The 288,358-nt window shown below is 43.7% G+C and overlaps 5 protein-coding genes across 6 annotated transcripts; 2 read left to right on the top strand and 3 right to left on the bottom strand.

Moving 5' to 3' along the window:
- The first annotated feature begins 36,368 nt into the window (after positions 1-36,368).
- RNF186 (ring finger protein 186) lies at positions 36,369-38,714 on the top strand. Its single transcript, XM_036746964.1, has one exon. The coding sequence runs from the start codon at positions 36,430-36,432 to the stop codon at positions 37,171-37,173; it is 744 nt and encodes a 247-aa protein (XP_036602859.1). The 5' UTR covers positions 36,369-36,429; the 3' UTR covers positions 37,174-38,714.
- A 24,960-nt stretch (positions 38,715-63,674) lies between these two features.
- Positions 63,675-188,649, top strand: TMCO4 (transmembrane and coiled-coil domains 4). Of its 2 annotated transcripts, none has more exons than XM_036746963.1 (14): positions 63,675-63,750; positions 86,060-86,237; positions 88,098-88,272; positions 89,099-89,126; positions 99,403-99,535; positions 103,471-103,568; positions 105,161-105,304; positions 111,823-111,942; positions 121,765-121,929; positions 123,636-123,772; positions 131,575-131,659; positions 165,460-165,577; positions 170,471-170,588; positions 187,324-188,649. In XM_036746963.1, exons 2-14 carry the CDS (start codon positions 86,068-86,070, stop codon positions 187,732-187,734), a joined length of 1,902 nt encoding a protein of 633 aa, XP_036602858.1. In that variant the 5' UTR covers positions 63,675-63,750; positions 86,060-86,067; the 3' UTR covers positions 187,735-188,649. The 2 variants fall into 2 exon arrangements, with proteins under 2 accessions (XP_036602858.1, XP_036602857.1); XM_036746962.1 differs by lacking the exon at positions 63,675-63,750 and adding an exon at positions 72,558-72,661.
- A 2,571-nt stretch (positions 188,650-191,220) lies between these two features.
- Positions 191,221-202,028, bottom strand: HTR6 (5-hydroxytryptamine receptor 6). Its single transcript, XM_036743733.1, has 5 exons — positions 202,019-202,028; positions 201,767-201,915; positions 200,718-201,380; positions 193,436-193,597; positions 191,221-191,649 (listed from the first exon to the last, which is right to left on the bottom strand). Exons 1-5 carry the CDS (start codon positions 202,026-202,028, stop codon positions 191,221-191,223), a joined length of 1,413 nt encoding a protein of 470 aa, XP_036599628.1.
- A 6,081-nt stretch (positions 202,029-208,109) lies between these two features.
- On the bottom strand, positions 208,110-226,562 carry LOC118839493 (neuroblastoma suppressor of tumorigenicity 1-like). The gene is made up of 4 exons (XM_036746961.1): positions 226,248-226,562; positions 211,411-211,599; positions 210,939-211,050; positions 208,110-209,862 (listed from the first exon to the last, which is right to left on the bottom strand). Exons 2-4 carry the CDS (start codon positions 211,578-211,580, stop codon positions 209,632-209,634), a joined length of 513 nt encoding a protein of 170 aa, XP_036602856.1. The 5' UTR covers positions 211,581-211,599; positions 226,248-226,562; the 3' UTR covers positions 208,110-209,631.
- Positions 226,563-243,019: 16,457 nt separating this feature from the next.
- MICOS10 (mitochondrial contact site and cristae organizing system subunit 10) lies at positions 243,020-288,126 on the bottom strand. The gene is made up of 4 exons (XM_036746960.1): positions 287,947-288,126; positions 248,244-248,291; positions 246,114-246,223; positions 243,020-243,261 (listed from the first exon to the last, which is right to left on the bottom strand). Exons 1-4 carry the CDS (start codon positions 288,008-288,010, stop codon positions 243,253-243,255), a joined length of 231 nt encoding a protein of 76 aa, XP_036602855.1. The 5' UTR covers positions 288,011-288,126; the 3' UTR covers positions 243,020-243,252.
- Between the last annotated feature and the right edge of the window lie 232 nt (positions 288,127-288,358).

The raw sequence follows: 288,358 nt of genomic DNA, 5'->3' as shown, positions 1-288,358 counted from the left end.
GGCTCACATACCTTCAGTCTTGGCTGGAGAAGAACTTGAGATTAGCAGTACTTCCCGGTCAGGGAACCATAAATGATGAGGGTTTGGGGTGAGAGGTGCTCGACACCCCAAAGTACAGAAACACCGGGTCCTGCCGAAAGAATTCGACTCAAGCCTTCTCAGCCAAGGGAAAAGAAAGTTTATTAAGAGTTAGCCACATAGGCCTGCCCCCAGAGATCCCATCCCTTGCGACGCCTGTAAGGAAAGCGGGCCAGACCAATCTGAGCTAGATTGGATCTGACCGCCTTCATGGAGGCAAGATGGAGATTATATACACAAAGCTTGTGGGAGGGATTGAGGGGTGGTCTGGGGTGACCAGAAGAGGGGTCTAGGGAGGGACTTAAGGATGAAGTCAGACTCCCGGGTGGGGGAAATAGCTGAAGGCTATATGGAAATGACAGACCGTAAAGGGCTAGGGTAACAGAGCTAAGGTATAGATATTTTGATCAGGATTAAGGATGGGAAACAGGATTAAGGGTGGGAAACAGCTGGACAATAGAGGACTGGGCAAGGTAGGCATTTGGGCTTAATGGTTATAGCCTCAGGCCAAGGCCAGGTCGAGTGGCAAGATTCAAGGAGAGTTCAAGGGTTCAAGGGGTTCCCAGAGACTGTGCCCTCATCAGTGTCATCCCTGGACCTGGCATCAATCGAGTTCTGGGTGCTAGCTTGCTAAAGAACTGACCTCTCGAATGGGACTCTTGACCTCTTGGGGCAGGGACAGTTCTACATCCAATTTCAGCAGGAAGAAACTATAGAGGACAAGACCTTTGCCCCTTACCCCAAGATTCTGAGCCCCATTCGATCAAGAAGGGAATGATGATATTGTTCTGTATACTTATTTTCGTACTATCCTTGTTGTATCGTCATACTGTTATGGTTTTTTGGCACCAGTTTCCCATTGACCTATGTAATGGATACAAAGACCTAGGGGCTGACAGTGAGCCATGTGGCCACTTTAGTGAAGAGATGTTATGTTAAGAGTTTTGCAAATGGGATGTGTTTATTTTGAGGGGATTTTGTTGTGCTTAAGAAATGTTAATGCCTATTCAGACATAAGTGGCCTATGTAATGGATATGAAGGATCTTGGGGCTGCTGAATGTGGTGATAATGTGATTGAAGATCTTTCCCACCCATTCAATAGGCCTCAGGTGAGGCCAGTTAAGAGAGGCAGGCCCACACCTTTGTGATGCCAATCAGTGATTAAAGATCTTTCTCACATTCTTTTGCCTATTGGGCTTGAAGCCCTTGGGCCCTAAAAAGAACATATACACCCAGAAGGTAGCTATTGAGAACCAAGAATTCAGAAGTCAGAAGAAAAGCCAGATTTCAGAATTCAGCCCAAGGAGAAGGAATAAGAACTCTGAGTACACAGAGCTGCAGAAGAGAGTGCTGAGGGGGGAGTGGAGACCAGTGAGCTGTAGACCAGAGGACTGAGGGGGAGAAGACACAGGCAAGGAAACAGTTAGGATACGTGAGTAATTGCTTATGGGAAGGCCCTAGCAGAGGGTGGGGCAGGGGGGAAGGTTAAAGGATGACTTGGCTCTTTGCTGTAATACTGTGTTTTCATATCCCTGTTGCTACATTGATGTGGGCTTACTGGTTCTGGAATACAATTACTGCTATATTGAATTGGAATTGCTGGTTCTGGGATTTGATTCTTTGGTGCCTAAATAAATGTTATACTTCCTCTGCCTTCTACCTAGAGAGTTTTTCGTACTTTGCGATTCTGAACCATACAGGCATGTTCATGGTCATCCTCCAGGTCATGAATCTTGCCTTACTGATATACTTCCTTTCTTTTTAGCATTTCAGATTTAATTCCACAGTGATTCAAGTACTTCCAGATTTGACGTGAGACTGTGACACAAAAAAACTTTTTAGACCTCAAACTAAGTATAAGGCTAAATGGCACATATAAATCCCAAATAGCAAATACTTCAAGAATACAATCATGTAGAAAATTTATTTTTAAAGTTTAGAATTTAATGAAATTACAAAGGAAATAAAACCTAGATGTGAACATTGAATTTGAAATGCTGAAATTATTTAAAATAACTATCTTTCTTGCCTTGAGCAAATTTTCTCTAATTCCTTCTGACCAATTCCTCCAGTTCCTTGGTTTGACCCACATCATAGAATATTGCTGAAGCCTGATAGCTCAGTCCTATACCACCTACGGCAATGGAAATCACATTTAGGATCTCTTCCTTACTCAGTGTTATATACCACATAGAGCAATTTTTTTTAACGTGAATGTAGATAGTGATGGTACAGGATCTTCCACACTATGGAATGTTCAAGAAGAGAGAGAACCAAATTTTCACTAAATATGAGTAATGTTTTGTCACTTTGGGCTAGCATCTCTTCAAGAAGTCATAGAAAAGCTATAAGCAAGGTAAGGTAATAAGAGCTTTGCTACAGGGTAAGATTTAGTCCAAGAGTGGGAAATTTCCTTCAGAGGAAGCCACCAGATGGCTTCTTTCTTCAGGGTTAGGGAGCAGACTCAAGATACTCCCTGGTTATCTATCCTCAGGAACTAGTGAACTAGTATCTCTCTCTCTTTCCCCTAGGTAGTGTCCATTACCCAACTCCACACCCCTTGTGACTTGTCCCAAGTGTGGTTTGGGGTACTTGTTGACCCAAGTTTAAATATTCAGTTATGGCTTCAAGATAGAAATCCATTCTTTGAACTTTGATGACCATGTATTGTCAATTATGAAATCTGTCTACCAAGATACAATTTGATACAAGAATCCTGTATTAATGACATAGCTATATGAGGGAGTAGGGGGATGTCCTCTCAGTGGTATGGCTCCTAAGGCCCCTCATGGGGTAATCCCCTCCATTATTTTAAATGACATCAATTAGTCAGCCAATTAGGTTTTTAAAAGGGGTATTTACTAATATAATTGTTATACACTGAGTTTGTGGTCTGTCAGTACAGCCTTGAAGAGTGAGTGACCAGTACCCAGCCCATCAGTGGACTGACCCCAAAGCCAAGATTTTGGGTCTGATAAAAGGAACCATCTGTTATACCACATTCAAAAGTGAATTAGGTGGGTCAAATGTTTTATAGAAGCTGGTGTAAGTTTGAGCCTACTCTCTTCAGAGACCAAAATGGTACTGGGGAAGAGTGTTCCTCCTGGTATTGGGGGTGGGGGAAGTTCTATACATTCTATTCTTACTATATTTTCCTCTGTAAATTTCCCTTTGCGAAGGATAAATGATGTTAATTGATTAAATGAGATTTGGGCACTAAGTGCTGGTGACCGACATGGGAGGGAATGCTTTAGAAGAGGGGCTCAAGTCAATAGCATTAGAGAGACACCCTAACCCCCAGGGGGTACACCCCTAAAGCTGGGAGAGGGGGGGAGATGTTACCTTGTTAAGGTACCTGACTCATCAGTGAGAGTGGGAGTTGGGGTAGTTGCCTTAGTGCTACATATACATTAATGCAACCTTGCATTACTTTAGACAAATGTCTTCATTTGCCTCCATTTTCTCATTCATTAAATGAAAGACAGGACTCAATGAACTTAAATCCTTTCCAGATCTAATATGCTATGTCCATAGAATCATAGATTTAGAGCTGGAAGAGACTTTAGAAATCATCACTTTTAAATATGATTTTGCAGATAGTTAAACCGAGGCCCAGAAAGGTTAAGTAATTTTGCCTAGTCACCCAAGTCGGAAGCAGCAGAGCCTAGATTCAAATCTAGGTCCCTTGCTTCTAAATTCTAAGGTGTCTCCCAAATCTGAAGTTCTCTATCCTAAAGCCAGTTAATCTGTTAGTAAACATTTATTAAGCACCTACTATATGCCGGGCACTATGCTAAGTGTTGGAGATACAGAAAAAGACAGTCCCTTCTCTCAAGGAGCTTACAATCTAATGAGGGAGACTACACACAAACAACTATGTACAACTAAGCGGGTGCCCTCCAGAGCTAAAGTTCTAGCTGTAAGGGCTTTCTTGGCTCTGACATTCTGACATTTTCTGTGTTCTAAGGACCCTCCCAGCCCTGACATTCTGTGTTCTAAGAACCCCCCAGCTCTGATATTCTGGGTTCTACGGGCCTTCCCAGCTCTCACAATCCGGGTTCCAAGGGCCCTTCCACCAAAGACATTCGAGAATTAGAGGGGGTGGAGGGGCAAGCAGGAGGAAAAAGGAAGAAGACAGCTATGAGTTAGTAGACCCTGTTAGGAAAAGTTCCCACAGCCAGTCTAGACACTCTCTAAGTGAACTTTCTAATACTTTCCTTCCTAAGTTTACCTTATAGCTCCATGGTAATTATCTTTGTTTATTTTCCTAGTACTAAAGATCTCAACCACTCCATAATTTATGTTTTTATTGTCATTCAGCATAAACCAAAGGCCCCCTAGTTGCACCATCTGCACTCATTTCCAGGGCTACACCCAATAGAAAATATTAACTCAGATGACATGCTGATCCTGGACTGTACACCAGATGGCAGCAAAATGCCAAGTTGTATGGCTGGGTCGCCAGTCAACAAGCTGCCATTGGAGCTAGCTGCTTTCTAGGAAGTACAGAAGAACCAAAAGATGGATGTCAAAGTAGGAGAATGTCAAAAATGGAATTGTGAGAAACGCGATTTTGGGGATCACTGGACTTCCTAGGCAGGGCCAAAGTCCTGAGGAAGAACCTTGTGATAATCCCTAAGGAAGGCTGTGCAGACCACAGGACTCCCCAAGGAAGACCAAGTGGTAGCCCCCCTTAATCTGTGGGGATCCCAGGGCCTCCTAGGGGTTAGACCCTAAGAAGGACCCAAGTGATGGCACCTTAGAAAGGCGGTAAGATCACAAGGCTCCCAAGACAGGGCCGGAAGTCCCAAGTGATGACCCCTTAAGAAGGCTGTGCAGACCACAGAGTTCCCCAGGGAAATCCCAAGTGGTTGCCCTCTTAACACCACAGTGGGGATCACAGGACTCCCCAAGGCAGGATCAGGAAGTAAGCCCAAGACGAGCTTCCACTGCTCATTGCTTTCTTTTCCTTAACCTTAGGAAAATCCATGTGATTTGCCCATTCTCACCCAAAGAACTCAAAGACCAGAGTGGGCAGAGGAAAGCATTTATTAGGCTCCTCGAGAGAACAGGTGTAGTGCTCACTGGACCACTCACGCACTGATATAGCTGCAGGGGCAGGGGTAACCATTCCCTCCACTCCTGCTAGAGCTATGGTTACTTTACAATCTTTACTTTTTACATAGTTTTCCTAGGTTATATAGTTTATACAGGTAGGATAATAAGGATACAGAAGCAAAAGTGAAGTTAATTAGATTTTCCTTGTCTTAGTTTAGGATTAATCTACATTCTTTTACTTCCTCTACTTTCCCTCTTTAACATATACAAATTATGCAAATCAGTAGGCCTGGATTCTTGACCAAGACCAGACCCTAGATAAGCCTGAACTGGTTCAAGCTGTTTGGCCTCTCTAATTCCCCTGACTGCCTTCTCAAAAAGCATGCGCATTCATACAAGCCTCTGACCTCTCACCTGACTGACCTTGAGGCCTGATTTCTGCTAAAGCTAGGGTCGGGGAGGGAGGGGAAAGTACACCTTTAGTTCTGTGGAAACAAAACTCCTCCTCCCATTTCTTACAGGAATCATCTCATAATAACAGCTCCTATTATGTAGTGTTTCTTAAGGTTAATGAAGAAGCATGGGATCATGCAGTAGTTTCCCAAACTCTCCCCCCATCTCTACTTTGCTTCTTGGGGAGCTATGACCTTAACCCAGTGTAGCAGTGGACTGATCCCAAGGGCTGTATGATCAACCAATCGGGAGGGGAAGAAGATGAGTCACATCTTACCTTTGTATGATAGCCCAGCATGAGGCTTGTCTCCAAAACAACCACATCTGTCCTTGTCCCCCAACATTCTCCCACTCTGCTCCCTTTCTCTGCTGGACCATCTTAGCTAGGCTTGAACCCTCGGGATTCTCAGAGATTCACAGCAACAGCTGGGTAGGTGCAATGGGAAAAAATTTTGCCTCTGTGCCACCTTATGGTTGCAGCAAGCATCCTGGGTTTCTATACTCTGGGACAGTGACCAGCGAATAAGAGCCCTGCCTCCCCTCTTTTCACTTTTGGTGGTACAGAGGGAGTCGGACAGGACGAACAAGTGAGAATTAGTTGAGATCTGCCTCATGGAAGATCTCATTACATTCACTTTCCTCCAAAGCCCACCTGTCTTCCACCTATTGAAGGTACCACCATTCTTCCAGACATCCAGGTTCTTACAGCCTTGGTGTCACCTTTGACTTTCCTCAACCCCTATATGCAATCAGTTGCCAAAACATGACACTTTCTGCGTCCTCCACAACTTTCTCATCCCTCCTCTTCTCTCCACTCCCACAACCACTCCCCAAGTCCAGGCCCTCCTCATTTCTCATCTCAACTATGACAGTTATTGGTCTTAATTGGTCTCCCTGACTCAACTCTCTTCCTACTCCAACGAATCCTCCATACAACTGTCAAAGTGATTGTGCTAAGGCACCACCACCACTACCACCTCCGCTTAGTCACCTCCAGTAGCTCTCAATTACCTCCAGGATCAAACTCGTTTCATCCTTATCACGTCCTTTTTTATTTCTATTTTTATGTCTATTTTATAATGCATATGTTTAGTAATATACTTGGAGGGCAGACAATCGAGTAAATAGAACATCGGACTTGGAATTAGGAATACCTGAGTTCAAATTCCACCTTGGACATTTACTAGTGACAAGTGATTTGACTTCTCTCAAGCTAAGTTTTCATATCTACAAAATGGAGATAGTAATAGCTCTTACCTTACAGGGTTGTTATGAAGATCAAAGGAGATAATATATGTAAAACACTTTACAAACCTTAAGATACTAGATAAATGCTAGCAATTATTATTATGTGATTTATAAATAAGTAAATATACACATATTAAGAGGATATGCTCAAAATATTTCTACTGATAGGGTATACAATCAAAAAAGTTTGGAGACAATTGGTGTAGGATATAGGGTGCTAAGATCCGGGCTCAAATCCAGTCATTCACACTAGGTGGGTGGTTCTCAGGGCATCATTGTATGGAGCTCAGGCACATAGGGGAGGTAGACCAATCAGGTACAGATGTGTATGGTGATCTGAATAAGTGGAGGGAGCTCCCATACTGGGCATTCTCTCCTATGATAAAATCTCAGATTCTTTGCATATTCTTACAGTTATCAAAACACTTTTCTTACAATAACCTTATGGGAGACACAGTGAAAATATCATTAACTGCCTTTTACAGATGAAGAAACTCATTTTTTAATTAATTTTTTTCTGAAAAAATCTGCTTTTTCTTTCTTCTACCCTCCCCCACATTGAGAAAAAAAAGCATTAGAAACATGTATAGTCAAAACAAATTTCTACATTGACCACATCCAAAATATTATGTCTTATTTTGTACTCTAACTTCTCCGTTAGGAGGTAGGTAGCATGTTTCATCATTAGTCCTCTGCAATCATGGTGGGCCGTTATGCTAATCAGAGTTCCTAAGTCTTTCAGAGTTATTTGACTTTACGCTATTGTTGTCTTTATATAAATTGTTCTCCTGGTTCTGCTCACTTCACTCTGCATAAGTTCATATAAGTCTTCCCAGGTGTCTCTGAAACTGTCTCTTTCATCACTTCTTACAACACAATAATACTTCATCACATTTGCATGCCACAACTTGTTCAGCTGCTTCCTAATTGACGAGCACCTCTTCAGCTTCTAATTCTTTGCCCCCTCAAAAAGAGCTGTAGACATTTTTATACATCTTTAGTTAGATTTTGCTTTGCTTGGGACTAACCTCTCCCTTAATCTACTCTCCCTCTAATTCTCCCTCCTCCATTATCCCCCTTTCCTTCCTATTTCTCTATTGAATGAAACGTATCTCATGGGGTGTGTGTGTGTGTGTGTGTGTGTGTGTGTGTGTGTGTGTGTGTGTGTGTGTGTGTATTCTTCCCTTCTTTGACCACTCCGGATGTGAGTGAGGTTCTAGTGTCATTTGATCACCCCACCCTTTCCTCCTTGTTTTCTAGACTTGTGGTACACCCTGATTCTCTGAGATAGTTCTTTCCAATGTTTCTAGTAATCCTCTTCCCCTCCCTTTCCATTCTTCCTTTAAGATCATTAGCATATAACCAAACCATTCCCAGGCCTCCTATCTAATTAGACTCAGTATATGATCCCTCATGGACTGTGATCCCCAGAGGCGATGTATGCATCATCTCTCCTTATTAGGACATAAGCAATTTATCCTTGTTTAGTCCATTATGATTGCTCATTTATATTTACATTTTTATATTTCTCTTGACTCTTGTGTTTGTACTTCAAAGTTTCAACATAGCTCTGGTCTTTTCATTAAAAGTATGTTTTTTCCCCTGAAGGATTATACTCAATTTTTCTGGGTAAGTTATTCTTGGCTGTAAGCCTATATCCTTTGCCTTCTGGAATATTGTATTCCAATTCTTCTACTCCTTTTTAGGATGGCTACTAAATCATGTGTGATCTTGACTGTGGCTCCTTAGAACTTGAATTCTTTCTTTCTGGCTGCTTATGGTATTTTTTCTTTGACCTGGAAACTCTGGATATTGGTTATAATGTTCCTGAAAGTCTTTGTTTGGGAGTTTCTTTCAGGAGGTGATCAATGAATTTTCTCTATTTTCACTTTGCCTTCTGGTTCTAAGAAGTTGGAAAATTTTTCTTTTAAGATTTCTTAAATTATGATATCTAGGCTTTTTTTGCTTTTGGTTCTGGCTTTCAGATAGTCTAATGATCTTTAAATTTCCTCTCCTTGATCTGTTTTCCAAGTCAGTTGCTTTTTACTATGAGATACCTTAAATTTTCTTTTATATTTTTTAGTCCTTTGACTTTGTTTTAATATTTCTTCTTGTCTCATGAAGTCATTAGCTTCTACTTTGCTAATTTTCTCTAATTTTCAAGGAGTTTGTTGCATGGACAAGGTTTTGTATCTCTTGTACTAAGCTGTTATTTCTCTTTCCAATTATTTCTTTATTAGCTTTCATTTGTTTTCCATTTTTTTTCTCAAGCACTTGTATTTCATTTTAAAAAAACCTTTTTTACACTCTTGCTTCAGTTACTGGATTTCCACCTCTCTTTCTGCCTTCCAATACCAAACTCTGCTCTCTGTCCACACGGAGACCCCCAATCCCTTGATCTCTCAGTTTTAAGGTCCCTTGGTTCCCAGGCTATCACCTCTGCACTAGCCACACTCTTCTCCTTTCTCTATCTTGACCCTTTGATGAATCAGTTCAGATTTTTACTGTGCTCTTCCCTTGAGCCCCTTTGTCCCTTTATTGTAACACCAAGTGTGCCCTGCCAAGCTTCAAGTCTTGGGTCACTCCCACCATCTGCTGCCTTCATTCCTACACATTTGCCATTGAACAAAGGTGGAGAAAATCACTCGGCCATACAAATTTATGTTTCATAACCTCAACTGGGTCCTCACTGCTGCTAGGCAATCCTTTTATATCTCCCTAATAACTTATTTCCCAATCAGCATACTGACTCTTCCAAATCTTTTTATCCCTCCTGAAATCTCCCATGATTCCCCCTCCCCTATAGTCTAAGCTGAGAACTTTGCCTTATATTTTACTGAAAAAATCTAGGCCATTCACTATGAGTTTTCTCTTCTCCTCTCTCTTTCTTATCCCATATCCTCCAGATGCCTTCTACCACTATATCCTCCTTCACCCCATCTTATATGATTAGGTGGTAATTCTCCTTGCCAAGGTCAACCCGTCTACCTGCACATGCAATCTCATTGCATCCTGTCTCCTCCAGGAGATTGTCCCTTCTATCATTCCTGCTCTCTCACTTACCTTCAATCTCTCCCTCTCCACTGGCTATTTCTCTACTGCCTACAAACATGCCCATGTCAACTTCATCCTCAAAAAAACCATCACTTGATTCTTCCATCTCTAACTATCATCCCATATTTCTCCTCCCTTTTGTGGCTACACAATGGGTGCATAGCCTCCACTTCCTTTCCTTTCACTCTTTTCTTAATTCTCCATAGTCAACCTTCTGCTTTCATCATTCAACTGAAACTGCTCCCTCTGGGGTGGCTACCATTGATGAATTAATTGACAAAGTCAGTGACCTTTTTTCAATCCTCATCCATCTTGATGTCTCTCCACCTTTAACACTATTGATCATGTTCTCCTTGATGCTTTTTTCTCTTTAGGTTTTCAGAACACTACTCTTCCTCAGTTCTACTTATCTGACTGATCCTTCTCAGTTTCATTTGCTGGATCTTTGTCCAGGTCAACCCACAACCATGACTGTCCCACAGAGCTCCTATAGGTTCAATATCATCTCTATTCTAGAGATTCTCAGATTTACTTATCCAGTTGTAACCTCTCTGCTGACATCTGGTCTCACATCTCTAATTGTCAAACTGGATGTCTTATAGACATCTTAAATTTAACGTGTCCAAAACTGAACTCATTATCTTTCCCCAAAAAGGCTCCTGCTTTCCAAACTTCCCTGTTACTGTCAACGGTAACTTCCCTCTATTGATTATCTCCAATTTACCCATTATGGATCTTGTTGGTATATAATTGTTTCCATGTTGACTTGCCCAATTAGACTGTGAGCTCCTTGAGAGCAGGGACTATTTTTTGCCTTTCTTTGTATCCAGAGTGACACAGTGCCTTATTAAGCACACAGTCAGTGCTTAATGAATATTTATTGACTGACTCTTTCAGAGGTTTTAGTTGAATGTGTGTCCTGTCTGTGTTTTTCTTTAAGTCTTTGCTTGTAGATACTTTGGAGCCATTCTGGGTTTGTGTCTTGAGCAGTATTATCATCATATTAGCACGTTGTGGTGAGATTCTTTTTTTGTTTGCTGATTCTTCCAGCCTACTTCCTGACTTCAGATTGTGCTCTGTATACTTCTAGAGGGAAGGTCTGGGCTGTATTTCATGGGGCTATTGAATGTTGTATTGTTCAAAGATCTCAGGGACTGCTCAGACCTGCAAGCTTTCAGTGGTCCCAAAGTAATCTGATTCAAGAGAAATCTGATCACTCCCCCGCTAGTCTAAACTCTGCAAGGTGGGCTGAGCAACATTCCTGTGGGCTTGCCTCCTTTGGAGCACTGCTGGCTGTAACACCTATCCGACTGTTGAGAAACTGCTGGTTCAGAGTGACAGAACTGCAGGCTCCCCTTTGGTTTGGGATTCCTATTCTGGTTACTATACTGCAGGCATCAGACCAACCTAGAAACTAGAATCATGATCCCTTTCCCCTCCACGTCTGAGGTCTGATACACAGCTGCTGCTTGCTTCTGGACTTGTTATTCATTTAGAGCACAGCCAAGGGCCTGGATCACTTCTTACTCCAACTTGCCACTCTTAGGGATAGGTCCCCTCCTCAGTCCACCCTGAATCTGTGACCCAGAACTAGGCGGTGATGTTGTTGAGTTGTGTCCTACTCTTCACGGCACTATTTGGGGTTTTCTCAGCAAAGATACTGGAGTGGTTTGCCATTTCCTCCTCCAGCTCATTTTACAGATGAGAAAACTGAGGCAAACAGGGTTAAGTAACTTGCTGAGGGTCACACAGCTATCTGAGGCCAGATTTGAACTCAGGAAGATGAGTCTTCCTGACTCCAGGCCTAGTGCTCTGTGCAGTATGGCACCACCTAGCTGTTCTAGAATTACCAGAACTGGATAGTAAGCAACAAACTGCCCATTGGAATCTCATCCCACAGTCTGCATTAGTTTGAGGAATTTCCAGGACCTCGTGCAACCCAGATGCTTCTTGCCCCAGTACATAGCCTCGTTCCTTTTTCAGTCCCTGAAACCTGGAATGTTCCACATGGTCCTGGGCTCCTGGCCTGATGTCATCTCCCAGTGTCCATAGACCTCTCTGTTCTCCCAATGCCAACCTGGGCTAGAAAAATGACTCACTGTGACTCTTGCTTGGATTTCTCTATCAAGATTCAGTCTGGTGCATTTTCTAGACATCTTTGAAGGGTTGTTATGGAAGAGAGCTCACTGTACTTTTTCCTGGTACTTCACCATATTGGCTGCACTGGGCAAAAAAAAAAAAAAAACTTATTTATAAAAGAAAAAAAACATATTGCCCATGGCCATAAAGCTAGTCAGTCTAGGAACTGGGACAACACCCTAGATTTTCTGACTACAGCTTAATTCCATTTTCCACTATTCCATTGTTTTCCTCCCAGTTCCATAGATAAGGAAACTGAAATCCAGGAAGGGCAGATAACTTGTCCAAGGTCACAGAACAAGGAAACAACAAAGTCCAGACTAGAATCCAGGCTCCCAACTACAAGAGCAAGGGGTTTGTATCATGATATGCCATTTCAATTAACTCAATTTGTTTCCACTCATGAAAATTCTAATGAGACATGGTCCCTGTCCTCTTGGAGCTTCCTGTTTAAATCTGCTAATATCAAATTACTTCCCTACATTTTGGCTTCTGTCATCACCATTTTTGAAATGTCCCTTTAAAGATTTCCTTCATAACAAATCAAGTGGTTTAAGTTCTCATCCTTGACCTCTCTGCAGCAAACTTCTGTTGACAACCCTTCTTGAAACTTTCTCCTCCCTTGACTTCCATGACATTATGCCAACCGGCTTTGATGTCAACCTATCTGGCCCCTTCTACTCTGGTCCTGTCTTTGGCTTTCATGAGTGTTCCTCCAAGGCTCAGTACTGTTTTCTGCTGTGCTTTTCTATATTCACACTACAGGGATCCTTGAAGATCACTGGCCATGGCTCAGCATCCATATCTGCCAGTTCTTTCCATACTTGATGATGTTGTTCATCTGAACCAGAAGATTTGAATTCATCCAGGGTATTAGGGTACTTTCTTACTATCTCCTTACCTATCTAGGGTAGCATCTCCCTTATTTTTGTTCTGTCCTTTCCAGTCCAAAGACCAGGCTAGTCCAGGCTATTTTTGTTCTGTCCTTTCTAGTCCAAAGACACATTTCCCTTGGTAGATAAAAACAAAATAAAAGTCTTGAACAGCTCTGCCTTCTTTCCACCATCCATGATCATCAGCATCCCAATCCCTGAAGCAACAAACTTTCTCTCATCTCTGATCCTTTTCTGTTCCCCAATATGGCCAAAAGACCAAACCAAAACAACCACTTTGTTAGCTATAGTTTTCCTTACCAACCTCAGCTCATTTGGAGCTTTAGCTCTCCTGATACATCTTACAGAGTGATGCCGTTTTTTTTGTATATTTGTCCCCCACCCTTTCTTTTCTGCACACATATTCTTCCCATCCAAGGTGGTTGGTGAGGTCTCATTTTAGAACTCCCTCTTTTCCTTCTCAGCAGAGTTATTTCTCTTTGTCTTCAGATGTTCCTTCTTCAAAGCATCGCATCCCTCCTGAGCTGACTTCCACAGTAGGATTTCAGTCCACAGGACCTTACTTATCCTTTCACTAGGCCCTTTGAAATCTGCTCTCCCCTAATGTAGCCCTAGCTTTCCTCACCACACATTCTAAGATGGAGCAGGTCATCTTTCCCCCGCAAGGTTCCCATCATTTTGACACAATAACCAATTCCTCCCAGTTGGTCAGAATCAGATCCAGAATAGAATTTCCCTTCTTTTTTTGCTCCATTTTTTAAACAATGAAATGATAATTATAGCAAAATAAGAAAGCATTAGTTGCTCTGCATTTTGGCATGAAGAGAGTACCAACATTAAAATCTTCTATCTTTCTAACATGCCTCCATGCCAGGCTTGTCATTGATTGGTTTCCCAATTTTCTCATTGATTTTCTCTTGCTTTCTTTCCAGGTAGTCTGCATTATACTCCTATGACAATATCAGGTACTAAAGAACATCTTATAGCAGGGTCATTTGAAAGAATTAGAGATGATTTTCCTGGAGTAGAGAAGATGAAGAAGGACATGATATTAGTGTTCATTAAAATTCAAATTCCTTAGCCTACCATTCAAGTCCTCGTGATTAGGCTCTAACTTTCTCTTTTCGATCTTATGTCTTGCTGTTCCTCATTATTTACCACATGCTCCAGCCAAATTGAAATCATGTGCTTTCCTGCTGTCCCACAGATATAGGAAGGAGCATATTTAAGGTGTGGTTTATGATTTGTTTGGTAGAAAAGCCCAAAGATTGTTCCCAGAAACCAGTGACATAGTGAAAAGAGGGTTGGACATCTATTAAGGAAGGACCTGAGTTCAAATCCCATCTGACTAACTGACCATAACAAAAGACCACCTTTTGGAACCTCTGTTTCCTCAACACCGAAATGGAACAATAATACCTATAGTACCTTTGTTTCAGGATCGCTGTGAGAGTTTAATGGAACTATATCTATAAAGAACTTTGCATACTTTGAAGCACTGTATGAATGTCAGCTACCATCAGTGTTATTAGAACCTCCAAGCCAGAAGGGCCCTCATTGGACATCTGCTCTGACCCGTACCTGAACAAGAATCCCCTCTATATCACCCCTAACAAGAGGCCATCCAGCCTCTCATGAAAGCCCATCCTACTGCTTGTAGGAAGCACTTCCTTCCATTGAGCCAAAATCTGCCTCCCAATAATTCCTACCCCTTGGTCCTTACTCTGCCCTCTGAATCCAAGCAGACCATGTTTAATTTCTGTTCCACTTGACAAGCAGCCCTTCAGTAGCTTAAAGATAGATCTCATGTTCCTGCTCCACCCAGCCCTGCAGCCATTTCCACCCGGAACATCCCTCTGTAAGGCCTGCTCCCTTCCCCCATTGGTGCATTCCTGCCAGGGCCTCCATATTGTAGAGGAACCCAAGCTGGCCTTCCTTAGTCTGCTTCTACCATGCTTCTGGACTTCACTCATCCCTGCCCCACCTCCTCTGCTTCCCGTGCTTTTGTATGTTGTTCCCTATCAACATCTTTAGCATATACATAGCACTTTTAAAGTTTACAAAGCACTTTTTAATTATTCCCTCATTTGATTCTCACAACAACCCTGAGAGGTAAGTGTGGTTATTAACCCCGTTTTACAGATGAAGAAACAGAGACTGAGAAAGACTAAGAACTCATATCTTCCTGACTGCAGTGTAAACACAATCTAGCCACTATCCCTTTTGCCAAAGACAATTCCTGGCTGTGTAACTCTGGGCAAGTCGCTTAATCTCTGTCTGTCTCAATTTCTTCTTCTGTCAAATGGGCATAAAAATAGCACCTCCTTCCCAGGATTGGAGTGAGAACAATATGAGGTAATATTTATAAAGCGCTCTGCAAACCTCAAAGTTCTATATAAATGCTAGCAGTTGTTATATTTTTTATATATGTCATTAAACATATTAGATCTCCCACCCAATTTCACATTATCTGCAAATTTGACAAGCATGGTACCTTTGACTCCATACAGACCATTAATTGAAATATTGAATCAAAGAGAGCCAAGAGCAAAGACCTTTGGCATTCCACTAAAGTGGACTTCTAGTCCTCTGAGTGACCACGCAATGGCTGTTCTTTGGGTCTAATCATTTGACCAATTTCCAAGTCTGCCTTTCAATACCATTATCTAGTCCATATCTCTTGATTTTTTCCCCCATAAGGACATGCTGAAAGACTCTCTCAAATGTCTTTCATTATTCCGGGCATACCATTTCTAGGACATCAAATGTGCCCACGCTCCATCCAGAAGTCACCTCGGATGTTCCCCAAAACAAAAACACCGTGTTGTTAACTAACCTGAGGAAGGTGGGTTCAGGCAGCCCTATCACCTGAAAGATGCTTTGGCCCAGAATGGACAGATGCCCCGATTCCTCAAGCTAGAAGAAGAAAGAATCTTGGTGAAAGTAACTTCAGTAACTTCAGAAAGAATCAGGGACACAGATCTGCTCAGGAAAGGGACGCAACTATGATTAAGTGCTAACAGCCCTAGCCTGAGGGCCAGTCAAACTCTATTCTAGATGGCCACCCCAGTGCATGGTGCACGGGGCCTGGAGTCAGGAAGACCTGAAATCAAATCCTGCCTCAGACACTTACTAGCTGTGTGATGCCAGGCAAGCTACCTCACCTCTGCCTGCCTCAGTCTTCTCATCTGTATAAAGGGGATAAAAACAGTACCCACCTCCTAAGGTTGTCGAGAGGATCAAACAAGATAATTGTAAAGTGCTCGGCACGGCGCTTAACACTATACTATGTATACCATACCATAGTATGCACTACATAAATGTCAGTTACTATTCCCAGCTCTAACTCAAGCTTATTCTGTGACCTTAGTCAAGGGACCTCGGAGCTGAACTAAGGAAGCTAGAGATAACCCAATAGTTGAGTTGTTGGGTTTTTTTTTGAGGGGGGCAGAGTTTGGGGTTTTTTTAGCTGCATTGGAGGAATGGGGATCATCAAGCTTCTCCAGTCTGGCTCCTGGTGTGCAAAATTGGAAAGGTAAACTAGGTAATCTGATTTAAGTATTTTCCCACTTCTTACATTTGGGTTCTAAGGGCCCTAACAATTTTGACATTCTGAGCCATTCTGGCCCTTCCAGTTCTGACATTTTCAGCTCTAAGTTCCCTTCCAATTCTGACATTCTCTCTTCTAAGGTCCCTTTCAGCTCTGATATTCTATATTCTAAAGACCTTCCTAACTTTGCTATTCCATAAGTCCTTCCTAAACTCCTTTCCAACTCTGACATCCTTTATTTATTCTAAAGCACCTCCCATCTCTGATATTGTGGGTTCCGAGGTCCTTTCCTGCTCTGATATTTTGCCTTCTAGGGTCCCTTCTAGCTCCAATATTTCATGAACTTTCATAGGATATTAGTGACTAATTTCAGAATAATTTCAACTTTTTAAAAATTAGCCAGCATTTTAATTTGCAAAGATGGAGCTGGGGAAGCATATCTGAGACACAGACTCTTACTTTTCAGGTAGAGAAGACCTCCATGCCCTGACTCCAGGCATGTTCCAGCTAACACAGGAGTTGGCAGCCAAATGGTAAAGTCACATCCCACTGTGGCTAACCTTGGCTTTGACCCTTGGGAGTCTACGTCACTTGTGATATTTATCCAGCAGATACAACAGGTTATAGACACTGAATGGCACCTGTCCAATCAGCATGAACTTAGACCTTGAAAGAAATTTGGTTTGTGAGAAATAATCATTTTAAGGACTTTAAAGTACTACCCAATGCAGCATTTCTTCAAGCCAATCAGACTAACTTATCAGATTGGGTATCACTGTGGCATTGTGAGTGTGGGCAGGACCTAACTGATTTAAGAGGCTGGGTTATTTCAAATATGAGCTAAAAAGATTAGAGAAAAAGTGATCTGTACCATATGCTCTGAACCCAAATCCTGCCCTTGAAATCATTTATAATCAAAGGGAGATAGGATGGGCAAACACAGATTGTTCGATGATGTTCCTGGTGCCATAGTAAGGAAACTGATCTGGGTATCAGCAGACTCTGAGACTGTTGTTAACCAGATGGATAACCTTGACATAGTCACTTTCTGTCTCTCTGTCTCAGTTTCATCTATAAAATGAAGGAGTTGGACTATGTTACCTCAAACGTCCCTCCCAGCCCTGAAATTCTATGTTCTAAGAGTTCTAGCTCTGACATTGCGTGTTCTAAAGACCCTTCCCAGCCCTGACATCCTGTGTTCCAAGGGCCCTCCCGGCTCTGACATTCTATGTTCTAAGAGTTCTCCTAGCTCTGACATTCTATGTTCTAAGCACTCTTCTAGCCCTGACATTCTATGTTCTAAGGCCCTTCCCAGGTCTCTCATTCTGTGTTCTATGCATACTCTTTGACTCAGAAACATCACTACTAGGTCTGGATCCTAAAGAGATTATTAAAAAAGAAAAGGACCTATAAGTACAAACATATTTATAGCAGCTTTTTTTTGTGATGGCAAAGAATTAGACATTGAGGGGATGCCCATCCATTGGAGAATGGCGGAACAAGATGTGGTATATAATTGGGATGGAATACTACTGTGCTATAAGAAATGATGAGTAGGGTGGTTTCAGAAAAACTTGGGAAGAGTTATACGAACTGATGCAAAGTGCAATGAGCAGAACCAGGAGAACATTGTTCAAGTCACAGCCATATTGTAACAATGATTAGCTGTGACAGACTTAACTACTCTGATCAAGACAATGATCCAAGACAATTTCAAAGGACTTATGATGAAAAATCTTATCCACCTCTGGAGAGAGAAATGATGACCACTTGAGGGAAAATTAAAGTATAATTTTTTCACTTTCTTTATTTTTCTTGCTTTTTTACAGCATGGCTAATACAGAGATGTTTTGCATGATTTCACATACATAATTGATGTCATATTGCTTGCCTTCTCAACAGGTGGGAGAGAGACTAGAGGGAGGGAGAAAATTTGGAACTCAATAAAAAAGTCTGTGAATGCTAAGAATAAATACATAACAATTTTAATAGAACAAAAAGAAAGAATGACTCTAGATTTAAAGGAAACTAGAGGATTTATGATGAGGAAGAGAGAAAGCTGTAAAGTCCAGCTAAAGGGAGCAGTTAAGGAGAGAGCAGACTATGCAGTCATTGGAAGTGTAACGTGGCATGTGAGAAGCAAGAAGAAAACCATTTTGACTGCCAGTGTCAATGAATGAGGGGTTGTCATGAGTCATAGGCCTGAAAAGATAGAACAGAGACAGACTGCAGAGAGTTTTTAACGCAAATCAGAGGAGTTTGTCTTTCACAGAATCTGAAATTAGGGTCAAACACTTGTGGCCATCTAGTCCAACCCTACTATCACATACCTGACAAGTGGTTGTCCAACCTCTCCTTGAAGACCTTCAAGGTCGGGGAGCTCATGACCTCTCAGGGTAACTTCTTCTACTGTAGGATGGCTGTCCTTGTTAGGTTTTTCATGACATCGGGTCTAAATCACCCTCTCTGAAATTCCCCCCAGCGTTTCTGGTTCTGCCCTTCAATGCCAAACAGAAACAAATGTAATCCTTCCTTCTTATGATGGTCTTTCAGATACTTGAAGATTCCTTGAGTCTTCTCTTCTCCAGGGTAAACACATCTAGATATTTCAGTTAATTCTGATGTGACCTTCCCCTCCTGGCTGCCTTCCTCTGAACATTCTCCAGCTTGTCCTTCTTAAACTAGGGTCCAGAAATGAACACAATACTCCAAATGAAGTCTACTCACACATGGTAAAATTAGGATTTGAACCCAGAGCCTCTGACATTAAATTCTCTTTCTACTGCCCCATAGTACCTCCATCATTCCTCATTTCTTACTGTACAATGATATTCTCTTACATTCAGATACCCCAGTTTGTTCAGCCATTCTCCAAACAATGGGGAACCACTTTGTTTCTAGCTCTTTCCTACCACAAAAGAGTACTGCCATGAATATTTCTGTATATATCAGACTCTTCTTTATTATTTTACTGGGGGGGGGGGGGGGCGGCGCAGGGCGCTATGGCCACTAGTGAGATCTCAGAGTCAAAGGCTATGAGAAGTTTTCTCAAATATTTGCAGAGTTTTCCAGAACAGGTGGACCAATTCCCAGGCACATCAACAGGGTTTTAACACACTCAATTCCTTCATTGGTAAAATGAAGGAACATTGGTAGTCTCTGAGATCACTTCCAAACTATACCACCCGCAGTCTAGCTCCCTCCTCTTCCTCCTCTAGTTTCTGGTGCCCCCAACTCTACCCATGTGTTCTGAACTGTTCCCTTATCTTACTAGGAACCCAATAGCCAAGCAACTTCCCAGTCATTTCCAAACCTTGTCTTCTATTCCCTTTCCAACACATTGTCTTCTATCAGAATGTAAGCTCCTTGAGGACAGGGACTGTCCCTTTTGCTTGTACTTATATCCCTAGTGCTTAATCCAGTGCTTGTCATATAGTAAACACCTAATAATAAACTGTTTCATTCATTTATTCCTTAATTCATTCAAAGATCCTTTTCTGGTTCTAAATCTGTGGTCCGACAAATGGGTTGGTTGTGCTACATAGAGTGCTGCCTCAGATATGTAGTTGTGTCACCCAGGGTATGACTCAATGTTTTTTTTGTGACTCAGTTTTCTCATCTGTAAAATGGGGGTAATTATAATAGCATGCCCCCTCCCAGGGTTGTCATGAGGAACAAATGAGATAAAGTATACAAGGAGCTTTGCAAACCTTAAAGAGCTATATCAATGCTCACTATTTTATTATTCAAATCCAGATCATCTAGACTGCAAAGCCAGTACTCTATCCACTAAACCAGACTAACATTCTCCAAGATGCCCTCTCCTCATAACTTATTGTGGTTCACAGAGTGTTAGAGGTAGATGTGATCTCAGAGATCAGTTAGTTAGCATTTATTAAGCACCTACTATGTGCCAGGCACTAAGTGCTGGGGATACAAAGAAAGGCAAAAGTATAGTCCCTGAACTCCAGGAGCTTACAGTCTAATGGGGGAGACAACATGCAAACAGACTACGTATGAACGAGATACAGACAGGATAAAGGCCCATCGGGAAATGATTTGCTCATGATGCCCCAGTAAGCTAGGGGCAGAGCTGGCTGAACTGAGGTCCAGACCAATCGTCTCTCTCCTATGCCACATTTCCTCCACCAGAAACCCCCTCACCCCTGATGCTAAACTCCCTGGAGACTCTATCTTCAGGCTCTTCTCTCAGTGTTTGTCCCAACTGTGTCTCCCAGACTTTACTTCACAATTCCTCTGTCCTCCCTCCTCAATCAGAGGCCAATGGCAGCTCACGTCAATCGTCTCTTCCCATGAAGTAATAATAAATCAATCACACTTCTGTAGAACTTTCTTCCCACTCCCCCCGCCCAGTGAAATAGGAAAGACAAGTATTATAATCCTCTTTTTATAGAGAGGAAGTGACTTGCCCAAAGCCTCAGGGCTAGGGTGTGGCAGAGCCAGCACTCAAACCCAGGTGTTCTGATGCCAAGCTCGGGATTCTTCCCCCTCTAGCCATCAATGACTCTGTTGTGTTCAACTCAAGCTGTTGTTGACTGACCCAATGTTGGGCCATCCTTGCAATCCCATAATAAATCCAATAATGATAAGAATGCCTAATATTTATTTAGTCCTTTAACGTTTGCAAAGCAATTTACAAATATTATCTTATCCAGCTTGGTTATGGTTAATCATTATTTGATTGAAAATACTTGCATCAAAATTCATTCATGGTACTGCCCTAGAGTTTTCTTTCTTTGCTTATCTTTCTCTGGTTTAACTATTTTGCTATTTATCCATTGGCCTATATTTGTCTCACAAATGGATTTTGGTAGAGTGTTTTGTTTCTCAATTTTTTAAACTAATTTGTGCAGCCTGAGTATTCATTACTCTTTAAATGCTGGTTAATTTTCATTGGCTCACTCCCAAACTAGGTCACAGGATTTAGCCACTGGGAAGGATCACAGAATCATAGATTTTGAGTCAAAGAAGGGACTTCAGAAATAATCTAGTCCAGCTCCCTCATTTTACAGGTGGGAAAACTCAGGCCCAGAGAGGGAAAAGGACTTTTCCAAGGTATAATGAAGGTGGGTATCAACCTCAGACCCTGTGACTACAAATTCATGACACTTTTCACTGTGCCGTGCGTAGGAATGAAATTCTGTGAAAATCTTGATCTCATGAAAGGTTGTTTTCCAAAGCAGATCTTCAGTCCTTGTACAGTCATAAATATCAACCACCTTTATATGGTAGGTAACTTGTATGTAAACCCAAAGGAGTTTACAGGACTAATTAATCCACTCAACAGCCTCATCGGTTTGGAGTTGACGAAGAAAAAGGTTTTATTGTCCTCATTTCATTGGTGGGGAAACTTCAGACCCATAATCAGAGAGAGTGAGTCAGAGTCAGATCCCCCAGCCCCAGCCCTGGGACTTTACGCAATAGAGCTGCTTCCTTCTTGTGTCTAGACGAGGCTCCAAAGAGACCTGATGTGTCCCCAGTAAGAGGGACGTGAGGTTTCGAAGTCCTGCAGTGGAGCATAGAGAATCAATGGGGAGTTGCCCTCCAAGGTAGCTGAACCCAAGATTGAAGGACACCTGAAAAAATTGAGGCTTTCTCTAGAAACAGTGGAGTGACGTGAATTTCAACATAACAATCTGGACACACCTAGAAACATGCTTAGTCAATAGAGTGCATAGAATTTATGCTATGCAATAACATTTTTCCTGAATATTCTTGTCTCCAACTGACTCAGAATCAGGAGATATGGTTTTGAGACCTGGGACCTTACAAGTTTAGGGTACTAGCTCTGTGACCTCAGGCAGATCTCTGAGCCTCAGTTTGCTAATCCGTAAGATACAGATAAGAACACTTAACAGTGTTATTGTGAGAAATGTCCTGTGTAAATCTTGAAATGCTATGAAAATGTCAATTATTAGTATTATCATTGTCATTATGAGCATCATTTCTATTATCATTACCCCTTCCTATGTGTGTTCCAAAGCCTGGGCTGTTTCAGGGGCCAATGTCAAACCTATATGTTCCTCATTATTTCTTAGATCAGGGTTAGCAAACAATTAAGCCTTAAGCACCACCAATTTTAACTATGGAGATGGATCAATTTTTATAAGGCTCAATGGCAAATCTGGCAAGATGTAGGAGGGGGAAGAAAAGGGAAGAAGCTTTTGTTAGGTGTCTATTAAGTTCCTGGCACTGTGCTAAGCACTTTACAAATATAATTTCATTTGATCCTTACAACAATCCTGAGAGGTGGGTACCATTTTTATCCCCATTGTACAGCCTTGGAAACTGAGATAGACAGAGGTCAAATGACTCACCCAGCATCACAAACCAAGTAAGCGTCTAAGAATGGATTTGAATTTGGGTCTTCCTGATTCCAAACCAGGTGGTCCATCCACTGTGCCACCTCTAACAGTTAGAAGGAGTCTCTTTTTTATTTTTCTTTTCCTTCATTTACCCATTCCTGTACCTGTTTACCTAGTAAACACTTAATAAAAGAGTGTTGATTGACTGATGACTGTAAAAGATCGAGACTTTAGAAGATAAAATATCAGAGCCAGAAGAAATCTCAGAATAAATTGTCAGAAATGGAAGGGGTCTTAGGATATAGTACATCAGAACCAGAAGGGACCTTAGAGATCATCTAAGCTAACTCCTGAATTTAACAGATAAGGAAAAAAGAAGCTCAGAAAGAAGTGGCTTGCTAAATGGTAGAGCTATAACTCCAGCCAGGTTTCCTGACTCCACTTCCAACCAAAGCTATTTCTACCACACCATCCTACCTCCAGGATTTGCCAGGCAACAGAAAAGCCCTACCCTGCCCCCCTTCCAAAAAGATTCTCCAGAGACCTGCCACCATACCTGAAATTCCACCATTCAAGGTTCATCCCTTGTAAACAACATTCCTTTTTCAAAATGCAAACACACTAGGAAAGTTGGTTGATCCTTTCAATCTCTTAGCTGATATGCTCTTTCTAAAAAATGAGATTTGTAACATAAAGGGAGATTTTAGGCCCTATTCTCTCCCCACCCCAAACAAGTTGTTAAGATTATAGGGTATGGCGCCATGTTAACCCCTAATCAAATTGAAGAAGAACTCCTAATAAATAAAAGTGTATTTGTTGAGTGTCTACTATGTGTGTTAAGAGCCTTTGAGGCACTGGTGTTGTTCTTCAGTTGTTTTCAGTCATGCCTAACTCTTCATGACTCCATTCCTGGTTGAGTAGTTTGCTATTTCCTTCTCCAACTCATTTTACTGATGAGAAAAGTGAGTCAAACAGGGTAAAGTGACTTGCCCAGGGTCACACAGCTAGTGTCTGAGGCGAGTTTTGAACTCAAGAAGATGAGTCTTCCTGACTCCAGGTCCAGTACTCTGTCCACTGTACCACTTAGCTGCATACAAAGAAAAAAAAATGTAATAATCTCTGCTGTCCAATTGATGAGATTACAGGGTTTGGGATATGGTTTAAATGTACAAGACAAGACACAGGGAACTCTAGGGACTGGCTAACTGAGGATCATCCATGCCTCTATTGGCCCATAAAAGCACTCTTCAGAGCTCAGAGCTCTTGGGTATCATTCATTGCTTTTTCTGTCACATATTTGTATGAAGTGACCATAATCTAAAGTTACTAGGTGGTACAGTAGATAGAGTGAGTGTTGGGCCTGGAATCAGGAAGACCTGAATTCAAATCCAGCCTCAGACATTTATTAGCTATCTGACCCTGCCAGGTACTGGGCTAAGCGTCCTTCCATCTTGGGTTCAGCTACGTTGGAGGGTAACTCCCTACTGACTTTCTCAACTGTAAAAATAATAGTAATGGTGGGGATGATAATAGCATCTCCCTCCCAGAGTTGTTGTGAGGATTAAATGTAAACTATTTAGCATGGTACCTGGCACACAGTAGGCATTTAAATGCCTGCTGCCCTCTCCCCCACCCCCATCCCTTACCCAAAATCTTTATATACAACTCAGTTGTATGTTGTCATTGTTTGTCCTTCCTTCTTGAAGAGGACTGTGACATCAGGAAGATGATGCCATGATGTGCAAGTGAATTGGATTTGAGAGAGGGAGGGCTGTGCAAAGTCACCAGCCTCCAGAGCCATCCGGGTCCAGTGGCCAGATATGAATCAGGTAGTGTTGTGTAGCAGTGTTCTTCTATGTTCCTAACATAGCCCCCAAATCATCTCTACCTCGAAAGTCCCTCCATAGCAAAAGTTGGCCTCTTCTCCAAAGAGGATGTTACAAAGGAGCGATGTGTACTGTCTTCTTCCGTCACTCCGCGTAAGAGTGCATCAAGAAATCAGTTTCTAGAAGTTCCAGTGTCTAAGCCCTCAGCAACTCTAGAGCTTAGAATTACCCACAAGACAGCTCTCAAAGGTCGGTGCTGCTCAGGAAATCTTCCTTCTCAAAGAGCGGATTCATGCTCCCCAGTGGATTTAAAATTTTCTTTTTTCTAGACTGGAAGTTGGGATTTGGGAACAGTATTCTTGAGGTCTGTACTCAGGGCAAATGTAAGTCCATGTTCCCACCACCATGCGCTTCTACCATCAATTGCCATTGCTGCCTCTACTGGAGGGGGAAGGGACAAGGGGGCAGGAGAGAAATTCTCCTCCTCTTTTCTCTCTTAGAAAGAGCAAAGGAAGAAGGCTGGGGCGGGTAGGTGGAGCAGCGGATACAGCAGAGGCCTGAAGCAAAACTCATCTGCCTGAGTGCAGATCTGGCCTCAGACTCTTGACCCTAGGCAAGTCACTTAACCCTGTTTGCCTCAGTTTCCTTATCTGTAAAATGAGCTGGAGAAGGAAATGGTGAACCACTCCAATATCTCTGCCAAGAAAACCCCAAATGGGATCAGGAAAAGTCAGAATGTCTGAATGATAAGTCCTCAGAAGCTGAGAGCCACAGTGGAGGAACGTTTTTCTTTTAGAGGCTGCAAGGAAAAACTGCTGATCTTCAATCAGATACTCCCTAGGAGTTTCTTGCATCCCATAGTTGTCTTCAAACAGTGGCCAAAGTTTTCAGATGAAGAAATCAAAGCTATCTATAGTTATGTGAAAAAATGTGCTAGTTCACAATGGATTAGAGAAATGCAAATTACAACAACACCCATCAGACTGGCTAATGTAACAGGAAAGGAAAATGATAAAGGTTAGAGATGTGGGAAAACAGGGACCCTAATGCATTGTTAGTGGAGTTGTGAACTAATCCAACCATTCTGGAGAGCATTTTTGGAACTATGCCCAAAGGGCTATAAAATTGTGCATACCCTTTGACCCAGCAATAGCACTACTAGATCTGTATCACAAAGAGAGCCCCCCAAAAGGAAAAGAACCGATTTGTACAAAAGTATTTACAGCAGCTCTTTTTGTGGTGACTAAGAATTAGAAATTGAGGAGATGCCCATTAATGGCAGAATGGTTGAACAAGTTGTGGAAAATGATTGTAATAGAATATTATTGTGCTATAAGAAGTAACAACGATTTCAGAAAAACCTGGAAATACTCACGTGAACTGATGCAAAGTAAAGCAAGCAGAACCAGGAGAACGTTGTATACAGTAACAGCCATATTGTATGATGAACCACTGTGAATGGCTTAGCTGTTCTCAGCAATACAATGATCCAAGACAGCCCCAAAGGACTTATGATGAAAAATGCTATCCACCTCCAGAGAAAGAACTGAGGTCCTTTGAATACAGACTAAAGCACACTATTTTTCACTTTCTTTTTTTGTTTTTGTTCAAGTTTTCTTGTACAAAATGACCAATGTGGAAATGTTTTACATGATTGCACGTGTATAACCTATATCAGATTGTTTACTATCTCAGGGAGGGGAGATGGGAGGGAGGGAAGGATAGAGTTTGGAACTCAAAACTTTAAAAAAAAAACCCAAATATTAAAAATGTCTTTGCATGTAATTGAGGGAAATTAAGTATTATTTTTAAAAAATGGCCAACACCTTGTAATCTCATCATTTTGATTGGGAGAACTTCTTCAATTTGGTTAAACTAGTGCTGCTGACTTCACTGTCTTCATTATCTCCAACTTATCGTGTCTATACATAATTGTTTGTGTGTTGTCTTCACCATCAGACTTTGAGTTCTTGGAGAGCAGGGATTGTCTTTTCCCTTTCTTTATCTCCCCAGTACTTAGCACAGTGCAAGGCACATAGTAGGGGCTTAATACATGTTTGTTGACTGATCAACAGCCTATAATCTTAACACATGGGGTGAAGAAGTCTTCAATTGGACAGGGAACTGCCCTAATCCATTCCTTTTAGAGTTATTTGTCCTTCATTTTCCTCATAGGTGGATTGGATCTAGACCCAGAGCAGACTCTCTCTCCCAGAGTCATCAAAGTCCAGTGGCAAGAAAAAAGTCCGGAGAACTGAAGATGGCGCAGGATGCAGTGGATGACCTTGGTGTCTTCAATGCCTGACCAAGCTCGAGGTGAACCTGCTTCAGCCACCTTCATGGCCATTGGAACAAACATCCTCCCATTCTACCAAGAGAAGTCTTCACATGCTTCACATACCTCAAACCTGTCAGTTACCCTCAGCCTAGTTTAGAAGTTTTATTGGGGTGTGGCATCTCTGCCTGCTACAGTTTCTTGGAGCCACAGCTGAAAGTTGAGTGACAGGTAAACACCAAAGGTGGCTGAGCGGCCCTGAAAAGGACTGGGCAAAGCCTCACAGCAGAGGTGCTGGTTCTCCTGAACACCACTCCCCTGTTAGAGTAATTGAGAAAAAGAAGAAAGGAAGAATTTGCATGGCATTGGGTTCTTGGCGAATAGTTTCAAAAAGCCTCGGTGGGAATGCTTAAGACAACCTCCACTTACACTCCAGGCCTATGATGCATGGTAAATACTTAATAAATTGCTGTTGAATTAATAAATAGTCCAGATAGAAATGGGAAATAAACAATTGTCAATTAAACACCTTTCATAGGTTCTGGAACATACTGTTCTGTCATGACCGACTCTTTGTGACCCCATTTGGGGTTTTCTTGGCAAAGATACTGAGAGTGGTTTGCCATTTCCTCCTCCAGCTCATTTTACAGATGAGGAAACTGATGCAAACAGGGTTAAGTGACTTGCCCAGGGTCACACAGTTAGTGTTTGAGATCGAATTTGAACTCAGGTCCTCCTGACTGCATGCCCAGCACTCTATGCACTATGGAGCTGCCTAGCAGCTTCTTAGAATCTTTAGCACTCTTCAAGGCTCAACAGGTGCCAGACGCAGCTAAAACCTTTCCTGTTGTATCTCGTTGTTCCCCACCTCTTCTAGTCATTTTCATGCATCTGTTTACCTGTGTGATCCCCAGGAGAATAAAACTGTTTGAAAACAAAGATTCCTTTAGCTTTTGTGTGTGACCCCAGTGTCAAGTGCCTTCCACAGCATGGGGGCTTAATGCATAAATAGTTGTTTAATTGTTGGATTATCTAGTCCAATTCTCAGTCTCCAGATGAGAAAACTGAGGCCCAGATGGTGAATTAACCAGAACAAGGTAACACAGGTAGGAAGTAGCAGAACCAGGATTCAAACTCAGGTCTCCTGACCTCCCATCCAATGTTCCTTTACCTCACCACACTGATGGAAGATAGGCAGACAGAGAGTCAGACAGAATTAGACAGACAGACAGACAATAAAATATAAATGACTGAGCAGCTTAACCCTCCCAAAGGATAGCAAAAATTTTTTAAAGGAGCTTGATGCCCTTACAAAAGACTGCTACTCACGTAAGGAGTTAGTGTTTTTAAAAAAGAAAAGACAGTGCCTATTTCTACGTGACTGCCTGACATTGAGGAAGTTTGAGGTGATTGAAAAGCTGGTTCTGATTATTATGGGAGGCTCCTGGCAGCTGAAGGAAGCTTGGGCTGAATTAGCGAAAGATATTATCTGCAGAGGATTTCATTTATGGTCATCCTGTTAATCTGGTCAGCTGGAGGGTGGTGCTTCCAATGCTGTGGGTTTGATTCCCACAGGGCGATGTGAGCTTTGCACCAAGAGAAATTGTTTCCTGGTCCCTGGTCTGCCAGCTACTTCCCAAACGTGTGTCCTTAGTCACGTGCAGGTCGCAGAGTGGGGATGGGAAGAGAGAGAGGGAAGGAAGGCAGGGACAGAGAAAAGAAAGATTGGGGTGGATGGAAGTGGGGCATGGACAGGGAAGAAAAGGGAATGGAGAGAGAGTGGGGCATAAATCAACTGTTCTTGGGAGAGACTGCAATGGATTGGGGTGGGGGAGACAGAGACAGAAGCAGAGAAGAGAGGGAAGGAAGAAATAGGAGACAGGTTGTCGGAGACAGACCCATAGGTAGAGGGAGGTGAAAGAGACCAGAAGAAAAGGAAAAGGGGAGAGAGTAAAGGAGGAGAGAGTGGGAAAAGAGGGAGAAAGAGGAGAAGGTTAGAGAAGGAAGCAGAAAAAGAAAAAGAGGAGAGGGAGGGATGGAGAAGGAAAGGGAGGCAAAAAAGGAGACAGACAGAGAAATCGATAGATGGATAGCTACAAAGAGAATGGCTCAGCAGAGACCATCCCATCCCTGGGTATCATCTTGTGGTGAAACCCTATCATAGAGTAGAAAGGACTCTAGCCTTGAGATCAATAGACTTGTGTTTGAATCCCAACACTGCATGACAGTCTTCTTGAGCCTTGGATTAACCATGTGTTCCCATCGGAGGTGCTAGTCCTCCCTCAGCACCCCCATATACCCTTCTGATGCGAGGGCTACCGAGCCCTCTCCAGGGCTGCTCATCCACTTTGGTGTCCACCTTCACCTGTCCATCTCTCACCTGTGGCTCAAAGAAGCTGCAATGTAGGCAGAGGCCACATCCCAGCAGACAGGCTACACCAGGTTGAGGGTAATTGACACACCTCAAGTCCATCATGAGTTAGGGGGATGTCTACCCCAACTGTGTGAAGACCTCTCCCGGTGGAATAGGCAGATGAGAACAATTTTTTCCAACAGCCATGGGGAGGCTGAGCACTTAAAGCTTGATCAGACACCAAAGATACCAAGGTCACTACATCCTGGGCCACCACCAGTTACCTGATTTTTGTCCTGCCACTGAACTTCGATGTCCTTGAAAGAGAGAATGAGGCTAATGACTTTGTTCAACTCTGCCTCACTTAAATCCAACGCACCCATGAGTCGAGACATCACCCCATGATATCATTGATCCTCTGAAAATGAAGGCTGAGCCACAGAAACAACAGCAATAATCCATCTGAAAATAGGGCCAACATTCCTTCCCTTCCCCCCCTCCCAGGACTGCGAGCAAAGCATTGTGGACAGAAGTTCATTTTCAACCTTGTTTTTTCCCCCCTTTCTCTCTTCCAGCCACATTTCCTTCTGCTTGTCGCCATCAACAATCTAATAAAACCCTATCGGGTCAGCCACCATTACTGGACTCTGATTCAGTCTTTTCCGTCTAGTCCGTTGGTCGCCCAGACTTTGCCCACATATTCCTTGCTTTCATCTTGAATCTGGCTCACGGCATATGTTGAGTCACCTCCTTTTCTTGTAAATTCCTCATGAATGCACACTGGCTTCACCCTGGCTTCTTCTTGGCTCAGAGAAACAAAGGCAGAAGTCATCATCTCTCACATTTCTCCAGCATTTTAAGATTTGCAAAGAGCTTTCTTCACAGCCACCAGTGGGAGTGGAGTGTTATTATCCACAGGCTATAAATGAGGAAACAGACTCAGAGACATGCGGTGGTATCGTGGAAAGACAGTTGGATTTAGAATGGAAAGACCTGGGTTTGCATGCTTATCTTCTGTGTCTGCAGCTTCTGAAGTCTTAGATAAGAATTAATAAGAGCCAGCATTTATACAGTACTTTAAGATTCCCAAAGTATTTTACGAATATTTTCTCATTTTATAACCTCACAACAATCCTGGGGGGGAGGCACTATTATTCTCCTCATTTTACAGATGTGGAAACTGAGGCAGAGAGAGATTAACCTGCCCAGCTCACATAGCTAGTGCTTAAGGAAGGATTTGAACTCAGATCTAGCCCTCTAGCAACTGCACAACATAGAGGCAATCAGCTCTCTCTCTCTCTCTCTCTCTCTCTCTCTCTCTCTCTCTCTCTCTCTCTCTTTCTCATACCTGGTGCCAGCCAGGAAAACTGTAACTGTTTGTCCTTATAGAACATCTGGAACAAACTCCTACCCTTATAGAGGGGTTCAACACTCCCTCTTCCAATTATGAGTATCCTTTTGGGGCAGCTAGGTGGGGCAGTGGATAGCGCATTGTCCCTGGAGTCAGGAGGATCTGAGTTCAAATTTGGCTTCAGACACTTATTAGCTGTGTGACCCTGGGCAAGTCACTTAACCCTCCAAAAAAAAAAGGTCTCCTTTTCCATAAGCAGTGATGTGCAAAATGCCCCAGGCTTGACTGGGAGTTCAGATTACATCCTATATTCTCAATTCTCTCAGATTCTGTCACATTATCATGCTGACTGTAGCTCTGTCTTCTCTAACCACTTACCTCCTCCACCCCACTCTATCCCCGCAACACCTCCCATCCTCCCTCTCTCACAAGCTCTTCTCCTCCTCTCTTCCTCTCCCTCTCCCTACCTTCCTTTAGTTCCCCTTTTCCAATCATCCATCACTATCCTAGGCAAGCATTTGGGAGGGTAGGATGGGGAGGAGAACACAGAACTAAGTGTGCATTGCACAGCTGCAATCATCCCCCACTGTGTGTGTAACAGACTGCTTACTTTACTTCCCTTTTGCCCCGCCCCCCCCATACTCTGCAAACCAGTGACTCTGGTCTCCTCCGTATTGGTCACAGAAGACGCTCTGTCTCTAACCTCCATGCATTTTCCCTGGCTGTCCCCCATGCCTGGACATCCATCTCCTCATCTCTGCCTACTGGCTTACTTGGCTTCCATCTAGGCCCAGACAAAATCCTACCATCTCTCCCGATCTGCCTTAATGCTAGCTAGTGTCTTCCCTTCAGTTTGTCACACACACACACACACACAAGCGCGCACACGTTGCCTCCCCCATTAGAGCCCGAACTCCTTGAGGGCAGGGACAGTCTTTTACTTTTTCTTTGTATTTCTGGCACTTGGCATAATGTCCAGCACACAGTAGGTACTGAATAAATGCTTGTTGATTTGACTTGTTGACTATTAGTTTCAGAGGGGACCTTAAAGATCATTTAGCACTTCCTTCTCTCCCTGCCCCCCATTTTCCAGATGAGAAAACTGAGACCAAAGAGAGGAAGTGATTTCCCTAAGGTCACCCAGATAATAGTAAGTGCCATAACCTATGCCCTCTGTGTTCCCAACATGGTTTGTGTTGTATAATGTGTGAGAAGACTGGAAGAATAGGAGGGAATCAGGTTATGAAGGCTTCTTAATGCCAAACAGAGGATTTTCTATTTAACCCTGGAGGTGATAGGGAGCCACGTATTATTGAATAAGGGACATGGTCAAATTTGTACTTTAGGAAGATCACTCTGGCAATTTCCCCTCTCTACCCTGCTTCTTAATCAACATTTGCTGAATAATAATAATATTGATATAGAACTTACTATGTGCCAGGGACCATGCTATGTGCTTTTGAGACTCATTTGAGACTCACAACAACCTTGGGAGGCAGGTGTATTTTTTTATCAACCCCATACATTTTAGGGAATGGAGGCGAAAAGAAGTCAAGTGACTTGCCCAGGGTCACACAGCTAGGAAGCGTTGTCAACATGCAATCATGACGTCACAGTTGTCTAAGGCTAGATTTGAACTCAAGTCTTCCTGCCTCCAGGTTCTGTGCCACCTAGCTGCCTGTTGAATGAATCCCTCATGTCTCATTGGCAGTTCTGGAAAGAGTACTAGACTAAGCAAGAATCAGAAGACCTGGGTTCTGATCCTTAGGGCTCCATTTTCAAATATGTGAAATGCAGAGGCTGGACCAGACATCCTCTGGGATCTCTTCTAGTTCTAAGCCCCTCTTGTTGGTTAGTCATGTCTGACTCTCTGTGACCCCATTTTGGTGTTTTCTTGGCAAAAATACTGGGACGGTTTACTATTTCCTTCTCTAGTTCATTTTACAGAGAAGTAAACTGAGGCAAACAGGGTGAAGTGATTTGCCCAGGGTCACACAGCTAGGACGTGTCTGAGGCTGGATTTGAACTCATAAACGTGAGTTTTCCTTATTCCAGGCCTGGTGCTGTATGCAACATGTCACCCCCACCCTTTCTAAACCCTCTGATCCCTTAAAAGAGAGAAAGGGGAACAGAGTACAGAGAACACTGGACTTTCAGTGGGGAGAACAGACAAGTACTTCACCATTTTTTGGCTTCAGCTAATCTTGAGCAAATTGTCACAGGCCAGGGGCTCAGAAACCTGAACTGAGGGATCAAGAGCAGAAGTTACACATTTACCAGGCAGGCAGGTTAGAGATACCAACTTTCCCCAACTGAAAGGCAGCGTGGTCCTGAAGTTCTGCTTCTAAAATCACTTTTTTTTTTTGGATTTAGGACATATTTGCCCAAATTAAAAAATGGGCCAATCTGATTCCATTCCAAGCTAGTTCACAAAAGCCTTCCTCACTCTTTTCTTAGTTGTGATCAACTCTCCATGACCCCATTTGGCAAAAATCCTGGAGTAGTTTGCCATTTCCTTCTCCAGCTCATTTTACAAATGAGGAAACTGAGGCAAACAGGCTTAAGTGACTTGTCCAGGGTCACACTGCTAGGAAGTGTCTGAGGCTGGATTTGAACTCAAGAAAAAGAATCTCTCTGACTTTAGATTCAGCGCTCTATCCGCTGTGTCACAAAGCACTCATGACCATGTTTCATGATGGGAAAGTGAGTTTAGAATTCAACTATGAGGTTCCAGCTACAGTGAAACTCTCATTGTATAGCATTTTAAGGTTCACACAGCACTCTCTTCACGGAAGCCCTCTGACGTGAGAACCTGAAAAGGCCTTAGCCTGAAAGGGCCAGGGTCTCCCATTGCATCCTGGGCCATCTCCAGTCATCCTGGTGAATATCAGGCCACTGGACCCAGATGACTCCGGCAGAGAAAGTGAGACTGGTGACCTTGCACAAATCAAAGTCAGTTGCAAGTCATGTCATCATCTCCCTGATGTCATGGTCCTTTCAGCACTAAGGAAAAATGCAAGCTTCAGTGCATCAATGAATCTAGATCTTCTCCCTTTGGTCCCTCCCTCCCACCCACCCTACCCTACCCCCTTCCATCATACCTCCAGCTCCACTCCCAAGTCCTGGTAATAAGACCCAAACAAGGGAGAGTACAACTTCAGAGGAGGATCCTAGGAAGTGTGAGTACATCGTCCTCATGTTGTAGAGTGGGGAATTGAGGCTCTCCAAAGTGAAGGGAGCTAGCCCCAGATCACACACCCAGGATTCTGGTGCTTGGACTCCAGATCCCAATGCTGTTTTCCCTACACCCTGAGGCCGATTGGGTCCTATCTCTGTGATGGCTGGGCTGGTGTTTTATCAAGGTGGCTGGTGACTCCCTATGGAAACATTGTGTCGTGGTCAATTTTTAACTTTTTCAGTTTTGATTCTGGTAGGCCTGCCCATGTAGTTGGGGTGACCTCTCTGCCTATGGGTGCTGGGGGAAGTAAGTGGGTGTTAATTAGGAAGTGTCTTTGCCACATGGATACAAACCTCCACCAAGAAGTCCCTTCTGACTTTTCGTCTATTCCTTGCGAGACTAGCTGTTTTCTGGTGTACATAGAGTACTGGACCTCCAGGCAGTTAGTCAATCTATAAGCACTTATTAAGCACCTACCACGTGAAAAGCACTGGCTACCTGCTGAAGATGCAAAGAAAGGTTAAAAAAAACCATCCTTGCCCTCAAGGAGCTTATAGTCTAATGAGGGAGGCAATGTGCAAACCACTACGTGCAAACCAGCTATATACAGGACAAATTAGAAATAATCAACAGGGGGAGACACTAGAATTAAGGGGGATTGGGAAAGGCTCCCTGTAGAAGATGGGATTTTAGTTGGGACTTGAAAGAATCGGGGGAGCCAGGAGGTAGAGATGAGGAGAGAGAGTATTCCGAGCACCGCCAGAGAAAATTCCTGGAACAGAGAGATAGAATGTCTTGTTCATGGAACAGAAAGAAGATCAGTGTCATTGGATCCAAGAATACCTGGGATCGTGTAAGGCATAAGAAGACTAGAAAGGTAGGAAGGAGTCAGGTTATGAAGGCTTCTTAATTCCAAGCCGAGGATTTTTTATCTGATCCTGGAGATGATAGGGAGCCCTTGGAGTTTATTAAATGAAGGAGTGGTGGAGTGAAATTTGTGCTTTAGGAAGATCATTTTGACGTCTGAGTAGACTAGAGATTGGGGTGGGGAGACACTTGAGGCAGGCAGACCCCTCCTCATCCCTTCTCAGCAGCTATTGCAATGGTCCAGTTAGGAGGTGATGAGAACTCGTCTCCAGGATGGTGACAGATACAGCAGAGTCAGGGCAGAAAAGGTCACAATAAGAGACGTTACAAAGATAATATCTACATGACTTGCCAATAAATCAGATATGGGGGGTGGTGGTAAGAGTGAGGAGTCTAGAATGAACCCTAAGTGACTGGAAAGATGTTGACACCCTCCACAGTAATACAGGAGTTAGAAAGAAGCAATTGGGGGTGGGGTTGAGATAATAATTGCTATCATTTACATGATGGCACATATATTACATATCAAATTGCTTACCGGCTTAGGGAGGGAATAGGGGAGGGAAAAATTCAGAACCCAAACTTTTATATAAAAAAATGAATGCTAAAATTATCCTTATATGTAATAGAAAAAATAAAATAGTGAGGGAAAAACAGCCATCATTTATATAGTGCTTGAAATTTTACACAATATTTTACAAATAATATCTCATTTTATCCTTACAACAGCCCAGGGAAATAGATGCCATTATTATCAAGAAGCTCTGGTTTCAAATTCCCCCTTCAAATTTTGTTCAGTTTTTTCAGTTGTATGCAACTCTTTGTGATCCCGTTTGGGATTTTCTTGGCAGAGATACTGGAGTGGTTTGTCATTTCCTTCTCCAGCTCATTTTACAGATGAGGAAACTGAGGCAAACAGGGTAAAGTGACTTGCCCAGGGTCACACAGCTAACACGTGTCTGAGGCAGGATTTGAACTCAGGAAGAGGAGTGCTCCTGATACCAGGAGTTCTATCCACTATGTGGACACTTAGCTGCCCCCTCCCTCAGATATACACAGGCTTTATATCCTCTCTCTTAGCTTCAATTTCCTCATTTGGAAAATGGGCATAACAATTTCTGTAGTATCTGCCTCAGAGTTGTTGTGAGGTTCAAATGAAATAAAATATGTAAAGAATTTTGCAAGCATTAAAAATGCTACGTAAATAATATCTACCATTATCCTCCTCTTCAGAATACTCTGAGAGGACAAGGGATGTGGAATTAAGAGGAATCGTAGGGGTCATTGGGCCTAATCCTCTCATTTCACATAAGAGAAAACTGAGAGTCAGAAAGGGAGCCAGTCCCTAGCTCTGTTGGTCAAAACTGTAGTAACAATGACCTCTACGAGCTCCCATCTCCTATCAGATGCCCAACCTGATGACCTTAGGACTCAAGAAGCCAGCACCCAGATCCTCCAGGATTCCCCCCCGCCCCGACACCCCCGGAAGGAGGACTGGCCCCCCGCTCGTGAGATCTGATTCACAGTCAGATAGGGCCCTCGGCCCTACTGAGCATGACAAAGTCTCCTGGCCTCTGGGTTACTGATTAATGATGAATTTTAAAAAAACACAACAACAACCAAGAGCTGGTACCAGTAACAGCATAACAGGGGATGGGACCAAAAGGCAGTTATCACCAAAGGCTTGGGCACGTGATGAGGGAAAGGCAGCAGATAAAAACCCTGCCCCACTTTATCCAAGTCCCACAAAACCAAGTTGCAGTCAGTGCCTCGTTGAGAATGGAGGAGACCCAGGGCAGACTTTCTGAGGGAGCAGGAACAGGTTTACCAGACTTGGCAGCATCCCCGGTAGTCTGTGCCCATGCCCCAGAGCAGGCAGCAATGCCGCAGGCTGAGTCCCTGGGAGAATTCACTGCTGAAATGGAGGCTCTGGGATCCCCCAATTCTGCTGACAGAGACTTGGAGTGCCTGGTGTGCTGCCACCGATACAGCTTCGACCGGCTGCCCAAAGTGCTAACCTGCCAGCACACCTTCTGTGTTGTGTGCCTGAAGCTCCTTCTGACCATCCGAGAGGACTCATGGATGATCATCTGCCCGCTGTGCCGCATGGCTACGTCGGTCCCAGGGGGGCTGATCTGCAACCTTCGGAACCAGGCTGAGGTCATGGGGAGGCTGGTGGTGCTCGGTCCTGAGGTACAGCTCTCTCCCCAGCAGCTGGCTCAGCCCACAGGAGGACGGGTAGCCAGCATGATGGATGAGGACAGTGAGGACTCTGCCAGTGCCAATCGGGTGGCTGCCCGCAGACTGGGGGTCCTCTTGGGGCTGCTGGTGCTTCTCATCTTCCTTATCCTCCCTTTCGTCTACCCTGGCATGATCCGGTGGGTCCTGATCTTCATCATGTGCCTGGCCCTGCTGCTCTCCTCTATATTCTGCTGTCTACCAGGCAGCAGAGGCTGCTGTAGCCCCACCAAAACCCTCCTGCCTGGACAGAGGAAACACAGCCACGTGGCTTCCATCGCCTGACAGGTCCCTTGATGGAACATTTTCCCTAGCATAGAGAAAGGGCCAGTGGAAAGACTCACAAGAGGAGAAGACTCCTTCCAGCCAGAGATTTCTGACTCCTTCCAGCCAGAGACTTCTGTATTTCACAAGGGACAGGAAGCGGTAGGGATCCTCTCTGATGCAATGGACTAGCTGTTGGTTTCTCTCTGGATTCAAACTTTGGAAGGGTGTCTGGTTCCATGGGTGTGTGTTTGGAAGGTGAGGTGGACCCTATAGCCCTAGCCTTTGTTTACTAATATGGGAGGCCTCCTGTCCTAAGTCTAGTTTTAGATAAGGGTGGAGATGGCAGCCAATAGATGAAGAGGGAGAGGAGCCTGGGGGTGTTGCTATGTTTACATTTTATCTTGAACTGAAACAACAATTATGAGGTGGGTTTCTCTATCTCTGTAAAAAGAAATGTTGGTCATCAACCAATTGCAACAAACTTTGTTCTAATGTTCCTTATTCTAAGGCCCCTTCCAACTATAACGTTTTGTGTTTTAAGGCTACTACCTCTGATGCTCCATGTTCTAAGACCCTTCCCAGCTCTGATATCCTGTGTTCTAAGGTCCCCTCCCAGCTCTGACATTCTGTGTTCTAAGGTCCCTCCTAGCTCTTACACTTTATATTCTAAGAGTTCTAGAGTTCTGTATTCTAGGATTCCTTGTAGTTCTGACATCCTATGAATCTACGATTCTGTGATTCCCATCCAGGGAAGAATTGATTCATGTGCTTCCGGGCATTTGGATTTAAGCTTTGTCATAAAGATAAGAAGAGCCATAAATACAACTGTCTTCACTGCCAACCTCCACCCCTTTCCAACCACTGTTTGTCTGGGAAAGTTTTCGTTTACTGTGTCGTGTCTTGGGTGAAGGCCAGGGTCAGATGAAGGTTGTTCCAGCCTTAGACCCCTCTCTGTTTCACAAACTTGTTGGTTGATGACTTTTTCATAAGTGTATTGATTTCTCTGAGTAGATAGATGATCAAAAGTATCTTATGTGTCTCTATTTATTCAAGAAGAGACCTTTGCTACAGTTTTGTTTTGTTTTTTTTTTTTTAGTAAATACCCTCCCACCAAAAAAAAAAAACCCAAAACAAACTTACATGGTCAAAACATTTTTATTAGACCATCAGCACAGTTGGCCTGCTGGGCATGTTAGATAATGGGGCCATCCAGAAAGATTGAGGCACGTTTTTTCCCTGTCATCATCTCCAAGTCAGAACACCTCTCAAAGGATCAGGACACACTGGGAGGCTCTCAGACAAATTTAATGGGCATCTTTAGGTCCTTTAATGTTGCGTGGGGTCTCTGGGGACCTAGCCAAAGGAATGTGGAGATGGAGAAAATAAGATTTTGGGCATTTGACCATTGATTCCCTCTTGGGAAGAAATGAAAAGCATCTATTGGAGCTAAATGAGTCTCCTGCCTGTTCCCAAGATAACTCTGTTTCTGTAAAAATGAGGGACTTGGACCAGAGGAATCATAAGGACCCTCCCAGCTCTGATATCCTGTGTCCTAAGGTTCCCTCCTAGCTCTGACATCCTGTCTTCTAAGGCCCTCCCAGTTCTGACATTCTGTGTTCTAAGGGCCCTCCCAGCTCTGACATTCTGTGTTCTAAGGCCCTCCCAGTTCTGACATTCTGTGTTCTAAGGGCCCTCCCAGCCCTGCCATCCTGTGTTCTAAGGCCCTCCCAGCTCTGACACCCTGTGTTCTAAGGGCCCTCCCAGTTCTGACATCCTGTCTTCTAAGGCCCTCCCAGTTCTGACGTTCTGTGTTCTAAGGGCCCTCCCAGCTCTGACATTCTGTATCCTAAGGGCCTTCCCACCTCTATGATTGCCTGCTGGAACACAATTGAGTCTTCTTGGAAAACTCAGGCTTAGAAAAATAGAATGGTAGCCTGGGGCCTTCAAAAAAGCAGTTGATTGTACTGTACCTGGACCAGGTCCATAAAGCTGGAGTTCCCTATGCCTTAATGACTGCCATCCTTTACCTATCAGTTGATATTTGGGGAATCATGTCCCGTGGGGAGTCACCACTGTGCTAGGCAAACGCTCTGGCCTGTGGGTGCCCCTTTGGGGCATTGTTGATGGGAGAACTCAGGGATATGCCTAACTCAAGAAACAAATGAACAAACCAATTTTCTCTGAATGCTCAGAATTTGGTATTTCCTTTTTTAAAAATGTTCTTCACCTCACTACCCTTTAAAAATTATATATATAATGTATATAATTTTATATATGGAAATATGTATATTTATATAAAATATATTCAATATGTATGTATGTTTCCAGCATTTTTTCCTCTGTTCCTAGCACTGAAATCATGGGGTTTAGAAGGCTCTGGGGCAATTCATGTGTTGGACTTTCCAGTCATTTGGGATGCTCACTATTGGTAATGCCTTGGGAAGAAAGGTACATGGAGGAAAAGAGAATGTGTATAGAAGGAAGAGTGCTAGACCACGGGTCCCAAGACCTGCCACAAACTCACTGTTTGAGCTTCAGCAGCTCGCTTCCTTCTCTCGGTTGTCTCCTCCGTAAAATTGCTGGGAGGGGAGGAAGGGGAGTGAGATTAGACTCACTACACTACATAGATGGTCTCCAAGGCCTCATTTAGACGGGTTGGTGGTATGGTCCATAGAGCATTGAGCCTAGAGTCAGGAAAACCTGAGTTCAAATCTCTCTCAGATACTTATTAGCTGCGTGACCCATGGCAAGGCTGTTTGCCTCAGTTTCCTCATCTGTAAAATGGGAATAATAGAAACACCTACCTCATGGGATCAAATGAGATAAAATTGTCAAAGGATTTAGGACAGTGCTTTCTCCACAGTAGGTGCTTAATAAATGCTTGCTCCCTTCCCTTTATTCAGCTTTGAGTCAATGTATAAATTTAACGATCATATGAAACTAAGGATGCATTTTTTGGGGGGGGGCAGGGTTTGCAACCAGGGTGAAGTGACTTGACAAGGGTAACAGCCAGTATGTACTGAGGCTGAATTTGAACTCGGGTCCTCCTGACTCTAGGGTCAGTGCTCTATCCACTGCACCACCTAGCTGCCCCAATCAATGTGCTTTTTATACGTGATCTGGAAAAGACTGCTCCTCACCCAATATCATCAGTAAATTCGGGCAATTGTTTTGGATTTTCTGGCTTATATTGGTCCTATTTTGGACTATATTGGTCCTTATATCGGTTCATGGTTGTCTGCGTGACTCCTTCATTACCCAGCTAGCCCCTTCCAACACCCCCATCCTTCCCCAACTTTTAGTCTTTAATTGCTCTAACCAAATGGAAAGGCACAGGTTTTAGGTGCAGGAAATTCACCCAGCTAGGTCTGAGTCCTTATTCTGCCACTAGTTCACTACATGACCTCAGGCAAGATACTAAACCTCTCTGGGCCTCAGTTTTGCCATCTGTAAAATGAGTGGAGTCAACTAAATGATCTCTGAGGTCCACTTCTTATTAAGATTACATAGCAAGCCAAAACACAGAGTACCTTAGGGTACCTAAGCACACCACTCAGGAATCTCTTTCATAGAGACCAAGAGAGGCAATACATATGGCATATGTAAAAAATATGAGTCCCCTGAAATAGTTCCTTGTATTCAAAGTCAACACTATTTGAAGTTATAATTATATAAAATATGATAATTGGTTCCAGGCCAATGGAAATATGCAGTGCAGATCCAAATAATGCAACCAATAGAGGGGATTTATTATTCACACCAGTCAGGACCTAGAAAGTGTGCTAGACTTGTAGTCACAAGACCCGGCTAGCTGTGCTCCTTTGAGCGAATCACTGCTCTTCTCTCAGTTTGACTTTTGTCTTCTGTAAAATGTTGGGTTTGAACAAGATGGTCTTTTAAGGGCCCACCCAGCTCTGACATTCTATGTTCCAAGAGCCTTCCCAGTTCTAAAACCAAATGATTCTCTGTAAAGTCTGGCATATTTGGAACCTTGTGCCTATCCTGAGACTTGGAGGGAAAGAAAGAAGGAATGTAAAGACTGGGTTGGATGTGTGCTTGTTGTATGGTATGATAGTGAAGAGCAATCTAAGCCTTGGGGTCTAGTCTCAAGGCTGTGTGACCTTAGGTAAACTTCTCTGGGCCTCACTTCCACCTATAAAATGGACACACTCCTCCCTTCTCTGCTATCCTTATCAAGCCGTTGCAACGGTCAGATGAGATCCTTTTGTGAAAGTGTTTAGAAATTACAGCAGGGGGTGGAGCCAAGATGTCTCAGTTAAAGCAGGGACTTGCTTGAGCTCTCCCCCAAACCCCGCCCCCCAATAACTCTAAAAAATGACTCTAAACAAATTCTAGAGTTACAGAACCCACAAAATGACAGAGGGAAACAAACTTCCAGCCCAAGACAACCTGGAAGGTCAACAGGAAGTGTCTACGGCACCAGGCTGGGAGCAGAGCACAATTCAGCATGGGCCACACTGGCACAGACAAGACCAGAGCATGCTTCAGGGAACTGAATCACTGGCAGCTGTGGCAGTTTCCAGACTTCTCAACCCACAAATGCCCAAGACAACTTAGAAAGTCAGTGGGGAAACTCTGTTGGACCTGGGTGAGAGAGGAGCAAGGTCCCCTCCAGCCCCAGCCCCAGGGCAGCAGTGGTGGCAGTAGCAGCACCTGCTTCCACAGCTCCAGGCCCAAAGATGGGGGAATTCAGCAGCTGATCTGAGTGGGAGTGCAGGGATCTCTTTGGTGGCACTGAGGCAGGATTCTATTGCTTTGCCCATGCTAGGATCTGGGTGCCACAGTCTTGGGTGCCAGTTCTGGGGTGAGGAGGAGCACTAGTGTGGCAGAGTTTGTGGCTTTGGTGAACAGGGAATCCTCCGCATAGTTCCAAGGCAGAAAAGAGTGTATGAGGTCACTCACAGACCAGAGCACAGACCAGGAGAGAAGTAAAAACCTCTCCTTTGACCATACCACCTTGGAAGAACTGAAGATTTACAGGTCCCTAGAAATATCTGTGAAAACAGCTGCACAAAATCCCCTCCACACTGGAAGCAGAGACCTACCTTAACAAAGAGCTAAAAAGTCAAGTAATTGTCTGGGCAAACTGTACAAGAAATCAGACTATAAAATCTTACTTTGGTGACAAAGAAGATGAAAACATACAATCAGAAGAAGGCAACAAAGTCAAAGCTCCTACATCCAAAGCCTCCAAGAAAATTACAAATTGGTTGCAGGCCATGGAAGAGCTCAAAAAGGATTTTGAATTTCAAGTAAGAGAAGTAAAGGAAAAATTGGAAAGAGAAATAAGAGTGATGCAAGAAAATCATGAAAAATGAGTCAACAGCTTGCTAAAAGAGACATAAAAATGCTGAAGAAAATAACACAGTAAAAAATAGACTAACTCAAATGGCAAAAGATATCCAAAAAACCAACGAGGAGAAAAATGCCTTAAAAAGCAGAATTGGCCAAATGGAAAAGGACGTCCAAAAGCTCACTGAAGAAAATAATTCCTTAAAAATTTGAATGGAGCAAATGGAAGCTAATGACTCTATGAGAAATTAAGAAATTATAAAACAAAAACGAAAGAATGAAAAATAGAATACAATATGAAATATCTCATTGGAAAAACCACTGACCTGAAAAATAAATCCAGGAGAGAGAATTTTAAAATTATTGGACTACCTGAAAGTCACGAGTCAAGGAGAGGTAGAATGGGGTAAATTATCTCACATAAAAGAGGTAAGAAAAAGCTTTTACAGTGGAGGAGAAGAATGGGGAGGTGAGAGGGAATGAGTGAGCCTTACTCTCATTGGATTTGGCTTAAGGAGGGAATAACATATACACTCAATTGGTTATGGAAGTCTATCTTACTCTTCAGGAAAGTAGGAGGGAAGGGGATAAGAGGGAGGGTGATAATAGAAGGGAGGTCAAATGGGAGGAGGGGGTAATCAGAAGCAAATAGTTTTGAGGAGGGACAGGGTCAAAGGAGAGAATAGAATAGATAGGAGGTAGGATAGGATGGAGGGAAATAGTTAGCCTTTCACAACATGACTGTTATGGAAGTGTTTTGCATGACTATACATGCATAACCTATACAGAATTGCTTGCCTTCTCAATGAGGGTGGGTGGGGAGGGAGGAAGGGAGAGAATGTGGAACTCAAAGTTTTAAAAATGAATGTTAAAAATTGTTTTTACGTGCAACTGGGAAATAAGATATATAGGCAATGGTATATAGAAATCTATCTTGCCCTACAGGAAAACAGAAAGGAAGGAGATAGAAGGGAGGGCAGATTGGGAGAAGGGGTAATCAGAATGCATGCCATCTTGGGGTGGGAGGAGGGGAGAGATGGGGAGAAAATTTGTAACTCAATCTTGTGGAAGTGAATGTTGCAAACTAAAACTAAATTCATTAATTAATTTAAAAAAAAAAAAGAAGTTACAACAAATGTCCTTGTTCCCTCTCTAACCAGCAATAACCACTTCCTGTCTCCTGTTGACTTGCTTGGGTAAGGGCTCAAATATTTCTTATGGCTAGCCCCACCCTCTACAGCCCAGCCAGCCTTGACCAGCCTCCAGCCCCTGGTGCCATAGAGGCCACCTGTCTCTTGGGGTGCTCCTCCAGGGACAGAGGGTGTCAGCCGCAGCTGCTTTCCCTTTGAAGAAAATAAGAAGACAGACAATGCATGTAAAGTGAGTGTGTGTAAATAAGCCATATAACAACAGAACTGAGCTCTTGTTTGGGGAGGAGAACCCCACCCTTCCTTGACCCCCGTGGGTGTGGGGCTAGATCAGGATCCCTCAATGCACTCTCTGGAGGCCTATGGAGGTCGCTGCCATTGGACTGGCTGGGCAACTGGGGACCATGGCCTCAGGGGGAGAAGGCAGTTGTCAGCATGAGATATAATTTAAGAGGCTCTAGAAAGCTCCCCAATCGGAAAATATCTTCTTGAATGGCCTGTCCCCGAGGCATGAAACCCCCACCATTAGAGTTTTGTTCCTTGTAGGGGTTAAGACACTAACTCCAGTTGCATTCAAAAGCTCCTCTGTGGCAAACACCAGCTGAAAAAAGGTTTTAATGGGAGGAGGGGCAGGTACATTCATTCGTTAAGCATTGATTAAAATATTAAGAACAGAATTCTGCTAAACAAAGGGGAAGTTCCGAAGATCATGAAAGGCAGGGTCTCTGTTGTCACAGAACTTCAGGTGCATTACAGAATTGAGTCACAAACACAGACGACTAGCAAAGAATATTAATGACAGGTGCATTGGAGAGCAGCACAACAAAACCCTATGGGAGGCCTAGGGTGAAGGTCCTTACCAAATGAAGGGGCCTCCATTTGCTCACCTCCCAGGTCCCTTTCAGCTCTTTCTAGAGCAATGGACGAGTACAAAGATGGAGGGAGGCCATCCCACAAATAGTGAGCAAGGTGAGCACAGGGAAGGGTGTGACAGGGAAAGGTGTGACAGGGAAGGGTGTGAGGTGCTCGGGGGGCAGTGAGGGGTCAGTCCATTCTGGCTATGGGATCATGGATGTGAGGGGGGCTGGGTATGGGGCATTGCGAATATCAAGGCCTAGGAGGCCAAGGACACAGGAGGGCATTAGGTACTTTGAGTAGTGTGCATAGGAAGATTGAAAAGGATAAGAGAAGGTACTAGAATACTGAATACTAGGAGGTCATGAGGCTAGCAATGACTGGGATCTAGGCCCAGCTCCACCATTAACTAGCTTATTGAGCAAGTTATATTACCTTCTTGGCATTAAAATAAAGAAGATACGGCCTTTGGCAAGTCATTTAACCCCAAATGCCCTGCCTTTCCCTCCTCCCTCCCCTCCCCAAAAAAGAAGATAAGTTTGGCCTCAGAGTTCTGGGCCTAAGATTCTGTATTCAAAAGTTCCTTCCAGTTCTATGTCTTAAGGTCTCTTCCAGCTAGAACATATTTTGTTCTACTGTCTGTATTTGGTGCTTCCATTCTCATTTACAACATTCTAACTTCTAAGTCTCTTTCAGTTCTGAAATTCTATGTTCTTAAGGTCCTTTTCACTGTTTATCATCTAAGTTCTAGGGTCCCTCCAAGCTCTATCATTCTATGTTCTAAGAGCCTTCCAAGCTCTGACATCCTGTGCTCTACGGCCCCTGCCAGCTCTGACATCCTGTGTTCTAAGGGCCCTACCAGCTTTAACACTCTGTGTTCTAAGGCCCTTCTCAGTTCTGATACTCAATGTTCTATGCTTTCAGGGCTAACACTCTATATTCTAAGCTCCCTTCCAGTTCTGCTCTTCTGTTCTAAGGTACGTTCCAGCTCTGATATTCTGTGATTCTGTACGAATTTGATAGTCTAAAGGTCCCTTTCAGCTTTCAAAAGATACGAGATGCTATTCTTGACAATTTTGAGGTCTCAGCCTTTCTAAGGTTGCTCTAAAAGGATCAGCCCAGGAAGAATCCCTCCTTTCTCTGACACTTGTAGCCTAAGGGATGCTATATATATCAGACACCAGACTCCAAGGCTCCAAGTCAGGACAGGATGATCTTACCCCAGGCACACACTGGGTATCATATGATTACAAATAATAACTTCTCAAATGCTTCTAAACAGTTTGCTCCCAGAAGCTGGTTAACTTCCTCCATGTCCATCACTAACCTTGTTTAGTTTAACTTTATGAATTTGTTGAGCAAATCCTTCCTTGTACATGGGAGAACTTTAGCCCTGGAGCCCTGAATTTGGACCATCGCTGGAGATCTGGAAGAGATCTCAGGGGTCAACTATCTGGTCCAATTCCTTTACATCCCAGGTTGCATCCTGAGCCATCTCCAGTCATCCTGGTGAATATCAGGCCACCAGATCCAAATGGCTCTGGAGGAGAAAGTGAGGCTGGTGACCTTGCATAGCCCTCCCTCACTCAAATCAAAGTTGACTGCAAGTCATGTCATCATTTCTCTGATGTCATGGTCCTCTTCGAGAACAAAGGACAAGCACAATTCCAGGTCAGAGAACAGAAGCCCAGGAAAGCCAAGTGATCTGCCTAAGGTCCCACAGGCATGAAGTGCCCTTGGCTCCAGAGTTCTTGTTCTTTCCATTGGACCACACAATGAAGAACCGAGTTTGGATCTTTGCTCTGCTTCTTACTCCTTTTACTTGCTCCCTCACTCTGGAGCTCAGTTTCCCTCTCTGCAAAGTGAAGATGGTAGATGGGGTGACCTTGAAGATCTCTTCCAGCTGTCAATCCTCTAATCGCCAATTCTGAATCAGCAGCAATGGTCCCGTGTGACCAACTGGCAGGCAATGGGGCCAGCAGGCCGAACAGTTCTAGCTTATGCTCCATAAAATACCCCATGCTTGCACTCAGCTGCTTCTACAACAGCCAAGGGGACTTTTTCAGACTGTGCCAGAGACATTAAGTTCTCCCTTTGGAGTAAAACAACAGCCTGGGGCAGTTCAGTGAATATCAGGAGCCATTCTCCCAAAACCCTGGAAGAGGAAACCAGGAAAATAGGTCAGGACATTTCTGTTTCATCTTCCTCATCACCTTGCTCCTAAGGCTAATTGAGTTCCTTCCCAAGATGAGTTCAAAGCACCATGTCGTCGGAGATGCTCCTGACAGACCTGGGAGGTGGGACAGAAATCACCATCCCTGTTTTAGAGACAAGGAAGGAAAGCCCAGAGAGATCTTTGGTTTCATCCAAGGTCAATCAATGGCTGAGCAGGAACCAGAACTCTCAGCTTTGCAGAAGCTTCTCAGAATGTGGGGCCTCTCTGAGGCCAATACGATACTCACATTATTCTTCTTCTCCTGGTCTCTATGTTGATCAAGACAACCTGCTGCCTGTTTTCTGAAAAGGAGGTTCTGCTTCCTGACTCCATGCTTTTATCTAGGCTGTTCTCCCCAGGTCTGGAAGGCATTTCCTCCCTCCTCTGCCAAAGCAGCTCAGCAACTGCTCTGCCTTGTACAATCTTCGTTGCCTAGGACACTGAGAGGTGCTGTTGTATCCCCCAGGTAGAAGGTAAGCTGCTTGAGAGTAGATATTATTTCATTTTGGTTTTATCTTTGTTTCATTTCCCCAACTGTCTTGCTTGCTTGTATTTTAATTCTCAATGCATAGCACAGTTCCTGCCACATAGTAAGTACTTATTAAATGCTTTATCATTCATTCATCCATTCCTTCCCAGTTGTGTCGGACTCTTCATGACCCCATTTGGGGTTTTCTTGGCAAACATACTAGAGTGGTTGGCCATTTCCTTCTCAAGCTCATTTTACAGATGAGGAAACTGAGGCAAACAGGGTGAAGTGACTCACCCAGGATCACATACCTACTAAGTTTGTGAGGCCAGATTTGAACTCAAGAAGATGAGTCTTCCTGACTCCAGGCCTGGTGCTCTATGTGCTATGGTGTCCCCTAGCTGGCCCCTCATTCCCAGTACCTAGGATTTAAATATATGTTTGTTGAACCAATATTAGTGATGTAGTAGAATGAGCCAGGAAGCCTGAGCTCTAGACTTAAACTGTACCTTCAGCTGTATGGTCTTAGATAAGTCAATTGCTTTCTCTGAATGTTTCCTCTATTGTAAAATGAGAGGGTTGGACCAGATTCTTAAAATCCCTTCCAGCTTTGAGATTCCCTGTTCTAAGGTTCCTCCCTATTTTGTTATGTTTTCTGAGCCTGCTTGGCTTTAGGCAAAACTGTTAAGTAGATGAAATTTTTCTTCCCTCTCAGCATCCCATCCCACCAGGCACCCACTCCAGGTGCTCCCTTGCTCATGCAGGCAGGGCAGGGCTCTGCTATGCTCACTCCACTGAAATTTACCTTGCCCGTGAAGCTCATGGCCCAACCCATCCAAGGGAAACCATGGGATTCAGTGGGCTGGGCTTCCGGCTCACCCCACCCCCTCCAGAAAGCCAGCACGACCTTGCAGGTGGCCTGACCAAGGAACAGATGGTTCAGGTCAGCTCTGCTCCCATCACGTCAGATAGGAAACTTCACCCCTCCTTTAGATTCCTCCCCCAATACTAACAATCACGGACTAATTCAGACCTTCACTATTAGGGATAATTCAGATAGCATCTGGGATGTGCATTAATTATTAAGAAATGATTTGCTAAGGAATTAATTGTGAAAACAAGATGGGAGGAAGAAGTTGGAATAGTTAACCCGCTAAGAGGAACAAATTGTTTCCAAGCACTTGAAAGACCCCTAATTATATACTAATATGCTATATACCGATTACAAAATACTTTTCTACTCCTTAAAGCAGGTCACTGAAGACCCCATACTCAACAGTAGTCTATTTCCAGTTACCCCATATACTTAAAAGTAGATCTTAAAGATACCTTCAAATATTGAGGTAGGTCTTAGCTCAACAGAAGGACGGAGGGGGTGGTTGGTCTCTGACCATCTGACTTCTGTGCCCTCCCTTACACCAGCTGATTACGTTGATGAGTCAAATGACAAGACAGTATACTAACTGCAAAAATTAGGTCACATCTGTCAACTTTATGAAGAATGAACAAATTTCTCCTTGACTGAATGATCCAGTGATGAATCGTCACACCCCATGATCCCTTAAAAGGCTGAGTTCACCAACTCTGAAGGAGACCAGAGTGAGAGCAGCTTTGGGGCTCGTGACCTCTGGGCCTGTGCCAGAGGGCAGCAGGAGGTTTGGGGGACATCACTGCCTCCTAGTTCTTCTACATATCTGACTGCTTCTTCTCAGTGCCCTTTGCCGGATCTGCAACCAGGAGATCTGTCCTGGATCCCCTTCTCTTCTTAACTCTATACTACTTCTCTTGGGGAGCTCATTAGCTTCCATGGATTTAACTATCATCTCTATGATGGCGATTCTCAAATCAACCTATCCTGCCCTAATCTCTCTGCTGACCTCCAATCTCATCTCCAGCTAAATGCCTTTCAAACATTTCAAATTGTATGTCCAGTAAGCATCTTAAATTCAAGATGTCCAAAACTGAACCCATGATCTTTCCCTTAAACTCTCCCCCTTCCTCCACTCCCCATTACTGTTGAGGGTATCATTGTCCCCCTAGTCCCCCAGGCTTGAAACCCAGGTGTCATCCTCAACTCCTTCCTCACCCCTCTCCCCACATCCCATCTGTCACCAAGTCCTGCAAATTTCATCTGCATACCATGCACCCCCTTCTCTCTACACTGCCGCCACTGAGCACAGGCCCTTGTCACCTCCTGTCTGGACTACTACAATGGCCTGCATATGGGTCTGCCTGCTTTAAGTCTCTCCCTGATCCAATCCATTCTCCATTCAGCCGATAAAGTGATTTTCCCAACATGCAAGCGCAACCATGTCATCTCTTACTCAATAAACTCCAGGGGCTCCTTATCAACTCCAGGATCAAATGGAAAATCCTCTGTTTGGTGTTCAAAGCCCTTTATAACCTAGGGTCCTCCTCCTACCTTTCCAGTTTTCTTATACCTTATGTATGAACTTAGACCTTATGTATGCATGTACTCTTTGATCCAGTGATACAGCCTGCTTGCAGTTCCATCAAGAAGATACTACATCTCTCAGCTTCTGGCCTTTTCCCTAGCTGTCCCCCATGCCTGGAATGGGGGATGACACCTCTGCCTCCCGGCTTCCCTGGCTTCCTTCAAGTCCCAGCTAAAATGCCATCTTCTACAGGAAGCCTCTTAATTCTAGTGCCTTCCTTCTGTTAATTTTCTCCTATTATCCTGTAGATAGCTTGTTTGTCTATGTCTGCTTGCTGTCTCCCCCATTAGATTGTGAACGTCTTGAAGGTAGGTACTTTTACCTCTTTTTGTGTCCCCAGTGATCAGCACAGTGCCTGGCACATAGTAAGCACTTAATAAATGTTTATTGACTGATTCTTCCCTTCCTCCCCTTTTTCTTCATCCTCTATGGCATCTTGAAGAAGAGCTACTCACCCAGTAGGAGACATCCTGTCTAATAGTTTAAGAGAATTCATAGCACAGTTGAAGGAGCAGAGACACCCTCTCCAAACAGACATGTGTACTAGGCCAGAAGGAGCTTCTGGCTGAGTACCCTTGGCAGCAAAGAAGAGAGACAATATGTTTCAAAGGAAAGTTGGCAGCTAAGAGTTGAGCTACAAAGAGAATTCTGTGAGGAGAGAAGAAAAAACATCAAGGCCTTGTAGTACTAGAGTACTGAGTTGCCTTGGCCGCATGTAGAAGCAAATATGTGTGACTGTATTCCAAGTTTGTGCCTACTGCTCCCATTGACATTGTATGTATTTGTGTGAGTGTGCCCCAGGTTTGGGGGGAGGGGGAACAGCTTCAGTTCTTACTATGAAATTTGAACAAATGACATTGCTATGAGCCAACTGTGTCTATGGCTGACTGTTAAAGGAAAGCCCACTAGTGGGGGCATCATGAGCAAACATACACTGCCTCAGTGGAAAGAACTTGTTAACAACTGGAACCACCCAAAAAAATCTAAGGGATAGGGGCAGGGCACAAGTAATTATTTCCCTATTTGAAGATGTATTACATTATGTAAGCTCATGTTTATGGAGAGATTTGAGTTTTACCACAATTATTTATTAAACAGATGCGTATTACGTACAAAGTCATTGTGCTAGGTGCCAGAGATACCCAGACAAAATTTAAAACAGTCCTTACCCTCAGGGTGCTTATGTTCTAAGGTGGAGGGAGGTATAACATGTACAGAAATAAGTAAATATAAACAATTTGAGGAGGAAAAGTGTATTGTATTAACAATTAGAGGGATTAGGAAAGGCTTCCTATGGGATATGACACTGGAGTTGGGCATTGAAGAAGCTCAGAATTCTAAGACATAAAGGAGAGAGAAGAGAATATTCCAGGTTCACAGGATAACCCATACAAAGGCACAGAAGTAGGAAATAAAACATACTGAACTTGGGGAGTTGCAAATAGGCCAGTCTGGCTGGAATGGAGAGTGCAAAAAATGTGAAATAAGAGTTGAAAATTAAGCAGGAAACAGAGACCTGATGGATTTAGCTTGCAGACTGAAGCATGTTTTCTTTCTTTCTTTTCTTTTCTTTCTTTCTTCCTTCCTTCCTCCCTTCCTTCCTTCCTCCCTTTCTCTCTTTCTTTCTTTCTTTCTTTCTTTCTTTCTTTCTCTTTCTATCTCTTCCCAGCAAAGAACTACACCTAAGGAGAACTTCATGAGAATTTTATTAAGAGATAAAAAGACCTCCAGGAAATGGGAGTTAAGAGTCGCATTTTTGTTTTTGTTGTTGTGGTTTTGTTTCTTCTCTCTCATGATTCATTCCATTGGTCATAATTCTTCTTTACAACTTGACTATTGTGTAAATAAGTTTAATGCAAAGTTATATGTAGAAGATATATCAGATTCCATGCCATCTTGGGGAGGGAGGCAGGGAGGGGAGGGAAGAAAATCTGAAACTCAAAATCATGTGGAACTGAGTGTTATAAACTAAAAAATAAAAAATCTTAATTAAAAAAAAGAGTTGCACTTTTGTCCACACATGTCCTCCACACGTGTGCTTCAACACCTCTGTACTTTAAATTGGAGCCCACTCTCCCCAGTGACCTTGTGTGTTCTAGTGGAGACTATGTCCCCAGTTTGGGGAGGGGGAAAACCATAGAATTGTAGAGCTAGAGCTGGAAGGGACATCAGAAGCCATCTAGTCCAATCTTGTGATTTTATAGATGAGGAAACAAGCCCAGGGAGGTCTTCACTTGCCCAAAGACACATATGTAGTCAGTGAAAGAGGCAGGATTTGAACTTATATCTTCCTGACTCTGAGTCTAGCACTCTGCGCTGTGATCTCTGGAACCAGTGCACTTTCCACTGTACCATATTCACTTAACTATTCTTAATACATGATCTTAGTAAATACCCTTTGTAAAAGCTAACCAGGTCTGGCTAACTACCAATGGGAAGCAGACCGATGGGGGCTCATTATCAACAGTACTAGAAACCCCAACCCCTTAGGGTCACTTGAGAAGAACCCTGAAAGAGTAATAGTAATTAGCTGTCCTCTGGGGACCCTAACCTATGAATGTGGGCACCCAATTGGGAGAGCATCCCACAGGGCCTGCTACATAAACATGATCAAGAAATTACCTTCTAGGTCCAGTTATCACCAGGAAGTGACAAAATTACATTGTGATCAGTTACTTGGAAGACAGTTTGCAGTTCTTATAGGAACTAGAGGTACACTGGACTTCTAGTTGAGATACCTGGGTTAGAACCCCAACTTGGCTGCTTATATACTCTGTGTTTCTTGGAGTGAATCACTTTTACTCTCTGGTCTTCAGTTGGTTCCACAAACACTCTTCATCTTAGAAGTTGGATTGAATTTCCAATTCATTTGAGAAGGGTAGTTGGAGTGAGGGGAATGATCCATGCTCTGACCCTGCAGAGGTTAGGAAGAATGTAGACCAGGAGGAAGCACCTCAAAGATGGTGGCCTGGGGCCTGGTGGATGGTGGCCAAAGGGCCAGGCAAGGAAGCCAGTTCATGATTCAGGCCATCCCAGTACAGGTAAGGATCCTGACTACTGCAGAAACCTAGCACTATGTCGTTGCCCTAGTTTCAGCATGGCTGAATGTTAGCTATTATTAAAACTACCCAATAAATCTTTCTTCCCACATACACTGGTATGTGTCTTTAGGCAAATTACTGAACCTCTCTGATCTTCATTTCTGCTGACTGAGAGCAAGTTAATGTTTTTAAATTACCCACAGCTTCTTCAGTGGAAAGCGGAAAACCAGTACTGAAAATTATGATCCCAGCAGGAAGGCCTATGTAGGGCACTGTGGCATCAGCCCCTGAAATTCTAATGGAGAAACAAAGAGAGAAAGCAAGGGCTTGGAGGGGAAGTGAAAAACTAATGCTCATCGTTCAAGGCAGAGGATTTTCTAATAGGCTTCATACAAATGCAGAGCCAGAAGACAAAGGCCAAGGGTCCATGGACTCCGGGAAACCAGAGCTGGGAGCCTAGGCTAAAGCCCTGCTTTCTAAGTAGGAGGTAAACATAGTGAGACAGAGAACAGGGGACCTTGGTAAGGAAACATTTCTTCAGACACAGGCACTGGACTGTTTGCTCCTTCCTGAAGGGAACAGCTCTTCAGAAAGAAGATGCCTGCTCTTTCCCCTTAAAACAAATACCCTAGGAGGTAATGGAGAGAGCATCAGACTGGGACCCAGGAGACCTAGGTTCTGAAACTCCTAGCTCTGTCACTAGCTGGCAATGTGACCCCCTTAAAACAAACAAAAAAAAAAGACAAGAATAGTCAATGTTGGAGGGGTTGCAGAAAGACAGACACTAATGCATTGTGGTAGACCTGGAATACAGTTCTGGAAAGCAGTTTAGAATTGTGCGAATAAAGAATTATGCAAATAAATAAAATGTCCATACTGTTTGACCCAGAGATTCTACTTCTAGGCAAATACCCCAAGGAGGTCACTGAGAAAAAGAAAGGCTCTAAATAGACCAAAATATTTATAACAAAACTTTTTGTGGTAGCAAAAAATTGTAAACAAATCATCGACTAATGTTGGTACATGAATATAAAGGAATATTAGGGTACTGTAAGTAAATAATACACACAATGAATATAGAGAATGAAGGAAAGACTTATAGGAACTGATGCAGAGTGAAGTCAGTACATCCAAGAAAACAATATGCAAAATGACAACAACATAAGTGGAAAGCGGGGCAGCTAGGTGGTGCAGTAAGTAGGGCACCAGCCCTGGAGTCAGCAGAACCTGAGTTCAAATCTGCCCTCAGACACTTGACACACTTACTAGCTATGTAACTTTGGGCAAGTCACTTAACCCCAATTGCCCTACCTTCCCCCCACCCCCCACAAAAAAATATAAGTGGAAAGCAAACTAGCATGAACTAATAGAAAATTATAAAGAACAATCATGGCCCCAAAGAAGACATATGAGAAGTCTCCTCCCCAGCTCCTTTGAAGAGGTGTTCATGAGTACAGAACATTGAATATAATATCATACTTTTCAACATATTAATCAGTTCTGATGGTTTTTTTTCTTCTTTGTCTTTTTATTTTTTTGTAAAAAATTTTTTATTTCTCGTGATACATTTTGTATATTTCAAAACATACTCACCAATTATATGGAAAAAAATTTTTTAACATTCAGTTTTTAAAATTTTGAGTTCTAAATTATCTCCCTTCTTCCAGTCCCTCCCCCACCTCTTGAGAAGACAAGCAATATGATACTAATTATACATGTGAGGTTACATAAAACATATTTCCATATTAGCCATGTTGCAAAAGAAAACATACACACAAGAAACACAAAGAGTTTAAAAATATGCTTCAATCTGTACTCAGATTCTCTCTTGGGAGATAGATAGCATTTTTCATCATGAGTCCTGCAGAATTGTCTTAGATCATTATCTTGATCAGAATAGCTAAGTCTTTCACAGTTGATCATCTTTATTGTAACATTGCTGTTACTGTGTACAATGTTCTCCTGGTTCTACTCACTTCACTTTGTGTCAGTTCATATAGGACTTCCCAGATTTTTCTGAAACCATTTTGTTCATCATTTCTTATTCTACAATAGTATTCCATCACAAATCATATACCACAATTTGTTCAGCCATTCCCTAATTGACAGGCATCCCTTCAATTTCCAATTCTTTGCTACCACTAAAAGAGCTGCTATAAATATTTTTGTACATATAGGTTCTTTTACCTTTTCTTTGATCTCTTTGGGATACAGACCTAGTAGTGGCATTGCTAAATCAAAGAGTATGCACAATTTTATAGTCCTTTGGGCATAGTTTCAAATTGTTCTCCATAATGGTTGGACTAGTTCACAATTCCGCTGCATTAGTACCCTAATTTTTCCACATGCCTCTAGCATTTGTCATTTTACTTTTATGTCATGTTAGCTAATCTGACAGGTGTGAAGTGGTATTGCAGAGTTGTTTTAATTTGTATTTCTCTAATCAATAGTGATTCAGAGCATTTTTTCATGTGATAGTTTTTATTTCTTTTTACAAAAACTGCCTCTTCATATCCTTTGACCATTTATCAAGTGGGAAATGGCTTGTATTTTTATAAATTTAGCTCAGTTCCCTATATATTTTTTGAGGGGGGAAGGCAGGGCAATTGGGGTTAAGTGACTTGCCCAAGGTCACACAGCTAGTAAGTGTATCAAGTGTCTGAGGCCAGATTTGAACTCAGGTCCTACTGACTCCAGGGCCAGTGCTCTACTCACTGTACCACTTTGCTGCTCCAGTTCCCCACATATTTTAAAAATTAGACCTTTATCAGAAAAAATTTCTGCAAATTTTTCCTAGTTTCCTATTTTCCTTCTAATTTTGTCTACATTGGATTTGTTGGTACAAAACCTTTTTAATTTAAGGTAATCAAAAGTATCCATTTTATCTCTATCTCTTCCATCATAAACTTTTCCCTCAGCCATAGATCTGACAAGTGCATTTTTCCATATTCCCTTAATTTGCTTATTATATCACCCTTTATTCCTAAATTGTGTGCCCATTTTGACCTTATCTTGATATATGGTGTGAGATGTTAGTCTATATCTGGTTTCTGCCAAACCAATTTCCAATTTTCCCAGCAATTTTTGTCAAATTGTGAGTTCTTACCCCCAAAGCATGGATCTTTAGGTTTATCAAACAATAGATTATTATGGTCACTTATTTCTGTGTATTGTGCACCTAACATATTCCACTGACCCACCTCTCTATTTCTTAGCCAGTACCAGATTGTTTTCATGATTACAACTTTGTAATAGAGTTTGAAATCTGATGCTGCTAAGCTACATTCTTTCACATTTTTTCACTGATACCCTTGATATTCTTGATCTTTTGTTCTTCCAGATGAATTTTGTTATTATTTTTTCTAGCTCTATAAAATAATTCTTTGATAGTTTGAATGATATGGCACTGAATAAGTAAATTATCTTGGGTAGGATTGTCATTTTTATACTATTGGCTCTGCCTACACATGTGCAATTAATATGTTCCTAATTGTTTATATCTGTCTTTATTTTTGTGAAAAGTGTTTTGTAACTGTGTTCACATAGTTCCTGGGTTTGTCTTGGCAATTAGTCAGTATTTTATATCATATGCAGTTATTTTAAATGTAATTTCTCTTTCTGTCTCTTCCTGCTGTGTTTTGTCGGTAGTATATAGAAATGCTGATAATTTACGTAGGCTTATTTTATATCCTGCAACTTTGCTAAAGTTTGCTAAATAAGTTTTTAGTTGATTCTCTAGGGTTTTCTAAGCATACAGTCATATCATCTGCACAGAATAATAGTTTTGTTTCCTATCTTATTGCTATAGCTAGAATTTCTAATACAATATCAAATAGTAGTGGCGATAATGAACATCCTGGTTTCATCCCTTGTTATCCTTAGGAAGGCTTCAATTTTATCCCCACTATAGATAATATTTGCTCTTAGTTTTAGATAGATATTGCGACAGTTGGAGCCAGAGGCAGTTACAGAGGCAGTTACGACAGTTACGTCAGTTACAGCCACAGCCACAGACACAGCTGAAGCAGGAGCTGCCAGTAGCAGAGCTGACCTACGGGAGGAAGCTGAACAAAGACTTCAGGCCAGTGGGTAATCTTATTACCATAGAGGGGGAAACATGATTTTGCTTTACGCAATCATGCTTCTCTGTAGCCTCCTGGTTACTCTTTCAAGGCGTACTTATTGGGCCTGGAAGCTTTTGATCAATATATCAAAATGGGGTTGCTGGTTCATGGGTTGGTTACTGTGGAGCCTAAATAAATGTTTTGATTCTTCTGCCTTCTACTTTGAGAGTTTCTTATATCCGGCGGTTCCGAACGTTTCAGACATGTTTATGATCCTCTTTGAGATTATAAACTCTGCCCTCCTAATACAATATTATATGTCATTTTAAAAAGACTCTATTTATTCCTATGCTTTCTAATAGGAATGGGTGTTGTATTTTCTCAAAAGCTTTTTTCTGTCTCTATTGATATTATCATATGATTTTCATTGTTTTTGTTATTTATATGGTCAATTATGCTTATAGTTTTCCTAGTATTGAACTAGCTCTGCATTCCTAGTGTAAATCCCATGTGGTCATAGTATATGATCTTTGTAATATATTGTGTTTCAACAATCCAGCTAGCAGCTGTTGTGGGGGTGAAAGACCAACACCAGCCCAACAACAAGCACACTACCAGCACACTGCAAAAGCCCAGGTTCTTTTGATCTGCTTTACTAAGGAAAGCAGCATTAAGGGGTTGACAAGTTTATTTTAATCCAGCATAAAAATACCATTCACTTAGTTCAGGGGAAAAATCCAGCACCCTGAACTTCGGAGCAAATACAGACAAATTACAAACATCGACAGACAGACCAAATACAATTCACAGTTACTAACATCTAGGTTCAGCCCAGGAGCTCATAACAAGGGCTGGCCCAGAGTCACACGCGCCACCACTGCTGTGGGTCAGAGCTCCGAAAAACAGAAAGCCAACCTCTGGTTTTATATCTTTTTCAGGGTCAAAGGTGAGTCACACATGTGACTCACCCATGTGACCTAAAATCGTCACAAAGAGGCGACTTAAACCCACATGGTCTAAAAGCCTCTGATGTCCCAAACATGTCACTCAAACTCATGTGTAAACTAGGCCCTCCCCTGAGGCAAGCAGGTCACCAAGGACTCCCAATCTAATCAAGGAAACAAAGGCCAAACTCTTCAAGGTTGAACTGAATGCTAAGAGCCCATTTTGTTTACCAACACATGTTGTAATCTCTTTGTTCGTATTTTATTTACATTTTTTGTATTGATATTCATTGAGGAAATTGGTCTATAGTTTTCTTTCTCTGTTTTTACTGTCCCTATTTTAAGGTATCAAAACCATATTTGTGTCATAAGAGAAATTTAGTAGGACTTCTTTACCTATTTTTTCAAATAGTTTATAATTGGGATTCTTTACCAATTTTTTTCAAATAGTTTATAATTGAGATTCCTTAAATGTTTGGTAAAATTCACTTGTAAATCCATCTGTTTTTCTGGAAGGTTATTCTTGGTTGTAGTCCTAGCTCTTTTAACTTCTAGAATATCATGTTCCAAGCTCTCCACTTCTTTAATGTAGTAGCTGATAAATTGTGTGTGATTCTTTGGGTTTTTTTAAATTATTATTATTCATTTAATATTTTTAGTTTTCAGCATTGATTTTCACAAGATTTTGAATTACAAATTTTCCCCCCATTTCTACCCTCCCCCCCCGACTCCAAGATGGCATACATTCTGATTGCCCCATTCCCCAGTCAGCCCTCCCTTCTGTCACCCCACTCTCCCCCATCCCCTTTTCCCTTACTTTCTTGTAGGGCAAAATAGATTTCTATTCCCCATTGCTTGTATATCTTATTTCCCAGTTGCATGCAAAAACAACTTTTTTTACCATCTGCTTTTAAAACTTTGAGTTCCAAATTCTCTCCCCTCTTTCCTCCCTACCCACCCTCCCTAAGAAGGCAAGCGATTCAACATAGGTCACACATGTATCATTATGTAAAGCCCTTCCACAATACTCATGTTGTGAAAGACTAACTATATTTTGCTCCCTCCTATCCTATCCCCCTTTATTCAATTTTCTCCCTTGACCTTGTCCCTTTTCAAAAGTGCTTGGTTTTGACTACCTCCTCCCCCTATCTGCCCTCCTTTCTATTGTATCCCCTTTTTTATCTCCTTCCTCCTTTCCTATAGGGTAAGATACCCAACTGAGTGTGTATGTTATTCCCTCCTCAAGTCAAATCTGATGAGAGCAAGATGCACTCATTCCCCCTCACCTGCCCTCTCTTCCCTTCCAATGAACTGCTTTTTCTTGCCTTTTCGTTGTTTTTTTTTTATTAATTTGTGTGTGATTCTTACTGTGGCTCCACAATGTTTGAATGGTTTCTTTCTGACTGCTTGAAGTATTTTCTCTCTGACTTAAGAGCTCTGGAATTTAGCTATAATATTCCTGGGAGTTTTCATTTTGAGATCTCTTTCAGGTGGTGATTGGTGAATTCTTTCCATTTCTATTTTACCCTCTGGGTCTAGGATTTCAGAGCAGTCTTCCTTGATAATTTCTCAAAATGTGATTTCTAGGAGCTTTTATTGATCCTGGCTTTCAGGTAGTCTAATTCTTTTATCTCCCCTCAATCTATTTTCTAGGTCCATTGTTTTTCTGATGAGATATTTCACATTTTTTCCTATTTTTTCATACTTTTGACTTTGTTTTATTGTTTCTTAATGTCTCATGGACTCATTATTTTCTACTCGTCCAATTCTAATTTTTAAGGAATTATTTTCTTCAGTGAGCTTTTGTACCTCTTTTTTCATTTAGCCAATTCTGCTTTTTAAAAAGTTATTTTCATTGGTGAAGTTTTGTACCTCTTTTCGCATTTGGTCAATTCTGGTTTTTAAGGTCTTATTTTCTTCAGTATTTTTTGTGCCTCTTTTACCAAGCTGTTAATTATCTATTTATAATTTTCTTCCCTCACTCTCATTTCTTTATCCAATTTTTCCTCTACCACTCTTCTTTGATTGTGAAAATCATTTTTAGCTCTTCCAGGATTTCTTGTCAGGCTTATTTCCAATTCACATTTTTTTTTACGTTGAGGCTTTGCTTGTAACTGTTTTGATATCATTGTCTTCTGAGTTTGTGTCTTGATCTTCTCTGTCACCATAGTAGGTTTTTATGGTCATGTTTTTTTGTTGTTTGCTCATTTTTCCCATCTATTTCTTGAATTTGAACTTTGTGTTAAAGTTGGGCTCTGTTCTTGATGTGGGAGGTAGTAGAGGTACCGTTCCAAGCTTTAGGCTTTTTCACACTGTTTTTTTTTTCAGAGCTAGTTTTGGTGGCTCGGAAGTTTCCAGTATTTACAAGGTGGTATGATCTGGGGATAGGTGTGATCATTGCTCTCCTGGTCTTTGCTTTGGTCCTTATCCAGGAAAGGCTCCTGGTCCCTTAGGATTACAAGCTATGCTGCTCTTCTGGGCCCCTGCTCCCTCTTGACCAAAAGTGTTCCCCTCTGCCCTTGAGCTCTGATTCAGAAGTGGGTCTAGGCAATGGTATTGCTAAACAGCATTCAGTCCTACATTCTGTGCTAGCACAGGGGTCCCCTGTAATGTCTGACCATTTGCCAGGTTCCCTTAATGTCTCTGGCTTGAGAGCTCCTGAAGCTTCTGCTGCTTCTGTTGCCATCACCAAACCCTACCACTGGTGTTGTTTACACGTGGACTCCATCTTCTGACTTCCTAAGTTGTCTTGGGCTGGAAGAATATCTCACTCTGACCTTTCGTTGGCTGGGCCATTTTAGAATTTGATTTGAAGTGTTATTTTAAAGTTGTTTGGAATGCTTGGCAGAGTGCTTTCTCTACTCCTTTATCTTGGCTCTGACCTACTTGTTTAAAAAAAAATTTTTAAGTCTTCCCAAGGATCACTTGGGGAGGAGGAGGGAGAAAGATGCATTGGAAAGTGTAGATGATATAAAAACAAGAGATAATAAAAAATTTATTTAAAAAAATACTTTCTGAGGATGTCAGACTTATAATGGAAAATGCCATCCACATCCAGAAAAAGAATTATGAAGTCTGAATGCAGACTCTCTCTCTTTTTTGTTTTGTTTCTTCTTTCTTATGGTTTCTCCCATTGGTTCTAATTCTTCTTTACAACATAACTAATGTGAAAATATGTTTAATATGAATGTATATGTAGGGCCTATATCCAGTGGTGGGGTTCAGTCGGTTAGCACCAGTTAGGTAGAACCAGTACCCCATTTTAAATTGAGTTCGGCGGAATCAGTTGTTAGCAGGGGCAGGGCCTGCACCCACCATGTCAGCGGCGGTGGTGGCAGCACCTTGGCTCAGTTTATTTGAATCGCATCACTGCCTATATCAGATTGCACACCGTCTTGGCAAGAGGGGAGGTGAAGGAAGAGGAGAAAATTTAGAACTCAAAATTTTATGGAAGCAAATGTTGAAAACTAAAAAGAAATAAATTAATTTTTAAAATATTTGCTGGTTGATTGCTTCATCTGTGAAAAGAAGAGCTTGGATTAGATCATATTTAAGGTTCCTTCCTCCCAGCTCTGATATTCTGTTTTAAGGGGCATCCCTGCTCTAATGGTTTCGTTCTAAGGAGCCATACAGTTCTAACATCCTGTGTTCTAACATCCCTTCCAGCTCTGACATTCTCTATTCTAAGGGCCCTTTGCTCAAATGAAACATTTTTTTTTTAACAAAAAAAAATTCTGACCCTATTACAAAAAAAGACAACAAAGAAAATGTCGACTACTGATTCACACCTACTTTCCCATCTTTTCTAAATCTTTAAGATTTACTTTAAGCACTTTTAAGATTTACCAGATGCTTTACAAATATTATCTCATTTGGTTCTCACAACAATCCTGCGGGGGAGGTGCTGTAAATTATCCCCATTTTGCAGATGAAGAAACTGTGGCCCTCAGAGGTTGTGACGTAGTTAAGAAGTGTCTGATAAGATTTGAACTCAAGTCTCCCTGACTCTAGGCACAGTGCTCTATCTACTAACAGACTAAATGAAAGAAAGACTAGGCAGACTTTCACTGACAGTATTCTTCTCCTGATCACATCTTTATAGTCACAAACCAAAGTTTTATTGTTTTGATTGCTATCTATTTAAAAAGCTTTTACTTGGCAGAGCAAAATGTCAAGCTTCTACAGGCTCTCTTCCCGTAAGAAAAGAGACTGGGATCCCGGCTATCTTATGCCTATGTCAAAAATCATCAAAGATTCTTTAAAAGAAGAAACAATAGCAATATCTTTGTTTGTGACTCTGATTTTTTTTTTATATCAAGTGAGGCAGAAAGCAGCAAGACCTTCATTCACCAAAGGTGTTTGCCCCGGCATGGAGTGCAGAGAAAGGAGGGTATGCCCTAGACTCGGTGGAATCTTCCAGTTGTTCATCATAAATTTAGAGCTGGAAGTAGACATGGAAGGGATCTAAACCCACCTCCCTCATTTCACATATGAGAAAAGCCAGGTTCAGATAGATTAGCTCACTTGGCCAGGGTCATTCTTGTTCATTCTTTTCAGTTGTGTCCAACTCTTCATGACCCCATTGGGGGTTTTCTTGGCACAGATACTGGAGTGGTTTGCCTTCTTCAGCTTATTTTATAGATCAGGAAACCAAGGTTAAGAGAATAAGTGTCTGGGGCTGGATCTGAACTCTTCCTGACTCCAGGTCCAGCATTCTATCCATGGCACCACCAGTACCCTGGTCAGGGTCACACAGGTAGTAACTAAAGGAGGTATGATTTGAACCCACATCCTCTTACTTCAGCTCCAGTGGGTTTTTCTGTACCACGCAGACATTTTGTTGATTGTATCAATCCTGAGAACACTGCCAACCTTCCTAAATGAAAAGCATAATCACTCCGAAGAATTCAGCCTAACCATCCACATAGGAAAAACCAAGTGGATAAAAGTACCTGTAGAGTTAGCCCACCAGCACATACATTTTAGACACACTCTATGGATGAACACAGATACAATATAAGCTCCTAAAGGGCATTTCATTTTTTGTCCGTTTCCCTAGTACCTAGTACAATGCACGCATAGTGCTTAACTGCTGATCATTTGACTGATTGACAACGAACTGAGTCCAGAATTAAACAGGTAGAAGAAAGAGGACTGTGTTGCCTTTGGGGAATTGCACAGTATTTCTAATGGCTCCAAGATGCTCCCTGAAACCAAGGTCCATAAACATCCTTGTTGTGATGCTGGATGGTCACAAGTTGTCAAGTCAACTAGTATTTATTAAGTGCCTATTGTGTGCTAGGCCATCATGGAATACCTCAATTTGTAGAGAATTAAAATGTAGATGGCCCACAAGGCAATGGGGAGGGGGATGGTCATGCAAGTCTGCTATATCATATTACCAATGAGGAATTGATGACATCAAGAGATATGGAAAACTGGAAGAGAAGATGGGCTGGGCACATAGTAAATGTGATGAATAACTAATAAATGGTCTGTATACTCTATAGATATTGATGAAGTATCAAGAGATTTAGAGGCAAGCTTCTCATGTGGGATCCTTTCCATCATCACCATACTTGTCATTGTCTTTTTCCTATTTAAATCATGTTGTATTTATTTGTACACTGTATCCTACTAGTAAGAGGCTGTGTGACATATTAGGTGAAGGGCAGGAACATCTTGGTTCCAGCCCTACCTCTGACAACAACCAGCTCCCATTATGATAGAATAAGAGTGCCAGAAGGAGAATGACATATAATGGTGCTTGAAAGGTAGGGTGGGGCCCAGTTATGAAGGGCTTTAAAAGCCAAACAGAGCAGTTTATATCTGATCCTAGAGGCAATAGGAAGTCACTGGAGGCAATTGAGTCAGGAAGTGACACGGTTCAAGTCTTCCGACTGAGTCACCTTGGTAGCTCTATGGAGGATGGATTGGAGAGGGGAAGAGACATCTCAGATATAAAGCTGTAATTGTTTTGTTTTTTTTAACACTTGCAGGAAGGCCCTAGCTGAACCAGGAAGAAAGTACAAGTCCCATGCTTCATAGCTTATCAGATTAGTCCTAAAATCAGCCCTCGTCTTACTGAAAGTAAGTAATAAACTCTCTCCTCTTGCCTCTCATTTCTGCCTGGATCCCTCCTCCCAACACACTTTTCGATGACATCATATCTTACTTCAATGAGAAGAATGAGGCCGTGTAGTGTGGCCTTCCTCAACCTCCTTCTCCATTCTCAAACCGTCATCATCGTTCCTCTCCTCTTTCCCCTGCTTACCAGAGAAAGATCCCTACTGCCCAGTGGGCAGCTGGTGGCTCAGTGGATAGAGCCTTGGGCATGGAGTCAAAAACTATCTATATCCAGAGAAAGAACTGAGAAATAGAAGTATGCATAGAATGATTTTATACATATGCGTGAGTGTGCATGCACGCACACACACACACACACACACACACACATTTGTGTCTAATGGTAGCCATCGCTAGGGCAGAAGGGGGAGGAGGGGGAAAAGGAAGAAAAAAAGAAAAAAAAAGAAAGTTACATAATTTTATTATATATTTAAAAGGAATATCAAGTTATATATAATAGATTTGCAGTTTCATAGGCAATCATCTTTTTTTCTATTATGTTATGGAAATGCTTATTTTATTTTTTAAGTTCAGAATAAAATAAGGTTTTTTTTTTAAATCCAGTCTCAGGGACTTCCTAGCTGTGTGACCCTGAGGAAGTCACTTCATCCTGTTTGCCTCAGTTTCCTCATCTGTAAAATGAGCTGGAGAAGGAAACGGCAAACCACTCCAGTATCTTTGCCAAGAAAACTCCAGACGGGGTCATGTAGGGTCAGACAGGACTGACAAACCAAAACCAAACACCTGTACCTTTGATCCTATTCCCTCCCTCCTGTTCCTGGGCTTTGTTCCAGCAGTCACCACCCCCACTCCCATAAATCTGTACCTCACCACAGACTCCTCGTCCTTTGTCTCCCCAATCCTAAAAAAACCCTTCCTTTTGCCCTTCTCCTCCTTTCTCCCACTGTCCACTCCTACAGTCCAGGCATTTCCACCAGCTGGAACCCCCCATGCCTGGAACACTCTCCTTCCTCACCCCCACCTCCTGGCCTCCTTGGCTTAAGTCCCAGGTAAGGTCCCACCTTTGACAAGGAGCCTTTCTTGATCCCCCTTAATTCTAGTGCCTTTTCTCCATTGATTATTTCTGATTCATCCTGTTTCAGCTTGTTGGTACCTAGTTATTCCCATGTTGTCTCCCTCATTCGACTGTGGGCTCTTTGAGAGCAGAGACTGTCATGAAAAGGTTTTCTATGTCTCTTACTGACACCCTCTCACTCCCTGCTCTCTCCTTGGCCTCATGCCCTCTGACTCTTGCCCCCACTAAAACCTCTCTCCCAATCGTCACCCAGAACCTCCTAGATGCTCGATCCAGGGCCTCTCTATAGCCTGGGAGGCTTTTTAACTACCATCCTTCTCACTGGACATTCCATCCTCTCTTGGCTTCCGAGAAAACACATGTTCCTGGCTTGCCTACTTTAATAACAACTCATTCTCTGACACATTCCTCCCAAATGTTCTGGGCTAGGTCTATCTGGGCCAGTTCCTGTGGTCCAGGAAGACAATTCAATATTCCTGGGCCATAAAATATTTGGCAAAGAGTTTACTCAATCATTAAAAGGATCCGATTCAGGGGATACAGCTCCCCTCTGCCTCCCCCTCTGTAGCCAAGGTAGCAGTGCCCAAAGAGGTATTTCAATTCCTGTGGCAGTTAGAACTCTGTCAAGTTTGAGAAGCCCCAACTCTTCATAGGCCAGCTATCGGCTTTGTACCTCTGGCAGGCACACTAAAGATCTGAGTCCCATTTCCCTGTGCCAGTCAAATCCCAGGGACCAACTCCTTGCCCCTTAAAAGAGAAATCGGCCCAGCCTACATAAAACAGATGCTTCTCCCACCACACCCATAAACGTGGTTGTCTAATATTTGTAAAGCCTTTAGCACAACAGCCTGGCACATAATAGGAGCTTAATAAATGCTTGCTCCCTCCTCCCTTTTCCCCTCCTAGGCCCTCTACTCTTCTCTCTTCATGCTTTCTTCTTTGGCAACCTCATCCATTCCAAGAGGTGACCATCACCGCTGTGCAGATGCATCAGGGCTACCCAGGCTATAGCTGATGACAAATTCTGCTGGCTCTCACAAAGATCCTCTCTCCAATCTTCCTCCACCCTCAAATAAGGAGGAACAGACACAGTGACAGAAGCAGCCAGACGGCCAAAAGTTACAGGCTACAGGCCAGCCCGCATGGGGAGGAGAAGCTGATGACACTCCCTCCGTGTCTCTATCTCTGTCTGCCACCCTTCTCTCTCTCCCTCTCTCTCCCCCTCTCTTTCTCTCTGTCTCTGTCTCCCCCCTCTCCTTCTCTCTTTCCTTCTCTCCCTCTTTCTTTTTGTCTCTTCCTCCCTCCCCTCTTCTCTCTCTCTCTCTCTCTCTCTCTCTCTCTCTCTCTCTCTCTCTGTCTCTCTTTTTCTTCCTCTCTCTTTTTCTCTCTCTTTCTCTCTCTCCCTCTCTCTTTCTCTCCTTCTCTGTCTCTCTCTCTTCCTCTTTCTCCCTCTCCCTCTTTTCTTATCTCTCTCTTTTTTTCTCTCCCTCTTTTTCTCTGTTTCTCTCTCTTCCCCCTCTCCTTCTCTCTTTCTCTCTCTCTCTATCTCTCTCTCTCTCTCTCTCTCTCTCTCTCTCTCTCTCTCTCCCCTCCCCCCCCACTCTTTTTCTCTCTGTTTCTGTCTGTCTTTCCCCACCCAGAGGCTTACAGCATTCCTTACTGGAAATAGACAAAATAATTTGGCAGGTTAGTGCCTTTTCTGCATGCACCTAGTTCCAGCTCAGCAGCCAATTAAAAGGCTTTTCCTGACCACTCACTAAGAGAATGGGAACCAGACCGTGAATATTTATATATGCTCCAAAGTGGATATCCAGGCTCCTCCACTGCACAGTGTCATGAACCCTTGGAAGCAGGTTCTCCAAATACAGTGGGCTGGCACCAGGCAAAGTCCCCTGCTCATGCTCCTAGGATTCAGCCTTTACTGGCGAATCCCCCTGTCCTTCAGGAAATTGAAACCTTGGGACTTCAATATAATCACACAAATAACAAGAAAGTCCTCCTAAACCTGCTTCTTCTGCTTCTCCTTACTTTTGTGCATAGCAACACCTGTGATTACATCTTCTATGCTATTAATCTTGTAATTATCTTTCACTCTACTTTCCCTCTCCCCTCTTATATTCAATCAATTAACAAATCCTATTGATTTTACCTTAGCAACATTCCTGCCCCTCCACTGTTCTTAATGACCACACCCTATTGCAGTCCTTCATTACTATCCCCTAGCAGTGGGAACTTCTCCAAACAGATACATTCTGTCGCCAAACCCTGACTCCTAGCTTTCCACTTTGATAGGACCTACCTGAGCTTCCACCCCATTCACAGAACCTCCAAGAGCCCAGGGTCACCTCCACACAGTGATGAGGAAGGAAACAAGCATTTATTAAAAACCTACTATGTTCCAGGCACTTTACAAATATTATCTCATTTGATCCTCACAGAAACCCTGGGAGTTAGAAGCTATTATGATCCTCTTTTTACAGGGATGTAGGTTGCTTGTCCTTCATTTTCCAAGAGGACTAATGACATCATGGGGTGACATTGTGACTTGTGTATGAATCAGATTTAACTGAGGCGTAGATGTACAGTCATCGGCCTTACTCTCTCTTCCAGAGTCATCAAAGTCCAGTGACAGGACAAAAGTCAGGATGACTAGTGATGACCCAGGATGCAGTGGATGACCTTGGTAGCTTCAATGGCTCTAAGAGCTCCATAGCACCTGCTTCAGCTGCCTTCACAGCCGGTGGAACAAATTATTCTGATCTGCCCCTTCTACCCCTTTCACCCAGGGAAGTCTCCACATGCTTGGGGTAGACATCCCTCTACTGCACTGTCGGCTACCCTCAACCTGGTTTAGTCTGTCTGCTAACGTGGTTTTACCTGGGTGTGGCACTGGGCATGCTACAGCTTCTTTGAGCCACAGATGAGAGTTGAGTGCTAGGTGGACACCAAAGGTGGGAGAGCAGCCCTGAAAAGGACTCAGCAAGCCCTCACAGCAGAGCTGCTAGTCCTCCTGAACTCCAATACACCCCTGGATGAGGGCTGTAATATAGGAAAAGGGAACTGGGATCAAGAAGGAGAAAAAGTCACCACAAAGGTCACCAACAGCTATCAGGACCAGCTCTATTACAGCAAAGATAGTAAAGGCACCCCCAGCTTCTCCTAGTGTCCTTACACCCTCCCCCCAGGGGAGGTTCTGACATTCCTTACTCTAACATGTTCATTGCTAGCTTCAAGCCTTAGCCTTCTCAGTCCTTAGTCAGGGATCAAGTCCTGAAACGACAGAGAATGGCCTTCTCTCCTTGTGAAGTTCCAGGCATCAGCTAGAAATGATTGGGAAACTGCAGAGAGGCCTTCCTAGAACCCCTGAAACCGCTCTATGCAAACAATCATCTATGACCAGACCGTGATTACTATTCAATGTTTTGTTTTGTTTTTTTTACAAGGTCAAGGGATCACAAAATTCAGTGCTGCAAAGAGATCTTGGAGGGACACCTCGTCCAACCCCTCCTCCCCCATTTTATAGATGAAGAAACAGAATTCTAGAAAGGTCACATGACTCACCAGAGACTGCTTGGGTTCCAAGTTGCAGAGGCAGGATTGGAATCCAGTCCTCTAACTTGAAATCCAGCATTCCTCAGTCACTTGGGCTAGTAGGGCACCTGACTCTCTGTTTACAGCCATCCTATCATTTTTCATATTTATTATTTTATCATTGTTGTTTTCATATTTATTATTTTAATTATCATTATATGAGGAAACTGAGGCAGACAGAGATTAAGTGACTTTCCTACCCATGGTCACATAGCTAGCAAGTATCTGAGACTGGATTTGAACTCAGGTCTTCCTGACTCCAGAACCAGCACTAGCTACTGTGCCACCTAGTTATTTTGGAGAAGGATGTCAGTGGTGGGAACTTTCCCAAAACCCATTTATAGTTTTAGTCTGTATCACCTAATGGGTTGAGTTCCTTAAATCCACCACGGGTAGAACCCATCAGACTGTGAGCTCCTTGAGGGCCAGAACTGTCTTTCGTCTTTTTTTCCTTTCCCCAGTGCTTATTGGCTGACTCTCGAAGAAGAAAGAAATTTATTTGTCTACAGTTTATCCCTTTTAAGATATTTGTGGAAAAGTCTAACTCTAGTGTTTCAGCGAGTGGGGAACAATTCTGTGTTCACTTTCTCCATAAACTTAGAAACTACAGACTATAATTCTATTTCTTCTCTGCCTTTCTCCTTCCAGACTGTAGAATTGAAAAATTTTAGATCTGGAAGGGGCCTTGGAACAAAGAATGTCAGAACTAAGAGGGGCATTAGAATATAAAATATTCTAGAAGGGTCCTTGGAACACAGACTGTCAGAATTGGAAGGGGCACTAGAATATAACATGTTCCAGAAGGGGCCTTGGAACACATACTGTCAGAACTGGAAAGGGCACTAGAACATAGAATGTCAGAGCTAGAAGGAGCTTTGGAACATAGACTGTCAGAACTGGGAGAGGCCTTAGAATATAAGATGTCAGACCTAAGAGGCATCTTCACACGAAGAGTGTCAGAGTTGGAAGGGACCTTAGAATATAGAGTATCAGACCTGGGAGAGGCCTTAGGATATAGAATGTCAGTGCTGGAAAGGACTTTAGAATATAGAATTTCAGGGCTGAGAAAGGCCTTAAAATAAATATAGTGTAACAGAGCTGGAAAGGGCCTTAGAATATAGAATGTCAGACCTGTGAGGGCTCTTAGAATTTAACAAAGGCTCTTAACCTGGGGCCTGTGAAGATTTTAAAAATATATTTTTATAGCCATTGGTAATATAATTGGTTTCCTGTGTAATCCTATGCATTTTATTTTTCTCATTAGTCTGAGAAGGGGTCCATGAGCTTCACTGACTGTTAAAAGGGTCTATGATTCAAAAAAAGTTAAGAAATTCTGACCTATAATATCCTAGCTGGGAAGAACCAGAGAACATAGAATTTGAGAGCTAGAATATAGAATGTCAAAACTGGGATGGATCTTAGGATGGCTGGATGAATGGATGGATGGATGGATGAACATACTATGTGCCAAGCAGTGGAGATACAGATACAAAAATGACTCTGCCCTCAAGGACTTAAATTCTAACAGAGAATAATCTATAAGAGGGTACAGCATCAGGGCAAATGGCGAGACCTGGAGTCCTTAGGATGCAGTGGGAGGGCAGAGGATCTGGGAGGAAAGGTTGGTTAACAGTGTCAAATGATGCAGAGAGGTCAAGAAAGATGATTGAGAAAATGCTATTCGATTTATTAGTCCAGAGATCATTAGGACCTTGGAAAGAGCAGTTTCAATTTAGCAATGAAGTCAGAAGCCAGATTATAGAAGGTTTAGAAGAGAGTGAGAGGAAAGGAAGTGGAGGCACAAGTGTAGACAGTTTTTTTTTCCAAGGAGTTTGGCTGAGAAGGAGAGAAGAGATAGAAAACTATAGCTGGCAGGGATAGTCAGATCTAGTTTTCAAGATGAGTTTGTAGGCAGAAAGGGAAGAAAACAACAGTTAGTGAGAGACTGAAAGATAGAAAGAGTGAGGATGATAGTGAGTTATCCACTGGAGAAGATGGGAAGCAATCTGATCCAGAATCCATGTAGCGACGTGGATGGCCTTGGAGAGAAGGCACTCGCCTCTTTGTGAGAGACTAGAATAAAGGTGATACTGGAGGATGAAGCAAGGAGGTTGGGAGAGGGGCAGTGGAGAAGATGAGCGAGCTCAGAGGGGGAAGGCACTCCCGGCTACAGAAGTCAAAGATCAGGAAAAACTTCCAGCAGAAGATGGGATTTGAGCTAGGCTTGAGATGAGTCTCAGGAATGATAAGAGGAGGTGAGAAGGGAAAGTATTTCATGCATGGAGAAAAGCCAATGAAAATGGCCAGAACCAGGGGATGAAGTGTCTTCTTCAAAGAACAGGGAGATCCATGAAGCTAGATAGCAAAGTATGTGGAGAAGAACAAAGGGCAAGAAGATTAGGGAGGTAGGAAGGGGTCAGGTTTGTTTGTTGTTTTCTGCTTTAAATACCAAACTGGGGATTCTTATATTTGATCCTGGAAATAGTGTGGGAGCACTGGAGTTTATTGAGTAGGGGAAGGGATGTGGCCAGACTTGCTCATTAGGAAAATCACTTTGCTAGCTGAGTGAGGGAGAGATTGGAGTGGAGAGACTTGAGGCATAGACACCAACCCCAAGGTACCTGGAAGTGAACTCAGTGGGGGAAATGTTTTTTAGTCACCACTTTAAATTTGAACCTCAATGACCAAGGTAGTCTGTAGAGGGAAGAAAGCTAACAGGGCGTAGGAAGTGGTTGTACTTCCGTTCTAGCTATATCTCTTCAGAGAACATCCCTTTGTAAAAAAAGCTGATTGATGCTCATTAATTATCAATGATACTGAATAAATATTTGTCATTCGGCTGTCTAACTCTTCCTTACCCCTTTTGAGATTTTCTTGGCAGATACTAAAGTGGTTTGCCATTTCATTCTCCAGTTCATTTTACAGATGAAGAAAGTGAAGCAAACAGGATCAAGTGACTTGCCCAGGGTCTCGAAGCTAGTGTCTGAAGTTGGATTTGAACTCAGGTCTTCCTGCCTCCAGATCCCTGAACCACAGTAGGGGCCCATTGAGGAATTACAAACAGGTCATTTATATCGAGGCATTAATGGTTGGATGATATTGGGGATATATAAAGTGGCCACCAATGCTAGATGGAATACACCTGATAGGTTTTCCAGCTCATAGCAGGAGAAACACAACCACAGCCAATCTGCACTAACCTGGGGATCCATGGGACAGTGGAACTGAGGTTGGGAAAGTAAACTTCAGAGCGTTTATAAGGGCTACAAGCCTCTGTAAGAGCTAAGGTGTTAATGGATAACCAGTTAGTTCATTTTAAGAAAATGTCAGCAGGTGATTTGTTATTCAGGCACTCATCAGATGGCTGCATAGATCTGGCTAGAACAGTGAACCTAGATTCAGGAAGACCTGAGTTCATATATGACCCCTGACTCTTCCCGGCCTTGAACCTTGGGCAAATGCAGTTAGTTCTGCCTGTTTCAAATTCCTCGTCGGGTGTAAAATAGAAATGATCATCACACCTACCTCCTAGGACTGTTACGAGAATGAAATCAGATAGTCGTCGAGTGCTTCGCAAACGTTAAGGAGCTATATAAACTCTATCTCTTATGATGGATCACTGGTTGGCTATTAGGGGCACTGAGGCAGTGGACTGATATTAGGGTGCTCCAGTGCATAGCATTAGACCCAGCCGATCGGAAGTACCCTGGGGACCAGACCTGCCAGGGAGGCTGAAGGCTGGGAGAGCGATTTCCCAGAGAGTTTTATAAGGACTCCATTAGCGTGTCTTTTCTTCCTCTCCACAGTTTAAATCCCTTGTTTGCTTTCACAGACCTCCCAGATGCCGGGGTGTCCCCCCCATCCCTTCATATCTGTCCCTCCCCCACACAGACTCTGAGCTCAAGCAGGGCAGGGATGATTTGTTTGTTTATTTGTCCAGCAGCAGATGCTTAATAAAAGGATGACTAAGCGAGGCTGGTCCTCTTCTTCCCTCGGAGCATCTTTCGAGCATCCCTCTGCCTCGGTGCCTGGGCGGGGCGGCTCGGGACAAGCCGGTGCATGCCGGCGGCCAGCGGAGGCGGCGTCATCCGCCCTCCCCCGGGTGGGCTGGCTCTCGGCTGCGGTTCTCGTGCTCTAGGGGAGAGAGGAAGAGGAGGAGGAGCAGAAGAAGGAGGGACCGGGGCTGGCTGCCTGGGAGGAGGGGGGCGGGAAGGGGCCCGGGACGCGGCCGCTGGGGCCACAGCACGGGTAAGGCTGAGCGCGGGGCGGGAGGGGGCTCGGGGCTGCCCCCCGCCGGGGCCTTGGAGTCATACCCCTGTCCGCAAGTTCCCGCCCCACTCCCGGATCCCCTGGAGCTTGGGTTCCCTTGTCCTTGAACTCTCCCCTTTCCACGATTGAGTGCTTTGCTCTCCTCCCCGGGACACCGGGAGGGTAAGTGTGGACGCCCCCCGCCCCAATCTCCCCTCCGTCCCCCGCCAGCGTGCCAGGAGACCCTCTCCCCCAGCCCTTTCTCCCCCTCACAGCTGGGACTCTTCAGCTGTTCTTAAACTCCACCCCCAGCCCCGGCACCAACTTCCGCAATCCAGAGCCGCCCTGCACGGTGCGCCCTTCCTTCTGTATTTGTGCCTCCTCCCATGTGCTCGCAGGAGCCCGGTATCAGATGCCCTCCTAGGGAGCAGCTCCTCCTTAGGGGGCAGGGGGCCGCTCCCTCACCTGACCCCTGCTCCCTAGCTCTTTTGTTGTTCGGTCTTGTCAACCGGACCGGCCGCTAACCCGTGGGTGGCTGCAGCCGGACTCACAGGGCAGGCTAGACACTCGAGAGTCAGGACACAAGCAGAGGTTTAGTTAATTTCAGAGGGAGGGTGATATCCAGAGCGCAAAGGATTATTGTTATGCCAAGCCCAGGGCACAGCCTGCGTGCTGAGCCTTAGCTCTTGAAAACAGGATGTGTCCAAAATATTTGGACAGTCGTGTTATCCGACTCTTTGTAACTCGGTGCGCCATACTGTCAGTGGTGTTTTCTTGGCAAAGTGGTTTGCCATTTCCTTCTCCAGTGGATTAAGGCAAATAGGTTAACTCAGTTAAGACTGGATTTGAACTCAGGTCTTACTGACTCCTCCTGTCTGCCTCCTTCAGCCCTTAACCACTTCCAAATTAGAGGCAGCAAAATTATTCAGCCCTAGGTCAGGGAGTAATGGCATCTAACCAGCTTCCTGGAAACAGCTTGGTAAAATTGCCCTTGAGTTGAAGGATAGTAAAGCTGAGAGGGCCCTCAGAACACAGAATGTCAGAGCTTGGAGGGGCCTTAGAACACAGAATGCCAGGGCTGGGAGGGCCCTTAGAACAGAGAATGTGTGTACTGAAAGAGACATGGAGCTGGAAGGATCCTTAGAACACAGGATGTCAGAGCTAGGAGGGCCCTTAGAACACAGGATGTCAGAGCTGGGAGGGGCCTTAGAACACAGAATGCCAGGGCTGGGAGGGGCCTTAGAACACAGAATGTCAGAGCTTGGAGGGGATCTTAGAACACAGGATGTCAGAGCTGGGAGGGGCCTTAGAACACAGAATGTCAGAGCTTGGAGGGGCTTTAGAACACAGGATGTCAGAGCTGGGAGGGGTCTTAGAGCCCAGAATGCCAGGGCTGGGAGGGGCCTTAGAACATAGAATGCCAGGGCTGGGAGGGCCCTTAGAACAGAGAATGTGTGTACTGAAAGAGACATGGAGCTGGAAGGATCCTTAGAACACAGGATGTCAGAACTGGGAGATGTCTTAGAACACAGAATGTCAGAGCTGGGAGGGCCTTTAGAACACAGAATGTCAGAGCTGGGAGGGCCTTAGATATTCTAGATCAGCCCCCTTACTTTGTAGATTAGGAAATTGAGACCCACAGAGGAAGAATGACTTATCCAAGGTCACATACTGAGTACCATGACTAGCTTATCTTTTCTTTTTCTGTATAGATGGCAACCAAGAAATCTGAGAAATGCTCTTTAAATATCAGATCCTAGATCTAGAGTTAGAAAGGACCTCAGAGGCCATATGATCCATCCCCATCATTTTACAGGTGAGGAAACTGAGACCCAGAAAAGTTAAATGACTTGCCCAAGGTCATACAGATAATAAGCACCGGAGGCACAATTTGAACCCAGGTTCTTTGATTCTAGAATCAGTGTTCTTTCTACTGTACCACAGTACTGAAAGTATATTTAATTTTTTTTTTGTAAATTAGGGTTCTTCACCCTGAAAAAAAAAAGAGAGAAGAAATAGGATTGACACAGACTATTCATCAAACAGGGGACTGTTGTATTAGGAAACTGAGGCAGATATCAATTACATGGCTTGTCCAGAATCACATAACTAATAAGGTCTGATATAAGATTTGAACCCAGGTCTTTCTAACTTCAGAGAAAGTTACATTAAAAAAAAAGTTTAAGGCTGGACTGGTAATTTGGCCATCCAGGTTGACAAAATTCATTGGCTAAACTTGGTGGAGAGGAATTGTTTAGAGGTATCAGTTTTTCAATTGGAACTATTTCTAAATACTCCCAAGCTTGGGAGTCTAAGTTGGGGAAGGAGGGGCAGAGAGCTCAGGTCACAGCCTGACTTTGTGATCTCAGGAACACGGGATCACTTTGAGATTAGGAAATGGCCATTCCAGGATCACAGGGATCTCATTCCTGTCATATGGTCCAACCAAGATCAGAACAGATTTGAATCTGTCCTGCCCTTCAAATTTCCCCTTGGTACCATGTTTTTGGCCTGAATCCACCTCCTTCTGGACCCTCTTTCCTCCTGTTTCCCACACTCCTTCCTTCTTCCCCAGGCTCTCCAGGCTCCATCTCAGTAAGCCTGTCCTTTGACACTTGAGGATGCCTAGAGACTAAGGAAGGGTTTGAATAGTTCGTAGGTGAAACTGAACCCCAGGTCACCAGCTAATCCTTGGGTGGACTTCTGACTTTTCTATCTTCTGGTATCTTATCTGTCAATCAACAAGGGTCATGTTGATCCAAAGTCACTGTATACAGTCTTTGTGCATTCCACCCATGGGGTGGGCCCACATTAAAACTAGATTGTGAGTAAAGTTCATTTTTCACACCTCTGACCTACCCTTCCCCCACTATATGGTGCCCCCAACTACCCCAGGTCATCTTGGGCTCCTTTTCTTCCTGTCCTTTTGATACTGTCAAACTTCTTCTCAGTAAAGGATCTGATAAAATTCATTTACTTTTTCCTTGGTATTTCAAGGATCTTTGTCAGCAGGAGGAAGACTCTCCTCCCATGCAGATAGCAGGCCCCCCCCCCACTTGATAGGTGGCCTTTGAGAGTTGCCGTCAACAAAAAATTGTGTTCCCCCCCCCCCGCCCATGTGATGAGCCCCCTCAAACTTAGCTAAGGTGGTACTTGGTCATTAGGTTCCTTACTTTCAAGCCTTTCTAGTATCATAGGACCTACCATTGGGAGGCATCAGAAAAAGATGTTATTATAGGAATTCATTTTTTAAAAAAAGCTAATCTAGGAATTAGTATTTTAAAAATGCCCTTTCCATTGAGAGTCACATTTTAACAAGAGCCAGGGGTTAAGCCAAAAGAATAAAGTTCAAGCATTGACAGATAGGGGAGATGTTTGGGTGATGGTTATCTCTACCACTCTAACTCTCAACAGAGAGTCTTGTGTCAAACTTAACTTTACTGAGGAAGTAGAGACTCTCTGGCCTGAGCTGCCTCTCCTCCCTTGGTTCTATAACCCCAATAAGCCCCAACAGCATCCCGGATTCTCTCCTCATCTCTGATGAAGAGAGAACACTTTTCCTCACGAAAGATAAGCCTTCTTATGCCCTTGATCCTATCCTCTCCTGTCCCCTTCTCAAGTTTGCCCCTTTCATCATCTGTACCACCACCACCATCACCACCATCACGACTACCATTACCACCATCATAACCAGCACCACCATCACCACCACCATCATAACCACCATCACTGTCACCACTACTACCACCACCACCATAATCACTACCACCACCATCACCACCATCATAATCACCACCACCATCATCACCATAACCTCCACCACATAATCACCACCATACCACCACCATCACCATCATCATCATAACCACCACCGTCATCACCATCACCACCATCACCTCCACCACCATCATAACCACCACCACCATCACCATTACCACCATCACCACCATCACTTTCCATTCCAATCTACTGGCTTCTTTTCTGCTTCCTACAAACATACCCAAATCTCCTCCATCCTTAAAAAAACAAAACAACACCCTTCACTTGACCTTGATAGCCATTCAGCCTCTTTTTCATAGCCAGGCTCATAGGAAAAGCCCTCCAGCTAATTTGCTCCCTTTTCCTCTGCTCTGATTCAGTTCTCTGCCCTTTGCAGTCTGGCTTCTGACTCCACACCCTGTCTGAAACTACTCTCCAGTGTTACTAACAATCTCTTAATTACTGAATCCAGTGCCCTTTCCCCTGTCCTCATCCTCTTTAATTGGCTCTGCAGTATTTGACTTGGCTGTGTTGAGGATGGAGGGAGGCTTTCTGTGGTGTTTTAAAGGGGAAGTGTGCTGTAGTGGGAGGAGAACTGGACTTAGTAAGGAGTCAGAAAATGTGGTTCTCCTCTCAGCTTTGACACTTACTACCCTGAATAAATCACCTAAACTGTCTGACCCTCAGTTTCCTTATCTATAAAAAGGGAAAATAATCACTTGCACTCCCAACTTCCATAGGGTTGTTTGTAAGGAAAGAAATTAATAAACCTGAATATAATAAATAATAATAAACATGAAAATGTGATTTATTATTTTTTTAATTGGATGCAGTCCCTTTGTGTTAGCCCCAGTGATTTTTGCCAGAGGTAGAAGAGCCCTCCTGTTGGAAGCAACAAATTATAGCAGAAAATAGGAGTATTTCCAAAGCCAGAAGACTTGGGTTCAAATCCTGACTCTTTATTGCCCGTTACTTTAGGCAGGGCAAGTTCCTAAGCCTCAGTTTTTCCATCTGTAAAATGAAAGAGTTGGATTCAATGGCCTCTGAGGCCTTTTCCAGCTCTAGCTCTATGATCCTTCCCCATTCTGTAAGCCCCATGGTCTAACTCTTCCCTAAGAATGAGATGGCTATGTGCATTCTCCTGCACTGTGCCTAGTTAAAGAGAAATGAAGTCTGGCAAAGTATGAAATAACAAGGAGAAGTGGAAGAGAATCGTAAGGGAGAAGATGAAGCTGGGTGGGAGCTCAGTGGTTGTCGCATCCAGGCCAAATTTTTGTACTTATGATTCATGTTGCTGCTCGACCATTTACCTCTTAGCCTCCAGGTCTGTGGGCTAGTTCTTTTTTTAATTAATTAATTTGTTTATTTTTAGTTTTCAACATTCACTTCTATAAGATTTTGAGTCCTAAATTTTCTCCCACTCCCTTCCCTCTCTCCTCCCCAAGACAGCATGCAATCTGACATAGGTTATACATGTATAATTATATTAAACATATTTCCACATTAATCATGTTGTGAAAGGAGGATCAGAACAAAAGGGAAAAACCATGAGAAAGAAGAGGGGGCGGGGAGAACATAGTATACTTTGATCTGCATTCAGACTCCGTAGTTCTTTCTCTGGATGTGGATAGCATCCATCATGAGGCTTTTGGAGTTGTTTTAGATCATTATATTGTTGAGAAGAGCTAAGTTTATCAAAGTTAGTCATCGCACAGTGCTGCTGTTGCTGTATGCAATATTCTGGTTCTGCTCACTTCACTCAGCATCAGTTCATGTAAGTCTTTCCAGGTTTTTCTGAAATCTGCCTGCTCATCATTTCTTATAGAACAATAGTATTCCATTACATTCATATGTCACAACTTGTTCATCCATTCCCCAATTGATGAGCATCCCCTCAATTTCCAGTTCTTGGTCATCACAAAAAGAGCTGCTACAAATATTTTTGTACATGTGGGTCCTTTTCCCTTTTTTATGATCTCTTTTGGATACAGACCTAGTAGTGGTATTACTGGATCAAAGAGTATGTACAGTTTTATAGCCCTTTGGGTATAGCTCCAAATTGCTCTTCAGAATGGTTGGATCAGTTCACAACTCCACCAACAATGCATTGGTGTTCCAATTTTCCCACATCTTCTCCAACATTTATCATTTTCCTGTTTTGTCACATTAGCCAACATGATAGGTGTGAGATGGTACCTGAGAGCTGTTTTAATTTGCATTTCTCTAATCAATAGTGACTTAGAACATTTTTTCATATGAATATAAATAGCTTTAATTTCTTCATCTGAAAACTACCTATACATATCCTTTGACGACTTATCAATTGGAGAATGACTTGTATTCTTATAAATTTGCCTCAGTTCTCTATATATGGTAGAAATGAGGCATTTATCAGAGACAGTAACCATAAAAATTGTTTCCCAGCTTTCTGCTTCCTTTCTAATCTTGGTTGCATTGGCTTTGTTTGTGCAAAAATTTTTTAATTTGATGTAATCAAAATTATCCATTTTGCATTTCATAATGTTCTCTATCTCTTCTTTGGTCATAAATTCTTCCCTTCTCCATGGATCTGACAGGTAAATTATTCCTTGCTCTCCTAATTTGCTTATGATATTACCTTTTATGTCTAGATCATGTACCCATTTTGACCTTATCTTAGTATACGGTGTAAAATGTTGGTCTATGCCTAGTTTCTGGCATACTATTTTCCAGTAGTTTTTGTCAAATAGTGAGTTCTTATCCCAGAAGCTAGATTCTTTGGGTTTACCAAAGAGTAGATTTCTATAGTCATTGACTACTGTGTCTTGTGTAGCTAATTTATTCCACTGATCCACCACTCTATTTCTTAGCCAGTACAAGTAGTTTTGATGATTGCTGCTTTATAAATACAGTTTTAGATCTGGTATGGCTAGGCCACATTCCCTTGCATTTCTTTTCATTAATTCCCTTGATATTCAGGGCCTTTGGTTCTTCCAGATGAATTTTGTTATTATTGTTTTCTAGCTCTATAAAATGATTTTCATAGTTTGACTGGGATGGCGCTGAATCAGTAAATTAATTTAGGTAGAATTGTCATTTTTATTATATTAGCTCAGCCCAACCATGAACAGCCGATGTTTTTCCATTTATTTAGATCCGACTTTATTTGTGTGAAAAGCGTTTTGTGATTGTGTTCATATAGGCCCTGGGTTTGTCTTGGCTGGTGGACTCCCAAATATTTTATATTGTCCAGGGTTACTCTAAAATGGAATTTCTTGCTGCAGGGCTTTGTTAGTAATGTATAGTAATATATAGAAATGCCATTGATTTACGTGGATTTATTTTATATCCTGTGGGCTAGTTCTAAATTGCAGGGTTGTTTTAATCTGTTAGCACACTTCCAGGTGTGTTGGATAGCTGCGTACATTAGTGCGTAGTATCAAGTAGCATTTATTAAGCACCCACTACCCGCCAGGTACTGTGCTAAGAGCTGGGGATTCTTTAGACAAAAGACAGCCCTTGCCCTTGAAGAGCCCACAGTCTAAAGGAGGAGGCAACTTGCAAAAAACATTGTACAAATAAGATATGTACAGTATAAGCTGGGGGTTTGAGGAGGACTGGGAAAGGCTCTTGCAGAACCTTTTTAACTGAAACTTGAAGGAATCCAGGGAAGCCACAAGATGGAAATGAAAAGGGAGTTATCTAACTGCAAAGGATCCCAGATTCTCAAAGTTGGAAAAGACTCGGAGATGATCTAGCCTCACCTGTGCCTGAATCAATTGATCAAACAAGCATTTATTAGGCACCTGTGAAATGCTACACACTGCTCTGAGGATTTCTTGTTCAGTTGTGCCTGACTCTCCGTGACCCCATTTGGGGTTTTCTTGGCAGAGATACTGGAGGGGTTTGACATTTTCCTTCTCCAGATCATTTTACAGATGAGGAAACTGAGGCAAACAGGGTTAAGTGACTTGCCCAGGGTCACACAGCTAATAAGTGTCTGCAGCTAGATTTGAACTCAGGGAGATGACTCTTCCAGACTTCAGGCCTAGCACTCTAACCACTGCACCTGCTCATGCTCTGGGGATACAGAGGCAAAAACAAAGCATATCCTGCCATCAAAGAGCTTACGTTCTATCAGGCAAACAACAAATGTACAAATAAATAGATAGAAAATACAAGTAAGTGGATTCAAAGTAATTTCTTCTGTTGGAGGGTTGGGGTAGAGTAAGAGGAACCAGTAGTTGGAGGGAGTCAGAAAAGGCCTCATGTAGGATGCTTCACCTGATCCTTAAAGGAAGCAGTGGATTCTAAGAGGCAGAGGTAAAGAGGGAGCACATTCCAGGCATAGTGGACAACCTATACAAGGGCATGGAGGAATACCCTTGGGGAAATGAAGTGTTGTATGTGAAATGGGCTAGTTGGACTGGAATGTAGAGCGGTAACTCTAAACCCATGGGAGCTGATGAAATCACTGACAAAAAGACAGTAGAGAGAGGGGGGTCCAGGAGAGAACCTTGGGGAACACCCACTTTAAGGGGATAAGATGAAGAAGATCACCCAGTAAAGGGGACTGAGACGGAGTAGTCAGTCTAATCCCCACCCCCAAGGGCAATATTACAGAAACCCATAGAGGAGAGCATATCGAGCAGGGGAGGGTGGTCAACAGTATCCTATGTTCTAGAGAGGTCAAGAAGAATGAGGACCTAGAAAGGGCCATTCGATTTGGCAATAAAGAGGTCCCTGGTAACTTTGGAGAGGACTGTTTCCGTTGAGTTATGAAATTGTACCCCAAGTTACAAGGGATTAAGAAATGAGAAGAGAGGAAGAGTAGACATAGAGAGGTTATTAATGTTTTTTGATGGATTCAGCTGAGAAATGGAGGGCACCAGGTTGAAGGAGGGGAATCTCTGTACTGGCATCCTCTTCACAGTTTCCAACAAATGGTCATGTAGCCTTTGCTGGGAGACATGAGGTGAGGGAGAACCCCCAAACCCACCACCTCCCAAGGAAGTCCATTCCAATGTGGCATGACTCTAATGATTGGGAACCTTTTCCTTTCACTGACCTAAAATAGGCCTTTCTGCTCCAGATCCTGCCCTAGCTGAATGCATCTAACCATTCCTACATAGCCTTTCAGATCTTTGAAGACAGCCCTCATGTTCTCCAGTAAATCTGGGTGAAATGAGCTGCCCCTTACTGCTTTTCTTCAGATCCAATCCTCTCCTGTAACTGCCTAGGGCAGACACAGGATGAATCCAGTCCAACATTTATAGTGGACTTTGGAGGGGATGGAGGGAGGAATCAAGGGGAACACGAAGTTTAGATAGACCATCTGAGGCCTTCCAAAAGAGACTGGCTATTTCTTTAAATCTTCAGAGGGCTTCCATGTTTAAAATGGGGATGGAAAAATTTTCAATGAATGTATACATTTTTCCTCCAGTTCAGTAACTCAATTATCTGAAGACCTTTGGGTTTATCAGTTAAGCTGTTACCATGGAAACACAGTCAGATACCAGAAATAACTGGCTGCATTTGAATCTCTGGCTCACTTTGTTAAGCTGGAGACCCAAAGATGAGATTCTGAAATGGGATTCAGGGCTCTTTGAAGAAGCTAGTGAGAACAGTGCAGATCCTCTGGGAATTAATTTTTTTTTTAATTTTTTCACTGTAAATCATAATCCTTAGAATCTCAGTCCTGAGTATAAAAAATACAGTTCATTGAATGAATGCCCAATCCTGGAAAGAGGGAGAAATCAGGCTGTTTTTTGGACTCATCCTCTGAACCCAGGTCAGAAAGGACTTTTGCAATCTTGTGAATGCTGTTCCTAGAGAACCATAGAGTATTAGAGTTGGAAGGGTTGGAAGAGACTTTAGGACCCAGAATGTCACAACTGGGAGGGCCCTTAGAACACAGAATGTCAGAGCTAGAAGGGCCCTTAGGACACAGGATGTCAGTGCTGGGAGGGCCCTTAGGATACAGGACGTCAGAACTGGGAGCTATTTTAGAAACCCACTAACCTCATTTTTTAGATGAAAAAATTGAAGTCCAGAGAAATTCAAAGATAAGCTTATCCCATAGCAGGAGGCTAAAGTAAGGCAACTCCAGCACCTGCGGGTGCACTGTGCACAGTGTGTGCTCCGTCCATGTTGGCAGATTCACTTGAGTTCTATCAGTGAAGTCCATCACGTTGTTCATTTTTATCAAATGGCAGAATGCCGGGCGTGGCCTGTTGGCCGGGATGTTTAGGCTTCTAATGGGCCTCCCCATCCTCCCTTCTGTCCTCATTCCAATCCTCTTACTACTAGAATAGTCTCTCTTATGTGTAAATTTGGGCATTTCATATCCTTATTCAAAAGTCAGCCGTGACCGGCTGTTGCCTCCTCCTCCACCCCAAGCTTGCTCCCCCAGCCCCTCCCGTGCAGTCTGGCTTCCCTCCTTTACCACCCGGGTTCACTCTCATCCCTTCCATGTACTCTGTGCTCCAGCCAAACTGGGCACTCATTTGCCCTTGCCCCTCCCCCCAGGTTACCCCGTGGTCTCCCACCTTAGCTCCTTGCTCTGTATCCTTCCAACGGCTCCCCTTTTTCTTCTGTGGAATCCCTAGGCATCATTTAAAACTCAGCTGAAAGGCCACCACCTCCAGGAAGCTCTCCCTGATCTTCTTGCCAGTAACAACTTTACCCCATAGACACCTTAGCCTTAGTACCTCTCTGGTGCACCTAGCAAGTCTTAGGTGATCTTATAATTCATATATTTTATGTATATATTATAACATATAATAGTTCATCTTACATAATGCCTAGCATGTTCAATTCATATCATAATACCTAGCAGGTTTTTAGTGCTGTTTAGTCAGTAAGTCGAACCTGACTCTTCCTGACCCCATTTGGGGTTTTCTTGGCAGATAGTGGAGGTTTGACATTTCCTTCTCCAGTTCATTTGACAGATGAGGAAACTGAGGCCAACAGGGTAAAGTGACTTACCCAGGGTCACACAGCTAGAAAGTGTCTGAGGTCGCATTTGAACTCGGGTCTTCCTGGCTTGGGGCCTGGTGCTTTATCTACGGTGCCACTTAGCTGCGTGTCTTATGATATAGTTCAATTCACAATATAATACCTAGCCCGTCTTATATTATAGTTCGTATCCTCATTATAATACCTAATATAATGTCTTATATATTATAGTTAACTTTCTAAGAGCAAAGGTTCTGTCTTAGCCAAGTCCTGAATTTTTAACTGAACCCTAAATAATTTGGGGGCTTTGTTAACTACATGGATATTGTTGCCTAATCTTCATCTCTGTTTTCACCTTGATTCTTCACCTCGAGTAGATGGTGTCAGTGATCTGCACACCTGACACCAAACAACCCATCGGTGGCTGCTTTCTGGGATTCCATTAATGCATTGTGGGAGTCGAAGGACCTGTTTTCATTCTCCTGTGCAGACTCCTCCACTTGGCATTCAAGGCCTCCACAGTCATGCCCTGATTTTCCTTTCTAGCTTTGTTCCCCACTGCCTCTCTCCATGAAGGAAATCGTTTCAATTGATCAATCAATCAACCAGTCTATATCAAACACCGGCGTGTGCCGGGCGTTGTGCTAGGTGCTAGACCAAATATAAAGAATGAAACAGTTCCTACTCTCGAGAATATTGCAGGGATGATGGGGGAGATGACAGATTATAATCTAAGTCGATTCAAAATCTGTATGAGGTGAATGAATAAAAGGTAAAGAGATTAATTTGGGCAGAAGGTACCAGCATAGGTGGGGGAAGGGAATGGAGGAAGAAACGCTCCCTTCTTAGCCTGTGGTATCTCCCCACTCTCTCCTGGCTTCCTTGGACAAGTCATTTAACAATTCTGAGTCTGGGGAAGTCATAGTTCTAGAGCTGAAAGGACCTTCAAGTTCATCCAATCCCAACTCTTCATTTTACGGATGATATCAAACAGTTGGGCAGCTCAGTGGACGGAGTGCTGGACATGGAGTCAGGAGGACCTGAATTCAAATCCAGCCACAGACCCTTACTTAAATACGTGATCCTGGGTAAATTACTTAACCATTCTCTGCCTCAGTTTTTTCATCTGTAAAATGTGGATGATAATAGCACCTACCTCCCAGGGTTGTTGTACAGATAAAATGAGATAATATTTGTAAAGCACTTTGTAAACCTGGCAATGTCACATAAATGCTTATTATTATCATTGTTAAGAAAACAAGGCCCAGAGAAGCAAAATGAGTTACCCAAGGCCACATAGGTAGCAGCAGAGCTGGCATTTGAACCCAAGCCCTCTGACTACAAGTCCTGCCTCCTTAATAGGCGTATCTCCCACCTCACAGAATTGTTGCGAGGAGAGTGTTTTGTGAACCTGAAGGGGCTGTAGAAATAAAAACTAGTATTAGGAGGGAATAAATAGAATGTAAGTTCTTTGAGGTAACAGACTGTTATTTTTTGGTCATTTTTATAAACCCAGTGCCTTATACTTTTTCTTTTTTTTTTAATTTTAATTTTTTCCCTGTGGAGGCTTCTTTATTTTGTGGTAAATCCCACTGGTGAACATACACAACATGGAAAAATTCACTTTCACACACAATCTGGAACCATTTTGGCCTGAAAAACAGGTTCAACATAATGGAAATAGGCCTACACATTTTCAAGTATTATAAATAATGTTTGCTCGCTGAAGACTACATTTGTCCTATGTCTTGCTATTTTCCAGGGCAAACAAATGTTTTCTCTTGTGACTTCCCAGATATGTAACAGACTGGGGCCAGGTTAGAAAAGCCGTCTTATGCTTTTTCTAAGATGGTACTTGTGATTTCATCACTTTGAGGGGACACTCAGGATGGAAGTTTCCTCCATTAATATGAATTGGCTATGGTCTTTTTTACTTCTGGTCCAAGAGAGTTGCGTAGGAAGCTAAGAGGTTAAATGACCTCTGGGGGAGGCCACGCAGAAACACTGCTGGACTGGAAGTCTGAGGACCTGGTTTCACATCCCAGTTTTGCTATTTACTGTCTCTGTGATTTGAGGCAAGTTGTCACTTCTATCAGGGCCTCACCTTCTTTACTGACAAAATGAGCAAAGTTGGACTAGATAATTTCTAAGGTCTCTTACAGCTTTAAAACTGTAATCCCCGGGGAGCTAGGTGGCTCAGTGAGTAGAGCACCGGCCCTGAAGTCAGGAGGACCTGAGTTCAAATCCAGACCCAGACACTTGACACACTTGCTAGCTGTGTGACCTTGGGCAAGTCACTTAACCCCAATTGCCCTGCCTTCCCCCCTCCAAAAAAAAACAACAAAAAACTGTAATCCCTTGCCTATAGGACAAGATTTGAACTCAGGTCCTCCTGATTCCAAGGTTGGCCTTTACCTACTACCCCTTGCTGCCTCTCACTTGATACATGTGTGTTGAATCGTGTGTGTGTGTGTGTAAAAGACTATGTGTGAGGTGCATATGTGGCTCCCATCCCTCCAAGAACTCAGATCTCTTTCATACATATTGTTTCTTTTTATCCACGTATCTCTGAGCAAAGGCCATGTAGTCAGAACAGGAACCCAGGTCCTTTGCCTCGGGCGTTGCTAGTTCAAGGAATCTCAATAAAAAGAATTTTCTGTGCTTCTTGGTATCATGTGCTATACTGGATTTCTTTTATGGCAGGTTCAAGGATGGCAGCCCCAGAGAGGCAGAGCGAAGGGGCTGGGAGGCACCCCGAGCCAGCTGGAGAAACAGAGCCACATCTGCTCACAGGCAAGGAGCTGGAAGAAGCAAGCCGATTTGCCTACACTGCTCTCTGTGGGATGTCCCTGGCGTGGCTGTTTCCAGAACCAGAACAGAGGTGGGCTCTTTTGACTTAGAATCTTGGAATCCAAGATTGTGAGATCTGGGAAGGAACTTGGAACAAAGATTGTCAGAGCTAGGAAAGAACTTAGAACAGAGAATGTCAGAGCTAGAAGGGAACTTGGAACAGAGAATGTCAGAGCTAGAAGAGAAATTAGAACAGACAATGTCAGAGCTAGAAGAGAACTTGGAACAGAGATTGTCAGAGCTAGGAGAGAACTTAGAACAGAGAATGTCAGAGGTAGAAGAGAAATTAGAACAGAGAATGTCAGAGCTAGAAGGGAACTTGGAACAGAGATTGTCAGAGCTAGGAGAGAACTTAGAACAGAAATTGTCAGAGCTAGAAGAGAACTTAGAACGGAGTGTCAGAGCTAGAAGAGAACTTGGAACAGAGATTGTCAGAGCTAGGAGAGAACTTAGAACAGAGAATGTCAGAGCTAGAAGAGAAATTAGAACAGAGAATGTCAGAGCTAGAAGGGAACTTGGAACAGAGAGTGTCAGAGCTAGGAGAGAACTTAGAACAGAGAATGTCAGAGCTAGGAGAGAACTTAGAACAGAGATTGTCAGAGCTAGAAGAGAACTTAGAACAGAGTGTCAGAGCTAGAAGGGAACTTGGAACAGAGAGTGTCAGAGGTAGAAGAGAAATTAGAACAGAGAATGTCAGAGCTAGAAGGGAACTTGGAACAGAGATTGTCAGAGCTAGGAGAGAACTTAGAACAGAGAATGTCAGAGCTAGGAGAGAACTTAGAACAGAGATTGTCAGAGCTAGAAGAGAACTTAGAACAGAGTGTCAGAGCTAGAAGGGAACTTGGAACAGAAAGCATCAGAGGTAGAAGAGAAATTAGAACAGAGAATATCAGAGCTAGAAGAGAAATTAGAACAGACAATGTCAGAGCTAGAAGGGAACTTGGAACAGAGAGTGTCAGAGCTAGAAGAGAACTTAGAACAGAGACTGTCAGAGCTAGACAGAATCTTGGAACAGAGATTGTCAGAGCTAGGGGAAACCTTGGAACACAGAGTGTCACTTGAGGTATTTCCTGGAAGGCAGAGCTGTCCAAGAGTGAGTGGGTTGCTGCAGGAAGTGATGGGTTCACCCTCCCTGGAAGTGTTCTAGATGGCCACATGTCAGGGATGTTAAAGAGAGGATTCTTGGTTGAATGTAAATTGGGTTGTGTAACTTCTGAGGTCTTTTACGGCTCTTAGATTCTGTGATTCTACGTGACCCCTCTGCCTCATTTTCCTCATCACTACCTACCTTGCAGGGATGTTGTAAGAAAAACACTTTCTAAAATCTTAAAGCTCTGTGGACAATGAGAATTGTTATTAATTTTATAGATATGGAAACTGAGGTGTAGAGAAAGGAAGGGATTTGGCCAGGGTCACACAGTACGTTCAGGGTAAAGCCAGGACTTGAACTGAATGCTTGTGACTCATAAAGTTGGTGCTCTGGGCATCTAGGCAGCACAGTGGACCTGGAAGCAGGGAGGCCTAACACTTCCTAGTTGTGTGACCCTGAGCCAGTCACTTAACCATTGTAGACTTCAGTTTCTTCTTCTGTAAAATAAGATAATCGCCTCTGCCTCTTGGGGATCTTGAGGATCAAATGAGGTCATATTTGTAAAGCACTTTGCAAACCCTAAAGCGCTATGTAAATGTTAGCTATTATTATTGTTGTGGGATTATCACCATTAAGTTAGTGATTTATTAGCCGCTTAGTCGACTTTTTCCTAAAATGAGATTTTGAGATTACCCGTGGATTTTGTTCATCCCAGTTCTTCCAAGGGTTGGATAATCAGGAATTAGAATTGGGAGAGAGAAAAGCAGAAGTCTTTGTATCTGAAATAATTGTGTCTTGCAGCTCCTTCCGAAAGGAATTTGTGGAAGGCCTCGTGAAATGGCTGGAGTTACCAGAAACAGTTCTCCCGTCCATGGTGGCCTTTGCCGATGGCCTGGGAGGAGAAGAGGAGGTGACATTTGCAGAAATTTTATTGAAGGATCCAGTCTTGAAGAATGATCCACGGGTGATTACTCAGGTACCCAGAAGCCCCTGGGCAGGGATGAATGAAGTAGAAAATGGAATCTTTTTTCAGAACCAGCCTGGAAACAGGTTTGAAGGGCTAAGAGTGCAACAGACTCCAACATCTATAGAATGCATCTCTAGTACCTCCCAACTCTGACGTTCTGTGTTCTAAGGCCCTTCCCAGCTCTGACATCCTGTGTTATAAGGACCCTCCCAGCTCTGACACTCTGTGTTCTAAGGACCCTCCCAGCTCTGACATCCTGTGTTCTCAGGGCTCTCCCAGCTCTGACATTCTGGGTTCTAAGGCCCTCCCAGCTCTGACATTCTGTGTTCTAAGGGCCCTCCCAGCTCTGACATTCTGGGTTCTAAGGGCCCTCCCAGCTCTGACATCCTGTCTTCTAAGGCCCCTCCAAGCTCTGGTGTTCTATGCTCTATCATTTTTTTCCTTTACTCACTCCTCCTCCTGAAGGGAAATGACTGGGCTGCACTTGAGAGACATGGATCTTTGGCAGTACATTGAATACCTCTGAGTAAGTTATCCAAATTCTTTGAGCTTTCTCCTTATCTATGAAATAGGCAGGCCCCCAAAGACATTAGGGCAATGTAAATGAGGGTACGAGGCAACATTTGCCAAAGAGATGGCGTGGAACTTGGACAAGCCCTTTACCTCTCTGTGCCTCAGTTTCCCCATCTGTTAAATGAAAGAGTTGGACTAGGTGATCTGTACACTTCCTTTAGGGGCTAGCGGTCTGTGTTCTCCCTCCAAGTAACAGCTTGAATCATCATAGGATTTTAATCATTAATTTTATATAAATCCCTAGTTTCCTTTTGTTTCCTAGGATCTTCTGACCTTCTCCCTCAGGAATGGTAAGTTTGACTTCCTAAGTCTTATTTTAAAAAAGCGGGGAGGAGGGGGGAACACCCTCTTACTTCTAGGGCCAATGCTCATAAAATTGTAGGTTTAAAACTGGAGGTTTGGGCTTATTCATAATTCCCAGTCCTTGAGAGCCAGACAGACTTCCTTGTGTGGAAGGGAGCTCCCAGTTTCCTTATCTGTCCAATTAAGGGCTTGGATGATATGATTGCTAAGGCCCCTTCTAGCTCTGGGTGGGTGAGCCCATGTGCCAGCTACTGTGGTAGCCAAAAATATAATATATATACAAAATAAAACAAATACAAAAATCCTGCAGAAGTCCCTGCCCTCTGGGGGCTGATGGGTAGCCTGGGGTCCTGAAATCAGGTTAGTGTCCAGGCCATGATTCAGACTGGGATCTTCTGACTCCAAGGGGAGTCCTCTCTGCTACAGCACTAGAGCAACCTCTGTTACAGACAGTGGCCTCTCTTGCATTGACTCCAGCCCTTCCCCCTCCATGTAGCCCTGTGCTCTCCCAGTGAATGAGTGGGGGCATCTCAAGAGAATGAGACAGGTTAAATAAACTTCAGGCCCAGAGGCTTCCTCTACCAGACTAACCAAGTGTCCTATGTGTGAGTTACAAGTGTGAGTAATCATTGTCTCACATCTAAATAATAAAATTCTGATAACATCAGCTAATCAGGCTAATCTGATGGCCCCGTGATAAGGAGGAGTTGGGCATTCAGTAGCCTAAGATTGCTAACTGCAGGTTAGGAAATGCATTTTAGGAAGAAGCATAGAATGCTGCTGCTGAAAGGGACCTTAGAATATAGAAAGTCAGAGCTGGAAGAGGCCATAGAACATGGGCTATCCAAGTTGGAAGGGGCCTGGTTAAAATGTAGAATGTTACAGGGACCTCAGAATGGCAGAACCAGAAGGGACTTTAGAACATAGACCATCAAGGCCAGGAAGGGCCCTTAGAATGTCAAAACTAGTAGAGTATTTATAACAGAATGTCAGAGCTCAGAAGGCCTTAGAACACAGAATGTCAGAGGTGGGAAGTCCCTTAGAACATAGGATGACAGAACTGGGAGGGCCCTTAGAACACAGAATGTCAGAGCTGGGAGGGACCCCAGAATAGAGAATAGAGAATGCCAGAGCTATGCATGGACTTAGACCAGAGAATGTCAAAGCTGTGCATGGACTTAGAATGGAGAATCTCAGAACTGGAGGGTCCTTAGGACAGAGAATATTGGTGTTGGGAAGGCCCTTAGAACAAAGAATGTCAGAGTTGGAGGACCCTTAGAAAACAGAATGTCAGAGTTGGAGAACCCTTAGAACACAGAATATTGGAGCTGGGAGGATCCTTAGAACATGGAATGACTGATCTGGGAAAGCTCTGAGAACATAGAGTGTTGGAGCTGGAAACAGAATTTTTTGAACATAGAATGTCAGGACTACAAAGGACTTTGGTGCTTGTTCACCGCTATCATTTAGAAGTGAGGAAGCCACAGGCCAAGAAAGTAGTGGCAGGCCTGCAAGCAGAATCCTGGGCTCCCCTGAAGTCATCCTGATCCCCCTTGGTGGGGGAGCAGGAGAGGGGGAGGGCAGGGTCCTGCTTTCATAGCTGTGCTTTTTAAAAGCTCTGTCAATGAACTTTGGTACCTTTTCCCCTTTTTTGACTCATGGGCCTCCCTTGTTGAAAATGATACCTTGCAGAACCTGTTTTCCTGAAACTTATCAGGGCACTTTTAGGAATATAACCAGGAACAAGGAGAGGGTTGAACTGGCCTGGAGAAATTTCCTGTTTTGTTGAGAGGGTGAGCTCCACGACCAGGGAGCCTTGCTGAATTTCTGACGGCAAGTACGTATTCTAGTGTTAGCTCAAAACCGCAGAAACTTCCCTTGTGAGAAATTCCTTCTGTGTTTGGGGAGCCCAGATGGCTTCCCAGAGCGGAATCCGGGCTTTTTTAATTCTGTTTTAGCCCCTGGCTGTCACTGAGGATAAATCTGGATGGCATTCAGTAGCTAGGAGAACCCAGCTCTTTGTCCCAAGGAGCCTGGCACCTGGCACCTGGATTCCAGAACTTCCTGCTAGAGATGCAATGCCATCCAGACAAATCTCCGTGGAAAGGAAGGGACGGACAACTTTTGTAAAGGTGAAGGAGGGGGTGGCAGGGAGAAAGCTGAGATTTGTTTCCCTCTGGTTGACGCCACTTTTATGGCTGTGGGCATCTGCTTGTCTAAAAGATATGGTTAACAAAAGCCTCTGGAATTTTAACTAAAAATGTTGCAGAGCCCAATCTTTCCCCTCAGTAAAAGATAGCCAAGGGAGAAGGAAGAGAAGAAACAAGCATTTATTAAGCACAGACTGTGTGCCAGGCACTTCACAAATGTTATCCCATTTGATCCTCACAACAGAGATTTTAGTGCTCCTATTTTACGTTGAGGAAACTGAGTTAGGCCTCTAGAGGTTAGGTGACTTGCCCAGGGTCACACAGCTAGTGTCTGAGGCTGGATTTGAACTCAGGTCTTTCCAGACTCCAGGACCAGCGCTCCATCCACTGTGGCACCTCGCTGCCTACTTGGTCTCTAGGTGTTTGCCCTCCACACATGTCTTGTCTATGTGCACTGATGGTGTGTGTATTTGTACTTATCGGGCAGGGGGAAGGAGTCTTTTACTATGTTTCTTATTGTGCCCTTTACTAAATGTTTCTGCTTTGAAAAAGAAATGAAATTTAGGGGAAGGGATACAATAGGAAATGCAAATGATGTAAAAACAAAGGCTATTGATAAGAATCTATTTTTTAAAAGAATAAAAGACATTTGGAAGGAAAGCATACGCTAGACCAACAGTCGTTTCCCAGGGTCATCCTAGGCAGGCAGAGGGTGTGGTGACTAGATTGCTGGGCCTGAGTTCAAATCCTACCTCAGACACTAATCCCTGGACCTTTGACCTCTGGACAAGTCACTTAATCCTGCTTGCCTCAGTTTACTCATTTGTAAAGTGGAGATAATAACAGCACCTCCCTCACAGGCCCGTTGTGAGGATCAGGTGAAATGATAATAAATGCAAAGTATTTTGTATGGTATAAAATATTATGACTTTTATCTCTTACTAGAAGGGATTATTATTCAGGTATTGGCTTCTGGGGTCCTGTCCAGCTCCTAGATTGTGAAATTCTGTGATCTCCAAGGGGCAGTGTAGGATAGTAGAAACAGCACAGGCCTGAGGATCAGGAGAACTCAATTCTCCTCCTGGCTTGGGCACAGATTCTGTGTGTGACTTGGGGCTGGGCCTTTCCCTCTCAGAGCCTGCTTCCAGCTATGAAATGAGAGCCCCCAGGTCCCTTCTCTCTCTAGCGTTCTGTGTTCTAAGGTCATGGGGTCTGAAGCTTTAAATTGTAGGTAAGCTCCTTGAAGGGAGGAATTCTGCTCTTTATATCCCTAGCACCTAGGAAGGGGTCATGTATACCGTAGGCACTTAATAAATGTTGAATTTCATTCCACTGGTCATAATTTTTCTTTACAACTTGACTATTGTGTAAACAAGTTCAATGTGAAGTTGTATGTAGAAGATATATCGGATTCCATGCCGTCTTGGGAGGAGGGGGGGGAAGAAAATCTGGAACTCAAAATTATGTGGAACTGAGTGTTGTAAACTAAAAATAAAAAAAAATCTTAATTAAAAAAAATAAATAAATGTTGAATCAGAGCTGCCTAAGAGGTGATCCCCACACACAGCCGCAGAGGATCAAAAGTCCCTTTTGTAGTTTCTGTTTTTATAGGTGAGGAAACTGAGGGCTCCAGAAGAGAAGTGACTGCCCAAGGTCACCTAGGTAGTAAGAAATTGGGAACCCGCATCCTGTAATTTCAAATCTTTCCCACTGCACCATGTAATCCTCTCTAGCTCTAACATTCTATGTCCCTCCCATCTCTGACATTCTCTGTTCTCAGCTCCCTCCCATCTCTGACATTCCGTGTTCTAAGGGCCCTCCCAGCTCTGACAGTCTATGTTTTAAGCCCTTCCTAGCTCTGATGTTCTATGTTCTAAGGACCTTCTAAACTCTATAACCTCACCCAGGTGGTAAGCATGCTTTCTTTCTCGTTCTTTAGACTGTCTCTTAAGGTCCCTTGCATCAATGTGACTTTGAAGGATTCAGTCTTTCATGAATTCACTTTCCCTCTAAATAACTTTGAAAGTTCAAGGTCTAATTAGGGTGCTTGAAACTATTCCCTGCCAAGGCTCTGCCCTTCCAGCTTTGGACTTAACTTTGAGCCCCATGGGTTATGGGGCATCTTTGCTCATTTAATCCCTGCTGAAGGGCAATTAAACATTAAACTAGGTTCCTGAGAGGGAGTGGATTTCCCTGGGGCCTGGGGGATTAGGGAGAAAAGAAGGGCGGTCATAAGAGTGTGGCTTGTGATGAGCACGACTTATCTCTTAGATACAATGCCATTCCCCATTTGATAAATGGTCAAAGGATACGAACAGGCAGTTTACCAAGGAAGAAATCGAAGCTAGCAATAACCATATGAAGAGATGCTCCAAATTACTAATAATTAGCAGAAATCTGAGAAACAACTCTGAAATTCTACCTCACACTCCTCAAATTGGCAAAATTGGCAGAAAAAAAAAAAGGAAAATCAACCAATGCTGGAGGGGCTGGAAAAACAAGCATGTGAATGTCCTGTGGGTGGAAGTGGGAAGTTGTTCAGCCATTCTGGAAAGCATCTTGTACTCCCAAAGCTATTAAATTATGCATATCCTTTGACCTAGAAATACACAACTAGGTCCAAAGAGATATTTTTTCAAAAAAAGAGTAAAAGGACCCAATTGTATAAAAATATTTGTAGCAGCTGTTTTTGTGGTGGCAAAGAATTAGACAATGAGGGGATGCCCATCAGTTGGGGAATGGCTTAACAAGTTGTGGCATATGAATGTAATGAAATACCATTGTGCAGTATGGAATGAGGAAGGAAAGAAACCTGGGAAGACCTGTATGAGCTGTCGGCAGAGTGAAGTGAATGGAGCAATTTATACGATAATGGCAATGTTTTTAAAACAAATAATTTTGCAAGACTTAGGAACTGTGATCAACACCATAACCACCTATAATTCCAGAGGACTTATAATGATGCTGCCCACCTACTGATGGATTCAAGGGTCAGATTGAGACTATTTTTTTAACATGGCCAACGTAGGAATTTGTTTTGCTCAAAATAGCTTTCTCAATGGGGTTAGAGGAGAGAGGGAAATAGAAGAAAGTAGACTTTGATTGAAAAATAAATTAATACATGAAAAATAAAATCATGGTTACAAAAAAAGAGGGCCCTGTGGCGTGGAATGCGTGCTTAGCAGCCACAAGGGAGGCCAGAGTTCAGACAGGAGACTTGGAGATGTGTGTGTCATCCCACATCTGGAAGGAAGTTTCCTCTTTTCAGGAGCCCTCAGTAACCCCGCTCTTAATAACTGCTCCTATTTCTAGATCCTATTTATAAAGTTAGGCGGTACTAACATTATTATCCCCACTTAACAGATAAGGGAGCTGAAGTCCATAAAGCTTAGATGACCTATCTGGGCTCGTGCTCTTCCTGCCCCATCACAATGCCTCTCTAAGCTTTTAATTGCACCTGGATTTCCAAGTGGACTCTGGTATGGTTGGAATTCCAAGAAGCTGTCCTGTAGTCCTTAACTCTTTTTGTGTCCTGGATCACTTTGGCATTCCTGTGACCCATTCTTGGAATGATGTTAAATGCACAAGATAAAACCCATAGGACTAGAACAGAAGCCAATTCTATTGAAATACAGTCCTCAAGAAAATTTTAAAATATTAATAAAATGAAATAAAATTGATAAAAATATTTAAAATATTTTCAAAACAAGTTCACAGACTCCAGGTTAGCAGATTAATATCAATGATGTCTAAGATCTTTAGAATTAGCTATTCAGAATTGGGAGAGATGACAGAGGCCAATTAGTCCAGCCCAGGGATGGGGAGCCTGTGGCCTCGAGACCTCATGTGGCCCTCTAGGCCCTCAAGTGCATCCCTTTGACTGAATCCAAACTTCACAGAACAAATCCCCTTACCAGAAGGATTCTGTAAAACTTGGACTCAGTCAAAAGGCCACACCCAAGGACCTATTAGGCCACAGGTTCCCCACTCCTGCTGCAGCCCCTACCCAATCAGAATCACCTCTACATTACCCCAACAGACATATTTCCTCTTCCACACATGATACGCTTTACTTGAATATAAGCCAACACATTAGCCAGCCTGTTGATCAGTAAGCATTTATTAAGCACCTACTCTGGGCCAGGTAAAAGCAATACAAAGACAACCATGAAACAGTCCCCAGGTGAGGGTTCTCTTTTCTATGCTAAACCTCCTCAGTTCTTCATGATATGATAGCATCATTGACCCATAGCTGAAAGATTCCTCAGGGTCCATCTGGTCCAATATTCTCATTTTACAGTTGAGAAAATGGAGGTCACATTACTTGCCTAAGGTCACACAGGTGGCAGGTGGGACTGGAACCCAGACCCTCCGAATCCAGATCCTCATATGGCTTGAACTTGAGACCAGCTGTATGACCTCGGGCCAGTCACTGGATCATTCTGGGCCTCAGTTTCCTCATTTTCAAAAGGAGGGGTTGGACTAGGTGGCCCCCAAGCTCCTTCCAGCTTTCAGTCTGTAACTCCATGACCAAATGAAGAAACTAGGACTGTTTAGCCGGGCACAGAGACTCCTGCAGCCCATCCGTGTCCTTCCTAAACTGTGGTTGGTGCCTGGAGCTGAACACAACACTCTAGTTGCACACGGTGCCTGGCATGTAGGCACTTATAAATGATTGATTGGGCAGACTAAGGCAGTAGACACCCACTGGGTTGTCTCCAGTGGCCAGTTTACAAATCTTAAAGGCCTTTGTGACATGACACTCCCCCAATCCCTTAAAATGACCACCACCGTCTACCTTAAAGCCCTGATTTTGTGTGTGTGTGTGTGTGTGTGTGTGTGTATGAATTCAGTAAATCCTAAATGCTCACAGCTCTCCCCTCCCTCTTAGGATTGGCAGTATGAGAGGCACCTTACTGGGGGGCTAGATGCTGCATTGGCTGGACCTGGAGTCAGGAAGACCCAAGCTCCTATCTGGCCTCAGATACTAGCTGTGTGACTCTGAGTAAGTCACTTAATGTCTGTCTGCCTCGGTTCCCTCATCAGTAAATTGGGGGTAATCATAGCATCTCCTTCCCAGCGTTGTTGTGAGGATCTAACGAGATAACATTAGCATGCTATATAAACATTAGATATAATTGTTGCTACCCGAGACGGCCCACTCCAACGTTGGAGCATTTGAAGCATTAGCTTTGGGCCTGGCATCCCAGTGCCTGGCACCTCAGAAGCCCTTGGAAAATCTTAATCAATGGTATGCATCTTGGCCAATATTCCATCCAGCTTAGTCACCACAACCTTGATCAATGACACCTGTATTAATGGCTATTTATAATTCTCATGACAGCTGCTGAGGGCTGTTTGAATCCATTAGTGCTAATTATCTCCTGCTTCTGATACCAGCTATTTACTCCAAAGGAGCCGTCGAGGCTGGCCTGATAACCAGGCAGGCTCGAGTGGTCTGAGCCTCAGCACGTAGCCACTCGGCTGGTTGCGGGCTGGTTAATACAGGTCTGGGGAGGCCTGAAAAGGGTGTGCCTGGGTGAGGAAGCAAAACCAGGCAGGGAGCAGGCCCAAGTCTCCCACCCTTGTTGGGGGGGAGGTCTTCTTTTTCTGCCCTCTTTGCCTTATTCAGGCTTTCCTCCTGGCCCTCGCTCATCTAGGCAGGGAGCAGGCCCAAGTCTCCCAGCCTCATCAGGAGTCTTCTTCCTTTTCTGCCCTCTTTGTCTCATTCAGGCTTTTCTCCTGCTCCTCCTTCATCCAGGCAGGGCTGCCAGAGAGGAGTTGTGAATCCTTGCTGACCTTCATCCTTGAGATGGACAACCTCCATCTCTTCTCTTGCTGCACCAGAGTGCTCACAATCTCCCCCATAAGTGGGGATAAGAATATTTATACTGCCCAGATGAGCAAGGAAAGCATTTTGTATATCTCGAGGTCCAATGAAAATGTAACTTCTTTGTACAAGAAATATTAACTAGCAATGTAACTTCCAGTGGGACTGAGTGTAAATCGTGGGCCCTCCCCCCAGTTCCTTAAGGTCCCTGTTCTCTTGGAGCTAGGGTTTCTTGGGACCCTCCCAGCTACCTCAGCTCTTCCTTTCCCATGGCCTGCCATTCAGACATTCCCTGGCCAGTGTCTTCCCTTACTCTTTATCCTATCCACCCACAGGGCTGGGCTCTCATACTATCACCAGGCAGCATAGACCCCCATCTCTGGACCCTAGTCAGCCAGTCCATTAGCACTTATTAAACACCTTCTATGTCAGGCTCTGTGTTACAGAGATACAGAGAAAGGCAAAAAAAAAAAAAAAACCAGCTCCTGTTCTCAAGGAGCTTGGCCTCCGCCAACCACCATCCAGACAGGATCAGTGGACAGGGGGGTTTCTCACCCTTGTTATTTATTTCATACTTTCCCAGACTTCATTTCTCTTTAACTAGGCACAGTGCAGGAGGATGTGCCATCTCCATCACATTCTTAGAGAAAAGTTAGACCATGGGGCTTACAGAAGGGGGAAGGACTGTAGAGCTAGAGCTAGAAAAGGCCTCAGAGGCCACTGAGTCCAACCCCTTCGTTCTACAGATGGAGAAACTGAGGCGATCTAGGCTGAATTCTGGCTGTGCCACGTGCTAGCTTTGTGACACTTGATTCTGTAGTCCGAGGAACTGAGTTCCAATCCCACTTCAGATGCTTGCTACCTGGGCATCCCTGGGCAGATCACTCCCTGGGCCTCGGTTTCCTCATCTGTGAAGTGTAGAGATTGGACTCGATGGCCTCTGAGGACCCTTTCAGCTCGGGATCTGTCATCCTACGATCATTCAATGACCCTGTTTTCTTATCTGTGACACAGCAATGATAATATTTGTTGTTGAGTTGTCTAAGTCGTGTCCGACCCTCTGTGACCCCGTTTGGGGTTTTCTTGGCAAAGATGCTGGAACTTATTGGACAGATGAGGAAACTGAGGCAAACAGGGCGAAGTGACTTGCCCAGGATCACATGGCTAGGACGTATCTGAGGCGGAATTTGAACTCAGGATCTCCTGACTCCAGGCCTGGTGCTCTCTGCACCATGGCGCCACCAGCCACCCCGATAATACTTATCAACCCGTTAGTCCACAGATAGGTACCTTAGCATTGTCTATGTGTCCGGCACAGTGTTAACCTCTGGGGATATAAAGGAAAAGCTAAAAGTCCCTACCCTATAGACGCTTAGTTTCTAATAGAGGAGACCTGTATAAATGGATATTAAAAAGAGGTTTATAACATGCATGTAACAGCTTAAGGTTTTACGCCCTCATGTAGCGATCGCTTATTTGATTCTCACGACCACCTTGGGAGGTAGGCGCTGTTGGTATTCCATTCTACGGATGGAGAAACTGAGGCAGGCAGCAGTTAAATGACCTGCCCAAGATCACAGCTAGTAAGTGTCTAAAGCAGGATTTGAACTTGGGTCTTCCTGACTCCCGATCTAGGACCTTATCCACGGCCTTTCCTGGATAGATCCATGCAGAGTGAATACAGGCCGACCTCAGAGGGCTTATTGGCACGAGGGAAATGCCTTGTAAATCTTGAAAGTCACCACGGAAATTTGGGTCATTATTAATACTCACAGTCTGGTAGTGTGTAGCATGGTGGAGGGAACACAGGATTGGGAATCAAGAGCCCTGGGTTGGATTCCTGGCCAGCTGGCCCTCTCTAGTGTGATCCTCAGTGAGCCTCCTCACCGCCTTGGGCCTCAGTGTTCCCATCTACAAAACGGGAATGATGGATCCCCCACACTCTCGACCTCACAGGACCATAGTGAGAAAAAAGCTTTATACGGTATCCCTGGAAGCACTCTAGAACTAGGAGGTGTTCTGATTCTTGATAATAATCAGGTAAGGGGCAGGTAGGCAGTGTAGTGAGCAGAGCATTGGCCCTGGAGTCAGGAGGACCTGAGTTCAAATCTGGCCTCAGACACTTGACACACTTACTAGCTGTGTGTCCTTAGGCAAGTCACTTAACCCCAATTGCCCTGCCTTCCCCCCCCTGCAAAAAAAAAAAGAAAGAAAGAAAAGGAAAAAGATAATAATCCAGTAAAAGCACCTTCTTAATTCCCCACATTTTTTTTCTACCTGAAGGCTCCTATGACGCTCGGGCCAGGGTGCTTGTGTGCCATGTCACCTGGCTGCTGAAAATACCCCCAGAGGAGCTGGAGAACCTGGAAGAGATGTTGCTGGAGAGCCTGAAGGAAAGACAGGAAGAAGAGTCTGAGTAAGATGGCATTTGTAACTTTTCAAGAAAATCCATTTTTGAGAAGTGAGCCTCAATGTTCTTACCTGTAAAATGGGTATCATGGACCCTTTAATTATACCTTCCTCCCAGGGGTGTTGTGAGAACCGAGCAATGACGTTCCCAAGTGAGGAGATTTTTCTAATTAACTGCAACTAATCTTTTTAACGATCAAAACTTTTTTTTAAATTTTACCATTTTATTACCATTTTTTTTTTACCATTTTTACCAATGTTACCATTTTAATTTTAATTTTACCATTTTTAAAATTTAACCATTTTAGCTGTAAATCATTTTTAAAAATAGATCACACCCGTCCCTGCCTTGTTAAAACATACAGGGATGGGATAGGACTGGACTTGCGATTCCATTTATAGAGGGATCTCCTGGGTGAGGAGGCTTCCTCTACCGGTGCAATGCAGCACCTTCTTCACTGCCCCTTAGGGTCTCAGAGAGGCCCCCCCACCCCCAGGCACAGAGAGGTTGTGTGCCTTGTCTGGGCTGGATGGTCCTGGGAGGGTCATCCCTAGAATGATAAGATGTTTTCGAAGCGTCCTATGCAAGAATTTATTTTGTTTAACTATGCCTATGTGTCCAGTTTTTTTTCTGTTTGATAGCAATCATAGCACACCTATAGAGCTTTCATTGGTGTTTACTAGCATTCATTTAAAGTTGGTCAAGATCTCATTTGAGTTTTGTGACTGTGGACTAAGTCGGTACGACAGACTTCACGTCTCCCATCTTACAGATGACAAAACCGAGACTCGGAGAGATGAAATGATCAGCCGATGGTCACACCACTAATTAAGTGTTGGAGGAGGATTTGAACCCAGGTCTTAGGGACTCCTAGTCTAGCGCTCTATTCTTTATGTCACATCACCCACCCAATCACAGGACGACAGAGTCTAGAGCTGGAAAGGAACCCCGAATGATCACCAGCCTCACTGTCTTTGCTGCTGCTATTAGCCTTATACAGATGAAGAAAGCTCCCTCTAGAGGTTGGAACTACCTGCCCCTGGGCTCATTTCTGCCCTTTCTCTAGGACAGAGGACCGTCCTCCACCAGTTGGCTGTAACAGTCGCCCAGTGAGGTTTCTCCCAGCCTTTTCTTCTCTAAGACAAACCTCTCCTGAGGGTAGACTGGCTGGCTTTCAATCCTTTTCCCCAAGGCTTGACTCCTAAACCATCCAGCTGAGGAGCCAGGACTAGAAGAGACTCTGAGGAATCTTAGGACCATTTAGTCCAATCCATTTTACTGAAGGGGAAACTGAGGCTCAGAGGGAAAGGAGCTTGCCCATGGTCCTACAATTAATAATATATATTGATGTCTCAGTATTCATATGAATAAATCATTTTAAATATTAATAAACAATTTATTAATATTAGTAATGAAGAAACATAAGACACATAAATTTAGAGATATCCACAGGCATTTATTGAGTACTGAGTATGTGCCGGGTACTGGGAATACAAAGTGGGGAAAAAAGGATTGTTGTGAAGATCAGAGGCCACGATGCAGACGTGGGGACTCTTCCTCACCTCTACCTCATCTAGGACCTCTCTTCCTTTAAGAGGCGGCTATGGTCTTCCGCCAGATTTCGTAAAGAGGTTGTTTCATTCTTTGTGCTCTGTATCCCAAAGGCCCCTAGAACAATGCCTGGCACATTGCCGGGGCTTATGAAATACTTGCCGACTGATTGACTGACCTTGGGCAAGTCACTTCCCTCAATTTACCCATCTGTAAGACAAAGGGGTTGGACTAGATGATTGCTGAGGCCCCTTCCAGTCTAGAACTGTGGTCTATTATGTTCCCGTGTGAAGATCTTTGTAAATTTTAAGGTGTCTGATACTGCTCCTACTATGGCTGCTAGCCACCACTACTGTTACAGCTACTACAGATTGAGTGGCGTGTCATTTGCCGGCTTTAAGGCTCCCTTGAAGGCTCTCTGTAGATAGGGGAGGATGAACGTTGACCCTACTACCCTGGGCAGTGAGGATTGTGAATGTAGGTCACTAACTTAATCAGAGCCGCAGCCGTACCGGGTGCCAGACTTCCAGCGTATCTAATCAGTCCTACATAAATAACCACCCCAGAAGACTGGCATACAAGGCAGGGCGCCCGGCCCCTTCCCTCGGGCCTCGTGTCTTTTCCTCTAGTCGGTTTCTTCAGGTCAGCCTGCTCCGGAGAGCCAAGGCAGGGAAAGGTTCGGGGGTCGTCTCCGCATCTGGGCTTAGAGCCGTGCGCTTTGCACTCACCACACCCTGCAGATGTGGCAAAGGGGGAAGGCAGGAGAGAGCTTTTAGTTTCGTGATTGGGCAGCCAACAGTGAGGTGGGTGTAGGGAGACTGATTTGCGTCCTGAGTCTGGCATTTATTCGCCTTGTAATTTTTTTTGAGCCTGTTTCCCCATCTGTAAAGTGGGGGCAGTGATACCTGTGCTGCCTACTCCCCAGGTTGTTCCTGAAGAAAGTGCTTTGTAAGCTAGAAAATATTATACAGACTGATAGTGTTAAAATAATAATAATAATAATGGTAGTTAGCATCTCTATGGCACTTTAAGGTTTGCAAAGCACTTTCTCTATGTTAGCACGTCTGATCCCTGAGACAGCCCTAGGAGGCAGGTGCAGTTATCCCTACTTTATAGATGGGCCAAGTGAGGTTAAGGGACTTAGCTGGGGTGGGGGGGAGAGCACATCACACAACTAGGAAGTGTCCGAGGCAGGATTTGAACCCCAGGCTTCTAATTCCAAGTTCAGCACTATCCGCCATACTATCTACTGACCCAGTGTTAGAGATAGATTTTTCCTCGCTATGGGACCTTTGAAACTGGCTCCATGCAAAAATGTGGCAGGGTCGGGGGTTGACTTGATGTGAACCTGCCATCTGATTCCTTTACTTGATGTTACTTGTTTGACCCTGGCAAGTCACTGTGAAGTAGATAGTGCATATTATCATGACCTCATGATAGATGGGGAAACTGAGGCTCAGAAAGGGTCATCCAGTTCTGGGTTCCAAGTACCCTCCCAGCTCTGACATCTTGTGTTCCAAGTACCCTCCCAGCTCTGACATTCTGTGTTCTAAGGGCCCTCCCAGCTCTGACATTCTGACTTGTAAGGGCTCTCTCAGCTCTGACATTCCGGGTCCTAAGGGCCCTCCCAGCTCTGACATTCCGGGTCCTAAGGGCTCTCAGCTCTGACATTCTAGGGTTCTGACATAGCACCTAAGAGCTGAGCATTGTATTTGGAAAATCTAGGTGATCTTTCTAAAGCTAAAAAAAAAGGATGTATACATTATGTATGTGTGTGTGTGTATATATATATATGTATATACACACACACACACATATATATGTATGCATGTGTGTATATATGTACATGTGTATATATGTATGTATGTATGTTCACACACACATAAGTACGTGTGTATCTCACCTCCTTCTGTGGTTTTTCCAGACTCTCCTTTTCCAATTTTTTTAGAATTTGCCTTTCAAGTCTGAAAGAGGCAGGCGTTTTGAGTGCCCTTTTTGCCTCGTCTTCTGAATATTTCTGAAAGACTTTGGTTTGCAATACCCTGGGTTGGGGGTGGAGGGAGAAGGGGGAGTGAGAGAACACAGAGAGAATGGCAGGGTGTGTTCACTGATCTTCCCAGTACTTCTATTTTTAAAAACCTTTTGTGCTTCTTTTCATTATTCAAACTGCAGTCCAGTTAGGATGGATCGATAGGGTAAGTATGAGCACGTACTGAACGTTGTGTCCCGTTTGGGCTTCTCAGCCCTTTAAAATCAGTGATGATCCGTGGTGTTTCTTGTCATTAAGCCTTGCATGATGGAAGCCCTATGATTGGCCCGGCATTGTGGGTGAGGGCTACTCTCACAGGTCTTTCTTCCTCATCTTCCTCTTCTCCCTTTCCCACCCCCAGAGCTGCTGAAGCTTTAAGAAAAAAGAGAGAAAATCGGAAGAAATGGAAGCGTTATCTCCTAATTGGCCTGGCCACTGTTGGAGGCGGGACAGCGATAGGTAAGGACTACCTTTGAGGCTTTGGGGCGTGGTCCAGAAACTCCCTAATCTAATCAGTGTTGCCAAGACAGAAAAGGTTGCCTGGAGTTTGAAGTGAAAGGGCAGGTTGAAATTTGGCTGGCCTTATGACCTAGAAACCCCAGCAATGAAGGCGACTCTCCTATGACTCCGCCAGGCTCATAACCTTAGGGGTCCACCTCTGCTTGGGCCCCTTGGCCTCAAACCCCACCCTCACTCCCAGCCAAGTAGGTGCCAAGGCCAATTCTTTCTATCATTCTTCCCTTTTTTTTTAACCTTTTGTTTTCATTTTGCATTTTTAGATTAGATTTTATTTTCAAATTAACAAGCATTTATTTTCTCTCCCTCTAACCCTCCAATTGAAAACCAAAGAAAGGAAAAGAAAACCTTTGTAACAGATGTGCGTAGTCAAGCAAAACAAATTCCCAAATTATCTGTCTGCCTACCTTTCTCTATATCCGTACACACATACATATATGTATATGTATATACACACATATATACATACATATATACCTGTGTGTACACACACACACACAAATTTCCCTCCTCATCCCACCCCAAACCTCCACGCTATTATTACCTCTCTGTCAGGAGGCAGATAGCAGGTTTCATCCTGGCTCCTTTGGAATCGTGATTGGTCATTACATCGATCAAAGTCTCTAAGTCTTTCAAAGTCGTTTGTCTTGTATTGTTATTGTATCAATATTATTGTTATTTTATAAAATGTTCTGGTTCTGCTCACTTCACTTTGCATCAGTTCAGATGAGTCTTCCCAGGTTTTTTGGAAGCCTTCCCCTTCATCATTTCTTTCAGCACAATGGTATTCTACCACCTCCTAATGCCCCAGCTTCTTCAGCCATTCCCTGTTCATGTGTGTCTCCTCAGTTTCCAATTCTTTGCCACCACAAAATAGCTGCTATCAATATTTTTATACATATAGGTCATTTTCTGCTTTCTTTGATCTCTTTGGGATACAGATCTCATAGCAAGAAGTGTAGTAATGTTTTGTCCTGACCCTCTTTTCTACTTTCTCTATAACTGTCCTGGATCAGATCCTCATACTTCTCAACCAGGTTATTATAATGGCCGCTTTATCAGTTTCATAATTTCAAATGAATGAATGAATGAAAAAGCATTTATTTAGCATTTAGTGTGTGCTAAGTCTAAAGATAGAAAAAAACTAAATGGTTCGATACTGAGTCTGGAGTGAGGAAGACATGAGTTCAAATCCAGCCTCAGACACTTACTAGCTGTGTGACCCTGAGCAAGTCACTTAACCTCTGTTTGCCTCACTTCCTTCATTTGTAAAATAGGGATAAGAATAGCCCCTATCTCCCAGGGTTGTTGTGAGGATCAAATAAGAACAATTTGTAAAGCACTTAGCACAGTGTCCGGCACGTAGTATGTGCTTTATAAATTATCATTCAGTGCAAAGTCAGACAGTCCCTGACTTCAGGACACTAACAATACGTCAAGGGGAGTTTGTGGCCTGGGACAGAATTCCGATGTGGAAGGTCACTGGGCAGGTGGATGGAGGACCCATGTTGAATCCTTTCTTGTTTTCCTTGTAGGGGTGACAGGTGGTCTGGCTGCCCCCTTCATGGCTGCAGGAGCAGCCGCTATTATCGGCACCACGGGCGCTGCTGCTTTGGGCTCCGTGGCGGGCATTGCAGTCATAACCTCCCTCTTCGGAGCTGCAGGAGCCGGTCTGACAGGTAAGCTTGGAAAACCCATCTGACATCCTAACTGCGGCTGGTATAGTACATTAAGGACTGAGTAGAAAGGATCTATGCCCCCACTTTGTAGATTAGGCAACTGAGCTTCCAAGAGAAGGGACTGGCCCCCACGGTTTTAGAGCTACTGACGAAAAAAATAACCAAGTGGTACAGAGGATGGAGGACTGGGCCTACAGTCAGGAAGACCTGAGTTTAAATCCAGCCTCAGACACTTAATAGCTGCGTGACCCTGGGCAAGTCACTTAACCTCTGTTGGCCTCAGTTTCCTCATCTGTAAAATGCGGTTAATCATGACACCTACCTCCCAAAGTTGTAAGTAAGATTTAAATGAGATAATATTTATAAATTGTTTCGCAAACCTTAGAGGAAGATGACTATGATTACTCTCCCACAATACCTCTAGCATGTTCTATAGCTACATGTGGCCCCCGTCCTTGGGCTATACCAAGGGAATCTCCAAGGGAAGGCCGATGGCTATGTGGGCAAGAAGCTACATTCCTTCAAGGCCGGCTGTTGACAACTGTGAAGGTTCCCCCTAGGCCATGGGATGGCACCAGGCCGTTCTATTGGGGTTTTGGGTTGTTGTTGACTGTTTAACGTGCTGGTCATTCTGAAATGAATCATACCGTCTCACTGCTTTCAAGCTGACACCCCAATCACAAGGGCTCTTGTCATCTAATGCCAGCCCAGATAAATTGATGTTGTGTAGTGGAAGGAATGCTGATTTTGAGCCAAGGGGCAGGGTTCAAATGCCATCTCTGCCATTTACTGCCAGTATAACCCTGGACAAGTCAATTAACCTCTCTGGGGCTCACTCTCCTCGTTTTTAAATGAGTAGGTTGGACCAGAGATCCCTTCCAGCTTTCAAAGTATAAGAGCAGGACAGTGTAGCATTGCAAGGCCAAACATGACTCATGGCCAGGTGCCCTTACTGCTTAAATGGAGTCATTGGTGGAAGGCAGGAGGCAGGGAAACCCTGGGAAGCAGAGGCTTGTGCTGGATGTCTCTGGATAACTGCATGACTGTCTCTGGGGCCTCACGATCCTCACAATCTCTACAGATCCAGGCTCAAATATTCGCTTTAGGGAGTCCCAAGCAGGGGCACGCTGGTAAATATATAACGGCCATCCCTCAAGAGAGAAAAAGGACTCGGGGCACACTTATAAGTTTAAGCTGAATTATTGCCATTTTCCCCATCGCTTTCACAATCGACAAAAATGATAAATCAAGCCCTGGAGGTGCAAACGCTCGCAGTGAAAATTTAACAATCGGCTTTCCATCTTGGGAGCTGACTCCAGCACACCCCTGAATGCCATACTCAGATGCACCCTCACTCTCGTTCCCATTTCAGAGCCTAGCCGGGGACTCGCTCCTAAACACACCTTCCCTCACTCTGAAAGCTACTGCTCTCCTTGGCTCCCTCTGAGGCACATTCTGTTCTGCACACACACTCACTTCCCACAGGGACCATCCGAAGCATCCAGTGGCTGAGTCATCTGCATCCTGGCCAAAGATGCCCAATAACTGGCATCAAAGAAAGATGCTGATATTGACTCTGTAGCCTGGAGGGTCATATAACCACATGGTCCCACTGCTCTCCAGGCACAGCTTTCTGTTTGCACCTTATGGTCTCATTAAGAACAGTTAGGCAGCTAGGTGGTATAGTGGATAGAATGCTGGGCCTGGAGTCTGGAAGACCTGCGTTCATATCCCACCTCAGACACTTACTAGCTGTATGACTCTGGGAAAATCACTGAACTTCTCTCTGCCTCAGTTTCCTCAGTTGTAAATGAGAATATCAATACCCAGAGTTATTATGAGGATCAAATGAGATAATATTTGTAAGGTGTAATATAAATGCTTATTCCCTTACCTTCCTCCCACTCCCTACCCCCCAGCAGAGAAGAAGTTGAGAAAGGCCTGAGCAAAAAGAGTCTGCAGGTCAGAGTAGCAGGGATCGGGTCTTTTTTTAAAAATTTATTTATTTAATTTATTTAATATATTTAGTTTTCAGCAATGATTTTCACAAGAGTTTGAATTACGAATTTTCTCCCCATTTCTACCCTCCCGCCAACTCCAATTCTGGTTGCCCCGTTCCCCAGTCAGCCCTCCCTTCTGTCACCCCACTCCCCTCCCATTCCCCTTTCCCTTCCTTTCTTGTAGGGCAAGATAAATTTCTATGCCCCATTGCCTGTGTATCTTATCTCCTAGTTGCATGCAAAAACTTTTTTTTTGAACATCTGTTTTTAAAACTTTGAGTTCCAAATTCTCTCCCCTCTTCCCTTCCCACCCACCCTCCCTAAGAGGGCAAGCAATTCAACATAGGCCACATGCGTATCAATATGTAAAACCCTTCCACAATATTCATGTTGTGAAAGATTAACTATGTTTTGCTCCTTCCTATCCTATCCCCCTTTATGGAATTTTCTCCCTTGACCCTGTCCCTTTTTGAAAGTGTTTGTTTTTGATTGCCTCCTCCCCCTATCTGCCCTCTCTTCTATCATCCCCCCTTTTTTATCTTCTTCCTCCTTCTTTCCTGTGGGGTAAGATAGTCAATTGAGTGTGTATGGTATTCCCTCCTCAGGTCAAATCCAATGAGAGCAAGATTCACTCATTCCCCCTCACCTGCCCCCTCTTCCCTTCCTACACAACTGCTTTGTCTTGCCACTTCTATGTGAGATAATTTACCCTATTCTATCTCTCCCTTTCTCCCTCTCTCAGTATATTCCTCTCTCATCCCTTAATTTGATTTTATTTTTTTAGATATCATCCCTTCATATTCAACTTACTCTGTGCTCTCTGTCCATATCTATATCTATATCTATATCTATCTATATCTATATATGTGTGTGTGTGTGTACACACATACATATACATACATATATACACACACATATATATACATACACACACACACATATATATACATATATATGTATATATATATATATATACACATATATATATATGTATTCATATTCCCTTCAGCTACCCTAATACTGAGGTCTCATGAATCATACACATCATCTTTCCATGTAGGGATGTAAACAAAACAGTTCAATTTTAGTAAGTCCCTTATGATTTCTCTTTCTTGTTTACCTTTTCCTGTTTCTCTTGATTCTTGTGTTTGAAAGTCAAATTTTCTATTCAGCTCTGGTCTTTTGACTGAGAAAGCTTGAAAGTCCTCTATTTTATTGAAAGTCAATATTTTGCCTTGGAGCATGATACTCAGTTTTGCTGGGTAGGTGATTCTTGGTTTTAATCCTAGCTCTATTGACCTCCAGAATATCATATTCCAAGCCCTTCAGTCCCTTAATGTAGAAGCTGCTAGATCTTGTGTTATTCCGATTGTGTTTCCACAATAATCAAATTGTTTCTTTCTGGCTGCTTGCAGTATTTTCTCCTTGATCTGGGAGCTCTGGAATTTGGCAACAATATTCCTAGGAGTTTTCTTTTTGGGATCTTTTTGAGGAGGTGATCGGTGGATTCTCTCAATTTCTATTTTACCCTCTGGCTCTAGAATATCAGGGCAGTTCTCCTTGATAATTTCTTGAACGATGATATGTAGGCTCTTTTTTTGATCATGGCTTTCAGGTAGTCCAATAATTTTTAAATTATCTCTCCTGGATCTATTTTCCAGGTCAGTGGCTTTTCTGGTGAGACATTTCATACTGTCTTCTACTTTTTCATTCCTTTGGTTCTGTTTTATAATATCTTGGTTTCTCATCAAGTCACTAGCTTCCACTTGCTCCAATCTAATTTTTAAGGTAGTATTTTCTTCAGTGGTCTTTTGGACCTCCTTTTCCATTTTGCTAATTCTGCCTTTCAAGGCATTCTTCTCCTCATTGGCTTTTTGGAGCTCTTTTGCCATTTGAGTTAGTCTATTTTTTAAGGTGTTGTTTTCTTCAGTATTTTTTTGGGTCTCCTTTAGCAAGTCATTGACTTGTTTTTCATGGTTTCTCACATCACTCTCATTTCTCTTCCCAATTTTTCCTCTACTTCTCTAACTTGCTTTTCCAAATTCTTTTTGAGCTATTCCATGGCCTGAGGCCAGTTCATGTTTTTCTTGGAGGCTTTTGATGTAGGCTCTTTGACTTTGTTGACTTCTTCTGGCTGTATGTTTTGGTCTTCTTTGTCACCAAAGAAAGATTCCAAAGTCTGAGACTGAATCTGAGTCCGTTTTTGCTGCCTAGCCATGTTCCCGGCCAACTTACTTGACCTTTGAGTTTTTTGTCGGGGTATGACTGCTTGTAGAGTAAAAAGTACTTTGTTCCAAGCTTGAGGGGATGTGCTGTTGTTTTCATAGCTATTTCTATACAGCCAGCTCTGCCACACCAGCACTCCTCCTTCCCCAACAACCACCAACCTGGACCTGACTCAGATCTTCATCAGGCTCTGCACTCCCGCTCTGATCCACCACTTAATTCCTCCCACCAGGTGGTCCTGGGGCCAGAAGCAACTGCAGCTCTAGTTCTGTAGCTGCACCACCCCCATTGCCCCTGGGGCAGTGGCCAAACCACGAATTCCTTTCACTGTGCCCCGCACAGCTTTTCCCACAGGGACCAGGTCTTAACCAGCCACGGGATGCTCTGGTGACCTGTAAAGAGCTCCATTCTTTTTTTTAATTAATTTTTTTTAAATTTACAACACTCAGTTCCACACATTTTTGAGTTCTAAGTTTTCTCCCCCTTTGCCCCTAAGACGGCATATAATCTGACATAGGTTCTACATGTACCTTCACATTAAACTTATTTTCCCAATAGTCACATTGTAAAGAAGAATTATAACCAATGAAATGAACCATGAAAGAGCTCCGTTCTTATTGGCCGAAGGGAGTGTTAGAGCCACAGCTGTAAAACTTCGTCATCCATCCCCTGGACTTCCCTCCAAGCACAGCTCTGGTGCCGTCTCCTACATGAAGCCGTTCTGGATTGCTTTTCCGCCCCCCACTCCCTTTAACTCCCACCCTCATGCTCCAGTTGTTAGCGCTCTCTCCCCAGAATGGCTTTGTATTATGGTTTATTAATGTGTATGTCGTAGTCCTCTTCCCAACCCCTAAGAAGAATATAAGCCATCCCGAGGGATGTTGTTTGGTTTATCAAGTTATAGGAATAACGGAATGCACATGGACCTTCCCCTAGCTGCCTAAGAAATTAATTTCAAGGTGTCTCCCTTCCCCCATGCAGTCATGGCTGCGTCTAGCTTTTTTATCATTAGAAATATAGAAAAAACATTCATTAAGTGCTTATTGTGTACCAGCCACTGTGCTAAGTGCTGGGAATACAAATTCAAGCAGCCAAGACAGTCCCTGCCCTCAAGAAGCTTACATTCTCCTAAGAGAAGATACCGCATAAAAGGAAGCTGGCAGAGGAGGGAGGGAGGGAACACACAGGGATGTGGCTGGAGATGTCCTGGAACATTAGAGTCGATTTGACTTAACAGCAGATTTATTAGCACGAGCACAAGATTCAACATTTAATGACTGCCTAGCCACCAGGGAGATACCCTCAGGGGACAACACTCATTGACCAAAGTTCAAAAGTGGCTTGTGATCCTAGACAAATTATTTAATTCCTCTGAGACTCAGTTTTCTTATCTGTAAAATGAGAGAGTTGGTATAATTCCAAATGACTAATGAAGCACGCTACCTACGTCCTGATGAGAGATGACAGATGAAGTGCATAATATGTATTTGTATGTATGGGGCAGCTAGGTGGTGCCATAGTTCAAATCTTATCTCAGATACTTACTAGCTGTGTGACCCTGGGCAAGTCACTTAACCTTGTTTGCCTCGGTTTCCTCATCTGTAAAATGAGCTGGAGAAGGAAATGGCAAACCACTCCGGTATCTTTGCAAGAAAACCCCAAATGGGGCTACAAAGCATTAGATGTGACTGAAAAAACTAAACAACAACAAATGTGTATACATATGTATGTGTGTATATACACTCATATATTTATACATGTATGTGTGTGTGTATATATATCTTTTGGTGGTAGTTACATAGGCATACACATATGTGTCTTCTGGACATGGCCAATACAGAAATTGAAGGCAGCTAGAGAACTCTGTCAACAGAGTGCTGGGCCTGGCATCAGGAAGATCTGAGTTGCAGTCCGGCCTCATACACTTACTAGCTGTGTGACCTTGGGCAAGTCACTTAACCTTGTTTGCCTTAATCCTTTGGAGAAGAAAATGGCAAACCACTCCAGTACCTTTACCAAGAAAGCCCCATGGACAGTATGGTCCACAGGGTCATGAAGAGTGGAACACAACTGAAAAACCACAACAATGCAGAAATTTTTTTTTGTTTGACCATGCATGTTTGCAATAGAGATTCTATTTTCCTTTCATCCTCAAATCAAGGAGTAGGAGAGAGAAAAGACAAATTCTTGGTGATTAAAAAAAATATGATTTAAAAAATAAAATAAGAAATTTGGACTCAGTGTCTTCTAAGATTCTCCCAGCTCTAAAATCCTTGTTCCTCTGGTCTTTAGGCTACAAGATGAAGAAGCGAGTGGGAGCCATAGAGGAATTTGAATTCTTACCCTTAAGTGATGGGAAACAGCTTCACATAACGATCGCCATCACTGGCTGGCTCTGTTCCGGTAAATACGGTAAGAATGTTAGCCCTAGCTTGTGTGGCTAAGTCGTGAGTCAGACCACGTTTGGTGTGTACCGTATTCTGTCCTGGGTATCACACTTGTGTAGGTATTGGGTTGGATCTGTGACTTAATCAGCATGTCCCTGCCCTGCCCTGCCCTGCCATCCACATTCTCATCCTCTGCTGGTCTCACCCATCTCTTCCTGTAAGTCCCCCATACAGTAGTGGTTTTTAACATAGTCTCTGCAAACCTGTTTTTAAAATATTTTGATAAATGTGTTTCCATATAATTAGCTTCCTTTGTAGTCCCATCTATTATTCTGAGATGGGATCCATGGGCCTCACCAGACCAACCAAGGTGCCCCACACACACACACACACACACACACACACATACACACACAGAGCAGTAGATAGAGCATTGGTCCTGGAGTCAGGAAGTCAGGCTCTAACTAGCTGTGTGACTCTGGGCAAGTCACTCTCTCAGACACAAGGCCTGAGTTTGAGTCTCTATTCCACCACTAATTGGCTTTATCCAATTCAGGATCCAGGCATTAGGCTAGCAGCACAAAGACTAAAAAAAGAAAGCTGCTCTTGTCCTCAGGTAGTTTACATTCTACTGAGGGGACACAACATAGAAACAAAAGAATCTATGTGATCATTTTAAGGAAGTGGGAGACTGTCAACAGAATTTTACCGGACCCATCTTTAACCTGGGAATGACAGGAGACAAAACAGAACAGGTCAGAGATGAGTGTCTCAGGGGTCAAGCAGTGGCCTCATAGGCCCTCTACTCCACCTCGTACCTGAAAAAGAATTCTATGAGGTACATGTTGTGTTCTCCCTATGTCTCTTCTAAACTCTCCATCTCTGTTTCCTTGAACTGATCCTCCCATGACATGACCTTGAGTCCTTTTACCATCTTCGTTGCCCTCCTCCAAAGTTGTTCCTGAGTTCATCTTAAAATATGGCACCTAGAAACAGACACAGAGCTCCTGGTGTGGTTTGACCAGGGCATAGTGTGGTGGGACCTTCACCACCCCCCCAGTCCTGAACCCAAGTGAACGAGGGCTTATTAAATGATTAAGATGTGCCAGGCACTGGGGATATAAAAAAAAAAAAGCAGAAAGACAATGCCTGCCCTCAAGAAGCTTCCATTCTAATAGGGATAATGACGCATAAAAGCAAGCTGAAATAGGAGATGAAGAGAAGAAGATGAAGGTATTCAGCATGGGGGGCATGTTAGAGAAAGTCCAGAATCAAGAGTGTAGCTTGGAGAATGAAGACATGGCTGGCCTGAGGCTCCTCCTTAAAGTGGAGGCTCCGGTAGGAACAAGCCAGTCATAGGCATGGGCTGCCAGGGTGGAAGGTACTTCTAGTATGTGAAATCTAAGGTTGTCGTGAGCTTCCAGTATAAGGAGGTTTCAGTGGGATGGTAGAGAAAGTCCAGAGTCAGGAGTTCAGCATAGAGGAGAAATGCTTCTCTTAATGTGGCTTAAAAATTCATCTTGAGCTTTCAATCCATTAAAATCCCAGGTCTTTTATACCTTTTGGCCATGCTTTTCCTCCCCCTCCTCCTTATATTGTCAGGTTGGTTTTTTGAACCCAAGGGTAAGACTTTGCATTTATTCTAGTAAATTTCACTTTATTGGCCACGGCCCAGGATCCTGGCACTATCAACCCAGAGGGTTTATTGTTTCCGCAGCTTTGTGTCATCTACAAATTTGGTAAGCAGGCCCATCTATACCTTTGTGTAGGTTACTGTTAAAAGTAACCTACACAAGAACAAGTTACTGAAAACCTCTTTTCCTAGTTGACAAGGCAGCCAGAGATGCAGCACTGGGCCTGGGATCAGGAAGACCTGAGTTCAAATCCAGCCTCTGACACTTACTAGCTCTGTGATGCTGGGCAAGTCACTTCACCTCTGTCAGCCTCAGTTTCCTCATCTGTAAAATAGAAATCATAATAGCTGATGACTGACTCCCAGGGTTTATGTGATGATCAAGTGAGATAATATTTGTAAAGTACCTTGGAAACCTAGAAAAATTCTGGCTTTTATTATTGTTAGATCAAACCATTAATGACCACTTTGAGTCTGGCCATTCAGTCATTCTCGAGTCCACCTAACTGTATTGTTGTCTAGCCCACACCTTGCCATCTTCTCCACAAGAATAATGAGAAGCTTTGCCAAATGCTTTGCTAAAATCTAGGCTAAATAGCTAATATGTACATGTATTTTGCATGACTTTCCGTGTATAACTGATATCATATTGCTTGCCTTCTCAAGGGGTGGAGGAGGGGCAGGAGGGTGGGAGAGAATTTGGAACTCAAATTTTTTTAAAATTTAGGTTAAAAAATTTTTAAATGTAATTGGAAAATATTTAACAAAACATATTTTAAAATCTAAGTTAAACTCTTTATGGAAATCTCCTTATTTTCCAGTCCAGTAAATGTATTTTTAAAAAAGAGGTTAATTGGGCATTATTTGGTTTTTTAAAAAAGTTTTATTGTTTTTACATCAGTCATTTCCCACAAACCCCTCAATGAATCAGCCCCTCCATCAACAAGCCACAGTCTTCTTAGCAGCCCTTGTTAGTTACGTTTCATCCCCATCCAGGAGTCCATGACATCTATATCTTGGGCCGTGATCCAGAAATCCCAGTCCCATCCTCTGACACCATCTCCTTAACCAGCTGTTCACTTCCCAGATTCTGTTTTCTTCTCCTCCGGAGCCTTTGCCTCAGACTGGCGGCAGCAGTGACAAAAGTGCCATCTGTGCCCCTGCGGTCTTCAGTTTCCTGCCCCAGACTGTAATCTTTGCAATGCTTTCTAGGTTCCTTCTGGCAGTATTGTAGGTGCCTATATGAGTCACCGGCAGTAGCGGGAGTCAGTCATCGGGTTGGAGGAGACTCAGCAGGTTTTCTGTATCCTCCGGGACCCCGACCCCTGCCCCTTCCCCAGGAGAGCAGCCCCCTCAGCGCCTCTTTGAGGGGAGTCACCAAACCCCTCCATTCTCCTCTTTTTCCTCTGTTCTTTGCTGAGTAATCCACCATCTGACAGCACCTATGTTTCCGTAGCAAGATTCCTCAGAAAAGAAGCACCTTTTTTCTTCTCAGAGAGTATAGCTCTCCCCATCCAGAAGAGCTTCATTTCAGCTAAACATATTTGGTATTATCTTAAGTGGTTTAAAAAGATAGAGAGGCATCCTATTGAAATTCTGGGTGTAAGTCCACAGTCCTGGGTTCAAATCCCACCTCTGACACTGTCTGATGTCCTTGGGCAAGTCACTTTACCTCCTGCGCCCAGTTACCTTATTTGTAAGATGAAAGGGGTTGACTTCTCAGGTCTCTTCCATCTCGAGATAGATGGTCCCATGATCCCTGATTTCTGTTGACCAGATGTTGAAGCATCCCTATTGATGCTTCTTCTCCCAACATAGGCAGTGACCTCTTCTCATGAGTCCCTGTGGCCAGCCCTGCTGGCCAGCTGTCTGGCTGGTGCTTGGACCAGCCCATCACTGATAACGCGCAAAGAGCCTTTCCATCTTGGCAGGACCTGGCAGAGCTTACATTTTACATGGGGTAGCCTTCAGGGACCCAGGGTCACTCCCACAACCCATTTATTCATCCAGCAGACTTTTATTAAGCATCAACTGTATACAGAACACTGTGCTGGGTAGAGGGGAGATATAAAGTCTGCCCTTATGGAGTTTATGCTCTAGTTAGGGAATGAGACTCCAAGACAGATAGGTTCTTATCCCGCCGGTGAGTCCCTTAAAAGTAAGAATTGTCTTATTGTTCATAGTGATCGAGGGTATGCTGATAAAAGTTTAACAACTGGCTCTATGGTGGGGGGGGTGCAGAATAATGTTGTTGTTGAGTCTTTCTAGTAATGTCTGACTCTGCGTGACCCCATGCGGGGTTCTCGTGGCAAAGATACTGGAGAGGTTTGCCATTTCCTTCTTCAGCTCATTTTACAGGTGAGGAAACTGAGGCAAACAGTGACTTGCCCAGGGTGACACAGCTAGTACATGGCTGAGGCTGGATTTGAACTCGTATCTCCCTGACCCCAGACCTGGCACTCTAACCACTGCACCACCTAGCTGTCCAAATAATAATAATAGCTACCATTCATATATGGTACATTCTATATTCCAAGCACTGTGCAAAGTGTTCTATGAATATTATCTCATTTAAAACTCACAGTAACCCTGAGAGGTAAGTTCTGTTATTATCATCCTCATTTTACACATGAGGAAACTGAGGAAAACAGGGTCACTTAAGTGACTTGCCCAAGGTCATGCAACAGATTTAAATGCAGATCTTCCTACCTATGGGCTCAGCAAACCACCCAGCTACAGGGCACATACTTAAGTTTAATCTGCAGTATTAGCATTTTCTTCATTAGTTTTCTAAGTCTAGATAATTCACAAAACAGTAAATCAAGCCCTGATTTGTATCCCTACTAATTTCTGAGGTACAAGTGCTCACACCAAAAATTTAACAGTCAGCTCTCACAAGCAAGTACAAACTGGCTTCAGCACAGCCCTGGCTGTGATATGCAATGGATGACAATATGAGGGATCTGTGATTTATCAGCATGGGGCACTCCCTCCTCCAGCATAGATCACACCTCCCCCCGGGACTTAGTGGATCAGTTCCTTACATATAAATTCATCGTCTCCCCTGTTCTAACTTCAGCTCTCTGGGAGTAGGAATTGTTTCATTCTTTGTGTGTGCATCCCCAGCATCCACCCAAGTTCTTGGTCCGTGCTAGACACTGGATAAATTCTTTTGTTAAGTTTGAGGGCAATGCCTGAGGCCCGCAGAGGTGCAAAGACTTTTTAGCAGCAGGATTTGAGCCCAGCGCTTCTCTCTTCAAGTCCAACATGCCCAACCATCACACTCCTCCATCTCTGTTCTTGGCATAGAGAGGGGAAAGGGGTTGGAATCTAGGATTTCATTGGTTTAGAGGAACTACTGCTTAGTAAACTCTCTCCCTCTTCCCCCCACCAATGCATTTTGGCAACTTTTCTGCAAAGTATCACCTTAGAAACTTGCTTGAGGAACTGAGGGGTTAAGTGGCCTGTCCAGAATCATGCCACCAGTATAGTGTGTGTCAGATGAGAAACTTGGAGGGGCAGCTAGGTAGTGCAGTGGATAGAGCACAAGCCCTGGAGTCAAGTAGACCTGAGTTCAAATCCAGCCTCAGACACTTACTAAGTATATGACCCTGGGCAAGTCATTTAACCTCAACTACTTTTTTAAAGTAATAACTCATTTTTTTTTAAAAAAAAAGGGAAAAGAAGAGGGACTTGGGACTTGGACCCAGGTCTGCCAGGTTCCTGGATTCCTCCCTCTCAGGGTCCTCACACTGTTGCTAACTTTCTATCTGTCTACACTGGACTGTCTCTCTGTACCAATTGGCCTCTATTTTACTGCATGATATTATATGAAAAGTACTTGACATCATGGCACACAACATACTTAACTGAGGTGTAGGGGCCGGGGTGGAGAGCAAGGGGATTAGGCTTCAGTAACCAAGCTGAGGCTGGCTTAGATCTCTTGATTTCAGGTTGACAGCTGCCTGCTTGGTTCTCAGACCCAGTGTGGCTTTCTCCTAGGGTAGGGAACTTTGTATTAACACGGGATCACAGACCTGTTAGAACTGGAAGGGATTTGAGAGATCATCTCCTCCAACGCCTTCATTTTATTTTTAGACCAGACTTGTTATTTCATTGGCTTAAGGAATTTCCTTTACCAATGTAGGTTTGTACCTGCTTGGCAACGTATGATCTTAGATACCCTTACCTAGGGTACTGGGATGTAGTGGCTTGCTCAGGTCATCAGAAAACCAGTATATTTCAGAGGTGAGATATGAACTCAGGCTTTCTTGGCTCCCAGGATGGCTCTTAATCCACTGGGCAACACAGCCTCTCTCCCTCATGTCATAGAAACTAACGCCCAGAGAGGGGCTTTACGGAGGAGGGATTTGACCCGTGTCTTTTGGCCAGGGTTCTTTCGTTGTGCCATCTCTTGACCTTAGAAAGGGCCTGAGAAGAGGAACAGTGGAATTTTGCAAAGAGATATTTTTGACTATTGACGGAAAGCTCACATGACTCATGAAAAAAGCCACCTTCTCCTTGGTGAGAGAGATTCCTACGCCCACAACTCAAATCATCTCTGATGAAGAAAGCTGTGTGCAAGTCAGGCCAACACAGCCTCCAACGCACCCACAGGAATTGTGCTTTGAAAAACCACATTATGAAATGGCATCTCAATTTAAGGCTGAGCATGCCAAGAGGGGGCTGTGGGCATCTGGAGCTAGCCCTGGTGCCGAGTTCACTGATGCTGAATCGACTTCAGGGAAAGAAGAATTTGTACTTGATACTTGACATAACATGCATTATCTCATTTAGTCCACACAACATAGCCCCATGCAGGAGGTCAGGAAGGACTGGTAGTAGAAGAGAGGAAAGGCTTATACCCAATGCCTAGCTCTTTCCATTGTTAGTCAGGTGACTTTGGGGAAGACACTTGATTTCACTGAGTCTCTTCTCACCTCCCCCCACTTCTCTTTCCTCTCAAGTTCCTTGGCCGCAATTTCCTCATATGTAAATAGGGATGATTATTCATAGAATGATAGATCTAGGACTTAAAAGTTCCTTAGAGGTCATCTAGTCCAACTCCCCTATTTTAGAGATGAAGAAACCAAGGCTCAGAGAGGTTACATCACTTTCCCAAGGTCACATAGGGAATAAGTAGCCAGGCCAGGATTTGAACCCATATCCTCTGATTCCAAATCTCCACAAAGCAATATTTGCTGGGAAAGTATAATAAGGATCAAAGTAAAAAAAAAAAAAAACCTCACAAACCAGGAGCATTCACTTTGGTCCCTAGGGAGAGTGAGCTCAAGTTTAAATGGTTGCCACAAAACATCCTCCCCTCTCACCCAAGTTTACTTTTAGGTGTGTTGCAGCCAATGGATGAGTCACTCCCTTGCTAGCAAGACACAGTTGAGTCAAGCAGGTCGCTCCTCGGGGCTCCAGACCATCCTGCTGTTACCAGCTTGTCACCAAAAGGGATCTCTCATGGTTTTTCTGAACTTCCAAAGCTGACAAGGTCATAATCTGCTCTGTTCTATCTCTGACATTCATTCATCTGAGATCAGGGAAAACTGAAACAACAGATTCAAAGGAAACAAAAGTATCATCCATTCGCGGCCACATGGTGACCAGGTAGGGAGATAAGGCAGCTGTAACAACAGGCTGATGCTGCTGTTGGTGCTTCTCCCCCAACCTTGAGGTCTATAGTAATTTTTCTTCTTCCTCGCTCAAATATGTCAGAAAAGGAAGTATTCGTCTCTTCTAGACTTTCATATGTTCCCCTAGTTCAGGCTCAGCATCTTATTAAAAGATGTGTGTTGCCACACATTCAGCTGACAGGAAACACGATGCCTGCAGTGATCTGAAGGAGGGAGGAAAGGATACCTCTGTCATGAATTTCTGGGAGCTGGCTCCCGAAGCTGTCACGTGGATATGTCCAGTGCTTGCAGCACTGGGCTAGTACCCTCATTCCACGAAGGGCAGCCTGTTAGCAATAGAGTGGAAGCTCTGGTCGGTAAATGGACTGGGTGTCAGTTGTCCAAGAGCCAGCCTAGCCAAGTGCTGAGAGGAGCTCATCACCCGAGGGAGGGTTGCCAGCCACAAGGACCCTCCAAAACAAAGACGTGGAAGCTCTGACCTTCCCTCCTTGATAGAAGGATCTCCTATGCACTGACAAAGTCACAGATTCTTGAAGAGTTGAAGTAGGTGTCCATTTAACAGATGAGAAAACTGAAACCAAGAGGCAGGAAATGACTTGACCATGGTCACGTAACTGTTCGGGGGCAGAAATGGGGGTGACGCCCAGGTTCTTCCAAGTCTAAAGGCAGGGCTTTTTCCCCAAAACATCACTGTCATGTAATAATAACAAAAATCACTCATATTTCTGTAACAGTGTGCAGTTTACAAGATGCTTTGCTCACAGCAGCACCCTAAAATAGAGCACATTTTATTACACCCATTTTTTAGAGGAGAAAATTGAGGTCCTGTGGAGGAGAAGGGAGTTATCCATTGTCGTACATCAAGAAAGTGCTAGAAGACTCTGGAGGAGCCGTCAGGTTTATTATTAACACATTTCTACTCCTGGGCACTCGGTGTTGTCATCTGAATTGGCCTGTTTGACAGGACTTACAGATGGGGCAGGCACCCCTGTATGTGAAACAGCATCTCCTGTCTCCTTCCCTTTGAATGGACGGACTCCAGGTCTGATGCGTCCTCCCCACGATCTCCACCTCTTCCAACCTCTCACTCTCATCAAGGCGTCGTTCTAGTGTAACGTCCTATAAATAATCGCTTAATCAACAAGAATTTATTACAAATGCACACTCTGTGGTGAGCACTGCACCAAGTGCTAATGATGCAAAGAAAGGTGAAAGCATGGGTTTTGTCTTTGAGGACTTTGTGTTCTAATGGGGAGAAAAGATGCAAACCACTATATAATTTGCATATGAAACATATATATATATTTGTATATAGACACACATATATTTGTATATAGACATATATAGACATACATATATACACATATATACACATATTTGCATAGACACATATATTTGTATATAGACATATATAGACATACATATATACACATATATACACATATTTGCATAGACACATATATTTGTATATAGATATACATGTATTTGTAGACAGACATTTGAAATACACACATATGTACTTACATATATTTGTATATAGACATATATTTGTAATATGCATACATACATATGTTTGTATGTAGACATAATAGACATATGCATACACAAACATTTGTATATATACACATATTTGTATAGACACATATTCAAGATATATCATGTGTGTACATACACTGACACATATATGATATTTACATGTAAATGTCTTGGAGAGAAAGGACCAACAATGGGCGACCCGGAAAGGCTTCTACAGAAGGTGGAATTTGAGCTGGGTCTTAAAGAAAGCCAATAGAAACAAAGAGGCAAAAGTGTGGAAGGAGGGCCTTTCAGGCGTTGGCATCTCAGCCACCGTGGAGATGGGAGATGGATTATCATGTTCAAGGAACTGCAAATAGGTCACTGTACCTGAATGACAGATTACACAGAGAAAAGTAAAAGTGTAAGAAGGCTAAAAAGATAGGAAGAAACCAGGTTATAAAGAACATTAAATGCCAAATGGAGGATTTTAGATTTGATCCTGGAGATAATAGGGAGCCATTGTAGCTCATTAAGCAAGGGAGGTGACCTGGTCAGACCAACTTTTTTAAAAAAGTCACCTGCTTTCCTCCCATGGTTAGTGCTCTTCTCCTGAAATTGCATTCTTTTTTCCTTTAAATTTTATATTTTGTATTTACTTACCTGTATAAGTGGTGTTCTCCCTACCCCAACCCCATTCCCACGAACAGAATGTGAGTTCCACAAGGGCAGGGACTGCCTGGTTTTGTGATTCCTGGTGCCTCACACACTGCCTGGAAAAGACCAGGGGCTTTATAAATGCTTGTTGGAGTAGCAGAGCCAGGACAAGTAGCTGGGTTTCCAGACACTTCATTCTGTGTTCTTTCCCCTGAACAGAAGCTGAAAGCATAGGTTTCCAGGAGCTGCCCCCACACCAGTGGCGGGGGTACAGGGAAGCTCCTCTCCAGGTGCTGTTGCTCTGTGGTCTTCTCTGCCAGCCCCCTTGCTTGTGTTTCTGGATCAGCAATGGCTCTGTCCACTCCCCGAGTCAACCCTTGTCCCTGTGGTTTTCCCCTAGGAATGTTCACTACGCCCTGGGCCAGCATGGCGCGGAGCAGCGAGCAGTACTGCCTGGCCTGGGAATCCAAGTACCTGATGGAGCTTGGCAGCACCCTGGAGACCCTGCTCAATAGCTTTGTGAATATGATGGCCCAAGAAGCCCTGAAATATACAGTCTTGTCCGGTAAGACCCTCCATTATTCAGCCTTGACTCACCTCCTTGGCCTGATCGCAACTAGAAAAGACAGGGAGGGCAAAGATTAGAATACCAACCTAACTCTGCTGCTTACAATGTGTGTGACCTTGGACGAGTCAGTGAACCCCTCTGAGCCCTCTTTTCCCAATTAGTAAAATTGAAAGGTTGGACTCTAAGGTTGTTTCTAACTCTGATGTTGACTGTTTGAAAATCTCTTCTTTCTCTGACATTTGGTGTTCTAAAGCAGGGCTTCTTAAACTTTTCCTACTCGAGACCCCTTTTCACTTTTTGGGAGCATTGGTTGGTATTGTGTGGCCTGACAGCATGAGCAGTGTAAAATGCAGGTGCTTTGTATTCAGAACCAAGGCTGCAGGGAAGTTGCACAACGCAACATGGACAAGTGCTGCCAGAATCACCTCGGATTCATTATACGTTTGATTTTTAATTAATTTTTGGTCGTTGTGCATTCAGAAACCTTTTACTGTTGCCAAATTTTTTTCCACCTCCACATTCAGTTACTCAATCCTACATGGGGTCACAACCCACAGTTTAAGAAGCGCTGTTCTAAAGAACCTTTCATCTTTAATGTTCTGTCTTCTAAGGGCCCCTCCAGCTCTGACTTCTATGTTCTAAGGTAAGGTTTCTTAACCTAGGGATCACTGACCCCCCAAGGAGGCCATCTTAGATTGCAGAGGGGAATTTGGATGTGGGAAAATTACATATTTATTGTCACTAATTTCTAACTTAAATTTAATATTTCTTTCCGTTATGAATTTCTTTTTAAAACACAATATGGAAAAGGGGTCCATGAAAAAAGGTTAAGAACCCCTGTTCTAGAGTCCCTCCTTACTCTGACATTCTGTGTTCTAAAGCCCCTCCCAACTCTAACAACAGTCTATGTTCTAAGACCCCTCTTAGTTCTATGATCTAAGGTCCCTCCCAGCTCTGACATTCTGTGTTCTAAGGGCCCTCCCAGCTCTGACATCCTATGTTCTAAGGCCCTGCCAGCTCTGACATCCTGGGTTCTAAAGGCCCTCCCAGCTCTGACATTTCTGTGTTCTCAGGGCCCTCCCAGCTCTGACATCCTATGTTCTAAGGCCCTCCCAGCTCTGACATTCTGTGTTCTAAGGGCCCTCCCAGCTCTATGATTTTATTATCTGTCTAGTCGTTTCCTAATATTTCCTTCCTAACCTGCTCTTTCCTATTCATATTTGTTCCAAACCTAAAACCCAAGACTTTTAATCAGACTCTTTTTTTCCAAAGACTGGATCTCCCCATCTCACCCAGGCGAGAAGTGCAATAGCTGCCCTCAGGTTGCTGATGTCCAATCCCACCACTGATGTCACAGGAGCTTTGACTTGCTCCATTTCTGACCTGGATCAGTTCCTCCCTCCTTAGGTGATGGTGGTACCCCATTCCTAGGCTCCCACCATATTATTGCTAAACTTAACATAGACACCAAATTTGCATAGCCCACTGCAGCTCAGAACTCCAGAGCCCAAGAGATCTGCTAGTCTCAGGCTCCCCAGGAACTGGGATTATAGGCATTCACCATCATGCCCTGTGCACGTTTGTCTTTAAACCATCCCTCTTCAGCTGGGCAAAACTCAGTTCAGACTTGGGGGAGTACCATCAGCTTCACAGGCTCTCCAATGATTGCTTCCCACCCCTGATGTTTTCCCTATTTCTTCCAGGTATCTTGACAGCGTTGACTTGGCCATCTTCCCTCCTCGCTGTGGCCAACGTCATCGACAATCCCTGGGGGGTGTGCCTTCGCCGGTCCGCAGAGGTTGGCAAACACCTGGCCCACGTACTGCTCAGCCGGCAGCAGGTAGCCGGAAACCTTCCATGAACTGAAACTGGTTCTGTTACTTTACAGAAGGAGCAGCAAGGAAGGGAAAGAGGAAGTGTTTGCCTGTAGACACAGTCCTTTTACACGAGGCTATCACAGGGGAGCAAGAGGGGACTCAAAGCCTTGGCCTATCTTGGAGTCTTAGACTAATATTAGGAAGGAACCAGCCTCAATCAGCCTAGGGAGGAAGGAAGGAAACAAGCATTTATTAAATGCCTACTATGTGCCAGGCACTGTGCTGAATGATTTATGGTTATCTCATTTGAGCCTCACAACAACCCCGGGAGGTGGGTGCTGTTAGGATCCCCGTTTTACAGGTGAGGAAATTGAGGAAGAGGTTAAGTGTCACACACAGAGTCACACACCCTGCAGCCACAAATTTGAATTCAGGTTCAAATCAACAAGCATTTATTAAATGCCTAGTACATAGAAAACACTGTGTTCTAGGTGCGAAAATACGAAGATAAAAATAGAGGCCTTTGTGTGAGAATGAGGGTACAGGAGAAAGAGGGCTGGCCTTTGTCGGCTCTCACTTTCCTCATCAGTAAAATGGGGGTGTTGGACTACGTAATAGTTAGCATTTAGATAGCATTTTAAGTCTTGCAAAGAGCATTTTATTATGTTATTTCATATTATCCATACATAGATGTATATGTCCACATATAGAGAAACATCTATATGGTATATTATCTATATATAAATATATATGTCTATAGATATATCTAGATATATGTGATATATCATAATATATGATATATTGTATGTCATATATGCTATATAATATATATTGTATGATAGCATTATATATTATATATGATAGCACTATCTCATATATATATATAATTATAATATAATATCATATCTCATTTTATGCTCAAAAGAACCCTGGGAGGTAGTTGTTTGATGGCTTCCTAGGTCCCTACTAGCTCTAAATCTAGGATCTTGTGTTTTTCAAAGAGTTCACATGCTCTTGGGAGAGACAACATATATACATATATAATACACACATATATAATATGCACACATATACATATATGATATATATGCGTATACATGTATAATATATGTATACATATATGATATGTATGTATAATATACACATATAATTATGGACATCAAAAGGATGAGAAAGAAATGGAATGACCAGAGTAAAGAATTGGGGGGTGAATAGCCCCTGAGGAGTTTGCGGTGGAGAAAGGGCAGGACTGATGAGGAGCAAATGAGAAAGTAGAATGTTTCTTAAAATATAAAAGGATGGACAGATGCCAACAAGATGTGAAAATCCAGAGAAAATAAACATGATCCAGAGATCATTGAAGAGTCTCTTGATTTTCAAAAGGCTTGTTGAGGAAAAGATAGAACGAATAGAAAATCTTTAATCAAGAGTGAATTGGATGATAGCCAGTCGACGAAGAAACAGAAGTCCACTGATGAACCAAGAGGCTTGGCCCAAGGTCTAGATTCCAGAGGGAAGAACTGATGCTGCAGACAGCAAGGAAGAATTGACTTTTCTCATGAAGTAGAAAGTTTCAAATGAGGCCAATTCAGTGCTAGCAAAAGGATCAAATATGAAGTGTCCTCAGATAGGCAACTGAGCTGATACTCCTGGCCATCTAGAAGCTGAAGCAAAATAGTTTCCCTTGCTTTTATATATATAATATACATATTCATACATACCATAAACATGCAGATACATATGGGTCTATAAGAGTTTATGCATTCACATACATATAGCTATGTGCCTCTACATGTGCACAAAGGTGTACTTTTAGACATATGCTTATATGCATATGTATATATTCAAATATATTTGATAAAATCTGAATCTCATTTGTATTCTTTGATTTAATAGTTGTGTGAGGAACCATCTACATTCTGTGAGAGCTGAGCGAAATGAGTTTTTTAAGTTTTTCTTTTGTTTGAGTTGTTTTGAAGTTTGGGGTTTAACCTAATTTTATTTTTTTTGCATCAGCAACACTTGTAGCTTTGAACAAGCAACTACAAGTTTTCTGCATGGACTTTATCACAAAAAGAGCAATTGATACTAAGGAACAATTAACTTCCTCAAAGTTCAAGAAAAACTTTTACAAATATTTATTAATATCATTCACAGTCATTATTCTGAATGTTAACAAATGTTTAATTCATGTATGCCCGAGTTTGCCTAAGAGAATTGTCTCTCTGAGTAGAATTTTGACATTCTCTTGAAACCCAGCTTGTTAGTAGAAGTTACATCGTACCGTTAGAGGCAAATCTATCTAAAATTGATTCTGGCAACTTAGACGGCCTAGTGGCACACTGGATGGAACCCTGGGCCTGGAGTCTGGAAGTCCTCTGTTCAAATCCAGCCTCAGCTACTTCCTAGCAGTGTGACCCTGGGCAAGTCACCTAACCCCTGTCTACCTCAGTTTCCTCATCTATGAAATGGGAATAACACCTACTTCTCAAGGTTATTGTGAGGATCAAGTGATATAATATTTGCAAAGTACTTTGCAAACCTTAAAGAACTATATAGCATTTGCTAGCTATCATTATGATCATCATTATTATTATTATTATTAATTATTATTATTATCATGGTAACTGATTCCATTATTACCTGGTTCTGGTGAGTCTAGGAATCAGTTCTTCCTAAACCACAGAAAATGTTATATCTCGAAGTGTCCAAACACTGGTTGTTGTCCTTCGTTTTTGAAGAGGACAAAAATGACATCACTATGTTAGTCAAAGTACAGTGTGTCCAACTGTGGCTGATCAGAAGCTTAGAAGTGCCTACCACGGATTGGGCACACATAGTCCACATGAACACTTAGAGTGGAGATGTCTCTAATTTTGCACACCTCAGATTTCTTTTCTTGTTTTTTTTTTGAGGGGGGCAGGCAGGGCAATTGGGGTTAAGTGACTTGCCCAAGGTCACACAGCTAGTAAATGTGTCAAGTGTCTGAGGCCAGATTTGAACTCAGGTCCTCTTGACTCCAGGGCCTGTGCTCTACTCAATGTGCCACCCAACTGCCCCCTCACGTTTCTTTTGAGCTACTTCAATTCCGTTTCGCTCATAGCCCGTATCACCTTCTTTGATGCGGGCATGCCATGCTGGGCTGTCCTTTGCCAGCATCTCCCATGCCATGCAGTCAGTTCCAAAATTCTTCAGAGAGACCTTGAGAGTGTCCTTGTATCACTTCTTCTGACCTCCATTTTTTTTTTGGGTTTTTTTTTGGGGGGGGGCAGGGCAATTGGGATTAAGTGACTTGCCCAAGGTCACACAGCTAGTACATGTGACAAGTGTCTGAGGCCGGATTTGAACTCAGGTCCTCCTGACTCCAGGGCCGGTGCTCTACTGACTGCTCCACCTAGCTGCCCCTTCTGACCTCCATTTGAGCGCTTGCCTTGTTTGAGTTCTCCGTAAAATAGTCTTTTCAGCAAGCATACATTTGGCATTCAAATGACATGGCCAGCCCATCAGATTTGCACTCTCTGCAGTCCAAACACTAACCACTTAGTAACAGATCAGAAAGCTTTTTAAATCTTGTTGGGTTTGGTCGAGATGAATGAAGAGTTGTTATAAGAATGTCCTGCATCTGTTAAGGTGGTGATGAGCACCTTATGGGGGCCCTGAATTGACACAGGGTATGAAAATAACTCCAGATTTCTACAAGACGGACCTAAGGAAAATAAACATTCTCTCCAAATCCTCATTGATGGTAATTCAGATGGACAGAGTTAGGGTGTGAAACAACCCCTTTCTGCCATTCGTTATAAAAGGGCAGCCAAGCTTGTTTGCATAATCCCAGAGTCCAAGCTCTCACTTCATGATGTCACCAGTCTGAAAATTTTCAGTCCTAGGTTAGAAACATGAATAAATGCTGCCAAAACTTGTTTAAAAAAAAAAAGCTTAAAAATAAAGATCATTTTTACCTTGATTTTCAAAGAAAAAAACTTGAACTTCCTGATTTGGAAAGTGGAAGTGTCCCATCTTATGTTACTGGCCAAAAGGTCTTGTCTTAATCATGGAGTTTTTCTTGATTATTGAAAAATTAATAGTTCCTTAGTATCAAGTGCTCTTTTCTGTGATAAAATCAATGCAGAAGGCTTGTAATTGCTTGTTCAAAGCTGCAAGTGCTGTTAATGCAAAAAGTAAACAACATCCCCATCTGCTGGAACCTTAATATTCTTCCAGTGAGGGTAGATATTCGGTAGTCTTGCATTTTTATCACTATAGGCATGAGTAGGCAAGCAAACTTGCCAGTATTTTGTAGTCTTCCATACTAATGACATGAATGTTTCTCTTTCTTTATCCCAACGCATCCCTCAAATACACAGGACCAGCCTTTGTATTATTTGGGTCCCTTGGTTCCATAGGATTTAGGCAAAAATAATATTTCATCATTGGAATGTTATATAACTATATATTGCTTACTTTATTGTAAATACTGGTGAACAACGGTTAATAAATAGTTTTATATTCTTCTTTTTAAAAACCATCAAGGGGAAAAGGGAAAGAACCACAGAACCTGAAGACAGACAAATATTCCAAGTTTCCAAAAAATAAAAAGATAAAAAAGAAGGAAGAAAAATCTCCAAACTACAGGCTAGTGAGCTGGTTTTGATTGCTAAGGAAATTCTAGACTGGATCATGAAAAAGATGGTTAGTGAGCATCCAAGTATGCTCACAAGGGAAACAGTGATTACAAAGAGCAACATGGCTTCATCAAGAACAAGTCATGCTACATTAGCCTCACTTCCTTTTTTATTTCATTTATTTATTTATTTTTGAGTTTATTTTTAGTTTTCAACATTGGCTTTTATAAGATTTGGAGTTCTGAATTTCGCCCCCCCTTCTTCCGTACCCTATCCCCAAGACAGCATGCAATCTGATATGGGCTCTACATGTATTATCATATAAAAAAATATTTCTACATTAGTCATGTTGTAAAAGAAGAATCAGAGAAGAATCAGAACCATGAGAAAGAAAAAAAGAGAGAAAAAATAGTCTGCTTCAATCTGCATTCAGAATCCATAGTTTTTTCTCTGGATGTGGATGGCATTTTCCATCATGAGTCTTTTGGAATTGTCTTAGAGCATTGCATTGCTCAGAAGAGTTAAGTCTAACAAAGTCAGTCATCATACACAGCGTTGCTGTTACTTTTCTCCTGCTTCTACTGGTTTTACTCAGCATCTGTTCATGTAAATCTTTCCAGGTTTTTCTGAAGTCCACATGCTTATCATTTCTTATAGCACAATAGTATTCCATTACATTCATACACCACAACTTGTTCAGCCATTTCTCAATTGATGGGCATCCCCTCAATTTCCAATTCTTGGTTATCACAAAAATAGCTGCTATAAATACTTTTGTACATGTGGGTCCTTTTCCCTTTTTTATGATCTCTTTGAGATACAGACCTAATAGTGGTATTGCTGGATCAAAAGATATGCACAGTTTAATAGTGGGCACGGTTCCAAACTGCTCTCCAGAATGGTTGGATCAGTTCACAACTCCACCAACAATGTATTAGTGTCCCAATTTTCCCACATCTTCTCCAACATTTGTCATTTTCCTGTTTTGTCATGTTAGCCAACCTGATAGATGTGAGATGGTACCTCAGAGTTGTTTTAATTTGCATTTCCATTCCATATTCAGTAATGATTTAGAGCATTTTTTTCATGTGAGTATAGATAGTTTTAATTTCTTCATCTGAAAACTGCTTGTTCATATCTTTTGACCATTTATCATTTGGGGGAAATGATTTGTATTCTTATAGATTTGACTCAGTTCTCTATATATTTTAGAATTCATTTCCCTTTTTAACAAGGTTACTAAACTGGTAGCCAAGGGGAAATATTGTAGATATGGATAACCTAGGTTTTAACAAAGCACTTGATAAAGTATCAGTTCAGAACTGGTTAAATGGCCAAACTCAAAGGTAGTCAATTTTTAGTGGTTCCTTGTAGGCCTGGTATAGGAGGTGGAGAGCCTCAGGGTTCTGTGCGTGGCCATATGCTAGTTAACATTTTTATCAATGACTCAGATAAAGGCTCATCATATTGAAGGTGGGAGGGATAGTTAACATAGAGAATAACAGAATGAGTATTGAAAAGTTCTTAAAACAGGAGAGCACTAGGCCAAATCTAGTAAGATGAAATGTGGTAGGGATAAATGTAAAATCTTATACTTGGGTTCAAAAAATCAACTTTAGAAGCAGAGGAACACTTTGGCAGAAAATACTGTGAAGATTTTAGTGATCTGTAATTTCAATATGGGGCCGGTAGGTGGTACGGTGGAAAGAGCACTGGCCCTGGAATCAGGAAGACTCTTGCTTCTTGAGGTCAAATCTGACCGCAGACACTTACTAGCTGGGTGACCCTAGTCAAATCACGTCATCCTGTTTGCCTCAATTTCCTCATCTGTAAAATAAGCTAGAGGAGGAAACGGCAAACCCCTTCAGCATCTTTGCCAAGAAAACCCAAGATGGAGTCACAGAGAGTCAGACACAACTAAAAAATGATTGAACACACAACACACACACACACACACACACATATACATGCATACAAGTTCAATATGAGTCAACAGTGTGTTATGGTAGCCAGAAATGTTTGGGCCACATTAAGAGCAGCTTAACTTCCAGAGAAGAGAGAAGTAATTTAAGAAAGATATTAGTTAATTGGAGAATATCCAGAAGAGTATAATCAATTGGAGAAATTTAGTCTGGAGACTAAGTTTAGTCTGGGACGTTTAGTCTGGAGCAGAGGAAACCCAGTGGGGGATGGAATTGCTGTCTTCAAAACTTTGAAGGGCCATCATAGAGAAGGAGACGTAGATTTGTTCTCTTTGGTCCCAGACAGCAAAACCAGCAGCTGTGGGTAGAAGTTGAAAAAATTTAGGTATATTAGGGAAAACTTCATACTAGTCAGAGTAGTCCAGAAGTGGAATGGCCTTCTTGGAGAAGTGATGAGGTGTTCCTCATTGGAGGTCTTTGATCAGTGGGTGTGTTATAGTAAGATTCCTTTGGGATATGAGTTGGACCAGACTGCTCTTCCAACTCTAAAATTCTGTGATTCATTTCATTCATTCATCGAACATTTTTAATAATAATAGGTCACTTGCAAAGCATTTACCTTCAGTATCCCAGTTAAACATCTACCATATTCAGATTATTGGGATTTTAACAGCAAGTTTTGAGAGTGGGAAGGGAATACAAAAACTTGGTCCATCCCCTCAGGGAATTTGCAGTCCAGAAGGAGAGACCAAACACAAATTAAGGAATAGAAATTAAAGATACAAGGTAGTATAAGGGTTAGAGTTCAAGGTAGGGAGATTATACTTTCAGCAGTTGGGAGAGGAGGGCTCCATGAAGGAGATGACATTTCAGTGTGGCCTTGAAGAATGAGTAGGGGAAGGGGAGGGAGGGGAAGGCATTCACCTGTAAGGTATTCACCTGTAAGGTAGGTGATAAACAGGAGAATGTGGGGACATATTTAGGAGACAAGAGTAGTCCAATTTGACTGGAACATTCTATAGTAAAGGGAGTAGTATGAGAATGTGGTTTAAAAGGTATATGGGAAGTAATATTCTGTGTTGTAAAGGCCCTTCCAGCTTGGACATTCTGTGTTCTAAAGCGTCTTCCAGACCCAAGATTCTGTGTTGTAAGTGGTTCCTTCTAACTATGATCTCCATGTTCTAAAGTCTCTTTGGGATTCAAAAGTCTATGCCCTAAATTCTCTCTCAGATTTAACATTCTTTGATTATATTCTAACCCATGATCTTTGTTCCTCCCAAGGGTAGACGACCTGTCACTTTGATCGGCTTCAGCCTGGGAGCAAGAGTCATTTACTTCTGTCTGCAAGAGATGGCCCAGGAGAAAGGTGAGTCCCATTTAGCTAAATGAAGATGGATGATAACCAAAGCCACCCCTAAAACTCCAGAAAGGGGCTCTCTTCTTTGCTGGCACAGCAGGACCCAGGTAGGGAGAAAAAGGAAACTGACACTTCTTTACCTGTAGCAGGGCAGGCAGCCTTTCAGCATGAATACCAAGTTGCCATACCAACTTGGGTTGGAATTTTGGAACTGCTCTTGAAAGCCAGGGGTTCAGATGGAGGCTGATAAAGATAGAACTCTTCTGAGTAGAGTTGGAGGTACCAAATCTCTTTGGGTGGAATTATGACTTCACATAGCATCCCAAAGTTGTAGAGGCCATGAATGGTGACTCTTATGATAGAAATCGGAGTGAAGGAACACAACTGGGGCCATGGATCAAAGGAGGGCTTCAAAAGCCCCTTGTGTGTTACAGGAGAATAGATCTTCAAATTAGATTTGTTATGCATGAAGTGCTGGAGTACGCTTATCAAACTAGTCCTTCTTTTATGAGATTAACAGTAAAGTACATGGAACAGTGTGCAAATAAATAGTTGGTATGGTTTCGAGAAACTTGTAGCAGCCATTGTGGTGGTTTAATGTGGCCTTTCCATTATTTTCTGTTTGTTCAAGATGATCACCTTGGGAATGCAGTCTTATGCCCATGTGGCATCATGCCTCTGTTTCCCTCTGGTGTCTGCATATAGTCCACGATCAGTTCCTTTGTTACTCTAGAGCCAGGATGCAGAGTATATCCTAGAAGGAATCTGAATCATGATGCCTTAGAGATTTGGACTGAAGAGTCATGTATCTGAGTTGTGATGATGAGCTCAAGCCCCTAGACCTGGAAAGATTGCTCGGTGATAAGCATCTAACATGATACGTGCGTGGAGGAACAAGGAAATAATAGCAGCCTATGGTCCATACGGAGTACAGATGGAGGGACCCATTTGGGGGATTTATGCTGTGAGTCCACCCTGGTCTTAGGACGTAGGACACCGTGGGGAACGCAAGCATGGAATTTCTTATGGCACGATGCTGATATTGAAGAACTTGGCCACCAGCAGTGTATGCTGCCATGTCATATCCCACCTAAAACAATATTTGCTATAATTATGAACTTAGCCATCATTAATCAATAGAAGAATTTCAGTATACAAAGAAAAACAAAATAAGAGGGTGTATATGAAACAATAAACTTTGGTTCCATAGGGTTTTTAAAGTATATATTAAATTTAACACAGTAGTAACAAAACAGCTTTGTTTGTGTCCCCTTCAGAAATCTTTTTTTGTTTTCTTCTGTGTATTTTTAAATATCTTATTGACGTTCTTTTAATCTTTTTTTGCAACCCTTTAAATTCCATTCACTCATACCTCCATCCAAACAAAATAAGTTACCATTTACATTATTTATCAAATACTACAATAATTAATGTAAAAAAATAATAAGCATTTATTAAATAGCCATGTACGTATGTTATCGCATTTTTTTCTCCATAACAATTCTGGGAGGTAGGTGCTACTATCATCCCCATTTTACAAATGAGGAAACTGAGGCCAAGAAAAGGTAAATGACTTGCTCAGGGTCACATAGCCAGTAAGTGTCTGAGGCAAGATTCAAATTCAGTTCTTCTGAATTCCAAGTCCAGTATTATGTGCACTGCCCTCCCTCGTGCAAAACAAATTACTCATTTGGCCATGCATATCTGAAAATGCATGTCTCACTCTTCACCTTTAGTCCATCGCTTTTCTGCCAATATGTGGGCGGAATGTTTCATCCTCAAATCTTCTGAAGTCGCAATGAATCACTGCCTTGTTCAAAGCTGCATTATCTTTCCGAGTTGTGTTTTCGGTAATTTCGTGGTATTTTCATTATGGTAATCCTGTAAATTGTTCTCCTGATTCTCCTCATTTCACTCTATGTAGAATTCATTCATACAAGTCTTCTCAGGTTTCTCCCCACTATCATATTCCCAATTTCTTACAGAGCAATAACATTCCTTTACATCTATATACCATGATATGTTTGGCCATTCGCTGACTGATGGGCACCGACTTTGTTTTCAGTTCTTTGCTACAACAAAAAGGGCTGCTATAAAATTCTATAAATATAGGTCCTTTCCCCCTGTCTCTGGGTAAAGAATATACACAGTTGGGCTATTGCTCCAAATTGTTTTCCAGAATAGCCAGACCAATTCACAGCTCCACCAACAATGTATTAATGTGTCCATCGTCCACTCACAGTCCCTTCTAGCAATTTTCATTTTCCTTTTTTTTGTAATCTTTGCCTGTCTTATGGGTGTGTGAAGTGATGCTTCAGAGTTGTTTTAATGAATAATTAGAGAAGAGCTCTAGTAATTAATGATTTATAGCATTTTGTTCCATATGGTTATTGATAGCACAGATTTCTTCCCTAGAAAACTCCCTGTTCCCCACCCTTTAAGCACTTATCTCCTAGGGAGAGGCTCTAGTCCGTATGTATTTGTATCAGTTCCCCTAATTATTACAAATGTCAACTATTAATAGCTCACATTTATACAGCACTTTGAGCTTTGTAAAATTCTTTATGAACATTATATCATTCAATGTTCATATTAACTCTATGAGGGCACAAGTGCTTAATATTGCTATTTTACAAATGAGGAAACCGAGGCTTAGGGAGCTAATAGGTAACATTTCTGTAGTACCTTAAGGTTTGCAAAATGCCTTACAAATGTCTGATTTGACCCTCACAACCCTGGAGGCAGGCACTATTATTAAACCCACTTTGCAGACAAGGAAGCTGGAGCAGACAGAGGTTAAGTGATTTGCTCAGGGTCCCATATAGTGTCCCAGGTGGGATTTTAACTGATTCCCTGACTCCAGGTCCAGTCCTCTTCTCATTACACATGCCAGTGATTAAACAAAGCTAGGCACTCACCACCTGTGGGGAAAGAGTACGCCCCAGTTTCCTCAGTTATAAAATTGAGAATATAAAAAGCACCTACCTCTAGGGATTGTTGTGAGAGTAAACTGAGATGTTATCTATGAAGTGCTTTGCAAACCTTAAAGTGCTATGGAAGTGCTGACTAGTATTATTAACTGTGATTTCTGACTCCAAATCTAACAGTTCACTGCACCGCCAGATCATAGAGGAGAGAGAAAGCTCTCTAGAGGCTGGAGTCAGCCAGGAAGGCTTTCTGTCATCTCTGTAGAGGCCATTCCAACAGCAATACATTTATTCAGGGCCTCTTTGGGAGCAGTAAGGTGGCACAGTAGGCCTAGAGTCAGAAAGACTCATCTCCCTGAGTTCAAATCTGGCCTCAGACACTTACTAGCTGTGTGACCCTGGGTGAGTCACTTCACCCTGTTGGCCCCTGTTTCCTCATCTGTAAAATGAGCTGGAGAAGGAAATGGTAAACCATTCCAGAATCTTTGCCAAGAAAACCCTAAATGAGGTTGTGAAGGGTTGGACCCAACTGAAATGATTGATACAAAAACCAACACCAGAATAGTCCCTGCCCTCAAGGAGGTTACATTCTCCTTGGAGTTTGCAACATGCCTAAAGATGAGTACAAAGTCATTCAAAGTGATTTCAAGCCCTCGGCACTTGGGGCAGAGAGAGAAGGGTGGCAGGGGGAGACCAGGAAGGGCCTCCTGTAGGAGGTGGCACCAGAGATGTCTCTAGGAGAAGCCAAGTCTTCCAAGAGGTGGAAGTGAGTAGGTACTACATCTGCCACAGACGTGGGAAATGAAACATCATTTGTTGGGTACAGCTAGCAGTCCAGCTTGACTGGGGTAGTGAGTATCTAAAGGGAAAGAATATGAAATAAGACCAGAAAGGTAAATGGGAGCCAAGTGGTGAAGGGCTTTAAATGCCAGGCTGGGGAGTCTGTATCTTATCCTAGGGGTAATGGGGAGCCACAGAAGATTCTTGAAGAGGGGATGATGGAATAGGATGAAGCCTCACATCCCAGCCCCTGACAGGGGCCTCTGTCTTCCTGTGCCCAATGATGGAGGACAGAATGAGTGCCTAGGCCAGGACGGCATCAGGTTTTTTCAAATTACAAAATCTCCAGGGCTGAAACAAGCAGAAAAATTGGCTTATGAACATGAATGGGCCAGTAATGGACCAGAGAACCAGACAGAGGGCTCATTAGAGGAGTTAACCATTGAACCCAAGTCATCTCTCCAACACTCACTCCTTCACGTTGGCTATTTTTATTCTCTGCTTCTTCCTGAGGGTGACGGACTGACATGGTCCTGGGCCCTGGCTCCTGTGACTTCTGACTCCTCCAGGCAGTAGGGAGCCACTTCAGCCTCTTGAGCAGGGGAATGATGTGGTTGGAACTGTGCTTTAAAAATATCTGCCTGGCAGCGGTTTGGAGGCTAGATCAGAGGCAGGAAGACTCATTAGACAACGATTGCAGGAGTCAAGATGAGGCGTACCATGGCCAATTAAGTAAAGACAAATCAAGGGGTGCGAGGTCCCCTGAAGGTGGAATCAACAGAATCTGGTTATTAGTTGGATCGGTACAGGGCATGGGAGGAAAAGGAAGACGCTGCCGACTCTAAGATTGTGAACCTGAAAGATTGAAAGGCTGCGGTGTCCTTGATGGAAATTGGGAAGTTAGGAAGAGGAGTGGGAAGAGGGAAGAAAGATAACAAGGTCCATTTTTAATTTGTTGATCATATAGTCAGTCAACTAGCATTTATTAGCACTATGTGCCAGACCAGATTTGGTGCCCAGCACCCATCATGTACACACTCTAGTACAAGTGGTAGTAGTAGTAGTGCAAGAATTATCATCCCCATTTTTGTTGGTTTTAAGTTGTTTTTCAGTCATGTCCAACTCCCTGTGAGTCCCGGTGAACTCCCTTGGCAAAGAAACTAGAGTGGTTTGCCATTTCCTTCCCCAGCTCACTTTACAGATGAGAAAACTGAGGCAAACAGGGTGAAGTGACTCACCCAGGGTCACACAGCTAGCAAGGGTCTGAGCCTGGATTTGAACTCAGGAAGATGAGTCTCCCTGATTTCAAACCCAGTTCTGTGTACTATGGCGCCACCTAGCTGTTCTGTCACATTTTGCAGAGGAAGAAATGGAGGCCTAGAGAGGGGAAATTACTTACCCAAGATCATACATCTAGCTAGTGGCAAAAGTGTGGGATAAGAACCCAGACCTTCCAAGTCCTTATCCAAAACTCTTTCCATTCTATCAGCCATCTGATCATCCTGCATTTTTTTCTCTAATCCTGTGATTTCATTGATGTATAGCACTCCCTCGTGAGGAAATCCCCTCTACTAATGCAGAATAGCAACTCTTCTGTAGCTTAATAGCCTTTTCCTTCCTACCTGTCTGACCATTCCTTCCCTGTCTCCTCTTCATCCAGGTCATCCCCCAAAGATGGCTACCATTAGACACACACACACATATACACACACGTGTGTGTATGTGTATGTGTAAAATCATTCCATATATACTTCTATTTATTAGTGCTTTCTCTGGATAGAAACTTTTTTCGGCCCCCTCTGCTGCCAGTACCTTCCTCTTGAGCTAACTTTGTCTCAACTTTTTTGTATTTTGAATGTATATATATATATATATATATATATATATATATATATATATATATATATATATATATATATACATATGTAGGAGATGTCTCCTCCATTAGAATATGAGTTTCTTGAGGGCAAGAGACAGTTTCATTTTTGTCTCTATACCTGCACTAAATAAATGCTAGTTGGTTAATTGATTAGAGAGAAGCACTGAGAGGTTAAGTGATTTGTCCAGAATGTGTCAGAGTCATTACTTGAACTCTGAAACCAGCTCTCTATCCTCTACACCCATGCTGCATTTTAGTTCCCAGGAAATACTTCTTGCCAAAGTGGTTGGGGACCTCATTTAAGGGAGAGTGTGATGCAGTGGGAAAAGCTCTGGGTTTGGGATCAGAAGACCTGAATATGAATACTATCTCTGTTATTTCCTTCTAGACCAGAGGGGTCAAGACCAAGGCGGTCACTGGCATGAGTGGGGCTCCATGGGACCCAGCCAGAACCAGATGAAAATGTCATTGGGAAGTGTTTGACAAAATACATAAAAATACAATATGATTGTGGCCCATAGGGATCCTTTTCTATTTGAGTCATTATTCTAGAAGTAGACAAATTGCTTAACCTCTCAGGTCCTCAGTTTCCTTCTCTGTAAAATGAGGAGCCTGAGCTAGATGACCTCCAAGATCCCTTCCAGTTCTTGATCTACAACAAATGATCTCCTGATACTTGCTTCTTACTGAAAAAATGGCCACTTGTCCTGTCTTTAACATCACCACAGTTTCCTCCACTCGGTATCCCAAACCATCAAAGAACTATCCCATCTAACAAACAGTATTTTTTAAGATTAAAAGAAAGAAGAAATAAATGAAATAAAAGAAAAACAACGTAACTGATCAATACACTGAAAGAAGTCTGAAAATTTGTACAGTGTACAGCACTTGTGGATCTCCCTCTTCTGCAGAGAGGATGGGGTTGGGGGTGCCTTCTCAAATCTCTTCTCTTGAGCCATACTTGTTCTTTCTCATTTTGCAACATTCACTTTTATTTTGTGGGTGGTTGTTCTTTCCATTTACATTGTTGTAGTCATTGTATATATTGTTTTCTTGGTTCTACTTACTTCCCTCTGCATCAGTTCTTATAGTTCTTCCTATGCTTCTCTGTATTCATCACCTGATCACATACATCATTTCTTACAGCACAGTAATACTCCATTTGGGCCACTAGGTGGCACACTGGATAGAGTATTGGGCTTGTAGCCAGAAAACCTGAATTCAAATTCCACATCAGACACTTCCTAATTGTGTGACCCTGGCCAAGTCACTTATCTCTATTTGCCTCATTTTCTTCATCTGTAAAAAGAACTGGAGAAGGAAACGACAAACCACTCCAGTATCTGCCAAGAAAGCCCCAAATAGGGTTACAAAGAGTCAGACTTGACTGAAACATCTGAAAAACAACGAAAAATACTCCACTGCGTTCATGTACCACAATTTAGCCATTCTCTAGTCAATGGAATCTACTTTGTTTCCAGTTCTTTGCTGTCACAAAATTTCTGTTGTACATATTTTGGCACATATGGGTACTTTCTTCTTATCATTCTCCTCCTTGGGGTATAAGCAGGGATATGCTAGAACCGCATCATGTCCACTCACTAGCCGATCGTTAAATTTTCAGTGTGAGCTTTTGCACCTAGGAAATCAGTAAATGCTACAGATCAGGGTTTAATTTATTGTTTTGTTGATTGTCTAGACTTAAGAAAGTGATTGGAAAACAATAATGCAGATTAAACTTAGAAGCGTATTGTGCCTTGGCAGGGAACCAGTTGTAAATCATTTGCCAGCACACCCTGGGAGTAAGCCCATTAATGGAATCTCAAGGTCAGAGGCTATGGATATTTTAGTCACTTTATTTGTATAATTCCAAATTGTTTGACAAAATGGCCGTATTGGTTCACAGCTCCACCAACAATGTATCAGTGTGCCTTCCCACAACCCCTCAGACATTGACTCTTCCTATCTTTTTGTCATCTTTGTCAATTTTCTGGATGCCAAATGAAACCCCAGGATTGTTTTAATGTGCACTTCTCTTATTATTAACGATTTGGGGCATTCTTCCATGTATTGTTATTAGCTTGTCTTATATTTTAAATGAACGCTCTCTGAAGCCACTCTGCACAGTCCCACAAGTCATCACTTTAAAGGAGCCAATGAAATACATTCATGAAATGCTATCTACTGTTTCCGTGGTCATTCGTTCCTCTCCCCACAAGCTAGAGAGAAACCACCAGCCAATTCCTTTATGACCTTCTGTGCTGTTGTTTTACTAAGAGAACCAATTCTTAATTCAAGCCATTATAGGAAATTAGTATAAATTACATGTTACTCATTGGGCCATTATACCTCTGAAGCCTTTGTTCACCCTGCAGTGATAATTCTAGGCCTTATAAAAACTTGCCTTTACAGAATGTTAGTGGAAAATGACAAACTTTCCACAGAACAATGCTTATTATTGGGGATTCCTGGAAATAACTGCCTCCGGAGGCAGCCTATCAGTCCATCAACATTCACCTCTTAAGTGCTTACTGTGTGCCAGGCACTGTGTTAGGCACTAGGGATACAAAAAATAAGTAGTCTGCTCTCAAGAAATTTATGTTCTATAGGAAGAAAAAGCATCTATCTACATACATTTATGTATCTGTCCATCCCTCTCTATCTCCATCCATCTACCCATCTATCCATCTCTCTCTCTCTCTTTATATATATGTATATACACACACATTTAATGAATATAGAGAGGTGTATTTTATATGTGTATGTATGTATATGTATCTGCATACACACCAACACATATATGTAATCTGTACTAGTTAGGGAGAGGAAAGCCCTAACAGCTGGTAGGGGAGAATTAGGAAAGGTTTCATGCAGAAAGTGGTGCTTGAACTGAGTTTGGAAGGAGGTGAAATGAGCAGAGAGGGTATTCTAGACATAAAGGATGACCAGTGCAAAGGAGTGGAGAATGGAATCCATCAATAATCAACAAGCATATATTAAGCACCTGCTGTATACCAGGCATTGGGTTGAGTGCTGAGGATGCAAAGAAAGGCAAAAGTATGGTCCCTACCCTCAAGGAGTTCCCCATCTAATTAGGGAGATATTGTGGAAATAATTGTGCATACAAGATACGTACTGTGCTGAAGAAGCTGAGTGAAGGTCCTCTCAAAGGGAAGGGACCAGAGGGCCAGGTTGGGGTGGGAGGGAGGCACAGGATCAGGAAATAACTCCTGCAGAAGGTAGCAGTCAAGTCGAGTCTTTAAGGAAGTCAGTAGGTAGGGGTGGGGAAGGACAGTGTGCCAGGCAGCCAGGGAGATGTCACGGGGTCAGGAGATGAGTGGTGTGTTCGAGTAACAATGAGGTCCCTGGATCCCAGAGTATATGATGGGGGCAAAGTGTGAAAAGGCTGGAGAGGCAGGAAGGGGGCAGGTTATGAAGGGCTTTAAATGCCAACAGAGGGTTTTATGTTTGACAGGGAGCCACTCCATTTTATTGAATAGAGGAGTAACATGGCCAGAGCTGGGCTTTTAGGAAAATCACTTTGGCTGTTGAGTGGAGGATGGCCTGGTGTGGGGAGGGATGGAAGGCAGGGAGACCAACCACAAGACGAGGTCAGGCAGGAGGTGATGAGGGCCTGGACCAGATCCATGGCTTTGAGTGGAGAGAAGGGGATATAGAAAATCAGTCAATCACCAGCATTTATTGAATGCCTACAGTGTGTTAAGCACTGGGGATACAAAGAAAGACATAAGACAATCTCTGCCCTCAAGGAGCTCCCAGTCTAACGGGGGTGGGGGTGGGGGAACAACATGTAAAGTATTACATACGAATAGGATATAAACAGGGTAAATTGGAGATCATCTCAAGAGAGAGGGCACTAAAATTAAGGAGGACACAGGAAAAACTTCTTGTAGAAGGGAGGACTTTAGGTGAGACTCGAAAGAAACCAGGGAAGCCGAGAAAGAGAGAGTTCCAGGCATGGGGGACAGCCAGTGAAAATGCTTGGAGTTGGAAGATGGACCATCTTCTTCAAGAAACAGCCAGGAGTATCACTGGATGGCAGGGTAGGCTAAGAAGATTGGAAAGGTAGCCAGGTTATAAAGGGCTTTGAATGCCAAACCAAGGATTTTACCCTGGAAGTGACAGAAAGTGTGTGTGTGTGTGTGTGTGTGTGTGAAAGAGAGAGAGAGAGACAGAGACAGAGAGACAGAGACAGAGAGACAGAGACTGAGACTGAGACTGACTTGGTCAAATCACCTTAGGACAATCATTCTGACAGCTGAGAGGAGGAGGGGCTGGAGTGGGGAGAGTTTTGATCTAGGAAGACCAGCCAGCAGAGACTATCGAAGTCATCCAGGCATGAGGTGATGGGACTGTACCAGAGTAGTCCTAGTGTCAGAGGAGAGAAGGAGGCACATATGAGAAATGGTATGAAGGTTCTGAGCCTGGGTGACTGAGAGGATTGTAGTCCCTTTGTCAGTAAAGGAGAAATGAATGGAAGAAGGATTTGAGGGAAATGATATTGAGTGGAATTGGAGGTGTCTCAGGGACATCCGGTGCAAGTGTCTAGGAGGCAGTGGGTGATGAGGGAGTGGAATAAGAGATTATAGAAATAAAAGAGGGCCCAAGACTGTTGTTGTTGTTTATTGTTTGTCCTTTGTTCTCGAAGAGGACCACGGCATCAGGAAGGTGATGCCATGACTTGCAAATGAACTGGATCACAGTCAGGGAGGGCTGTGCAAGGTCACCAGCCTCACTTTCTTCTCCGGAGCCATCTGGGTCCAGTGGCCAGATATAGCTCAGGATGACTAGAGATGGCCCTAGATGCAGTGGGAGGTCTTTTCCTAAGGCCTTTTCCAGGGATTAGTTTGTTTGAGGCAACAACCATTCATTGATTAAGGCTAGGTAAGAAATGAGGCAAAAAATGGCCTCTTTTACCTAGTCAAAAAAAAAATCTCAGGGTTTCTGGCCAAAACAAAAACAATTGCTATTTATGCTCACTCTGAACCATCAAAACCCAATCAATGACCAAGTGAGGCTTGGTCTGGGACCTATTGTTGGCCAATCAGTGAGAGCCAGAGTGACTTGGGTTTGGAGACACCCAAAATTATTGGGTGTGACATGGATGAGGATTCTGTAAAGAAGGCTGAGAAGTGGTCAAGCAGGTAGAAGGGAAAAGGGGTCAGGAGAGAGGTTAGGGCTGGATATTATATCTGTGTGTGTGTGCATAACATATACATACACATATTAGCATATAGCATATCACCTTATATTATAGATTTCAGAGAGAGCTTTTATATGTGTATATACATGCACATATACATACATGTGTATTGATGTGTACATAAAAATCTGAGCATCACCTGCATAGAAATGAAAATTGAATTCATGAGAGCTGATGAGATCACCAAGTCAGATAGTAGAGAGAGGAGGAGAAGAGCGCTCAGGATGCTGTTAGAGCGCCATGTAGGAGGAGCAGAGCGGGAAGGCCGATCTAGCTGAACCACAGTGGACAGGAAGGGGAGAATGTACAGGATGTTCCAAAAGTCTTAATGCAGCTTTGAGCTATTAAAGCTTAATGAATCTGGAAAGATAGGTAAGGGCCAGGTCATGAAGTGCCTTAGAACCCAAACAAAGATGACAATAGTTTATCGTAAAGGCAGAGTTTATTGAGTAGGGAATGACATGGTTAAATGTACCCTTTAAAAGAACCACTTTGGCAGGTTTGTGGAAGATGGATTGTTTCCACAGTTGGACGCCTTTCTTGTTAGAAAGAAGAAGAAATACACTCTTTCATAGCTCATGTTTCTGAAGCACTTAGGCTTTACTAAAAGCTTTTCCCACATTGTCCTTGGAAATTCACTGGAAGGTTTTATATATCCCCAGTTTAGAGACACAGAAACTGAGGCTCAAGCTGGCCCACAAACATGCACACACCTAGCTGGTGGCACAGCCACATCTCAAAGCCAGGTGTCTTTGCTGCTTCATCTACTCTACTGAACTCTGTCTCAGAAACAAGAGGCTTGTAACATTTTAGGGGCTGAACCTGAATCATTTAGCAGCACAGGACAGTTTGGGGTCCAGAGCCCTGGGCATCATGAGAGTGCCATGTCAGTACTCTGCTGAGTTTCCAAAATAGGGAAAACCCCATAGCTGGGCATCTCATCTGGTATCAGTCATCCAGCCATCTTCAAAAGTATGAATCTCAGGGGAGATGAACCGAGTCATAAAATCCAAGTTTCTTTCCATCCGCTCACTAGCCTTTCCTCTGGCTTGGCCTAATGTAATAACTTCCCCTTTCTAAAGTATGTGGTGAGCTATGTCTTCATTCACCGCCCCCCCCGCTTCCACCTCTGTCTTTGCCCTTGCTCACACAATCCTTTGAGGAAGGCTCCCTTCTGCTGAGATAGGGGTGCCTGGGGATTTCTGTGCCTTCTCATTGATCAGAGCCAGCTGCAGTCACATCTGGCCATGCCTACATCAGCAGGGATGGGAGCCCACGGCTTCCTCTCAGCATGGATAAATAACATCCTTGATCCATTTGAAAGTGCATAATTTTAATTCAGTCCTCCTGGTGGGCTTCCTAAATGACTCCAGGTGGGCTCATAGATCTCTCTTCAGATAGCCCCCAAAACCACTTTGCATTTCCGATGTTCCATTTTCTTTCTTGGGGAATAATTGAATGAAGTCCTGTTGGTTGATGCAAATAGAAAAAAGCTGTCTTGCAGATGGGGAACTGGAAAGTATTTATTTTCTGTATCATGGACCCCACTGATCCTCAGAGTTATGGCTACCTTCTGACAGGCTCCTGTATAATTTCATAATATCATCAAAACCTTTCTCATCAAAATGCATTTTTAGATGAATGAATGATGACAACCTAGGGATCAAACAGGATGTTAGTTAGGACTTAAAGAGAACCAGGGAGATCATCAGTTAGAAATGAGGAGAGACAGTATTCTAGGCATGGAAGACAGCCAGAGAAAATGCCCAGAGTTAAGACATGGAGAGCCTTTCTTCTGCAACATCCAGGAGTCCAGTGTCATTGGATCAAAAAGTACATGAAAGAGAGTGAGGAGTAAGAAGTCTGGAAAGGTCGGAGGGGGCTAAGTTAGGAAGGGCTTTGAATCTCAAACGGAGCATTTTGTATTTGATCCTGGAGGAAGCCTCTGGAGTTTGCTGAGTAGGGGAGTAACCTGTGCTTTAGGCAAATCACTTTGGTGGCTGAATAGAGGATGGATTGGAGTGGGGAGAGACCTAAGGCAGGCAGCCCCACCAGTAGCTGTTATGATAATCCAGGTATGAGGGGATGAGGGTCTGCACCAGTGGAGGCAGGGTCAGAGGAGAGAAGGGGGCATATTCAAGAGATGATACAGAGATGAAATCCACAGGCCTTAGAAACAGCTTGGATGTATTGGGTAGTGGGGCGTGCCTAGAGATAGTGAGAAAGAGCCTGAGGGACTGGGATGATGGGGTTGTTCTTTACAATTCTAGGGGAAGGTGGTGGAGGGGTGTGGGGAGAGAAGGATTGGGGCGGGGGTACGGCAGTAAATAATGAGTTCTGTTTTGGACATATTGAATCTAAGAAGTCTCCTAGACATTCAGTTTGAGATATCTGAAAGGCAGTTAGAGATACAAGATTGGACATCAGCGGAGAGGTTGGGGCAGGATTTGAGAATCATCAGCATAGCAATGGTCATTAAATCCATGGGAGCTAATGAGATCAGTCAGTGAAGTAGTATAGAGAGAGAAGAGAAGAGGGCCCAGGACAGAACCCTGAGGTACACCTATGGTTAGAGGGCGTGATCTGGAGGAGGATCCAGAAAAGGAGAATGAGAAGGATCAGTCAGAGAGGTAGGAGGGGAACCAGAAGAGAGGGGTATCTCCAAAAAAAAACCTAAGAGAGAAGAAAGTATCAAGGAGGAGAGAGAGATCAACACTGTCAAAGGTTGGAGAGAGGTCTAGGAGAATAGGGATTGAGAAAAGACCATTGGATTTGGCAACTAGGAGATCATTAGTAACTTTGGAGAGAGCAGTGTCACTGGAATGATAAAGGCTGGATGCCAAATTGTAAGGGTTTAAGAAGAGAGGGAGAGGAGAGAAAGTAGATGGAGGAGTTCAGCTACAAAGAGCAGAAAGAAGTTTGAGAAAGAGATTTGAGGAGTTCAGCTACAAAGAGCAGAAGAGATATAAAGGATCAAGTGAGGTGGTTTTTTTTTTCAGGATCAGGAGAATGGGAATGTTTATAGGCAGTAGGGAATGAGGCAACTTTTTTCTGCTTGGTCCCAGATGGCAGAATAAAAGAGTCAAAGTATCAGGAAGGGAGAACAGGAAAAACTTCCAACAGTCACCCAAGTCCTTCAGTTCAGTTGAACAAATATTTATTGAATGTCTGCCATGGTTATTGCACAGTGCTAGGCACTGAGGAGACAAGGATAGAAAACGAAACAGTGCCTGCCCTCAGGGAGTTTCCATTCTAACAGGGGGCTCCAGCATGTCTGCTCTCAAATACTCCAAGGGATTTGTGATGTCATGGATTTGGAAGTGCCCTCCAGTGCCATAGATCTCAATCTATCCATGCCTCCCCATCCAGTGCAGCACTCTCATTCATGGCTTTTCAACATGCCTGCCTTGCTTTCTCCTGACATCACAAGGGTACCGCTAGAGCAGGGGTGGGGAACGTGCAGCCTCAAGGCCACATGTGCCCTCCGGGTCCTCAAGTGTAGCCTTTTGACTGAATCCAAATGCCACAGAACAAATCCCCTTAATAAAAGGATTTGTTCTGTAACCTAGAAGGCCTCAGGTTCCTCACCCCTGACCTAGACATTCTGGCCATTCACCCGGCATCCCTTACCACAAGAGCAGTCCATCTGCCGTGCATTTCCCTAATGATGTCTTTTACTCTGCTCATCTTCAAAGTTCCTCCTTGGTTCTATGTTGGAGCCTCCCCTCATTTGCCTGGATTAGATGTAGATTTGGATGGACAGCCTATACCACCTGTCCAATCAGATGTGTGTGTATGTATTTATATGCATACATATGTATGTGTGTATATATCTAGGAGGGCAGAAAGATGGTCGATGCGTTGGTCTCAACATAGAACAGAAGAGAGGGTGAGCTAGCTGGATCGCCTTCAGGAAATTGCAAAGGTCTCTTTAATTCTCCTTCCATGATTCTCCTAGAAACAAAGACCCATATTTTTTTAAAACCAACATTCCATTAGTGTCGATGTCTGGCAGCACATGCCGTATTCCACATCTGCATGGAATACTATGGTCTACAAAGAATTGGAAATTAACATTAACAGGGCAGTGAGGAGGTACAGGATCGCTGCAAACGTGCATGCACATAATTAAATGTCAAATACATGCAAAGTAATATCAAGAGGTAGAAAATGCTAATAAACTGGGGGCAGGGAGAGAAAGAAAGGTCTTATGCAGGAGATAGCATCTGAGATGTGTTTCGGAAAGAGCTAGGGATCCTCCAAGGTGGAGGGGAGAAGTAAGAATATTCCAGACATGGATAACTACAAAGGTACAAAGGGAAAAGATAGGATTTCTTTTCTTTTTCATTTTTTTTTAGCAAATAGTGTTTTATTTTTTCCAATTATATGTAAAGATAGTTTTCAAACATTCATTTTTTATAAGATTATGAGTTCCAAATCTTTCTCCCTCTCTCCCTCCCCTTTCCCTTCCCCAAGACAGCAAACAATCTGATACAGGTTGTACGTGTGCAATCATGTTAAACATATTTCCACATTAGGAAGATGGAATTTCTTTTTCAGACAACAGATAACAGGCCACTTTGCCTGGAATAGAGAGTGTGTGAAAAGGGACTAACATAAAAATTTAGAACTCAAAATCTTATAAAAGTGAATTTTGAAAACTAAAAATTGATTAATTAGTTAATTAAAAAATAAAAAGGGTCATTGAGAAAAGAAAAAAGAAAAGGGACTAACATGAAAAGTAGTAAGGCAGGTGGGAGCCAGATTGTGGGGGGCTTTAAATGACAATTTGAGGATTTTTGTATTTTGTTGTACAGGTAATAGGGAGCCACTTTTGAGTAGGGAGTTGGTTTGGGGAATATTCATTTGGTACCTATGGAAAGAATAGATTGGAGTGGAAAGAGGCAGGGAAATCAACAGGGAGGCTTTGCAGTAATCCAGGTGAGAAGTGATGAGGAACCAGGCTAGTAGCTGCTTCGATGGAGGGAAGGGGATGCATGCAATAGATATTATGGTTCAAGACTGCTCGTTTTTGGCTACTGTTGGCTGTGGCGGGTGAGAGAAAGGGAAGAGTCACATTTGACTCCAAGATTTCAAATCTGGACAACTAGACTCAGTAATTGGCTGTAATTAGACATTTCAACTCAAAACCCTTGGGATGAAAATTTTCAACTCTCTCTCATTCTCCATCATCTGGGCACATTACATGGTCTAGTCAGTTTCCCTCTTGGTCAGTATGCAAGGAAACCTAGAATATTTAAGCTAAAGAGAAACATGCAAGTCATCTGATCACACTTCTCATGAGGACATCCTCTTTTTGTCATCTCCACCTGGTGATCATCAGTCACATGTATGAACATCTCAGTGATAAGGAGCTAATTGCCTAACAAGTCAACTGCTTCCATCTGTTGGGCCACTGCAATTATCAGTAAGCTCTGACTCACATTGAACCAAAAACTGCTTCTATGTAACTCCTATTCATGGACCTTCAACAGTCAGATAGCAAAAGCTCCCCCAGATCAAGAGTTCTCTCAGATATCAAAAGACTCCCACCATCTTCTCTGTAATACCCTCAATTCTTTCAGCTGATCCTCATACAGCATGGCTTCCTTTCTAGTCTCCCTCCTTCAAGCACTCTGCAACTTATCCCTCTGCCTCTTAAAACGTGGTACCCAAAATGCAACACAGGCCACATATGGCCTGGCCAAGGCAGAGGGAGCATGCCTATCCTCTTTCCCTTGTTGAAATGCTACACATCTGTTAACAAAGCCTAAGCTTGGGTTCACTTTTTTGGTTTTTGAATCACACTATAGATTCATAGAGAGCTACATATGAACTGATGCCTAGCCACACTTCCCCTGTCTTGTACTTTTGCTATTGACTTTTTAAACCCAAGTATGGGTCTTTACATTTATCCCTATGAGTTTCATCTTGTTACAGTCAACCCACTGCTCCAGTCTGTGAAGATCTTAGAGCCTGATTCTGTTGCTCAATTTGTAATAATAAGCATACTTAATTACTTTTTTATGTTACTATTCCATATTTTTTAAATAAGTTTTTATTGATGTCTTTTGTTTCCCTAGTATCTTTTCCTTTTTCCCTCCCTAAAAGCTACACCTTATGACAAATAGTATTTTTAAAAACAAAAGAAAAGGGAAAAAATCAACAGATTTAAAATAACTGATCATTATATTGAAAAAGACTGAAAATATGTGCAATGAACAATATTGTCAACCTCCTCCCTCTTCAAAGGGGAAGGATAAAGATGTCTTCTCATCTCCCTTCTTTTGAGCCATGCTTGTTCTTTCTAATGTTGCAGCATTCACTTTGGATTTGTGTGTGTGTGTTGTTCTTCCCGTTTAAATTATAGGTATTATTGTTTTCTTGGCTCTGCTTTCCTCCCTCTGGATCAGTTCATAAAGATCTTCCCAGGCTTCTATGTACTCATTACATTCATCATTTCTTATGTTAGTAATTTTCCATTACATTTATGTCATAACTATAGCTTATTTAGCCATTTCTCGGTCAATAAGAAACTACTGTCACAATTAATTACTATCACAAAAAAATGCCATGATGGATATTTTGGTGTATATGGGGACCTTTTTTCTTATCAGTGGCTTCCTTGGGGGTCTTAGTTGAGTAATGGAATCTCTGGGTGAAAAAACATGGACATGTTAGTTACTCCATTTTGTATAATTCCAAATTGCTTTCCAAAATGGTTATATCATTTGACAGCTCCACCAACGATGCACCAGTGTGCCTATCATCCCACAGCCCCTCCAACATTGCCTAGTCCCATCTTTTGTCTGTATGTGAGGTGAAAACCCTGGGTTGTTTTAATTTGCATTTCTCTTACCACATGTGTAGTCACTCTGATGGATCTCACACTCTCACCAGTGTGAGTGTCCCCTGCGCTAGTGGAATTGACACTGATCCCAAGCTGCTGGCTGCCACAAATGCCTAAGTTTGCCTCTTTTCCATTTCTACTCATTTCTCCTATTTCTGACCTCAGGGGCAAAACAGAACAAATCTAATCCTTCTTTCACATGACAGCCCTTCAGGTACATCTATCATTGAAACAGCATGGTACAGTGGAAAGACTACCGGTTCTGAAGTCAGAGAACCTGGGTTCAAATCCCACTTCTGCCACTTACTACCTGTGTAACTTTGGGCAAGTCATCTAATCCCCCTGTGCCTCAGTTTCCTCATCTGTAAGCCAGTAAGCAAGTAGCAGACATTTATGAAGCCCTTAATATGTGTCAGGTGCTGTGCTGAGTACTGGTGATACAAAGACTGAGCAAAAACAGTCCCTGCCCTCAAGGAGCTTACGTTCTAATAGAGATGATAACATATACATTATAAAAACATAAAATAAAGAGTTGGACTATATGGCCCCTGAAGTCCCAGTTAACTACAGATCTGTGCTTTCCACCTCCCCCAGCCCTATCAAACCTAGCAGCCAGCCGAAGTTCTGCCTAATGAGACATCCAGACTGAGTGACTGGAATATTAACTGGAAACACAAAGCCACCCAATGTCCTAAGCAGTTCAGTATGTATACAGATCCCTCCTTCTAAAAGCCAAGCTCGAGACAACAGAAATTCCTGCTAAATATTTAGACTCTTGGACAAAAATAAAGACACAGTAAGAATTTGAGGAAAGAAAATAGACCTCTAATGAGGAAGGCTTGGGCTCCTTCCTGGGACCATGGAAATGAGAGGGTTAAAAGAGTGCTGGATTTAGAGTCAAGAGACCTGGGCTTGAATCCTGGCCCTGCCACTTACTGGCTGTGTGAGTTAGGGCAAATGGAGTCTCCATTCTGGGCTTCTATCTCATCTGTAAAAGGAGAGATTTAGAAGAAATGGTCTCCAAGGACCTTTCCACCTTTAGAACCCATAATCTAAGGTGTTTCTGCCCCCTACCAAGTCCTTCTCCAAGTCACCTGCTGCAGTGAGCTGTGTCTTGCAGTGTTTGCAGATGGCACTGGGCTTCTGAAAATCAAATTGCTTCCTTCCCCTCTGCTCCATGCATCTGCATAGAAATGGCTTCATCATTTAGGAAGTCATCAGGAAGGGAGCTCAGCTCAAGCTGTCAAAAAAAGCAGACCTGGGCTGTCGGATTCAAAAGAAGGTAGAGCAGGTGACTCAAAGGGCCTTCCTAGCATCCTTGCTCAGAGCCAGCATCTCATGCAACTGCCCACCCCACTGTCCCCAGCATCCCTGACAGGTGTTGTCCTTGCCTTTGCCCAAACACCCCCAGTGATAGGGATCATAGAACCATAGTTCTAGAAACAGAAAAGCCCTCAGACACCATCTGGCCCAACCCCTGGATTTTACAGTTTAGGGGAGCGAAGCCCAAAAAACCACATGGGCAAAGCGCTTTGCAAACCTCATGGCTTTATATAAATGTTAGCTGTTATTATTACTAGTATTATTAGCAAAGATGCAGTGTTAATTCATTTATGTTCAGCTCTTCCTTCTTCTGTATTTGCTAATAGTGAAACACCTGGTCAAAAGGGTATATTCCTTCACACGGTGGTGGAAATTCAGTCAAGCCTACTATTCAAGCACCAGTTTGGTGCTTTGGGGAACTGGGAAGCTCTGTCATGGCTCAAGCTTTAGCCCCCTGGACCAATTAGGTCTTGAAGATGATTTCTTTTTTAGGGAGAAACTATTCTGTGTGTCAAAGCCCAGGTGGGACTGCCGTGGGTCCAAACCCTATTTGTAGTGAGTGGTTTTTGTTGTTGGCAGCCAGGTGGCGCCATAGTGCCCAGAGCACTGGGCTTGGAATCAGGAAGACTCATCTGGAAAGTCACTTAATCCTGTTTGCCTCAGTTTCCTCATCTGTAAAATGAACTAGAGAAGGGAAGGTCAAACTACTCCAGTAGCTTTGCCAAGAAAACCCCATGTGGAGACATGAAGAGTCAAACACGACTGAACAACAACAGATTGACATACTCCTGCTAAACCATTGATAGGCTGCAGAAAGCGAAGGCCTAAACTGCCACACTCCCCCTGTGCTGAGCCCAGAGCTGTACACAGCAGGTGCTCAATACATGTTTCTTGGAACAATTTTGAAAAACTTAGAAATTCTGATCAACACAATGACCAAACATGATTCCAGAGGATTAATGATAGACCAGGCTGCCCATCTCTAGACAGAGTGGAGAGGACTCTGAGGACAGATTTTTTTTCTTTTTGGAACCTGGTCAATGGAGGAATTCATTTTGATTGACTATCACTTTTCTAACAGCTTTTGCTTTTCTTCTCAGAGGAGGAGGAGGAGGTGGGAGGGAATGAATACAGACCTGAAAATAAAATTGAATCGAATTGTTAAAATTTTTTTTTTAATTTGCTAAGTTTGACTCCTTCATTGAAGCTCAGAGAAGGGATCATGAGTCACTAGATTCCATTCTCCTTGAAGCTGTTATTTGACCCCTTCTCCCAACTCTTCTCAATCCAGAACACGGTCACTGGGGTTCCCTTAAACCTCCCAAAGCCTCGGGAAGCTGTGGAGCGGATCTGTTTGAGAGAGTCCTTCTTCCCCTCCCATCTGCCGTGGAACCTCCAGTAATAATAATAGCAAGCCCTGAGGGAGGAAGGCTGATTAATTGGCATATTCATGAATAAGCTAGTGCTGGGTAGCTTCTCCCCATCTCAGAGTTAATCTAGGGCCAGGGGGTAAAGTGCTTTATAAGGTAAACAAAAAAGTTTAGATCTGATCCTAGAGGCAACCAGAGCTGTTTGAGTAAGGGTGGTCAGATCTGAATTCAGGGAAAATCACTTTGGCAGAATAAAATATCATCTCTAGGAGAGACCTTGGAACATAGAATGTCAATTGGAAGGAGCCTCAGAGACTGCCTAATTCAACCCATACCTGAGTAGGAAGGTATTCCCAACAAATGGTCATCCAACTTTTGCTTTACAACCTCCACTTTTAGGGCCCCCCACTACCTCCAGAGGCAGCCCATTTTGCATACATCTGATCCCTCTACCATGTGACATCTTTCATGTCCTTGAAGAGAGCTATCATCATATTTCCCTCAGTCTTCTCTTCTCCAGGTTAAACACTCCCAGTTCCTTTAATTGATTCTTCCATAGCGTGGTCTCCAATTCTCCAATTTCGTGTCCACAAAACATTCTCAGTTTAAACTAAAACTAAAAACTGGGCAGGATTTCTGAGATCTGCTCATTTATATACCCTTTCGACCTCAGTATCATTTAAATCCATCATGTACAAAATGCACTGGACTGAGTCACCAACCTGGGTTTGACTCTTTAATTAATTAATAAGATTAATTAATATCACACACACATCACCTTAATTCTAGTGCCTTCCCTTTGTTGATTCTTTCTAATTTATCCTGTGTCTTATTTGTATATAGTTGTTTGCATGTTGTCTGCCCCGTTAGACTGGGAGCTTCTTGAGGGCAGGACTGTCTTTTACTTTATTTGTATCCCCAGAGCTTAGGACAGTGCCTGGCACACAGTAGGTGCTTAATAAACATGGGTTATTTACTTATTGTCTCTTCCGTTAAAATGTGACCTCCTTGAGGGAAAGGAAGGTGATTTTGCCGTTCTTTGTATCTCCACAGCTTTGCACAGTGCCTGGCACATAGCAGGCACTTAATAAATGTTTATTGGCTGATTACTAGCCCTGTTACAAATTCACTGGTACCTTAGCCAAGTTACTTCCTTTCTGTGGGCCTCATTTTCCCTTGTCTATGAAACAAATTGGGATTGGCCAGATGATGTCTCTGGCCCCTTGGTCTGTGGATCTGTGGTTCTCATCTCAATGGGACGAAGTCTGAAGAATAGTAAAGCCCTAGGCTACAGCTGATTTTTTTTTTTAAACTTTTACATTGCTACATTAGTTACAGAGCCATATGGTAGAACCCGTTTCTCACACTGAATCTGTACTACCCCTGAGAATGGAGGACTCAGGTGTGAATTTAGTCATAGAATTTCAGAGCTGGGAGGGCCTTAGAACACAGGATGTCAGAGCTGGGAGGGCCCTTAGAACACAGGATGTCAGAGCTGGGAGGGCCCTTAGAACACAGAATGTCAGAGCTGGGAGGGCCCTTAGAACACAGGATGTCAGAGCTGGGAGGGCCCTTAGAACACAGGATATCAGAGCTGGGAGGGCCCTTAGAACACAGAATGTCAGAGCTGGGAGGGCCCTTAGAACACAGAATGTCAGAGCTGGGAGGGCCTTAGAACACAGGATGTCAGAGCTGGGAGGGCCCTTAGAACACAGGATGTCAGAGCTGGGAGGGCCCTTAAAACACAGGATGTCAGAGCTGGGAGGGCCCTTAGAACCTATAGGATGTCAGAGCTGGGAGGGGCCTTAGAACATAGGATATCAGATCTGGGAGGTCCCCTAGCACACAGAATGTTAGAGCTGGGAGGGCCCTTAGGATACAGGCTGTTATAGTCAGAGATGACTTCATAGATCATTTCGTCTAGTCCCCTCATTTGAATGGAACTGGTGTGCCACTGTGAACAATTTGTTTAACACAAGAAAGGAGGAACTACTTTACAGAAACTCCCTTTGTCAAACTTTGGAATCCCAAGCTGAGGCAGGGCCAGAATGTGGCCACATAATCACTCAGTTTGTGACCCAGGTAACAGTTGCCAATTCTGCAACAACCCATAAAGAAAGAAATTCTCTCAGGAACTACCCTTTGGTAATTGAATTCAGCATATTAATCACCTAGCCAATATTTATTGAGAATTCAGCCATTGCTTTTATTAAGCATTCGAACATTCTGTGTTCCAAGATCCCTTCCAGCTCTGGCATTATACATTCCATGATACTTCGCAGCTCGAATATTCTTTTCTCTAAGGGCCCTCTTATCTCTGACATTCTGTGTTCTAAGAGCCCTCCTAGCCCTGACATCCTGTGTTCTAAAGGTCCTCCCAGGCTCTGACATTCTGTATTCTAAAGGCCCTCCTCCCAGCTCTGACATTGTATGTTCTAAGGGTTCTCTCAGCTCTGACATTCTGTGTTCTAAGGTCCTTTCTAGCTCTGATGTTCCCCATTCTAAGGGCCCCCCATCTCTGACATTCTGTGTTCTCAGGGCCCTCTCAGCTCTGACATTATGTGTTCTCAGGGCCTTCTCAGCTCTGACATTCTGTGTTCTAAGGTCCTTTCTAGCTCTGATGTTCTCTGTTCTAAGGGCTCCCCATCTCTGATATTCCATGCTGCGTCACCGTCTCAGCTCTAATATTCAATGATTCTATGATTATCAGTCTTCTTTTGGCCCTTTGTTACTGTAATTGTTATGGAAATGGAAAGTGCAGTCAGTTGAAAAGAGAGAGGAATAGCAACACTGAAATTATATTCTGCACCTGGCATCTTTTTCCATCAAATTAAATAAATTACACAAGAAGAATACGTGCTCTCATCTTGCAAGGCTGGTATTATCATGAGGAGACAAGGCCTGACATCCTATTCAATGAAAATATGAGCAGGGAAGTGAGCTCTGCCCAGCTGGCTGGCCTCAGGCACCTCCCAGGGACCAGAGACTTCCCTCCCAGCAGAGGGGATGCCAAAGTGAGGGCCACCTGCCTCCATCAGGGCATTTGTTCAGCTTCCCTCCCCAAGCCTCTGATTGCTGACCAAGACACAGCATCCCCAGGGAGAGCCAGCCAGGCTCAGGGCCTGGTTCAGTGCCCATGAGCCATGAGAGTGTGAAGTGTTAGCACTATCCACTGAGGATCTGACCTTTTAAAGTACTTTGGATTCAGCAAGCATTTAGAAGGAGTCTGCTTATCTACTCAATGCTGTCACGTGAAGGTTTTTTTTTTTCTTCGCTGTTCTAAATGGCAGGCAGTGGGGGGATAGGGTGAGATGCAACATGTGCATTTGTTGTTCAGTCATTTCATTCATCTCCAACTCTTTGTGACCCCATTTGGGGTTTTCTTGGAAAAGGTACTAGAGCAGTTTGTCATTTCCTTCTCCAGCTCATTTTACAGATGAGGAAACTGAGGCAGACAGGGTTAAGTGACTTGCCCAGGGTCTGAGGCCAGATTTGAACTCAGGAAAAAGAATCTTCTGACTATCAGCTTGGTGCTCTCTCCACTGAGCCATCCATCTGCCCCAGCATGTACATAGATACAAATAATACATGACAGAGGGTCCTGGAAGCAAAGAGCTACAAACAGAGTGATCTGGGTCTGTGGGGAGGCGGAAATAATGGACTTGAAATCAGAGGATCTGAGTTCCCATTCCAATTTTCTTACTTACTAGTTGTTTGACCTTGGACAAGTCCTTGGCCTCTCTAGGTCTTAGTTTCCCCATATTTAAAATGTAGAAATAGGACTGGATGATCTCTAGGGGCCATCAGAGGTCTGACTCTGTTGTTCTGACTCTGTATCCTATGGGCTCTTCATGCTCTGACTTTCCTTGTTTTAAGGCCCTTCCCAATTCTGACATTTGATATACCAAGGGATTTTCTAGATCAGACATTCTATATACTAAATCTGACTATTCTAAAGTCCCTTCCAGACCTAAAATTCTGTCTTCTAAATTATTATTTCTAATATGAACCTCATTCCTGAAGGGGAAAAATTATAAGATTCTATTTGTGTGTCTCTCACATCTCTGTCTCTTTCTCTGTTTCTCTCTCATCTCTGTCTCTTTGTCTCTTTCTGTCTCTCTCCTCTTTTTCTCTCCTGTCTTCTTTCTCTCTGTCTCTCTGTCTCTCTGTCTCTCCATCTCTCCGTCTCTCTGTCTCTCTCTCTGTCTCTCTCTCTCTGTCTCTCTCTCTCTCTCTCCGCCCCCGTCTTCTCTCTCTCCCTGCCTCCGTCTCTCTCTCTCTCTCTCCCCCTTCTTCCCCCCCTCTCTCCCCGTTCCCATCTCCTCTCTTCTCCTCTCCCTCCCACCCCCCCCCCATCTCTCTTTCTAGCTAGAATAGATTTTGTACATCTTGGTGGGTGCTTTATATTCCTTCCTTCAAGGTATGTCGCCTGGGCCTGCTGACAAGAGGCAATTACCTCGTTAGCTTCCCAGTCTTATCACTCACTGCACACCCAGCCTCCTGCCAAGTAGAGAGAAATCCTTCTTTTCAGCTTATCAGTGTGGTCGCTTTGGTTTCTACAAACCAATAGACTCTTTCTGTTGACAAATCGACAGCTTTCTGTGTGATGCTGCCTTCCCAGCCCGGAAAGGAAAGGGGCCAGTTTAGAAGCCACTGGAAACCTATTTACAAGCATGCCTCACTTTAAGAAGGTGTTTAATATGAAAACCCAGATACCAAACAGATCAATTAGGGCATGGGATGCTGTTGTTCTTATTCCTCTATTGGGCATTTAAACCCTTGACAGCCTGGCCCCAACCTGCCTCTAGGATCAAATATAAATGCCTTTATTTGGCTTTTAAGAACCTGGTGCCCTCTGCATTACTCCCCTTCACACCCCTTTCTGCCTAGACAAACCCATCTTCATGCTATTCCACACATCCAACATTCTGCCTTTCATCTCTGGGACTTTGTATAATCTGTCTCCCCTGCCTAGAATGCCTCCCTCCCCACCTCTGCTCAGAGAATCCCCAGTTTCCTTCAAAGCTCAACCCAAATGCAGCCTTCTCTGTGATCCCATTCCTGCTTCCCCCAGCTGCTGATGTCTTCCTGAAATAGCCTCCAGTCTATTTTATATAAGTTTTGTTGCTGTTCAGTTGTTTTAGTCGTGTCTGACTCTTCATGACCTCATTTTGGGTTTTCTTGGCAAAGATACTGGAGTGCCTTGCTGTTTCCTTCTCTAGCTTGCTTTACAGATGAGGAAACTGAGGCGAACAGGTTAAGTAACTTACCCGGGGTCACACAGCTAGTGAGTATCTGAAGCTGGATTTGAACTCAGGTCTTCCAAACTACAGGCCCAGTGTTCCATCTACTACGCCATGTAGCTACCCTCATATATGTTCATATTGTCTCCCCAGGCAGAATATAAACTCCTTGAGGGCAGGATTCATTTCATTTTTGTCTTTGTATCTCCATAACCTAGCACATGATAGGTGATTAATAAATGCTTGTTGATTGATTGGTATTAAGTCAGATGGGTGGATGGATGGATGGATGGATGGATGAGAGATAGATAGATAGATAGACAGCTGGGTAGATAGATAGATAGTAGATACACGGATAGGTGGATGGATGGATGAGAGATAGATAAAAAGAAAGAATATCTATTAACACTTTTTATGTGCCAGGTACTGCACTAACTGCTAGGGATACAAATACAAGTGAGCAAAATGGTGCCTGTCGTCAAGGAGCATACATTCTAATGATGGGAAACGGTACATAACTGGAAGCTGGATTGATAATGTGATGCTCTCCTTAAAAAGGAATCATGCTTGGGGTCTTTTACTGGTGTAGTAGGAAGAACACATGGGTAGCTAGGTGGCGCCAAAGTGCATAGAGCCCTGGGCCTGAAGTTGGGGAGACTCATCTCCCTGAGTTCAAATATGGCCTTAGATACCAGCTGTATGACCCTGGGCAGATCACTTTACCCTGTTTGCCTCAGTTTCCTCATCTGTAAAACAAGGTGGAGAAGGAAATGACAAACTACTGCAATATCTTTGCCAAGAAAACCCCAAATGGGGTCATGAAGAGTCTCGGACACAACTGAAAAATGACTAAACAACAAAAAGAACCAAGAGTCACAGCGATACAGAGTCTCAGAGTTAGGGGGAAGGGACCTCAGCAGCCTGTACCTGACCTATACCCAAACAAGAGTCCCCTCTACAAGTGGTCCTATATCTTTCGCTTGAAGCCTTCTGGCCTTTATGGCACTGATGCAGTCAGAGGTCCAGACTCCACCCCAAAAACTTGGTTATGAAATGCTTTGTAGATATCCACGAGCCATAGAGATGTGAGATCCTATTACCAGGCTCAGGATTTCAAGCCAGAAGGGGCCCAAGAAAGCTGGTACTTTAGACTACAATCACTTCATTTTACAGACAGGGAAGCTGAGGCTCCACGATGGAGAGTAAGTTCCTGAAATCCTAGCTTTAGAGCTGGAAGGAGCCTTGGCATCCTCCCTTATGGTCCCAGGAGCCCACTCCCTCCTGAGGCAGCTCATTTCCCTTTGAGATAGATAGCTAGGATTGGTAAGAAGGTTTTCCTTACAGCCAAGCATCATTTTGCTTCTTTTCAGTCCCTATCCATCACTCCTACTCCTACCCTCTGGGGCCTAGCAGAATAAGTCTAATCCTTCTTCCCAGGGACAGCCTTTCATATATTTAAAGACTCCAAACCCAAGTCTTCTCTTCTCCTTCCAGTTCTTTCAGCCACTCCTGAGCCGACCTGGGTTCAAATCCAAGCCCTGAAATCCCCTCGTTAAACATACCCGAGCGAGTCCTTCCCTAAAACTCAGTTTCCCTATCTGTAAAAGTGGACGTGGTAATAATAGCACAGCCTCTATCCCTTACAGCACTGCAGAAATAGAAGCTTCCGTGATTCCCTGATGCAGTTTATTGGACAGTGACTGTCCCCCGTCTTCATCCGCACTCTGGGGGTGGGTGGAGAAGGGAGAGGGTTTTATAGGAGAGTAAATTCACTGCCTGGTGACAAAAGACACATTAATTCTTTGAAAGAGAGTGTGAGCCGGCAGCATCCTTGCAGCATCCCTCGCTCACGCTCACTCTTTCTCCGAGGCAGCCAGCCAAGCGCCATCACCGAGGTGACGCTGGAAACCACGAAGGTGATGTATTCTCCTAGAGAGGAAACTTGTCTCCTCTCAGATTTCCTCCCTTGATGGTTTCATTGACTCGTGATGATGCTGCAAAGGCCACAGACCTTAGAACTTGGCTGTTAAGGATGGGCAGTGTGGGGTCCGAGAAGGGATTCAGAGCCAAAAGTTCAGGGGAGGGGTCCCATCCCAGCTGTAACTTACTGACTGCCTCTAAGATCTAGCGGAATGTTTAAGGATATTCTAATGAGTGACAGGATAGAGCACTGAACTCGGAGGCAGGAAGACATGAGTTCAAATCCCGCCTCAGATACTTACTGGCTGCATGACCTTGGGCAAGTCATTTAGGTCTGTTTCCTCATCTGTAAAACTGGGGTGGGGGGGAGGGGAGGTTGGCCTCCATGAACTTTTAAGGATCCTTCCAGCTATAAGTCTATGATCTTATGAACTTACCCTCCACCTTGGAGCCTCAGTTTCCTTGTCTGGAAAATGGAGAGATGGTGGTCTAAAGTGTTGGCTTTCTGGGGTGCTTCTGGCTCTCAGCTTTTGCTTCCTCACGACGTCACTGGTCATCTTTGAGAAGGAGGGATGAACAACAAAGACAAACAATGACGGCTCACACCCTTATGGCACATTGACGTTCACAAAGCACTTCATTTATTTTCATATATATTTGTATATTTGGGGGGGGGAGGGTCCTGGATCTGTGACTTCATTAGCGTAAGAAATTCCTGGTGTGGAAATTCCCTCACTAATGCCACAAGTCTACGGACTTAGAAAATGGCCTTCATCGCTGGGGAGGAGTGGTGTTATCAACAGCAAGACTTGAACTCAGGCCTTTCTTCAAGGCTGATCTTATATCCAGCATCCCTTGCTGCCTCCTTGTTATTTTCTCATCTTATAAGGAGTAAGCTGATGTGGTAGATAGAAAGGTGGCCTCAAAGCCAGGAAGACCTGGGTTCGAATCCTGTCTCTGACGCCACCTGGCTGTGTTTCTGAGCGTATCGCTTAGCCTCTCGGTGGTGGCGCTGTGAGTGGCAGAGAAGGTGCTGACCCATATTGATAGAAAGAGTTTCCTCACCCAGGGGTCTTCTATACCGATGAAATCACAGACCCGGTCCCTATTCATTTACATATCGTGCCTTATCTCTTTGTAATTTAATTATACATAATATCATATAATTATTCCTACATAATATTATTAATATATTTATAATACAAATATATTGGTTAAAAAAACCACGGGGAGAAACATTGCCTCTTGTCTGGACCGTGTCATGCCGTGCAGCTGGGAGGACATCCATCAGCACTGATTGCGTGGAAAGTGAAGCGAGCCCAGAATTGAACAGATGACGGCAGAATTGCCTTTAGGAAATTGCAAAGTGCTTTTAATGACCCCAGCCTTCTCCCACAAACAAAAGCCTGTCTTTTCAGGACATTCAAGGTATCATTGTACGACTGTGAGTCATAGAATGCTTCATTCTCCAAAGGATTGAAGCTGGGAGTCACCCAAAGGGCAATGGAGATGCTGGCGGTAGGCGTAGGCGGGCTGCAATGATGATAAATTACCCAGAGAAGTGGTAAAAAGGGTGTCATCCAAGGAAAGAGCCGGACCAGCCGAGGGGCAAGAAGCAGCTAGGAGATCTGCTTCAAATACAATTCCTGACTTAGAGTCAAAAAGGCTGGAGGTCCATCCCACCTCAGGCACTTACTGATTCTGTGACCCTGGAAATGTGTCTTCTACGGTTTTCCCTCAGTTTCCTTATCTGTAAAATAAGGTGACTCTACTTGATGGTCTCTAAGGTCCCTTCCATAGGGATATGGCCTGCAGTCTGGAAGACCTGAGTTCAAATCTAGCTTCAGACTATATGACCCTGGGCAAGTCACTTAACTTTTATCTGCCTCAGTTTCCCCAACTGTGAATGGGGATGATAATAGCACCTACCTCCCAGGGTGGTTGTCAGGATCAAATGAAATGTATTTGTAACGTGCTTAGCACAGTGCATGGTACACAATAGGTACTTAATAAATGCTTGTTTCTTTTCAATGTTTGGTCCTTTCTAACTCTACTTATCTGTATCCTAACATTCTCTGTTCTAGGGCCCCTTAAGCTTCTAACATACTGTGCCCTGAGGTCATTTTCAGCTCTAACATTCCATGCTCAAAAACTCTTATATTCAATCAAGTAAGCAAGCATTTATTATGCACCTACTAGAGATACAGAGGATTCAGAGAGAAAAACAAAATGACCCCTGCCCTCAAGGAGCTAACAGAGAAGATACCGAGCACTTAAAGGGGTGTACACACAGAACAGATAAAGGCAGATCAAAGCTAACTTTGGAAGGGAAGGCCCTAGCAGCTGAGGGAGGCAGCAAAGCCTTCTGGAATATGGTGCTCAAACCGAGTCATAAAGGAAAACGGACATTCCATGTTTTAAAGAATTTTCTGGTTCTGACATTCTTTATTCTAAGGAACCATGGAACCCTGACATCCTGTGTTCTCAGGCCTCTCCCAGCCCTGACATTCTCTGTTCTAAGAACTCTACCAGCTCTGATATTCTGTGTCCTAAGGACCCTCCCAGTTCTGACACTCACTCTATGTTCTAAGGTCCCTTCCAGATCTGACATTCTCTGTTCTAAGGCCCCTCCCAGCTCTGACATTCTCTGTTCTCAGGGCCCTCCCAGATCTGACATCCTCTGTTCTAAGGCCCCTCCCAGCTCTGACATTCTCTGTTCTAAGGGCCCTCCCAACTCTAACATTCTGTGTTCTAAGGGCCCTCTCAGCTCTGACATCCTGTGTTCTAAGGGCCCTCCCAGCTCTGACATCCTCTATCCTAAGGCCCCTCCCAGCTCTGACATTCTGTATTCTAAGGGCCCTCCCAGCTCTGACATTCTGTGCTCTACGGGTCCTCCCAGCTCTGACATTCTGTGTTCTAAGGGCCCTCCCAGCTCTAACATTCTCTGTTCTAGGGCCCTCCCAGCTCTAATGTTCTCTGTTCTAAGGGCTCTACCAGCTCTGACATTCTGTGTTCTAAGGGCCCTCCCAGCTCTGACATTCTGTGTTCTAAGGGCCCTTCCAGCTCTGACATCCTGTGTTCTAAGGGGCCTCCCAGCTCTGACATCCTGTGTTCTAAGGGCCCTCCCAGCTCTGACATCCTGTGTTCTAAGGGCCCTCTCAGCTCTGACATCCTGTGTTCTAAGGGGCCTCCCAGCTATGACATCCTGTGTTCTAAGGGCCCTCCCAGCTCTGACATCCTGTGTTCTAAGGGCCCTCCCAGCTCTGACATCCTGTGTTCTAAGGGCCCTCTCAGCTCTGACATCCTGTGTTCTAAGGGCCCTCCCAGCTCTGATATCCTCTGTTCTAGGGCCCTCCCAGCTCTGACATTCTGTGTTCTAAGGGCCCTCCCAGCTCTAACATTCTGTGTTCTAGGGCCCTCCCAGCTCTGATATCCTCTGTTCTAGGGCCCTCCCAGCTCTGACATTCTCTGTTCTAAGGGACCTCCCAGCTCTGACATTCTGTGTTCTAAGGGCCCTCCCAGCTCTGACATTCTCTGTTCTAGGGCCCTCCCAGCCCTGACATTCTCTGTTCTAGGGCCCTCCCAGCTCTGACATTCTATATTCTAAGGTCCTGTACAAACCTTAAAGCACTATGTGAATGCTAGCTATGATTAAAAACATTTGGAGTTCTATGAATACGTAACAGCTCTAGAATTCCACTATACCCTGAATCATCCTGAGGCTTGACCCTTCCCTAGCTGGGGAATAGGAAAGCTGCTGTGCTTTGGTTTTCATGGTAACTCTGGTTCAAGGCAGATTCCCGGGTTAACACAGAAGAGACTGAATTCTGTTAAGAAACATTATGTATTATACATGCATTATTCACCCTCTGCCTGAAGCCCCAACTTAGGGGTGGGGGAAGGAGAGCTCTAGAAAAGTGCACACAACAGGGTGGGGGATGGCTGTCCCCACATCAAGGCAGCCGTTGTTGATTTCTGCCACTGTTCTGGCGCTGCTGTCTGATGGTTCCTTGCGAAGCTTCATTTCTGTTCTGAACCATTTCTTTGACCTCCTTGAGCTCGGTTCCTGGGGCTTTCATAAGGAATCCAGCACAAAATTAAATGGCCCAGGGTCCAGAATGGTGGTGGAAATTTGATGATCAGCTATGTGTAATAGCTTCCAGTGGAATCCTATTCTATAATGCCTCTGCCACAAGGCTCCAAGTCCCCATGGCTTGTTCATCAATTCTGAAAAGGGAGGTGTCCTAACAAGCCTCCTCCTGCAACTTTCCCTCTTCCCCTGTGGAAATCTGCCTATTACACAGTAGGTGCTTAATAAATGCTTGTTAACTGATATCTTTGATTTCCTGTCTTCCTTGACTGTAAGCTCCCTGAGGCCAGGGATCCTTTCTTATTTATCTATGTAGTTGCCTCAGTGCTCTGCATACAGTAAGCATCTAATGGTTGCTAAATTAACTGAATGAACTCTGCTGATCACCTCTGATTTTTTGGCCTCCCCCCTCCTCTTCAAGTTATCATGCCTATATTTGGGTACAGCTTTTATTCCTCCCCTAGAACATAAGCTCCATAGGGCAGGATGTGCTTTGAATAACCACCTCTTAATAAATGGGTTGTTTTTATTATCCATTTTTAGTAATAATAGATTGGGTTTGATTTATGGACAGATTTCTAGATGGGAATTGGATTAACCTGAGCACTTGGGAACCAAAAACATGAAAGGAGGAAGGGCTGCCTCAATGTTCAAAGAGATGAGAATTTCTGGATGATAAGGTCATAGGTCACAGGAAATGGAAGGGACAGCAAAGTCCCACCCCTCATTTTACAGATGAGGAAACTAAGACCTAGAGAGGCGACGTGCCTTGTATATGGTCTTTCATGGTAAGCATCAAAGGCGGGATTTGAACCCAGGTCTTTCCTGACTGCAAGACCAGCACTCTATCCACTACCCCAAGTCAGGCCTAGCTAAAAAAATAACTTCTGAGGCATATTACCTGGATGGATAGCGCACTGTCTCCAGGCTCAACCACTGGGCTAAGAGCTGGGCACTAACTGGATGTATGACCTTGGACAAATGACTTCCCTTTGGACCTCAGTTTCCCTATCTGTGAGATGGGGATAATAATATAAGTCCTACCTCCTTGGTGGCGTGGCTCTGATGTAAACACTACATAAGCCTCAAAGCAATATTGAAATGCGAGTTACTATTGTCTCCTCCAGGGAGTAAATGTCAGATTTCGGAGCTTACTTTGGTCAAGGAAGGCAGGGCAAAGATGGAGGGGATGCCTTCCAGAGACCTCATCCCTCTCAAGCTGGGCATGATTCACGTTGACCCCAGTTACCACTCTGGCTAGGCAGGTGGTTTTCCTGTGGGCCTGAACCACACTGGCCTTCAGAGCTTCTTGTTAATTCCCAGAGGGCCACTGATGAGCTGGGGATGCCCAGAGGGCAGTGGCCTTGAGATCATGCCATGTGAGAAGGGATTGAAGGAACAGTGGGTATTAAGCCTGGAGACAGAATAACAACACTCTTCAAGAATTTGTAGAGATTACATGTGGAAGATCTTTTAGGCTTTCTGGTTCCAAAGGGCAGAATGGGGAACAGTGGGCAGGAGTTACAAAAACACTCTTGGGCTCCATAGAGGAAGAACTACCCAGCACCTACTATGTGCTAAGCACTGGGGATAATGAAGAAAGCGAAAGACAGTCCCTGCTCTCAAGAAAGTCACCATCTAATGGGGGAGACAGTATGGAAACGGTTATGTACAAACAAGTTATATACAAGTCAAATTGGAGATGATTAATCCAGGGAAGGCACTAGAATGAAGACAGGTTAGGAAAGGCTTCCTGTAAAAGATGGGATTTTAGCTGGGATGCGAAGGAAGCCAGGAAAGCCGGGAGGGGGAGAGGAGGAGGGATAGCATCCCAGGCATGGGGGACAGCCAGAGAAAAGGCCCAGAGCCAAGAGATGGATGGTGTTGTTCAAGGAATAGCCAGCATAAGAGGCAGCTAAGTAGTGCAGTGAATAGAACACTGGCCCAGGAGTCAGAAGGACCTGAGTTCAAATCCTACTTCAAACACTTACTATCTTTGTGACCTTGGGCAAGTCACTTAATCTCAGTTTGCCTCAGTTTCTTCCAAAAAAAAGGAAGGAAAACCAGGACTCTGGCACTCTGCATCCTGACTCATTAGCTATGTGCCCTTTGCCAAGGTTAATTTCCCCTCTCTAGGCTTTATCTATAAAATAAGAGATTTGGAGCAGACATCCAACTGTGACATAGTGTTTCCTGCCCTCAGATTGCCAAGGCATCATCGAGGACATTGTCCTTCTCGGAGCACCAGTGGAAGGAGAAGCCAAGTACTGGAAGCCTCTAAAGAAGGTGGTGTCTGGGAGGATCATCAATGGTTACTCCAGGTGTGTCTAAAAGCTTCTGTGTTTGTTTTACTGTGGGAAGAGCACCATCTGGCCTGACTTGGTTCAGTGAACCTTCATGGGTCATCTTTTAACTTGGGTTCAAAAAAACCATCCTCAAAGTGGTCCAAGGTGGGAAAATCTTAGGTCATCTGAAAAGGATTGGGTGCCTAAATGGGCTGCAAACTTGTTGGAGTCAACAGAGCCCTATGGGAACCAGAAATGCTCATGGGATTAGGGGCTACATTTAGAGAGAAATAAGGAAGGAACAGTCCACGTGTCCTCTGCCCTGTCAGGCCACAAAGGGAGTATTGTGTTTTGCTCTGGGTGCCACATTTTAGGATGTACAGTGATAAGCTAGAGCAACACTTCTCAAACCTTGGGGGCTCAAGACACCCTTATAATTAAATACCCTGCTTATAATTAAATACAATTTAAAAATATTGAGGATCTCCCCAAAGAACTTTTGTTTATGTGGATCATATTTCTTGATATTTACCATATTAGAAATTAAAATGTCATTAATTTTATGAAAATAGTTTTGACTTTGAGGACCCCCTGAAAGAGCCCTTGGGTCTCCCAGTAGTCCCTGGACCAACCTTTGAGAATCACTGATCTAGAGATGGAGCAGAGGGGGCTGGCCTGGATGGTGAAAGGCCTTGAGCCTGTTGCATAGGAGGATTGTAGGAAGGAACGAGGGATGCATAACCTAGAAAAAAGAGGACTTTGGTGGGGGTAAGAGTGGAGGGAGGATATCATAGCGGTCTTTTAAGTGTGTGAGGAGGAATCAGCCTTATTTGAGGCCCTGGAGGATAGGACAAGGAGCAATGGAGAGGGCTGGAAGGTAGAGAGGAAGTCTTCAAAAGGGACCTTAAGCTTGAAACCAGGAAAACCTTCCTACCAATCAATGAGTAAATATTTAAGTGCCAGGCACTGTGCTATCACCTAAAAGCTATCCCAGGATGGAACAGTCTACCCTGGGAGGTGATGGGTACCCCTTCACTGAGGGTCTTCAAGCAAAACCCAGATAAGATGATTGCTTCTCTGGTGGTTAATAAAGGGGATTCTTGTCTAGTTCTAGGTTTAACTACATGCTCACTGTGATTCTGAGCCCCTGCCCTGATAGGAAGTGTGGATGGCAATCAATGGGAGAAACTGAAACTGAACACCGAAAAGGGAGAAACTGTATTTAAGAGGGATGCTGGGTGGCACCATAGTGCACAGTGCACTGGCCCTGGAGTCAGGAGGATCTGAGTTCAAATTTGGCCTCAGAAAATTACTAGCTGTGTGACCCTGGGCAAGTCACTTAACCCTGATTGCCTGGATGGGGAGGGCAGGGAAAAGAGTGATGCTCTCCCGGGTATATGCAAATGAAGCTACTGAGCCCACAGCACAGGGACAGTCCAGCAGCATAGAGAAGCAGCGGGGGACCTTATGAAGCCCTGGGTGCCAGGAATGAACAAATTAAGACATCTCTCTTCTTCCCAGGAGGGTTTCCACAATGAAGTAAAGCTCTCTTGGAGTCTGTTAATTGCTCACGTGATGGAGTTGGGTCGTCTTTTGTGTGTTTTCGCAAACTCAAAAAGAAAATAAAATATAATAAAAATAAGCAATTCAATTCTTATACTCCAAAGGAAACCACGGCTTTATTAAAAACATCTGTTTTTGTTAAGAGCAGGGTGGGGTGGGGCGAGGTTTGAGGAAGGGTGGTTTTCCTATCTTTTGTGAATCTAGGGTCTCTTATCACTCTGTTTATGTAAAAAAAAAAATTAAATTTAAACCATTGCTTAGCCTAACCAAGAAATGGAAATATAGACCCCAAACTCCTTTGTTTGACCTTGAGGTCACAGATGTGACTCAAGTTAAAATTGCTGAGAGGCCCCCCAAGAGCACCAAGTGTCAGAACTGGCAGGTCTAGAACGCCATAAGCTTTGCAAAAGATTTGACTCATGTTCTCACTAGAATCTTAGCTCACAACAGCACTGCGTGGTAGCTTCTGTTCTGATTTCCTTCTTACGTATGAGGAAACTGAAGAAGAAAAAGATTTTCCCAGGTCACCCGGCAACTAAGTGTCTGATAAAGAATGGGAATTTGGTGATTTTTTTAAGTCCCATAGAGCCTCTTGTTACCTAACTGCCCCTCCCAGCTCTGACATTCTATGTTCTAGGGCCCCCACCCTGACCCCAGCTCTGGCATTCTGTGTGCTAAGGCTTCTCCCAGCTTTGACATTCCATATTCTAAGGGCCCTCCTAGTTCTGGCATTCTGTCTTCTAAGGCCCTTCCCAGCTCTGACATCCAGTGTTCTAAGGGCCCTTCTTGCTCTGACATTCTCTAAGCTGCGCCCCCCCCCCCACCACCACCCCAGCTCTGACATTCCAAAGCCCCTCCCAATTTTGATATTCCATGTTCTAAGGTCCTTAGCGGTTCTGACATTCTGTGATCTAAGGCTTCTTCCAGCTCTGACATGCTGTGTTCTAAGTCCCCTTCCAGCTCTGACATTCTCTATTTTAAGGCCCCTTTCATCTCTAGTTCTGTACTCTAAGGACTCTTCCCTCTTTGACATTCTATGACCCAAAGTTGCTCTTGCTCTAACACTATGTTAAAGTTCCCTTCCAGACATAGGACTCTGAGACTCAGATATCACATGACCAGGCCCTCATCAGAGTTGGAAGAGAGGGTGAAGATAATACCAGTCCCTCATCCTGCTGTGTAGGCCTTGAGATTGGAGCCTCCTCGGAAGCTCTGTGGAGACAAACAGCTGCCGTGATGGAAATTCAATTTTGCTTTCAAGTCATTTGAATGAACACCAGTGGGCTTTTCCCTGAGTGTAGAGCCAGCCTTTGTGGACTATAATAGAGGAGAGAAAAAGGAACAATGACATACTTTTCTTTTTGATCCATTACCAGCGGGCCAGAGCTGCCTTGCTATCTCTGCCCTCAGCCCCCCAAAAAGCCCCGATTAGCCATTCCTGCGAATAACTGAATTGGTTTGGAAGACTAAGGTTTATTGACGTGCGGCAAAGTAATTGTGCTTCCATTCAGCACCCTGGAGATACTGAATTTGATAACGTCAAAGTCTTCTAAGAGTTTCACAGCTTGAATATGCTGAAAAATACATAGCAGGGGCATAGTCCAGACAGAAACACAGAGAATCTGATGGAGAGAGTGAGAGAGTAAGGGAGAGAGAGGGGAGGAGGGAGAGATACAAAGAGGAGAGGGAGTAAGGCAGAAGGGAGAGGAAGAGAAAGAGGGAAAGGGAGAGGGAGAAGGAGAAAGAGAGGAGAGGGGAGAGAGAAACAGAGCCAGGAGGGAAGGAAGAAGGGAGGAGAGAGACAGAGTGTGAGAGAGAGGAGAGAGAGAGAAAGAAGGAGAGAGAGAGAGAGAGAGAGAAGGAAAATTAGAGAGAAGAGGGGGAAGAGAAGGAGAAACAGAGAAAAGAGGGAAGTAAGAAAGAGGGAAAGAAAGAAAGAGAGATCAGGATACCCCAATCTTTTTTTATCCTTAAAGCTTAGAGATCACAGAGTCAGGATGATACTAACGAAGACTTCTCTCTGCCACCCCTGCCTCTCTGTGACACCTTTATCAAATTCTGCTGCTTCTTTGGGTCTCAGGTTTCTTTTCTATGAAACAAGGGGTTGTATGTTCAACCTCAGCTCTACCTCTAACTTCCTTTGTGACTTTGGTCAAGTTACTTTCCCTCCCTGGGTTTCCTCATTTGTAAAATAAAAGCTGCAGAGTATTATTTCTTCATTTAATTCAGTTTTTAAAATTCTGAATTTAACATTCTCACAAAAATGAGGATTTCCCTAAACAAAGTAGAGCTGGGAGGGCCCTTAGAACCCAGAAGGTCAGAGCTGGGAGGGTCTTTATATATCAGTAAGGCAAGATTCATGACCTCGAGGATGACCACGAACGTGCCTGAATGGTTCGGAATTGTAAAGTATGAAAAACTCTCTATGTAGAAGGCAGAGGAAGTATAACATTTATTTAAACTCCAGAGGATCAAATCTAAGAACTAGTAATTCCAATTCGATATAGTAGTAATTATATTCCAAAACCAGTAAGCCCACCTCAATGTAGTAACAAGGAAATTATAACACAGTATTATAGCAAGGAACCAAGTCATCTTATAACCTTCCCCCCCTGCCAGGGTCTTCCCATAAACAATCACTCACAAACCCTAACTTCCATCTGCACTCTCTTCTGCAGCTCTGCCAATGCTGGTTCTCTCAGGGTCTGCTCTTCTGCGCCCTCTTGATGTCTGCTGCTTCAATGCCTTCCTCTCAGTCCTGCTGCTCTCAGTCCTGCTCCCTTTCAATTCTGCTTCCCTTCAGTTCTGGGCTTTGCTTTTATACAGTCCTAGCCGGCATCTGATTGATTGGCTGAATTCATGATTCACCAGAACTCGGTGCACATACCATCGGGCTCTGGCCTTAGCAGCTCCCCTTAGGGTCCTGAGGGCTTCACGCCCACATCAGTTTAGCACATAGTATGTAGGGGCTTCAAGCCTACTTACCAACAAAGATATAATCAGGCTTTCCCACCTAGGCTCACCTGAGGCCTGTTGTGGGGAAGATCTTAATCATATTAATATTACACTTTAGAACACAGGATGTCAGACCTGGGAGGGCCTTAGAGCACTGTATGTAACATCAGACCTTTTCGATATATTGTTTAGTTTAACTGAACTGTTATTTTTTTCTTTCTCTTTTTAATTAATGCCATTAAAGAATGGCTTTCTGGGAGAGGGAGGGAAACATAAGGTTTACAAAAACCAGAGATAGCAATAAAAATGTATTTTCACAAACAGCCCCCCCAAAATTGTTGAATTAAATTGACTTAAGTTGATGGGGTCCCCACCAGAGTATGACTTGGCTTTCACTTGTTCCCCTCCCAGGGGAGACTGGCTGCTGAGTTTTGTGTACCGGACATCCTCTGTGCAGCTGAAGGTGGCTGGGCTCCAGCCTGTCACCCTGGATGACAGGAAGATGGTCAACATGGACTTGTCATCGGTGGTAAGTATGGGTTTGCCCCTTCCTGCTTAAGTAGGAGGGCGTGGGAAGCTCCTCTCCTTGCCTTGAGCCAGCGCCGTCCTGGAGGCTTTGGGTACATGCACCAGGTCCGACCCTTCCATGATTAGCTGAGGGAGCTGTGGAAGGGGAGAGGAGGGATTGCCAGACTCAGACTGGCAGCAGAGCTTCTCCAAGGGCTGCCTAGTCATGGAGCCCTGCCCTTTCTCCCAGTCCAGTTTGCTCCTTTTTGAGACAATCTGTATTCTAGCCTTTATTAAGTGCTGAGTGAGGCCCCAAGGATACCAAAACACAAAGGAAGCTGTCCCTGCCCTCAAGGAACTTATCTTCTGCTGGACAAGATGATAAGTAAATAGCAATGTGCAAAGGAAAGAACACCTTCACCTGGGGGATCAGAGCAGGCTTCCTGGAGGAAGCAGCAGCTGGGCTAAGCCTTGAGAGAAGATGAGGACTCAGAAAGGCAGAGTGGGCAGAGGGAAGGCCATCCAGGGGCAGCCTGTGTGATAGTAGAGGCAGGGACAGAATGTCAAGTACAAGGAAACATTCTCTCTTAAAAATGTTCTTATGAATTTAACAAACGGGAACGTTTCCGTATACAAAGAATAGAAAAAGAGGGTTGTACGTGAGATGAGCTGTTACAGTTTTTAAGTGTATGTTAAATTTGACAAAGTAGTACTAAAATTGCCATGCTTTTCTAGGGGCCCCTCTGAATTTCCTAATGCTCTCCTGTATCCAATTCTTATTTTTTTATTCACCCTCTTTTCTTTCATCCTTTCCTTCTTTCTCTCTTTCTTTCCTTCCCTTTCCTTTTTAAAATTTTGTTTGTTGGTTTTGGCACCACCGCTCAGCCAGGAAAGCCTTTCCAAAGTCAGGCCTCCATAGTGCTTGTTGATAGAGGACACAGACTGATTGGCAGCATGAGGGTTAGACTCACTGGAGAGACCTGGGATCACCATGAAGACTTTGTGTTTTATATTAAAGGCCTTACAGAGCTTCCTGAGAAGAGCTATGACTCAGTCTGAGGCTTTAAGAAGATTATTTGGGCAACTCTAAAATTATACAGTCTGACATCCTGTGTTCTAAGGTGCCCTTCCAGCTCTGACATCCTGTGTTGTAAGGGCCCTCCTAGCTCTGACATCCTGTGTTCTAAGGCCCCTCCTAGCTCTGACATCCTGTGTTGTAAGGTACCCTTCCAGCTCTGACATTCTGGGTTCCACAGGCCCTCCCAGCTCTGACATCCTGTGTTCTAAGGTGCCCTTCCAGCTCTGACATCCTGTGTTGTAAGGGCCCTTCCAGCTCTGACATCCTGTGTTCTAAGGCCCCTCCTAGCTCTGACATCCTGTGTTGTAAGGGCCCTCCCAGCTCTGATATCCAGTGTTCTAAGGTACCCTTCCAGCTCTGATATTCTGTGTTCTAATACCCTTCCCAGATCTGACATTCTGTGTTCTAAGGTTCCTCCCAACCCTGACATTCTATACTCTAATGATCCCTCCAGTTCTGACATTCTCTGTTCTAAGAGCCTTGCTATCTCTGACATTCTGTGTTTCTCTTTTGTTTTTGACATTCTAATTTCTCAAGAGGCAGCAGAGCATAATGGAATGGGAACTGGACCAGAGTTCCGGCAGATCTGGATGCAAATCCTGCCTCAGACACTAGTTGTACATCCCCAGGCAAATTACTGATCTGCTCTATACCTCAGTTTCTCCATCAGGTTATACTTAATAGCCTCTAAGGCACCCTTCACCTCTAAATCTTTGCTCCTATTATTTAAGTTCCTTTCCAGCTCTCATTTCTGTGTTCTAAGGTCCTTTCCAAACTAGTAGGTAAATCACTTTTAAAAAAAAAAAAGCAAGAAAGAAAGAACATGAGAAACATCTTTGGAAAATTACCGTACTAAAGATTTCCCAACATTTTCAATGTTCTTTCCTCCCAGAACGGGCTGTGAATTCTCGATAATGGCCTCTTGATTTCTCCTACTGTGTTATCCTGGCTAAGGCAGAGCCCTGTGGGGGCCACTTCAAGCAGTGATAAAGATCTCTTCACGCTAGCTGTGTGGGCAGTCCTTAGGATGAGAGGGTCATGAGAGCTTAGCAGGGCCCTAGAATAAGTGTCACCACTTCCATTTTGGCCCAATATGGTAGATACGTACACGTCTATAAATACATACACATATGTGTGCGTACGTGTGTATAGATGCATGCGCATGTGTATATTGTGTGCACGTGTGTGTGTGTTGCATGTGTGTGTGTCCATAGGTAAAAACCAGACCTGTAATTTCATCTCTGTGTGGCGCTGTTCTTGAGCAATGTCACTTACTCGTGCATACTAGCACCTGCTCTGCACTTTGTAGACTGCCAGGTGGCACAGCGGATAGAGCACAGGACTAGGAATCAGGAATCCATAAGGTCAAATCCTGACTCAGGCACTGGCTGTGTGACCCTGGGCAAGTCTCTTAATTTCTCTGTGCCTCAGTTCCCCACTCTGTAAAAGGGAGCTAATTGCACCTGCCTTGTGAGGATCAAATGAAATAACATAGAAAAGGCTTGGCAAACCTTGGAGAGCTGGATCAATGCTGCTTATTATCATTGTGATCTTAGAGTTGTCAGGGGAGGGGTACTAACAGGTCACACAGCCAGTGTGCATCAGAGGGAGGATTTGAACCCCATTCTGAGGCTACCTCACTACCCACTCGGCCACACTTTCGTATGATCAGCTTGTATCTTTCTTTGTGTTCGTGATATGCCCTCCTACTGTTCTATGAATATCTGTATTTCTGAATTACTGTGCAAAGAATTTCAAAGCTGGGAAGGCTCTGAGAACCCAGAATGTCAGAGATGGGAGGGTCCTTAGAACACAGACTGTCAGAGCTGGGAGGTACTTTAAAGCACAGGATGTCAGAGCTGGGAGGGCCTTTGGAACACAGAATGTCAGAGCTGGGAGGGCCCTTAGAACACAGGATGTCAGAGCTAGGAGGGCCCTTAGAACACAGGATGTCAGAGCTGGGAGGGCCTTTGGAACACAGAATGTCAGAGCTGGGAGGGCCCTTAGAACACAGGATGTCAGAGCTAGGAGGGCCCTTAGAACACAGGATGTCAGAGCTGGGATAGAGGTTAAGCTATAGAATGTTAGAATTTATATTTCTAGGACTAAAAGGAACCCTAGAACAAAGAATCTTAGAGCTAAAAAAAAATCCTTAAACTTTTTTCTCAATATCCCTTTATTCTCTTCAAAATCATTGAGGACCTAAAGTGGTTTTGTTTAAGTGGGATACTATCAATATTTGCTGCATTAAAATTAAATTGATAAATTAAAACTAAGTATCTTTAAAATATTTATTCATTCATTTTAAAATAACAAGAATAAACCCATCATGTTTTAACATAAATAACATTTTCATGAAAAATAACCATATTTTCCAGAACAAATAAAATTCAGTGACAAGCGTGGCCTTGTTTTACACATATTTGCAAGACTCTTGAGTATCAGGGTCAGTAGAAGACAGCTGGCTTTCTTACCTGCTTCTGCATTTGGTCTGTTGTGATCTGTTATTTTGGTTGAAGTGTATGATGACAATTCAACCTCCCACAGATATGTAGCTGGAAAAGGGAGGAGCATTTTAATAGGCAAATAGCTTCTTAGTATTATTATGAAAAGAGTTCTGACCTCATGGATGCCCTGAAAGGATCTTGGGGATGGTCCCCAAACCACACTTTGAGAGCCTGTATTAACTGTAGAATATAATCAGAGTCATCACCAGAAGGGACTTAAAGGTCATATAGCCCGCCACCCTTGTTTGATTTATGAGGAAACAGGCCCAGAATGGGCCAAGGACTTGCCCTGGGTCACCCAGTAGCTCAGTGGTGCCATCAAGACGAGAGCCTAGAATTTCTGACTCTGAGCCCGGGGAGCTTTCTATACACTGGCATCTAATTGGAGAAAGAAGGCAAACAATCAAGGTAATTGGAGAATAAGACAATATATAATCAGGTACTAACTGTGCAGTGAAGCTGCTTAGAGACTAAGACCCTGTACAGGACGGGGTGTGGGATATGGACAATTAGGGCAGAAGGAGGCAGCTAATGGAAGGACTCTGCAGGTCCAGAATGCTTGGAGAACCTGAGGTCTGCGAGCTCTTAGGTCCCCTCCCCTTCCCCTCAAGATCTTCCTTTACTTGCTTCCTGTGTGACCTAGATGTTTCTACAGGCCACAGCTTCTGTTGATCACGACCCTGGTTCTTCTAGGCACTTTCTGAAAACTTTTTGAAGCATTTTCATCATATTCTTGCTAAGAGGCTGGTACTGTGAGTATATGACTCTTGTTTTATAGATAGGGAAACTGAGGCTCAGAGAGGAGTGATTTGCCCAGGGTCAGCAGTGTTAGAAATGGTAGAGCCCAGACAAAAATTCTTTTGACCTGTACCTTCAACCACCCATCCACAATGCCACTTTCCATTCTCTTTTGATTCTTTGACTCCAGAGCTAACCACAGACCATCTCACTCACCCATTGAAGTCTGTAAGAAACTTGTCTCCTTAAAGATAATTGACGTGTTCAGAGGCTTTCTACGGCAGAGCTGGTGATCTGGCCTGAGTAATTCCCCCTCAGAATAGATGAGGCTGGAACTGGGAGCCTTTCTGTGTCAGTGGCTCATCTGCCTTGGGAGATGGTGTAGGTGGGAACAGGAATGGAGATAGCTAGAATCATTAGAGCTGATGGAGCTTCTAAGGGGAATCAGTAAGCAAAAGCCTGGCTCCATTTGGGCTTGTGAAGATGAAGTAAGCAGTAGAAACCGTAGGAACACTCTGACTTGGACCACTTCGAAATGTGAGGCACAGATCCCAGACTAGTCCATGAACCCTAGAACTGTAGGAAATTCTGTAGAGCCAGATAGACCTTAGAACATAGAAAGGCAGAGCTGAGAAGGACCTTAGAACCCAAAATGTTAAAATATAGAATATTGGACCTGAGGACAGAGAATGCTAGAATACAGGCTGTCAGAACTGAGAAGGACCTTAGAACATAGAAAGTTTGAACATTTAATGTCAGAACTTAGGAAATAGAATATTGGAACTGAGAAGGACTTTAGAACACAGAATATTAGAATGAAGAATGTAGGACCTGAGGACAGAATATGTTAGAACATAGACTGTCAGAACTTAGAAAGACCTTAGAATACAGAATGTTAGAATATAGAATGTCAGACCTGAGAAGAACCTTAGAACATAGAATGTTAAAAAATAGAATATTAGAACTGAAAAGGTCCCGAGAACACAGAATGTCATAGCTAGAAGAGTCCTTAGAACATAGGATGTCACAGCTGGGAGAGACTTCAGGACACAGAATAGCATAGCTGGACAGGAGCTTAAAAAGAAAAAGTCAGAGCTGAAAGAGACCTTAGAACATAAGAATACCAGCTAGGAAGGAGAGCTGGATGAAATCCTAGGAATCATTCCCTCCAGTCCCTCCATTTTATAGGTCTGTTAACCCGAGTCACAGAGCTTGAAGTGACTTGCCAAAAATCACATAGTCAATTATTGTCAGAGCTAGAATTAGAGCCCAGGTCTCATGTCACTTACTCTAGGGTTCTAGGGTGGTTGTAAGTATCCCTCCTTCCTTCCTCCCTCTCCCCTCCCTCCTTCCTTCCTTTCTTCTTCCTCCTGCCCTCCCTCTCTTCCTTCCCTCCTTCCTTCCTTCCTTTATTCCTTCCTTCCTTCCTTCCTTCCTTCCTTCCTTCCTTCCTTCCTGGTGTAACAAATAGAGAGTCAGCTAGAGAGCTGGGTTCAGATCCCACCTCTGACATATACAGGCTTTGTGATCCTAGACAAGTCACTTACCCTCTCCTTGCCCCAGACAGCTCTTGAAGACTCTAAGCTTCGAAGCATGTACTCATTGATCTGCAGGTGAAAGGAGGCTCCTCCTTCCCTAAATCCAGGAAACCACAAGGCTAGCCTCCTGCTTCCCCACCCACCCCCACTCACCAAAATACACACACACACACATACACACACACACACACACACACACACACACACACACAATTCTGGGGAAATGTCATGTACTGGGAGCAGCCAGTGGCCAGCACACAGAGCGCCCCAGTGGGACTAATGTGCTGGTCTCTCCGTCTTGGCTGCGCTCAGACCCTGTCTCTGCCCAGCTGGCTGGAGAACTCTGTGGCACTGGCCCAGACTGCCTGACCTGGCCTCAGGATGCCTGGCCTCCTGGTTCCAGTCTGGCCCCAGGCACTCAGCAGCCGTGCACCCTAGGCAGGTCACTCTACCTCACCTGCCTCAGTTTCCCCAGTTATAATAGAAGGACAACAATGGCGCCCACCTCTCCCCCTCCCCCTCCCCGTCACTGCCCCTCCCCCTGCTGATAGTGTCCTCTCTCCAGCCTTCTGGGGCGGGGGTCTGCCCACCTCAGATCTCTCCCCGCTCTGGTCCATCCTCCATTCAGCTACCAAAGTGATTTCCCTAAAATGCAGGTCTCATCACGTCACCCCTGGTGGCCCCCATCACATCCAGGATCCAGAAGATGCTCCATTCAGCCTTCACACGAGGCCCTTCGTAACCTGCCCCCCACCTTTCTAGACTCTTGTACCTGTCTCCCCACCACGTCCTCCTCCTGCAGTGACACTCACCTCCTGGATCTCCCATGAACAAGGCTCACTATCTCAGCTCCAGACATTCTCGCTGGCCACACCCCATGACTGAGTCACTCTCTCCTCATCTCCACCTTCTGTCCTCCCTGCCTTCCTTCAAGTGGCCTTTATGCTCCCAAGCTTTTTCCAGCCCTCTTAATTCTGATGTCTTCCCTCTCTTCCTTATTTCTGGTTTATCCTGTGTATAGCTTGTTTGTACATATGTGTTTGCATGTTCTCTCCCTCATTAGATTGTGAGTTCCTTGAGGGCAGCAACTGGGTTTTGCCTCCTTTTGTATCCCCAGAGGTTAGCACAGTTCCTGGCACATAGTAGGTCCTTACAAGATATTTGTTGACTGACTGACAGTTCTGACATTGCTCCTCATAACTGTCTACTTCACTCCAGAATCCCTAAGGTTCAGGGGAGCTCCACAGTTGTCAGGAGAGCCCCCCCCCCGTATGATTTAGGAGTGGAAAGGACCTTAGAAATCACCCCATACGGACCCTCCTTTCTACAGATCAGGCATCTAAGGCCTGGAAGAAGTGAAGAGACATGTCCAAGATCATGGGTAGGAAGTGACAAAGGCAGGATTTCACACCCAACCAGCCCAAGGCCAAGGCCAGTGTTCTTCTCTTGTACCACACTATGTTCTCTGCCTTAAAAGTTCTACCTTCAGTAGAGACCAAATACCCTCCGTTCTCCGCTTCCTTGCCAACTCACAATGTGGCAGGTGGCTCGTTGTATTGAGGACATGATGAGTCATGCTTATTTCCCTTGACTGGTCCATCTGGTGGGAGGAGCCTGTGAAGCCCTGGCATTTTCCTTGAACCCTGGAACAAATGTTTCAGTTATAGACTCACAGAGCTGGAGGGGACCTCAGAGGTCAGGCCAGCTTCTACCTGAAGAAAGAGTCCCCCTCCCCAGAGCATCAGTGTCCCTGACAAGAGATCATTCCTTGCAACTAGTGATGGAGAACTTGTTAGGAAGTCTTTCTAAATGTTGAACCCAAATCACCTCTCTGTAACTTCCATGTAATTAGGTGCTATCAGACATCTTTTGATTCTTTTTTGAGACAGATAAGACGTTAGTAGGGGGTTGGAGGTAGACAGGCAATTGGTCTTCTTCCCTGCGACACCTGCCAAACACACACTGTGCCTTCCAAGCCCACAGCCCCACATGGTGATTTCTAAAGGCTCCACAGACGTCAGCCACCCAGCCCCCTCGCCTGAAGTGACACTGAGAGCTGGTGGTGTGATGAAAAAGGAACAGATTGGGGGGCTCACCCCTCTAGAGAGAGAAAAATCTATCTGTGTTTAGCAGGTGGCAAACAGAATCTCTCAGTGCCCCACTCTTCAAAAGGGGGTGACTCAGACTCCCCCGCAACAGTGGGCTTCTGCCTGCTCCTGTGGGACTGGAAGAGCTAAATCAAACCTAATGAGGTTTCAGGATACATCAGGGACATGTGCCGTTGGGCAGGGGCCCTTGTTTTCTTTGTGATATCATCTCATAATACAGCCCATTTCTACAGGTAGGGCTCTAAAGGCTTCTGAAGCCCCAGTGAGGTGGGGAATTATTCCTGTTTTACAGCTGAAGAAAGAGGCTCAGGGAGCTAAAGTAATATACTGAGGATCAAACACATAGGAAAGAAAATCTGACTAAGTTTGGAGGCTTGGATTTGAACTCTGGTCTCTCCTTACTCAAGTCCGATTATATTTCCACTAAACCATGTTGTCAGAATAATGATGCTGTTGCTGATGGTGATAATTACAAAAAGCAGTCAGTCATTTTATCTAGCTGCATAATGATCTGCTGAGAAGAAGAAGGAGGAGGAGGAAGAGGAGGAGGAGGAGCAGAGGAGGAAGAAGAAGAAGGAGAAGAAGAAGAGGAAGGAGAAGGAGAAAGAGGAGAAGGAAGAGGAGAGGAAGAAGAAGAAGATGATGATGACGATGATGACGATGATGATTGGAAGTATTATAAGTCCCATTGCTCATATGGTCCTCACATAATACCGTATAGGAACTGGCAGATATCCTACCACAAATCTCAAATCCTGTGTGTTTCCTTTGTCTTATAGCCAAGCTGGGGGTTGGTTGTGTCCTTCATACTTGAAGAGGACCAAAATGACATCACTATGTCCGGGACCAAGGTACAGTGTGTCCAACTGTGGCTGATGAGACCAATGTGAGCTGGAAAGGCTCTACCACAGGCTGGGCACAAATAGTCCAAATGAACATTTGGAGTGAAGATGACTCAATTTGCACATTTCATTTGAGCTACTGCAATTCTGCTTTGTTCATAGAGCACAGCACTTTTTTTGATGTGGACATGCCATACTGGGTGGTCCTGTGCCAGTGTTTTCCATTCCTCGAAATCAGAGTTCTTTAGAGAGACCTTGAGAGTGTCCTCATCGGGGGCAGCTAGGTGGCACAGTGAGTAGAGCACCAGCCCTGGAGTCAGGAGGACCTGAGTTTAAATCTGGCCTCAGGCACTTGTTTGTGTGACCTTGGGCAAGTCACTTAACCCCAATTGCCTTGCCTTCCCCCCTCCAAAAAAAAAAAAGAGAGAGTGTGTCCTTGAATTGCTTCTTTTGACCTCTGTGTGAGCACCTGCCTTATGGGAGTTCTCAGTAAAATAGTCTTTTAGGCAAACGTACATTTGACATTTGAACATGGTCAGCCCATGTTCTGCAGTAGAGTTTGAATGCTTGGCAGTTCAGCTAGAGAAAGGACCTCAGTGCCCAGTACCTTATTTTGCCAGGCCATATCCAGAATCTTCCTAAGACAATTCAAATGGAAACAATTCAGTTTCCTGGGTTGGGAGTTTGGGGGAAGGGACTATGGCTCCCAAGATGCCTGGCTGTCATTTGCACCAGTCTGGTTGCCTCTGGAGAACAGGGAGAGAGGTAAAGGGTGAGGGTGGTTTACATTCACAACAGCCCTTTGAAGTAAATAGTGCAAGGACTATTAGCCCCATCTTTCGTATGAGGAGACTAAGGCTCAGAGAGGTGAAATGACTTGTCCAAGTCAGTTAGTAAGTGTCAGGATAGGCCTCAAACCCAAGTCTGTTGACCCTTGGTTTGGTTTTCCCCCCACTGGCCTCCCTGGCCCTACTTGTCTTGCTTCCCCAAACAAGGGTATCTACAGGATGCAAAAGGACATTTCCAAGGAGGCATCCAAGCTTCCCCATAAAGGAAAGACCTAACTTTGGATGGGTAAGCATTGGACTTGCCCAGTTCACTTAACAGGAGCTTCACTGTGGCATGAAATCATAGAGTACAAAGAAGAAGAAGGAGAAGTAGAAGAAGAAGGAGGAGGAGGAGAGGAATCCCAGATTTGCCATATCCCCCTTGCATGACCCTAGGCACTTGACTTCATCTCTCTGAACCTCTGTTTCCTCATCTTTAAAAAGGGGCTATTAATCCTTGGGCTACCCAAACTTCACATAGTCAGCCTAAGTATCAAGTGAGCTTCCACTTGATTCTTTCTCTTGACTGAAGGGCATCACCGACAGTCCTCTTGAGGACAACCTGGGAGAAGAGGGTGCAGGAGTGGAGTAGGACCTCAGATGGGGTTTTCATAGCCCCATCCCTTCACCTGCCTTCTCTCCATGCTCTGAGCTCCTCCCATTCCCCCATCCCTTACTGCCGCATGGACTGATGAAGACTTGGCCATTATTCATTCTGCCCAAGCCTTGGACCTCAAGGAGCTGACTAGGCCACACAGCATTAGTGACTGAAAGAACATGTGCTTCAGACATTGAGACATAGAACAGGAATGAGCAAGTTACGTTAAGGCCTGGTTTTTGGTGAATCCCATAAAATCACCTTGAAAGGAGGTGTAGCTCTTCAGATCTGTCAGACTTTTTATTACTTGTGGGCTGTGATTGTGATCGACCTGGGTGCTACGTCTATCAGTTTATGCTCTTGCCAAGCATGTACATTTGATAAAAGAGATTTCTTAAAATTATGATCTACCTCATTATTTCATTCCTTCCAGATCTTAATACTGCACTTAGACCGGCATATACTTGCCCTAAAACAGATGACATAGGGGCTGCTAGGTGGCTCAGTAGACAAAGCACTGAACTTATCAGGAAGACCAAAGTTCAGATCCTGCCTCAGAGATTTACTTGTTATGTGACCATGGGCTAGTCACTTAACCTCTCTCAGCCTCAGTTTCCTCATCTGTAAAACTAGCAGGGGTGGGAAGGGGGAACTGGATTTGATGACCCTCTAAGATCCCTTCCAGCTCTGGTTATAATTTTATCTTATCCCACAATCCCTCTTCCTTATAGTCACAGCTGTCAAATGTAATTATAACTGTGACTTTTTGCCTACGATGTTCCTAAAAGGTTTTCTTTTGGTTTGGGTTGGGGATTTTAGGGGAATGGGAGGTGAGGGGGAGGGTTGGAATTGACCAGCGCATTCTTTCTTTTTTCTCTTTTTGCCTTCTGGTTCTAATAGAACTGGGCAGTTTTCACTTATGGTTTCTTAAAATATGGTAGCTAGGCTTTTTTTTTAGTCATGATATTCAGATCATCTGATAATTTTTAAATAATCTCTCCACCTGTTTTCCAGGTCTATTGGTTTTTTGTTTGTTTTTTATTTTATTTTATTTATTTTATCCTGAACTTAAGAAGTAAGACAAGTATTTCCACAACAAAGTGGGATAGAAAAACAGAGGATTGCACCTGAAATTGCAGATGTATTATGTACAACTTACTATTCCATTCAAATATGCAACAAATTTAACTTGTGACTTTCTTTCTTTCCACTTCTCCCCAACCCATTAGACACAAATCTGTATGTAAGTGTATATATGTGTGTGTGTATATATATATATATATACATAATATATACACATACATATCTACACGTGTGGATGTGTATACATACATGTAGACATATACAAATATGTATTATGTTTGTCAGTTGTTTTTCTGAATTCAAACGTCATCTTTCTTTGTAGGATCTTTGCAGTTAATTTGGGTATTTATAATAGAATGAATTGGTTGTTCAGAGTTGTTCTTAAAGCAATACTACTGTTACTGTATACAGTGTTCTCTTGGTTGTGCTCATTTCACTCTTTATCATTTTGTGGAAGTCTCTCCATGCTTTTCAAAAATAATTGAGCTTCTTATAGCAGAGTAATATTCCATCATGAACATATACCACAATTTGGATAGCCATTCCCCAATTGAGGGGCAAACCCTCAGTTTCCAGTTCTTTGCCACCACAAAGAGAGCTGCTATAAATATTTTAGAATATAGAAGTTCTTTTCCATTTTCCCTAATCATCTTTGGAAACAGACCTAATGGTGCTGGGTCAAAGGGTATAGGGTGCAGTTTAATAACTCTTTGGGCATAATTCCAAGTCTCTCTCCAAAATGACTGGATCAGCTCACAGATCTACCAACAATGAATTAAGGTCCCAATTTCTCCACATCCTCTCCAATCTTTGTCACTTTTCTTTTCTATCATTTTAGCCAATCTGATAGATGTAAAATGATATGTCGAGGTTGTTTTAATTTGCATTTCTCTAATCAATAATAATTTAGAGCATTTTATATGATTATAAATTCTTTTAATTTCTTCATTGGAAAACTGTCTATTCATATCCTTTGATCATTTATCAATTGAGGAATGGCTGCCATTCTTATAGATTTGACAAAGTTCTTTATATATTTGAGATGAGACCTTTATCTAAGGAACTGTCTAAATTTTTTTCCCAGTTTTCTGCTTTCCTTCTGATGTTGGCCACATTTGTTTTATTTGTACAAAAATGTTTTAATTTAATATAATCAAAATTATCCATTTTACAATCTCACAACACTCTCTATCTTTTGTCTATTCGTAAATTGTTCACCTGTCTGTAAGTCTGATAGGTAGTATGTTCTATATTCTTCAAATTTTCTTGTAATATCTCCCTTTATTTTTAGGTCATGTATCGATTTTGACCTTATCTTGATAAATAGTGTAAGATATTGGTCGATGACCAATTTTTGCCAGACTGCTTTCTAGTTTTCCCATCAATTTTTACTGAATAATGAATTCTTATCCCCAAAACTCAAGTCTTTACACTTGTCAAACACCAGGTTACTATATTTATTTGGGGTTGTAGATTGTATGTCTACTCTGTTCCACTTTTCTATCTTTCTATTTCTTAGCCAGCACCAGATAGTTTTGATAATTACTGCCTTATAATGCACTTTAAGATCTGGTACTGCATTTTTTTTCCATAGTTCCTTTGGTATTCTTGACCGTTTGTCCATTTTTTGATAGTACACACTTGACATTTCTTTCTGGCTTTCTTTTAATCTTTTGATTTCATTTTAATATTTTTATTGTCTCCTGGGTTTGTTGCTGTCTTTTTGACCTGTTCTAATTTTCAGAAAGTTCAGTTTGGAGGTATGACTCACCACCATCTGTAATAAACTATTCATTCTTCTCACTATTATTCCCTCCCTAACTATCCTTTCCCTTAATGTTCCTTTTTTGTAGTTCTCATTTCATTTCCTCCAGGTAGTCCTTGTGGCCAAGACTTTTTTTTTTCTCCTCTGAGGCTCAGCTTGGATTTGTTGTATAATTATCTCTTCTTCTGAGTTTGCCCTTTGGGTGCCTCTCAATTTATATATTTCTTTATAGCATTTGGCAACTTTCTTCTGTTTACTCATACCTCCAGGGACCGTTTTTAGATTGGGACTTTCTACTAGGGTCACATTCTGCTTCCTATCACGCTCTTGAATGGTGTAAGAAGGAGGAAAGACTTTGCTTGATCCTAGATGTGAGGGCTAAGACCGAGCCCTTGCCCACAGCAGAAATCCCTGCATTTTAGCTTAGTCTCCTGAAGGCTCCAAGGTCATGGCCTTTTCTCTTTCTCTGTGTCCTTCTCTTGAATAGTTTAGAACCTAGAGTTGGCTCTATCCTAACAGGCGTTGTCTAGATGTTGTTAATTTTGCTGGTAGCAGGCCTCCTTCAGGACCCAGAAGCTTTACATCTCAGGTGTTGCCCTGGCCCTTTCTTCCATGACTTTGGTGTTCACTGCCTGGGTGTGAGCCAGCTGTGGCTCTGGCGGGCCACAGGTCTGACCCTCTCTCCTGCATTTCTTGCCTCCTGCCTAGCCTGGCTTGTCTCCATTCAGAGCTTATCCAGGATTCCGGCAGTCTTTTTGTGCAACCCTGGCCTGAATGGAGGACTTTATCGATACCTCTCTTTGTTTTCTTGATCATGGTTCCCTCTGGAATATTTTTTTAGGAGCTTTACCAGAGTTTCACGCTGGATCAAGACTCCTCTGGATCCTAACACACGGTCTTACCACAGTCCCCTGGAAGATCAGTCAGAAGTGAAAGTCACATATCATGACGTAGTAGAAAGATCTCTGGACTTAAGGGCAGAGGGTCTAGGTCAGCCAGTCCGTCGGTTAACAAGCATTTATTAAGCACCTACTATGTGCTAAGATCTGGGGATATAAAAAAGGCAAAAGACAGTCCCTGATCTCAAGGAGCTCCCAGTCTAATGGGGAGGACAACAGGCAAACAGCCATGTTCAACTATAGACAGGATAGATAGGAGATAATCAACAGAAGGAAAGTACTAGCATTTAGGGGGATTGTGCCTGCTCTGTTTCTTTCTTAGTCGTATGACCTTGCTTAGATCATTTCCTTCCTCTGAGCCTGTTTCCTCCTTTGCAAAATGAGGAGATTGGGTCAAATGATCGCCAAGGTCATTTCCAGCCCTGATTCCTATGACCCCATGACCCAACCACCTGTTGGTAGGTCATGTTATGTCCCCCACCCTCACTCTCTCCCCACTTAACTCTTCAGATCTGAAGCAACAGGAGGCCTCACACTCTCCCCACTCCTTTCTCCCAGGTCAAAGCACCGCCTCCTCTACCTGTACTCCACATTCATAGTAATATGAGAGAAATGATTAGTAAATAACAAATTATTGGGGAGATCTCTGACCTTGCCCCAAAATTTACCCCACCTGGACCATCTTATCTGGGTAGAGTCGTCGCGGGGCCCAACTAGAAAAACCTCACAAAGAGATTCTAGTCAGGTGAAATCCGGCTCAATGTGTTTTAGTCAGCCTGTCTGAGCAGAGGGGGACTCCCTTTTGTCTGGATTGCCCTAGGGAGGACTAGCCTGGATAAGAGAGGAGTCTCTATGTCCAAGATTAAGTGAGACTGAGTGATCAGAGTGCCCTTCCCCATGCCCCTCATTAGAATAAGCCCACCTCTCATTATAATTTTCATTCTCACTAATCCTGCCATCCTCAGGAACATCCACTCTTCCGAGGGCATATAAGCCATTGAGTGGGTTCCATGAAGGGTCTCTGGCATTCTAGAGTGCCACTGACCCCTCTTATGGATCATCTGCTAGCATAATTAATCAAATGATTACCCAGAAATTACATCTCTTGAACTTTTTATACATCATGAATAACCACAACATGACCATTCACACATTTATTTAACACTTTAAGGTTTGCAAGGTGCTTCACAGATAGTATTTTATTTAATCCTCACAACAGCCCTGTGAGGTAGGAGCTCTTACGATGCCCATTTAACAAATGAGGAAACTGATGCCCAGAGAGAAGTGAAGAGCCTGGCCCAGGGTCACACAGCTGGTGGCAGAGGCAGGTTCCCAACCCAATTCCCACCTTCTCCAAGCCCAGGGCTCTTTTTATGAGGCTAGAATAGAAAAGGGAAAAGGATTCGGTGGTTGGGAAGGAGGAGGGGTACTGAGTCCCCATGGGCGGGGCTGGATCAGCTTACCTAATATTATTATAATAATAGCTACCATTTATATAGTACATTCAAATAATAATAATGAGGCTTTTCGGACTGGATCTGTGATTGTGAGTTTAATGGTCTAGGCTGGGAATTCCCAATGAGGAATCTCCTCCTAACAATGCAGATTGGCACTTCCTTTGTAACTCAGTCTAAGAAACCCTGATCAATGATGATATACCATGATTTCAAAGGACCAATGAATATTCCTCACTCACCTTCTGTGGCAGAGAGGAGATAGACTCAGGGCAAAATGGAACACACATATTTGGACATGGTCGTTGCAGGGAATTTGGTTTGCTTGACTGTATGTATTTATTCCAGGGGTTTTTCTTTTTTCCTTTTCCAGTGGGGGTGGGGGAGTGGGAAGAGAAAATAAATGCTTTTTTGTTGGGGAAAAGGTTAATTTTCAAAAGTTATAGTCTTAAAGCTTTGTTTGGGGCACAGAGAGGTTAAGGGGCTTCCCCTGGGTCACACAGCTAATAAGTAGGTCAGAAACCAGAATTCAGGGATAACCTTCCCTCCTTCTCTCTCTCTTTCTCTTTCTCTCTCTCTCTCTCTCTCTCTCTCTCTCTCTCCCTCTCTCTCTCTCTCTCCCCCCCTCCCCTTCTTCTCTCCCTCCCCCCCTCCCCCTCTCTCTTTCCCTCCCTCCCTCTCTCCCCCTTGCTCTCTCTCCCCCTCTCTCCCCCCCTCTTTCTCTGTTTCTCTCTCTCCCTCTCTTTTTCTCTCCCTCTCTCTCTCTCTCTCCTCCCCTCCCTCTCTCCTCTCTCTTCTCTCTCTCTCTCTCTCTCTCTCTCTCTCTCTCTCTCTCTCTGTCTCTCTCTCTCTGTCTCTCTCTCCACTGCACCATGCAGCCTCTTTCAGGTTGGCATAGGGCATAACATACATTTTCTCATTTTCTCCTCACAATAAACCATATGAGGCAGGTGTTATTTTTATCCTCACTTCACAAAAGAAGTCTAAGGCTGAGAGAAATTAAATGACTTACCCAGGGTCACAGGGTAGTGCATATAGAGAGCAGAGTTCAGACCCAGATCTCCCTGAATCCCAGTCCCGTTACCCATCTGCCGCACCGTTTCTCTTATTTGATTCTCATTGTAGCCTCCTGAGGTAGGCAAGAATAGTATTGTTATCTGTGTTTTACAGATGGGGAAACTGAGACTGAGACAAGTGAAGTGACTTGCCACAGTGACCTTGCTGTTAAGGACTGGAGGCAGGACTGGAACCCAGGGCTTTCCTGACTCCGGTCCCAGAGTTCTTTCTGCCCTCCCATGCTGCTCAATGTGTTCGTTGCAGGTCAGTGGCCACCTGGACTACATGAAGAAAATGGACACCATCCTGAAGGCCGTGGGGATTCGCACCAAAGACAGTCCAGGAGACAAGATTTTCTCCATCGCTCCCAGCCTCCAGGGCAGAGAGGAGCCACAGCCAGAAGCCTCGGAGCCTCCAAAAGAGAATGCAGCCACAGACCCCATGGAGACCACCCACCCCGGCTGCCAGGCCCAGGACCCTGCCCCGAGCCAGGACAGTAAAGTCACAGGCCATCTCAGAGTCTCCCCTGAGCCTGAACCCTGCCAGCCCCAGAGCCTAGACGAGGCCAGCCGTGTAGACTGCTCCACTGTCTGCAGCCACATCCTAGGCCCAAACCCACTGGGCTGCCCAGACTGTGCCAACAATAATGAGCTAGGCAGCTCCGAGCTCGACTGACCTGGGGAAAGTGGAAGACACCGCTGTCCCCGGACTCTCCCTGGAATTCTCCTTCTATCGCCCTTCCCCCACCATCTACCCCCTGGCAGAGCCAGGTAAGGGGAGGTGTTTGCTCGGGGGCATTGGCTGTTCTGGAGCCAGAGAGAGTTTTGAAGATCTTTGACTCTGAGAAAGCAGAAGTTCTCAAGGAACCAGAAGGTGAGGGGCTCAAAGAAACGAGAACTTGTTATAGGCTTGGGTTCAGAGAGCTTTTTATAGGTCAGCTAATCAGAGATATTCAAGACCGTCAAGCCAATCAGACATTTCTCATACTTCCTGCCAATATCAGATGGACGGTCCAGCTGAGAAAGATGGAGATGATCCTGGGGTCAGAGTGGGTATGAGGAGAGACTCATATTGTACCTCTGTTGAGCCGTATCTGCTTCTCTTGTTTCATCTTCACTGCCTGTGGCTAGTACTTGTACATCGCAGCAACTTAGGGACCCGAGAGATGATTCCTTGGGACAGGGAACATCTAGACGGGAAAGGGCAATCATAGACGTGCCCTTCCTGCTGTTGGGAAAACTGCCTACCAACACTGTGTACATGGAGTTCTCAAGCTGGTGACTAGAGATGAGTGATGCCAGGCAAGGATTTCCTGGAGCGGGGATGTGGGAAATATAATCCCTTATACAGAGGTCACATTTCACTCATCAAGGGCTTTCAAAGTCTCCCTTGTACCTCTCAACATCTCTGAGAAGGAGGGAGGGAGGGAGAGAGGAAGGAAGGTCAGGGATGCCTCTCTGATGAGAAACTGAGGCCCAGAAGGTCAACTGGCAGTCAGTGTCTACAGAGGAAGAGGGAAAGATCAAAGGGAGGAGCAGCTGTGGTTAGAAGGCAGATGGAGAAAATATTAAACTGAAAATTGGAAAAGGGTGAAGATGGTCTGTAATTATCTACTTCCACAGGTCACTGGGCCTTACGGCTGATAGTGTATTAGAGCTAAGGCAAGGCTTAGAGCAGAGGATGTCAGACATGGGAGGGGCCTGAGAACACAGAATGTCAGAGCTGAGAGGGGCCTGAGAACCTAGAATGTCAGAGCTGAGAGAGGCCTGAGAACACAGGATGTCAGAGCTGGAGGGGCCTTAGAACACAGGATGTCAGAGCTGGGAGGGGCCTTAGAACCCAGAATGTCAGAGCTGGGAGGGGCCTTAGAACCCAGAATGTCAGAGCTGGGAGGGGCCTGAGAACACAGAATGTCAGAGCTGAGAGGGGCCTTAGAACACAGGATGTCAGAGCTGGAAGGAGCCTGAGAACACGGGATGTCAGAGCTGGGAGGGACCTTAGAACACACGATGTCAGAGCTGGGAGGGGCCTTAGAACCCAGGATGTCAGAGCTGGGAGGGGCCTGAGAACACAGAATGTCAGAGCTGAGAGGGGCCTTAGAACACAGGATGTCAGAGCTGAGAGGGGCCTGAGAACACAGAATGTCAGAGCTGAGAGGGGCCTTAGAACACAGGATGTCAGAGCTGAGAGGGGCCTGAGAACACAGGATGTCAGAGCTGGGAGGGCCTGAGAACACAGGATATCAGAGCTGGATGGAGCCTTAGAACACAGGATGTCAGAGCTGGGAGGGCCTGAGAACACAGGATATCAGAGCTGGATGGAGCCTTAGAACACAGGATGTCAGAGCTGGGAGGGCCCTTAGAACCTAGAATGTCAGAGTTAGGAGGGCCCTTAGGACACAGAATGTCAGAGCTGGGAGAGGCCTGAGAACACAAAATGTCAGAGCTGGGAGGGGCTTTACAACACAGCATGTCAGGGCTGGGAAGGTACCCTTAGAACACAGAACATCGGGGCTGAGAGGGAGTTTAGAGCATAGAATGTTAGAGCTGGGAGGTATTTGAAAGCATGGAATATGAGGGCTGGGAGAGACCTTAGAACACAGGATGCTGGAGCTCAGGAATTTAGAACACAGAAGACCACATCTCAGTGCCCTACTTTTCACAGGTAAAAGGTGTGAGATCCCACAGGTCCTAGTAACTTGTCCTAAGTGGCACAGGTAGTTCTCAGCAGAGCAGGGCCCGTTGCCACCCCCTCTGCATTTTCCTCCCTGTTCCTCACCTCCATATAAGCCAAGCCCACACCCAGTACACCCCAGCCTTTTGGCTGAGCTTGCATCTGTGAGAAGTAGTGCCGCAGCCATGCTGGCTCCCCTTAACCGGCTCTTTGTAGTTTGCAAAACAGTCCACACAGCAGTCCTCTGAGGTAGGCAGAGCCAGTAATGATTATCCCCATGTTACAGATGAAACAGCTGAGGCTTAGAGAAGAATGCCTACATGCAGCTAAGAGGGAGCAGGAGCCAGGACTGGAACCTAGGTCTTCTGACTCCTAGTCCAGTACTCGATACTACACACCATGCTGTCCTCTCCTTGCCAAACATGCTGAAGACAAACTTTCTCCAAAAACTCTTCCCTCATTAACAATTGATCCAGATGAACTCCACCAGCCTCAAGTACACACGGGCTTGTGGGGGGGCAGGGTGGCACACATACATAGCACCCAAAACTCTACTGGAGCTTCAGAAGAACTGGCCATAGAATAAAAAAAAAACTGGCGCAGCTAGGTGGCACAGGGAATAGAGCACCAGCCCTGGAGTCAGAGAGGACCTGAGTTCAAATCCAGCCTCAGACACTTGATACACTTACTAGCTGTGTGACCTTGGGCAAGTCACTTAACCCCAATTGCCCTGCCTTCCCACCTTGAAATAATTTTTTAAAAAAGAGCTGGCCTTGGCCTCCTTGTTATGGAACTTAGTGGCTGAAGCGCCTTCCCCTTGGCTTCCTGTGGCCAGATCCCCATGATCCAGGCCTCACTTCTCTTGCACTCAGTATGGAGGTGGAGAATGTCTCAGGGCCAGCCTTGCTCTGATTGGGGATTCAGTAGTTTGTGTTCTTTCTCCTCCCTTAGCCTGGACTCCTACCCCCACCCCCACCCTGACCCACTGACCGGAGCAGGAACGACTGTGGTTCCCCTCCTCCACCCCAAGTTAAGACTCTTTCCCCCATAAGACTGAGGGATCCCAGGGACAGAGCTTGCCAGCCCCCACCACTTGAGGACACAGCCTCAGAGGCTCCCCGAGGGCAGAGACTGTTTCTTTCCCTCACTAGGGGTTTTAATGGAGGACGGTGACCACCGGCTCCTCCTCAGCCCGGAGGTTCCCTGAGGTCCCCACATCTACTTCCCAATCCATACCACCTCCCAACATAGTCAAGGCAGATTATACTCAACCTAGCTTCACCCAGAACAAGCTGCTCTCTGGCAAGAAACCTCACAGATGTGTCTGGGTGGGAGAGTAGGAACAGCTCAGTGAACGTGTCTCCACCACACGGATGAGATGGAAGGGGTAGGCTTCTTGCCGTGGGCAAGGGCAGGGGAATGGAGGATCTTGCTTCCCTGGCCATCGAGCCCAAGGGAGCAAGGCCCAGCAGGCTCTGACTTCAGGGCTCAGTCCGTGGGGGCATTGAGTGGATAGAGCTTTAGCTCAGGCTCCACGGAGTCCATGTCAAAGAGGCTGACGGCATCGGTGCCCGTGGGTGGGGAGTGGCCGGGCTTGGCTTCCTCCTGGGGCTGCTCAGTGACCTGCAGGGCCGAGGTCCCAGAGTCCACCTCTCCGGGGAGGGTCATCCTGTGCTGCAAGGAGAAGCCCACCTGGGGGATGAACTGGGGGGGCCCACTGTGGGAATTTCGCATGGAGAGCGAGATGAGACTAGTCCTTCGATCCCAGGCCCACCGGGCACACGGCACGAACTTGGCCATGGCCCTCTTGAAGTCCCTCATAAAGAGTGGGTAGATGATGGGGTTCATGGTGCTGTTGCAGTAGCCCAGCCAGGTGAGACCATCGAAGAAGCCTCTGGGGATACAGTCACACACGGTCTGCAGGGGACAGGAGAGGGGATCAAGGGAACAAGGCACACACGGCCTCCGGGTAAGTGACCACAGGAGGCTCAGGACGGCTCTTGGGGCTTTGCAAAATGCTCGACCTGCACTGACTCAGTAGATCCTGCCAGATCTTAATAAGTACACTTCTGTTATGTCCATTTTACAGATAAGGAAAGTGAAACTCTGAGACAAAGTGACTTCAGTCAATCAACAAGCATCTAATTTCCTTATCTACAAAATGAGGGGCTTGCTAAGGGACCTTTCAGCTATGAAGTTGTTCTAAAATCCTTTCTACCTCTGACATTCTGTGTTCTAAGGCCCCTCCCAGCTCTGATATTCTCTGTTCTAAGGTCCCTCCCAGCTCTGACATCCTGTGTTCTAAGGCCCCTCCCAGCTCTGACATCCTAAGGTCTCTCCCAGCTGGGACCTTCCATATTCTAAGGTCCCTCAGAAATCTAGCATTGTATGAATCTAGCAAATGGCAGAGCCAGGTCTCTTGACTCCAAATCTGTCATTCTTTTTGCCACACAGCCAGGCCTCTTCCTTCCCCAATACTTTTAGATGCATTTCTTTTTCTCATTCCCTGGTGCCTGGGGGTATCTGGTTTCAAAGATCAGGCCTCCCCAGAAAAGGCATGTGAACGATCAAACAGCTGAGTTTGATAAGAACAGAAAAACTAGATTTCAAGGACAAGTGGCTATTAGAGTTCAGGAATCACCCTAGGCACATGCTCTGTTCATTCACCCCTGGGTGACTACCCTAGTGACAAGTAATAGACTGAGCTTGGAGGCAGCTCCTCAGGCTCAGTCTAGCCACTGGAATCCCATTCAGAATGGTTCACTAACTCAGCCATCAACAACAGAGCCTCTCTCTCTAGACCCCACTATCCCAGTGAGTCATAGGTCATCCCCCTACCTACAGCAAGCCCCCCTCCTTCCCCTAAGCCATAGAGGATACTCATTAGCTGTAGGCCTGGTTGAAAGAGATTCCCTAATTTCCTCTCTTGATTCTTTACAGAATTTCCCCTAGAATGTCAGAGCTAGGTACCATCTCAGGGGCCATCTGGTCCAGGAATCTCCTCTGTAACATCTCTAATAAATGGCATCCATCCTTCCCTCAGCACTCCACTACCTCCCCAAGACATCCCATTCCATTTTTGGACAGCGCCAGTGGTAGGAAGGTCTTCCTGACCCGAAACCTAATTCTGCCCCTATAACTTCCACCCACATCTACTGGTTCTGCCTTCCAGGAACAAACAAACTTAATCCCTCTTCCATGTGGCAGCTCTTCTAATACTCAGAAGCAGCGGTCATGCCCTTTTCTCCCTCTGATCTCTTGTATCCTCTGAGCTAAAGAACCCCTGTTCCTTCAACCTGTCCTCATCTAGCATGTTCCCTAGAACCCTTACCAACCTGGGCAGCCTCCTCCAGACACACTATAGCTTGGTGAAGTCCTTCTTGGGCCCATGAGGGAGCATCATACTCCAGATGTTGGTCTGACCAGGGTAGAGTACTTCCTCTTGAGAAATTATATGGGATATCTGATTGGAGTTTGGAACTGATTGGATCTGATTGGAACTTGTCCAGCTACAATGTCTTTCACCAACATTTACTCAGCAAGGAACCCAGGTCTCTCTATATGAACATCACCCATACACCCACCCTCTCCAGTATTTCTGGTTCAGGAAGGAAGCCCATAGAGTTTGTTTCATGTTTGAGGCTTTAAATGGCTTTGGCATCTTCCTCCCCAAACCCTGCCCTCAGGAATGCTCAGGCCTTACCTGGATCACATTGGCTACAAAGAAGGGTAGCCATGCCACAAAGAACATGCCCAAAAGGATGCCCAGTGTCAAGCTGGCCTTCAGAGCCTTCCTGCTGTGCTTGGCAGCAAAGCGTCTGTTCTCACTTGAGGCTGACACTGCCAGATTTGGAGTCCTTGGCACCTGCAAGGGAAACATGCCTTTGAGGATCCTGGGGGGTAGGCACAGGTTGACCCTTCACTCTGACCACAGAGGATGCTCCTCTAGCACCATCCCGAGGCAGACCTCTCCAGTCCTGACTCCAGACTAACCTCATCTGCAGATTAACCCTTGACCCTGGCCAGTCATCTCATAAATGACCTTGCTCATAAGTGGGAATTTGTGAATGGGGATAGCTCAGTTCATCTCAACCCTGCCACTGGGGGTAGAAACACAAGTCAGAATGCTGACTGTACAGCCAACAAGTGGAAGCTTCATTTTCATGTCTTGAAGCACAAGAGTCAATAGGGGTGGAGCACCTGTGGCCTTAAGGCGACATGTGGCCTTCTAAATCCTTAAGTGTGGCCTTTTGGATTCTGGCTTTTTGGGTCAAACTGTATTTCACTGAAGATGGCTTTGAAACAAGAAGCTTGGAAATATTTCTGATCTATAAAAACTCCCACTGGATTTGCTGTCATGGAATTTATCTGTGTGCTTGGAGATATGTTCCTGAAAAAAAGAGGGTTTAATTCTACTGTTTCTCTTCTATTCATTCATACAGCACAGTGGATAGCATCGGGCCTGGAGTCAGGAAAATCTGAGTTCCAGTCTGGTTTCAGGCACTTATTAGCTGGGTGATCCTAGGCAAGTCACTTAACTTCTGCCTGTCTCAGTTTCCTTAACTGTGAAATCAGTATAATTATAGCACCTACCTTCCAGAGTTGTTTTGAGAATCAAATGGGATAATATACTGAGCTATGCTTTGCACAGTGCCTAACACACAGTAGGCACTTAATAAATGCTTTATTCCTATCCTTTCCCTTCCCATCTAATCCAACTCAACACCTAGTCACTGAATTTTCACTTGAAGGCCTCTAGTGAGAGGAAACCCACTGCCTCCAAAGACAAGCTAGTTGACTTTTACTGTGGTTGAGTTATTTTAGTCGTGTCCAACTCTCTTCGACCCCATTTGGGGTTTTCTTGGCAAAGATCCTGGAGTGGTTTGTCATTTCCTTCTCCAGATCATTTTACAGATGAGGAAACTGAGGCAAACAGGGTTAAAGTGACTTGCCCAGGGTCACACAGCTAATAAGTGTCTGAGGCCAAATTTGAACTCATGAAGATGAGTCTTCCTGACTCCAGGCCCAGCACTCTAGGCACTATGGAGCCACCTGGCCACCCCCTTCTACTTTTAGATACTCTAAATTATTTTGCAGTAGACTTCCTCACATAGAACTAATTCTGCTTATCTGAAATTTCTTCCCATTCTTCCTTATTCTGAGGTCAGGCAGAACAAATCCCTTTTCCACACAGTTTTTTTAAATACTTGGAGCTAGATATCAACACACACACACACACACCACTGAGTCTTCTCCAAACAAAACAACCCCAGCTCCTCCAACTAATACTTACATGACAAAGACACTTTACAGCTATTAATGTCCTTCTTAAATTGTGATGCTGAAAAATGAACCCAATACTCCAAGCCCTTCACTTACAGAAGAGAAAACCAAAGTGGACTCCAGAGCAGAGATTGGACCTTAAAAATTATCCATTTTAATTCCTTCATCACATACATGAGAACACTGAAGTCATCTAGGAAAGAGACCTTCCCAGAGTCACAGAGTTACTCTTTGTCAGAGGCAGGACTTAAACCTAGGTCTTGTAGACTTTGTAAACTGTCTGTGCCTTATAAGTATGAGCTACTGTTGTGTAAATGACTACCAACTTGTATGTTGCATTATGTATGCTTACGGGTAATAGGTATGGAATTCCAGGCCAGCTGAGTGGGAAGGTTCCTAGATTTTGGTGTCTCTTACCAAGCTCCCCAGCAAACTGAACCACAGAGGGGAAGGGAGTCTTCTCTGCATTATTCCTAACATACAGCCCTTTCATGAATCCAATCCAACCCTATCTTGTCCAGCCCAGTCTAGTCAAATCCAATCTTGTCCAGCCCAGTCCAGTCTAATCCATTCCAAAGCTATCCTATCCTGTGGAGTCCAGTCCAATCCAGGCTAATCCAATCCGGTCCAGGTCAAGCAAGTCCAGTCCAGTCTAACACAAGCCAGTCCAGTCCAATCCAAAGTCATCCTGTACAGTCCAATCCAGCCTAGTCCAAGCCAGTCCAGCCCAGTCAAATCCAAGCCAGTACAATCCAATCCAAAGGTATCCTGTTCTGCAACTACAAAACACTTTTCACACAAATAAAGTCAGATCTAAATAATTGGGAAAAAACATCAGTTGCTCATGGGTAGGCTGAGCTAATATAATAAAAATGACAGTTCTACCTAAATTAATTTACTTATTCAGTGCCATATCAACCAAACTACCAAAAATATTTTATAGAGCTAGGAAAAAATAACAAAATTCATCTGGAAAAACAAAAGGTGGGGCAGCTAGGTGGCAGTGAGTAGAGCACCAGCTCTGGAGTCAGGAGGACCTGAGTTCAAATCCAGCCTCAGACATTTGAAATGCTTACTAGCTGTGTGACCTTGGGCAAGTCACTTAACCCCAATTGCCCTGCCTTCCCCTTCAAAAAAAAGGTACAGAATATCAAGGGAATTAATGAAAATTAATGCAAGGGAAGGTGGCCTACCTGTACCAGATCTAAAACTGTATTATAAAGCAGTAATCAACAAAACTACTTGGTACTGGCTAAGAAATAGAGTGGTGGATCAGTGGAATAGGTTAGGTACATGAGACACAGTAGTCAATGACTATAGTAATCTACTGTTGGATCAACCCAAAGACTCTAGCTTCTGGGATAAGAACTCATTGGATGTCAAAAACTGCAAGGAAAACTGGAAAATAGTATGGCAGAAACTGGGCATAGACCAACATCTTACACTGTGTACCAAGATAAGGTCAAAATGGGTACATGATTTAGAGATAAAGGGTAATGCTATAAGCAAACTGGAACAGCAAGGAATACTTTACCTGTCAGATCTGTGAAGAAGGGAAGATTTTATGACCAAAGAAGAGCTAGAGAACATTATGAAATGCAAAATGGATAATTTCATTTGCATTCAATTAAAAGATTTTTGCACAAACAAAGCCAGTGCAACCAAGATTAGAAGAGAAACAGGAAGCTGGGAAATATTTTTTACAACCAGTGTCTCTGATAAAGATCTCATTTCTAAAATATATAGAGAACTGAGTCAAATTTATAAGAATACAAGTTATTCCCCAATTGATAAATGGTCAAAGGATATGGACAGGCAGTTTTCAGAGGAAAAAATTAAAGATACCGATAGTCACATGAAAAAATGCTCTAAATCACTATTGATTAGAGAAATGCAAATTAAAACAACTCTGAGGTACTACATCACACCTCTCAGATTGGCTAACATGACAAAATAGGAAAATGATAAATGTTGGAGAAGATGTGGGAAAATTGGAAGGCTAATGCATTGTTGGTGGAGTTGTGAAATAATTCAACCATTCAGGAGAGCAATTTGGAACTATATCCAAAGGGCTATAAAACTGTGCATACCCTTTGACCCAGCAATACCATTTCCAGGTCTGTATCACAAAGAGATTATAAAAAAGGGAAAAGGACCCACATATACAAAAATATTTATAGCAGCTCCTTTTGTGGTGGCAAAGAATTGGAATTGAGGGGATGCCCATCACCTGGGGAATGGCTGAACAAGTTGTGATATATTAATGTGATGGAATACTGTTGTGCTATAAGAAATGATGAACGGGTAGATTTCAGAAAAACCTGGAAAGACTGACATGAACTGACACTGAGTGAAGTGAGCAGAACCAGGAGAACATTGTACACAGTAACAGCAACATTGTGGGATGACTAACTTTGATAGACTTAGCTTTTCTCAGCAATGCAATAATCTAAGACAATTCCAAAAGACTCATGATGGAAAATGCTATCCACATCCAGAGAAAGAACTCTGGAGTCTGAATGCACATCGAAGCATACTATTTTCTCTCTTTTTTATTTCTTATGGTTTTTCCCTTTTCTTCTGATTCTTCTTTCACAACATGACTAATGTGGAAATATGTTTAATATGATTGTACAGCCTATATTAGATTGCATGCTGTCTTGGGGAGGGGGGAGGGAAGGGAGGGAGAAAATTTAGAACTCAAAATCTTATATAAGTGAATGTTGAAAACTAAAAATAAATAAATATTTTTTAAAAAGCAAATATTGTTCAGGAAGAAAGAAAGAAAGAAAGAAAGAAAGAAAGAAAGAAAGAAAGAAAGAAAGAAAGAAAGAAAGAAAGAAAGAAAGAAAATTATCCTGTTCTGTCCAGTCCAATCCAATCAATCAGAAATGAGAGGATCAGGAAGAGGTCACAGCCAACTGGGAGAACATGGGAAGGGGAAAATACCACTTCCAGAGGCTGAGAGAAGGTGTCGTTCTGTCTGTGGACAGTAGTAGAGAAGTAGATCCCTGTCTCATCCTAGGGTCCCACAATGCCTCAACATTATGATACAGAATCATGTAACACAGAAAGCCATGTTAGAAAGGGCCTTAGATTATCTAAAGACAGAACTGGAATATATTTTAGAACACAGACCATCAGAACGGAAAGACTTCTTGGATATAATCTATTCCAATTTCCTCATTTACAGATGAGGAAACTGAGGCTTAAGTTAACTGACTTGCCCAAGAAGTAGCAAGAAGCAAAACCTAGGATTCAAATTCTTCATTTTTTACTCCATACCTAATTATCATGTCCCACTCCATCAACCTCCAAGAGCCCTTGACATCACTTCCCTGCATCTCCCTGCCCTTTTGGCTTTTCTCTCACTCTACCTCTAGGACAACCTCCAGCCCCAGGAGCCTTCCAAAGAGAGGGGTCCTGTCCATGGTGCTGAAATTTCCTCTCTACAATTTTGTACACCTACAGCTGCTGGGAATCCTAGAACAAAGGATCACAGATCTAGAACGGGAAGTGACCTTAGAGGTCATTTCTCATTTTATAGATGAAGACACTGAAGCACCAGGGAGGATGCGTGCCTTGACTAAGGTCACAAAGTGGCAGAGGTGGGATTTGAATCCTATTTCCTGACTCCAAACTAGTACTCTTTCCCCTGAACCACACCGCTAAAATGTCAGCCTTAGAAGGGATCTTAGAACATAGAACTTCAGACCATGAAAGGACCTTAGAACTCAGAATGTCAGAGCTGGAAGAGATGTTAGAAAACAGAATGCCAGAGCTGGAAGGGCCCTTAGGACATGGAATGTTAGAACTGAGAGCCTTCAGAACCCAGAATGTCAGATCTGGTAGGGCCTTGGAACACAGAACATCAGAACTGAGGGGGCCAGAGAACATCCCCTCAAAGACATGTGATCTCAAAGTTGGGGGGAACTTTAGTGAAAATCCAGTCCAAACATATGCCCAACCAAGAGCTTCCTTTGAATCACTCCTGACATCCAGCCCTTTTACAAGTCTGGTTGAGTCCAGGCAAATCCAGTCCAATCTAGGCCAATCCTATATTGTCCAAGCCAGCCCAATCCCATCCAATCCACCCCAACTTAATCATATCCTATCTTATACTACCTTGTCCAGTCTAATGCTACATATATATATAGTCCGTTCCAGTCCAGTCTAGTCCAATCCAATGCTATCCTGTCTAGTCCAGTCCAATTCATTTCAATCCAGTCCAATTCAGAAAGGTCCAGTTCAATCCAAGCACTCTGTCTCGGAGGAAAGTTGAGGCCTGACAATCCAGGATACTCTTCCTTAAGAAAAAATGGGTTGTAGCAGAGACAAATTGCCTTATCTACTCCTCTTTCCAATACAAGTTATCTCCAGTTAGAATGTAGCCTCACAACATTCCTATTAGGGAGGGACTGTACATATTACTATCCCTCTTTTACAGATAAGGAAACTGAGACTCACAAGGCCATAGAACTAACACATGTCATAGACAGTATTTGAACTCAAGTCAGTCTTCCTGAGTCCAGCTTAAAGAACACACCATCCATTTTGCCACAGGAAACCAGGATGGGCCTTTCTGCTGCTCACAATCTCATTACAGATCAATTCAGTTCAACAAGCATTTATTTATTAAATACCTGCTGAGGCAGTGGGGTGTAGTGCAGTGATATCAAAATTCAATTAGCCACTAAACCATACATAAGGATTCCTGCAGGTCACATATTGACCTAGAAAACCATATATTAACATTATCTGTGCTCTACTGTATTTTTATTTATTTTGTTAAATTTTTCCCAATTCCATTTTCATCTGGTTTGGACCCATTCATGTGGCCTTCTGTCTGTGTTTGACACCTCTGGTGTAGAGGATGGAGCCTGGCTTGGAGTTTAAAGCAGGGGTGCAATTTTATATTTCTATTGTGGTTTTTGGTTAGCAAAATATTTTCGCCAAACCCTGTGAGATAGGCAGTACAAGTACAGTGTCTATTTTACAGATGAGGAAACTGAGGCAATAGGAGCCCAGGATTCTGTCCACCCTCCATAGAATTCAAGAATCCGGCCCATGTTGGACTGATCTTCCTACCTAAAAAAGGGACAATTTAACCCCTTGATGGTTAATCAGGAGACCATGTCTGAGTGTAGCTAAGCCAGAAGCTGATTCCACTCCCATCACCAATACCAGCTGCAGAAATAATTAGGGGGCAGAAGCTTGTGGCCTAAGAAACAGGGATTATAACTGGGTCTCTTCCTTGAAATTGAACAAAATGGAGAAATTTAGAGCAGACGCTCTTCTGGCTTGTTCTTACTCTCTATGTGAAAGCTGTGTGGTCTAATCTCTAGTGGAAAGAGTGGGGGGGATCTGCCCTGAGTTCAAAATCCTGACTACTGCCTTCATTTCTTAGAGGCCTCATCTATAAAATGGTGTTTCCTCATTGAAAAATAAGGATGGAAACACTTGTTTTATCAGCTTCATGGGGTCATGGAGAAAGCAATTTTGCAAATTGTGATAAATTCAAGCCATTATTTTTCAATGTTCTAAAGTTTCTTCCAATTCTAACATTGTACCTGTAAATGTCCAGAAAGAGACATGCACAGCCCCTACGATTTTAGGATTCTCTGTGACCTATGCCTCCTGGAGATGGAGAGGAAGGAATGATGATGGGGGAAGATGGCCCATTACCCAGCATTCTCAGTTACCTGCAGGGCCTCCATGTTGGTGGCAAGGGAAGCCACTTGCACTGCCTGCTTTCGGGCAGTCACCAGGATCCGACAGTAAGTGAAGGAGATGGCCACAGAAGGTAGAAAGAAGGTGAGCCCTGAAGCCACCAGGACGAAGGGCAGGCTGGCCAGGAGGCGGCACTGCCCCCCAGGGGCCAGGTCAGCCCAGGGGGCCTCGGCAGTGGTGTTGGGGGACATCAGGCCGCGCTGCTGGTGCCAGCCCATATGCGTGGGCAGGAAGGAGGCCAGGGCGGCCAGGCTCCACGCGGCCAGGATGAGGGCCAGGGCCCGGTACGGGGTCATGCGTCCCTTGTACCGAAGAGGAGACAGAATGAGCAGGTAGCGGTCCAGGCTGATGAGGCACAGGTTGAGGATGGAGGCACTGCAGCACATGACGTCGAAGGCCACCCAGAGCAGGCAAAGGCTGCGTGCCAGCACCCAGCGGCCGTACAGCTCGTTGAGCATGGCCGGCGGCATCACCACCAGCCCCACCAGCAGGTCCGACGTGAAGAGCGACACGAGGAAGTAGTTTGAAGTGCTGCGTAGAGCCGGCTGCGTGCAAATGAGCAGGATGAGCAGCGAGTTGCCCCCCGCAGTCAGGGCGATGATGATGCACAGGACCGCGGCCACCCATCCGCTGCCCTCGGGAGCCCCCAAGCTCGGGCTACTGCTGTTGGCCAGACCCAACTCCAGGGCCATGGGTGAGGGCAGCAGTGATGAATGGCACCTGCTAGACGAAGGCACCAAGTTGGGGCGGGGGTGGAGCAGAAGGGATGAGGGGGCAAACAGGGTAGAAGGTGGCGATGTTGGGGGCCCCCACAGGGCTGAGAAAGAGGGCGAGGGAGAAACGTAGGCCGTTAGGTGGGCTGGGGCGAGGGTGGATGCACGGAGTAAACCGAGGGGTATGAGGGGATGGGGGAGTCCGAGGTCCAGAGGAAGCAGAACCAAAGGGAAGCGTTAATGAGGTGCGATGTGGCTGGGAGGGCAATGAAGGTGCATCCTGGAAGCTGAGCAAGCAAGGAGTCAGCTCCTGGAGAAGTCGGCTTTCTACTGTGATCGGTGGCCCATTTTATAGATGAAGGGGTAAAAGGACAAGAAATGGCAGTGGCAGGGGGAGCACGAGGTTGAGGAGGAAGATAAAGGTGAGAACGAGGTGCAACGTGGGCTCTAGGATGGACTAGGGGGGGTGGCGCGAGGAGAGCGCGGCGCGCCGAGAGGAGGCACCAGAAGAGCCGAATTTGGGAGCGAGGATAAGAGCTTGCCAGGGGAGGGAGGAGTACGTAGGGGCATGCGGAGCCGAGGACAGCGCGGAAGGGGAGCGCGCAGCACGGTGCCACTGAGGGAGGGGGAAACGCGGTGATGAGGAAGGTTCGGGAAGGTGAGAAGCAGGTGCAAAGAGGGAGGATGGAACAGCAAAGGGACGGGAAGGGGAGGCAGGGGCGCGCAGGTCCAGAGGGACCAGGTTGGAGAGAGCCGTGAGGCCCCTACACTCTCAGCCCCGCAGCCGCACTTAGGGGATGCCTCCCCAGGGGATGAAGGGGCGTGGCCTGAGGCGCGCAGGGGCTAAGGAGTCATCTCTAGAGTTAGAGACCAGAAGCCCAAGGCAGCTGGTCTTGCTGATGGGTTAGGGGGCCGGACAACCCGCAATGGGTCTGCAGGGAGGAGGAGTCGGGCGCTGGGGCACAGCCAGTTACAGCTGGTCTGTGGCTGAGCGCCCCAACCCTACTGCCCGGAGAGGGTTTTCCGAGCCCGGGTCCCGCACCCTACCCGGTCCCCTCCCGCACGCGTGCCTCTCTGCTGCCGGCCCCTACCTGGGCTGCGCTCCAGGCCACTGCAACAGGCGCCGCTGCCACCGAGGGCGGGGGTGGGGGTGAGGGGCGTGGATTTGGGGAGAGAGGGGGCAGAGCTGGAGCTGCCTCCTGGCTCCCCGCTTCCTGCTCCCAGATCCCTGCTCCTCGCTCCACGCCCTATGGGATAAGGGGTTGGATCCTGGATAGCTGAGGACTACAAGCGCAGGAGCCAAGCACAGGTGCCTCCTCCCGCCCTGAGTGCGGGGGGGAGCTGGAGCCGGGGACCTCGCGCTGGCCAGAGTGGAGACAACCCGGAAAGCCGATGCCCTATGGGGGCTGTCAAAGCTCCCTCCCCTCGTGGGGGCGGCGCCACGGGGGACCCCGGAGGCGGGGGGAGAGAGGAGGGATCCCGAGCCCGCAGAGGGATGCCTGGAGCGTACTCTGCGGGACGAAGAGTTTATAATCATTTCGGACCACATTTCCCACTGCAGTAGCTTGTCGGAACAGAAAGAGATCTTCAGAGAGTCTAGGACAAATTCCTTCAAGCGGCTAGACTGTCATGGGTACAGTCCCTGGGGGTGGCTGCAGGGGGCAGAACCAGGGTCAATGGGTGGAAATTGCAGAAAGTTAGATTAAGGTTCCTGGGAACAACGAGAGTTGCCCAGAAGTTGGATGGGCCCAACTAAGGGTAGTGACCCGTCCAAGGTCACATCAAAAAGAGTTTCTCAAGCTCTTTATAAGAGATTTCGGGAGTTCGTTGTATAATTGTCTCCTTATATTCTCTCTCTATAAAGAAATGTTCATATTTGTTGCTTTGTCAAAATTATAATAAAAAATTAAATAGGTAATTTAAAATAGTTAGCATTTAGATAGCTCCATGAGTAATCTCATTTTGTCTTCTCAACACCCCTGGTAGGTAGGTAGGTGAGTATTATCCCCATTTCACAAATGAAGAAACTGAGGCAGAGAGATTAAATTATCTGCCCAGGATCACACAGTTAATAAGTGTCTGAGGCCAGATTTGAACTAAAATCTTCCTGACTTCAGGTCCAATGTTCTGTCTATTTCACCACCTAAATAGTAAGTCCCCCATCGCTGAGGGTCTTCAGATTGGTCACCTGCTGGAAATGTTGGGAGTGTTGTGGGAATCCTGCTCAAGGAGAGGACGGACTAAGGTAGATAGGAACCTAGATTTAGAGCTGAAAGGTACCTCAAGGGATATCTAATCTAAGTCTTATTGTGCAGATAAGAAAATTGAGGCTGGGAAAAATGCCTTGCCCAAAAGCTAGGATTTGAACCCATGTCCCCTGACTCCAAATCTAGTGGACCACAATGCCACAGGAAGAGGAGAAAAGTCCTTTCCAATTCTGAGATTTTATGACACGTTGGAAAAAATTCTAGAAGCCCTACATCTCTGCAATGGCCCCCCAATCCTAACTGCTCTTCTCACCTGAGGTTTCCAATATCTTTTCAATTTATTCTTGCTCAAAACTCTCAGTTGGGTGGCATTTCCCGTGTGCAGTAGGGGTCATAGGTGTATAATAGGTCTTTTCATGACAGGACAGAGTAAGTGCCGACCACAACAGTGCCGAAGGTGTACTTGGATACAAATTACCAACCCCCTTCACCTCTCACTTGTAGGCTTGTTTCCTTTTTAATTCTCTCTCTGGGTTCAAAAAAAGGCAGTCTGGAGTATTCTTGAGACTATAACTAAAATTGCAGGCTCTTTAATTGGTTTGTCCCCAAATGTAAATTGGAGAAAATCTCTTCTCCCTTTGAGTTATCTTCAGTTCTCAGTCTTAAACTGAACACTTAAGGCCTGGTCACAAATCATACTTAAAAATCATGTGCTTTAACATCATTATTAAACAGCATAAACACAGATAAGAATTCAAACAAGATACAGTGGGCTGTGATAGGCACTGTGGCCAACTGATTAGGTCCTTTCTTTGTTACCCACTTTCTAATAGGTAGAGGGGATAATGGGAAGAAAATTGGTACAATTGGGGATGGGGTGGGTGGTCTCACTTCCAAATTTTTGCTTCCAGGGGCTTAAGGCCCAACATACTTGGGTTTTTTTTTGGGGGGGGGGGGCAGAGCAATTGGGGCTAAGTGACTTGCCCAAAGTCACACAGCTAGTAAGTGTGTCAAGTGTCTGAGGTCACATTTGAACTCAGGTCCTCCTGACTCCAGGGCCAGTGCTCTACTCACTGCGCCACCTAGCTGCCCCCAGCCCAGCACACTTGTACCAAGGTTCCTGCTAAGCTTGGCTAGAGAGGATGGACCTCTGCATAAAGAGGCCATGGTTGTCCAAACCTCTCTGTGGCTTTCCCCAGTATGAAGTCCCTTCAAAGTCAAAAAGGCTTGGAATCTTGCAGGGCTCTGGATAATGTCTGCATGCCTCCCCCTCCCCCAAATCCACCTAGCCATGCCTCTGGAAAGGCGGGAGAATACTAAATAAGCGTTAACTTAGTGGACAGTGAATCAGTTCCCCCACCGGATGTGGCTGTCCCAGCTGCTCCCAGGATCATTATTCCTTCCTGTTCCCGTAAAAAGGCTTTTAGAGATGAGGCGACTGAGAAGTAGCAGGGTGAAGTTGTCTCTCAATGTTATGAGAGATATAATGCTCAGGCTGCTGTCTCCCAATAATCAAGAACACTCCTAGAAAACTGCAGCCTCCCACCCCCTGTTACAGCGGTTGGATTGGCATCGCCTTGGAATGGACCTGCCCGGTTCCAAGTGTGATAGAAACATTCAACCCCTCCTGACCCCTTCCAAGACAGAGATTCTCCCAAAGCAGTGGCACCACCTTGTGGGAACAAAGACAATGACAACTCCTTGGATTCTCAGACCTTTTCTCTTTCCCCATCCCAATCCACAGAAAGAAAAAAATAGCCTTTGTTTTTAAGATCAGACAAGGACGGCCAATGAGCTACGCTGGCATCCCTCGGAGTTGATAAAAAGGGATTAAGGTCCCCTACCCAGCCTATCGAGTGCACTTTCTGAGGCAACCTTAGGAGGGGACATGAGTAAGGGTCCCAGTCACGTAGTCATGCAGGAGTGGCAATTTGCATTGTTGGAGGCAACATCCACATTGTTGAGATCACAGATCCATTTGAGTATTTTAACCTCAGATTCATTTCCCAATACGCGTGTGCGCACACACACACGCACACGCACACACACACATACACACACACTTCCTTGTTACAAAGGAAATTTTTGGTAAAACCCAACTAACAAAGTGACTCCTTCTTGTAGTAGATGTGACATCCTCCCACCTCTTTACCAAAAGGAGTGACGTATGTTTCTTCCTCTATTGTCTGGGACCAAAAGTATAGTTGCTTTCCACTTAAAAACACAACAAATTACTACTGTTGATTATTTTTTTCTGGTATGACCAGAGGTTTGAGTGATAGAATTCATTCACAATACATGCCTGCCAGGGAAAGAGGGGCCGGGTTGAAAAATGAAGGCCTTTAGTTTGGGGGGGTCGGGGCATGCTTCCCAAAGTCACAGCAAGTTTCCATCTTATCTTGGGAACAGCCGGTTCTTTCCTCCTTGAGATCCTACATGAGTGTGTGGGTTCAGTCATTTCAGTCGTGTCTGACTCTCCGTGACCCCATTTGGAGTTTTCTTGGCAATGCTGTAGTGGCTTGCCATTTCCTCCTCTAGCACATTGTACAGATAAGCAAACTGACTAGAGCAGGAAGTGGTAAAAGGGAGAATTAATAGACCAATGGATAGCTAGATCTGCTTCACAGGATCATAAGATACAGGAAGGAACCTCAGCGGTCATCTGGTCCAACATTTTGTAGAAGAAACTGATGCAGAGAGGGACAAAGTATTTTAGCACGTAATTTTCAAAAAAGGCAGGAGGATTTGAACCTGTCGTCTGACTCCCACCCTAGTAGTCTTTCCACAGCAGGATTGGTTTAGTAACTCGGTTCCTGAGCCTGTTCTAAGTAGGAGAAATAAGGATGAATACCACCATCCATCATCTACTAGAGAAGAAAATCTTGAGGATTCCTTCAGCTATGAAATCCTGTTTCTCTGCTTGGTTGTCATCCAGGATCTGTTCTTGTGCCCACAGGCAGCCTAAGGTCATGTGTTAGAGTGGAAGAAGCCCTGGAGTTGGTATGACAGACAGGGTATGGTGGTCACAAGGACTTGGGCAAGTCACTATCTCCTGGGCCTCAGTTCCCTCACCTGTAAAATGAGGGGATTACACTGGATGGCCTCCGAGGTCCTTTTTACCTCTAGAGCTAGGATCCCATGACCCGAGTTTGAATCGTGGCTCCGCTATTTATTAGCTCTGTGATTTGAGGGAGGTCATTTCATCCCCCAATGACTCAGTCCTTTCATCTGACAGAGAGATGAACCTAGAATCAAGAAGACCCAAGTTCAAACCCAACCTCAGATATTTACCCTGGGCAAGTCATTTACCCTCTGTTTGCCTCAGTTTCATCTGTAAAATGAAAACAGTGACAACATCTCACCTCTCAGAATTATTGTGAGGATAAAGTGATTTTTTGTAGAGCATTTTGCAAACCTCAAAGTGGGCCGCTAGGTGGAGCAGTGGATGGACCATGAGGACCTGAGTTCAAATCCAGCTTCAGACACTTACTAGCTGTGTGACTCTGGGTGAGTCACTTGGCCCCGTCTGCCTCAGTTTCCTCATCTATAAAATGAGCTGGGGAAGGAAATGGTTAAACCACTCCAGTGTCTCTGCCTAGAAAATCCTAAACGGTGTCACAGAAAATCAGACATGACTGAAACGACTCCACGACAGCAAAACCTCAAAGTGCTACGTCCAGGACAGCTATTGGTTGTCTACTTTCATTGTTGCTTTGCCCATAAAATGGGGACAACACCTGTACTAACTCCCCTCCAGGCCTGTCAAGAAGAAAGCGCTTTGCAAACCTTCCAACACTCTGGGAAGTTACTGTGATTACTAGACCCTACGCCAAGGGACTGGGCACATCTTCTTGAGGGAAAACGGATCCAATGCGATTCCACCCAGGCTCAAATTCCCACTTCCACGGAAGTGTCCCAGAAGGCACTGGGCCCCTCTGATTTTCCCTTTTCCTCAGCAGACAAGGAACCCCAGTGGCCTGGCCTCCTAGAAATAACTCCAGTTTGCCTGGAGGAGGAGAGTGGAACATGAGAGGTTTCAAGCTGGAAAGGAGGCAGGTTAGAGAGGTTAAGTGACTTGCCCAGGGTCACACAGCCAGTAAGCGTCTAGGTCTCCAGTGGCCTATGCACTACCAACAAGCCCCACCAGGTGGCTCCCAATCCTCTGCCCTCCATTCTAAATGGAGCATTTCCAGATCCCCCTTAATGAAGTGCTTCCCCTTTTGTTCATTCTCCCTGTTCTGTCCTGTCTAAATCTTTTTTGTAGATAGTTGTTTGCACGTGGTCTCCTCCGATGGAATGGAAGTTCCTTGAGGGCAAAAGCTATTTTGGCCTTTCTTTGAATGTACCAGGTGCTTGATAAATGCTGGTTGACTCGACCATTCCCACCCACCCCCAAAACACACATGTGCCTAGGCCCACATGACCAACCGATGGCTCACAAAAGGACACTGAACTGATTTATTTAGGGAAAACCTTGAAGGAGAGAAGACAGGCTACTGGTTACAAGTTCCAGCCATGAGTCATGAGGGTTGGGGAGGGGACAGAAGAGGGTGCTTTTATGGATAAGGCAAACACTTCCTGGAAAAAGGCAGTTCTGGGAAGGTCTTGGGGGAACCAGGCACATTTCCAGGCAGCAGACCATTTGTACTCCCACCCCCTTTCTTAGAAAATAGCCTCAGCTCTTCTTGAGATCCCCACGTCCTCTACCCCCTCCCTCAGGATTAAAGTACACCTGGTTAAGAAGCAGGAGAAGGACTTGGGGGTGGAGTACTGTGCCTCCCCCAATGGGCCGCCAAAGTGTTTCTGTTCAAACACACTTCCAGCTCAACACAGTATGACCCTCAAAGACTTCTAGATTACCTGGATGGAGGTTGGCATGGTTCTCCAACCACCCTCCTCCTCCCACTGGGGTAGGATAGCCTTTTCTCCTGATCTAGGTCTTTCCTCCTGGAAGGTTTTGAAGATGGGGTCCCCACTTCTAGAGGAGAAGCTCTGGTCAATCTCACAAAAGAAGATGACAGGTGAGGAAGCCCCACTTAACCTTGGGGGAAAACATCCCTCCCTTCCCTAGGCTAGGCTGTAATGAATGGGCTGGAGAAGGCTTGGACCAAAGAGGGTGGATCACAGATGGTGCTGGGGTGTCTCAGGAGAAGACAGAAAACTGTTTCTGAAAGGTTATCCCAAAGCTTCCCCCTCATCTGCACTATTCAGATGGCAGAGAAAGAATCTCTTCCCTCACTCCATGGTGGATCTATAGCAAAGCCAAGAGTAAGACCTGGGGATTGGGCCTCCCCCATGCCCAAATGTTCCCCCCAGCAAATTATGGAGCCATGGGGGAGGATCCCTGGAGGAGAAGAGGAAGATTCTCCAATGAGAGGAGAAAAACTCCCCACTTCCAGCCTCCCCAGCTCCAGAATCAATGCCACATTGCTGCACCCATCCCCCACCCCACCCACCATGCCACACATCTACACATCACTGTGATCTAATCTCCTGCCTGCGGCTGCCCACATTTTTAAAAATGCCCATCTATTCCTTGGTAATACACCTGTCCTACCTCCATCTGAGGCCCTGGTACCAGGGGGGTAAAATGCCTCCAGTCCAGCTCCTAGACAGGGACCCTCATTTCCTACTTCTCTAGCCCTGGCTCTAGGTAACTGAAGGGCTGAGTCAATGTAACCTTCAAAAAAAAAAAGATGAACCCCGAGGACCCCATCTAGCCCCAACGTTCCCATCTCCCACCTCCACCCCAGTCTCCTCAGAATATATTAACATATGCAGCACGGATTCCTGCTTCCCCCTACTCTCAATAATTGCTGTGACAATCGGGCAGCAGTCCAAGTCCATCCAATGACCATAGGGAGGGGGGTGGGGGCCCAGCCTCTCCTCTCCCCCACAGGAAGGTGGGAAGCAGAGTTCCAAGGGAGGGGAGTTTGGGGGGAGGGGAGGGAAAAGGAAAGAGGAAATCACTCCTCAGCCCCCTCCTCCACTGGGTGGGTGGGACCAGGGGGTTCTTCAACCTCAAGGGAATGGCGGCCAGGGTGGGAGCCAGGGTGTTCCTCTCTGCCATGCGTGAAAAAGCTCATTTCCTCATGGCTCGCCTCTTTGCCGCAAGCCTGGCAGCTACAGTGGACAATCTTTTCCACCAGCTTGTCCACTCGGGGCATCTCATCATGACTAGGACAGTCCAGTGTCACCTGTAAGAAAGGGAGAGGAGAGGGAAGACGTTTCCCACAGCCCACAGGACCCTCCCATGGACATTCCAGACCCTCATGGAAAGGTCACCGGCCTCCCCACCAGAATCACCCTGATGAAGCACACTGGGGGACCCCCTTTCTTTCCTGGGCTTGCAAGTCCTCTAAGGAGGATCAGGAAGGTAGACGGGGAACTGACGGAGAGCAGATGGGTCACGGCAAGAGGAGGGAGAGCAGAGGACATGGAGACGATGAGGTCACCGGTAACAGAGACAGTGGAGGATGTGGGGAAGGAGGGGAGGTGGAGGGAGAAGGAAGACACAAGAAACAAAGCCCATTCCATGTGTTAGCTCATTTGGGCCTCCCTCAACAAAACTGTAAGGTAGGGGCTGTTGTTATTAGTATTAATTATCCCCATTTTACAAATGAGGAAACAGGCTGAGTTTGGGGACTCGGCCAGGATTACACAGATAGTAAGTGTCTGAGGCAGGATTTGAACTCAGGTCTTCCTGACCCCAAGTCCAACATTATCCATCGCACCACCTAATTCCCTTCAAGAAAACAGGAAAAAATAGATGATCAGTGTCAGAAACACAGGGGAGACGAGGGTAACAAGTGGGGGGAAAGACAGAGACAAAGGGGGCGCGGAGGAAGCAGAGGAGACAGAGGCGACGGCAGAGAGAAGGAGCAGGAAGGAGAGAAGACGAGACGAGAAATAAGAGAGATGGAGACAAAGGAAGGGGGAGGAGACAGAAGAGACAAGAAAGATGACAAACTGGAGGAGATGGAGGAAGGATGAAGACAAGGGATGGTGGAGACAACGGCTGGAAGGAGAAAGAAGAGAAGAAAGATAAAGCCGATGGATGGCAGAGACAAAGGGAAGACAGAGGTGACGAGGGGAAAGAGACTGAAGGGAGATGGAGGAGACAGGAGAGGAAGCACTGACGGCGGGGGAGAAAGAAGAGCAACAGAGACAGCTGCAGTTTCTCAAGAGGGAAGTCTCCCCTCTTCGTGCTTTGAGAGACTGGCGTGTTTGGGGAAGAGGTCGGGAAGGATGGGTCCCCAGGGACCATACTCACAATTTCCCACATGGACTGAGAGGGCATACAGGAGTCACAGTGTACCAGGGACTCTGTAGACTGGGGAAAGGTGTTGGGGACGCTGTAGCTAAAACACTGTCCCAGGCAGGCCCTACAGGGAAACAGATGGTAGAGTCGGCAGGAGGGGCATGGCAGAGGAGAGACAAGCAAACTCAGTCTCCACCCATCACCCAGCTCCTCTCAGATCCACAGCCCATCTTCTGGTGGGAGTCATGGGTGGCAAAGAGAGGTGGTCAGGTAAGGAACCAGGCTGTGCCGGTCCCCAGCTCGAGATACTCAGCCTCTGCCCAAATCAAGGAGAACCCTAACCCTCCCGCCTCCCAAACCATCTTCCCCTCTCCAACTATCCTCTCCCCTGATTGTTTCACTTCCCTCAGTTCCCCCCTTCTCACCACTCCCATCTCCTCCCATCTTTCCCGATGCTTGCTCTCTCCCTCATCCCAGCTCCTACCTGTTCTGGATGGATTTTGATTTACAGCCACTGTGCCCAACGATCTGGGTGATGTTCTTGGCCTCACACCAGGCACTCTTGTCTGGGAACAGTGCCAGCTTGTTGATTGGAGGGGGGGCAGCCAACAGCACCACAGGGAGGAGGGCACCCACCAGGACCCACAGCATCATGCCCAACACCACCAGAGCCCTGTAATTGAGCCCAGAATCCATAGATGAGGCCCTGCTGTCAGGAGGGTCAAGTCCAGTAGAGATGGCCCTCTCCAGCTAGGAAAAGGGGGTTCCTTCCCTGGCAACATGGAGCAGTGGGAAAAGCACTGGATTTGGAATCAGGCCTGGGTTCAAATGTCATCCCTAATGCCTACAACTTCTCAGGAGAAAAACAGCAGACTACAGGTGAACAATGAGGTATACATAATCTCTGTTCCACATACATGACATCGAGCACTCATTTCCACCAACATTCAGTCAATGGGCATTTATTAGCCACTTACTGTGTGCCAGGAACTCTGCTGGGCATGAGAGACACAAAGAACAAAATAAATTAGCCCTCATCCTCGAGGAATCTGCATTCCCTCTGAGGAAACAATACATAAAATGTGTACAAATCAAATACAAGACAATTTGGAGGGAAAAAGCCTCAGTTGGGGTGAGGATCAGGAAAGGCCTCATATGGAATGTAATACTTAGGAGGAGCTTGGAAGGAAACTAGGAATTCTGGGAGGTGGCAGTGAGGAGGGCCATTCCATTCACTGGACACAGCCAATGCAAAAGCCTGGAGATTGGAGATGGGATGTCCTATATAAGAAATAGCAACAAAAAGCATCGGGCTGTATTGTAGAGTGCAGGAAAGGGAGTGATGTACAACAGAGCTGGAAAGGCCAATCAGGAACAGGTCTGAAGGGCTTTAAATGACAAAAAGGGAATTTATATGTGATCCTAGGGGAAACAGGGAGGCATTGAAGTTTACTGAGGAGAGGAGTGACAAAATTTGATCTGTGCTTTCATAAAATCACTGTAGCAGCTTTTGGAGGATGGACTGGAGAAGGCAGAGGATGGAAGCATGGAGGACCATCGAGACTGCTACTGCAAAAATCCAAGTGAGAGGTCAGGAGGGTGCATTCTGGAGGGGGAGGGTGTTGTGTGAATACAGATAAGATGGTATAGAGGGAGAATTCACAAGAATTGGCATTTGATTGCATATGGCAGGTGAGGAGGAAGAAGTCAAAGACTACACCTAATGAACCTGAGCGACTGGAAGGATGCCACCGAACATTCAGATGGAAATGGCAGCTGGTGACACGGGCCTGGAGGTCAGGGAAGAAACAAAGGATATCCAGATGGATGAGTCTCCTGCAGAGATAATTAAATCTGTGGGAGCTGATGGAGTCAACAAGAGAATGTAGAGAGAGAAGGGGGAAGAGGACCCAGGACAGAGTCTTGAAGGACACCCAGAGTTGGGAAAGGGGTGGATATGGATGATGATTCCTCAAAGGAGGTTGAGAAGGAGCAGTTTTGCACAGACTGTCTCCCTCTTAGAATCTCTAGTGTCTTCCAAGTTCACCTCTAATACCATCTTCTACATGAGATCTTTCAGAAGCCCCCAGCTACTAATTCCTACCAGCTGCAAAAATACCTTGTATTTGATTGTATTTTGTATTTACTTATATGTGTATATGCCATCTTCCCAGCCAGAATGCAAGCTCCTTGAGGGCAGGAACTATTTCATTCCTCTCTAGGGGCTATCTCTTGCCTTCTCTTCAAGCCTCACCCAAAACTCCAGGCCTCCCAGATCCCATCCGGGCCATTTGTTCATATCAATCATGGGAGACAGAACTCATCAACTTGATTTCTTTCAGAAATGGAGGATCACCAGGCTTTGCCACCTGCCATGACTCTATGCCCTCTGGATTCCCAGGCACTGTCATCTAACCCAATCTAAACTTCCTTGGGCCCTGATATGCAACCTGATGTTGAATCTTTGGGACTTCTGGGCCTTTCCACCTGCCCTGCAGTGTAACCCACTTCTTTGTGCCATCTCCCCCAAGGAGAGTGTAAGGTGCTTGAAAGCTTAGACTGTCTCACTTTTTGTATTCGTATCTGCAGTTTTTGCACAAGTAAAAACTTAATAAATGATTTTTCATTCATTCGTTTCTCCATCGTCTAGTTCATGGTAAACACTTAAATGCTTTTTGATTCATTCATTAATTAGAAGGGAGAATTCTAGTGGGGGAGGGAGTCACTGGGAAATAACTAAGGTTTTAAAAAGAGAACATCAATAAAACATGTTTTTAAATGCCAGCCCTGCCACTTATGACCTGTGCATCACCCCCTCCCTCAGGTGTTTAGTTTCCACATCCATAAAGAAAAGGAGTTGGATGAGGAGCCTCTCAGATCCCTTCTGGCTCTAAATTCCATGACCCTACGGAGTCACTTCACAGAATGACAGCATTTTAGAGTAAAAAGAAACCTCAATGGCAATATAGCATACTCAGAAATGAATTCCCTCAAAGACTGGAAAGCAATATGGCAGAAACTGGGTTTAAACTAATACCTTGCACCATATCCATAAGACATTCTAAATGCATACACAATCTTAATATTAAAGATCAGACTATGAAAAATTAGAAGGGAAGCAAGTTATATACCTCCTGCAGCTATGGTTAGGAAATGTATTATTCTTAACCAATAAGAAATACAGGGAATTACAAAAGATAAAATAGTTAACTTTGATTACATGAAATGGAAAAGTTTCTGCACAGACAAAATTAATGCACCCGGAACAAGAAGGGAAGTGGTTAAATGGGTAAAAAAATCTTTGTATCAAATTTTGTAAGAAAGGTTTGGTATCCAAGATACGTAAACAATTAACAGATACAGATGTTATATACAGATGTTATATTTGCAATCAAGTTATTAATTAGCTGTAATTAATAGATCAAAAGTCATTTGTTAATTATTTTGGATATATACACATATATACATGGAGGATGGATTAGAGATACATACATATTGAAAATAATTAAATGCTTTTTGAGCTAAATGTGTGTATGTATATACATGTGTATTTGTATATATGTTTAAATGTACATGTATATATATATGTGCACACACATACAAACACACATACATACATATATAACCAAAAGTCATTCCCATAGGCAAGTGGTCAAAGGAGATGAACAGACAGTTCTCAAAAGAAGAATGACAAACTATTAACAACATGAAAGAATGCTCCAAATCTCTAATAAGAGAAATGCAGATCAAAACAGCCCTAAGGTTTCATCTCACACTCTGTAAACTGGCAAAGATGACAACAGATGGCATTAGTCAATATTGAAGGGGTTGTGGGAAGACAGGCCTACTAGTATAAGCTGCTGGTCCTGGGAATTGGCACAACCATTTTGGAAAGCAATCTGGAATCATGCAAAAAAGTGACTAAAATGTCCATACTCTTTGACCCAAAGATTCCATTACTGAGCTTAGACTCCAAGGAGCCATTGATAAAATGAAAGTCCCCATGTACACCAAAATATTTATAGCAGCACTTTTTATGATAGCAAATAGTTGGAAACAAAGTAGATGCTCATCAACTGAGGAATGGCTAAACAAATTGTGGTATGTGAATGTAATGGAATATTACTGTGAAATGATGAATGTGATGAATACAGAGAAGCATAAGAAGATCTATATGAACCGATGCAGAATAAAATAAGAACCAAGAAAACAACATACCCAAAGACTGCAATAATGTAAAATGAAAACACAGCCACACACACACACACACACACACACACAATAAGGGTGGCCTGAAAAAAGAGAGATGAAAAGATAGTCCCACACCATCCCTTGGCAGAGGTGGGAGGTCAACAAATATTGCATATTGTACATATTTCAGATTTTTTCAATTGGTCTGTTATGCTGATTCTTTCTTCTTTTTGTTTCTTTTTTTTATCCTTAAACAACAGTATTTCTTATAAGGGATGGCTCTCTGGGAGGGGAGGAAGAGGGATACTGAGGAAAATTATGGTGATATAAAAAAAAAAACAAAAGATATCAATATAAATTTATTTTTTAAAAAGGATCCTCTCTCCATCACACAGACAAATGGCCATCTGGACTTTACTTTATGGTCTCCAATGAGGGGGAGTCCACTCCCCATTCCACTTTTGGGCAGCTCTAATTGTTAGGCAGAATTTTTTATATCAAGCCTAAATTGACTTCTTCGCAAAACTGAACCCAATGTTCCTGGAATTGCCCACTGCTGCTAAAGAGAACAAGTCTAATCCCTTTTCCATGAGATAACCCTTCAAATACTTGAACACAGCTTTCCTGCTAACTTCTCTTCTCCAATCTAAACAGTCCCCAGTTCCTTCGATCCTTATATGGAAAACACTTGAGGCTCTTCATCGTCCTGATTATTTTCCTATGGATTCTCTCCAACTTACCAGGGTCCTTTCTAAAATGTGGTGTCCAAAACTGAACACAGTACTCCAGATCTTGGATCAAGGCAGAGCAGAGCAGGACCTTCCCCTCCTGATTCCCGAAAGTCAAGCCTCTCTTAATGCAGTTCAAAAATCACATTTTTTTATCCCCCTATCATACTATTGATTCATACAGAACTCACGGTCCACTAAAATCCCCAAACCTTTTCCAGAAAAACTGCTGTTTATCCATACCTTCCCCACAAATACTTAGGAAGTTAATTTCTTGAACCCATGTAAGTCTTTACATTTACCCCTATTACATTTCATTTCTTCAGATTTAGCTCAGTTTTCTAGCCTAGCAATTCCTTTTGGGATGCTGACTGTTGTCCAGTGTGTTAGCCATCTCTTCTAGCTCTGTGTCATTTGCAAATTGGATCAACAGACCATTTATGCCTTTATTCAAGTCACTGATTAAAATGTGAAATAGGACGGGCCCAAATCCAGCTCTCTGATGGGCCAGAGTCTACCCAGTAGTGGTTGTAGACAACTAACGATACCATTCACCTGTTTTACAAAATCAGAAACCAAGAAAGGCCTCCATAGAGGCTGAAATCACAGGGCTAGGAGGGAGCACTCGGATCACACAGAATGTTAGAGCTCAAAGGGTGCTTAGCCAATCTCTTTATTTTTCAGAGAAGGAAGCTGAAGCCTAGATAAGGGAAATGACTTGTGTCCAAGATGATACAGCGGTGTTCGTGGCACAACTAGGGATTCCCAGATTTCCAGACTCCAAGCCTGCGCTGTTTCCAGGGCCTCATGCTAGCGAGGTCTCGGATTCTGGACAGAATTATTCCTGAACCACTCCACCAAGGCCACATTCTTACGATGGAGAGGGGACCTTGGGCGTGGCAATGAAGCAAAAAACCTTGGCAGCTCTGTCAAAACTGGGGAGGCTTCTGGTACGGGCCCTGTGAGTGACCTGTGTGTCTAGTATCGAAGGGCTGGCCTAGTTAAGTTTGAAAAGACTCATCACCAGAGAACTGGTCACCAGGGTCGAAATTTTTTTTCATCCACAAAGCCCATCTCTGCAGTGTGTCCTGGCAGATGGAGCACCCACGTCACTGAAATTCCAAACTCATAGATACTGAAAGAATGTTTGTGGCTGTTGTTTAGTTGTTTTTCAGTCATGCCCAGCTCTTTGTGACCCCATTTGGGGTTCTCTTGGCAGAGATATTAGAGTGGTTTGCCATTTCCTTCTCCAGCTCATTTTACAAATGAGGAAACTGAGGCAAAGAGAATTAAGTGACTTGCCCAGGGTCACACAGCTAATAAGTGTCTAAGGCCGGATTTGAACTCAGGAAGATAAGTCTTTCTGAATCTAGGCCCAGTGCTCTATCCACTGTCCCACCTAGCCACCTGCTAGCTGTTATTCTCCTTGTTTTCAAAGGGTTCCATACAGCATATTCATTGGCTTCTTCAGTAAACATTAAATAGCAGTGTCTACTAAGCCAGGGCTACATCTCTCAAATACCCTGCAATATCATTAAGATGGAAATTATCTCTAAGAATACAAATTGCAACCTATTCATTCCTACCCATCTCGAATGACCCTTGCCCAGGTTCTGCTTTAAGGTTGCCACAGGGGCCCACCCAATAGGCTGAGCTGCATCAAATACGATCTAATTCAGTATGGTTAAATAGAAAGTCCTGCCCTGGATTCAAACAGTCAATGCAGAAGTACAGAATGGAGGAGGCATGGCTGGACACAGCTGGGGTCTAGCTCTGACTGCACACTAGCTCCTCATGTGACCCTACAAAAAGGCCTGAAGGTCTTGGTGGACTGACGGCATGCTTCCTATAAGTCAACAGCCCCCAAAGGTCATGTGATTTTTAGACAGCATTCACAGGAGCACAGTGTTCAGAGTAGTTGAGTTATTATTTCTGTTGCACTCTCTCCTGGAAAAACACGCCTGAGATAAAATGCCCCCAGTCTTTGAGCATCGCACTTTAGGAGGAGGATTGACAAGCTGGTGCCGAATCAGAAAGTCCACCCAGATGGTAATGGTGCGGAATTCTCAAAGCAGCGCATTGAAACCTCAGAAGAGACAGAAGACTTACACTTCTACGATGAGAAAGAATCTTTGTAAAAGTGCATAGCCCGGTGCCTGGCACAAAGCAGATTCTATAAAATGGTAGCTGTTATTATGATCATCATGAACAACCCTAGCAGTAGGTAGTAAAGACAGCAGTACATTTACGGAGCATTTTATTGTCTACAAGGCACATTACATACGTCATCTCACCTGAACAGTAGCAGCTAATAATGATAATAACAGCAATAGATAGCACTTATATTTGCTTCAAGCTTTGCAAAACACCTGACAAATATAATCTCACTCAATCCTCACAACAGCCCTGGGAGGAACGTGTATTATTATCCCCACTTTAAGGATGAGAAAAGTGAGGTTAAGTGACTTACCCAGGGTCACACAGCTAGGAAGCACCTGAGGCTGGATTTGAACTCAGGTCTTCTTGACTCCAGGTCCAATGCTCCATCCACTGAGTCAAGTATTACTATTCCATTTCACTGATGAGACAATTGAGGTTCGGAGAGATTTGCCCCTGGTCACACAGTTATGAATTGACCCAGGCAGGATTTAAATCTACCAGGTCCAGAGAAATAAATCTTCTTACTCTATTCTTACTTTTCAGCCATCACAAGCTTGAACAGTGATGAAGAACAGTCATTGGGTTCCCATCCTCTGAACACCATTTCTCCAGACTCATTTCTTCCCACCCCACACTGACCCTGGAGGTCAGGAGAGAGAGAAAGAGAGGGAAGGAGAGAGGGACAGGGGTGAGGGAAGGAGAGGGAGAGTGAGAAGAGAAAAGGAGAGGGAGAGAAGAAATGAGGGAGAGAGAGGGAAGTAAAGGGAGAGTGGGTGAGAGAGAGAGCGAGAGAGAGGGGGGGGGAGCGAGAGGGAGGGAGAGAGGGTGAGAGAGAGCGAGAGAGAGGGAGCGAGAGGGAGGGAGAAAGACAAACAGAGACAGAGAAGAATGGAGGGAGAGAAAGGGAAGGAGAAGGAGAGAGGGAGAGAGGGTGAGAGAGAGAGCGAGAGAGCAAGAGAGGGGGAGAGAGAGAGAGAGAGAGAGAGAGAGAGAGAGAGAGAGAGAGAGAGAGAGAGAGAAGAAAGGAGGGAGGAGGGAGGAGAAAGGAGAGAGAGATGGAGGGGGTGCACACATGAGCACACCATGACCAAGTTCAATGTCAAGGGCGTGATAGTCTAGTTGGAGGTTGGGAACTATCCAGTTTTGTCAGCAGGTGGCAGTGCAGGGCCACAGCTCAAGAAAGCTTAACTCCTCACTATTAACGGACAAGAACTTTCTTCTTTCTCTGAAGATCAATGCAATTCAATGGATGATTTCCAATTTACCATTCGGGTGACTTGGTAATCACCCAATACTCCCAGAGTATAGTGCCTCTGGATCCCTGCCCCTGCTCCTGCCTCAATCTATAAGAAGGAGAAAGGATAAAAAGAGAAGAGATCCAGAAGCCAGAGCAAGATTGTCGGCAATCCAACCTTCAGGGGAAAAGTCAGCGGGGATTCTGGGAAAAGCCCACTGGGCAGAGAGTCAGGAAAGCAGGATTCTAGTCCTAGATCATGAAGTGACCTTGGCCAAATCCCTCCCTCTTTCTGAGCCTCTGTTTCCCCCTTCATCAAATGAAGGCAGGCAAAGTGTAGAGGAGAAATAGCACTGGATTTGGACTCAAAGGACCTGAGTTGAAATCCTAGCTACAGCTACCTGTGTGACAAGCTAACCCCTCTCTTTGGGCCTCAGTTTTCCTCTGTAGGCTGGGAGGGTTGCACTAGAAGGTCTCTTGGGCACTGAGGAAAGGGAGGCCTTAAGGAACACAATCTTGCCACACAGTCTCTAGTCTAGATTATCTGGGCCCAGTCCTGCTGGGCTTGCCTTCCAGATCTTCCTGCCCTTTATGGCCTGTCCACAGTCTCTTCAGGAAGGGATGTTCCCAACCTCACCCTGAACCACTGTTTCTTCAGCTCTAACATGGAACAAGAATCCTGGCTCTGAGAGATTTTTTGTTAGACAGCAGACAAGTCCCACAACCTCGATGGGTCTCAGTTTCCCCACCTGGATAATGGACAATCCAGCTTTAACCTCCCTTTCCAGATTGACTGTATGTTACTCCTCCATCATACAGTCTGTGTTCCATCCGAATGACCCTAATGGCTGTTCCTTGTCCAGGACATTGTATGGGCACCGTATGGATGCCAGGACACCGTGGCATCTCTGCGCAGTCTGTACCCTATACCTGAGTGCTCTCCTTTCTCACTACCGCCTCTTGGAATCCTCAGCTTCCTTCAAAGCCCAGCTCATGAGCCATTCCCTACATAGAGGAAGCCTTTTCTTACGCTCTGTCAGGTACTAATTGGATAAAGTACTTCACCATTCTGGGCCTCTATAAAATGAGAGGATTGGCCCAGAGGAGGCGCTTTCCAGCTTTAGATCTGAGATCCTATGAATCACAGAATGTCTGAGTGGCAAGGCCAGGGTTTGTCCAAGAAGGAAATCCCCTCTTACACCTGCCCTCCCCACTGTGTGACCATCTCCAGCATCTGGGAGCTCGCTACTTCCCCAAAGGGATTCATTCCATTGTTGGCCATCTGGTTGTTAGAAAGGTCTTCTTACTCGGAACTGAAATCTGCCTCTTTGAGACTTCCGCCCACCAGCCCCGGATTGGTCCTCCTGCTCTAGACAGGATGAACTTAATCTCTCTTCCACATGACAGCCCTTCACATATTGAAAGGCTAGGATATCCTGCCCATGTCTTCCCTTCTCCATACTCAACATCCCCCAATTCCTTCACCCACTCCCCACATGGCATGTTTCAGGTCCATGTCCCATAATGGCTGCCCTCCTTGGCAGAGGTCTGTCAGTCTCCTTCCTACAAAGGCGCACCCCAAATCCAGGCAATCAGTTTTAAATGTGTTTCTTTTTTTCCAGACCAAGAGCTTCCTAAGGGCACAGAGCCCTTCTATCTCTGTATCCACTCCCTGAGTTCCCTAGGCTATGGGTCTCCCCACAGCGTTTGCTCAGTCCACCCCACTGCCTTCCCAACACTTCTGCCCTACAAGTCAGTTGGGGGAAGTAGGGCCTACTCTTCTGACACAAGGTTAGGGGGAGGATCACAGGAGGGTCAGGCAGTTAAAGGGCAATAAACAGGGGACCCATCCCACGGAGAAGGTTGGATGATGTTTAGGGTCTGGGCTCGAATCCTGGCTCTGACGTTCATTATCCAGTCAGCCACTCTGCTGAGCCTCAGTTTCCTTATCTGTAAAATGGGGGTGATCTTTAGACTATCTGCCTTATGGAGCTATTACAAAGAGGTCCTTCTGTCAACCTTAAAGTACTACATAAAAGTCAGTTATTATTTTCAGATAGTCAATCAATCAACACTCATTTATTAAGTGACTACTATGTACTAGGTGGGGCAGCTAGATGGCTCAGTGGATAGGGCATCGGAATGGGAGTCAGGAAAATCTGAGTTCAAATCTGGCCTCAGATGCTATTCTGTGTGACCCTGGGCAAGTCATTTAACCTCTGTTTGTCTAACCCAATGGAGAAGGAAATGGAAAACCATTCAAGTATCTTTGCCAAGAAACCTCCTACTGGGTCACCAAGAGTTAGACACAACTGAATGACAACAATATGCTAGGTACTGGGGACCCAAAGGCAAAAAAAGGAAACGTCCTTGGCTTTAGGAAGTTTACATTCCACCAGGGGAAATGACATCAATTTTGAAAAAGAAAAAAGGGGGGTTTAATTCAGAAGAATGGGACTCAGTTTCCTTCGAGTGAAAAGATTGGACCAGATGGCTTTTTGAGGCCCCTTCCAGTTCTAGGATTTAGGATCCGAGGGTCATGAATTCCAAAATAAAGTATCTCCAAGTTCACACTCTTCTCTGCTCTCCCTGCCCTCTCCCTCCCTCCAGGAAGATTGTCCTCTGCTTCCTCCCCTCAGCCCCATCGAAGCCCACATACCCAGAATAGCACAAAGCCCTAGCTGGGATCTGACCTTCATTTTGGGGAGTCCTCTCAAGGCCCTTCTCAAAGCCTCTTATCCCTGGCCTCCCTCCTCTGCCGGCCTTCCTTTACATTCTTCCCACTCTCCCTCTTCTCTCCCAAGAGACTCTCTCAAGAACAAGGAGCTCAAAGGAGGATTGGAGCCAAGGAAGGTCCCAGAAACTTCCGCAGGTGGGGGTGGGGGGTGGGGATAAGGAAGCAGAAGGGAACAGCTGGGATGGAAGGAGAAACTCAAAGGAGTCCAAGGTCTCTGAGGTCCCTCCCATCTCTAAACCTATGATCCTGTGATTGCCCTCTGTAAGCCTGATTCTTCTTGTTTAAAATGAGGGAGGAGGCAGCTAGATAGCAAAGTGGATGGAGAGCACCCGTCCTAGAGTGAGGATGACCTGAGTTCAAATCCGACCTCAGATATTGAGCAAGGCACTTAAGCTCACTGACTCCCAAAAAATAAAATAAGCAGTCTGGGCTGGTGGAGCTCAAGAATCCCCCCTAGTTCTAAACATAATCTAAGAAATTTCGGTTATTGAATTGATGTAATGCAGCCCACTCATTTTAAACTGGAGGAAGCCAGCAAGGAGAGGCTTCTCCAGGGTCACACAAGTTGCTGGGGACTGAGCTGAGACTTGAACCCAGTCAAATGTTCAGTCTCTCATCTCAGCATTTTCCACTACAGTGAATTGCCTTGAACTCTGGGGAAATTTCTCAGGTCCAGACTAGGCAAAGGGGAGATGGGGAATGAATGAGCGGACCACTTTCTGGATTTTCCAACCCTCTAAGGAATTCTGATTTCCGAGAAGGTCTTAAAACTAGCCCTGGGCTGGGAGGTGGCGAGGGTGGGGGTGGGAGCACTGTGTCTTTGAGCTGCTCTTATGTGACTGGCATCCTGTGGCCCTGCCATTGTGAAATGTTTGTGAAGTCAGCGGGGCGTAGTGAAGAAAGATCACCAAATCCGGAATCTGCAGACCTAGGTTCAAAACCTGGATCTGCCCCTGACTACCTGTGACCTTGGGCAAGGGAATCCAAGTCTCTTAGCCTCAGTTTCCTCATCTGTAAAATGAGAAAATTGAATTAATTCTAATTCCCCTTCCAGACCTAAATCCTATGGTTTCTTCAGAGTACTCAAAGGCAGAAAGGAAAACAGTTTAAAATGTTTTCTGCTTGAGGGGCTAAGATTCACAACTGGTCGCCTAAGGGACCTCAGGAAGGCCCAAGCATTGCCCTACATTAAAAGGGAGAAGGAAGTAAAATCAAGGTCCGGGGAGGGGGCCTCACATCCAGAAAGGCCGAGAAGAAAAGGTGCTTCTGAGACTCTGTTCTCCCCTAGGCCTCAGTGTAAGGCCTTTCCAGGGAGGCTCTAAAGGCAACAGAGCAAAAGTGAGAAGGCACCAGTGCTGATCTGGTTTGTCTAAAGGTTCCTTCAGTTCCCAAGTCAGGGCTTACCTCGCCAAGAGTGCCTTGGAAACCCTAAACAATGTGCCCCCCTCTCCTGACCCAGCCGTAAACACACACAGTGGGAAGACCTGGATTGTAGTTGTGGCTCAGCTCCAAAACCCAAATGTGACCCTGGCCAACCTCACTAAGCCTTCATTTTATATGGATTACAATCAATATCCTTACTGAGGGCCCCTCCAGCTGTGACATCCTGTGTTCTAGGGCCCTTTCTAGCTCTGACATTCTGTGTTCTAAGGGCCCTCCCAGCTCTGACATAGTTTGTACTAATGTCCCTCCCAGCTCTGACATTCTGTGTTCTAAGGGCCCTTCCAGCACTGACATTCTAGGTTCTAAGGACCCTCCCAGCTCTGACATAGTTTGTACTAATGTCCCTCCCAGCTCTGACATTCTCTGCTCTGAGGTCCCTCCCAGCCCCAACATTCTACAAAAATGTCAGTTCTCAGGGTGGTGCCCTACATCTATAACCCCCCCCCCCCACACACACACCCCTTACCCAATACTTTTTAACTGTAGGCAGAGGGAACCACACCCTTCAAGCCAATGCCTTTCTACCCGTCTACCTCCAGACAGCCCTCAGAATTGGAGGGCTCCAGCAGGGAACCCCCCTCCCAACACACATCGAAAAAACGGTCTCCAAAGAAAATTCCTAATAACAAGCCTCTGTGCTAATGCAGGGACCCGCCCTGGCCCTCACATCTGTTCAACAGAAGTCTTTCTGCAGACCCCACCAGCATCTCTGTCATGTGCTCTCCAGCTCCAGCAGCAGCAACAATCTCCCCAACCCTTGGGGTAGAAAAAACTAGAAGTTAACCTAACAGTCTGAAGTTTCACTTAGGAATATGGCCACACCACACACACACACACACACACACACACACACACACACACCCCATTACTGCCATTTCAGTGGTCCAGACTTACACATGTACACTCTAAAATCACCTGGAGGGAGGGTTTTCCTTTGGCCCTTCAAGATCACCAAAGGAAGAACAGTGGGGGTGGGAAAGGGTCACCAGCCCCAAAGGAGTCAGTCTCCACCTACCATATTTCCTCAGCCACTGGGGCAGATTCTGCCCCCCACTCTGCATGGCAGTACCGCAGAAAGAAGGGGATCAGAACAAGAATCTGGTTATTCCGCAATTAACAAAGGGTGAAGGGGCCCTCTCCCAGGTTTTGGGTGGGGAGCAAACTTAAAGCTTCCACTCCAGTCCAGATCTCTGTTTTTCTGAAGTTCCTTCAGTTCCAGACTCAGGGCTTGCGGCTCCAAGAGTGCCTTGGAAACCCTAAACAATGTGCCCCTCTCTCCTGACCCCTGCCAATGTGCCCCAGCTGTAAACACACACACACAGCTGCCTCCATGGCTTCCTGAAAGATCAATATTAGCACAGTAGGGAGTCCGTGCAGGTGACCCAAAGCAAGGGAGCCTGAGCTCGGCTAGGGGCCTCGAGAGCAACAGAATAGAGATTGGGGTGGGGAGAATTCCCGGGAATATTAGAAGTCCCCCCCCCCTCCTCCCCAAAGAATCCAAGAGAAACACAGAACGCTTCAGAACTGGGACTATCGGGAGGTGAGGGGGGGTGGGGGGAAGAAGTTATAAATTGCGGGAAGCACTTCCTCTTCCTAATTCAAAGTTCTCTTATACTTTTCTGGAGACCTCTTTGACCTCCCCGCCCCAAAACAGATTTTCTCTATAGACGAGTATGTGGAAACAGAAGAAGAAAAGAGACGCATAAACAGTGACAGAGAGAAACTGAAATAGAGGGGGAAAGACAGGGATGGGGAAGAGAGGAGAGAGAGGAGAAGAGAAGAGGAGGGAGAGGGGAAGAGAAGGGGAAACAGGGTAAGGGAAGGAGAGGCAGAGATAGAGAATAGAGGGCAAGAAGAGAGAAAAGGAGATTACGAGAAAAAAAGGAACAAGGAGAGAGGAAAAGGGAGAGGAACGAAAGGGAGCGGGGGAAAGTAAGGCGGAGAGGGAGAGAGAAGACAAGGGAAGACGAGCGAGAAAAAGAGATGGAGAGGAAAAGGGAAACGGAGAAGGGAAAAAGGGAAAAAGAGAAGGAAAGGAGGCGAAAAGGAGAGCGAGGAAAAAAGCGAGGAAGGAAAGAAAAAACAAAAGGGGAAAGAAAGAGTGGAAAGTGAGAAAAAAAGGGACACAGAGCTAGGGAAAAGTGAAAGACACGGGCAGCGAGAAGAATCGAGAGAAAACCGAGCGAGAGGCAGAGAGACTTGGGACATCGAGAGAATAGAGAAAAAGTCAGGGAGATAAGAGGAGGACAAGAGAAGAGATTCAGCGAGGCAGAAGAAGTGGGAGGCAGAGCCCCCGTTTGGGGGTGGGGGGAGAGGGTTGAGAGGCTGCTTATCTCTCCCTCCCGACCCCCCACCCCCACCCCTCCGCCTCCAACTACCCAGTTCTTTCAGAACAAGTCTCTATCACTCACAGGTTGATTGTTTTTGTCCCTCTTTACCCCGAAATCAAAGAGATGGAAATGGGGCCTCGAGTTCGGAAGACGCTCGGACCCGGGCTGCCCCTGCCCTGCCCTAGACGCTTTCTTCCCTCTCCGCGCTTCTCCTCTGCCTGGCCCTTCCTCGCCCTCCTCCGGCTCCAGCCAGGCCACTGCCCAGATGGCTCAGGAACACTGAGGCTCCGCGATGGAGCCCGAGCCGGCCGGAGCCCGAGCCTCCCACTCCGTCTCGTCCGCTCCCATCTCGGTTCTCAGGGAGGCTTGGTCCTCCCTTCCTCCCCGCCCCTCTGGGCTGGGGGGCTGCCCTGGGGCGGCGTGGGGGGTATCTTGTCCAGGGCACCAGGGACCCAGTCCCCAAGGTGGGCGGACGGGGTGCGTGGGGCCAGGACTCACCGTGCACCGGACGGAAGGCTGCTCCCATAGGGCTCACGCCAGCTTCGCCCTGGGGCGCGGTGGGGATGGACGGACGAACGGACGCTAGGACGGACAGACGGACTGACGGACGCTTGCCTGCCCGCCTGCGGGATCCCGTCTGACGCCGCAGCAGCCCGCAGGCGGCCCGGGCTCGGGGGCGCGGCGGGGACAGCCCCACGTCAGGGGTGTCTCCTCTCCAAATAGGGAGAGAGGGCGGAGGCGGGGAGAGGCCGGGCCGGCGCGCAGAGCCCCGGCGAGCCGAGCCCCGCCGCTCCCGCCCCCCCACCCCACCCCAAGCCCAGCACCCAGCACCGCCCCGAGCCCGGCCGGCCCGCCCCGAGCGCTGTCTGCTGGCCCACGGTCAGCCCGTCCACCTCCGCGGGGCCAGGGAGCGCCCGGGCCCGGGCGGCAGCAGCGGCGGGAAGGCGCCTCCGGCTTGTTCCAAACCCGGCCCCGGCTCCGGCTCCGGCTCCCACTCCGCTGTGCAGCTAGCCCCTGCTCGGCCCGGCCCTTCCCGGAGTGGGGGAATGGAGAGAGCAAGGAGAGGGAAGAGAAGACAGAGAAAGAGAAGAGGGGGAATGGGGTAGAAGAGGGGGAGGAGGGAGGAGGGAAGAGAGAGGAGGAGAGGAGGGGGAATGAGGGAGACGGGGAGGAGGGAAGAGGGAGGAGGAGAAAAGGAGGGGGAATGGGGAAGAGGGAGGAGGGGAGAGGAGAGAGGACAAGAGGGGAAGAAAGGAGGGGGAAAAGGGAGAGGGAGGAGTGGGAAAGGAGGAGAGGAAAAAGGAGGAAGGAGAGTAAGGGGGAGAGGGAGAAAAAGGGAGGGGGAGAGCAGAGGAGGGAGGGGAGAATAGAGGAGAGGAAGGAAAAAGGGAACAGGCAGGAGGAGGAGAGAAAAGGGAAGGAAGAGAATAATGGAGAAGAGGAAAGGACAAAAAAGAGAGGGAGCAGGCAGGAAATGAAAGGAGGAAAGAGGCATGGGAAAAGTGGAGGGGAAAGGGAAAGTGGAAGGGGGAAAAGAGGGAAGAGAGAAGAAGAGAAGGCAGAAACAGCTCTCATTGGGGTAGCAGCAGTAAGTTTCCCTAAGGGAGATAAGAGGGCCCTGGGACTGGTAGTGCCTTAAAGGGCTGGGGATGGAGTGGGGGCCAGGCCTGGAGGGCTGCACTTGGGGCTAAGGCTGGAGGCTGGAGGGAAGAGGCTGCTCTAGATTCTCCCCTGCATGTGAATAGCCCATCCAAAGAGCAAGGTTTGCCTCTAAAACTGAGCTGATTGTTAACAGGACACAAATAAGCAGATGATAAGGAAGGAACAATTTAAAATACTTTCAATCAGTATTTTCCCTCTAGAAGTTCAGAATCACTGTGCCTTAGAAATTATCTCCTTCAACTCCATCCTTTTACAGAAGAGGAAACTGAGGCAAACAGGGTGAAGTGATTTCCCCAGGGTCACGAAGCTAGTAAGTGTCTGAAGGCAGATCTAATTCAGGAAGATGAGTCTTTTTGACTCCAGGCCCAGCACCCTATCCACTGTGCCACTCTAGAATATGGGGAAGAACTAAGATAGAATTTGTCCTTTTCATTCTTGCTGTTAGTATACTGTCGTGGACAGAAGCCCAGACTACCCCATGCCCCCAGAGCAGCCTGTCTTTTGAGTGTTGTCAAGACCAGAATATCAAAGGACCCCAATAATTTGAGATGACTTTAGATCACTAAATATTTGTAGAAGGAAGCTAAAAAGGACTATGAAGACCACCTACTCAACTTTTTTTAACTTCCTCTTCTTTCAGAAGAACCTGAAGCTCTTTAGAAAGGTCATCCACCAATTTAATTAGAAAACTGGGACTAGAACTCAGTTCTCCCGACTTCTCTGGGCTTTCCAAACATGCATTCTTCCCAATTACGCTACCAATACTCTCTCTTGCAATTGTCTATCATGATTTTGGCTTAGTGTCCCTGCATCTGAGGGATGTCAGGTGGGTCCCCAGTGGGAAAGGCAGGGCTGTGGGGCTCCAGGCTTCAAGAGACACACCTGGTTGGCAGCAGAACTCGGTCTGCCCAAACAAGCCTGGCTGGCATGGGCCGTGGGGGCCCTGAGGACAGAGCCACCTGGTGCAGATGTGGGCTGGGCCAGGACATGGGGGGAGGAGGATAATATGGGGGAGGAGGATAATACGGGGGAGTTGGGGCATCATGGGACTTCGGGTCAGGGTGGCAGGGTCATGAGGCCCACATCTCAGGCTCCTTTGAAAACATCTGGCCTAAGGCAAACGACCTGCAATCTGCCTGGGCAGTGGGGAGCTGCTCTCTTCCTGAGTCCCTGGAATGTTAGCTCCCACAGGGAGCTGGCTTGAGCCAGCTGTTTCCTCTAATCCCATCAGCCTGGTCTCCCACAGGAGTCCAAACCTCTGCTCTCTCACTGAAGAGAAAGAAAAAATAAGCAAAAGCTCTCTGTGAGTTAGGCAGCTGAGATCAGTGGAGTCGGTGCCAATGCACTTGGAGCCTGGAGGGCAGACGTGAAAATCCGCTCCCCTCCCATCTGAGCCAGCAAGACCCAGTGTTTCATCACTGATCTCCCTGGCCCTGCTCCTCCCTGGCGGGGTGAAGTTGGAAAGGACCTTGGGAGATGGCCTAGCCCAACACCTTTGTTCTGCAGATGAGAAGACAGACACGAAGAAGGAGAGGGGCTTACTCCAAGTTGGGCAAGTAGGAAGCAGGGGAGTAAGGATTTGAACCGAGGCCTTCTAACTTCCAACCCAATGCCCTTCTCACAAGCCTACTCACTGCCTGGAAGATCACAGGGCAGCTTGGGGCCCTCGACAATAAGAGCCTGCATTTCCAGAGTGTCTATGCAAACCACCTTCCTCCTCATCCCTGCTGTCCTAGCTCACTTTCACATAGCAATTTAAGGTTTCTGAAGCAATTTATGGATTTTGTCTTTATTTGCATGCAAGGTAAATGGCATGTGTCATTATTCTTGCTTCATAGATCAGGAAACTGAGTCTCAGAGAGGGAAAGGGACTTGTCCGATGTCACACAAATATATTTCCAAAGGTCACAACATGGCACTGGAACTCTGATCTTTGTGGAGGTAGAGTAAGTCATTGAGTTGGGGCTCAGGAGACTAGGGGTTCTGATTCTTGTACTGCCAGATGTTTTTTTTTACCTTGGACAAGTCACTTAACCTTTATGGGCATCAGTTTCCTTTTCTGTAGAATTAGAAGACTGGGCAATTAAATTAAACAAGTCACTAAGCGTGAGTGACATTTAGGAAGAGGTATCCGTAATCAACAAGCTTTTGTTAAATGCCTATTATGCGCCAGGCCCTATTCTAGGTGCTGGAGACGCAAAGACGAAATGAAACAGTCCCTGCCTCAAGCGGCTTACATTCTATTACAAAAAAAAAAAAACAACCCTATTTATATGGAAACTTAAATATGCAATATACCAAGAGGATGTGTCTCATATTAAGGGCAGTTTGTTAGCACTGGAACAAAGGTTCCAGAGGACAAAATGGAAGGTTACAGAGGGTAGAAGATAGGGACCCAGGAGGGATGAAAGAGATATGGGCTGGGATGAGGAATCAGAGATATTGGTGGTTGGGGAAAAAACTTCATTCAGCCTTGGCAACCTTGAGTGGAGCAACAAGGCAAGAGATCTTGGCACTCTTTCTAAAGGCAATGGAAATGTTGATTATGGACAAGAGGTGGAAAGAGGAAGGGGAGGGAGTGACAAGTACAACAGTAGGGAAGATGTCCAGGACCACATCCTGCCAGATGGTCAAGGCAAGCTTCTCTGGCATCCTGGAGGCTGGATGGTTCTAGAGGAGGGAGGTATGTTTGAAGTATTCCCCTTCCATTAACCAGCCAAGGTCAGCTACATCCCATGGCTGTCTCTCTAAGGTCCCTTCTAGCTTTGACAATCTCCAGGCTCAAGAGACATTTCGATCCCAACCCAGTATGCATTTATTAAGGGCCAGACCCTGTGATACAAAGACAAAAGTGAAAGGGTCTCTGCCCTCAAGGAGCTAACACTCTATTGTAACATTCAAATTTTAAGTTACACACACATACAGAGTCTTCCCTGCCAGGACTGCCCCCTGTGCCAGAAGTCTACCGTTTCCTGCTTCCCTATCCTGTTCATATCCTCAAGTGAGAAGAGGCCAAGAGTTCCTATGACCACCTGCCTTCAATCTTCTGCTGGGCACAATGTGTCCCCTGAGAAAAGGCAGTAAGGGATCAGGTTTGGTGTCTTCCATCTGCTCCAAAGGACTTCCCCCTGTCCCAAAGGGATGACTTCCATCTGTGCTACCACGAGGCAATTTCCACCTCCTGCTGTCAGCCCCATCTCCCAACTGGAATGTGAGGGCTTCTGATGCAAAGAGGATCAACCCTCACTTTGACTTGGCTTCTTGTCTCCTACTTCAGCTGTCCTTTGAGGGAAGAGGAAAAAGAGGGAGGGGACTTCTTTCTCTGGCTATTCAGGTTTGACCTCCATGTCCTGTTGTACCCTTTCTCTACCTAATTTCCACCCTTCAGGGGTTAGAGGAGTAGTGAAGTAGGGCTTGCCATCTGATTGTGTCCCTCTTATCTCATTCTGCACTTGCCTCCTGCCCAATCTTCAACGTCCTCTGGGAAGAGCGGCACCTTCAATTCAGTGATGAACATTCTCACACCTGGTTATGCACTTCACATTGCAGTAATTCTGAACCCCTACTGATCATCTTCCAAACCCTACTCCCCATCCCCACAGCCTGATTCCTTATCTTCATCCCCCTCAACCCTCTCACTTCAAAGTTTCAATCAAACACCACCCAGCCCTACCACTGTGCCCTCTGGAATGCCTGTTCCATAGGCAAGAAACTTCCCTTCATCCTTAATCTTTTCCTCTTCCACTCCTATCTACTAGCTATTACTGAAACCCAGTTCCCCTGAATGACACAGCCTTCCAGTACTGGCTGCATCTTCACTTATTCTCAGTTCACTGATCAAAGCAGAAAAGTTGGAATACTCTTTGCTCCCCACTGCCACTTCCAGGTTCTCTCCCTTCTACCATCACTCAGCAACTCTTCCTTTTGTGGTTCATGTTATTCACATCTACTACCCAATCAAAATCCTGGAGGTCTACAGACCTCCCAGAGCATTCCCCTTTCCTCATTAATGAGTTCAGTACATGACTCACAACTTCTCTCTCCTCTCGTACTAGGAGACTTCAACCCACATTCTCCCTCAAACTTCCTAACCTTACTCACCTCCCATGAGCTACTCCTTCACCCTACCTCAGCTACACACAGAGATGGCCATACCTCTGATATTGCCATCACCCACAAATGTATAAATCCCCTTATCTAACTATAATCTATTGGCTTTTCACCTCTCCCTCTTCCTTCCCTTACAAAAACCTACTTTTCATCTGCACTGTGACTTCAAATCCCTTGACCCCTTAATTCTCTCCCTGACTATCTCCCTTGCATTAACCACTCTCCTCTTTTCCCCATCTTGACCCCTTGGTGATCCAATTCAAATCTGTACCATCCTCCTCTCTTGAATTCCTAGCCCCTTTATCATACTACTTATTACTCTCTACTAAGTGTCAGCCTTGGATGACTCTCAGCATTTATTCCCACCTTCATTCCTACACACATGTTACTGAACAAAAGTGTTGAAAAATCAAACAACCATTCTGACTGGGTCCATTACAAACTTATGTTACACAACCTCAGCTGGGCCCTCACTGCTGCTAGGTAATCTTTCCGTACCTCCCTTATCCCATTCTCCACAATGACTCTTCTCAATCTCTTCATCTCTCCCCAAACCTCCCATGGTGCCCCAACCCCTCACACTCTCAACTGAAATCCTCGACTCACAATTTTATGGAAAAAAACAAGTGAGTCTATTTATCATGAACTCCCTCTTCTCCTCTCCTCACCTCCTATCACTCAGATGCTTTCTGCCACTATCTCCTCCTTCACCCCTGTCTCACATGATACTGTGGCCTCATTCCTCACCAAGGCTAACCCCTACCAGAACCTCATTGGAGAAAGTACCCATGATAGCCATGCTTAGTGCACACTCAGCTCAGTCCTTGAGTATCTGGGCTACTTTTCCTCTCTCTAGCCATCCCGAGCACAGACACACCTGGATTTTCAGCTTCCTTTTACACATTGTCTTCTCCCATTAGAATGTAGCTGTTCCCTCAACTGAAAAATGGCAGTGATGATAATAGCACCTACCTTGTGGGTTGTTGTGAGTATAAAATGAAATAACATTTGTAAAAACATGCCTAGCACAGTGCCTGGCAATATAATAAATGCTTACTCGCTACACTTCCCCTTCCCTCCTAGAGGGTAAGAACCGTCTTGGGGGAGGGGGTGTGGGGGGAGGCTGCATTTCTTTGTAAGAGTTTAACAAATGTTCTATCTATCCGCTCATCCATTGATCTTTGTCTATATACATATGTATGTGTGTGTACATATATGTGCACACACACATATATACACCCCCATACCTATGTATTCCTCGGCAATAGGACACCCATCCTTGACTGCTGTGTGTGTGGACCCCTTCACATTGCCATTGCTTCCATCACTGTGGATGTTTGTTCCAGGGGCTCTGCTCTCTTCATTTTCTCTCACTTCATACAACTTCTCTGAACGCTTTGTAATTAAACTTCTTTACGGAGCAATCATTTTTCAGCGTCTTTTCCACTGACCTGCATTCAAGGACCTCGGGTGTGCTTGAGTCTGAAAAGAGAAGCATGCCAAACCCTGAAGATGTGGCCAGTGTGATCATGACCTAAAAGCAAAGTTCGAGGTTGAGCTTTAAGGCTTTGAAAAGGTGAAATTCACTTCTGATCCCTCAGAGGCACCCTGGGAAACATTCTTAAATGCCCTTCGTCCTGGAGATGAGCAATTTGGTACTGGGGAAAGGACGCAGTGCCAGGATTTAGGCACTGTGTCAGACACGAGAGGCTCAGTGTTGGGCGTGGAGTTGAAAAGTATCTAAGTACAGAGAATCAGGAAACTGTCAGAAATGGGGTGGGGAAGAAAAATTGAGGGATTGGGGGTGGTGGTACAGGGAACGGGATTGAGTGCCAGGGACTGAATAAGGTTTAATGCTGGGGTAAGGAAGTCTGTGTTAGTAATGGGGGACATGCCAGAGATGGGGAGGGCTAAGTTCCAACAATGAAAAGGGCTAAGTGTTGAGAATGGGAAGACTATGTCAAGAAGAGGGTGGAGATCTCTTAAGTGCCAAGGATGGGAGGTTAAATTTATGCTAGGGATGGGGAAAGGTAAAGTGCAAGGAATAGGAGTGGGGATGAGTCTGTGTCAGAGACAGGAGGCTAAAAACGGGAGCTAATAGGGATAGTGAGAGCTAAGTGCTGGAGATGTGGGCAGTACAAAGCCCTACCTCTACTAAGCTATCAAAGTGATCTTCCTAAAATGCAGCTCTGACCCCCAGTAAACTCCAATGGTTCCCCATTACCTCCAGGGTTTTAAATAAAATCCTTTGGCTTTTAAAACCCTTTTTAACCTGGCTCCTTCCGACCTTTCTAATACTCTGCGTTCCTCCCCTTCACACACTCTGCAATCCAGTGACATTGGTCTCCCTGTTATTCCTCCCACAAGGCCCTCATCTCCTGACTCCTTGAATTTTCACCAAGTCTCTCCCGTGCCTCCGCCTCTCTCTCTCCCTAAACTTCCCTGGCTTCAAGTCTCAGCTAAAACCTCAGTTTCTTCAAGAAGCCTTTCTCAGTCTCCTTAACGATAATACTTTCCCTTAGAGCTGGCCTCTTAGCTTTTGTTGTCGAATTGTTTCTGTCCTGTCTGACTCTTCATGGCCCCGTTTGGGGTTTTCTTGGCAAAGATACTGGAGTGGTTTGGCCATCGCCTTCTCCGGCTCATTTTATAGATGAGGAAACTGAGGCAAACAGGGTGAAATGATTTGCCTAGGATCACAAAGCTAGTGTTTGAGGCTGGATTTGAACTCGTGTCTTCCTGACTGCAGGCCCAGCACTCTATCTGCCACACTATGTAGCTTCCCAGCCTCTAATTTATCCTACATATATCATTTGTACATAGCGGTTTGCATGTTTTAGACTGTGACATGCTTGAGAGCAGAGACTGCACATAGTGCCTGGCATACAACAGGCATCTAATAAATGTTTCTTGACTTGATTTGAAGAGGCTGATGAGAGCAGACTTTGTGGAAGGCAGACTTTGGCCAGTCAGTCAATCAACATTTATTAAATGCCTACTATAAGCCAGGTGGGTAACGGAGCCAGTGAAGGCTTTTTAAGCAGGATGTCAGACATGTAAAATGCCGATTCAGGAAAATGAATCTAGCAGCAGACATACAGAATTGGCACCAGAGATTACTGCAATGGTTCACGTATCTTATTCTGTCTCCTTGTCCCCAAAGTGCAGAAGAGAATAATCTCTAAGTTCCTGCTTAGCTTCCAATTCTATAAGCCTTCCTCTTCAGAGACAGAATATTTAATCAAACTATTTCATTGCGAGGAATAGTAATAGCCATGAGAGAACTGTAGAATATGTGGAAAAAAAATTTTGAAAATGATCAAATTAAAATACCTGTTCTTGATAGCTCTAGGGAAAGACTGTTTTGCCTTTTTATTTCCAGAGTCTAACACTGGACTGTGCACATAGTAGGCACTTAACATTTTTATTGTGCTCATAAAAGCAGGATTTAAAACTTAGAAATTATTTAATCCATCCCCTTCATTTTATAGACGAGGAAACTGAAACTCAGAAAGTGAAGTGGTTTGCCCAAGGTCACATCTGAACTCTGAATCTAAATCAAGTTCTCTTGACGCTACTACTCCATGGTGTATCTCAGCTTCAGATGGATTTGAAAGGTGAAACAACATTTAAGATTAATGTAATTTCATTCCATTCTATTGTTTACATAATGATTACTCAAAGAATAATACAAAGGTAAAAGGAGAAAAGTATATTGCACACAAGCACACACACACGACTTGAGTCAGCTGGAAGTCTTGTCAGTTCTATGGAAAAGGAACCAGGCAGATGCTGGTCTCTTGAGGGAAAGTGTGCCCAGACAAATGTCGAATTGAGCTCCGTCGGTGACTTTCAAGCTCTTGGGCACAAAGGCGTTTATCTCTCAGCCTCTTCTCCCTTCCCCTCCCTGCTCCTCTAACACTTGGATATACATATACACATACAATTTATGAGATGATAGAAAGTGTGAGATGGTGGAGGGAGCAGTGGATGGCAAGGAATGTTTGTTAGTTACTCTCAGCTGGCTTTGACTTGCCCATTACTACGGATCTTAATAAATATTTGATTTGAATAGGGGTGGGGGGAGGAGAAACGACACTGTAACGACACTATATTGGGAGTCTAGATTTGAATCTGGCTTATTATCCTTATTAGCCATACCCCAGGATCATAGATTTAGAGCTGAGACCTCAGAAGTCATCCAATTCAACCCCCTTGTTTGTACAGAAAATTAAAGCCTGGACTACTTAAATTAATTGTCCAGTCAGTCAGTAAACAGCAAAGTTAGGATTTGAACCCAGGTTCCATGACCCAAAATGCAGCTCCCATATTATCAGTTCACACAAATGATCCCATTTCTCTGAATTCCATTCCATTCTAATTAGCACAATTTGTCTGGCTGTGATTCCAGTCAATGACTGGTTCCCATCTGAATTTTTTTTTGGTTTTTTTACTACCAAAAAATGTTGCTATGAATATTTTAGTGTGTGTGCGACCACGTGTGTGTATAAAACCCTGGACAAATCAGTTTGTTTTCTGCCACACCTGTTTCCTCACCTGTAAGACAGAGACAATAACACTTGCATTTCTTACCTCCTTGGGGTGTTGTAAGGAAAGCAGACCTTAAAAAGCTAGGGAAATGGAAGTTTGCTTAAGAGCTGCTTGCTCAGTACTTCTTGTTGTTGTTTAACGGTCACAGGAGGATTCTAGAAGGATCATAGCCCCACAGGATTTAGACCCTGGAGATCCTCATGACCCATCCACTCCCACTCTGTGAGCAGGCAGGTGGCACGGTGGGTGGCTAGAGAGCTGGGCTTGGAGTCAGGAAGAGCTAAGTTTGTATCTGGCCTCAGACATTCATTAGTTATGTGATCCTGAAAAAAAACTCAGTTTGCTGGGGATAACAGCAGCATCTACCTCTCAGGGTTGTTGTAAGTATCGGATACTTGCGAAGCACCCAGCACAGTGCATGGTATGCAGCAGGTGCCATTTAAATGCTTATTCCCTTCCCTTTCAGATGCCTGGCAAGCCCTGACATTATTGCAACGATTCTCAGGATCTAGAACTACACAGAAAGTGGCTGTAGACTACATAATGTCTCCCAGGTACACAAACTGGTATTTCTTAAATGCATGTAGATACTGTTGTGACTAATTAGTAGGTTGTCATTACGTAGATACTCAGTAGATACCGAAAATTTACTACCATTTAAAGGGATCTGTAAGTCTTTTTTTTAATATTAGAAAAGAATCTTCAAATTAAAATATATTGGGAACTACCGGCCTAGTCCATCAATCTCCTCGTTTGCCAGATGAGGAAACTGAGGTCAACCAACAAGTTGCCTCTCACACAAAGAGTAAGGGAAAAAGGAATAGCTTTGATGCTACTTTTTCAACGGGTATTAAGAATATATAATTAATATGTAGTTACTTGAGTTACTTAGGAAAAGAACATTACAAAAATGCAAGGCATTTGGAGTGCTTTCCAACACATTTTAAATTATCTTATGAGGCGTCATCCAGATATCCATTAAAAAATGCCATTCTGTCTTGGACATCACTTATCCTAACCTAGATAGGTCCCGTAAACACTGGGGTTGCATTTTCTCCAAGTTTTATTAAGTACCAAGAATCACAGAATGTTAGAGTTGGAAGGAACCCTAAAAGAGAGGTGAGAGTGGGAAGAGATTTTAAATGAGACTGTCAGAGCCTGAAGGGTCCAGAGAACACAGAATGTCAGAAATAGGAAAGATTGGAGGCCACCATCTAACTTCCTCATTTTACAAATGAAGAAAATGAGGCTGTGAGAAGAGCAGGGACTTGCCCAAGGTCACAGCCCTTGGTGGGCAGAGGGAGCATTACAAACCAGGCTTGATTCCCTATCTCTTATTCTTGACTATACTACACATTATATCATAGACCAGATTTATTTCAAATATTAGCCTTCTGATCATTTGTAAAGGCAGAAAATATACCGCTTTGCCACGAACAGCATTAGGAAAGCTGCACTGGCTTCGGAACCTATAAACAAAGATTCGAATTCAATCTTTGCAATTGACTTTTTGATGCTGGATATATCCGTTTCTCTCCTAATCTGTAAAATGAGGGGATTGGCCAAAATAATTTCTAAGGTCTCTTCAAGCTCTAATTATTTAGAAAGACCTTTATATCCGATTCTTAGGAAGCCTGGATTCTCATGTCAAAATATTGCTCTGCAAAATGAGTAAATCTGCAAACTGTTGCCTTTGGTCCACCATCCTCTGCCCCCATGTTTACCCTCAAATGATCCTTTTTGGATCTGAGAGGAAGTGGTGATTGCAGCAAACTTGAAGGAAAAAAAAGACTTGTGATCACTTCCAGATGAGTTGATTATCTAAACTTAACATTCCTCCTTGTTCTTAGAATTTCCACTTTTGGCCTTCCACCTCCAGCCTTCCACACAACTCAAAATGAAACAATAGGAAACAGCTTCTGCCCCAGGGTCATTCACGATGAGAGTTGACCCAATGCTATAGATAACATCCTTGTGGAAACACATTGCAAACTTTATTTGGTCAAATTCAAAAATAGCCACTCCACAATGCAATCAAATTAGACCACACCAGCAAAATGCAATTATAGCTTGGTTGTATATACATATATACATATACACATATATAAGGTATAAAATGTAAACAGAGATTTTGTGGAACCATATGCAAAATTATCCAGTTATGTTCTGTCCTGAATCTCATTTCTTATACCAAGCCCGTGAAGATCTTTTCTTAGAGCTGCGTGAGGAAGGTAATGTTCATTAAATGCTAACCCAGCTTTTTTATGTGGTGAGGGGCAATGGGATGTAATGGAATGAGAACTGGACCTAATGTCATTGCCTAGGTTTGAGTTCTATCTAGTTCTGCCATTTACTGGGTCTGTCACCTTAGGTAAAATACATTACCTTCTCTAAATTTCAGGTTTCTATCTGTAAAATGGGACACTTGTACGGCCTGTTTCCTGGGATTGTTAGGCAATAAGCCTTCGTCTAGTGCTATACAAACTGAGCTGGTGTTATTACTGTATTCAACTCAATAAGCAGTGAGTAGCTACTCTGTGGGCAGCACTAGGGGAAGTGAATGAAAGAATGAGTGAATGAATGAGTGAATGAACAGATGAAGCCTTTCTTAAGCACTAGTGTGCAAAACTATGGAGATGAACATAGGATGTTGAAACAGACCCTACTCTCAAGGAGCTCACATTCTAATGGGGGAAAGAACACATAAAGATTTCAGCTAAGCATTAGATGAAAAGTCCATGGAACTTAGGATGCATCTTCTTTAATGTCATTTACATTGATAAAATCATATTCATTTCCCATACTGAGCCATGTCACAAAATTTAGCTAAGGTATAATCTTCTCTACAGTAGAGTTTACATGGGGTAGGAGGATATGATATACAGAAATAATAACCCAGAATATATAATACATCAGAATGGCATAACAATGTAGAACACATTAAGTGCATCAGGGAGATTCAAAATACAGAACACAAGATAAATGCATTAGAGAGGTACAAGGAAAAGGGCTATGTAATGTCTGAGGAGGGGGAAAGTTGTTACTGGTCAGTTAGTAAGTGATGGAGTTACAAAAACCGTAAAAGGCAGTCCTTGCCCTCAAGGAGCTTACAGTTTGATGGAAAAGACAACATACAATGTGTAAACAAGCTATGTACAGGATAAACAAGAAAAAAATTAATAAGAGTAAGGCACTGGGATTAAGAAAAATTGAGAAAAAGTTCTTGTAGAAGGTGGGATTTTAGCTGGGGCTAGAAGGAAGCTAGGGGGGATCTCCTAAAGTAGGTGAGTGGGAAGATCAGAAAGAACTTTGGAGGTCTTTGAAGTCACTTCTCAGAATAACATCTCTGCAATAAGGCTAGCCATATGAACAACTAGGAAGATACTTAGAGGTCATCTGATTTAAAATTCCCCAACCCCAAACTGAGGCCCAGAGGAGTTAAACAATTGTCCAAGAACATGGAATAATTAGCAGGGGCAGGGGTGGCCCCAGATCCTCTGGCTCCAGAGCTGGTTCCCTTTCCAACATACCAAGTTTCCTTTCCATTCTGATTAAGTTCTCTTGTGATCCTTGCAATGCCAAATTCATTCACCTAAATGAGTTCCAAATACATATTGTTCTGGGCCAAATTATACAGTGTCAACACAGAGTGCATATATTTATATATGTTGGCAGAATAGGATACTTTTGGGGCACCACCACACTATTCCAGCATCCTGTGCCCAGCTGAGTTTCTATCATTTTAAAGCCATGAATTCTTTATATTTGTTTCCAGAAGGGTAACTATGTTAGAAAGAGCTGAACTCTCATAACCATGGAGGGAAGAGAGCCTCTGAGGAGCTGAACTGATAATTAAATTTGAAGTGGAACAAGTGTGTACTTTTGCCAAAGGCCCTGCACTGATTCAATGACTGCATCCATCATAAGAAGGGAGAGGGAGGGGGAAGAAAAGGGGACAAGGAGACAACTTTGGATAGCATCTTGCTTAGATGGTGGGTAATGTGACTGGATAGAAACACAAAATACTCCGCATTAAGTGAATTTGTCAACATCAAACTATTCTCTTGGCTAAATATTTATCAGAAGCTGTTTCCCCATAGAGATGACTAGTTTCTTGACTGGCCAACTAGAAACCATGTGTAAAAGGCCAAGGAGAAAGGGGTTTATCCAAATGACTGTTGTTGACTGAATAACGAGATAGCAAGGTTGTGCTGATTGTACCAAGCTAAAGACCACCCTCCTCAATAAGATCCAAGGTCAGCGGGGGAAAAATTGGTCTATCAATCCACACTGGGAAAAAAAGTAGATGAAAGAAAACCTACATAATGCAGATGGGTGGGCAATCCACTGAGCCAGTTCCTAACAGTACATATAAGCAGACCAGTGTATAGAGTAAGACTGGGCTTGATTGCACTTAGGACTTTTTAAAAGTACCAAGCCATTGCCTGCCACAAAAGCCCACCTTTAAATTACATAAGCTGCCAATCACAGGACACTGTCATCCCCAAAACGCAAATGGTAGGTCACCCACAGGCCAGTGATGATCTGGCATTAGAGAAGAGAATACAGTGGAATGGATAAATCTTCTACGCAAAATTTATAGGATCGTAGAATGGGGACGGACCTCAGACATCATCTAGTCCAGGGATGGGGAACCTGCAGCCTTGAGGCCACATGTGGCCTTCTAGGTCCTTGGGTGCAGCCTTTTGACTGAGTCCAAGTTTCACAAAATCCTTTTATTAAGATTTGTTCTGTGAAGTTTGGATTCAGTCAGAGCCTCGAAGCCAAAGGTTCCCCACCCTTGAAGTCCAATGCCCTCATTTTATAGATGAGAAAAGTGAGGCCTGGTGAGATTAAGTGATTTGCCCAAGGTCACAATAGTGGTAAGTAGTAGCACTGAGGTCAATGAGGTCAAGAATCCCAGGGGATGAGAAGATATGGAGCACTTATTCACTGGCAGATGGAGTACTGACAGGGGTGAACTCCTGGCTCAAATAAAGCATGGAGAGATACCACAAACAGATTGCGGTGTCTCTTCCCTCCTGATTTCGCTGGCAGGGCCGGAGAAGGATTGCACAATTTGTATTTTCACTTCGTTATTTTTGGAAGTAAATCATTCTTCTCTATGCCTGGCTCACACTGGAACAGAAACAACTTTTAATTAGGGGAATACCAATATTAACTTCTAATACTAACACCAAAGAGGCAAGTATAAGAGGTCTAAACAGGTCCTCACATTCCCTTCTTACAGAGTTCTTCAGTTTATTTAACAGAACCATACACATTTATTGGGTACCTACTGTATGAGATTAGCACAATGCAAAGAAGACACAAAGATAAATAAGGCACAGTACCCACCATCAAGATTCAGATCTCATGATGGGAACACACGTATACTGATAAATCATCATAATAGTATTTATATAGTGCTTTAAGGTTTATAAAACGTTTGACGAATATTACTACACTTGATCCTCACAACAACCCTGGGAGGTAGATGCTATTATGATCTCCATTCTACAGATGAAGAAACTGAGGCAGAGGTAAAGTGACTCACCCAGGGTCAGATAACTAGTAAGTACCTTGAGGCTAAAATTGAACTAGGTCTTCCTGACTCCAGATCCAGCACCATATCCACTGTGCCACCCAACTAGGCCTCAAATAGTACAAGGGAGATTGTAATAAATGCAAACAGCTAATGTGTTATCAGATCGAATGGAAGGTTCATTTCCAATTTGAGATCAAGGAATCAGAGGTTTCACAGGGGAGATGGCATTCAAGCTAGGCCTTTAAGGATGGGCAGACTGTCAATAGGCAGAGTTACGGGCAAGGGGTAATTCTAGGCATAGGAAACAGTATTAGCAAAGGTGTGGAAATAGGGAAACACAGGGTCAAATTGGACTGCAATACTGATTATGTCGATGGGAAGACAAAGCTGGAAATACAGAGAAGTGCCTGGTTGTGTAGAACCTTGAATGCCAGTCACAGGAGCTTGGTCTTTTTAACGGGCAGTGGGAGAGTCTATTCTTTCCCAACAGCCCTGGCTGCTGCCACACCAGAATCAGATAGCTGGCTGTATTAGAAAAGTAGAAAACTGAATTGTGCCAACACCAGTTCGCCTAATTGATGGTCTAACACTTTCAGGTGGTTTGCTGAAGCCAAAACTCATCAGGGCTTCAGTGATGTTATGTATGTAGGAAAGGAGGACTCTCTGACGTGACAAAGAGCTGTTCCTTAGGCCCTAGGCAGAAAGGGGAGAGATGAGGCTTCCTGTTATTGACCAATCATTATAACAACTTACATAGCACATTACATTTATTGAGAATTTAGAAGTACTGATTATATTTGAATTTCTATTGTATTTTTCTTCATGAGGCAACCTAGAGTAGTGACAAGAAAGCCGGCCTCAAAGCCAAGAAGACCTAGGGTTGATCTTGCCTCTGACATGTAGTGGCTGTGTGGCTCTGGCCAAGTACCTTAACCTCTAAGTACTCTGGGGTGGAGAAGGTGCCAACCTGCCCTGGCAGCCTTCTCACCCAGGACTTCTCTAGAGCAATGAGGTAACAGGTCCAGTTCTTATTATCTGTGTACATCTCAGTCCTGCCCCAGACCTTTTCTCTGTTTATCTTTTATTGCATTGGATTGACTGGCTATTTAGCTCCCCACTTAGTGCCTCGAATAATGAGGAAGAAAAGGCAGAAGGGTAAAAAGCCTCCAAAATCCAAATCCTGTTCACTGTAACCACCAGCAGCAGCAGCAGTCTGCTGGCCTGAGATATACAAGGTGGAAGCTCTTCTGTAAACTGTACATCAGGGCATGAGTGGGGAGGGACACACAACAGCTGGTGTTTTGGGAAAATGCCTGAGTAGCTTCAACCAGGTGGTCACAGCTGCTGGCACTTTGGTCTTCCTTACATTCACAACACAGAGTAAGAAACACACAAGACCTCATCCTATTTTTATTTAATTTATTTCTCCTAAGACCTTCTTCTTGCAATTTCCAGAGAGAAAATACAAAACAAGAAACAGACTTGGTTTCAAATACATAAACAGTGTGCTGGAGTATAAAGCATTTACTGATAACATTGTTATAGAAGAATTTCAGCTTACTCCAGGGCACTTCAATATTCCTGAGGAATAAACATGATTTCTCTTCCTCCCACTGGGATGTTCTCAGTCATAAGTCACTGCTCCTGTAAGGCAAGAGCACTCAGATTATTGCTGCAGAGACAGGGTAGAGATTCCCTGCTTTAACCGCCCGATTCATGCCAGACCCCAGGGTTTCAGTGTAGCCATGATCTTCTGCAAAGTCAGAGGCTGAGACCTTGTCTTGTTCACTGCTGGGAAGCCTCCTCAACGAAGCATTGCCTCCTTCCCATCTCACTTCACAAAGGATGAGATCCCCCAAGTCTTTTAAAATTTAAAACAAAGCCCCACCAGCCATCTGTAATCTAACTAAACTGTTACAGACAGACTTGGGGCCACTAATTCATCTAAGCCTCAAGTCAGTATCACATTCTTTTTGAAGAGGAAAGGATGACAGCACCAGAGCAGAAACTCAAGTTCAGATAAAGTAACAAAGCCATTCTCTAATGGGGCAGGCCTGGTTGTTGAAAAAAAAAAACAAACCATTTTCTACTCTAACCACCAACCATTAAGTAGATGCTGTGCAGCGAATCACCCTTGGGCCACTACCCATGACAGAACATCTTGGACCAATGTCAAGGTTTGAAACAATTAAGCCTCGTTGGCCGACCCCCTTCTTTGCGCCCAAGCACATGGCTGGTCTGTGCCAGGAAAATGGCCAGGCAGGGAGTGGGAGGAGGGGGGGACAGCCTGTCCTCAGCCTCAATGCCACGCAAACAGCTGTGCTGCTTCTCAGCACCGGCCCACTGATTACCTCATCCTGAGCTGGACCACCCTTAGCTACAGGACAGAAATTATTCAGTAAGATGGAAGAGGAGGCTGCCAGACTCCTTAGCACGCCAACCCTCCCTGCTCCAAACCCTCTTCGGCTCTCACTAAGTCATCTTGCATCGAGTCCAACATGGTTTAAAATGAAGACTGCCAAACAGCTAGTGGAGTCTCATTATTTGGTATGTGGTAACCCCATCATTAGGTTGACCTTGAGTAAGTCACTTTCCTTTCCTGAGACTCAGGCTCTATTATCTGTTAAATGGTTTCTGTGAAAATTAATGTAGTGGATACAATTCTTGATGGGAAGTTAGTGCTGTTATGCCCTGCACCCAGCTCAACCTTCAACACCATTTAATAGGGGGCAGAGGTCCTTTGCCATTTTTAAATGCTTTCTTTCACCAAAGGTTCATGTGATTATGGGCTCTACTGTGTAGAGGGGGCTGAGGCATGAACCCCCCACACTGGAGGGAGAGATGTACTTTTTATTAGCTTATCACCAAAACATCTTACCAAGGGACCTTCCTCCTAAATAAAGGACAGGGAAGGTTATTAATACTCTTAAATGGACTGTATATTCTTCCCTCAAATCATAGGATTAAACATCATAAAGGCAAATCAATCAAACGCCCAAAATGACCATATTTGTATATGAAATGTCATAGATTACAGGATTTAGAGCAGGAAGGGCCATTAGTGGTCTTCGAGTCCAACTTCACTTATTATTTTAATAGATGAGGAAACTAAGGCCAAAAGGCGTTAAAGTGATTCCCCAAAGGGACCTAGTAAGTGGAATAACCAGAACATAAATCTTTTCCAAATCCGGCTATGCTTTCACTGTACCGTACTTCCTCCCAATGTATGACTGTGTCATTTCCCAAACTGTTTCAACTAATATCCATCTGGAGGCTAACTAGTCATAGATGGGCAGCAGCACAAGAGTAGGATCTCTAGGGTGAGTCCCAGTTCAATCACAGAAGCCATGTGAGACCCATTTCAACTGCTTATTACCTGTCTCACCATGGGCAAGTCACTTAAGCCTCAGTTTTCTCACCTATTAAAAAAAGGAAGTTAAATAACATGGCCTCTAAGATCCATTCTAGCTTTAAGTCTTGATCCTCTGAACTACCTGTGTGATGTTGTAAAGTCCATTTACCATTCTGAATCTCAGTTTCCTCCTTTATGAAATGAGAGGCTTGGAAGGCTCTCTAAGGTTCCTTCCTACGATCCTGCAAGATATCTTTCAGGTACTTTTTTTTCAGTTTTTTTTGTTCTATGGTCTCTTCCAAATCCAACAAACATTAAAGGTTCTAAGGTTCCTTGCAGATCTAGCAATGTATCTACTCCCATGATTATTACAGATGGTTTAAATGCCTATTAGCAGGTCAGTAACTCCTCAGTGTCTCAATTTTCCCACCTGTACCAAAAAACAAAACCAAAACAAAGCCAGGTGATCCCCAGCTGTCATAACTAGGTTGTGAGTGTGAGTGTGCGACACTGTGGACACTGAACCCGGAACAAAGTTGTTCAATGTGTACTGTTTGTTTGATTCCCAGTGAGAAGCTTTCAAAGACAGAAATCTGTATATCTCAAGGTTTACCTGACTGTGAATAAAAACCTGAGTAGAAAAGGCTGAATCTCAGGTTGATTTGGCTCTCAAGATCCAGAGAATTTAGCACTAAATGTAGAATTCAGAGCCAGATAGAATCTTCCCTACCACCTCATCAAAGCCTTCATTTTAAAGGAGGGGAGCCTGAGCCCCAGAGATAGTAAGGATATGGCTCATGGTCACAAATGCTAAGGAGCAGAACCAGACTTTGAGCCCCAAAGCTCTTTATAAAACAGCTCGTGGCTTCAAGGGTTAGCCTGCAGAAGAGAAGACTGAAGGGAAATAGCAGAGCTGTGTTCAAGTTTTGACTTGTGTTTAGGGATGACTGTATTCATTTTTAACAAAGTCAGTTAAATGTCAAAATGCATTTCAGACCCCAGTGGAGCCAGAAGAGCTCAGAGAGCTTCTCCAAGTTCTCTGCCATGGATGGCGCTCTTTAGCCCTGGCAAGAAGTGTATTTCCTCTGGAGGAAAGGCAGAATGAGTCAATATAAGGGAAAGGAAATATCAGTTCTGTACATACTTTGACATATTTTCCATGCAGAAGATATGGGGCCTGGAAATCATGCTGACAGTTGGAGTAAGCCATTCCCAATCCCATGCCAGAACCAAAGGCTAATGGCCACATCCTTCCTAAGGGAAAGAAAAGCAGAAAAGAAAAAAATACCAATCCAAAAACATTAAGAAAAAACATAGCTGAAGTTATTACCCGAGAATACCAAATACACCAGCCCTCAACAAACATTAAATCCTTTCCACATCAAGGAAGAGAATTTGCCAGCCTTCCTTAGCTCAATCCTGGCCTTCCCACTTCCTGACTGTGTGACTGTCAACAAGTCACCACCTCTTAGGGCCTCATTTTTCCTCCTTGATCAAATGAGGGTGTTGTGCCTTCCAGCTTTGATACCCTTTGATTCTATTGGTAATGTGTGTGCTTCATGGCAAAGAAAAAGCAGGGAAGGTCAATTAACTAACTCATCTAGAATTGATGGGACATTACCAAGATCTGACAACTTCAACAAGCAATTTGTTAAATAGCCTTACAGTACTAGATTCTGGGGAAGTTACAAGGATCCTCTGGCCTCATGGAATTCAGACTGAGAATGGGATCCCTCTTCCTTTTTCATACATGGCTATTAGCAAATGAGGAAATTTTTACAAGTTTTACTTCAAGTCTACTATTACAGGTTTATGGACAAGTCACTTTTTTTTCCTCTCTGGGCCTGAGTTTCTTCATTTGTAAAAGAAGGGGGTTAGGTTAGATCGGGGTGGGGGGGAGGGGGGACCTGAGGCCTCAAGGCCACATGTGGTCTCAAGTATAGCCTTTCACTGAATCCAAATTTTATAGAACAAATCCCCTTAATAAAAGGATTTGTTCTGTAAAACTTGGACTCAGTCAAAAGGCCATACCCAGGGACCTAGAAGGCCACATGTGGCCTCAAGGCTGCAGCGTCCCCACCCCCCCGGGCTAGGTGACCTCCAAATTCCCACCCAGTTCTAAATCTATGATACTATGTTCTTAATAAACCATTATTATTCTTCATAAGTGAAAAAGATCCTAAAATATTAATGCCGTAATTAGGACTCCTTATTTTATGTCAGCTTTGAATGTGGTCACAGTCATTTCTTTACAGTAAGACTCCACAACAAAGCACAGACATGCTGCCACATGTGCACAGTAGAACTCTGCCTACAACAGTCAAGGTGGCCAAGCATGACGTGTGTCTGTGTTCCTGTAGCTTGTATCAAGAAGCCCCCACTCTTGGAAAAGGCTCTGGGTAGGGTGGCACAAGCCCTGAGGCCTAGGGCAGGCACTTGTATAAGCAGGGGTAAACTGACTGTCCTCTATCTTTCGCCCTCCTCTGGAAGACAGTCACCTCAGAGGATTGTTGTGTATTAGAGAAATGGACGTAATATCTTTATCAAAAAATAAAATGTCTTTACCCAATAAAGTTTATAGGACCACTAACAGGATCGTGAAATCCCTTTTAAAATGAAAGGCAGCTTTGTTGCTGTCTGCCCCTTGTTCACACCAGTCTCCACTTCTGTCAGGCCCTTCTTTCCTATCCCCTGCACCTCAGTTCAAATGCTGCCTCCTCTGGGAAGCCTTCTCTGATCTCTCAGCCAGAAACCATCTCATTCCTCAAGCACATGTCCCACACCTCTGAGGATACTGACTTCATTTCTCCTTGGATTAGATTTGTGTGCGTGCATCATCTCCCCTACTGGGCTCTAAGCTTCTTGAGGATGGGGGCCTTACTGCTTCAATGTTTAGTCCAAAGAAGATTTAGCTGTGTTCAAGCTAAGCCAAAACCTTGGCCTTATTAATCTTCATAACTCCCACAGTGCATGACACACAGGAGCTTTGTAGATGGCAGGAGTTCAATAAAAGTTTGTGGAATGGTCATCAAAATGGAAAAGTACCAAATAATTAGAAATCTGTTTCCCTGCTGAGTCTTGTGATTTCACAAGTGGTTAAGTCTTGATCAATGTTCAGGACAATTTCTGAGCTGTCCAACCTATCTGGACTGGATCTGAATCTGCCTTACAAAGCAGTGAAAGGTCTGGCATCCCCACGTTTGCTTTTCCCCAATATTTGCTTTTGAGGCATTTACTCTAACACACAAGAAATCTCAATGATGGTCACACTTACTTTTGAAGAACGTAAGTGAGAAAACAATTCCCAATCCAAATCCTGTACCTGCAGAGAGAACAAAAAAGAGCCACATTAAACCTATTTATCAGAAAATAAATTATGCCATCCCCATTCAATACTGGTAATCCAATTAACATTTAATTTTTAGATTCTTGTCCACCAGCAAAACGTAAAGCTATTTCACCCTGAATATTAGGAGCCGAGTTGCTAGTAGAATTCCCAACTCCGATAACCTCCATTTTTGTCCTGTCTTCCTGATTCAATTGTCTTATTCCTTACAGTATACTCAGCTTCTACTTCAGCAACTAAAACTCCATTCTTCTCCCTCACACAACAACGGTGCAAGAGAACCAGAAGGCAACATATTGGAGTGAAAAGAGATTTAGGGTCAGCTGACTTGATTCAAATTGCAGCTATGCTACTATGTGACCTTGGGAAGGTCATGCTACCCCTCTGGTTCTTCGTTTCCTATTCTGTAAAGTGACAGAGTTTGATCAGGTCGATGGGTTCTTTTAATCTTATGTCACTGACCCCTTCTGGGAGTCTGTAAGCTACAGAGTCTTTCAAAGAATTGTGTTTTTAAATAATTGAAGAAAATGTTAAATTCCAGTTAGGTTAAGTGAGAATTAAAGATGTAAATATTGTTCCATTGCTGGTGGAGTTGTGAACTGATCCAGCCATTCTGGAGGGCAATTTGGAACTAGGCCCAAAGGGCTATAAAAATGTTCATACCCTTTGACCCAGCAATACCACTTCTAGGGTTGTATCCCAACACACAAGTGGGAAAAGGACCCGTATGTACAAAAATATTTATAGCAGCTCTTTTTGTAGTAGCAAAGATTGGAAATCAAGAGGATGCCCATCAATTGGGGAATGGCTGAGCAAGTTGTGGTATATGAAGGTAATGGAATACTATTGTGCTATAAGAAATGGGGATGATATGGACTTCATAACAACCTGGAAAAACCTACACGATATAATGCTGAGCAAGCAGAGCAGAACCAGGAGAACATTATACACAACCAGAGATATATGGATTCTGTGATGACTAACCGTGATAGACTTTGCTCTTCTCAGCAATACAATGTGTAAAGACAACTCCAAAGGACCCATGATGGAGAGAGCTATCTACATCCAGAGAAAGAACTATGGAGTCTGAATGCAGATTGAGGCACACTTCATGCTTGCCTTTTTTTTTTTCCCTTTTTCTTTCTCTTTTGTTTTTGGCTTTGTTTTTTTTTTTTTGGTTCTGTTTCTTCTTTCTCATGATCCATTCTATTGGTCATAGTTCTTTACAACTTGACTATTGTGTAAATAAGTTCAATGTGAAGTTATATGTAGAAGATATATCAGATTCCATACCGTCTTGGGGAGGAGTGGGAAGGAGGGAGAAGAAAATCCAGAACTCAAAATTATGTAGAACTGAGTGTTGTAAACTAAAAATAAAAAATCTCCAAAAAAAAAAGGGAAAAAAAGAAAAAAATAGAAAAAACTACAAAGATTTCTAAAAACAAAAAATAAAGATGTAATTTTTTTTCCCCATCCAAGATCATGGACTCCTTGAAATTTATCCACTTACTATGACCCATTCCCTAGGATTAGATACTGTTTGGAGCTCCTTCTAGCTCTAAATCTAGATTGTCTAGTTTAAACCATAACTGAATAGAGATACCTTGAAGATAGTTGGTCTTCAAGACTTATACTGAAGGTCTAAGAAAAAAATTTACTTAGAATCATAGAACCTGAGTTCCAATGCCAGTTCTGATTATGTAACCTCAGACAAATAACTTCATTTCTCTAAGCTTCAGTATTAACACACAGGCTTAGAAGACTCCTTCCAACCAATTTTCACATGGCAAAGTCTCTAGACCTATCACCATCCTGGCTCTTGTTAAGAACGGCACACCACAAATGCAGATGTGTGTGTAACCAAGACGGTGAACATCGGGGGCCATCCACTCCCACAGCCTGAGGTCATGATGTCATTTCTGGCTGCCATGTGACCCTACAGACTCACATGGGGCTTGAAGTCCGATAAAATCCCACTGAAAGACTCAAAGACTGGTGGAGAGCTTTCTTCAGCGATATTCGAAATTGCTACAAAGCACTTTCATTTCCTGGGTTCTCTCACCCATCCTGCACGAGGATCTCACCCATAAGGTAAGGCATTAATGAAACACAGTAATTGTGTCTTAGGACACATTTCAGGTGAAGGAGGTATGTTGAAGAATCTAGAAAAAGAACCCTTTCCCTGAGGTACAATGGAACTGGAGTGTACACATGTACACGTACACACGTGTACACACACACACACACACACACACACACACACACACACCTGGGAGTCAGAGTCAAAAACTCCGGGTCTCAGTCCTACTTTGCAGCTTTCCAGTTAAGTAACTGGAGTCCTAATCTAGAAAACGGGCATAACAAAAACCCTCACTCTACTTCTTGTGACACGCTGGATGATGCAATTGAAAACAGCAAAAGGCGGCTATACTTTGAGTAAATGGAAATATCCACCTCAATCCCAGATGATGAAACAACTCTTCCTCTTCATAGAAAAAAGGCAGACTAGGGGCATGGAACGTTGTATACACATGCACCGTCAGAACCATTCACTATTTGACTCGGTTTTGTTTAACTGTTTTTCTGTCACAAGAGATGGTTTAACAGAGGGGCATATTGCTAAACAGGTTTAACTCTTTTTGAAGAGATAATAAAGAAATGTAGGTTATTATTGTCGTGACTCTATTAAAGCCACAGGATCATACATTTAGAGCAGGAAGGGACATCAAGTCCCACCTCCTAATTTCACAATGGGGAAGGTGAGGCCCAGACAAGTTAAGCATCTTGCCCAGGGTCAGGATAACACCTAATAAGTAATAAGTGTCCGAGACAGTCTTTTAATTCAGGCCTTCTGGACTCCGAGTCCAGGACTCTCTCCCCTGTGCCACCTCACTGTCTCCAATGCCGCAGAATCACAGAATTTGGAGTTGGAAGAGACTTCGGTGGCAGGCTATGTAGCCCAACCCATGCCTGAACAAGAATCCCTTCTACACCACACCCAAAAATGGTCATGAGGTTTTTCCTTGAGGTGTCCAAGTGAGGGAGCTGCTCCCCCCATTTTGGACAGTAAAGTGTTTGGTGAATTCTTCCTAATCTCCAGCCTGAAGGTGCCTCTTTGCAACCTCCACCCATTATTCTTAGATCTGTCTTCTTTGGCCAAGCAGAACAAACTTAATGCCTTCGCCATGTGATTACCTTTCAAATATCTGGAGAAAATCATCATGTTCTCCCAAGAAGATATCTCTTCCCCAGACTAAACACCCCCAATTTTTTCAAGGGATCTCATATGATATGAACTCCAGATCCTTCATCATCATTTTTGCCATCATCTGGAAAATTCAGCTTTTCAATGTCTTTCCTAAAAACATAGCGGCGCCCAGGACTGAACACAATATTCCAGATGTCTTACAAGAGGTCTGGTGCAGAAGGACAATCACCTCCCTGGTCATGGACACTGTCTCTTAACAAAGTCTAAGGTTACATTCGCTTTCTTGCCTGCTCTATGATACTGCTGACTCATATCGAGCTTACATTCCACTAAACCCCCAGATTTTTCTTAGAAAAGCTTCTGTCTAGGCATGCTTCCTCCATCTTGTACATATGTGTGAAACTGGGTCTTTGAATCCAAGTAAAAGACTTTATATTTATCCCCATTAAACTGAATCTTATCAGATTCAGTCCAATGATATAGTCTGTCAATATCTTTATGAATTTCCTGACTCTTTCACCCCCTCACAGATTTGAATAGCCTATAAACTTGAAAAGCATGCCATCTATATCTTTATTCAAGTCCCTGATAAAAAAATGTTTAACAGCAATACATCTCTATTTCATCAGAGTCCTCATATAACCTGAAACTAAAGATGACTGCACTTTGAACCAGGTCATCCAATTGGCTCCAAATTCACCTGCTGTCTAGCTCACATCACATCTTTCCATTTTTTTTCCACAGGAATAGCATAAGCCTATACCAAATGCTTTGCTAAGGACTAGGTAAATTATCTCTACAGAATTCCCCTGACCTACCAGAACAAAGAAGGATCAGAAATAAATGAAGACAATAACCCAGTGTTTGATCAACCTGAAAAAATAAACTACTTCGGAAAGAACCTCCTATTTAATAAGAACTGCAGAAAAAAAAATGGAGAATAGTCTAACAAAAGTTAGGCTCATACCAATATCTTATACCACATTGCACAATATATTTAGAATAGATATTTGACCTGACTATTAAAGGTCATATCATAAAAAAATTAGAAGAGAAATAGATCATATACTATTAAAGCCAGGGGATGAATTCTTAAGCTGAGACAGAGGCAATTACAAAAGATAAAAGGGATAATTTTTATTACAATCACATTTGGCACAAGCAAAATTAATAACACATCTATGATAAGAAGGGAAGCCATCATAGGGGAAGGGGTCTTTTTATAAAATATATCTGATCCGAAAAAATATGTAAGAGTCATGTATGTAAATATGTAAAAGTCATTCCCCAACAGATGTGTTCAAAGGATATGAACAGTTCTCAAAAGAAAAACTGCAAACTATTTACAACCATTTGAAGTAATGCTCTAAATCACTAAAAATAAGAAAAATACAAATAAAAATGACCCTCAGGTTTTACCTCCTACCCAACAAACTGGTAAAGATGATAGATGATGGGAACAGTCAATGTTGGAGGGGCTATAAAAAGACAGACAGGCATACCAATGCACGTAGGCAGAACTGTGAAATGCAAAGCATTTTGGAATGATGCAAATAAAGTGCCCACATGCCCATACTCTTTGATCTAGAGATTTCACTACTAGACATATATTCCAAGGAAGTTATTAATAATAAGAAAGGCTCAATGTACACCAAAATGTTTATAGCAGCACTTTTCGTAATAGCAAAGAACTGAAAACAAAGTAGATATCCATTGATTAGGGATGGCTGAACAAATTTTGGCAGATGAATATAATGGACTATTACTGTGCTATAAGAAAAGAGCATAATGAATATGGAGAAGTATGGGAAGACTTACAATTAAATGATGCAAAGTGAAATAAGCAGAACCAGGAAAACATACACTACTGAATGTTAGAAAACTAACAAGCTTCACCTCAAAGAAGAGCTACAAGAAGACTCTTGTCCCCAGTCCCACTCCTTTACATAGGTAGGGTCCAAAGACTAGACCCCAACAATATTACATATTGCATGTATCGCAATATTGCGTAAGTCATTTTTTCCATGTCTCAATTGATTTTACAGAATTTTTTTCTTCTTAATCTTTTTCTTTCTTTAAAAAAAATACTCTGTTATAAAGGATAGCTCCCTAAGAGAGGGAGGAGGAAGGACATGGGGAAATGCTAGGGATGAAGAAACAAAAGACATCCAAAAAAAAATCTATTTAAATTATTTCCACTGCTGTCTTTTGTTGCTATATCACGTTCATTTACAAATGTCATTTTTTCCCACTCAGTGATCCCTCTAACAAAGATCTAAAAAGAAAGGAAAAAAGTTAGTTCAACAAGTCAACATTTAGAAGGGAATGAAAAAAATATATTTTTGTTAATTAAAAAAAACTTCAAATTTAAAAAGGGAAATCACAGAGCACCAGCACCCTCATTTTACTATTATCTTCTGCACTAAAACTGGTCTTAAATATAAAGAAAAAATACAAATGTATTTTAATGACATAGCACTAATACCTGCTTTTAAATTTTCCATGGTTCTTCAATTGCAACAAAAACATAAATATCATCCAAAAAAAAACCCTGAATGTGATCTACCACCTATGGAAACTTTCTTCATCAGGCAAGTTAATTCTTTCACTAAAGCTAGAGTACAAAGGCCTCAATATTATTTTTTTTAAACACTCCACATATGAGACAGCTGGTTTTACCAATAAAAACAACCATTGCATACAATGGAAGAAAGATGAAATTCAATATATAAGATTTGGTACAGAATTAATACAATTGCTTTTAAAAGACCTTCTCTCTTCTATGAATAGTTTCCACAATCCAATTAAAAAAGACCTACCTGCTTTACAAGAATATTTTGACTTAAGTCAAAACTTTTCAAACATGTAACTTACTTCAGTGACAACCCACCAATCAGTCTCTACATAACTAGCAGAGTGGTTGAATTCTCCCTTGTTTTATTTAATGTCTCAGTATCAGGGCTTACATCCCCAAGGTTTTGAATATCTAACCAAAATTTCAAGCTGTTTTGATGTGAGGATTAAAGCAATCAATCAGCTGACTGCTTCAATACTATCTGAGCCATCCATATCATCTCCAAGTGAGAAAAAATTGGTGCCATAACAAGCCACAGCCTCATCATACCACGTTTCCAAGGGAAGTTTCTAACTAATTTCTTTCCTTTCTAATACCTCTGTAAAGAAGGTAAAGAATTATGGTATGAGGAAGAATAACTATCTACAAAAAATTCATAAAACAAACTGTTTTGACCCCTGACCCAGGGTGCCTTCTGACAAGCCTTTCCTCTGCATGTGGCCATTAGGCCTTCTCATTTGCTCTGACTGCTGGCCTGTAAAGATCGAAATTTGAACTGAAAATGATTACTTCACAAAGGCCAAGAAAGCCAGCATTAGGTATTGTTTCTAACTATTAAACTTGAAATGCCGAAGTGAATGGCTACCACCTACTACATGGAATTTTTATATCCAACTTAAACAATTGGCCAATCAATGAAAAATTGTTTATAGTGAAACATCTTGCATCATTTGAATGCAATGCCTTAAAACTAGCCTGTTTTCAGAATTTCCATAAAACCGATTAAACTTTGGTGCAGCAAAAACCAGAAATAAACAGATCAGTTTATAAAATATAGTCAGGGATGCCAGATGATAAGAGTGAACCAGATATCATGAGGCAGGGATCTTAAAGAAGACCAAGGAATCCTCCTCCAATTTCTTCCCCCAATGAGATTACTACCTTCCAAGTAAAGACTGCCAGGATTGTTCTTGCCAGCCAAATGAGATGCTGCCAGAAAATGATCCATGGTCCCCATGCAGCAATGCAGAACATCAGTACTAGGCAACCAGGCTACTAACAAGTATACACAAGGCCAAGTGGTTGTTAGGACTCATGACTGCCCTGATGGAGTAAAGGAAAGGACACTGGATTTAGAGTTAAAAGATGTGGGTTCAAGGCAAGCTCTGCTACTTACCAACCACCTATGTGACTACCAGACTTCTCAGGACCATCTAATAATCTCTAAGGTCTAACTTTAAGAATTGATGATCTAGCTCTATATATCTGGCCTACCTGGGTTGTGAGGGCAGGGGTTCAAGTAGTTCAGAGATGAGATTTACCAAGACTGATTCTCTCTAGGTTTCTATCATTGCCCAGTTTATGAAATGACACTGAGTTTAATTTCCAGGTTATTTGCCTCACCCCCTTGCAGCTGAGAGATGAGTAACGTGGCAAATTAGTACTAGAACATGAGGTAAAGAATTTGGACTGGCTTACAGATTTCAAACCAGGCAATGTGATGGAGAGATGGGCCAGTAAAAACAGAATGGGTTACAATCACAGCTTTAGGTCTTCTACATCTGGAGGCAATTTGGGGGCAAATAAATTGAAAGCCCAAAAGGAAAAAAATATTTCAGCATTTTTCTTCTCCCTCATACTCTACTGCCTGTCTTCTCTTCCCCCTATGGAAGGTATGCTTCCTGATGATCAACTTTTCCTAGCAGTAGACCAAGAATAATGCTAAATCTGCTTCTACCAGTATCAATCAATCCAAAACAACATGAGAACATAAGACTTCAGGGCTGAAAAGAACCTTAATCCATCCTCCTCCAAGGACGCCCTTGGAGATTCTCTCCAACTAGACCACATACAGCTTCAGGGCAGGGATGGACAGAGACCAAGTCTTACTCAACTTTGTTTCTTCTAGGCGCTATCACATTTAAAGGTGCTTACTAAAGGTAAGCACTAAAGGTGCTTGCTGAAACGAGATAAATTAAGTGAGGTGCCAACCCATCCTCACACAACTAAGTGGTTAAGCAGGTAAAAGATATGGAATCACCCTGTGTCCAATGTTCGATTTCTCCCAAATCACACCTGGTTTAATATGGGGATGCCTATCAAAGGATCTATGATTTCTTCAGTGCAAGGAGCTAAGGCACACAAAGGTTAAAACATTCTTCCAGGGTCACACAGCTATACTAGGCTGGACTTCAAGCTAGATCTTTCAGGATCCACACCAACCAAGCACTCTATCCACTGTACCATTCTGCCCTCCGAATAAATATTAACTAGAAAACCCTTTTTTCCCCCAGATTTTACTTCTGACTCCTCCACCTCAGGTTTCTATCAATGCCTCCTTGGGACATGGAAGTGACTAGGTTCTCAAAGGCTATGCCAAAGGAATACAAGCTCTGGCTGGGCTTAATACTCTGCAAAGCTTTAAAATACAGACCCAGTAACAGACTCTGTCTTTATTCCCAGGACTAACCTAGCTAATTTCACCACCAGAGGATTGACCACTAGGTAATTTTTTTTTTCCAGTCACAACTCATTAAGCCAATCTGGAAATGTGGTATGGAATACCAAGAGTCCTTCAAAGTTTACCTCAAGTGCCACCTTCTTCATGAGACCTTTACAGATTTAACCCCAGCTTTGTCAACCTTGAAACTGCTTTTGTGTATTACCTTCTGCGTGTGTGTGTGGGGGGGGGGGGTGTGGGTGTGGGTGTGGGTGTGTATCTACACTCCTCTTCTCCCTTCAGCTCTTGGTGTCTAGAGCTGTTTTTATCTCTTCGTCCCTTCAATTTAGCACAGTGCCTGACACATAGAGGGAATTTAATAAACAGTTTAATAAACAGAGCCTTGGTCCAGGAAACAAGAGACCCAAGTTCAAGGCCTAGTTTTTCTACTTCCTTCCAAGTTTGCTCATATGTACAATGAGGGCGGGGACAGGACTAGAAGATCTCTCAAGCTCTTGCTGGCTAACATTCTTTGATCCTATATAGCAAGAAATGAAGGATATGCGCTTTATGTCACTGGAAGAAGTACAGACTTCAAAATATCACACTGATTCTAGCTATCATGAAGTACAAATACTTTTAAGTACCAGTATGCAACTTTATAACTACTAAGCAAAAATTTCTGAATTTAAATATCTGATTAAAATCAGTTTAGACTAGCAAAAGGAATTATCAAAGAACCTGCTATATGGTCAGAAAGAAAATATATAAACCTCATTCACGTGGCTAAGAAATATTTATTACCTATAATAATCACATGACATTTCCCTTTCATTTGTGGTCAGTTTTTGCAGCCTTTTCCTATCTCTTCTTTCTTTAAAGGCAGAAAGCTACAAGCTTCTCTCCCTGACCAACATACATACCAGCAGAAGCGTGCTCACATGCACACAAATATTATCAACAAAACATAGACTGCAGGTTTGTTTCACTTGGTTAGTGATCTCAGTTCTATGAGAGATAGACAACGATGGAACCTGTTGATGAGTTTTACAGATTCAAGTTCTCACATGCTCAATTTCCTTTTAAAAGGCAACATGTTGCTTCAAAGAACCTCCCACCTGATCTGGGGACACTAACTCTGCAGCTGTTTCTCCTCCAAGATCGGCACCTCTAGGCGAGGCCAGGCTTTAACTTCATAACAATAAAACATGAAAGGTTTGTCAAAGAAAACAGGCCAACTTGAAAAAGGGAGGATTTTTTTTCCTGCCCTGGGCCAATTTTATTCTTTTACTTTTCTTTGCATGTCAGGCTCTCTTGGAGGAAAAAGCCAAAGGAAAGGAGTCCAAAGCATTTTTCACCTCCCTAAGGTGAATGTTTAACTAGGAAAATTGTTTATTCAGCCCTAAGTTTACTTTTTCCTCCAACCTATTTTATTAGTGTAGTGGACAAACCTTGTGATGGGTGCCTACAGTTCTGACAATAAGACTTGCTGCTAGTACAAGAAAGAGCCATATAGAATTAACATAAGAAAGAGCTGATGTTCAGAAACTTTCTGGAACAAACTCTTCTGGCACTCAGTCTCTCAGAAAGAAATTACCATACCCTAAATCAATTTGCTATACACTCAAACATGCGCTGTATGCCCCAAAATACATCATAAAACTGTCTGGTAGATAAACACAAATCTCAAGACATACCAAGTCTTCAACTGATCACCTGAAAAAAAGCTTTAATAATATTAATAAAACTTGATGGATGCTGGTTGTCTCTTTTGCTTTGTTTACGCCCATGAACTTTATAACTTAAAAGAATGACAAAATATGTTTGGCTTTCCCACTCTGAGACAACAGACTTAAATACATTCACTGGTAATCAGTGAACATTTATTAAGTAAATACAACATAACAGGCACCAGGGGATACAAAAAATAACAGTTCTAATCTCCAGTTTACAGTATAGCAAAGGACGATAACATATACACAACAGAAACAAAATAGATAACAAGATAATCTTGGCTGGGGAGGAGAGGCACTAGCAGCTGGGAGAGTAATAAACATTAAAAAGACCTTTCATTAATGTAATAACTGCTTTTTATGTGATAACTATCAAGTGTCTTCAACTCCATTTCCCTGCTAACATTTAACAGCTGAGTTGTGAAAGGGGAATCTATTAGTAAGCCTAAAAGCTGGTTATTGTGGATATCAAATTTGAAAAATCAGAGCCAACTTCATAGGATTGCAGATTTCGAGCTGGAAGGGACCTCTGTCTGAGTCCATCTAATCCAACTGCCTCATTTTACAACACAGTGAATGAAGGGCTAAACTTGTAGTCAGGAAGACCTGAGTTCAAATTCCTCCTCTGGAATTCACCAGGTGTGTGGCCCTGGGCAAATCATTAAGCATATACTTACATGTGCTCACAGTGGTCTTCCCCTTTAGAAGACATACTCCTTGAGGGCAGGGACTATTTCATTTTTGCTTTTGAATCTCTAACATTTTGCACAGTGCCTGGCACTGAACAAGTGTTTAATAAATGCTTGTTGATTGATTAACTTCTCTGAGCACCAGATTCCCCTTCCTCAAAACAGAGATAGGGATAGGGATCAGACCCGGGATTTTATTGGTATAAGAAATGCTGAATAAGGAAATTCCCTCTACCAGGTAGTTTGCACCTTCTCTGCAATTTACCATCTTACAGTTACGTAGAGCACTGAGAGGTCAAGACACATCACATGGTCAGTATGTGCCAGAGACAGGACTTGAACCTAGCTCTTCCTAACTTCAAAGCCAACACTCTCTATTCACTGTGCACATTGCCTCTAAAATAGAGGTGACATCTATATTACTTACTCTGCAGGGTCGTTACGAAGCTCAAATGAGGTTAGAGATTTAAAGGGAATTTAGAACTTTAAAGTGTTGTATAAATCTCAGTAATTAGTATGAATCTGGTTCTCACCTATTATCATGACATCATCATCACCACATGTGAGGACAATGAGGCCCACATAGGTTAAGTGATTTGCCCAAGGACACAAAGTGGCCAATGGGTAATTTGGCAACTCACTCCCACCCCAGCTTTTTTTTTTTTTTAAAGATATGAGTAATGGATACTGTGATATTGTCTGTTTTACTTATGTGATAATCTACATGAGGATGTGGACAAATAATATAACTATTCAGTCAGCAGTGAGTGGACATGAAAAAAGTCTGGGGAAGTAAATTTCACTTTGAGGAGACTTATCAATAATTTCCCAGGCTATAAGAAGACAGCATAAAAAGGACTTGGAAGACCAGAGTGGAGTCCAGCTCTGTCACTTATAAGTCATGTGACCACAGCAAAGTTTCTACCTCCCTATACCTCTATAAAGCAAGAATAACAAAACCTGAACCACCCATCTTATGAAGTTGTTGGGAGGAAAATGTTTGTAAACTACAAAGCACTAGAGAAATGTAACTTCTTATGAACAGAGGGCCACCATTTAGTAAACTTCCTTCATTGCTCTTACACAAAAAAACAAATAATTTCCCAAAGTGAGACAAATATTTAATGGCTTTCTTAACAACCACGCCTTAAACTCATAGAGCATATTGTGACTCAATTTATCAAACACTGCTAGGCTCTCCTGAAGACACAAAGTAGAGGTAAGAAACAGTGCCCTGACTTTATGAAATTCATAGGCTACTAAGGAGATAAAATACACAGAGCTACAGTAATGAATTATCTTCAAGCAACCAGGGTCTACTGATTTGCTCAGCATGACACTGTAGAGTGAGCCAGAGGTAGAAATCAGAGTAGGTTTTCTTATAGACTGCCACTGCCTCTAGCTGCCACTGGTACGGAAAAAAGTGGCTTCCCACATACCTAATAGATGAGCTGCTCTTCTGATAATCCTCTAGGTACCTGCTAATGAAGATAAGCATAGTTTTATTCTAAAGTGCAATTTAAAAGAGATTCTTTTAAAAGTTTAATAAAACTAGATTTATGTGTTAGCAAATTTTCATTAATTCCAACTTGATTTATTTGCAATAGTCATATATTTTCTTGTCCAGCCACGTCCCTATCAAAGCTATTACCATCATGAAGGGCATTTGTTATGACAGGACAAAACAGGAACATGCCTTCATAGAAAAGTGCCCCTGGGATGGAATTTAGTGAGAATTATATTTCCAAGAAACATTCCTTGTTTATGAAAGATGTTCAGAGCCTGATTAAAAAGCGGAAGGGGCAATAGCTTTAAGACAGTTCCAGTCTATCTTAATCCGTTGAGGTAAATGGATTGTCAGATGTCCACTTTTAAAATGCCAAGTCATGTAAATTCTCCAAGTGAATTAAAAAAAGATGTCAGTAACATAACTAATGTGAAAATGTGTTTAATAGGAATGTATGTGTAGAGCCCACAGCAGATTGTGTGTCATTTGGGGAGGGAAGGCGGGTAGAGAGGAGAAAATTTAAAACTTATGGAAGTGAATGTTGAAAACTAAAAATAAATAAATATAAAGGTCTTCAAGGAAGTGATATAAAAAGTGGTATTTCAGGGGACCTTTACCCTATTTATAGCCAGAGGATACAAGAACAGCAGGAAGTTCTCAGGTAGACACCAATTTATTGGTCTCAGGCTGGAAAAAGAAAAGCATTCAGTAGGTGTGTTAGTAAAGTTTAACCCACTGCCTGCTATGTATCCCAGAAGACAAATATAGATGCATGTTGCTTTGAGAAAAGCCAATACATGAACACTGAAACTTACTAAAATAAATAAGGGGAAGTTCAATTTCATGACAAGAAGATTCTTTCCACAATGAAAAAAAGATCCCTTTAAACAATGAGATTCTCCTGGCATATAATGTAGATTTTGACTTTCTAAATTCTGACTCTTGCTCAGCTTTTCAGTAAATTTCATCTATGTATAAAGTGAGGCATTAACTGATAATCCCTGTTATAGGGATTACAAGGGTAAACTGAAGTTTAGAGACTTCTGGGTAAAGCTGATTGACTGAGTATCCATGCTAAGTCCAACACCAATACAGGGAGCCCCCAGGGGCTAGCAGCCACCAGGCTCCCTACAGAGGAACAAACCAATCCATTTAGGATATGAGCAGGTCAAAGCTTCTATGCTGATCAGTGGTAGGGTCAACTGCACTTCTAGTCTGAGAGAGGTAGGGAGACCCAACCTCAGTCAACCATATAATCAATCAATAAATAAATAGAGGCACACCCAGACAGGCACTTAATTTAAATGGAACTGGGTAATTTATTTGGGTGTTCAGGTTATAGGAAACTAGGGAAGGGAGCCTAGAGATTTAGAAAGGGGAAGAAAAAAATTATAAATTAGACCATCAAGAAACAGCATGGAAGAATATAAAGAAAAGAGCAGGGAATTTTACATTGGAGGACTAAAGGAGTTCAATTCTCAGCTCTGCTGCTTATGACTGCTTCGAACTCAGGAAGTCACCTCACTCCTCAAATTCCCAGTCATCACATCATGAGGGTAGGACGAGATGTGGCTTGTGAATGATCAATTGCTTCCAGCTCTAAATTTTCTTATCATCCAAAACAAAATCTAAGATACATAGGGTTTTTGGGTAGCCAAATATTATGTAACGGCTGCAAAAAGTAACCGAGGTGCAGATAAGCCTTCTTTTTTCGTCTATGTGGTGCTGATGACTTCTTGCACCAGTCATATCCTGCTTTATCCTGCCCTTCTCCACATTGAACCATTCCTTTTTCAAAGGAGAACACTTACGTTGGGAAAGATGGCAAAAGATGGAACGAATCAATGTTTGAGGGGCTATGGAAAGATGGTCACACTAATGCAACGTTGGCGGAGCTATGAATTGGTTTAACCATTCTAGAAAGCAAGGGGAATTATGTTAAAAGGAATAAAAATGACCTTGCCCTTTAACTCAGATTTCACTGCTAGGTCAAATATCAAAAAAGAAAGACCATGTCCACACCAAATATTTATAGCAGCACTTTTTTTGTAGTAGCAAAATACTGGAAATTACCTAGCTATCCAATGATTAGGAAATGGCTAAGCAAGCTGTGGTACATGAATGTAAAAGAATATTACAGGGACAGCTAACAGTGGCTAGAGCACTGGACCCAGAGTCAGGAAGAACCGGCCCTAATTTAACCTTGACACTCACTAGCCATGTGATGCTCTGAGAACCTTGAAGTGCTATATAAACGCGAGCTATTGTTATCACTATGCTATAAGAAACAACGGATGTGATGAATACTGAGAAACGTGGGAAGATTTATACGAACTGATTCTGCAAAGTGAATTAAAGGGAACCAGGAAAACAATATATACACTGTCTGCAACAACGTAAATAGAAACAACAGTCAAATGATCAAAACTGCGTGTCATGAAATTATAACGACCAAGCTCGTAGGGGCAATTCACTGCTGCCCAGGCAACATTCTATGGCAGCGTAAATTTCAGGCCAGGTTGCTGCTAATCTCTATCAGTTGAGGGAATTTTGACCATGAGTTCCCTAATTCTGGACTAAAAACTGAAAAGTATATTAGGACTCCAATCGGAGTAGAATATTTAGGACCTTAAGGCTCTAGTAAAACTAATGGATTCCAATTTAGTCATATGCAATGGAAGCCAAGAAACTGGCAGCTCTCCTGAGGTTACCTTTCCAGTAAAAAATAGATTTTACCACTTAAATCATTTGCCTCACTTAATTATTTAAAAGACCATAAAAACATACTTCCTAAAAGGAACTATTACTCATTTACAGGTACAGGTTCTGACAATCAAGTACATTTGTTCTAACTTGTAAACATTTGTCAAAGTAAAGCAAATCCACTAACCTTCCAGCAATTATGTTACTTGCTTTACAGAAAATGTAAATTATCCTAAGGATTTTGATATAGGTTTAAGTAGGATAAAGAAAACAAAAGTAAACTAACTAGTTTTCATTCCCCCCAAAAAAACAATATAACTGCTTGATTGAAGAGTTTTCATTTTCTAACTAAAATACTTCACTTCAACAATTTTGAAAGCAAAAATGTTTAAATAATTCCCATTGTTCTGTTGTAGTTCTGATGGTGTGTGGAATAGAACACTAGATTGAGAAGCTCTTGGGTCAGAGTTCTGGCAGTTTTTCGTTAGTCACATCACCTCACCAGGCCTCATTCTCCTCATTTGCGAAATCAGAACTACTTGTAATATCTACCTCACAGAATAGGATCAAATGCCACAAGATACACAGAGTGCTTTGTAAACTTTAAAGTGCTAGATAAATGTAGGTTATGCTTATTTCTCTTACTCAATTTCCTTCACATATCACAAGCCATATCAATCAATAAACATTTATTAAACACTTACTATGTGCCAGACATAGGGCTAAGCACATCACAAGCCCTAGCTGTGGGTGTTCCCCATAGTCATCATTTCTTCTCTTAAGAGGCTCTCTGCTGATGATCTCATCAGTTCCCATAGATTCATTTGTCAATAGAATATTCAAAGAACTATATATAGCCCAGTTCCAGGGACTGGGAAAACTTTGCCAATCTCTCTTTATTCTAGTGCCTTCCCTCTGCCAATTATTTCCTAGTTATCCTGTAGTGAGCTTGTTTGTACAAGGTTGCTTGAGTGCTGTCTCCTCCATTAGACTATGAGATCCTCTGTATTCGTGGCATTTGGGATGGTTCCTGGCACATAGTAGGGACTTAATAGAAAATTACTGACTGACTAGTTTCTAGGCAATCAGTCAAAGATCATCTATTGAGTGCCTACTAGTGCCAGGCACTGTATTAAGCACTGGGAATACAAAGAGGCAAAATCTCTTATTTGGCATTCAAAGCCCTTGCTAACCTAGCCCCCTCCTACCTTTCCAGTCTCCTTACACCTTCTTCCCCAGTGCATACTCCTCAATCCAGTGACACTGGTCTCCTGGCTGTTCCGGAGACAAGACACTCCATCTCTCAGCTCCAGACATTTTCTTTGGCTATTCCCCATGCCTTGAATGTTCTCTCTCCTTATCTTCCCCTACTGCCTTCCTTGTTTTCCTTTAAGTCCCAACTAAATTCCCACCTTCTACAGGAAGCCTTTTCCAACCCCTCAATTCTAGTGCCTTCTCTCTCATCATTTTCTATTTACTCTGCATAAAGCTTGTCTGTATACATCTTTTTGCTTGTTGTTTCCCCCATTAGATTGTGAGCTCCTTGAGGGCAGGGACTTTGCTTAGCACAGTGTCTGGCACATAGCAGGCACTTAATAAATGTTTACTGATTGACTGATGCTGAAGGCAACAGGGAGCCACCGGAGTTTATTGAGTAAGAAGGTAACATGGTTAGCCCTGCACTTTAGGAAAATCACTGTGGTGGCTAAATGGAAAATGGAACAGTGTGTGCGTGGAGGCTTGAAGGCAGACTCTCAGGAAAACAGAGGTTAAGTGATTTGCCCAGGGCCACACAGCTACTAAATAACTAAATAACTATAGCCAAAGCCAGATTTGAAATTAGGTCTTTCTAACCTGGTAAGACTTACATGAACTGATGATGAGGAAAGTGAGAAGAACCAGGAGAAGAGAGTACATGGTAACAGCAACACGGCGCAAGATCAACTATGATAGTCTTAGCTCTTCTCAGTAATACATTCAAAAAGACTCGTGATGGAAAATGTTATCCAGAGGAAGAACTACAGAGGCTGAATGCAGATCAAAGTATACTGTTTTCTCTTTGGTGGTTGTTTTTTCTTTCTCATGATTTTTCCCTTTTGTTCGGATTATTCTTTTATAACAAGACTAATGTGGAAGTGTTTAATTTACATGTATAGCCTATATCAGATGGCTTGCCGTCTTGGGGAGGAGGAAGGAATTTGGAACTCAAAATATTATAAAAGTGAATGTTGAAAACTACCTTTACATGTAATTTGAAAAAATATAATACTATTAAGTGGGGGGGAGGGGGGCAGAAATTAGTTCTGATTCCAGACCCAGCCTTCTACCCACTATGCCATCTAGTTGCTTCTCTGAGAACAAAATAGGGCATAATAAAGAGATGTTACAAGGGCAAAATCTACAGGCCTTGGCAACACACTGGAAATGGGGGGATATGTTGGGTTTAAGATGTCTATTAGACATCCAGTTTGAAATATCTGAAAGGCAGTTGGAGATGTCTCAAACTGGATGCCCAGTAGACATCTTAAACTTAGCATGTCCAAAATTGAACATTAGTCCCTGCTTCACTGCTAACAAGTTGTCACCCTTCAATGAACTGTTTAAAAAAAAAAAAAAAGGAAGTTGGACTAGCTGACTTCTAACTCTGGATGCTGTGCCTTCTCTCCAACTTTAAATTCCATCAAAAAATATATTATGAGATTTTACAAGCTAGAAGGGCCCTTAAGAAATCACCCAATGGCTTGGGGGCAGAGCCAAGATGGTGGCTGGAAAGCAGGGACTAGCATAAGCTCCCCGCCGAGTTCCTCCAAAAACCTATAAAAAATGGCTCTGAACCAATTCTAGAACTGCAGAACCCACAAAATAGCAGAGGGAAGCAGGGCTCCAGCCCAGGACAGCCTGGATTGTCTCTGCGTGAGGTCTATCCCGCACGGAGCTGGGAGCGGAGCAGAGCAGAGCCCAGGATGGGCATCGAGGACCAACCAGACCAGGAGCCAGGTGGAGCAGGCCCTAGCGCTCTGAATCAGTGAGCTGCAGCAGTTACCAGACTTCTCAACCCACAAACACCAAAGAAAACAGAGAAGGTTGGTGGGAAAAGCTGCAGGAGTAGGAGTTTGTGGTTCGGCCACTGCCCCAGGGGCAGCGGAGGTGGAGCAGCTACAGAACTAGAGCTGCAGTTGCTTCCGGCCCCAGGCCCACCTGGTGGGGGGAATTAAGTGGTGGATCAGAGCAGGAGTGAAGAGCCTGCTGAAGATTAAGTCCAATCCGGGTTGGGGGTTCTTGGGGAAGGAGGAGTGCTGGTGTGGCAGAGCTGGCACATCCCCCCAAGATTGGAACATAGTTCTCTTAACTCTACAAGCAGTCATACCCCACTGAAAAACTCAAGGGTCAAGTTAGTTGGCTGGGAATATGGTCAGGCAGCAAAAACGCACCCATATTCAGTCTCAGACTTTGGAATCTTTCTTTGGAGACAAAGAAGACCGAAACATACAGACAGAAGAAGTCAATAAAGTCAAAGAGCCTGCAACAAAAGCCTCCAAGAAAAACCCGAACTGGTCCCAGGCCATGGAAGAGCTCAAAAAGGATTTGGAAAAGCAAGTTAGAGAAGTAGAGGAAAAACTGGGAAGACAAATGAGAAGGATGCCAGAAAACCATGAAAAACAAGTCAATGACTTGCTAAAGGAGACCCAAAAAAATACTGAAAAATATACTGAAGAAAACAACACCTTAAAAAATAGACTAACTCAAATGGCAAAAGAACTCCAAAAAGCCAATGAGGAGAAGAATGCCTTGAAAGGCAGAATTAGCCAAATGGAAAAGGAGGTCCAAAAGACCACTGAAGAAAATACTACTTTAAAAATTAGATTGGAGCAAGTGGAAGCTAGTGACTTGATGAGAAATCAAGATATTATAAAACAGAACCAAAGGAATGAAAAAGTGGAAGACAATGTCAAATATCTCATTGGAAAAACCACTGACCTGGAAAATAGATCCAGGAGAGAGAATTTAAAAATAATTGGACTACCTGAAAGCTATGATCAAAAAAAGAGCCTAGATATCATCTTTCAAGAAATTATCAAGGAGAACTGCCCTGATATTCTAGAGCCACAGGGCAAAATAGAAATTGAAAGAATCCACCAATCGCCTCCTCAAAGAGATTCCAAAAAGAAAACTCCTAGGAATATTGTCGCCAAATTCCAGAGCTCCCAGGAGAAAAATACTGTAAGTTTCCCAAGGAGAAAATATTGCAAGCAGCCAGAAAGAAACAATTTGAGTATTGTGGAAACACAATCAGTATAACCTAAGATCTGGCAGCTTCTACATTAAGAGATCGAAGGGCTTGGAATATGATATTCCAGAGGTCAATGGAGCTAGGATTAAAACCAAGAATCACCTACCCAGCAAAACTGAGTATCATGCTCCAAGGCAAAATGTGGACTTTCAATAAAATAGAGGACTTTCAAGCTTTCTCAGTGAAAAGACCAGAGCTGAACAGAAAATTTGACTTTCAAACACAAGAATCAAGAGAAGCATGAAAAGGTAATCAAGAAAAAGAATAAGAAAAAGAAATTGCAAGGGACTTACTAACATTGAACTGTTTTGTTTACATTCCTACATGGAAAGATGATGTGTGTGATTCATGAGACCTCAGTATTAGGGTAGCTGAAGGGAATATGCATATATATATATGTGTGTGTGTGTGTGTTTATGTGTATATATGTATATGCGAGTGTGTATGTATGTGGAGAGGGGGAGAGGGAGAGAGAGAGAGAGAGGGCACAGGGTGAGTGGAAGACAAAGGGAAGATATCTAAAAGAAATAAAATAAAATTAAGGGATGAGAGAGGACTATATTGAGAGAGGGAGATAAGGAGAGATAGAATGGGGTAAATTATCTCGCATAAAAGTGGCAAGAAAAAGTAGTTCTGAAGGAAGAGAAGAGAAGGCAGGTGAGGGGAAATGAGTGAATCTTGCCCTCATCAGATGTGACCTGAGGAGGGAATACCATACATACTCAATTGGGTATCTTACCCCACAGGAAAAAAGGAGGAAGAAGATTAAAAAAAAAGGGGGGGGGGATGATAGAAGGGAGGGCAGACGGGGGTGGAGGTAATCAAAACCAAACACTTTCGAAAGGGGACAGGGTCAAGGGAGAAAATTCAATAAAGGGGGATAGGTTAGGAAGCAGCAAAATAGTCACAACATGAGTATTATATCACATGAGTACATAATGATACGCATGCGGCCCATGTTGAATTGCTTGACTTCTTAGGGAGGGTGGATGAGAAGAGAAGAGGGGAGAGAATTTGGAACTCAAAGTTTTAAAAACACATGTTCAAAAACAAAAAAAAAAAAAGATTTTTCGTGCAACTAGAAAATAAGATACACAGGCAATGGGGCACAGAAATTTATCTTGCCCTACAAGAAAGGAAGGGAAAAGGGGATGGGAGGGGAGTGGGGTGACAGAAGGGAGGGCTGACTAGGGAACAGGGCAACCAGAATATATGCCATCTTGGAGTGGGGGGGAGGGTAGAAATAGGGAGAAAATTTGTAATTCAAACTCTTGTGAAAATCAATGCTGAAAACTAAATATATTAAATAAAAAAAAATAAATATGCCAAAAAAAAAAATCACCCAATGACCAACTAGTCTAAGCTTCATCATATAGATGAATAACCTGAGGCCCAGAAAGGTTAATGGAGTAGCTACAGTCACAAAGCTTGGAAGTAGCAGAACCAAGCCCTTTGCTACTGAATCCAGTGCTCTTTCTACTGTTCCTCCTCACATGATTTAAAGCTTAACAAAAAATGTCCTCTCCTCCACTGAAACTTCCCTTCCTCACTGGCACCAACCTCTTATCCAGTAATGGCCTTGCATCAATCACATCGTATGTAATTATGGTTATTTCTGTTTGTCACCACCACCATGACCAGATATTCACCACATGACAGCAAGGGTCCATTTAAACTTTGAAAAAAAATTTTTAACCATTCCTACCAACAACCTCTGCAAACTGCTGAAACATTGCATTGTTGTCCCCTCCAGCTCTAACATCCTCTTGACTATAACCATGACCCTCCCCAGTTACAAATTTTTCAAATGCTCAGTGCTTACATTGTTTATTCTACTAAAGGCAGATTTTGGGCCTCAAATTCAAGTTATACCCCAAACATATATCTAAATAAATATGAACAATTCAGTTAACTTTTCTATAAATCGGATTTAATCTAGAACTGACCTTCAATTTCACTAGTGGTTTAGAACTTACAAATAAAAATATTACCCTAACAAATTATTTTTATAGAAGTAAATATTATTTTGTATTTTTACCTGGCTTCAAAAGTGAAATGCATATGCCAAATTAAACAATTCAGCATATTTACTAATAAACTGTTTCAAACCACATTTTCTGAGAGCATGAAACCAGGGCAAAAGAAAACTTTCAAATATCTGTGTTCATGTTCCATATAGTACCTAACTACATTCCTCTGGGTTGGGAACAGAAAATGTTTCTAAAGTAAAATCACAACTTTTCATTATCCAAATTGGAGTGACAAACTGAAAGTATATTTCTGTCCAACTATTGTTTGAAAATAGAACTAACAAAATGTTTGCTAATTCAACAATTAGCACTGAATAATTTGAAACCAAAATCAAAACAACTTAAAGACCTTTGAGGCATTCTATTCTAGTCTAAATTAGTATCATCTTGAGAAACAATGAAGATATCAGTTTGCATTACAGCCAACCAAAAGACAATATTCGGTGAGCCACCAATACACTGCGGTAGCCCACGTCTGTAAGACACACAGATCTTTTGAAGAAGAACAACCACTTCCTTAAATTCTTTTTCCAAAGCTTCAAAGGCCTCTTTATGAACACAAGTATAAGACTTTGCATTTATCTTTATTATATTTCATCATACTTGACTCGGTACAGTATTTTGATCTGTGACAGTTAAGAATCCTGAATCTATTAAAGGTTAATTATCCCTCTAAGTCCTTCATCTGCAAATTTGAGAAGCAGGCCATCCATGCCTTTTTACTAATGTCACTGTTAAAAATAAAAATGTCCAACTTAGAAGGAAGTGATTCAAATTTATAAGTATAAGAGCCATTTCTCAATTGACAAATGGTCAAAGGATATGAAAAGGCAATTCTCAAGAGAAGAAATCTTATGGTTATCTTTAATCAAAGGGAAAAAAACGTTCCAAATGCTTAATAATTAGAGAACTATGTAAGAGATGGGGGGAAGGGTATTGTTTCCATAGAGCTGAAGGTGTAGGTGTCCTTGACCTGTAGGAATACGAAACTTAGAGCAGCCAGCATGAGCCTCGCCAAATAAGAATAAAAGTGTTTTTAAGAGGTGGTATTGGCTAAATTAGCAGTTCCTTGTTCCTTGTATCTGGGTAGATTTCTGAGTTTAGATTGTGAACCTGAACTCCACCAATGAGAGTAAAAAGGTTAGTGGTGGGTGGGGGTTGTTTGCATGAGAGTATATGACTGAGTTCTGCTTTCTGGGTGCCCTCTTCTCCCTACGGATTTGTCTATGGGTTCGGAGACTGCCCTTTCTGGCGGGATTGTAATAAAACCCATTTCTACTTTCTACTTGAGAAGCCTCTGAGTTTAATTTTGGGTGAAGTTCCTGTCCCATACAATTGCAAATTAAAGTAATTCCAAGGTCCCGCATCACACCTATCAGATTGGCAAAGATGACAAAAAAGGAAAATGACATGTCGGAAAGACTGTGGCAAAACAGGTACATTGACATAATCTTGGTGGACCTATGAATGTGAATAACCATTCTGGAAAGTAATTTGGAATTATACACAGAAAGTTACTAAATACGGTATGTGTGTCCTTTGACATAGCTTTACCACTGCTAGGTTTATACTCAAAAGAGATCAAAGAAATTTAAGATGAAAAGGTCAGTATGAAGGAGTAGTTGAGCAAAACTGAAAGCTAAATACACTTGATCAATTGGAATGGGCTCCATAATTTACATTCTAATTCTATTAGGGGAGAAAAAGAAGCAAGAGTCCTCTCAGAATTCCATTGTCTCAAAGAGCCATGTTGTTGTTGTTCAGTAGTGGGACTCTTCGTAATCCTATTTGGGATACTGGAGTGATTTTCTTCTCCAGCTCATTTTACAGATGAGGAAACTGAGGCAAACAGAGTTAAGTGATTTGCTCAGGGTCAAACAACGTCTGAGGCTGGATCTGAACTCAGGAAGACTCATCTTCCTGAGTTCAGGCCTGGCACTCTATCCACTGAACAACCTACCTTTCCCAAAGGGGTCATAGAGAAAGTTAAAAAAGAGACAGAGGGCCTGAGGGTGGTTTTGTTGATGCGGTTAGGAGAAAAATAAAAGAAAAAAGGGGATATATTGAGGACAAAAGGAAGAGGAAGGAGAATCTACTATTTCTTATAACAGAGTTGCATGAAATGAAGTATGGAAAAAGGCACAGAGGGCATGGTTATCCCAAGAGCCTCATTTTTCGAACTGGACAAAAGAAAGCTGAACACAAAGAATTTGCTGTACAAATACACTAAACTCAACAGGGAAACAGGCAAGCACGGGGAGAGAAGAAACATTTAACCATACAGGAAAGTTAGGTGAAGGAATAGAGCCACAAGCAGAACAAACTACAATGTTAAAGAGTGAATTGTGAAGGAGAAATTTAAAGAGCAAACACCTGTGATGAGAAGAGCAACAGAGTAGAAATAGGTCACTTCGGTTATAGTTTATCAGTTTATTATTATCACTGCCTTCTTCTCTGTAAAGAGAGGAGGAGGGGGCAAAGAAAAAAAGTACAAGAAAATAGGAGAGAGAAAAATACACTATTAACAATCAAAGCCATGGATGTTAATTATTAAATTATGAGCTTCTTGAGGGCAAGATCTGTTCTTGCCTGCCTTTGTATCTATCCCCAGGACTTAGCACAATGCCTAATACATGTAGCAGCAGGAACTGAATAAATGTTTGTTGATTTGAACAGGATAAATTCACCCATAAAACAAAAGAGGATATCAGAATGGATTAGAAATCAGAATCCAACAATATGTTGGTTATGAGAAACACAGAGTCTTCAGAGTTAAAATAAGGAGCTGCAGCAAAAGCAATTAAGCTTCCAGTAAACTCAAAAAGCAGGGATAGTAGTCATAATTTCGGACAATGTGAAATAAAAATAAACATAAAAAAGGTAAGTTGGGAAACTACATTGTGTTTAAAAGAACCATAGATGATGAACCAGTATCAATACTTTAATATGCTAAATGAAACAGCATCTTAAAGGATAAGTTAATAAAAATGTAAGAAGAAATAGACAGTAAAATCACACTAGTGAAGGATTTCAATATACCCTTTTTAGACCTAGATAAAGATAAATAAAAAGTTAAGGCCTTGAACAGAACTTTAGAAAAGTTAAAAATGATAAACCTCTGGTGACTACTAAATGGGAACAGAAAGGAATTTATGTATTTTAGCTGGACATAGCACTTTTCAACAAGAACTGACCATATAGCAAGCATAAATACCTCACAAATACAGAAAACTATCCAGGAGCCAATCTTCTAAAACATATTCGTGATAAGCCACATGATATTCCTTTGGCCTCCCTATGGACCTCAAAGTCAATCGAAAAAGGGTCTCTCTAAAACCCCGAATCCCCAAATAAGGCCCCAGTGATACAAGCAACAAGTTGGTAATGAGAGCACAGTATTTAGCAATGTGAGATCATAGCACTCAGAACTGAGTGACAACAGGGTCATGATAGAAATAAAACAGAATCACATCTGAAAGACTCTCATATATAATACCACCAAAGGGTCATCCAATGTCTACTTGTTCTACTTGCTGCTGCTGCTGCTACACTTGCTCCTCCTCCTCCTTCCTAGTATTTATGAATATATTATCTCATTTTATCCTCACAACAACTATCACAATAGCTACTATTATCCACATTTTACAGACAAGGAAGCCAAAGCAGACCAAGGCAGACCAAAGACTTGCCCAGTCACACAGCTAATAAGTGTCTGAGGTGGTATCTGATGCCAAGTCTTCCGAATTTCAAGACTGGTATTCTGTCCACTGTACCAACTAGCTCCCAGAAGCCTTTTACTGAAAGGGAATATACTACATACTAAGGCAATCCATTCCACTCTGGAAAAGTTCCTAGTTGTTGGAAAGTTCTTCCTTACATTCAGCCTAAATCTGCCTCTCTGCCAGTGCTTCTAGTTTTGCCTTCTAGGGGCAAGCAAAACAAGTCTAATCTTTTCTTCCATATGCCAGATCAGGGCTGTCCAAAATGCAGCCCACCCCACAGATTTATGCAGCCAGCCTACAAGCATAGAAATTTACATAAATGCTTTAGTAAAGGAAGCCAGTCTACCTCAGAGCTCTCACTAAAATGGCAAATCAAAATATATTGTCTATTATTTCAATAAAAACCTAAGGTTGGACAGCCCTGTGCCAGATGATCAAATATTTGAAAATTTTTTTCATTTTGACCAACTTACCTTTCCACTTTCCCAGCTCAAATCATCTCTTTTTCAGGCTAAACAGTTGCAATTCCTTCAAATGATCCTAACTATGGCATGGTTTCCAGTCCCCTAGCCCTCCAGATCACTGTCCTCCCTAAAATTGATAGGATCTGACGTAGGGAGAGGACAACAGATCTTTCACTTACTCATTCTGTACATTATACCAATCTTATTCAGCCTAGAATATTAGCTTTTTGACTGCTGCATCACACTGACTCATACTGGACTTGGAATTCACTAAAACTCTCAGATCTTTTTCACAGAAACTATAATCTAGCTATAACTCCTCTATCCTGTACTTATGAAGTTGAAGTTTTAGCCAAAGTAAAAAACTCTACATCGGCTGCCATTATATTTATTTATTTATTTTCAGTTTTCAACATTCACTTCCATAAGCTTTTGAGTTTTAAATATTATCCCCCTCCTTCCTTCCCCTCCCCCCTCCCCAAGATGGCATGGAATCTGATACAGGCTCTACTTACACATTCATATTAAACATATTTTCACATTAGTCATATTGTAAAAGAAGAATTAGAACCAATGGGAGGAACCACAAGAAAGAAGAAACAAAACAAAACAACAACAAAAAGACAGCAAATAGTCTGCTTCCATCTGCATCCAGGCTCCATAGTTCTTTCTCTGGATGTGGATAGCATTTCCCATCACGAGTCTTTGGGAATTGTCTTAGATCACTGCATTGCTCAGAAGAGCCAAATCTATCAAAGTTAAGTCACCGCACAATGTTGCTGTTACTACGTACAATGTTCTCCTAGTTCTGCTCACTTCACTTAGTATCAGTTCATGTCTTTCCAAGTTTTCCCGAAATCTGTCTGCTCATCATTTCTTATAGCACAATAGTATTCCATTACATTCATACACCACAATTTGTTCATCCATTCACCAACTGATGGGCATCCCCTCCACTTCCAATTCTTAGCCACCACAAAAAGAGCTGCTATAAATATTTTTGTACATATGGGTCTTTTTCCCCTTTTTATGATCTCTTTGGGATACACACCTAGAAGTGGTATTGCTGGGTCAAAGGATATGGAGTTTTATAGCCCTCTGGGCATAGTTCCAAATTGTTCTCCAAAATGGTTGGATGTCATTATATTTCTTCAAAAATAAAAAAAAAAATTAATCTGTCCCTCCCCCACACACCTCCAATTAAGCAAATTTAAAAAACAATACACACTGAAAAATAAAGCCCCTGATACACAGCTACATAGTCCTGAAAAATGAATTCCCACATGGGCCATGTCCAAAAACGCACGTGTCTTTCTTTGTTTTCACTTCATAGCTTCTCCATCAAGAAATGAACATTGCATTTTATCCTTCTAGACTTGTGACTGACCATTTCATTGACTCGTTATCATTGCATAAACTGTTCTAGCTCTGCTCACTTAAATCTGCATCAGTTCACAGGAATCTTCTCACTTTACTCTAGAACTGTCTATTTCATTCACATCCCCAATATTTAGCACAGTGTCGGGCACAAAGGCTTATTACTAAATGCCTAGTGACTTGATGCCTTCATCATTTCTTACGGTATGATAACATTCCATTCCATTCACATACTGCAATTTGCTTAATCATTCTTCAAGAGGATCTCCCCTTGATTTCCAATTTTGGGCTACCACAAAGAGTTCACACACACACACACACACACACACACATGCACATGCACATACATATAGATATATTTGTACATATAGATCCTTTCCCTCTTTCTTTGAGATACTGCTATTAGATTTCATTTTATTAGATTCAACCCACCATCTAAACATGCCAAGATGATCTTTTTTGCATCTCAAATGTCATTCAATAGATTAACTATGCATTTTCAGCTTGTCATCACAAGTAAATCTAATGGACATACTTCCTATCGCTTCAAAAAACTATGGCCCCTCATTTTCTCATCCCTTACACCAAGCCATCCAGGAGTTTAGATACCCTAAAACTGATACAGAAGAACACCATCATCCAGGCCCTGCCACTAAACTAGGTTGCAAGGTCCCTTCTAGTTCAAACATTCTATGATATTACCTCTCCAGAGGTTTTAGGATTTTGTCACTCCCTATCACTATGCTTGAGCCCAAGTAAGATCTAAGATTTGTTCTGAGAGTAGGCATCGAAGTCAGCTGTACTTCATCAAACTCAGTTATCCAAATATAATGTGGATTAAACTGGGCTTTCTTGGTGGTAGGCCCAGTTTTGCCTCAAGAAGTAGCTCTGATAGTATGTCAAATGTTTTCTACTTTCATTACTGAGAACCTAAGACTTGCACATACTTAAATGAAAATTACTTACAAGAAAATATTTACCAAAAAAATTGTAAATCCCTTTAATTAAATGCCAAAAGAACATAACAATTAAATAAAGCCTGATAAAAATTTTAAATGAATTCGCAAACTTAGTAAACAAAATTATGGTTGTTCACATGAAGCAAATGGACATGGCATTCATAAAATACAATATTCCTCACTCTATTTTAATTTCCTGCAATGAGACTGTTATCACAACCTAAACCAACATCATGTTCAACTTGTTTAAATACAAAAGATTTTTATGGTTTATATTGTTTGACTGACTACCTCCAAACACTCCTTAGAAATCACTTAAAATTTCCTAATAGGAAGTTACATATACAGCTGAATTAAAAGGTTGGTAAAATGTCTAGAAGTATTCAAGATCAAAAAAGAAAACTGGCAGAATCCCACAAAATGCTTAACTTCAAATGTGTAAGTACTTTAGACCCAGGCACCATCCAACTGCTTTGTCCAAAGTCAGAAATGATCTCTTAATGTGCTAAATCAAATGGTATTTTTTCAGTGTTCATCCTTCCCAACCTCTAGTTGTTCACCTCCTGGACACCCATCTTCTCTTACAGTTTCTGTGACACTATTCTTCCCTCGTTCTTCTCCATACTCTTCTGCTTGTTTTTCATCCTAGACGAACCCATTCGCTAAGGATGTACCTTAGGGAATGCCTGGGGTCCTCCTCTGGTTTCCCTCTATACTAGAGGCAGCTAGGTGGAGCAGGTGCATTGGGCCTGGAGTCAGGAAGACCTAAGTTCAAGTCCAGCTTCTGACACTTTCTAGCTACAAGATCCCGGGCAAGGCAAAACCTATCTGCCTCAGATTCCTCATCTATAAAATACAGTTAACAAGAGCACCCACCTCCCAGGGCTGTTGTGAGAATCAAATGAAATAATATTTGTAAACTACTTTGCAAATCTCAAGGTACTATATAAATGCTAGATGTTATTATTATTATTAATATTATTATCTCACTTGGTAATCTCATCAACTTTGACAGATTAAATTATAACCTGTGAAAATGATTCCTAGATCTACATTTGCAGGCTGTTGGGTTTTTTTGCAAATATTTTTGTTACACACACACACATACACACACACACACACACACTTATTTTTAGTTTTCAACATTCACTTCTCTAAGTTTTTGAGTTGTAAATTTTCTCTCCCTCCCTCCCCTCCCCAAGACAGCATACAATCTGACATAGGCTACACATGTACAATCATATTAAAGCTATTTCCACACTAGCTATGTTGTAAAGAAGAATTAGAACCAACAGGAAAAACCATGAGAAAGAAGAAAAAAAGAAAAGAGTATGCTTCGATTTGCATTCTTGGAAGTGGATAGCATTTTCAACATCAGTCTTTTGGAATGACATTTGCAGTTCTGATACTTCTCCTGAGCTTCAATCCTACATGACCAACTGCCTTTACAATATTTCAAACTGGATGTCTGGTAGGCACCTCAAACTCAACATGTTCATAAGAGAACTCCCCATTTCTCAAATTCCCTATTACTCTCAAGACACCATGGCTCACAACCTAGATTCCTCATTTTCACTCACTCCACTTATCTAACCAGTCCATTGCCAAATATTATCATTTCTAGCTTTATGTTCTCTTCTCTCCACTCACCCATCCACCATGCTAGGACAGACCCTTATTACCTCTTGACTAGACTTCAGTAGCATCTCAAATCTCTCCCCACTCCAAACCATACTACACCCAGCTGGCAAAATGTTTCTCCTAAAGCACAGATATGATGTCACCTCCTTATCTCATTCAATAAACTACAGTGGCTCTCTACTACTTCCAGGACCAAATCTTTATGCCTTTGTACTGGTTGTAACCGCACCTGAAAGGCTCTCCCTCCTTACCTCTTCCTTAGTTTCCCGGACTTTCTTCGCCTGAGTTCTGCCAGCTGCTAGTCTTTTCCTCTCTGAGATTACTGCACATCTACTTTGTCTATGTCTAGTTGTTTACATGTTGTCTCCCTAATTAGAATGGGAGCTTCTTGAGGGCAGGGGTTGTTACTGCTTTTCTTTGAATCCCTTAGCAAAGTGCCTGGCACCTAATTAAGTACAAGACTTGTTGAATGACAAGTCTATAAAAGACTCAGTAGGTAACCTGGGTTGCTTAGTATTCAAGACAACAAAAGGGTAAGCAGAGAGATGAACTGATTTCCTCCAGGTTAAAACTGAACGAAAATGCTTAAAGAATACACAATGGACAATTTACAATTAAAACACAAACAGATGTTGTACAAGATAGTGTATGGATCATAAGATTAACAGCTAGAAGGGACTTCAAAATACCATCCAGTAAAATTCCTGTTTTGACTGTGAATGGAATAGCAATTCAAAGTGGTGAGACAATGTGGGCCAAAACAACCTCAGAAATGTTCATGGAGAACACAGGTCCTAAGCTGAGCCTTGAAAAATAGGCAGGATTTGGAAAGAGAGTGTGTTTGGGGAGGCCAGGGGTGAATGGAAGGAAAAGTTGAAAGGGTGAAGAAGTACTTCACCTGCAGAATAATTTGGATCTCCTAATCCTCCTGACTTTCTTAGCTCCTACTCCCCAGTACCACAATGCTTCTGGCTTTGGCTTACAGTGTTCTCAACACCTAAATTATCTGCCCCATCCTTCCCTACTTCTAACTCAAAATTCAGCTATACCAATAGATCTTCATTGATTTGAGGAAACTGTGCATGGAGGATAAAGAACTGGCTTCAGAACCAGGATGATGTTGGTTGTGTGAGCCTGGGCAAGTCACTTGACCTCTAAGAAACCCAGGCCACTCTGACACTTTAAACCATCAGAAAGTGCTGACTTGAACTGATCGAGGGATTTTCCTCACCTGGTAGTTTCCTATATCACTGAAATCACAAGTACAGTTCACATCCCTGTTAACTGTCAAGCCATTCCTCTACTATATTAAAGTTATGAATTCTGAGCTAAAAGGTACCTTAGGTCAGACCATCCTAACCCTTCATTTTACAGATAAAGAAACTGAAGCCCAGAAAGGTTAAGTGATTTGCCTTGGGTCACGTAGGCAGTATTTTTATTGTTCAAGACTATTTCTATGTGAACCTCACTGAAAAAGTTGGAAAGAGCAAGACATTAATATGACTGCAAGAGGGCAGTCAACAGAGCACCAAACTCTGAGTCAAAAAGAACTGGGTCTAATTCCTCTGTCTGATATCTATTTGCTGTGTGACCCTAGATGAATCACTTGCCTTCTCAGTGGACCAAGTTAACTCTTTAGGACTAAGGTGAAGGGCATCGAGGCATGGCAGTCTTCCAAGCAAGATGGCAGCTCCTCTCAAGCTCCACTCAACTCCCATCTACCTATTCCAGCAAAACTCTGAAGTTGAAGCAAGTGGAATAATGATCAAGAAATCCAATAAAAAACTATAGGAAATGATTTCTTCCACTTTAGAAGTACACAGTAGGTCTGCCAGAAGGCTGAGGCCACAGTAAAGGGGACCACCTACAAAACCCATGCCAGCACTGCCCAGAGAGACAAGTGTAATCAGCAAAGCTCATTGCCTGAAGGCAGCAAAAAGATAGGGCTCACTTAGAGAAAAACCAGGATGGTCAGAGAGCCCCAGTGTGGGGGCTGTGTTAATGGGCAGTGACCATCAAGGTGCCACAGCATTCAGAAAGGGACAGCCCACGGCTCTGAAGTCCCTAACACTGTCTTAAGACACCAAAGATGCTTCTGAAAATCCAGATCCAGAGAGTTCTAACCATGGAGTGGTGGAAGAGGTCAGTACAGAAACCTGGGGGACTCAGTGGGACCATGCAGGATCAGCTACCCCGTCCAAAATTAAATCATGGGGTAGAGACTGGCCTTAGCACAAAGTTGTGATTCAGGAACTAAAGTTGGAGAGAAAACAAGAACCAGTACAAAAAAATTATTGTAGATCTGGAGAGCTCCAAAAGAGAATAATTTGCTGCAAAAGAGAGTCAAAGGAAAAAAATGGACTTTCTGCAAGGACTACATAAATATCTCTAAGAAATGAAGCAAGAAATAAAAACTCTGAAGCAAAGAACTGGAAGAATTAAATACCTTAGAAGATGGATTCCTGAAAATTGTAAACAGACCAAAGAGAAATCAATGACCCCATGAGACAAGAAATATCAGAACAAAATAAAAAGCAACTGACTTGAAAAATAGGCCAAGAAGAAATAATTTAAGAATCATGAGACTCCCTGAAAATCATGATATTAAAAAAAAAAGCCTGGATACAACATTTCAAGAATGAAATATAAATGAAATGAAGATTTCAAATGAAAACTGCTCAGAACTACTTGATCCAAAGGTCAAAGTAAAGACAGGCAGAACCTACAAGTTAACGGGGGGGGGGGGTGAGTCCCAGGAATGTCAAAATCAAAATCTAAAGCTTCTAAGGCAAAAGAAAAAATACTACAGGCATCCAGAAAGAACTACAGTCAGGATCACACAAAATTTGACAGCTTCTAGTACACACAAAAGGAAATCCTGAATACTACATGGCAAAAGAAATAGGTTTAAAATCAAGAATAACTTACCCTGCAAATGTGACCATTATCCTACAAAGAAAAAAATGGGACTTAATGGGATAGAAGTTTTTCAAACTAAAGCTGAGAAAGAACTGTGAAATACAAACACCAAAGTCAAGAGAAACCCAGAAAGGTAAATTTGATTCCCCCAGATTCAAAGCTAGGTTCCTCCTCAGCAAGCACTTAAAAGAAAGCCAATTTTGAGAAAGTTGCTAAGATGTGGAGACTTCTAGGCATTTTGTCTATTGTGGTATTTGGCCTTTCTTATCAGTGAGGAAATGGAAAGCACTGGATCATTTCAAAACTTGAAGACAGCTACAGGAACTCGAACTCATTAATGCCTTTCCAACCTAATTAATCACTGGAGTACTGGGAATTAAGGACCACTGCTTTTTAAACCAAGTTCCTTCAAATTCATCTCACACCTGAGTATGATTCTGTTTCAGACACATCAGGCACTTTCTCATATGCATATAATTTTTTTTTGGCGGAAGGAATCCAGATCTGTTTGTCATGTGGAAGCATTTCTCATATAGAAGCTCCCTCCACTGACAAGGGATCAGCAAACCATCTGCACCTTAAATCCTCCAACATTGAGCTTTCTGGGGCACAGAGAGGTTAAATGGCTTACCTACGGAGCCTAGGAGGCTGATGGATTTCTGTATAGTAACAGAGAATTAGGATTAGAAAATAAGCAAGTCTGGAAGAGGGAAGGGTTGTGGGGAAAAGATAATGAGTTCATTTTTGGACTAAATTGTTGAATTTAAGATGTCTGTACAACATCTAGTTGAAGATAATAGTGTAACATTAATGAGATTTGAAGATCTTCCCCAGCCATAAATAGGCCTCAAGTGGAGCCCACTGGGGGAGGGATTTGCCTTAGGATGAAGCTTGCTTGTAGGAAGGCTCACACCTTTTGCGAATTTCTAATCAGGCACTGAGTCATGAGAGTTGTAAGGCTCTCTGGCTCTGAGAAGAGTATATATACTCTGAGGTGAGGTTTTGCTTTGGGGGCTCACTCGTTGGAAGAAAGTTCCTGTGATTTGGCCAGAGAAGACTCTGGATAGACATTAAGGAGCCCCGCCCCGCTCCTCCCCTTTGAAAACCCAGATGTTGGTGCTTCTCTCTGGTAACTATGTATATATTGCTTTGGTAAGACAGATGGATCTCTCTGTTGATCTGTGCTATTTTCTCTGTATTTTCTCTGCTTGTCAATATGTTCAGGGTGTTGACCTTTTCCCTGAATTAAGTAAATGATATCTATCTATCAAATGATTAAAGTAAGATTGTTGACCCCTTTAGAAGCTATTTTTCCTTTAAAAGCAGATCAAAGAACCTATGCTAGCAGGCCATCCAGGGTATGCTAGGGTGTTTGCCATTACAAACAGGCAGTTGGACCTGCAACACTGGTGATAGGAAGAGAGGGTAGGGCTAGATACATAGATTAGAGAATAATTAGCATAGAGATGAGGGTTGAAACCATGGAAGTTGATGAGACCACCATGTTAAACACTATGGAAAGAAAAGAGAAGAAGGCCCAGGGCAGAGCCCTATAGGATACCCAACATTAGTGGATGGGGTCTGGATAAAGATCAAGCAAAGGAGACTAAGAAGGAATTGGACAGCTAGGAGGAGAACCAAGAGAGAGTAGCTTATCATCTATGACCTTGGAGATTATCTGGGGAAAGGATTCCTGACCTTTTTTGGGTCATGGCATCTTCTGGCAATCTGGTGAAGCCTATGAACCTCTTTTCAAGACACCGTTTCTAAATACATAAAACAAAATATACAGGATTGCAGGAAGTTCTCACTTTAGGTAAATTCTGCAGACTTCTATGTAAAGCAATTTTTGCATGATGCAAATTTGCCTGCAGACATGAGAAAAGGGGGGTGGGAGACAAAAAAGGGCCACACACCTGTGGAAAGAGAGGGCCAGCACATATTTCAAGGACTTGAGGAGGCCAGAGACAAAGAAAAAAAAAACAGGAAGCGGAACATAAGGGGACTGTGGCCAGATGCATGGAGGCTGGCTGGAACCAAGAGAAAGAACAGTGGGCAGATACGTTGGGATTGGACACAGACAAGAGATGACAGGCAACATGGGGGGTAGGGGGGTGCCAGGGACAGACACATGGTACCCAAGAGCAAGACGCAAGGGTTGGACATGGGATAGGCTGGTAGAGTGGGGCAAAGGTCTCCTCTCCTACACCAGATGTCTTAAACCAAGTCCCCGATCCGGGGCAGTGGCGATTCCATTCTTTTGCTTCTACTTGTAGGGTTTGTTGGGCTTTTTAAGGTTTTTTTTTTCTTGGGAAGGGGGGGCAGGCAGAGTGCCAAGCTGAGGAGCAGCAGCAGAGAGCAAGCACAACACTGTACAGTAAAGTTAACATGGGTGTTTTTTTGGAATGCAAGTTTCTTTCAAAATTCTTTACATAAAGATGAATTGGTATAATGCAAATTTACATAAAGCAAAAACTGTCTATACAAAGGAAACCAACGTATTGAAATATAGTTCTCAATATATTAAAAAAAAATGGGGGCAGCTATGTGACGCAGTGAGTAGAGCACCGGCCCTGAAATCAGGAGGACCTGAGTTCAAATGCGGCCTCAGACACTCGACACACTTACTAGCTGTGTGACCTTGGGTAAGTCACTTAACCCCAACTACCCTGCCCCTCCCCCCAAAAAATAAGTTCTTGGCCTCCAGATTTAGAAGCCCTGAGTTAGTACAACAATCTCCCCACTTCACAATACACCCTCTGCCCCTTAGATGTAAGGAAAAAGTGAAGTAACTTGACTGTGATCACTAAGCTGCTATCCCAGAATAAATGGGAACCAAGCCCAAGCTTTCTTACCCAAAATTCCTTCTTTTGGACCATATCCTCACTCACATGAATCATCGGCAGGTTGCCCAAGGGACTCCACAAGGGAATCACATGTAAACGTCCTGGCCCAAAGGAATGCCATGGGCCAGGTAATATCACAGGTCATTTTAGAAGGTGAGATGAATTTCTTTAATTGTTAATAAAGCACTTTCCTCCTAATAATCTTGTAATAGAGGCTGTGCAAGTCCGGTTATCCACATTTTACAGATTAGGAAAACGGGACTCAAGAGATTTTTGCCCTACCTTCCCTAGAATAATCAGCATTCATGTCAAAGTCAGAGCTGGAACTGTCATCAGGCCTTCCGGCTTCCTAAAGCACAGATGTCACCGTGTCATCCCTCTTTCCTACTCCCACCTCTACTCTCTATGGTGTACTTCTCACCCTTCTTGACAGCAGCTTCCTCCCTCCCCCCCCCACCCCCGAAGCTAGGTGGTGCAGTAGCTAGAGCACTGGGCCTGGAGTCAGACCTAAGTTCAAATCAGACCTCGGAAACTTACTAGCTGTGTGACCTTGGGCAAGTCACTTCACCCTGTTTGCCTCAGTTTCCTTATCTGTAAAATGAGCTGGAAAAGTAAATGGTAAATCTCTCCACTATCTTTGCCAAAAAAAACCCCAAATGGGGTCACAAAAAGTCAGGCATGACTTATACAACTGAACAACAGAAGAATGTAAGTTCCTTGTGTGTAGGGAGTCTTGTTTCCTAATACTTTTCTCCCTGGTGTGTCAGCAATGCCTGACACATAGCATTATCTACCTGTCTAGCTAATGCAATGAAATACTAAGTCTTCTCTCTGACACTTAAAACCATTCACTATCAGACTTCAGCCTATCTTCATAGGTTAATTACCTTTTCTCACCTCATTCACTCTACCCCCCAGTCAAACTTGTCCTACTTGCTATTCTCTGTATAGTCCATCTCCTGCCTCCAGGCCTTTGCACAAGTTCTTCTCTGTGCCTGGCTTACTCCATTCTCTTCTTTGTCCCTAGTAACCAAGAACTTCCTTCCCAGCACAGCTCAGGTGCTACGTCCTTTAAGGGGCCTTTTCTTATTGCCTTGGTTCTTACTGCTACCTTATATCTATCTATTTCGTATTTACTTATCTATGAGCATGTTGTTTTTCTTACTCTTCTTCGTGAAGAAAATATAAACTTCTTGAAGGCACTCACTGTTTAACTTTTGTATTTATATTTATATCCCCCACTGTTGTGCACATAGCAGGTACTTAATAGAGGCTTGGTGGGTTGATAAAATTCTAGTACTTTTCCCACTGTACTCTGATGTCACGTTAAACCTCTAAAATATCCACAGAGGAAGTACAGCATAATGAATACAGGCTTGGCCTTTAGAATTAAGAAGCCTTCCGTTCAAGTCCTGTTTCTGGCAGACTCACTTTGTCTCATCTTGGGTGTCTCCTGGACTACAAAAGCCTGTTGATTTCACCTTTGCACCAGCTCTCCAATCTGACCCCTTCTCTCCTCTTACACTGGCACCACTCTGGTGCAGACCCCCATCACCTCATGCCTGGACTGTTGTAATAGCTTCCTGCCGCAAGTCTCTCCCCACTCCAGAAAATCCTCTAATTAGTCATCAGTGATTTTCACAAAAAGTATATCTGACCATGTCATTTTCCTACTCAACAAACTCCAATGGTTCCCTATCACCACCAGAGTCCAATATAAAATCCTGTCTGGTATTCAAAACCATTGATAACCTGGTCCTCTCCCCCAACTCTCTGGTCTTCTTACACCTTACATCCTACTTCCCACCTACTCTTCAATTCAGGGACACTGGCCTCCCTGCTGTTCCTCAAACAAAACACTCCAACTCCAACCATAGCTGTCCCTCATGCCTAGAAGGTTCTTGCTCTTCATCTCTGCCCTCTGGCTTTCTCTGGCTTCCTTCAGATCCCAGCTAAAATCCATCTTCTACAAGAGGCCTTTCTCAAGCCTTCTAAATGTGCCTTCCATTTTTTGATTATTTCCTATTTAACTTATCATAGCTCATTCACACATAGTTGTTTGAATGTTGTCTCCCCCATTAGACTATGAGCTCCTTGAGGGCAAGGGCTGTCTTTTGCCTTTCTTTGTATACCCAGTGTCTGGCACATGGTAGCTGCTTAATAAATGTTTACTGACTGACTGATCATAAAATTGAACCCAGACAAGATCATCAAATTTAACCTTCTCTTTTTATCATGTAAGAGAAAATATGCGCAGGGTTAAGTAGCAGCATTACTAGAATTTGGCCACCCAGGTACCTAAAATCCACTGACTTTCCCACTACAACACACTGCTTCTCTATGTTCTTTAACACGTTGCTTCTCAACTGAAATTGCTCTCTCCAAATCTAACAGCCTCAATCCTCTCAATCATGCTTGTCCTCTCTGGAGCATGACACTGCTGACCACCTTCTCCCAGATACTTTCTCATCTGAGAGTTTTCGTGACCCTACTCCTTCCTGGTTCTCCTCTTACCTGTTTGCCTGTTGCATCTCAATCTCCTTTAATAACTTCACATCTACATAAGTTTCTGTTCTCCCTACATTCTCTCAATTGGTGACCTCATCTGCTTTGAAGGGTCCATTATCATCTCTATGCAGACGATTCCCAGATCTGCATAGACAGCCCTAGTCTCTCCTGACCAACAAACTAAAAGTCTGGTAGCCATATCAAACAGAACTTATTATCTTTCCTCATAAACACATTCTTCTTCCAAACTTCCCAGTTACTACAAGGGGCCCACCCTCCTTACAGGCAACCAACCTCACAACCTCAGTGGCATGCTCTAGCCTTCACCATCACTCTCCTCACACATCAGGGGCCAAATCTTGTTGTCCCTCTCTACATCTCTAAACTATATCTCATTCTCTCCATTCACACAGCCACCACCCTAGTTCAAGAATAGTTGCCCATTTGTGTTGTCTCAAATTTCTCCCCACTCCCATCTATCCTCCATGCACCTGCCATAATGATTGTCCTAAACTGCAGGTTTGACCATTTCCTCCCTTTCCAAACGATAAACTCAGTACCTCTAAGAGAAAATAAAAGTGTCGCTCTGTAGCATTTAAAGCTCTGATGCCATCCAGTCTTTTCAGTCTTCCTAAACATTCTTGCACTCCACATACCATGGTCCAGCCGTACTGGCTTACTTTGCTGTTCCTCACATAAAATGTTCCCTCTCCCATCTCATGTCTCTGGATTAGCTGTACTCATATCTGGAATCAGTCAATCAACCAACAAGCATTTATTAAGCATTTACTATGTGCCAGGTGCCGTGCTAAGTGATGGAGATACAAAGAAAAATTTTTTAAAAATAGGCCCTGTTCTCAAGAAACTTACAAGCTACTGAAGAAGGCAATAAGGGAAGTCCATAAACAGGTACAGAAAATGTATAGAATAGAAGTAAGGAAAGACAATAGACAGTGGGGAAAATCAAGAAAGGCCTCATATAGAAGGCTCATATAGAATTGAGCCTAAGAAAGCTAAAGATTCTTAGAGGCAGAGTTGAGGAGAGAGAGCATGCTAGGCAACGAAGCCAGTGCAAAGACACAGACCTAGGGAAAAATACTGTCACAAGAGACCCAGGGAAGAAAGAGCATCCAGGAGAACAGGGGGCATCGGTACCAAAGCTTACACAGAAATCCAGAAGGAGGCCAGAGAAAAGGTCACTCGGCTCAACAATGAGGAGATGACCGCCCTCGCTCCTTGGCATCCCCCTGAAGCCCTCCGCCCCAGCTTTCCCACAAAGCCTTTTCTGGTGTCCCCCCTTACCCCCCCCCCCCAGGCGACAGGGCCTTCTCAAATCACACCGTATTCATTCTGGACATCCTTGGGCATGGGAGTGCGGTCCCCCCCATTAAACCCTTAAAGACAGTGGCTGGGGCACTTTTGTCCGTGTCCCCATCACTCGGGAAGGCGCTCAGCTCCCACCGGGCACTGAACAAATATTTACTGACTGAGTCTTCTCTCAGGGGACCCCAAGAAGGTTACAGTCCTTAGAACGTGGGATGTCAGACAGGGGAGCGCCTCAGAACGCACAACTCTAAGCTGGGAGGGGCCTTAGAACACAATGTCAGAGCTGGGAGGGCGCTAGGAGATCTCTATCAGAGCAGTGACGGTCCCAGGGCCCTTTGCCGCTCCACAAACCCACGCGGCCGTGTCCTGCCCCACGCAGGCCTCCGGGCCAGGCCTGCAGACCCGCCCACGGGCCGCGCTGCCCACCCTCCCCGGGCCTGCCCTCGCCGCCTTCGCTCGGCCCCGGCCCCTTACCCAGCTTCACGACTGTGTCGGCCAAACACCGGTCCCACTTCCTGCCGAGGTCTGTGTCGGACATGTTCCTTCGCAGCAGCTGCGGCCCCTCCAGCTTCAGTTTCAAGTCGAGCCTCAGCTCCCTCACAGCCGGCCCGGGCGCCCTGACACAAGCAAAGTCTCGCGAGAGGTCGGCCACCTTCCGCTCTGAGCTCAGAATGAGAGGGCCGGCGGACCAACTATCGCGAGATTGACCCGGTTGGCTCCGCCTTTTTCCGGATGTCCTCTCGGTTTGTCGTCAAGGTGACAGACTGTGAGGCGGCCCGGCCTGACCTTGGAGCCTGGTTTAAAGGGAGCCCAGTGACAGGCGGGCTTGTCAGTGAGGTCAGCGACTGGAGGCCTCCTCGTGGCCCGGAAGCGCCCTTAGTGTGAG

This window comes from Trichosurus vulpecula, chromosome 2 (assembly GCF_011100635.1).
Source record: "Trichosurus vulpecula isolate mTriVul1 chromosome 2, mTriVul1.pri, whole genome shotgun sequence".
In the NCBI taxonomy this organism is placed as follows: Eukaryota; Metazoa; Chordata; class Mammalia; order Diprotodontia; family Phalangeridae; genus Trichosurus; species Trichosurus vulpecula.
Note: the sequence above shows the minus strand (reverse complement) of the source record. Positions and strands in the feature narration are given on the sequence as shown.

Coding starts and splice junctions, on each gene's coding strand:
- HTR6 (XM_036743733.1), bottom strand. Junction 201,381..201,766: donor GAAAGCCGACTTCTCCAGGA/GCTGACTCCTTG, acceptor GGGGCTCCCGAG/GGCAGCGGATGGGTGGCCGC. Junction 193,598..200,717: donor CCAACATGGAGGCCCTGCAG/GTAACTGAGAAT, acceptor TTTCCCTTGCAG/GTGCCAAGGACTCCAAATCT.
- TMCO4 (XM_036746963.1), top strand. CDS start 86,068: ATGGCAGCCCCAGAGAGGCAGAGCGAAGGGGCTGGGAGGCACCCCGAG. Junction 103,569..105,160: donor TGGAGGCGGGACAGCGATAG/GTAAGGACTACC, acceptor TTTTCCTTGTAG/GGGTGACAGGTGGTCTGGCT. Junction 111,943..121,764: donor GCTCTGTTCCGGTAAATACG/GTAAGAATGTTA, acceptor GTTTTCCCCTAG/GAATGTTCACTACGCCCTGG.
- LOC118839493 (XM_036746961.1), bottom strand. CDS start 211,580: ATGATGCTGTGGGTCCTGGTGGGTGCCCTCCTCCCTGTGGTGCTGTTG. Junction 211,051..211,410: donor TCAAAATCCATCCAGAACAG/GTAGGAGCTGGG, acceptor GTTTCCCTGTAG/GGCCTGCCTGGGACAGTGTT. Junction 209,863..210,938: donor CTCAGTCCATGTGGGAAATT/GTGAGTATGGTC, acceptor CCTTTCTTACAG/GTGACACTGGACTGTCCTAG.
- RNF186 (XM_036746964.1), top strand. CDS start 36,430: ATGGAGGAGACCCAGGGCAGACTTTCTGAGGGAGCAGGAACAGGTTTA.
- MICOS10 (XM_036746960.1), bottom strand. CDS start 288,010: ATGTCCGACACAGACCTCGGCAGGAAGTGGGACCGGTGTTTGGCCGAC. Junction 248,292..287,946: donor CGACACAGTCGTGAAGCTGG/GTAAGGGGCCGG, acceptor TTCTCTCTGCAG/GTACAGGATTTGGATTGGGA. Junction 246,224..248,243: donor CTCACTTACGTTCTTCAAAA/GTAAGTGTGACC, acceptor TCTTTCCCTTAG/GAAGGATGTGGCCATTAGCC.